The 288358-nt window shown below is 40.2% G+C and overlaps 4 protein-coding genes across 23 annotated transcripts in view; all 4 read left to right on the top strand.

The window, feature by feature from the left end:
* The window catches only part of spata20 (spermatogenesis associated 20), a 39635-nt gene extending 2713 nt beyond the window's left edge, over positions 1-36922 (top strand). Inside the window, exons 3-16 of the mRNA XM_048232979.1 lie at positions 1-17; positions 346-500; positions 2343-2486; positions 3012-3213; positions 3351-3481; positions 8517-8621; positions 8917-8991; positions 12254-12466; positions 13207-13399; positions 15888-16056; positions 22466-22674; positions 28558-28757; positions 29346-29426; positions 36266-36922. The exon at positions 1-17 is cut by the window's left edge and continues 48 nt beyond it. Coding sequence (XP_048088936.1) covers positions 1-17; positions 346-500; positions 2343-2486; positions 3012-3213; positions 3351-3481; positions 8517-8621; positions 8917-8991; positions 12254-12466; positions 13207-13399; positions 15888-16056; positions 22466-22674; positions 28558-28757; positions 29346-29426; positions 36266-36436 — 2065 coding nt within the window. The 3' untranslated portion in view covers positions 36437-36922. The remainder of the gene's footprint in view (positions 18-345; positions 501-2342; positions 2487-3011; positions 3214-3350; positions 3482-8516; positions 8622-8916; positions 8992-12253; positions 12467-13206; positions 13400-15887; positions 16057-22465; positions 22675-28557; positions 28758-29345; positions 29427-36265) is intronic.
* A 17519-nt stretch (positions 36923-54441) lies between these two features.
* Positions 54442-55880, top strand: LOC125287785. Its single transcript, XM_048233808.1, has one exon. It carries the CDS (start codon positions 54930-54932, stop codon positions 55824-55826), a length of 897 nt encoding a protein of 298 aa, XP_048089765.1. The 5' UTR covers positions 54442-54929; the 3' UTR covers positions 55827-55880.
* A 15274-nt stretch (positions 55881-71154) lies between these two features.
* Positions 71155-221619, top strand: cacna1g (calcium channel, voltage-dependent, T type, alpha 1G subunit). 20 transcript variants are annotated; one of them, XM_048232380.1, is made up of 39 exons: positions 71155-71748; positions 72311-72607; positions 135259-135370; positions 139500-139633; positions 145406-145503; positions 151132-151291; positions 152201-152486; positions 155117-155209; positions 155443-156214; positions 157213-157580; positions 168404-168555; positions 168947-169132; positions 170705-170819; positions 170934-171089; positions 175378-175443; positions 177226-177319; positions 177698-177879; positions 178097-178606; positions 178819-178919; positions 180633-180756; positions 183245-183313; positions 184164-184348; positions 189667-189793; positions 190802-190927; positions 191072-191161; positions 192378-192570; positions 194436-194486; positions 202095-202243; positions 204356-204465; positions 205487-205620; positions 207765-207835; positions 208268-208346; positions 209616-209737; positions 211188-211643; positions 213395-213538; positions 214432-214554; positions 215802-215994; positions 216809-216978; positions 220370-221619. In XM_048232380.1, exons 2-39 carry the CDS (start codon positions 72318-72320, stop codon positions 221324-221326), a joined length of 7548 nt encoding a protein of 2515 aa, XP_048088337.1. In that variant the 5' UTR covers positions 71155-71748; positions 72311-72317; the 3' UTR covers positions 221327-221619. The 20 variants fall into 20 exon arrangements, 19 of the variants coding, with proteins under 19 accessions (XP_048088337.1, XP_048088342.1, XP_048088338.1 ...); XM_048232385.1 differs by having other exon boundaries at positions 202092-202243; positions 213434-213538; XM_048232381.1 differs by having other exon boundaries at positions 202092-202243; positions 215805-215994.
* A 14780-nt stretch (positions 221620-236399) lies between these two features.
* Positions 236400-259599, top strand: LOC125287562 (urotensin-2 receptor). The gene is made up of 3 exons (XM_048233457.1): positions 236400-236869; positions 238539-239630; positions 258598-259599. The coding sequence occupies exon 2, from the start codon at positions 238541-238543 to the stop codon at positions 239627-239629; it is 1089 nt and encodes a 362-aa protein (XP_048089414.1). The 5' UTR covers positions 236400-236869; positions 238539-238540; the 3' UTR covers position 239630; positions 258598-259599.
* The last annotated feature ends 28759 nt before the right edge of the window (positions 259600-288358 follow it).

The following is a 288358-nucleotide window of genomic DNA, read 5'->3' as shown; positions in this document are numbered from 1 at the left end:
GCCCATATTCTTGTCAGGTGAGATTTTAAAACGAGGAGATCACAATGTTGACACTGAAGGGTTATTGTTATGAATGCTATTGCTCTTTTATTCAGATAGGTGCCATTTTGTTTCTCTACTAGCAACATTTTTTAGACCACTTTCCAATTTGTAATATTGTAGGGACAGTTTCCCGTGCATTGATTAAGCCGAGTCCTAGACTAAAAGTAATGAAAATCTCCACTGAAAGCTTTTAGACTAGGACTAGGTTTAATCCATGTACGGGAAATTGCCTGGTAGTGCTTTAAAAGCACTACAAAGTGTAACGTCCTGCATACTATTTACATGAATTTTTTTCCGTTTTAGTTGGTTACTCCACATGCCACTGGTGCCATGTGATGGAGAGGGAGTCTTTTGAGGATGAGGAGATAGGGAAAATCCTCAGTGAACATTTTGTGTGCATTAAGGTGGATAGAGAAGAGAGACCAGATGTCGACAAGGTTTACATGACATTCGTGCAGGTGAAGATTTGGATGTTTTGTTTGCTTGATTCTTCGCGATAAAAAATTTGCCTGGAAAATCCAGAACCTGATAATCTAGAAAGATTAAGGGTCTGGCCAAGAACAATGTAATGGCCTAACTCGAGGGGCGGCAACAAGCATGCATTTAAAAATCTCACTGCACACAATTGGATAACACTAGACCATGTTTACTCTGAATGATTTCGGACTTCAACGCAATCGGATAACACTACGACCAATGTGTACTGTCCTCCAACGTTGCAGCGCTGTCTTCATCAGTTTAGCTGGTTCCCCGGAATGTTGGGGTAAAAGTAACGTGCATCATTGCTCTTTGCCAGAATGTCTCGCAGAGACAATTCCATTCTGCTGTCGCGAGAACTCTGGATTTCTAGGGTAATAGAAAATGTTCATAAATACATTTAATACTACTTTCAAATGCATTAGCGTTACATCTATTAAAAAAACAAAAAACAAAAACAATACAATTATGAATGAATACATACATTATTCTGGTGCAAACTGTTTGTTAAGGAAAGGAGACAGTCAAGTTGATACTCAGCCACAAAAAAGACAGGAGACTTTAATTGCCAATAATTTGAATATAATAAAAGATGAGAGTGGTGTTGAAATTGTTTTTGGACAACTGGAGTTTTCTTTTCTAATGTTGTCTTGAGCTTTGATCACAAACTAGACTGGGTAAACCCAGCCTGATCTGCCAGCGATGTTTTTTGCGCCCTGCAGCTCAGGTTGGAAACCTGTGCATCTTTCTCTGCTGCTTCCGTTAACATTTTGCCGGGACCAATCACAAACTGGCTTATCTACCTGGCACGCTTTTGGCAGATTTAACACGATGACAATAGAGAACCGACGGCAAAGTCTCTCTCACGACTGTCAATCCAATTCCCTTTAACCTTTTGACGATGCTCAATGTCTTTTTTAAATTAGCAAACAAATTGATCGACTCCCCAGACCTATGTTAAATCTTAAAAGATTGAGCTTGGTCTGGTAGCGAGACTAATCACAGGCTGCACAATTATTGCAATAGTAATCGTAATCGCAGTATGAACCAATGCCATTACCCAATCGCAAAAGTCCCAATCGCTAGTCATGTACAGTTAATTTTGTCACATTTCTTTTATATTAATTTCATCCAAACAAAGGCACTTCTGGTTGGTGGGTGTGTGTAGGCTCGATGGTGTTTTATGCCCCCAACGTTGTCTTCAAGGCAGCGCTGCCTGGAAGGCACTAGGGTTAGCCATGGGTTAAGTTTAGGGTTGGGGTTAGGATTAGGTGCCTTTAAGTCAGCGGTGGCAGCGCTGCCTGGAAGACGACGTTGGGGGCATAAAACACCATCGAGCGTTTGCGTAGTGCGTGAAGGGCACAGAAATTGATTGCTGAGCTTCACAGTCGGTCGGGGGTGCTGTGCTTCTTCTGCACCAGGCATGCTCACCAATCAGGGGTGGCACAAATTAAAGAGACATTTGGAATATTGAACTGAATCAATTGATTGACTTTCAAAAATCATAGTGCTAATCGCAATCACAATATCTGTCAGAAATCTCGGAATTAGATATTTTTCCCAAATTGTGCAGTCCTAGACAGTCTTTAATATTGTACATGCTTACAGTTTATTTATTTGGTGAACAGTTTAGTTTATATTTATACCATTATGAATGCGTTATGAATGCTTTAGATCTAGTTAAAATAAGATATATTGGTGATATATTGTTCATAAAAAGTTTAGAGTAATACAATCTCTGTGCAGGCTCATCTTGGTACCACTGACATGTAAAAGCTGAGACAGTGATTCATGGTGATGGGAGTTTTTGGCTTTCCCACTAGGCAACAAGCGGAGGTGGAGGATGGCCAATGAGTGTGTGGCTTACGCCTGATCTCCGACCCTTCATTGGAGGGACATACTTTCCTCCTAGGGACAGTGGGCGGAGACCTGGACTGAAAACCATTCTCTCGCGAATTTTGGAACAGGTTGTAATTATACAGATTATGGAGAGCATTGTAGAACAACAAAATATTAATGAGCCAGATATATCCTGTTATTATCAAATGTTGCCATACTGTATCTGGACGATACCTTTGTATGTTTTTGCCGGTATTTTGATTAAAATATGCCCCCACTAAAACCATATGAACATCAAATTTGGCAGCCAGTAGACACCCTTCGGCTTATCTAGTTGTTTGCAGAATGACATAACATATTTTTGTTGACTGTAGTCAAAATATCCTCCTCCTAATGTGGTTTGACAATGTGGTTTGTCACTACCCGGTGATGAGATATTGACATATTCCCATCTGTTTTTAATACGCAAAAGCTGTCCCACCATGGCCTAATTGTGGAAAATGTGTTAATGCAAGGTTTAAAATGGATACATGTTTTTGTCATACTATGTTTGAGTAGGCAGTGTATAGATAAACTTGCAGTAGCTTGTAACACTAGCGAGTAGCCATAGTTTTTATTTTCCTCATACTGTCTTTCTGTGGTATGTGCTGTAGTGGCAGGGGAACAGAGAGGCGCTAGAGTCCAGTGGGGAGAGAGCACTAGAGGCCCTCAGGAAGGGAACCACCATTGCAGCTAATGAAGGTCAAACACCTCCCTCAGGCCCTGATGTTGCCAACAGATGTTTCCAACAGTTGGCTCATTCCTATGATGAAGACTATGGAGGATTTAGAGAAGCACCTAAGTTCCCTTCACCAGGTAACCAAGTTATTAAAAATGGCTACATTATATCAGCATGTTTTGTTTGTTCAGTCCCAGATAGTGACAATTTGAAGGAAACTGAGCAGACGTTTGACTGCAGGCACTGATGGCACATGAATTTTCCTACTTCACAGTGAATCTGATGTTCCTGATGTCATTCTGGGCGGAGAACCGCACTACCTCTGAGGGCGCAGAGGCCTTGGAGATGGCCTTGCACACTCTTCGTATGATGGCACTCGGGGGCGTCCATGACCACGTGGCACAGGTAATCAAAACATCACATGGATCACAACATGTACAGTTCACTAATCTGAAATGTAAGGTGAAGGATTACAACAACTACAAAAAAGACAGCAAATTTAAACTCAGGGCAGACATACCATCAGACACTCATACATACAGTCAAAGCATAAAAGTCCATTTTAAAATGAGAAGGGTGTGACCATTTTGCCTTTTCATACTTAATGAGTTTACCCACAGCTTGATTATTTGTCATTTTTGTCAATTTAGGAAACCAAAACTAACTTGCCAGCAGATGGGGCAAGAGTAGCACTTGCAAAATCTAAAAAGCACCCACCAAGTGATTGAAGAGAGAACCAGCACAAGTATGGTATTGCGATGATTTAGGCAATGACATAATGCGTGAGTCTTATTGGATCTTATTGGACTGGATCATCTTTATTTGTTTCAAGAATATGCCCCACTCCTCTGCTCTCCTCTCTCCACCTTTTTAAAAGGCATCCTTTATATCTTACACGTTTGTCACCATAATATGATCTGTGGTACTAGTGGATAAAATGAAAACTATGTGCAGTCTTAATCTTCTAGATACTGTTTCATAATGAACACAACACAATTTTTTTTCCTTATGCTACTGTTCAAATGTTTGGGGTCACTTTGAAATCTCCTTGTTTTGAAGAAAAAGCCACATTAAAGCCACATTAAAATAGCACCTGATCAATCAGTAGTATGGTGTAGACATGAATGTTGCAAGTGACCATTGTAACAGGAATGGTTGATTCTTAATGCAATATCTGTACAGTAGGTGTAAGTGACAGAGGCCTTTTATTAGCTACCATCCATCCAAAGGCGCACTCTGTCTGCTAATACAAAGCCTCACTCAGAAAAGAAAAGAAAGAAAAAAATCATCGTTTTTTTGCGTTCTCACACGCTCCCCCGTAATGATAAAGTAACAGGTCTCCTCTGTTCTCACACGAAGGCATTTAACGGGTTCACGTCTCTGCAATCTTTCAAGAGTAAACATGCAAGGTCAGGTGTATTATCTTTGCTACAAACTATTCTAGCTATTATTGCAAAGGGTAGACCGTTCAGAAAGGGTACCACTAATGGTAGGGTCTGAGGTTGATAAATGACCACTTAGAGTTAGCATTCCATTACATTGACCCCCATTCATTTGGACGTCACTTTGACATCAAATAACTTTACATCTAAAGCGTTTTAAGCCTTTATGTGACCACAGTTTATTTCCAAAGAAATACAACATCGTACGACTGATACCTTACCTTGTATCTCACTCTATGACCCCGTAATAAATGGTTTTCTAAATTGTATTTATTACAGGCTTTTTCATTTAAAGCTATAGAGAATTAGAAAGTATTCGGAAAAAAAAAAAACTATTAAGTGATATTTTGTTGGATTGGCACTATGTTGGAACAAATCACCTTCCAAAAGCTGCACTTTAACTCAAAGCACGTTCTTAATATTCTGGGTGTGGCTACTAGATGAGTGACTGTGTGACAGTCTGTTGTTCAATGTCACGTCTATGTCACCAAACTGAGCTTGTGATATAAACGATGCCCAGGAAACTGGTTCAAATAGGCTTCACTTCTCTCCATTGAAGTTGTATGACTGCGAGATTTAATCTTTGCTATGTATCTCCAATCTTTGCTAGCTACTGTATTTCTTAACCAGTGGCAGTTACTAGTGTGTTTATGAACTGACCAAGCAGCAGAGCTGCACAAGCATCCTTTTAACCCTTTCCCTTATATTAATAATAATAATAATGCATTTTATATACAGTATAAAGTGCCTTTCAAGACATCTAAGATTGCTTATGCTGTGATTGAAGCACTGTGGCTCTACTGTAAGCTCTAATTTTAAAGATGTATTCAAGAGTGTTTTAAACTAAGTAGCATCTGCTAGATATTGTGAACAATGCAAGCTAACAAAAGCACAGTTTTAGCAACTAACATTAATTTGCAACCAAGAAACATGCCCGAACATTGCCTGAAGCAAGGCTGAATGTCTCAAAAAAATGTCTCATATTATTAGTATAGCGGGTAAATCTGCCCTTCTCAAACCCGCTTACCAATTGGCTTGTTTTCACACAGAAGAAAAGTGTGTATCGCACTACATTGCAGGTGCAGTGTTTGCTGATTCAACTTTAGCCTTTATCTTGTGTGTAAATGGGGCTCAAGTTTAGAATTTTAAAAGGCTAACTAACTGTTCATTAGATAAGCCTTTTGTAATTATGTTTGCACAGCTGAAACTGTTGCCCTCATTAAAGAAGCAATACGACTGTCCTTCTTTAGAATGGAAATTTAGGCCCTGGTTTTAAATGCGCATCTTTTTTTCTCTCGCTCTCTCGGCGAGCATTTGTTCTGCTGCCAGCTTGTGCCAATAGCCTATATCGTTCAAAATGCTTGATTGCATTGCATTCTCCACTAAAAGCTAAAAATTCATGTACCACATCAGCATTTTTGTTCAGTGAATCTTTTGTAAATTGCTTTTGCACTATTCACTCCTTCGTCTTCAACATTCCCTGTAGAATTCTCAATATTTTTTGCCTCAATTTGTCCAGTTACATAGTCTGTCTGTTCTTAGTCTTGGATTTTGTGAAATAAATTTCTAAATAGGCTATCACCTGCTTGCTGCACTTCGGTCTGCACGTCCTTTTAAAACCACATATTTTTCTCTCTCAAGCATTTAATCTGCTGCCGGCTTGTCTCTCCACATCGTCCAAAATACTTGATTGCATTGCATTCTCCACATTTTTTGCTAAATTTTCATGTACCATATAAGCATTTTTGTTCAGTGAATCTTTTGTAAATTGCTTTACAATTACCATCGGGCCTATAGGCCTATTGCCTGGCTTGCCTCAGCTTCGGTCACGTCCTTTTAAAACCGTCTTTTTCTCTATCGTGAGCATTTCATCTGCTGCCAGCTTGTGACTCCACATCGCCCAAAATGCTTGATTGCATTGCATTCTCCACATTTTTAGCAAAATTTTCATGTATCATATCAGCATTTTTGTTCAGTGAATCTTTTGTAAATTGCTTTACCGTTGGGCCTATAGGCCTATAGCCTGGCTTGCTTCAGTCACGTCTAAAACTCCATCTTTTTCTCTCTTGTGAGCATTTAATCTGCTGCCAGCTTGTGACTCCACATCGCCCAAAATGCTTGATTACATTGTATTCTCCACATTTTAGATACATTTTGGTGTACCACATGTTATTTTCTTTCAGTGAATCTTTTGCTTTGCAATTACCTTCCTGCCCTCCTCTTGGCTGCCTTCACTCTTTCGTCTTCATTAACATTAATCTTTTTGGCCTCAATAATCCAGTTACATAGTCTCTGTTTTTGGTTTTGGATTTTGTGAAATACATTTCTAAATAAATGCGACTTATAGTCCGGTGCGACTTATATATGTTTTTTTCCTGTTCATGACGCATTTTTTGACTAATGCGACTTATACTCAGGAGCGACTTATAGTCCGGAAAATACGGTATTTATATAATAACATTTATTTATTTACGATACATGATACATTCACAAAAAAACGATGTCCTTAAAGGCTTGTTTTTTCCTCATTTTGATTTATATTCCTCCTTTTAGCCAATTTTATCATGGTGTCTTAACTTTTGCACAGCACTGTATAAACTATATAGACTTCTCTTTCATGTCATTACACTGTATTGGTGCTGTGCAGGTCGAATTGAGTGCCTGTCACTTTAAGGTTGTGAGGCTTGCTTGATTCTCACGGTTTTAAGCTAACTTAGTAGCGTTGTTGTGCATGGTGCATAAGGATATGTGGATGAAATATATTATCCATGTGTTTTCCATGTCGTTTGGTAAAATAAATGCTCAAAAGCCTAACAACTCGAAGCAAATCTATCTTGGATTATAGGAGATAAGTGTCTTGTATCATTTCTATGATTTCGGTGAGCCCTACAGGAAATTACAAACTATCTCCAGATGTAAATGGTTGCATATCCTATAACCGAAATTCAGTTAAACCCACCAATAGGCTAGACCTTAGTTGCACAGCCTAGGTATGTTAGCAACACAGGGCTTGAAAGCATTGACTGTATAACAAACAAAAACAAAACAATGCATGGAATTTATCTGGAATAGGCTAGGCTACTGAAGGTATGGGCGAGCTACCTCGATGTCGTGTTTAATTTGGTTCATTGGTTAACATAATGTAGGCTACGTTTTTTTGCTGATGTCTGCTGATAAAATTAAACATAAACACAAACAAACGTGATCTCCTGTGGAATCCCTGACTGCGCCTTCAACGTTAGCCTACTATTATTTGTTGACATCAAACCTGAAGGAACTGCAGCTGTTCCCCGGTTCACTATGCGTTTTTTTTTTTTTTTTTTTTTTAATTAGGCAATTGTTTTGAAGCTGCTGACTACATTGTAGGGGAAACACTGCAGAAGTTGAATGCTTCAACATTTTTAAATTCCGCATACTGTGACATCGTGCTGCGACGTGGTTATGGATGTTCGGAATCGTTAGTTAACGTGTGGATGTGTACGATTCCGATGGATCGGAACGTTTGGAACCGGCTCCAAACCGGAAACTGGAACCGATTCCCAAGCCTAGCAGAAGGTACACCTTTCTCGTTGGAATTTGACGCCAAGAACCCTTGACCATGCGTCAGACCTTTGACGAGTAGGGAGTGAGACTGGGTTGATTTTGAATGGCTTTGATGTGTGTTTATCAGGCCCATAAGTCTTATGCATTAAATAGCTTGAAGACAATTACACTTGAATTGTTTGAACTGTGATGAGATCTTATCAATTTAACATATTTAATCATTTCACAATAACAGAATGTGAAATCTTGTCCTTGTCACCCCCAATGCAAGGGTATTATATTATAGTATTACAGTAGGCTACTATAGTGTAATACACCATCTATAAAAGTTCTAGATTTATTAAACTTTGACTGATGTTTTCTCCTATTTTACTTTCATTTTGTACTTTCAATAAGACTCTCCCTCCATCTCTTGTGCTTTCTCTCTCCCTCCCCTTCCTTCTCTGTTTTCTCAGGGTTTTCACCGTTACTCCACAGATTCCTCTTGGCATGTGCCCCACTTTGAGAAGATGTTGTACGATCAGGCCCAGCTGGCGGTGGCCTACATCACAGCTTACCAGGTGTGTTTGTTTATGTGCATCTGTATGTGTCTTCATTCTGGATAGTCATAGATCACAACCTAGACTAACACACTTATTCAGCATAAAGCTTGAAGGTTCATTTTATTGGGTGGGAAGGGAATGCCCCAGTTTGTTTGTTTTCCAAGCATTCATTCTCCGCTATACACTTTTTAAAAAATAATGTATTGTATTCTTTGGTAAGAAGTAGGGTTTTCTAAGGGCATATCATATTAGCTTACATTTGACTTGAAAGGCTACATTAAGACATATGTCTCTTTGGTTGGGTTGGCCACAGGTGTCCAAGGAACAGTTTTTTGCAGATGTGGCTCGTGACGTGCTGCTCTATGTCTCTCGGGATCTGAGTGACAAGGTGAGCCATCTTCCCCCTCATTAGTGCCGGCGTCTGTTAGCCCCTGCTGACGCGGCACCGTACCACTGGCGACAGATTGCTGAACATCTCCCACATAGCCAAAGCCCCTCGTTTTGAGGTCAACTCATTTCTGTACTGTAGAAGGAACACAATGGCCAAACCATAGTGTGGTGATGAATTGGCCTACCCTTACATGTAGAGGTCACAATTTAGACTAACTATATTGGTTATGATTATGTTTTCCATGATTTATAGAGTAATTCTACGTTAAGAAAACATGGTAATATAAGGCACATTCACCAGTGGTCATTTTTGTTCAAAAAATAATGGAATAATTAATGTCTTATTTTTTATATAGTATAATTGTCATACCAGGTAATCCAGTGGGGAAGGATTATGATTAGAGGCAAGTGTTCTTTTGCTTTTTACAACATAATATGGAAGGACGATAGGAGATTGTCTCTGTTTTTTATTTAGTTCTGAACATTTTTTGTACTGAAGTAAAGATATTCTTTTATAGAGTATATTCTCTATTTACAAAGTGGATTAATACTGTAACATAAGCAATTTAGCACAAAGTAGGTACAGTATTAATGTACTGTAATATAAACAGTGATATGTTAGATATTGTAATGATAAAAAATAAGAGGGTTCCAGGAGCTCCACATATTTGGCCCATGATTTTGCACTTGTAATTTAAGAGAGGCAGTGGGGAGCTGATGGCTTAATATTGCAGATAATATGTATATGAATATTCCTAAAATTAGAGTAGCTTGCTCACTGCCACCCCCAAAGATATGCCTGTGATGATGAATATTGCTCCTTTTTAAATTTCTTAGTTTCTGTTATTAATCTTCTGGTGTCATCTTGGCAACTACAACATGGAAACCATCAAAGATGGCGCATTTAGATCAGTATTTTACAAAGCTTTTTGAATAAGGTTGCCATATGCCATTTAAGATATTTTACTCACTGTCTCTGTAGTTTTGTTCAGTTATGATCATCTTCCAGTGGAAAAAGCAGACATTTCGCCAAACTGCTTTAAAACCTCAGTGAGAAACATATTAACATAAAAATAACACTTCTTGTATATCATTGTATATGATTAGCTGATTACATCATTTTCAGTTTGGATCAACATTCATTTACTGTGTCCAAGTCCAATTTGAATTCACTGGAATGGTTCCTGACCACAGTGAACACAAGGAATGTGTACTGGTAGAACAAGGCTGATGTGTTGTATGCAGACATTACTCTTTCTAATCTTTGAGTTTGAGCTTTTATCGCTTTGGGTCTTTGCTAGTATTCATATACCTGATTGTGAACACACCGCACCACTACATTATCACAGTCATTCTGTGGTCTAGGACAAACTGTCAAACCCTGCACTACAGTATACTATAGTGCAGCCGAACTGTCCCTGCCTGCATGTATATTCAGGTCAAATGCATACGGTGTATGTATGTACTCTTGATTCCACATGACCTATCACACGTATAATCCGGGCGACAAAATCAATAAAATTGATGTCAAAAAGATTTCAAGTAAAAAGGTAATACCATTTTATTATTGTTTATCAGTTACAGATTTCAAGTAAAAAAGTAATACCATTTTATTTATTTACAAAAAGTCCTTTGACAACACTGGGGAAAGAAGAAGACATATCATTCACAGCCTAACAGCATGTCCAGACAGGATGCGATGAGAGCAAACATTAGTGATACAATTTGTTTAATTACATTGTTTTTAATTGGAGTGTCCAAACTGCAAGCGATGCGAGCAGCGCGATGCAACACAACGTTTTGAGAGAACTTTTGTCGGACGACCCGTTTCTATTTTCTTTCTGTTGCTCTCGTTGCTCTGCTATTTTGGATGAATGAAATATGGTGCAATAGAAGGGCATATTTAATGGATTCAGTGTAGACAGACATACATAGACGGTCGCTCGCTCAGATCCTATTAGGACATTGTGTAATACAGAGCATATCATGCACCGTAATTTCCCAACTATTAGCCGCGGTTTATACATTGATTTTGCAAATTTTTTTCATCTATGAGTTTAATACACGGGGGTAGTTAATATGGTATTAATATGTTTGTTTGTTTTTTAACTTGCATAAAACACTGTCCTGCAGGCCCCGGCTGTGGTGCGACTGGCTGGGGCACCTGCACCGTACGCCGGCGACCCGGGTTCGATTCCCGCCCTGTGGTCCTTTCCGGATCCCACCCCTACTCTCTCTCTCCCACTCACTTCCTGTCATTCTTCACTGTCCTGTCATTAAAGGCATAAAAAGGCCAAAAAAAAAAAAAAAAACACTGTCCTGCGGTTTATACACAATGCGGCTAATACACAGGCAGGAAATTACTGTAACAAAATCATTCCTGCGAACAGAGATTAAGAATAGTTATTTCTATTGCATACTGTGTATGTGTGTACTCTTGATTCTGCATGACCTATCACACGTATAATCCGGGCGACAAAATCAATAAAATTGATGTCAAAAAGACTATATTTGATTTCATAATGGGCAGAGTGGGCCTAATAGGTCTGCCTGCATGTGAACACACATGGTCCAGAACACGGCCACGTGTCTGCTCTAGGACTTGTCAGTCCACTGCCTGTTGCCCTCCACTTGCTCCCTGTGGCTGCTCACAACCACATTCTATATAGTGTGGCGTACAAGATGAAAAGCATGTTCTTACCATGACCATAACATGACAGAAAATGTCAACTCCATAATTGAACCGACATATTGATACAAATAACAAGAAAATCCCTTGGCAGTTATATTTCATGACATATGGCACACTATACTGGTCTAGGGATGAAATCCCCTTGAAAAAGTCAAACATCTTTTCCACTACATTCCGCAAATATTTTTCCAAAATGCATCAGTTTTCATCAGTCAGCTGTTTTATGGTTGATATGTGTATGGCAAGTGTGCTGTAGTTATTAGCTCACTAGTTTAGTCAAAAGCATCCATAAAGCATCTTAAACAGCTGTCTTTTCAGCACTGCAGTCTACAGTCTGCCTTTGCCTAGCTAGTATGCCAGCATGGGAGCTTGTGATATCAAGTGCCATACATTTTATATCTTCTGTTTTTAGACTGTTGTTGACATGAAATGTCATGAGTCATCTGTTTTATTGATAATTTTAAATTACATTTGTTCATTCTGGATTAATAATGTAAGCCCCCAAATAGTGTTTTAGGGGATATCCCAGTGACAGATCCTATATTCCTCTTTATGCTAATCTCTGCAGTCTGGGGGCTTCTACAGTGCAGAGGATGCGGATTCTCTGCCCACGCCTGAATCCAGTGAGAAGAAAGAGGGGGCTTTCTGCGTGTGGACTGCTGCAGAGATTAGACAGCTGCTGTCTGAGATCGTAGAAGGTGCCACTGGTGGTGCCACCAAGGCAGATATCTTCATGCACCACTATGGCGTCAAAGAGCAAGGCAACGTGGAGCCTGAGCAGGTGTGTGTGTGTGTGTGTGTGTGTGTGTGTGTGTGTGTGTGTGTGTGTGTGTGTGTGTGTGTGTGTGTGTGTGTGTGTGTGTGTGTGTATTCTCCAAGACATTAATGGGTAGACATTAGACAATATTCAGGCACAACACAACCACAAAGTTGCTGAGTATCTTGAATGCCTAATTTCCAGATGTGGATGCATGCATTATGAAGAGATGTTTAATAGCAGACTTTGTATTGACTCTCAGATGTGGATGTATGCATTATGAAGAGATGTTTAATAGCAGACTTTGTATTGACTCTCAGATGTGGATGTATGCATTATGAAGAGATGTTTAATAGCAGACTTTGTGTTGACTCTCAGATGTGGATGCACTGTATGCATTATGAAGAGATGTTTAATAGCAAACTTTGTGTTGACTCTCAGATGTGGATGTATGCATTATGAAGAGATGTCTAATAGCAGACTTTGTATTGACTCTCAGATGTGGATGTATGCATTATGAAGAGATGTTTAATAGCAGACTTTGTGTTGACTCTCAGATATAGCAGACTTTGTATTGACTCTCAGATGTGGATGTATGCATTATGAAGAGATGTTTAATAGCAGACTTTCTATTGACTCTCAGATGTGGATGTATGCATTATGAAGAGATGTTTAATAGCAGACTTTGTGTTGACTCTCAGATGTGGATGTATGCATTATGAAGAGATGTTTAATAGCAGACTTTGTGTTGACTCTGAGGGTAGGATCCACACGGGGAGCTCCTGGGCCAGAATGTGCTCATTGTCCGCTACTCTGAGGAGCTCACAGCAACCCAGTTTGGCCTGGATGTGGAGAGGGTTAATGAGATTCTGGCCAGCAGCAGGACCAAGCTGGCTGAAGTGAGAAGAGCACGACCCCCACCCCACCTGGACTCTAAAATGCTGGCCTCATGGAATGGTACGAGCTTATGGCTCCATATGATCTCAACCCTCAGGGCATGGACGGATGCCAGAGGGCTAATTTGAAATGACTGCCCATTTAGAGCTGATGCGCTTTTTGGGAATTCTCACAGGACTGTACCATGTCAGGATAACAAATGTGAAGATTCTGTAATGGTGTAGGTGTAGATGTAATGGTTAGGGCTTCAGATCGGCTTTGCCTCCAAAATGTATTGATCATCCGTTAAAACTAATTATCAGTGTAATGCTATGACCAAACAGCAGCCTGTGACAGTAAGCTGTTATTGCATCTAAAATTCTAAGCGCTTAGAGTGACAATTACCATTGATAGTAACATGACACAGAAATTGACATGGACAATGATGGCAAATGACAGGTCTGGGTTTTGCCAAGCCAAGCCAAGTCAATGTTAATTAGTCACAGATTTCAAGTAAAAAAGTAATACCATTTTATTATTGTTTATCAGTTACAGATTTCAAGTAAAAAAGTAATACCATTTTATTATTGTTTATCAGTTACAGATTTCAAGTAAAAAAGTAATACCATTTTATTATTGTTTATCAGTTACAGATTTCAAGTAAAAAAGTAATACCATTTTATTTATTTACAAAAAGTCCTTTGACAACACTGGGGAAAGAAGACATATCATTCACAGCCTAACAACATGTCCAGACAGGATGCGATGAGAGCAAACATTAGTGATAAAATTTGTTTAATTACATTGTTGTGTCCAAACTGCAAGCGATGCGAGCAGCGCGATGCAACACAACGTTTTGAGAGAACTTTTGTCGGACGACCCGTTTCTATTTTCTTTCTGTTGCTCTCGTTGCTCTGCTATTTTGGATGAATGAAATATGGTGCAATAGAAGGGCATATTTAATGGATTCAGTGTAGACAGACATACATAGACGGTCGCTCGCTCAGATCCTATTAGGACATTGTGTAATACATGTACCATAATTTCCCAACTATTAGCCGCGGTTTATACATTGATTTTGCAAATTTTTTTCATCTATGAGTTTAATACACGGGGGTAGTTAATATGGTATTAATGTTTGTTTGTTTTTTAACTTGCATAAAACACTGTCCTGCAGTCTCCGGCTATGGCGCGACTGGCTGGGGCACCTGCACCGTACGCCGGCGACCCGGGTTCGATTCCCGCCCCGTGGTCCTTTCCGGATCCCACCCCTACTCTCTCTCTCTCTCCCACTCGCTTCGTGTCATTCTTCACTGTCCTGTCGTTAAAGGCATAAAAAGGCCAAAAAATATATACTTAAAAAAAAAAGAAACACTGTCCTGCGGTTTATACACAATGTGGCTAATACACAGGCAGGAAATTACTGTAACAAAATCATTCCTGCGAACAGAGATTAAGAATAGTTATTTCTATTACTTGGTGTTTTATTCACCTATGAAATAGTTATCTTGGAGGAAAACATTAATTTCAGGTTCCTCTCAGCCTTTTTCAAAGCCTTCAGGAGTATCTTTTTTTCAGGAGCCATTTGAAAAATTGGATGAATAATGCATTGGGGGACAATGGTGACTAATGAATTAAAAGCTTGAATTAAATGACAGAGGCATTGTTTAATCAGTCTTTTTGCGCATACCTCCTCCATTATCCTTTCCAAATTCCCATTTGATATCTCTACCTGTAAAGTTACTTCCCTTCCCTTTCTGGCTGCTTGTGGTGTAGGGAGATATCGAGAAGTTTGACTAAGTAATGAGTCAGCGGTTTTAAAGTTCTACAATAATAAATGACACTGTTGCCGTGCATCATTTATCTGGAGTGCCAAGTGCAAGACATGCAAGACACTGACATTGGTTATACTGGTGGAAAAGCCTTTAATTAAAGGGTGCCTATCATGTTATGTCTTTCCTGTGGAAGTCTGTGATTGAGGCACAGCATTGCTTGTAAATAGCTTTAGTGTGATAGACATATACAAAGTAAAGTTGTTATTAGTCAGCTACAAGGCCAAAAGTAAATAATATAACCAATGTTCAAGCATCCCATGGCATGACTCATGGCAACCCAAGACCCATGATTCAAGTCTTGTTAGGGACTATGCTCCTAAAACAATGGTGAAAAATGAGAAAGTCATATTTTAAAAGCATTTTTAAATGTATGTCCCTGATAATATACTTTTATGTATGTGCTAATTATTTGTAATGTGTAAGGTAATATACTAATTTCTTTGAGAGGTGTTCTTTGTGAACATATTTAAGGACACATCTGAGGCTTGTAATTGTATGTGACAATGACTACTACTACTACTACTACTGCTACTACTACTACTACTACTACTACTACTACTACTACTACTACTACTACTACTACTACTACTACTACTACTACTACTACTACTACTACTACTACTACTACTACTACTACTACTACTACTACTACTACTACTACTAATAATAATAATAATAATAATAATAAGAATAATAATAAGAATGGTAATACTAATTTCTCCTCTTCACTACAGGTTTGATGTTGTCTGGCTTTGCGTGTGCGGGAGCAGTACTGGGAGATAAGGCCCTGCTGAAGAGAGCTGAAGAGGCAGCTCGCTTTCTGCAGAAGCACCTCTGGGATGAGGGGGACCGAAGGATTTTGCACTCGTGTTACCGTGGCCAGGAGATGGAGGTGGAGCAGATGTAAGCCTGCAGCATTATCTTTCTTAGAAGTCTCTTTAATGTTAGTATGCAGCCTCAGAAATAAACCTTCACTTGCCTGAATATGCTGAAGTCCTTAAGAGGGACTCTTAATGAAATAGTACAGTAGGTTTCACAACATCTTTGAATGTTACTGTTGAGTGATTTTGTTAGTTTATTTTGCATAGTGTCTGGTGCTTTTTCTAATGTGTATTAAGGTATATGTGTAAATGTTGGCATGGCTGGCGGTTCAGGGTAAAATTGGTTTTATTATCATAGTAATGAACAGTCCAGTTGAACATAAATGCACATAGGCTCATCAAGAGGTTTAGGATGACAGTGGCACAAAACACATGCCATTTCACCACGAGTTGTCATGGCAGTCAGTGCCCTATATAACAGTATAGGCATCATGGTACCGTTATCGGTAAGATAGCTCTCAGAATATGTGATGGTATGACCGCATGTGAGACAGCCTATTATTGACATGGAAATGCCATGACAATTACTAATGGCAGTGACATGACACTGACACGGCCAAGGAACATGACGTCATGATGATTTATGATATATGATATCATATCCGCTAGAACATGTTGATGATATTTTTTTGTGCAAGGTTCAAAGGAAGTCTTACCTAGGTTTTCAAAATAATCTAATTAAGTTTTTTTCAATTCAGTAGAACTTCATGTAGCTTTGAGTTGGTTTTTTTACCTTTGCGTTGTTTTATTATAGGTTTGACAGCTTTGAGTGTTTTGATGTGGTTGGTGAAAACTTTCCAGAGAAATAAGTGACAATTTATCATGTGTTTTTGTCACTCCCGTCATAGCTGCCACTTCACTTTTTTCAAAGATATTCTCACAGGTCCCACACTACTTGCAGTGAATAGACACTGCAAAAACAAGTACTTAGAGTAAGACAAAAATCAGCCAGGGAATACTCTCCACAGAGGTGGTTTGCTAACAAGTGCGACAACTGTTGATGAAAAATGACCTGGCTCCCTTAGCCATTTATCATACGATGTACAGCCTACCTTGCTCTAGAAATGTTCCAACTCTCATTTCTGCACATTCTGCTGTAGGCCCAGGGAAAGTAGCACACCTACTTCATTTTCACAATCAGCTCTTGCTCTGTAATGTTCAGGGTTGGTGTCTGATAAACAGATTTCTGCACTGACCATTAGGAGTCATAGAAATATCAAACCAACAAGACATTGATTCATTTGACAGTTTAATCCACTGGCACTAATTTGGTTGCATAGCAACATGTACAGCACAGACACAATTTCACATTCTTGGTAACACCCAATCCCATTGATATGACATAGAATGCAGAGAATACTGTTGATTTATGTTTAACATGCTTCTAGTTTGTTACCGTGCTGTAAGCTTACGTCAGACTTTCAGGTGTTGAGCCTGGCTTGTACCACTTGTACAACAGTAATTAGTGGTTGTAGCATGCAGCCCCACAAAGTATTGCCCATAGTCAGCGTGGCCTCATTTTTGAGAGCCCCTCTCATTTGTTGACCCTGTTTGCACCAGCAGCAGTTCTATGAGAACGCTTACCATAGCCTTTTCCCATATGCAAAGATAATTATCTTTTTTTTCTGCTGTGTAAATCACCATCCTAATTATACTGAGGCCTCAGGGCTAAAGTGGTGACATACATGCAGTTTGTCTTCCTTGTCTTGAATAATAAATTCAGTAACATGTGGGTAACCAAGATTAACCCTATGTTAATATCACAAGCCAATACTCACATTACATTATAAACATTTCGGGTCTTAATTTAAATGATGGGCAGTGTTTAACTAAAGCTAATTTAACAACTTGGCAAAATCTATTCACTAATTGAATGCTATGAGCAAGATCCTAAGCGCAAACATCTGAGGCTTATCTCAATGCTCCCAGATGCCACATGATGGCTTTAGATCACGAACGAGACACTTTCGCTTCGCGTCGGGGCCGTTTTACAACCTCGACCGTGCATTAATATCTGTGAACAGACCACCGTGTCGTCCATTATTCCTTACATAGTTATAGATGTGCCCTATAAATTGTAGAATTGGATAATAAACTTGTTTGTTAAAATTGTGAACTAAGATCCACTGTAGTTTCTCGGATAGGTGAACTTCAAAATTAGGCTCTGGTTGTCATTCATATGACAAGATGACTTGCCTTTTTTGCCCCTACTCAGAGCCCTGCCCCTACTAAAATCCGGTCTCTCTCACGTTTATCGTTTGAATACCTGTAGGCTACTTTAGGATTCTAGTATTAACACTGACATTACCGTATTTTCCGGACTATAAGTCGCACTTTTTTTCATAGTTTGGCTGGTCCTGCGACTCAGGTGCAACATATATATATTTATATATATGTTTTTTTCCTCTTAATGACACATTTTTTGACTGGTGTGACTTATACTCCGGTGCGACTTATAGTCCGGAAAATACGGATATATGAACTTATGGTATTAATCATATTCATGAATTATCAATAGTTTATTTGATGTGGAATATGCGTAGTATATTTTATTATCATAATATTATAATATTATTATTTTTACTTTTTTGGCCCCGCCCACCTAGATCTTCTTTCAGGGAGATCTAGTCTGGAACACCATAGTTCAGTGGTCCCCAAACTTTTTCTTCCGAGGGCCAGCTTACTATGCCTGGCTCTAAGAGAGGGCCAGAGACTCGGAGTATATCAGTAACCACAAATAGCTTAGTGCTGTGAACAACAGCAGTCTACCTTAGTCGAATATTCCATTACATTTAATCTATAGGCTATTGCAGTGGTCCCCAAACTACGGCCCGCCACCTCATTTTGGGTGGCCCCCGAAAACATGTCTGTGGTATATAGCAACCGGCCCGCACGGGAGTACTGATATGGCATGATGGCAATATAAACACAGCTAACAATGGTATTAAATTGCAATAGCCTATAGATTAAATGTAATGTAAATGTTCACAGCACTAAGCTATTTATGGTTACTGATATACTCCGAGATTCTGGCCCTCTCTTAGAGCCAGGCATAGTAAGCTGGCCCTCGGAAGAAAAAGTTTGGGGACCACTGGGCTATTGGAATTTAATACCATTGTATACCATTGCATTCCCAAAAGTATATTTTATTAAAAATGTGTGAACTCTGAACTCTGAAAATGTAAAGTTCTCAAACTATGAGAATTTTATAAAGCGCTGAAGTGGTCTGAAATGACCACCATTCTAACTTTCACTCACCTGAACTTGTGACCTCTTTGTAGGCCTATGAACATTTGAACGAGTGAATACAAAATAGAAATAATTATCCCAGAAAGTCCCAGAAATATGACTTGAATAGAAGTTAGTTAGTTATTAACAATTAATTGATAAACTTTTACAATACTTTGAGCACTGATACAGTCAGCATAGGCCTCTTACATTGTTTGCAGGTAGGCCTACATTTCATTCCGTTTTTGATGGCAAACGTGAAACAGCGGCAAAATAACCACCAGTGGACAAAAAGAGTATTACATGTGTACTGTTAAGACTCACCATAGAGAATGAATGGGGGAAATTGCGGAGGTTATAGTTTGACGATGTCGTACTCCCGTGCGGGCCGGTTGCTATATACCACGGACATGTTTTGGGGGGCCACCCGAAATGAGGTGGTGGGCCGTAGTTTGGGGACCACTGCAATAGTTCATAACTGTTTCCCTCAGACAAGAAAAATGTCAGGCCAATCAGCGACGAGAGGGGAAGATGAAACTTAAACTTATTGTGATAAACAGAAACAGCAACACCTGCAAACGTCAAAAAATGCTGTTGGAATAATGCAGAAATTTATTTACAGAAAATGTAGACCTGCATACATTGTTTCCTGACTGCAGTTTATTGTCAGTTTGTAAAGTTTAGGCAAAGTAAGTAATGTTAGGAATCTCTGATAAATGTGATTGGTAAGGCTGGACCAATGATTTCAAAGTTCCGTTGTGATGCAAGTGTTGGAAACATTTCCCAATCAGGAGTCACCAGACTCTGTTCACTTCATGAATGAGTAACTAACAGTATGCCCACTTGTGTTATTGCTCTGCAGTTGTCAGTGTCTCCAAGTCTGTATTTTCATAAACCGTGTTCCTACTAGTGCAGTACCTTAAAGCATCTAGAGAGAGAAGGGTAATCTATAGGCTGTGGAGCTGATTAAAAATTGAGTTACTGGGTTTTGGTTTTCTCAAGGATGAATCCACAGACTGTGCTCTGAGAGTTACTTTTAACCTTATAGTATCTTACCACAACTTTTACCTTTACTTTTAGTTCACCTCAATAAAAAATAGAAATCTGATTCCTCCACAGAATCTGTCCATGGACCTTCAAAAGTTTTAGATAATAGGCTGTAGAAGGATCAGAATCAGAAACTGAATTCCTTTATTGTCATTGCACAAGGTACAGCAAAATTGGTTAGCAGTCCTAGCAGTACATTCAATAAATACATTTAAATCAATGAAAAAGCAATAATATATCAAACCCAACCCACACACACAGACACATTCTCACCCATCTCCCACCTGTGGCGTTGTTAGGTGTGGGCATTCGGGGCTGTAGCCCTGGATGTTTTTTTATTAGCCCTGGATCTCTCACAACTAGGGCTGGGACAGTATGGATTTTTTCTTACTGCGGTTGGAAAGCAAGACATTTTTCTCATGAAGAGATTTTAGAACTGTTACATGCACAATGCTTATGCTATTGTTAAAACGGCTGCGTCAAGTTGTAACAAAAGTAGGCCCTAGGCTACATGTCGCTGTTCAGTTAAATTCTTAACAAACTAGAACATATTTTTTAATTCTGTTTCAACTTTCATGAAGTAAACATGTATGACTCCTTTCTGGACAAATTTCACAGCTTTCAAGTCTGACGTCTTTGTGGAAATCGAGTTTGAATGGAGAAAATAGAAAAGTGTTCTCCCCTTCTCTCGCATAGTAAACAAATGGAATGTTGCTCCCCAACACAAACGCGAAAGGTCTGGTTTGCTTGAGAGAGAGAGAGAGAGAGAGAGAGAGAGAGTTCCAGAGAGAGAGTTCCAGAGAGTTCCAGAGAGTTCCAGAGCTGGGCATGTCATTGTTTGCATTTTCTATTTGGTATAAGAAAATTATAAGGAAATCATAAAGGCGATTTTCTTGTCATTTAGCCTTCAAGTTCAGGTTGGCTATCAGACTACCCTGCACTCACCTTGTTTGTAAAATCAAATTAGTGAGTCTTAAATGATTCATTGTCCTTAAGCTAAGCCTAACATGAACCATATCATGTGAATCATTGTTATTTAAAACGCCACTCTACTAGGTTGCTATATATGCTATATAGTTTGTTTTAATAGCAACAGGAATGTCAAGATAGCAACAGGTCATTAAATCCTTTAATTATTATTAAAATATTATTGTCCATATTCTGTGGCGCAAATGAGGCTAGAGTCAATGGATTAATCTATCAAAAATGAGCTACAAGAGCAGGCCAAATGGGAATTATGAGAACCGTTTAGACTCTATGTGCTAAACCCCAAATCAGAGAGGGTTAAAAGTGGATCTTTGCCCAAATGTTTTTAATTCCACGCCTCTGGCCCCCACCTTCCACACTCACGCACACGCATGCACACATAAAAGAAGGAAATAGTGCAAGATGATAAATACATCCATTTATTACATTCAGTGTATCTGGTACAGTAGTATCAATTGTTGCTGTTACTTGGAGTTCAGTTTACAGATTGCCATGGGGTAGAAGCTGTTTTTCAGCTATGGTATGGGAAGGATGTACAGTATATGAAAACTGATCTCAACAAAGGAACAAACGCTCTGATAGAAGCCTTGTTTCTCATCTATACTGATATTTAAATGACTGCAACACCTATTGCAGATGACATGAGACCAGCGTAACAGGTCTCCCTGCTGCCCAGCTTTCAAGGCTCCAACGGGCCGTCAACTTCCAAAAAGATGGAGTGGGAGAAGTGATTGTTGAGGTCATCGCTTCAGGTCTTCTGACCTTGCCACCTTGTCCTCCATTAGCCTGCCCCCAACAGTCCCCTATCTGTAGCTCTGTCACCATCAGTCCCACCACACTCAGCTAGCCTCAGGGGCACTCTGCAAACCAGGGGAGGGGAATCTTAGGATGAAGGGGTCCCTGAAGAGGTTCCCATGAGTCAGTGATTAGTAATATGTTGAAAAGAGTTCTGACCCAACTTTGTAGCGATGCTATCACTTATTACTGGCAGACTTGTGACTTTGTATGGTCAAAACAGTATTTAGATTATTTAACTTGATGCAGTTCATTTAATGTGCTAAAAGAACATTTTGTTTATGCAGATAAAGAAAATTGTAAATATTAAAATGAATGAATAAATAAATAAACAGTGAAAAAATCACTGACACTCACACCATTTTTCCTACCAGAGATTCGCCAATTGCAGGCTTCCTTGATGACTATGCATATGTGGTGGCTGGACTGCTGGACCTCTTCGAGGCCACACAGGCAGTGGAATGGCTCAAATGGGCAGAAGAACTCCAGCAGAAGCAGGACCAACTGTTCTGGGATGACCAAGGCAGCGGTTACTTTTGCAGTGACCCAAGTGACCCCACTGTGCTTCTAAGACTCAAGCAGGGTAAATCTCCTCTTCAAGTTGCCCTTAGTATTTGGGTTATTCTGTGTCAAATCAGGCAGAATGGTTGCAGAACCGTCTCAGATTTTGCTCAAAGCTTGTCGACATAATGTTTAGGTCCCAAAACTAAGACCTATAAAATAATTGTGTTTAATTCAAATTTTTTTATGCATTTTTCATCCTTGATTATTCATCGTTCTCACACTCTCAAAAATGCCTTATCTTGGAAGCCATATTTGGACAAAGTGTTATTCCTGCCCAAACTGTGTAGGATGGAAGACAAACATGTTGACTTGACCATTAAAAGTTTGTACTGCATGCCCATTGATTTAACACTTTGAGTGCCAAAAACGCAATATTGTGTTTTTTGTTCCCATGCGCTGAGTGCCAAAAACTCAATATTGTGTTTTTAGCTTTTTTTTATTACGAAAATAGACACACCTTAGGTGCGATTTTAGATACTCTATGATGAATAGAACTGAAATAGATGACGATCGAAAACTCATGAAAATGCACGATCAGTGGCAGTCTCGCTAGGTCTCGCTAGGTCAATTCCCGGGAACTTTACAGGCAAGTTTGTTAATGCTGTGCCAATATTTGAGGTCTCCACAATAAATGCACACTATGATACTGAGGATCAAACTAGGTGTGATTGCATTTTTGGTTAATTTCATAGGACTGAAATGGTATGTGGAGTAGTTAGAGGAACACAGAAATGTATGTGGGAATAGCTCAGTGTAATCATTTAGTGTGCAAGGTGCCAATGTTGTACATGGATTAATACACTGAATTTATTTTGTATTCAATATCAATTTATTATTGGTAAAACAATAATTTTGACTTATCTATTTATCTATAGTGCAACATTGGCAACTAAAGCGCATACATTGAGCTACTTCCACATAGATTTGTATCTGCCTATTAGCTATCCCACATACCATTTTAATCCTTTGAACATGACTGAAAATAGTGGAAAATATGTGGAGAACTCAAATATTGGAAAAACATTAATAAAATATTATGTATTGAAAGGAAAAATAATTATCAATACCAAATGTCAGTCTTTTTGCACATTTTCCAAATCTAGGGCCTTCAAAAATCAGTGAGAATGGCATACACATTTTTAAGGGTTGTCATTCTGAGAACATGTTTGTCTTCCATCCTACAAAGTCTGGGCTGGCTATGAATGATACTTTTCACAATATCAATCCCCAAACATTGCTTCCCATACTGTATATTGTGCTTTTCAGGCTATAAAACTAAATAAATATCTAGGGCTGAAAAAATATGGATTTGAACAGAAATATTGGTAACACTTTACTTGACGGGTGAGTTCAACACATTCATAGCAGCTGTCATAAACTGCACATAAAGCATTCATGACTGTTTCATGAGACATGACTCAACATTCATACCAAACCTTTAATGAATGTGGAAGACAGAATGACAACAACTTGTCAAAATAAAAGTCCAACAATCACAAAGCAGCATTGCCGTTTTTCTCTCCAGCCTTTGTAAATATTTCATGAATATCTTATGAAGTCTACATCGAATGTCACTTTACTATACAAGTTGTGAAGTATTTGTAATCACTGAGTTTAACACTGGGAGGTAAACTAGCCTACATTCAGCTGACCCGCATTTGTGTAACCTGGAACGGTTGGACATTCCCAGTAGCAAAAGATGAGAAATCATCTGCAAAGGTTACATCATAAAACAAATACATTTTTATGAAACAAAAATTATTTGCTTGACCATGTTCTGTCTTTTTGGCACTGGAGTAGCCCATTGACTCAGATGTGATGTGATCAGGTAAGAGGTTTGGAACAAAAATGGCAATGCTGCTTTGCGATTGTTGGACTTTTATTTTGAGAAGTTGTCGTCGTTCCGTCTTCCACATTCATGAAAAGTTTGGTATGAATGTTGAGTCATGTCTCATGAAACAGTCATGAATGCTTTATGTGCAGTTTATGACAGCTGCTATGAATGTGTTATGAATTCACCCGTCAAGTAAAGTGTTACCGAAATATTTTACAAGCCTTGGTTTTGGGACTCATTCATGACATATACAAGGTTTAAACAAAATCTGAGACGGTGCTCTGCTGTCTAGACTGGTTATTTACTTACTCACGTTTATAGCAGTTACAAGGTATGATATAGACTACTCCAGAGCGAAATATACAGTATTTTGGTCAAACCTTACTTGGATGGTCTCTTATAGACCTGTCCTTCCCGGATGTCTCAATTGTGTTTGATTTTTTTTGCGATCAAATGACTAGCCTTTTTCCCATTAAAGCCCATCTAAGCTCTTCATTGTTATAGCAGGAGACAAATGAATGACAGAGAAAAATAGCAAGCAGACAGATTATGTGTATCAACATTTTTCTTTGTTATTTTTTGTGATCTCAAAGTAGCACTACTGTTGTTATGTCGGATTAAATTTAGTGAGCTAGGTACCTAAAAGGCATGCAAAACTTAAAAACTTATGCAAAACACCATGCAATGCAGGCAATGTGTTCAAGCCATTATGTAATTTCCCCCTCTGATCACTACGTATCAAACCGTTTACTGCTGTTAACGGTGTGTACAAAGCCCATGCTGATGTTTTTACTGTCAGCCCAACCCCCACACGAAAAGGCCTATTAGAATTTTGGGGTGTCCTCATTTTGGCTCATTTGTCCTCACTTTTCAGAATCTAGTCGGTGGTCACCCTATGGACTATCCAAGTAAAGTGTTATGGCATAAGTATAACGACAATGACAAAATAGTATCACTCTAGCTGATATGCATGATGACGTCCACACATATTAACTATTACAATATTGATGCTAATATTGTTATATATACAGTTAACTTTATAGTTCTCATTCCTTTTGTGAACGGCTCTTTATCCAACTGTTACCACCTTTACACCAGATTCAACTTTCAGAAGTTTTTTAAATGTATTTTACAGTCGTGAAAAGTACCTGAAAGAAACGTGGCAATCATAAACATCTCGAGTCATGTCTAGAAAGCCAGGGTTGGTATTATAGCGTTTCCCTGGTTCAGGTGTGCTACTGAAACTCACGCAATCACAACAAATTGAACTGACCTCTAAGCCAGATGGCACCATAAAAGTGGCACAGGATTGATATGTGGGGGGTGAGAATATAGAAGCAAACCATTGCAAGCGTTGTTTGACTAAGTAAGATAGACATACAAAGGATTTTTCATCCTGGGAAAGTGACTGTGACATTCTAGTGGAGCTGGGCATGAGAGTGTAGACATCAGGGGCTGTACCTGCTGCCACCACACAGAGGCAGAGACCAGAGGCCAGCCTCTGTCCTGTCACGAAAAGACAAATCACCTCCACAGTGCCACGCCATCCCTGATTTTACACCCTGTCCCTGGAGCCGGTAGTGTTTAACCTCCATCTGCCATGCTTTCACAACATGGCATCCACAAGAAAGAGATAAACGGCTTACTGGGAATGTGTATAAATATGTGGACTTTCTACAATGTGTACCCAGCCTGGAATGAAATCTCCTTGAGGTTTGTTTTTGCCTTGTTGTGTGTTTGTGACAGTAATGTTTATATGTTATATGTCACTGTATATACAGTAATGCAGGTGGTCATCATCCTTTGATAAATTGGTAAATTTGTGGGATTTGTGAAAATCTATACTAGCAAGAACATATGAAAATGAAATCGACATGATCAGTTTTGTGGAATGTTTTACACTAACTGACTCGTTCGGAGTCTGTTCCCCCCAGTCTGATGTGATATGTGCCTGCTAGTCCAGAAATTAAAGTCTTTTTACAGGTATCTAACATGAAAGGGGGTTGTTATGATGATGAAGTCCCATGCAGACATAAAAGGGCTTTAAAATAGGTAGGCAGGTTTTGGGTGTAGGTTTGCTGTACTAGAGGTACCTTCTGCGTCAAAGTTTACATAGTTACTTAACCAACTCCAACTTACCAATTCTAAACCAAATAACAAATTATAAATCAACATAAACAGTATGATAAAAAAAAAACTTATTATAATAGCAATAAAATACATTTTAAATAGAGATACATATCAAAGAATAGTTGTGGCAGAGCTAATATGTAAGTATGGGTGCTAACAGTTTTGTGAAGGTAGGCTGTGTTTTGGTCTGTTTGATGGAGCACTATGGTTCTGACACCAAAGCAGACTTGCTGCTGATGTGAGTCTAAAATATGTATAACCACATTAACATGTTGAATTATAATTGGCTCTTACCTGAGACATGGTTGACAATGATGCAAGGCTGCTGGGATTCTGCTGCCCTAATTAGTGCCATGTGAAATTTATGAATGCTCTTAAAATGTTGTGCCACGGATTTTCTAGTCTTCTGTTACATTTCAGCTGCATTATAAGCAAAGTTAGCCTGACGTTGTAGTCAGAATTTGAGTCTGATGCTGCTCCATTGGGACGTGATTATGAAGCGTGTTTCAATCGATACAGGTGGGAAAATGCCTCTGCACTCAATTGGATAGACCTAACCAGTCAGAGCAACAGAATAGCCTAACGTAAGCTGTAGGAAGAACACCCAAATCATCCTTCTTCACAAATGCCTTGAAGGGATTTTTACCTTTGAACTGGAGAAAGGTAAAAATCAATTGTTTAACTTAAGGGGAGGTGAAAAATGAGTAATTCCCCAAATGGTGAAATATCCCTTTAACATTGTTTTCTGGTCTTTTTTAAAGTTATTGTGCTGTCAAAATCTAAGACAACGAAATACGTAGCAGGTAATTCCGTTCACATCAATGCTAAAAACAGCTGGGGAAGGGTGTCGCAAACCCCTCGAGCAAACAGGTGGCCAATCAGAGATTTAAAACAAGAGTCACAAACATGTCACAATGCAAATATGCTGTTTTCCCTTGATGAAAGTAAACCAGAGTTTTCCCACATATCCATTTTGGCCGAAGTTTTCAGAAATAATCTTTCAGTGATAAAAACCTCCGTTTTTGTGTACCGGTAAATGAAAGGCCAAACCGCATGGAAATAATATGCATTTTTCCTATGGGGTCTTAGAAGCCATCTGTTGATCTTCTAGCCATAGAGTTTTTGTTGAAAACACAATCAACCTAAGCGTGCTCAGATGATGTGATAGACGAGGCACTGTTGCTCATTTGTCCATCATCGTACGAAGCCCAATTTGATTGGTCCAAACAGCTCTGGTTCGGGCATAGTTGCTCCACAATGGAACAAGTCCACTGAACTGAACTTCCCGACCTCAAATGTTGTGGGCGGGGCTAAGTTCAGCTGGCATCCAGGCTAGGCCAAAGTCCTTTTGCACTCTTGTAATAAATGTGGATTAATACAGAATCTTTCATGTGAAAACTCAAACAACCAGCAATTTTTCCCTGTATGTTTGCTTAGTTGCCTAAGGATCTCCCACACCTCCTACTATTTATATAATATGAGGTCAGCAGGTACACATCAATCAACACTCCGTGCCATCTCTCACTGGACAGTAGATAAAGCCACTGTCTCCCATCATTACATTACATTACATTTAGCAGAAACTTCTTGACCAAAGTGACTTAAATATGTCAGCTATATTACAAGGGATCGCATTGTCCCCGGAGCAACTTGGGGTTAAGTGCCTTGCTCAAGGGCACAACGGTGGAAGCTGGGAATTGAACCGACAACTTTCAGGCTACTGCACGCTAGCCCAGCTCCTTAACCACTACACTACCACCGCCCCCATCATTTAAGCCTGTTTCAGAAACAACAACATGTTGATTTCAAGCCAGCCCGTAAACTGCTTAAATGTGGGGAGCTCACTCCTGCACCAGTGAGAAATGTTGGTGTAATCAATCTTTGTAGTAGTTTGTAAAATCAGTTACTCTGTTTGAGAATGTTCTGTGCTGTTTTCAGATCAGGATGGAGCAGAGCCCAGCGCCAACTCTGTGTCAGCTCGGAATCTGCTCCGCCTCTCTCACCTCACGGGCAAGCAGGAGTGGATGGAGCGCTGCCAGAAACTGTTGGCAGCCTTTTCTGATAGGCTGGTGAGAGTGCCTATTGCCCTGCCAGAAATGGTGCGGGGCCTCATGGCTCTGCACTACTCCCTGAAGCAGGTATTTGTCTTTTGCCTCAAGGCTCTCTCCTTTAGAAATTGAGTTGATTGATTTGTATCTTGTCTCACTATTTTAATGTAGCTGAAAGTCACAAGACTATACTGAATATGGCCAATTATTTGTGAATGTTACCTGTGTAATTTGTAGTTTTGAATGAGATGTACAATTATTCTAAATAAGCATGAGAGAGTCGAACTTCAATTCATATGTCAGGAAATGGAATGGAGACTTGAGTGGGTGGCTGCTGACAGAAGTTCAAATTAAGTTTCAGCGATGAGAATACTACTTTTCCAAACTTTATTTCCCTTTTCACCCCAGACCTAGTGTGAAGTTAATAACGGGGAATAACAGGAGAAAAAAAATCCTGTCATGACACATCAGTGTTCACTTGCAGAGGTGGCGCAAGTGTAGGAGGAGGGAATAACAAGCTGAAGGTCCAGACGGAGGCCAGATGCTTCCAAAGCACACCTGCTCACCTCATTAGCACAGAACACAGGCAGCCTTGACCCCCTCTACTGCCCCTCTCGTTCCCTTTCGCGCTCTCTCCCCTTTTTCCAACCCTCACCCACTCCTTTTTTCTCTCAACAGATCGTTATCTGTGGCCAGCCTGAAGCAGAGGACACCGCCAACCTGATTGCCTGTGTCCACACCCTGTTCCTGCCTCATAAAGTAAGTCTTTCCTCAAATCTTTTCAGTTTTGAGGGTAAGAATGCACAGGAAGGCCTTGGATGCCACCAACAGCAGCATTCTAATACTTGTTTGCATCTTTGACATTTGGATTTGTATAATTCATTCACATACTGTTGATACATATCCATAAGATTTATTCATTTGACTAAAATTGTGGTATGGAGTGAAATGTGTACTGTACTCAGCTGATCAAGATAAAAATATAGTTATAGTTATAGTTGTAGTTATAGAGAGGTGTCCCGATATACGGAATTAACAGCTTCATCCTCAATACTAATTTCAGGTTTTTGCCTGAAATTGCACAGCGCCTGCTTCAGAGGCCACTGTTCCCACCTTGTCTAGCCTACAATCAAATGCTTGACCTCTTTGGAAAGCTTAGACATTGTAGTTTCTTCAGAGGTTAGAATATTGTTTTTTCTTTCTGCCGGATAACAAGCATCTCTGAACTGACCACATTTCAGCCCTCTAGGTCACTTGATATGACTTAGAAACACAACTGAGCCCTAACACCAGGTCTTGTGAAGCTGTGTAGCAAAAGTAGATCAATATAGAATGAAATATGAGTACTTTAGACCATGATTTGCCTAGGTACTGTATGCTCATGCGTTTTGCAAAATGCCCTATGGAAACTTCCCATAGGACTTTTGGTTATCTAAAATGCATACTGACAATCAAATGCTCACTGCCTATGAACCCTTTTGTGTAGAAGCATAACCTTGGTCTCAAATGAAAGGTAACACTTTGAGGTTTCATGATTGTATTTGAATTGTACATCAGGGGTTCTGATATGGAATGACTACACTAAATATGGAATAATTACACAAAAATATAAATCTTTGCAATTTATAGTTCAATTAAATTGGTGTGTATAAGATGGACTATACATTTTCACAACTAATATTGGATAAAATAACATGATTATTTAATTTATTTGGATTCCTGTGAATATTTCAAGACCCAATATGCTATATCTAACATATTGCTAAGGATATACACTGCAGCTAGAAGGTAGGGAAGCACCAAAGGCGGATTTTTATACTATATATAATACACTTATGCTTATTTTTGTGCATTTTCCCTCTTAAGTATAGGCTTGGTTGGATGTGTTTTTCTAAAAGAATGCAAAATGATTAACCTCAGCATGAGATAGATTGTTGTCAATACAAATTGATGACTGGATAACACAATGCGAGCCCTCGACAGTAGTTCCAAAATACATCTACTTTTTATTCAGCTGCATTAAAACTGTGTTTGTTCACTTGAGGGATTCACTACGGTCTTGGGTATGCTATTAACACAAAAGGTTTCAGATACTCCATTTAATGGCTCATTAAACATTTATATCCCTTGTTGTAGTATCAAAAGGTAATAGTGTAAGGGAAAATGGCCTTTTACATTCATTATGCATAGGGGACTACTCACCCATTTTTCAACTGTTTTCCCCTTATTCCATCCTTTTTTAACTAGAGAATATCAGTATGCAGATTAAACAACACTCTCACCCATTGTAATACAGGCCTCATTTAGAATAAACATGTTCATGTAAGCGCCAAACTACTAGCTAATTTAGCCTTATTTAATGTCCATCCTCTCTTGCAGTTATGCAGGAAACCTCACACTTCGCCTTCCCATCTGTAATACCTGAATGAGACACAATAGTATATCAAGTGAAAGGGAAAGCCACACAGCACATAGCTCTTCCCTAGAGGTCTGTTGAATTAGAAACCTTATGGGAATCTAGTTCATGCTGTCTTGGGATTTTGCATGATGACCATAGGGATTTTTGTAGGGAAAAAACACTTAATAGCTGTCTAGTTAGTATCTACCCAAGGACCAGCAGCTCTCTGCCCATGCATATTCATCTTTTGAAAGCATAAATTAAAGACATAAATGTTGAATTTTATTATTTTAGGAAACAAATGTAGATCCTGATGAGGTGGTATGTATATATTCCTGTCGCAGGGAAATGTGAACTGTCGTGTCTCATGGTTTGGTGTCTGAGAAGCAAATATGTTTGCTTCTCAGACAGCTGAAATGAAAATGTTTAATTTCCTTTACTATGATTGAAAGAGCCAGCCAGTATTACAGTCTTGATTGGAAAGAGTATTTAATATGGTGGGAGATCACAAATCTTCACTCTGAATTTACTGAATAATGATTATCTTATTATACCTGGACAGTAAAAGCAGTTTTCTCACTTGTATTTGTTTCAGTGCAGCATGTTTCAGTACAATGGAAAATGAGCACTGCATGACTCTGGTAGTCATCAGATTATGGAAAATTGTGGAAATTCACCTTTTCAAAGTCACAGCGGATTGGTATTCAGTCTGCACAGGCTTTTATATTTGATGTTTTTGGTGATTGAAATAGAACATGTTTTCAAATGTACAACACATGACACAGATAACAAGGGTGTGTTGGATCTTTCCTGACATTTGCGAGATGTTTTGTCATGTTAAAATGGCATGTACTGAAACTTAGTTGCACACCGACTTCCAAAGCCCAAAGACAGCTATGGTTAATGCAGTCTCAGTACTGAAGATAATCAACCACTAGAAATGTAACATTTAACTTATGAAATATATATGTGCTATTATGATAATTAAAATATGCATGTGTTAAGTATAGATATATTGTAAATCACGCACAACCTACATATTCTACCACTAGTATTGCTACTAAGAAGAATAATATATATTTTGCATTTGATAATATTTTAATTTTGCCCTTGTAGCTCTACTTACAAATAGGTAGCAACATTAGAGAGGTGTTGACCACTGGACTATGGTGGTCATTTTCACCATATTACATTATATAAAGGAAATTCCCTTTAGAGACTCATGATATGCATAGAAATAATAACATCCCAATTTTATTTGGGATGTTATTGCATGCATGAGCCAAATGGATTGTGAGAATTCCCTCCTTCATACAGTGTCATGTTGATATAGTGGTCTATGTGTGAAATCATGATAAATTAGGGAGTGCATTGTGCACCCCTTCTGATGTATTTTGAACACTTTTTTCTGAAAATATTTGGTGAAAATGTGTATAAAAGTAAGAGGGGTAAGAGACAATATCTACTCTCCATGATACATTAAACAAAGAGACAACCAAATGTTTTCTGATTTACATCTAATTACAGTATCATCTGTTTCTATGTAATAGGCACTTAGTTTAACTGTAGGCAATGAGCTGTGTAAGAATTTGGTTTTGGTTTGGTCGCATGCATATTTATTAGTTTGTTTTACAGCCTGTGATCCCTAAAATCTAGAAATATCTTAATTTAGCAAATAACTGCAGACCCCTACAGTTGTGTTTGTAGGTATGAGTCAGTGACTACAGGAGCATGGTAGGATTCTCTTTTTGGTGGTGGCTGGTAATTGTCTGACTCTGAAAGTAAAATATCCCCTAGAGAGTGAAGCTCTGCCTAGTCTTATTGATGTAACAGATACAGTAGGTTCTTAAATGATGGTATTGTAAGCATGTGGTTTAACCAAGTGAGCTTTTTGTGGCTTTTCATTTGATGGTAAAATAGTCAGAAATGGTGTTTGAAGTGTGTGGAATGCTTCCCGGTGAAGTCATTTCTGACTGAGAAATGCCCAGGTTAACATCCAGGAAAAAATGTCTGAGTTGTAAAAAGTACGAAACCCATAACTGTGAATCCCTAATAAAACCATAGAGACAAGATAAAGGAAAGGAAATACAAAGGATGGATGCAGACAAATCAACACAGTACAGGATTACCCTCTATATTGCTCTTGCCTGCATTGTCTCCTCACAATAAGACACCCCTGGGCCTGTTTGTAAAGCTTTTGAACTGGGCCCTGTATCCAATCACTTACAAATGCTCCATGGAGCATGACAAGGTAGCACAACTACTGTGTACCGGTACATATTTGTCTTATTTAAAGCAACATTACGCAGCAATTTGTTATGTTTATGTGGTATGTTTTAACAACTAATTTTAGTATCATCTCCAAGTTCATTTTGATGGTATATGGACATATACCCCAAATATCTAGAGGAACAAGGCAGAGGTTGACTTCACATGAGAGTTTGTCATCTATGTTTTTGTATGTCTCACGGAAATGGTGTGACTTTGCGTTCATTTACAAAAGACTTTCCTTGTGTGTGTGCAGAGCGACTGCTGCGCTGCCCCACCCATGTCTGTCCGTGTTGGAAAATGAACTTATGTCTGCGAAGATCTCCTTTAGTAAACCTCCATACATAAAAAGAGGAAGCTTGTTGGTGGTTGATTGTTGCTGTTTTAAGTGGATTTGTGGATTTTAACGGTAGCATTGCAAAGGCTCCTGAAATAAGCTCCAGGGAGCATGCACCTAACCTGTTAGCCTACCCCACAGTGGAAAATGTAATGTTAGTCTACGCACTCATAGCATTGCTATTTCATCATCTTCAACCGTTTTTTATTCAAGGAGATAATAATAATAATGATAATAATAATAATCAAATAAAAAATAATAATAATAAAAATAATAATAAATAGAAAGAAAAGAGGAAGGGCTACTATTGTTTATTGACAGATTAGAAGATCATGGTATCAGGAATGACTTCTTCTTATCTGACAGTACTAAGCCTCTGCAGCCTCCTTGTACAGTTTTTGTGTTAAGCAAGTATAAATAGAATGATTTATATAATGATTATTATTTTTATTTATTTCTTTTTAAATGGTGCTTCTGCTGCCTTGGCTATGTTGCCGATTGTGCTTGACCATTCAACATGTAGGCTTCTTGTGTCAATTATGTTACTTTGTGCTTAAAGCACCGCCTCTGACTCATAGGATCTGGTTACATATGTAACCATCATTAATATAGCTATGGAACACAATGATGTTGACGTGTCCCATTCTTCACTCAGACCCAAATAAAGTCAACCCAGATAATTGAGTGAATAATGACTCTGTGTGCCACCTGAGTGTGCTGACAACCTAATGCTCACCGCTGGAAGTTTTCTTGAGTTCAGTGAGTAAGTGAGTCTCTAAAAATTCCCTGAACTAATCTAATTTTGTGTGTGTGTGTGTGTGTGTGTGTGTTTGTTTTGGGGAGTTGTCTGTTTGTCTGCTTACCTGTATGTCTGCTTACATTTATGTGTGAAAGTGTGATGATAGGCTGAGCAGGGCGCAGATGTGGAAGTGTGTGTGTGTCTGTGTGTCTGTGCGTCTGTGCGTCTGTGCGTCTGTGTGCGCGCGAGAGAGTGAGCGAGAGACAGACTCATGGGAATTTTGAGGTGAAATGGTTTGTTGTATAGAGACAAGTGACAACACACAGCGAGTGTGAGCTTGACAGTGGGGAAAGGAGGAATCCAGCTACTGCTGTGATTGAAGCAGCATGTTTTTTTTTTCTATTAGGTCCTTTGAGACTAGAGAGGAGAGACCTCACCATTGTGACCTCAGCTAGCCTGCTGGCCATGGTTGTCTGTATGCTGGCGCTCTCGAAGTAGAACACAGTGATGTCCTCACATCTGGGAGAATGTAGCCTCAGGTGACACAAGTCATGCAGTGATGCAGAAGTCCACAGTCTTGTCCTGTCACAATCAATGAGCTATTCTGACACATGAAAACAGTTATCCTGACCTGTCACTTTTAGCATTGCATTTAAAATGTGAGGGTTCCCATCAGTAATGAAACATGAATGACAAAACACCTGTAAAAGGCCTCTTTTTTGGGGGGCTTTTGTGGTGTCAAATCCACCTTAAATAATACAACATCAAAAGAAGTCCGCACACCGTGGATGTATACTGCAGATGATGGCTTTAATGCACTCCGGAGCATTAGTGAAGCAAGTAAGTAAGTGAAAGCAAAGTAAGCAAAGTGAGCTAAGTAAGATAACATCCTCTGGCTGTTGTCCAGCCTTTATACCCCTTCAAGTCATCCCAGACAAGACCCTCTATGTTTACAGACAACTGACCAAGTAATATATGGTACTTCACCTTTGCCCTCTCATCCTGTTATTCCTACATTCTTTAGGTTGTGCCATTCTTTAGGTTTTGCTTACATTTCCTGGCACCAAACCTTGTCTATGCCATTTTCTGCCAGGCCTGCTCTTTCACTTAAACCAGTCTTCCTTTCCCACACTGAACATACTACAGACTTCAGTTTCACAAAACAATGATATTACACAGAATAAAGATACTACATAAAAGATATATAAACTAAAGGATATATTTCAATAAAAGTCACGACACTTTTTATGCCTTTAATTAGATAGGATAGTGGAGATTGACTGGAAGTGAGTGGTAGAGAGAGTCGGGGTGGGATCCGGAAAGGATCACGGGGCGGGAATCGAACCCGGGTCGCCGGAGTACGGTGCAGGTGCCCCAGCCAGTCACACCACTGCTGGGGCCCTGTAAAAAGCCTCTTGATTCCTTTGGTACTCTCCATAATCAACTTGCTAGTGTGTGGATCACCAGGATTTCTCATAGCGTGTCATAGACTGTGTGGGCATTATTGCATCAGGTTGATGGTTAATTTCCCCCTGAAAGGGGATAATGTAATAAAATGCTCAATGTCATTTATTTTGCAGAGGAACATCAGCTTTTAACTTCAATGGACATTGATGGCTTTGCAGGTCCACTGTGTGGTAGAGTAGTGTGTACTGGCTTGTGTCACCATTGAAGTTCTGTACCACTTATTCCCCAAAACACACTCTAGTGTTTAATTGTGTTCAACTAGCCCTGCTGCAGTGATTCTCTTTCTCTGGGTCTCTCTGATTCTTGGCATATCCCGTCCTGTCTTCAAATCCACTTTCCTCACTGTACACTATGACTATTCCTTTTTTATCCCTTTTCTGTCAACACAGGTCCTGTTAGTGACAGATAGTGACACTGATGGGTTTCTGTACCAGCGACTGCCCGTCCTCTCTTCACTGCGTCCACTTGAGGGCAAAGCTACAGCCTTTGTCTGCCAGAACTTTACCTGCGCCCTGCCTGTCACCTGCCCAGAGGAACTCCGCAGGCTGTTGCTGGAATGATGCCCACCGTCACATATGCACTCCGATACGCACAAACTTAAGTACCCACTAATGCTGTCAGAAGGCCCTTTTGGGTCATTTAGGGAGAGGTCAGTCATCTAATTTAAATATAACCAGCGTAGCTATCATGAGAGATACTTACTCTTGGATTGTTTTACAGAGGAAGTTGAGTTGACACTGGAGACAATGGGTGAAGAACTCGTTAGTGCCAGGCATTACAGTAAGGAATGGTAGAGCCAATTAACCTTAACTCATTATTTTGGAGTAACATTTGTCTCAGTCACCTTATAGTCCGAAACCACTGAGGACCTAAGCCACATGGGACCAGCTGGGGCTGGTTGGTCAGTTGAATCAAAAGGTCTGTGCAAGACTTAGACTGTGAAAATTAGAAATGGATAGTAAATCCACTTGATCTTGAATTAAGTAAAATGTGAAATACAATGTATGGCACACTTCAGGTGAAATAAAGTTATCTTGAGTAGTTACCTTCAGTTATTTGTGTTTTTTATATTTGTGGTATAAAGCCAACATAGTCCGGTGGACAGCCCATAGAGCCCCATTGTGGACCCGGAAATGTTGAGTACACCAAAGTTTTATGATGGAAATATATAGTATGGGTTCCCAGCATGCAGAAACTGCCGGATGCTAATTTGCATATGTTGGGCAATTTGTGTAATTGAGCTAATTAGCATAATAGCATATATTGATCATATTATAAGAGCTGCTTGGCCAAAATGGACAATGTTAATATGTTTTTAGGGGTTACTGGAGATGCTGAGTCCATATCTGACATTTTCAAGATTCAAAATCACTATTTAAACTTGGTTTGGTCACATTTTATACTCATTAAGCTGATTTTGCTGAGTTTTTTGGTACAATTTAGACAGATTTTTGGAGGATAGGGCTATAGCGATATACAGTAGGGCTGTAACGATACACCAACCTAACAATTCGATTTGTATCACGATTTTTGACCCACAGTTTGATACGAACCTCGATTTTTCTTTTTGTGGATGGGGGCTAGACATTTCAATAGCCTACCTTAGAATACCAGAGGATTACAATGTAATATATCTGTATTATTTTATATCTTGATATAAAAAGAGAGAATACTGAATGTCTGATATTTATGACAGCACACTTTATGTAGATTAGCCTATAGCTTAGGCCTACTATTTCTATTACAACTCTTACCACATTCAGCTGTCTGGTTGAAGCCTGGAAATATTGTAAACAAAGTAGCATAGTTGGCTAGCTTATCCTAGTCTACTGATTGGACTGTTCAGTTTCCTCATGTGTGTTTAAGGTAATACTGTTCTCCTTGGGACAAGCCTTTTTGGAAACATTGGTATTGAGATGATCATTCAGTTCTCCCAGAATCCCCAGCGCGAAACAAAATTGGGAATCTCAAGCACAGTCCAGCACGCCAACGTTACACAGCTCCCCCTACAAGCCATTGCCATCCTCGGCGCGGGCGTTCCCACATTCAGTCCAGCAATTAGTCTCTGGCACTGCCACACAGCAGGTGGGGTGCACACACCACAAGAGCCCTACTCACCCTGGGGAACCACAACCACCAGCGGCCCAATGCGGGCGTGCTGGCAGTCACCTGGTCTGTCGCCTCTCATCCCCAGCTCCCTTCAGAGAATGCCCTCAGGTCGCACTTTCGCAGTGTGCACCACTGCAACATTCCTCCAACACCTGGCGGGGCCTAGCCTCCACTGCCACAGACTCCCCGGCGCTGAGCACCGTAACTGGCACTGCACCTCCGATGCTCCACTCCGTGCCTCGCCAGTCGGGGCAGCAGACTCCAGTTCCATCGCAGCCGGACCACGCTGCACACAGCTACAGCTACCGACGTTGGCGTCCCTCCTCTGCTGCCTTGTCGCAGAGCTGTCCTCCGCTGTTCCAGCCACTCCACACCGCCACGATCGCGCCAAGGCCTAGACCTTCTCTCTGGCTCGTGCCATCGGATTTCACACAACAAACTTTTTTCCCCCTTATTTTTCTAAAGAGCACCGGCGAACAGGCCGACTCGAACAGACTCCGCCAACCGTCCATCCTCAAAGCACCACCTCCTTGCCGCTCCACCTCTGCTCTGCAGCCAGGGCCACCGCCAACTCCAGCCTAAAGCTGTCCGGCGGGGGCAGGGGCTCAAGATCTTCTCTTCTCTCGGTGAAGTCAGCGCCCAGGCCAGCGTCACTACCTTATTTTCCAAGGCCGCTTCCTCAGACCGCTCTCCCAGTAGCGTGAAGTCCTTCTCCGCTGTGGCCACTGCATCAAAACCCTCTTCAGGCAAGCATTTCTCCCGTAGCCAGGCCCAGGTGACGGCTGGTCTCCTCCCGCGGCTTCTACTGAAGGCCTCTGTAAGCTTTTTAGTACCCCTTACAAGGGTTCTCTTCGGATCCTTTTGCTTGGGCCTCCACCTAGCGGTGAGCATGGACGGATTATGAACTTTCGGGCCCCTGGGCCCAGATGTATTAAGGGCCCCCCATTAATTGTCGCATATGTGGAAGGGGGGTTTGGAGGTCCTTCCTCAGAAATGTTTTAATTTGTTTGATGTGATTTCCTGAATTCTGGTGCATTTTGGGGATGGCCAATACTAAATTCAATCAGATTCATAGCCTACATCCTGATGTGTTGATATTGAGGCAATGATTTCAGGCAAAGGCTTGGGCTTCAGGGCCCCCTGACCCCTTGGGCCCCTGGGCCGGGCCCGGTAGGCCCGTGCAATAATTCATCCCTGGCGGTGAGGTCTCCCACTCCCGGCTCCTCCAGCACTGAAGACACTGTCTCCTACAGAACGCAACTTGCTCCTCCATGGAAAACGTGCCCATCTACAGGTGCTGCTTTGGAAAGCAGCAGACCGACCTGATCCACCGGCTGTGGATATAACCGCGTTTGGAGGGAGTTAGAAGACAGGTATGAAGAAAGGAGAGGAACTTGCCCACCCTCGATTCAAGTCCTGTTGCTCCTCCTGATTTGTTAGATGTTAGCAGCTGTAACTGCAAAGCTGGGTTAAAACTGTGTGTACATGTATCTGGAAAGTGCAGCTGTGCAGCTGCAGGCCTGGCCTGTACTAATTATTGTTTCTGCAAAGGCAGTGATGTTACATGTGGCAATATATTTACACAGCAAAAACAGCAGGACAGGGATGAAGAGTCTGGACAAGATGGCGACAGGACAACTTTGTTACTCAATTGTGAGTCACAGCAGAGGGCCAGTGAATAGCTATTTCCAAAATGATTGTGGGATTCAGAAATAACTTGAGGATCCAAATTATTCCTAAACACTTAACATTTTTATCCTCCAAAAATCCGTCTAAATCGCTCCCAAAAACTCAGCAAAATCAGCTTAATGAGAGTAAAAACGTGACCAAACCAAGTTAAAATAGTGATTTTGAATCTTGATAATGTCAGATATGGACTCAGCATCTCCAGTAACCCCTAAAAAACATACTAACATGGTCCATTTTGACCAAGCAGCTCTTATAATATGATCAATATAGGTGATTATGCTAATTTATGCTAATTAGCTCAATTACACAAATTGCCCAACATAGGCAAATTAGCATCCGGCAGTTTCTGCATGCTGGGAACCCATACTATATATTTCCATCATAAAACTTGGGTGTACTCAACATTTCCAGGTTCACCTTTCTGTCCACTGGACTAAACATGGCGTTTGGATGCCAGAAGTTAATGTACCTCGAGGTATAACATTACCACCTTGAACGTGCATTAACTTTTGATACCCAAATGCTGTGGAGTCCATTATTCTGTCCATTATTCTGCCATTTACACTTGCATTGTGTTGATACTCGACATCGCAACCACGTCATTTCCTCTTTTTTTTTAAATGTTACACTGAAGTTGATGACAGCTGGATTGAAGTGCAAACTACCAGCTGGCTCATATCCTTTAGACTAAATGGCCAAATATTCTTTTATTTTTTAATTCACTTCAGTTGTCCATATATTTGTTCTCACTGAGTTTTGCAAATATCTGACAGTTAATTGATGTTCTAAAGAGTGCATCACAATAGGAAACTCAACCAAGCAGTGATATAAATTGATAATAATAATAACAATAGTAGTAAAACGTTTCCTAATGTTTCATGGCAGTGGCTCCTGCTTTGTCATAGCATTCAGACTTACATTAAGTTGCTTTTTTAACATAGTTGTACCAGACCTCAGGTCTGTTGAAGAAGAACTTGGTCCTCGTGCCCTGTCTCATCCATGGTTTTCCTCAGGGATCTGAAGCTCTGGGATATGCCTGGTCCCCCAGGAGGTCATTACAGTATACAGTAAAGGTCTGCATGTCTGCTTTGCTACCTGTTCCCACTCCCTCTGTAATAAGGTCACTAGAGAGGCTCAGCAGCCTCCAGCTATAGCAGCCCACCAGCCCTCTGTGATAAGTAGTCGTGGGCAGCAGGAAAAGATGAGAGGCTGGGAGATTAACAGAGGAAGTGGTCGTGGAGGAACAACAAATGTGCTGAACAAAACAAAGAGTGCACTCACCATGGGATGGAAGACAAAGGAAAGATGATGGTGTAGAGGACAAAGAGGATGTGATGCAGAAGACAGAAGAACAAACATAAAAATCATTGTCTATTTTAAACAGAGTGCTGATGTTTATTATGAGGAAGTGCTGTACTCATCTGATGCTCCTAGCTATGTTGGAATACATGTTAGTGAACCTTTTTTCAGTTTTTTCCCCATACATATCCAAAGCTCACTTTTTCATGGGTGTATACTTTTAGAACACAGTGACCCCTGTCAGTGTCACCCCTGTCACATTCACCTCTGCATTGACAAGCTACAGTATCTCTTTCATTTCATACATGGAGAAAATCAGCTTGTGTATGACTAAAATGTGCTCTGTTGACTAACCTGTGTCTGCTCTCTCCCATATAACAGAATCATTGTCAGCCAACACTGATGACTGTGATAGCATTGCTCCTCATCATAACCTCAAACATCAACACTTACATCCAGCAAAGGCATGTAAGGTAACCTACTATACCTAGCTCTGTTCACTCACTTCTCTCACTTGCTCTGCTCTGCTCTCCTCTTGTCCTCCTACTGTAGACCCCACTGCAAGATGCAGCTGCTGTCTGTCTGTCTGACCTGCTTGCAGGAATCATCTGCACTATTTTACTTTTGTGCCCTGCTCATGATACATTACCCAGTATATTTAATATATGGAGGTGCATCCTATTTACCCACTAATAGGACGCACCCATGTGAGATGACCCTACTGTAAGGGTAGCCAGCGAGCACAGTGAGTAAACCTGATTCCCCACACCTTAAGAAATGTGGTCGTGACCAGACACTAGCCCCCATGGGTTTCAGCCTCCTTGCTAGCGGGCCCACCTCCCATGTCTAAGGTTGTGACTCCAGAGCGGGAAACATGCTTGTCTAAGCAATGCAGGTTACTCTTGCTGTAGACGGGCTCTGTCAGGCACTTTGAAACAATGGTTGTTGCCTTATTAAAAATTACATTTTATTAAATTTGGCCTTACCTGTGCAGATCACCGAAGATCGAAGCAAAGCTTCTGGGTGGTTCCACATTTGAGTGGTAACCAATTTGTGCACATTACTTTAATAATCTCAGATATTACAAGCACACAACTAGGGATGTAACGGAATGAAAATTTAAGTGTTTAAGAGTAGTAGGAAGGTAACAGTTGTACTGTTTGGCTGAAGAGGCAGAATCTCACCTTGAAGCTCTTGAATTGTCGTCTCAGCAACCAACACCCCTATTGACATGTTTGGCATAACTCACCAAAACAATAATAGCTTGCATGTAGAGATGACTACATCCCGTCCTAATACAGAAACTTTGGTGTTGGGTCAGTCCTGCTCACTACAAAAGGGTCACCAAGGGACCACAGGTCTGGGCATAGACATAAATGATGTCCCTTAAGTGTATTCGATGAGAAAAGACAGTGTAAATGATGTGACACTTTTACAAGCAACATGAATGAACTGGCTGTTGTGCCTGAACACACATCAATGGCAAAAGAGGATCCAACAGCCTCTGGGGCACTCGTGAATACAGGGACTTTCCTCACACCGCACACCGATAGGAGCCATAGGTGAGATGAATAACAGAGTCCATGTCCAGTGCATACAAATATTGTTGCACTGATTTCTGATGCATTTGCATACAGCAAGTATCATTGTAATGTGGGTGAATAAGTTGCAGATAGGTGTAAACCAGCACAGAGGATGTAACACTTGAGGTTATTATGGGATGCCCTCAATTCTGACACTACATGCCATATGTGATGGCGTAATAGGTACAGATGAAAATGCAGAGGGCCAAATTGGTTAAATTTGAGGTGATTAGATTTGTCTGTAATTAATGTTGATGTATTGGAGCCCTGCCATTCTTGTGAATTTCAAAACAAAATTCTTTTGGACTTCATCAACTGAGCTACTCCCCACTGTTTGGTGGACCCTGAACAGTACCATGGAAAATAACCCAGACTCCAGCATTCAGAATCCAGTCTAATTCATTTACAAACTTTACAACAGCAAACTGAGCTTTGGAGGTAAAGGTTGATTTAGCTAGGCTCCCAAACAGTTTGCCATAGAAAATAAACAGAAAACCTTTTCCATTTGAAAACTTCCATCTTCTTCACTGCAACTTGTGCAACTGGGGTATTTATTCTTACACTGTTACTTATTCATTTATTTATTTATTTATTTACTTACTTTGTTTCATCAAAAGCACCTGCTCAGAGTGCACTGTTCTAATTCCAGGTCTGCTGTTCATCCCTTGGGACTTAATTAGCTAGCCTCCAAATCATTTTTTGATGTGGCAGGGACTGCCAGCCAGAGATCCTGTTTTGAAATGGATACTGTAGTAGTCACAGCAGCATCCCCCAGCCCAACTACTTTGCCATTTATTGTTAACTAAATGTCTCTTCCACAGCTTTAGCCAGGTTACTTTGGGTCTGGCAGCTGGGCAGGTTGCTTTTGAATTTCTTGAATTTCCCCTGGGGATCAATAAAGTATCTATCTATCTATCTTTTCACATTGACAGTGCAAAAGTCTTGTATCCTCTACATTGCAAGATGGTGTGGTCATTAACACACATTTGAATTTCAATGGTTCCGTAGCTGTGCATGTGTGTTGTGGCAGAGTTATTGTCATTAAGTAGATGAAAAGGCTCAGCACAAACACATGGCTTTGCTAAGACAATAAAGTCCTTGGCTCCACAGACACTGTTAAATGTGACATTTCACTGAACACTGGATGGACGAAGCACAGAATTTGTCATTTTATTTACCTCTCTCAGCTTGCCTGTCAACTCGCCGTACCAGTAGGATATGATGTGATGAAAGCCGACAGTGGGACTGATTTTTGGTACAGACTCGTGCACTACTGCACAGATCATTCAGTCTTTCTCAAGGACTACTCAATTTATTTTAACATGCAACATCACATTTTTCTCAGTTGAACTTTTCACATTTCATCTTCAAACAGCTATTCCAGAAGACTTTGTTACCAATTGTGGAATGCTAAACATGAAACAGTGAATGTCTGTAAAATATTAGTAGTTTTGGAATAACCTCAATTTAGCTTCATCTTATCCAAAGTAGTTGCATGCATAATAATATGCAAAAGAGTTAGGTGTAATGGGACAAAATCTAGGCTACCAAATACAATAATTAATGAAATATGAAAACAAGGAAGAATCAGCATCTTTGCATGTACTTTAGAGTATGGAATATGCCCATATGTAGTATAATGTCTAATGGGGGTGGGTGGGGAAGGGTGGTACTAGTTCATCATGTTACCCTACTTATATTACTGGGGAGTGACATTGGAAATAAATCAGCTTTTCTCCTAATGCAGTGTCATAATGTTACTGTAGTATCCAGACTTTTCCTGAAGATATTTTCCATTTAAGAGAGGGCTTTTACATGTAGACAATTCTGCAATGTCCCACAACATTATGCTATTTTAATACAGTTTACATTTAAAATAGAAATGCATTTTCCTCTTATTATTCCCTTTTCTTTCAGTTTCCATAGTTCAGCTGTTTTGCACTCATGACCATTATTGTGTTGAGTGTTCGCATATTCAGTATGTTTCATACTGTGGCCTAAATTCTAATTTTAGAATGTTTCCTACTGACAATATCATTTATGTTATCTGCTTTTGTCATACTGAATGCAGTACAGTATGTAGCCAGTTTTCTAGTAGTCTGTTTGCTAGCAATCCACCAAAATGTGTACTGCGGTTAGTTTAAGTACTAAAGATACAAAGTACTGGGTAGGAAGGGCTATGCACCCGCACCCTCTCTCAAGTCACACGCAACAGGCACTTAATAGCAGGTTAAAAAGTGCTGGGATGGGATCACCAACTGGGTTTTTCACTCTTTTGTATTTAGCTTGAAATTTCGAATAATGGGCCTGTATGGGATTTCCCTTTGTTTTCCTCCATATGAAGGAATACCAGCAGTGGCCTACACAAATTAAGTGTGTCCAGTGATAGCTAAACCATTATTTTAAAGGGTTTTCTTATTGGGGGGGCAATGGTCCACACATCAATAGCTGACACATCAAAACAAGTAGTTTGGGCCCATGGATGATTTTATCTGGGCTTCTCTCACTCCTAATTCACTCAGAAAACTCACAGAGGCATGTTTGCCATCCAAACATGGTTATTAGCATTCATAGGACATCCAGCAATGCAGAGGCGTATCAAGCTTTTTTTTTTTTTGTGATCAATTTTTTATTGAAATCAATTGTAATATTCAACACATACAAATATTTGCTTTTCGTGTTTTTCGTTTACAAAATCTTCCTGTACAAGTGGAGTATATTGACGTCTTTTTGTAATAAGTTCCTTAATCACATCGAATGAGATGAACACAGAACTAGGTTTCCCCACCCGCCACCCCCCTCCCCCCCACCCTCCCATATACCCATAACCCCTCCCCCACCCCACGGTCTGCTGAGAGAAAAAAAAAAAAAAAAAAAAACCACACATTTAAAGGAAGAACAAAACAAAATAAAAGTAAAAAGAAAAACATAAATCACACCATGTCTAATCAGTCTCTACAGAAGTATCACCTGGTTCCTTGTCAATAGAATTCAACATATCAGAGATCTGCTTAGCCGCGTCTTTCCATAGGTTAATGGTTCTCCGTTTTGCCTTGTTTATCCTTGCTGTAGAAAGTTCAAGTAGGACAATGTCCAAGAAATAAGCCATCCACTGCTGCATAGAAAGTGAGTGTGGTGGCAATCTCTGCACGATCATTTTCATTTAATTTTCATTGCGGGTTGACCCCGCAAGCCAGATTTTCCTCTGTTTTTCAAACAGCTGAAGTTTGGAATCATCATTCAATAACCATACAATGGGGTCAACAGGAATTGGACGGCCTATTAAGTCACCTATGGTCTTTGCTATTTTGTGCCAAAATTCCTGTACTTCTTCACATTCCCATACCATGTGTAGAAAGGTCCCAGTTTGTTCTGGTTTACAGAAAGTGCAATGGGGACTTGGAATGGCTTTTGTTATGAACCTTTTCTGAGGAGTCCAATATGTCCTATGACAGATGTGAAAGTGGATATGTTGGTGGTTTGGGTTTTTAGAGCAATGAAAAATATTATCCCACACCGCTTCCCAGTCAATCATGTCGTTTCCAATATTCAAATCTCGTTCCCATACTTGAATTATAGGAAGTTTCCCTGTAATTGCCTCTATCATTGTCTTATAGACAGTAGATGCCACTCTCCTTACTGGAAAGTAAAAAAACAATTTCCAAATGGGGTGTGTGTCAAGTGGAGTTCCCCATGATATATCCTGACTTTTTTTCAGGGCTGATCATTATATCGTAAATACATGTAGAATGTTGTTTTGGGGATATCAAATTTGGTTTTAAGTTCTTCAAAGCTCAGTAAACCTTTTTCATTGACAATATGGTCCAATGTATACACACCCCTCTCACTCCACATTTTGCATGTAAAGGATTTATTACCAGACACTAAGTGTGAATTGTGCCATAAAGGTGTGTGCTTATGCCATTTATTTGTGTAGCCCAAAAGTCTCTCTGCATGTCTAAGATTGGATATTGTGTTTGTGATGATAGGACCATAGCTTAAAGAACATTTTTTCAGACTAACACATGCAAAGGCCAAGTCCTCTATTCGTACAGGATGAATAAGTTGTTGTTCTATTTCTTTCCATGGAACAGTAGCTAAGGGGTCCAACCATATCTTAAGAGCACGTAATTGAAAGGCCAGATGGTATACTTTTAAAATTGGGGGAGCTAATCCTCCATTACTTGTGAATGGCTGCAACGTTAACATTTTTAGTCTGGGTTGTTTATTGTTCCATATGTATTGTCTGATAAGTGAGTCAAGTCTCTTCCAGTATTTTACCGGTGGTGCTAGAGGTATCATTGCACTCAAAAAATTAACACGGGGCAGAATATTCATTTTAATCACCGCTACCCTAGATCTGAATGATGCTGGTAGTGCAGCCCAATTTTTCAAATCTCTGCACATTATTAAGCATGCTCTCATAGTTGTCTTGAACCATTTTCTTCATAGATGTATGAATTGTAACACCCAGTTAAGTGATTTTGCTTTGTAATGGAATTGGATGATTAACTGGCCCTTTAACTGGTATATTGTTTAGTTTAAGCATATTAGATTTCTCCCAATTGATTTTGTAACCAGAGATTGACCCAAATATACTGAAGGTTTGTAGAATTTTAGGTATGGAGTCTTCAAGGTCGGCTATATATAATAAGATGTCATCAGCAAATAAGGATATTGAGTTGTCACATGATTTGAGTGGGTAATTGCAGATTTTGTTTTGTCTTATAGCTTGGGCCAACGGTTCCAAAGAAAGTGCAAATAGGAGAGGTGATAGTGGACATCCCTGTCGGGAGCCACGTTCGATAGGAAAAGGCAGTGAGTGTAGACCATTAGTTGAGACAATAGCAGTTGGGTTTGCGTATAAGGTGCGCACCATGTCAATGAATTTTGACCCAAGACCAAGTTTCTCCAATACTAGCCACAAATAGCTCCACGATAAGCGGTCAAATGCTTTGAACGATCAAGCTTTTTAAAAGTGTGGGGGTTTTGGGATAGGGAAGTGAAACAATCCAGCCAAATTATAAATAACTCCCTACAGGGATGTTGCAAGTATTTTCTGAGAGGGGTGCGGACTATATTGACAGGTGTCCGGGAGTTTCTCCCCCGGAAATTTTTTGAAATTCTGATTGCTAAATACACCATTTTAATGTAGTTTGGGAGGGACAGAACAAGCAGCGCCCCTCATCTGTGTGGCTCATGTGACACGTTGGCCTACATTATCTACCTGCTATCACTTCACTATTGGACACTACCCTGGAGACACATTTCATGTTATAAATGAAGAAGTCAATTCAGAAATTATTTTTTGTGCATAGGTTAGCAGGCTACAATAAATTGCCTAACAGACAACAGCCTAATTTCGAGGTATCACTGGACTATTAATATGCCTAACTATAATAATAAATGTAAAGGACACAGAATAATGACAGAACTGTAAGCTCAAATTCAAAAACGTTTGAAGTCTACCCAAACATAAGGGAATATAAATAAATTGTGTTGCATGCATCTTAATTAATGTCAATTTAAAGATTATGATTAGCAGTTTCTATGCTGTTTCCAATGATAGTTACATGGTCACATTATTGTTTAAACTATTGTTGCTTCTAGCCCACGTTACCTTTCACTTGCTGCAGGGACACACATTGCATGAGCGCTCATAAGCGTTCTATTTGAGTTTTACATGCTGGACATTTTAGTTCTCAGATGTAGAACTCAAATGTGTCTTGACGCCGCCGTTTGTAAAATCAAATAAGACGTTCTAAATTGAACGCGATGTAATGAAGCTGTTTTTTCCAAGCGTCTTGGAGACCTATGTGTGCTGACTGACCTATGTCTATATAGTTGATGACACCAAATTAATAAGTAGGCTATTTCTGATTGGGAAAACTTTTAGCCTAGTTTATTTTTCTTTCAGTCCGCGGTTCCATACCATTCAAACTTGCTGCAAATGATCAGACGTGTGAAGCACCGGGCATAACTTAGCCTAATTTCGCGGCTACGTGCAGTAGGCTAATTGTTGAGGGGGCCCATAGTTTGAGAAAAGCTGCAGATCATAGACAGAGAAAGCATAATACTCTGAGAACAGTAGCCAAGGGCCTTTCTGCAGAAACAACAAGTGCCTTGGTGCGCGCACCCCGCTTTCACTTTGACTCCCTGCATTTCTACATTGTGACAAAAACTGTAAGAGATGTGGTAATGTGGTAACATTTCAATTCTACCTCAAATCTGATCACTGCAGACGTTATAATACAGACCCAAGCAGCAGCACAGCCTTGAAAGACGCACACTTGGCTGTATTTTGCACACTGGCGCATGGCGTAAAACTCGTTTTCCACCCACGCAAAGTTTAATTCGGTATTTTGGACGTTTTAACGCACACCAGCGCACGTCCATGCAAAACATTAAACATTGCACGATTACAATGGGAAACATAATTAGAATAAAGATATTACGAAATACTGTACATCTCATGATAAGTAGTTATTCACCATTATTTGCAAATTGGTAATGACGGTTAAAAGTGATTAGGGGAGAGGCGAGAGACACGTATGGAGCACAGCTGAAGACGCACTGTCACGAGATATAAGCAACTCATCTGCAGGATAAATGTTGTTTTATTCAGTCATTTGAGCAATATTAGGGTAAGTGTTGCTTTTCCAGCCTATGTTTTCGATGATAACCCATTGTCAGTCAATAGTGAAAGTAACTGCATATAACTGTCTTGTCGTTGACTGACACCTTGGTGAAGTTAGTTTCACTTTGCCAATAAGTTCAAATAATAGACGAGTGCAAATGCGTGAAGGCTATGCTTTTAGTAAAGCATGGTTTAGGAATGACTGTTCTATACGGTTGCAAGCAGCCTCCTTCAAGGTTGAATGGCAAAATATCAATGCATTTATTTGACATTTCGCGCTTTGCGCCGTTAAAGGGAATGACAGATGTCATTATCATTGGTTTAAATGATGTTACGCCCCAAACACACCCATATGACTGATTAAAAAACCTTTGATACGTTTGATAACGGAACCCCTCCCAATGTGAACTGGACATCCTACTAAATTTGAATAAACTTGTGATGAGTGATGATGCGCTTTAGAATGTCATGATCGGGCCCTTATGGTGCATTCAGAGCACCTCGGAATGGCAAGGACCGCCCCCATGGCTACTTTGTTTTTCCGACAGCAAGTGTTCATGTGCTTTGCCATCGGAATGTGTGACAAACACGGATGCCACAACAAAGGTTAAAACATACACTCACTAATCCTAAACAAACAACTGTATGTGGTTAACATATAGTGTAAGATGCTCGTGAAAGAAAGATATGCAGCTTTCAAGTGACAAAAACGGCAAATTCCCAAGTTCACATTAAAACTGTTGGACATGAAAGGCCACATGGACTACAAACGAACTACAATGTGACGACAAAAGTGATGACGAGCCCCTAACTGGGCAACTCTGTTAGCAAAATCTAGCCCCAGTTTCCGACCTCTGACTCACACATTAAGTGACGTGAATGACGCGGAATGATGATGTTTTCACTCAGAGAAAGGTTTTTCCGAAGCCCATGAAAGCTAGGTCAGAATTTGATCAGAGCGGCTCTGGTTCTTCACTGACGCTAACTTGATGTGATTGGCTGGATGACCGTTCAATCAAATCAACAGACCTATTTGTCTCTCTGTGTGTGCGCGTTATCAGAGACCGCCCTTATTACACATATGGTTCCAACTCTTTACGTGAGCGTTTATTTTCATATTTTACTTTCGTTTTAATCTGACAAAGTGTGGGGAATAGAACTGTGTTCCAGCAAAAGTGTGTACGTTATAACACCCACATCCCCCACGCTTGTTACGCCCCTGCGCAATGGATATCCATACATATTCAAATACATGTATGTCCATTTAGCATTTGATAGTCTGACATTCAAAATTCTCATCTCATCTCATATGAAGACAGAATGAAATTTTGCCAGCATCTTTTTCAGCCAGCATACATTTATTTTTCATATTAATTCTCTTAGAGTTATGGTTTGTATATTTATGGTTTTGTTTATTTTCATTATTGATATTTGATATTGATGTTATTGTTATTAAAAAAGCTGTCAATTTTAAACTATTATATTGTTCATTCTCTGTAAGTCGCTTTGAACAAAAGCGTTTGCTAAATATGTAACCATAACCATTTCAATCAAACATTTGAATGATTAGCGGACATCTTACCCAAGTCCAGTCCAGAATCACACTGCTTGGTCAGAGCAGGCCTTCCCAGCAGCAGAGCATGTGCTGTTTGGTGACCTTGACATTTGAATGACATTTGTTGACATTTCAGGGCATATACAAACAGAAGGCATTACAACTTTGTCAGAACCAGGAGAGAATATTGATATAAAAATGTCCACAACCAACTGCCCTGGACGTATTCTTAGGGTTAAACAAACTATGTCAGTGGGGACAGATGACAAGTAAGTTCACACTGTAGTGTATTTTCACACTGAGTAGCAGCACTTGGAATTGGAGCACTTTAGTTTAGGGAACACATTAATTAGGTCTTTATTAGGTTCAACAATTTCTTATTCTTACTGAATACGTGATTTATTTTAGGTTAACCTTTTATAAGCAAGTACTTGGTCTTAATCTACTATTCTGTCAGCATAGGTCAAATATTCAGTGATCGTGCTTTCAGTCTATAAACTCTTGATCCATAGCCTACTACATACCAGTAACCTTAGATCAAGACCAAGCAGTGAGGAAGAATAAGTCACTGAATAATGACGTAGCCTAATGGAACACAATGGAAGAATTGATATCAATACCCCTTGGTGTCAATATTTTAACTCGATATAGCACGGTACCCAGTCATAAACTGACTAAAGAGATCACAATCCTATAATCAATGTTACACAAACATAAACAAGTGCAATATCAAGCATTCAGGGAGCACAATGCCAATGAGACATGGGCGTAGATTTAGGGTGGGACGCTCATGACTAGTCCTAACCAATATTTTAAAGGGACACCAGGCAACGTTTTCGTGTTAATGAATCATCTTCTTAAGTCGGTATATGGTTAAATGACTCATTACGGGGCGAATGAAGGCTCTCTCGCCCGCCCCAACTGCCTGTAGGAAGAATATCCCACTTGCAATTTCGGTGTATCCTACCCACCGACCGAAGCAGGATCAGTTTACAGCACAGAGGCAGGCTAACGAAACGCTAGAAATTGTTGCAAACTTGTGTATAATGGCAGAGCCGGCGAAGAAGCAGCGAAAACCCTTGACTGAAGACGCAAAGAAAAGGAAAAGAGCTTCAGACCAAACGAGGGGGAGTTTTGTAGAGAAAAAGCATCAGGCTTGCCTGGTGTTCCTTTAAGATGACAAAATTGTCCCAACCAATATTTTAGCGAACTCATTTTGTGCTGCTGATCATTCCGACAGCCAGCACGACAGTACAAGAAACGTCGTCATTTGATTGGCTGAAAAACCGAGGGGGAGGTGGAAGGGTTATCTGACACGCATGCTACACACACAGAGAACGTAAGCACACACTTTGCTTTATTCTTGCACTGGTAGTCAAGCGAGCGGGTGTGACAACGGTAAGTTACCAGGGCTGTCTGTCAATACATAGGCCTACCCCATGAAAGGCCACAGTGAAACATTTTGATATTCCCTTTTCCCTTCAGCATACATGTTTGCCCCTTTTTGTGGTTTGTAGATCAGCTATGCCACCCATGAAGAAGAAAGGGGACATACGAAGCTTTTTCATAAAGCAGAGTGTAAGTAACCAAAATAACTAGCCACACAAGCTAGCAGTGGTAGTGACCAGGCTTTCAAATTATGCAGATTCTATTATGTGGAAAAATAGTATTAATTGGTGATAGCATATGTTACCCAGGATATTGTTAAAGATAAACCTAGCTTCTGTAATCTTTCAACCAAGGTCAGGAGATTGAGGGGTGTGCAGCACGGTCGCATAGAAGCCACGTTAGAATGCTATTACAAAGTCACTGAATGTTAAATAGCCTACCTTAAGTTAGAATCTTGGAAGTCACAATAAACATTGGATCTGGATATTTTTCGTTTCTATTCTGTTTATGTTATGTATTTCTGAGTGTAGTCTACACAATGCAGAAAAAATAAAAGGGAAACCCAAATTCGTTTGAAGGACTGTCATTGCATTGTTAAGACACGTGCTGTAAAACGTGTTGGCAATGTGAATACGTTAACACTGTTGGTAATTCAAATATAATGAATCATTATTTGATGAATAATATCCAAATAACACTATCATACAATATGGTAGGAGGGTTAAACTCGCTAGCCAAAGGATAGGCTACAAAATGAATGAACCACTTTTGCAGGAAAGACAGCATCAAGACACTACAGATGAATGGCATACGATGGAGCAGCCAATATGTCAGGGAAATTCTCAGGGGCACAGGCAGTGTTACGGCATCAGGGCTTCAGGTGAGGTTCTAATTATTAGCCTATGTCAAATTGTCAATTTAGTTGGAGTCATCAGCATTGCTGTTGACTTTTAGGATGCTCAACCAATCATCATATTGATTCAAACATGGATTATTTTATTATTTATAGGAAACTCAGAAACCCAGTAAAGATGCTGTAGGGCAGGCTGAGGGAGAAGCAGCTGGACCTTCAGGGCTTCAGGTGAGGTCTTTATGAACTATGAATGACCAAAGTGTCAAGCAAGGACGTTTTAGGATGTTTAGAAAATTATGACCTTAAGTTAACTTATTTGGTCAAGAATGAGGGGGAGGGGAAATCATGCATGTTGAAAGGTGTGTTCCACAAAACCATGTCCCCATCATATTTAAATTACTCTTTACTTAAATTTGATGATGCGTTGAATGCATATTATGATACGTGTGCATTTGAATCATTAGTCCATTATTTAACTACATATAGGAAATGTCCTATGTCATAGAGCAGGATGAGGAAGAAGTAGCTGGACCTTCAGGGCTTCAGGTGAGGTCTTAAAGTGGTTCTGTGATGAGATGTACTACTATTGATTAGTAGCAAATTCTCAAATATAAATATAGTCTACCGGTTTTATTATGTGAAAGTGAAGTGAATTGGTACTTAGTCTATAAGGATATCAGTGTGGGTAAATTTTGTTTGCTCTTCAGGAGACAGTCAGTGAGAGTAGCAGTGATCCTCAAGCAAGTCAGTGTAGCAGTGTGCTGGACATGGGAAGTAAGCCATACTAGCCTGATCCAAAATTCATAAAAGTACAGAAACTTCCGAACAAGAAGTTACGGTTTCAGGCAAAGTGGTTTAGTCAATATCCATGGCTGCATTATAGTCCTACTTTGCAGAAAGTTCTTTGTTTTGAGTGTGTCAAAGCATACACCATCAAAAAGACCACTCTAGAGAGAAGAAATGACCCTGCCTTTTGCTCTAAAGGGTTTAAAAATTGGAAAGATGCCGTAGCATGCTTTAATCGCCACAAGAGAAGCAAAGCCCACCATCATGCTCCTGCTGTCAATGCACTGGAGCAAACTCCAGTGCACACACAGATATCCAGTTCGATGGCTAGATCACAGGAGGAGGCAAGGTATTGTCTTAAGCAAATCATGGGCTCTGCCAGACTTCTAGCAAGGCAGGGAGTTGCCTTTCGAGGACATGATGTTAATGAGGGTAATTTTTACCATCTTTTGAAATTCCTTGCAATCAAGGACCCAATTCTATCCTCTTGGTTCAAACGTTGCCATGATTATATCAGTCCACAGTCCCACAGTCACAGAGTACTTAACTTTATTTGCCAATACAATTGTAAGGAAAATTGCCTCAACAATCAGGTCCTTGTCTGTGCTTCAATTTTCAATCATAATGGATGGTACTCAGGATATACAGGGGAAAGAGCAGGTATCAATATGTCTCAGATATGTGGATCAAGACCTTGTGCCACAGGAAGTCTTTGTGGGATTGTATGAGGTGCTAGGGACAACTGGTGAGCAGATGGCTAAGATAGCTATTGATGTGCTCCTGAGATTGAATATTCCAATCTCCGGTTTGCGAGGCCAGCCATACGATGGAGCAGCCAATATGTCAGGGAAATTCTCAGGGGCACAGGCAGTGTTAAAGAGAGAACAGCCATTGGCTTTGTATGTGCATTGTGGTGCACATTGTGTGAATCTTATAACACAGAGTGTTTGCAGCGCCTCTACCTTACTACGTGACTCATTGCAGTGGGTCCATGACCTTGGAACTCTGAGCAACCAATCAGGGAAATTCAAAGGGGTATTGGCTAGCCATCTAACATCTGAGGGGCCTACCAAAACAGGTAAACCTCTGTGTCCAACTAGGTGGACAGTGCGTGGTCAAAGCTGTTGATACAGTTCTCAGCCAGTATGAGGCTATGTTGTGTAGTTTGGAGGAAATGGCCTCAGTTGGTTCTGAAACTGGCACTAGAGCCAATGGTCTCCTAGAACGCTTCCAGAAGGGAAAGACTGTTCTTGGACTGCTGGTAGCATCAGAGGTGTTGGGAGAGCTTGAGTGCTTAAACAAATCATTGCAAAAGCAGTCCCAAACAATTATGCAAGCTGCTGTTGACTATGCTAGTACAAATCTTCAAGGGAAAAGGAGTGAGGAAAAGTTTTCAGAAGTGTTTGAGAAGGCAGTGACAATGGTAGACTCCCTGGGAATTGAACCTATTCAACTCCCTCATCAAAGAAATCCCCCCAAAAGATTCACTAGCGGGGCTAGTCAGCATAAGCCCAAAACACCAGAGGAGTACTATAGAGTAGAATTTTTCAAGGTGTTGGACAGTTTGGACATTCAATTCAAGGAACGGTTTAACCAACCAGACTTACAGAAACTGAAACAGATGGAGAATGTTCTCCTCACTGGGCAGATGAATGATGTGATTGTACAGTATCCAGAGATAAACAAGGATATTTTGAAGGTTCAACTACCAATGTTTCTTTCGAAGCATACAATCACGTCAAGTGATGAAGCTGCATGCATTCTGAAAGCAATGCCAAGTGAGGTGAGAGGCTTATTTGATGAGGTTGAGAAGCTTGTTAGGTTGTTGTTGGTCGTCCCTGTGGCCTCAGCTGAAGCTGAACAAAGCTTTAGTGCACTGACAAGACTGAAAACTTGGCTACGATCTACTATGTCTCAACAGCGCCTTAATAATGTAACTGTATGCCATGTGCATCAACAGGCCCTTGACAAAGTGGACTATAACAATGTAGGCCAACAGTTTGTATCTGTAAATGACAGACGTAGGGATCTGTTTGGAAAGTTTAGATAAAAGGAAGGAATCAAGAAAATGTAGTAAAATGTGGAAAGTAGCCATAATGGAGTAATAATTTTGGGTGCCAAATAGTAGAATAAAGAAGTTTTTTTTTTTTTTTTTTTTTTTTTTTGGTTTATTATTTGACTCCATAAGTCTAGCCCCTTGCAACAGTGTTTTTGTAAGTATAAATAGACTACTAACGTACATAGTAAATTATGTTTGTTAATAAACCAAATATGGTTGTTCAGCATTTCACATTCCCAGGTATTAACATGAGTGTGAGTATATGTTTGAGGTACTGGAGGGCAAATAGTGGCTATAATAGAAAAGCATTATTTTATTTGTACATTTTTTATTTTTTTGTTTTGTATTGTTAAGTCCTGAAAGTACTTCCTTGTGGCAGTATTTTTTGTTAGTGTAAATACTAATGTACATAATAATTTATGTTAATAAAATGTTTGCTAGCATTACACAGTCTCAGGTATTTTTTTTTTTTTTTTTTTTTGAGAGTGTGTTTTTGAGATTATACAGTTGTACTAGAAGCTAGCTCTTTAGGGACAGTATACAGGATGGTGTATCGGTCAGGATACAATATAATGAGATGGAGTAGATTCACCTCTGTATTGTGATATTCTGTATTGCCAACAGTCTGAAATAACAAAGGAAATCACCATTAAGGCACTGGTATCTTACAACAAAAGAATTCCAATTACAGTTAAGCATTTATAAAGAAATGCAAATATACATCCTAAACTATGGTGCATTTCCATACTCAGTTACATAAATAAAAGACTATATAATCTTATAATCAAACTTATGCTTAGATATGTTTAGCTTCTGTTATCTGAGAAACAAAATTGGCATCTAGTGGAAGGGCAACATGAGTCAAGAAGGGCATATGGGCAGCAACCTGAGCAACCCCCCTGTGCACGTCCCTGTCAGTGTATCATCAGAGTAAGTTTGAAGCTGTTATTTTAAGGGAAAAGAACAGCATTGTGTTCCTTTAAGAATACAACATTTCAATAAAGACCTGTGCAATATGCAATGATGCTTAATACAGACCTTGCTGAGCAGTTATACATACACATATTAATTTGTTAACATGTGTTCACCTTTAGAATTTAGAGTTTTTATATGCATTATAGGATTATTAGGGTTAGGAGTATACCGATTATATAGATACTCTTATACAGAGTATCACTGTTGAAATTGAGTAAATGCCATTATCAAGATCATCAGGTTCTCTGTAAATGAATTACTTCAAAGCCACACTATTATACACACTATAGACTTTGACATGTCAGAGGTCCTATGCTATGCATATGCTAGGCCCTATGCTATGCAATTTTATCTATATTGTAGTTTGCAGTCAAAAACAAGAAACAAGGGTAGACTTATTGTATGTATATCTGACTGACTGATATGATTTTGCTGATGACATCTACATCAATAATATAGTTCTATTTCTATTTATCTGTATGCATTTAGTCTTTAGTCTTTATTTATTTAGCACATTTTAAAAGATCTCATATACAGAGAAATTACCATTAAAAACAGTGCAGGGAGAGGCAGAAAGCCCAAACAGGCTTATATGAAGCCTCCACCTTAAAATAAAACCACTGCATTAAGTTTGAACAAACAAACAGAAAATACATCATGTAAACTTTCTTAAAATAGAGCACATTTAAGGCATGAAAGAAGAAAAAAGAGCATGTATGTAAACCAGTGTTTTTCAACCTTTTTTGTGCCACGGCACAATTTTGACACTTAAAATGTCCCACGACACATTAACATCCTGTGTGAAGACAAAATAAACATACCATAGCCTAAAATTTCAAATAATACACAGATATGGCTTCTATGCAAGACCTGCTCAATAAAACAAGCGCCCTCTGTTTCATTTGTAGGTGACTATATCTAATTTAATTGTTGTTATAAACTGGATATGTGATGATTCTGTGAATACTGGATATGGGGCCCCCATTGTACAATGCCTGCATACCACAAATAGTGCAATCATACAATCAATGAGAGCATGTGGTTATAAATTCTTTGATGCAACAGTTGCTTTTCTGGACCAGTGAGTGACATTTGGGTACTGTAATTTTCTGCGGCACACCTGATGATCTCTCACGGCACACTAGTGTGCCCCGGCACAGTGGTTGAAAAACACTGATGTATACAACAGTAAAAGTACTATTTGTAACCAGCTATAAGCCAGTAATTAAATGAGCCTTTAAACATCTTTTAAAACCTTGTATAGTAGCCTACAACATTTCAATGCTAGATGGGAAAAGTTATTCCATAGTTTAGCACCCCTGTAGCGTATAGAGAATTGGGCTTGACTAGTTTGTGAGGAGGGTGTAGATCTGCAGTTTGCCTAGCTGCATAAGAATAAATCTGAGCATTTGCTTTAAAATAACACATGAAGTGCTCAGGAATATTTCCTTTTCTTAAATATATCCCATAAATAAAAACACAGATTTGAAATATATTGATATCATAAATAGTTCTTTGAATAATGGAGTAGATGCAGCATAAAATTCAGATCGTGTTGCAATTCTAGCAAAGCGCTTCTGAAGGACCAGAATTCTGTGAAGTAGGAAATGTTGCCCAAACTATATTACAGTAGGATAGATAAGGATAAATCAAGCTATAGTAAAGAGTGAGGAGGCAATTTCTGGAGACAAGATTACTAACCCTCTTAATTATCCCAATTGATTTATTCACTTTTTTGCTAACCCAGTCTGCTTGATCTTTCCATTTTAAGTTCTCATCCACAATAATTCCAAAAAATCTAGCAGATGTCACTCTTGGCATCTCCATAGACTCAATTTTGATTTTACATAAATCTTTAGGGTATAACCATAGACTGTAAAAAAGTAGGGTATAACCTTTTACCTCCAAAAATAATAAAATTAGATTTTTTAACATTTAAAGACCATTTTCCACGGGTCTTGCTGAAATTTAGTCTGTGGCAAATGTCATGGTATCCCCAGTTATTTGACCAGCTTCAATGACAATATTTAGATCTAATTTTGCAAGTGTACAATTCAGGCTCTTTTAACAGTATAGTAAAAAATATAAAGTTTTAAATGATCAAAAAATGAAAGCAAATCAAAGCAAAGCCATAGAAAGACTTTATAAAATAAATTCTTACAGCAAAGCCATTCTTTTTTTTGACCATTATCTGATATGTTCCAGTTGTCAGATAACATGACACACTGTCAAAGTTTCCCGTCTTTTCTGATTTGATAAATGGGTATACCTCAAAGAAGGATTCATCCCTTGTTAGTTGCTGGACTGAAGAAAGTTCATGGTGCCACTTTCATCAGTAAATAAAGTGAGCAGCAGAGCTGCATGGTGTGTATTCGGACCTTTGCACCCAGTTCTATTTTCCTGGTGACAGGAATGCCATGGTCTCATAAAGAGGCTCAGCTGTGGCTGCACAAATGAGAGCCAAAAGGCCCAATATGTGCAGGTACACACCTGACAAAATCACTGCTTTCACAAGCAGCACAAAATAGACCAGCTGTAAAAAAAAAAAATCCCATTCAAGTAAGCCTCGACTGTAGGCTACTGTGCAATACCTCAGTTAAAGAAGAAGAGTTCACAGTATTCACCTTGTAACATCTACCTATTCAACCAACTGGCCAACTTCCGTGATAGGCAATGAATGTGTTTTCCTAACTTTCTTTTTTTACTGGAAAAAATGTTAATGAAACAAAATGCTCTACAATGAAGTTAAAAATAACATTTGAATTAATTTACCTTTAAAAGCAAATTATAACAAAACTGCAACAGCAAAACAATAACTGCTGTCTCTGGAGGAGGTCTGGTAGGTAGGTCCCTGATGTTATGTAAGCAATGAGATGAGAATGATAGCACCACTGCCCCCTCCACTGACAAGTGTGAACATGGTTATCCAGGAGAAACTCAGAGGGCGTCTTTTTGGAGCACTTTCTCTGAAAAGTACAATTATTTCAAAAGCTCAAAGTGTTCCTTCTTCATCAGCCATTTCCCTTTTCTTGGCTGGTCCTACACGCACCGTTAGTCCATGTTGAAGGAAATGCTCTTGGTAATTTACACTGGGGAAGATTATATAGTGGAATACTGTTACTTGTTGCAGAGACAGAACAGCCGTGGCCTACTGGGTTTGGGCTTGTAACCGAAGGGTTGCCGGTTCGATCCACAACCAGTAGGAAAAATGTGAGCGGGGGAAGTGGTTGAGCACTGCTCTCCCATGCCCACAGCAATGCACCTAACCCCTCACTGCTCCCCGAGCGCCGCTGTAGCAGGCAGCTCACTGCGTCAGGATTAGTGTGTTTCACTTCACTGTGTGTTGTGCTGCTGAATGTGTTTCACTAATTCATGGATTGGGATAAATGCAGAGATCAAATTTCCCTCACAGGATCAAAAGAGTATATATACTTATACTTATACTTATATAGAACAGCCCAGAGTTACTTAGGTTTCCCTCCCAGATGATGTCAGCTTTTCCATTTCTTTCTATCCTATCCAAGCTAACCCCAGCTCCATCCATATTCTGTGGAATGAAGTTGTGCCTCATGAGGATTTCAGTCAAGTTGTCAAGAAAGCCATGACATTCACTGTTGAAATCTGCCACCCATGACAGACTACTGGTTCTGGTATACAGACTGAAAGGCAGGGAGATGCACAGACATTTGGAAGGGCAGGGGCTCAAGTGAAAAAAGGACATTTCCCATGTTTTTAAATGAAAAATTTAAACAGGTGGGCAATATAGTCACAAATCTCTGATTGACTAATTTAGGCTATCCAGATATCCTCACACCCCTGCAAATGTTTAATACTCAAAATACTGTACTTCTACAAACTAATCTGTTCAGAGAGAGAAAGGTCTTCTTAATTAGTAGTAGCCATTACACATTCCCCCATTCCACATAATGAAAGGCTGTCTGTATGGAATCCTGCAATCTGATTGACTCCCAGAATCCTGCAATCTGATTGGCTCCCAGAATCCTGCAATCTAATTGCCTGTTGGAATCCTGTAATCTGATTGACTCCCAGAATCCTGCAACTAAATGGCTTCCAGAATCCTGCACTCTGATTGGCTGTGGGAATCCTGCAATTCTGCAAAGATGTAGCGCCACAAGCTGGTCATTTTAGCTGGTGTTGCTGGTCTTTTGCTGCTGTATGTACAGAGGCATTGGTACATTGTTTATGGGCCACCAACAATGTAGGGAGATGCACAGGCGCCGACGAGAGTGTTTCAAGTTTCAAGTTTATTTGTCACATATTCAATTATACAGGTATAACCAGTAGTGAAATGCTTAGGTATCTGTCGAGTTAGAGACAAAATTTACAATAACTCACATAGAAATACTCACATAAATCGCATACAGTACCCTCCAGAATTATTGGCACCTCTGCTAAAGTTGACTAAAAAGAGGAATATAAAATATAAAAATCTTTTGGAAATTGGAAATGCCTTAAGTAAAAAATGAGGAAATATCCAACCTTTAAGGACACCAATTTTTTTTGTGAATGAATAATGTATCATAAATAAATAAATGTTCTTCCTTAAAATACAGGGGTCATACGTATTGGCACCCATGGTTGAATTCCCATAGATTTTTATTTTTAAAGGCCAGTTATTTCATGGATCCAGGATACTATGCATCCTGATAAAGTTCCCTTGGCCTTTGGAATTAAAATTGCCCCACATCATCACATACCCTTCACCATACCTAGAGATTGGCATGGTTTTATTTTTATGCTCATTGAGCTCAATGCAAATCAAACCAGCTAATAGGCTAACTGAAATAAAACCATGCCAATCTTGAATGGTGAGTGCATGGTCTAAAGTTCTCTCTCCTCTGGTGGTGTATGTAATGTGTTGCCGCAAGTCCGGCCTTACTGATTTAAGGTTTGCATGGTTAAAGTCCCCAGCCATGATGAGGGCTGCATCACGGTGGATAGTTTGGTAGCTAGCAAGTGCCACATGTAGCTTATACAGGGCAGTGACCATGTCCGCTTGTGGTGGAATATAAACGGCACTGAGAATAATGGATGTAAACTCACGGGGGAGTTAGAACGAGCGGCATTCGATAATCAGGAGCTCCAGGTTTGGTGAGCAGGAGTGTTAGTGGGACTACATTCCTGCAGTCACACCAGTTGTTGGTCATTAGACACAGCCCACCCCCTCTAGAATTCCCGGACTTCTGTTCTATCCATTCGGTAAACAGAGAAGTGTTCCACTGGCTGGCTAGCGTAGTCCGTCATCGTCAGGGTTAGCCATGTCTCGGAGAGGCATATGATGTTACAGCCGTGAGGCAGCCTTTTTCAGTAGCTCCATCTGTTACGTGTTTTTTCTAAAATTTCTGAGAAAGACAAGCAACGCGGTGACGATTACGCTTGGGTCAGACAGGCTGTGACTCCCACAACTGCCATCCCACAACCGGCACTCTCAAATCTGACCTGAACCAGCATAAAAGGAATCTTCGAGCAGAGAGACGACAAGAAATGGGGGAGCAGGTGAACAGCTTGAGTGCTTCCATTGGAGGTAAGCTGCACCTGAAAATGTGCAATCCAAACCCATCGCTCATTGCCAGCTGTGAGGGACAACCCTCCGCTAGGGGCGGATGTGATGGCACACCCATGGCCCCAGTCGCTGCTCTACGCATTTCCCTCAGTCACTCTCCTCCAGGCTGTGCTGAACAGGATTTGGGATTTAGGATACTGAGAAACACTCAGTAACCCTGGTAGCCCCCCGGTGCCCAATGCAACTGTGGTTTGCAGATTTGATTTTACTGTTAAACAGGGAACGGTTGGATCCTACCCCCGCGCAGATTTACACAGGCAAACGGGACAGTATGGCACTCAACATCCACACACTGGCAGCTGGTGGCCTGGCCACTGAACAGGAACATCTCCTGACTCTAGGCTTACCTGCCTCAGTCGTTGAAACTATACAGAGTTCCAGAACTCCCTCTACTATGTCTCTATGTACTCTGAAATGGTGTATTTTTGCCTCCTGGTGTGGAGCACACAACCATGACCCATCAACATGTTTGATAGAGGTGATACTGACCTTCCTCCTGTCATATACTGTAGGGCCCCTAACCCTAGTTTTTGCACATGCACATGCATGTCCCATTACTTTAGGGGAAGGGGGAGTGCACTTTGCAAACAAAGTGGGAGATGAAATTACCCAGGATACCGTACGAGCTCAGCGAGCCGGCCAAATTTTTCAATCAAGATGGCTGACACCGCTGGAAAGGAACAATTGCATTGCATTTCCGCAAAAATAAGCATATTAAAATTTTGAAATATGTTGGAATATGTTAGTTTTATGCAAAAAAGATCGAAAGGACTGTCGAGTTTTAAACACTAATGTTAGAAAATATCTCACAAAGCTATCTGACTATGTTCATGATATCTGCCGAGTGCTTTGAGAGAATCTGCCCATCAAATAACGTTATATATCTGATCTGGGTAGTTTTGTCAATATTTAGCAGGGGTGAAAGTAAGCCGGTACTGGCCGGTACGGAGTACCACTAAAATATTTGGAGAGGGGACACCGTACCGGAAAGAAAACTATACTGTCTCTGTAAACTATACTGTCTACTGATGTGTGTTCTGGCGTTCACATGAACACAAATATCTGTGTTGATTAACCAGACGTAGATAAATACAGCCCACACAACACACGACCGCTGGAACCTGCATTTTCCTGAATGAAAATAGTAGTGGGCTACTACCGGTAGACACGTCGACGCTGCGTGTGACTTAAGTGAGCACGTTTGCTATGCTAATTTGCATATAGTGGTGTCCCATTTCATAGGGAAAGATCTTCACCCCTAGCCTGGGTGCCATTCCGAACTTAGTCCCGCCCACAACATTTGAGGTCGGGAAGTTCGGTCTGGCATTGCTCCATTGTGGAGCAAGTATGCTCGCCCTAGATCGGGCGGACCAATCAAATCGGGCTTTACAATGATGGACAGGTGAGCAACAGCGCCTGGTCTATCGCATCATCTGAGCATGCTTAGATTAGGCTTATGTTTGAAACAAAAACGCTGTGGCTAGAAGGATACATGGCTTTTAAGACCCCATATGGAAAATGCATATTATTTAATGAGGTTTTATCACTGAAAACGATTATTTCTGAAAACTTTGGCCAAAGTTGAGATGTGGGAAAAACTTCGTGGGTTTCACTTTCATCAAGGGAAAACAGCGCTGTTGCATTGCAACATGTTCCCTCGTTCGTTTGAAATCTCTGATTGACCACCTGTTCGAGGGATTTGCGACAGCCTTTCCCAGCTGTTTAGCATGTTTGTAGCATATCAGTGTTATAACCTACCCTACTACGTATCTCTTCGATTTCGCTACTGAGTGTTGTAGGCTAGGAGTTATCGACAGCACTAACTTTTACAAAAGACCAGAAAACAATGTTAAGGCATTTGTGGAGAAGAAGGATGGTCCGTGTGTTTTCTTCCTACACCTCACGGTAAGCTATTTCGTTGCTCTGATTGGTTAGGTCTATCCAATTGAGTGCAGAGGCATTCCCCCCTGTATTGGTTGAAACACGCCCCATAATTACATCCTAATGGAGCTGTATCAGACTCATATTCTGACTAGAATTGAGTATGACTACGTCAGGCTACTTCACCCCCACTTCCCTCTGGACTTTACTGTCAAGGGCATTCAAAACCAAGTGGAAGTTTTAAGGGGAGAGAAATGGGACAGGCCCATAGTCTGGTCCGGTGTGACACCTGGTGCTCACCGGCTGGCAGCCCGCTTTGTCAAGGGGGCTAGGCACTTGCGGCCGCTCTGTATCAGTCCTGGGAGAACTTTCTTTCGTACTGTGAGCCCTGTCTGCTAAGCCATTCGAACCTATGGCCAGCGTTGACCTAAAAATGCTGTCGCTAAATCCCAGATTATTGAACCGCCTGCCCTGGAGTCCTCTGACCGACAGATGATGCCAGAGGCTTCTGTTGTTTGTTTCTGTGCCACGTGCGAGCACTGAGATATTATGTTGAGCGCCTTTTACGTAAGACAAAACCGCTCTTTATTTGCTATGGCGCTCAAGGCTTAAGGCATGCCTTATCAAAGCAGAGACTGGCACATGGTTAGTCAATGCTATTTGTCTAGCTTATGAAGCAGCCAATACCCAGACCCCAGAGGGTCTGCGAGCTCACTCCACAAGGAGCATCACTGCTTCCTGGGTGGTTTGGAAAGGTGTGTCCATTCAGGACATCTGTCAATCAGCAAGCTGGTGGATATACTTTTGCCTGCTTTTATAATTTGAATGTCACGAGCACGCCTGTTACTTGCTCCGTCTTATCAGTTGAATACAGTTCGGCCTGAACCACTGTCACACCGAAACTGTCACATTTCTGATTGAGACGGCCTCCAACTCCTCCAATTATCACCCATTTCGTTCGAAAATTCTAAAGAACAATGTTTTTTAATACTTCAAAATAACATTTGATAAATGAACTTTACATTTTTCAGTAGCCATAGGTGTGTAGAACAAAATCTGGTTTGGTTCTTACCGGGGCTTTTACTGCCTGAAATATCCGTTTGTTTACCGCGCTCGGAGGTTAGTGCTGGCCTGGTGGGTCGTCTATTCCCAACCTTTCTCGCGGCACATCAACGGTTAGCCCGAGAATTCTTGTCGCAATTCAAAATTCCACTGGAGCTCCAAGCGGATTTGCACCTTCGTACCAGTCTTGCCTTACAAGACTGTGTACAGCTCTTCGAGTCATGGTCAAATGTAATTTTTGGTACATGGCTAATTTAGATATGGGTGCTTGCGTTTCTTTAGGAATCCGCCGTCTGGGTGTGGGTGCTTGCGTTTCTTTAGGAATCTGCCGTCTTGGTTTGTATAGAAATGAATAGTAAGTGACACATACACGTAAGAGGACGGAAACACGGGACTGGTGGTAATAGGGGGCATTCCGATACTTCCTTGTTCATGTTACAGCTACATCTCAACAATCTCTACCGGGACCCCTCCCCCAGCAGCAGCACCTCGGATCGGGAGGCGAGCGCGCTAACAATTGAGCCAATAGCCCAGGCTACTGGCTCGCATGCCAGCAGCACTCTTGAGGCGTCGGGGAGGTTTACCAACGTTCCACAAGCACAGCTAAGCTAGCTGGCATCCGTTACATACGCAGCCCAGTGACTTTGTCGGAGCTATGGAGCTTACTTCGTCCTCCACGGGCTGTTCAGACAACACTCTCGGATAAGTTGGATTGTACTGATGACCTACATGTTATTTAACCTGGAGCTTGCTCGGTTAAACAGTTGTTCGGCATAAAACGCAGCCTCACCTTGAACCACGCTCGGTGACTGGCTAACGTTACTGTCCACAAGCACGGTAGCCTCGCCTTGAGCCCAGCTCGGCCACAGGCCATATACTGTAGCCCCAGTCTGTCAAACACAAACACGGAGCGGCTTACCTTGAGCCCAGCTCGGTAACCGCTAGTCCCAGTCAAGCACAATCACAGCAGCCTTGCCTTGAGCCCCGCTCGGTAACCGGCTAGCTCACGTCAAGACACCAACCGCCTCGCCTTGAGCCCCGCTTGGTAGGCTAGCTAGTAGCTAACATTCCATTCCTTGGGGCATTCCATTCCATTCCATTCCTTGGGGCCCCCCAAGGCTGCGTGCTCAGTCCACTGCTCTTCACCCTGCTGACGCATGACTGCACTGCAACCTACAGCAACAATCACATAGTGAAATTTGCTGACGACACAACTCTGGTGGGTCTCATCACCAAGGGCGACAAGACTCAATACAGGTTGGAGGTCGACCTTCTGATCATGTGGTGCAGGGACAACAACCTCCTGCTGAACGTCAGCAAGACCAAGGAGATTGTTGTTGACTTCCGGAGAGGTCACACCCAACACCTGCCACTGACCATCGACGGTGCTGTGGTGGAGAGAGTGAGCAGCACCAAATTCCTGGGGGTGCACATCAGTGAAGACCTCTCCTGGACCACCAACACTGCATCACTGGCGAAGAAAGCTCAGCGCCGCCTCTACTCTGACTTTGCTCTATTATATTGCACAATTTCAACCCAATTTTGCTGCTCTTATTTCTTCATTGTATGTGCTTTCTTATTTACTTTTTATTGTTTACTTGAATGTTATGTTTGTCTGTGGACTTAATTGGTAAAATATGTCTTGTCTCCACCGTGGGATAGTAAGAAATGTAATTTCGATCTCTTTGTATGTCTTGGCATGTGAAAAAATGGACAATAAAGCAGACTTTGACTTTGACTTTGACTTAAGTAGGCCTAACATTGCTGCATTGATTTTGTAAAGGTAATTTGAGAGTAGGGGGGAGAATAACGAGCAGCAATTTTTATTTGAAAACATGATACAGTAAGTACTGATGCATGTAGTCAGGGGCGTCTGCAGGAATTAATGCTATGGTACGCACACCCATCCCCGGCAAAATAATAATTCACTCGTGAACAATATTTGTCCGTTTTAGGTCCGTGCATTGGTCAGTCAGCAAAAAAGTAGCCTACATAGCATAACAACATCCACATGCAGTAATACAACGACAACGTCTACAATGATATATTCATTTGGACAACTTGATACAGCCCTATACAGGCTAAAGTTACCTTTAGTTTTGTTTTAGCGTAACGTGACGTCTGGCTTTAGTGCAGTCTAACGTTCTGACAAGCACACCAATTGCCTACCTTGTTCTGGTCCATCTGGAATAACTCCTAGCTTTGCTGCCTCCATCCTTCTGTTTTCGTTGTTTAAAACTTGTGATATCCATGAGTATTGAGTTAGTGAATTAGCTCAACATTGTGTGCTGATAACCATATATAGATAGCCGAGTAAAAGAAAACAACAAGTAGCCTATTGCGTGCCTGCGTGTGTATTCTCTCTCCTGCTCAAACAAAATGTGTGCACGTTAATTTTGATAACGTGTTCACTAACTTTACGTAATATAAAATGGTAAATAGCCTGATGGCATGCAGCTAATGGGATACTGTGCATAGTTGGGAAGGTATGGTAGGCCAATTTGGTGTGAATACACACACACACAAGGGAAATTTTCTCTCGCTGTTGAGTAGCCGTACGGACGTACACCTGCAGGCGCACCTGCATGTAGTACACTTGTGCGTTTAGGTTTAGTCATCACCATCTGATAAATCAAACTTTTCCCAAAGCCAGCTGGAAGGAGAGCTACGACGTCCTTACAACAAGACAAGCCTCTTGCTCCTGCTTTAATTGCGTGATGCCCTCGAGAGTTGAGGCAACTTCGCGGATAGCTTCTAGCGTTTCTTCCTCCGTCGCCATTGTTGCTATGCTGTTGAACTACAAGCTTTGCTGGACTACAAGCAACTCGGCAGGCAAGTTCCGCGTCATCACTCAACTGTTCGCTGAATGGCTCGGCTACACGCGAGCCGTATAATGTGGGTTGGGCCAGACTATGTGCGAGACCTAAATCAAATTGAGGGCAGAAGTAAGTAGGATGGTAACGACCAGGCTAGTATAGCGTATGTCTAGCTTCAAATTTCCTGGTGTCCATATCTCCAACAATCTTACCTTGTTCCTAAAGTCCTCAACCCTGATCAAGAAGACACAACAGCTCCTTTACTTTCTGCAGGGCCTCAAGAGAGCTCACCTGTATTCCAGGACACTTGTGGACTTATACCACTGTAACAGTGAGCGCATTCTCACCAACTGCATCTCAGTATGGTATGTCATCTAGTAGACACTATCGAAGCATTCTCTCACACCAGCAGGCTCAGCTTCCTCTCAACTCTTCACACTAAAAAGGTGCTCTGGATCAGACTAGGCTTCGTTTTTGACAAGAAATGTTGGCCAGGGCACTTTCTGAGTCAAAAAAACACTGGCAGCAAAAAGCAGTTGAGGGAGTCTTTTGCTGCTCTAACAATGTGTGCTAATCAAGAGAGAATGATCGCTAATGTGTTTTTCAAGCGATTGCAATAAAGACGTTTCTGCTGGTTACAAACGTTTCATTATTCAGCTTAATTAGTCAGTTGTCAAAAAAGCGCTTGAAGGCTAGGACACTTTTTCTGAGAAGTTGAACTTTTTTCAACTTCAAAAAGACGCTCTGAGCTGCAGAGAAAAATGCTGGTGACAGGCACTGAGGATTCTTTTGAAAACACAGTTTACTCTATAAGATTATAATGTAAAATGGATGCTGGCAGCTTAAAAAAAGAAGCCTAGTCTTAAAGTAGCCTATGGAGTCAGAAGGGAGGTTTACACTACATACTGAAAAGCTATGTACCAGCTGGCTACTGTTACACCAGCAGATCCACGCTCTTCCATGACTTTGAAACCTCCTTCTGAACCTTCTTTCCAGCATTAGGATACGCTCGTCATCAGAGGCACGGATGCAGAACTCACCTTTTCCGGAGGTAGCTGGTAACATCTACCATGCCATCAAGTGCAAGGCTAGAGAAAACGACGAAACTCACAGGAGAGGAATGAGGGGAGCACCTAGCACGCCCATTGGGCAGGGACCTGTGTGTCTCTTGAACCAGTAGTGTGCGCTAGACTGAGGGTATGAGCACTCAGCTGCTGGCAAGAAGATTAGTGCCTGAGGTCCTAAGGCTTCCCAATATGGGCACAACGAGGAAGTGATTCAGGACTTTTAAGTTGAAAGAAGGAAATAATAATAATAATAATAATGATTAGGATTAGGTTAAAATAATGATTAAGTTAAAAATGCCACATACAGTAAATAAGACAATAAAGTACTAAGAACAAAATAAATAAGACAAACATAGGACAGCAGCAACACTAGTTACTACTTGGGGTAGATTGGAGCTATGTGACAGTGTTCAATTAAGTTATTGCCCTTGGGAAAAAACTGTTGAGGTGCCTGGTGGTCCTAGGGCCAATTGGACCAAACCTGCGGCCTGAGACAGAAGAGTGTATGGGCCAGGTGGGAGGGGTCTCAATCCAGCTGGCTTGCTTCCTGCCTGGGGATGCTTTGGTCCCAGACAAGCCACATGCAGCATCTGCCCGTCCATAAATGTGGGGGCAATGCTTGAAGGAAACCAACATCAGAAAGACGTACGAAAAAGACTGTTACTATAGCCCAGGAATGGAAACCAACTGAACAAATCCAAGAGGAGTGTGTAGTCCTAGTCAATCCACCATTGTGAGTGATAATAAAGTGTGCAATTCACTGTGCTGGAGGCAAAGCAAGTTTTGGGTGTTGTCTGCTTAAGTACTCTGAATAGATTGGTATAAAGGGTTCAGCGAATAATGCATGGCTTGTTGCTGTGTTCCAAAGGTGACAATGAAGTGCTTTGACTCAGAGAACTGTGCATAAATATTTCATTACTTTTAGTAGTTAGTTCAATTATGAGATTCAGCACAAACTACAAAATTATGACTATGAAATTATTTGAGAGTAGTGTGTGTGTATTGTGTGTAACTCTATTACATTATTTTGCCAGTTTGAACTCCGCAATCCGTCATGCTTCTCCTTGTTTTACATGTGAGCTGCCGACCTTGCAGGGGATATGTAACCATTGCCATGCCATCAACCATATCATTAATTTTGTGATATTATAATTCATTTTATGTGGAGAACTTCTACCAGTATTTAAATATCGACATGATATGGCCCATCCGTGTGTGTGTGTGTGTGTGTGTGTGTGTGTGTGTGTGTGTGTGTGTGTGTGCGTGCATGCGTGCAGGGCATGCCCATTTACTTACTGACTCCTATTTATTGAAAGTAATTCAAATTGGACAAGGATACAAGGAAGTTTATTGTCACATGCATAAATGCAGTGAAATTATGTCGACAGCAGAACGAGTTGAGATAGTATAAAGCAAGCCATCTTGATCAGTCCAACAGTTAACCTAAGAGATAGCCAAAATTATATCACTTAGCAAATTTGTCCCCAAACTAATTGTGGTTATGAGGAAAGACTCAAGGTTTTTGCAATCTGCTGATGTGAGACGTGCAGTAGCCTATAGGCTTGTGTGAAACTTCTAAGGGTTGCTGTGTTAGAAGATAACAATTAAACCCTTTTGTTTTAATGTAGAGAATAAATGTTGGAAATGTAGACTATTGTGCAGGGATGAATATGTTTAACCGCGACAGAACCAACTGAATAGCAGCCACAACGTTATAAATAGGCTATATAGTCTAATATTTTATTGGTTTGGGCTTGATCTCAACAATTCCAAGCTACCCAGGGGCTGTCATTGGATAATATTCCAGCTGTTTTCCCGCCCCCTCTAAGGTGTTGAGTCAAAACTGGCGTGTGAGCTGACCAATGATCATTTAGATTCGGTTCTGGGCGTTAAACTGGGTTGGGACTGGAAGTTGAGACTGAATCCAGCTGTGAATTCGTTTGGATGCATGGATGCATACTGAAGACAGCCTCAACGACTGTGCGAGAAAGGACGTGGTGGTTTGAAATTATGGAGAACACCTTCATATAGAAATGTCATTCTTGGTGCAATAGATGAGTTGCAACCAAACATTTTTGGAAAGCTGTTAGCTTACTAAGACGGAAAAGAATACTTTCTCGGAGCTCGTCTTGCAGCGGCTACATCGCTGACTACAGTGAAAGAAATTAGCCTCATCGCGATTCCCGAGAAAAGCAGAAGCCTAATGTCTTATACAAATAAAGTACCGAATAAGTTTGATGAAATTCGTTGGAATTTTTAGATTTTCGTCGTCGTTTAATTGTGGATGGAAAGAATTTGATTTCGGTTGTGTTTATTTAAAACCAGACGGGAGTCTGAATTTAGACTTGAGGAGCATGTGTGGCGCGCAGTGTGCCTGAAACTGCTTTTACTGTGAGAACAACCTGGAAAGTCAACCCCGGGAGCTCATCTCTTCCTCCTTTCTACACTGTTTTGGGTGCACTTTGTCTAGAGCAATGGTCATGCGATGACTGAGTTCCCTTTGGACGCATCCATACAGTTGACAACAGGTAATTATGGCTATTTGAGTTATACAATTCAGCCTATAACGCTTCCACCTCAAATTTCAGTATTTGAAAAAAACTGCAGCGCGTGTGGTGGCTGCCACTTGTTTAATTCCTCCTATTGAAACCTTCAGACGGGGATAGCAAAGTACCTTTTTTCTCAGGTGATTTGCATAGCTTGGACAGTATTCACATTTGTTATCTAAAGAATTGATGATTTTTCTTGAGGTAACCCCCCTGTCGAAAGGTGTACAGTGTCATAGAGTGTTGTCCGTTTGTGCGTTAAGAGAGGAAAATATCACGAAATCCGTCTGTAACTATAATGCATGTGCATGCACGAATAATAAGGAACCTTTATTATCTAGGTGTGTTTAATTTCTTCTAAGTTGACACGCAAGCTTGTGTGTTCATGTAGCCTAAAAACATCGAGTTAAGTTCAGTCGTCAGTCAGTAACGTAGACAACCATTTTCAGCCAACCATTTAATAACTGGGAGAAGTCTTCTTAAAGCGCATAGATCAAAGGTGAGTGTTTTGTTTCTATTAATGATTTTATCATGATTTTTGAAGGGGGTGAATGATGGAAGAAGATGGAGGAAATCTCTCCGTGGACCATGGGGAAAGGGAGACGGAGGTTGCGTCCTCTCTACCCCGGACCTTTATTCGACTCAATGACCTGTCCGGTGGTTGGGACCGCAGCAATGAGGTGGTGGAGACCGATGTGAAAGACAGTGGCACCGGCGTGGAAGAAGCATCAGCCAGCGGTGGAGAAGCTCTGCCCTATCCATTACTGGCGCCTGTCGTGTTTTTCTACCTGAACCAAACCACCCGCCCAAGGAGTTGGTGCCTAAAAATGGTCTGTAATCCATATCCTTTGTTTTGATATGTTGATGTTTCAACCGTCCTTAGATTGGGGTGGTGAGGATGCGTGCCATTACGCACATATCTCAACAGAGGACATAAGTTCCAGGGGCACATGTCTACATAAACAATGGGAAGGTTGCAATCCAAACTGATGTAAAATGCAGTAGCAGCTTCATGAAACTGAACACAGCCAAAAATATCATAAAGAGTTATAATGAAGTTTTGCAGGTGTATGATGAGTTAAGGAATGTCTGAGGTGATGCACTAACTTTGGGAAATATTATGCTATATCAAGATATTCCCCTATTATTATTTTTTTGCACAGAAATAATAATTTGTTATCATTTTATTCTGAGTGTCCTTGTTGGCTGAGTGTGTCATAGCAAAAACATCTACATTCATTTTGATCTCTCCTGCCCCACACATGCATTATGCACATCAGTATTATCACCAACAGATCAGAATTCTGGAATGGATGGTGAAAGAAAGGACTGGATAATATAACATAATATCAAATTATGTGATTAGGTGTCAGTAGGATTTGCCACCAGTCTGAGTGCTGTATTGCTGGCTGTAAATAGGACTGCTCTCATGAGAGGCATTCCAGTGGCAGGTGACTTCCTATAGTTTCTCTTTAGAATCTATAAAATAGACTGTTCTACTTAATCTTAGTGTTTGATACATCTCTCAGATAATGCAGATAGCCTGGCAATTTGCCAATGGGTGATGATAGATAATAATGGAACCTGTGCTATGGCTTGCCTTTATCGTTCGGACATAGATTCTTCATTTTTATCTGGTTGGAATCCACCTTCCACATTTGCGATTCCATTTTGTAGTTGTCAATATGGTGGTTGTGTACTAACAGTGTTGCATGGCAGCCATAAATAATTTGGAAAATGGGCAAGCATTAGTAGCAATACGTTACGTGTATGTTAATTATACTTTTTTTGTTGGTCATAATGGAAATCAGAGTGATCCTGAGGATCAAATGGTCCAAGCCCAGAAATCATTTGTTGTTCAGACTTGACAACAGAAGGCTTTAGTGACGGGGTAAATAGGCAGAAGTGCTTTTCTCCCATTCTCCCTTATATGGTAATGTTGTCCAAAACTTAGCTGTGCCATACTTTACTACGCTGTGATGAACTGTGGTGGTTGTGTTGTCATGTATGGACAGTTTGTGATCTCCAAGCTGACCTCTCATTGGTACTGATAGTGAGTAGTACCATGGTGGTTCTGTTTGTTTAGTTCCAAATCTGTTTCATTTAGTACATACTTACCACTTGACATACTGACAGACATTTTTTAAAAAGTGTGTGATAAACCTTTTCATTGTGCGTACAAGAACCTAATCCCAATCCTCATTTTTGCATCTGCATCAATCCTTCAAACCTTTAGGACCATGTAGCCCTAACACTTCACCCCATTCCTCTAACCCCAAATGAATCAGAACACTCCTATCCTTAAACCTGAATGTTAAAAAGGATAGGATAGGGCGAAGTGGTATCTCAAGCCACTTTTTTAAATGTACTAGCCACTGCTAAAAAAAATTCTGGCATTCTATACTGTTTCTATGCAATGGAAACATGTCGGGACTGCCCCCTTTTTACAGGTACCGATCTTGGTTACCCATGGTTATGGGTTGGTGGAGTTCAAAAGTGTAGTGGAAAATCAGCATTAGTAATGGACCTTTTTGACTGTTATGGAGACACGTTGGACCAGCTTCAGCTTCCCTTAAGGAAAGAATGCCGTTTTGGAGCACCGAATTGGCTGGAGCTGGTTGTGATGTCTGGGTGCAGATTCTTTGTTTTTTTTTTCTAAGGGAAATATAATGAGTCTTGTGGGGCTGAATAGCTGCCCAGTGAAACAGACACACATCCCAGCCACCCCCACCCTTACACACACACACTCACGTATGGCCTTTGATAATGCATTATTCTCTCCTCCCTCCCCTACTATATTACCCTTACCCTTAAATCTGGTAAATCTCTTCATTTTCGTAGTAGCAAATGTCCCTAAGAATCTCCTGTTCGTGAAAATAGAATGTCATTGTTAGATCAAATCTTATATTCCATTCCATTTTTTCTCTGTAAATCCGTATAATCCCTGGTGTGAAGTTTCCATAGTCAAAATTATGTCATTCAAAAACCTCTTCATTGATTCTTTGTCATGTTTGTACATCAAAATGCAGACATAAGCATAAAAATATTCACCTAGGAACTTATTTAAGGGGAATTTGCTTAGCCTGCCCTAGAAGAAATAGGTTTTGGCATGTAAGAAATAGACCAGAGCACAATCTGCACCTCGCCAAACTTATTTGTGAGGAATTCAATGGTTCTCAGAGATGGTGAATAATATTAGGTATTTGAATGAGAGACCTGTCAGGGTTAAGTGGATTTACTGGAGAATAATAATAACGATTACGAAGTTCTTTACCTAATAATTTATCTAGTCTATATCAGTTTATGCCCTCATCTTAGGTGATGCATGGCATAACTGAATACGTGTGAAAAGTTATTTCATAGTTAGATAGATAGATAGATAGATAGATACTTTATTGATCCCCAGGGGTCCCATAACATAGTTAGCCCATAACTAGCGATACTGTAGCTAAAAAGGAACTACAGGCTGACTGGTGTCACCCACTTCCAGTGAATTCTGGTGTCAGAGTGGGTTGCAGCACACACAGAGAAGAGAAGGGTGCATCCTCTTATTTAACGCTGCTTTCCAGTTGTCCCATAAAACAGCTAGGAATTCGGAATTATGTCATATCTGTGTAAAAACCAAGTTGGTTGCATTCCATTTGTGAACAAGTAGTTAGAACAAAATGCTACCGTTTGTTAGCAATCGTCTGTTGTTAGTGATTGATACCAGATATAGCAATACCAGTTTGTACCAAAGCATTACACAGTATTTTACACAAACAAATGTAGCCACATAGCACAGATAGAGGTTGGACATTATTGTCTCTTCTACGACTGATTTAATGAGACACAGATGGACAGAATTGCTAATGAAGAGTGCATACGACTCTCACTTACTGTTAATGACGCAGACATGTTGGAAGTTCAGATTCGGGGTACTCGGGGTTTGAACGAGCTGACGAGGCGGGATACTTCAGGGGGCGTTTCATTTGTAACTTCCTGTTCGCAACTCTGGGGTAAACGACAAATAAGCTAATTTCCCAAAAAGTTGCCGTGTTCCTTTAAGGCTGTTGTTGGTACACTCACACTCATTAGGAGAGAGTCTTTTGCTGGAACATGTAGGGACTGTTTGTGACATTTACAGTATCTCAATGGCCATTACAGAAAGGTCAGTGATTTGCAAATACTGAATAAACTGCACAATAACAAGCCAAAATGCTCTGTGATGATTTTAGAGGATCTTTCGATATCTCTACAATGACACAAGTCTTCTGACATTGTTAGATTCAACTGGAATTTAGCTAAATAGCCCACATGAGTAGCTAGGACGACTCTACATGCGTTTTCACCAAGACCACTTAAGACCTTTCTGTACCAGTGAAAAGTTTCAGTTTTAGTTCTGACATGGGAGACAGGGGCTCTACTAAATAATTTGGGCCCTATGACAGACAATAATTCTGGGCCCTCCGATAATATACAGTATTATTAGGGGGCTCTCTGGGGGCCGCCTGTCAGTGCTTTGGCACTGGGAAACATTGGCAAACAAGTACAGTAAATGTAGTAAACAATAGTGCAGTCTTAATTAAAAGTCACAATTACAATGCAAGAAACACAATGCAATTCTTGTGGAAACATTTTATTAAGTGCTAAATACTTTTATTTTTGTTGTCAGGTAATGTGGGCTAATGCTATGAGTCTCTTTAGATTACTCATGATTTGGTGCATCATATTCCTTTGGCTCTGCTATAACTTCAGGGTGAAACTGAGGCCTTCCGAGTCATGGCCCCAGTCCAGCCTCAAAGACACAGAAAGTCTGAGAATTTTCTCCAGACATCAAGCTTTTACCCCGTTCTGGAAAAGTGCCTTACATCTTTACCCTTTTCTCTTTATGGCATTGGCTGTTTGTCATCACAGAAGTCATGTACAACATTAGTGGATTTGTGTACAGACTTTGTAATAAAGATACATAGTAGCATACTCCATATTAAATCATCACGTAACACAAATGTTCCATACCGAAACCTCCTGCATCCATACAGCAAAGATTATACATCATTCATTCATTTGATAGGGAATCACATCAAAGTGTATTATTGGTATTCATCTTTCTTTTGCATTTGTCCACACTTAGAATCCAAATCAGAACTACCAGAAGTAGTAGGGTACATAAAACCAAGGCTTTACATTCAGCCGCTTGTCTTTTGAACACAGGTTTATCATGTGTCGGGGAAGCCAATATACTTTTCTGAAATGTAAGATATATAGTTATTGTATAATAATTGACATCAGAGGGAAAGCATTTTTATTTTTTAGAAATGGTTTAAGCTATTTAATAATCAAGTAAACTAACAAAAAAGTGCTTTACATGTGGCCAACATAAAAGGCCCTATGTGTATTTATGTCTTATGTACTTATATGGTAGAAATGCTATAGTGTCACTATCTATGCAGATTAACAAAAAAAATATTTACAAATCAGAGTGAAATTGCCTTAACATCCTTATCATTTATATAGTCACAAAAATCTGCTCAGTCTGCCAAATGCTATTTTCAGAAGCGCCACATCCTAATACTAATGTTAAGTGCTGATCAGGGTATAGGGATAGTAGCCAGATAATTTAACGAAGTTACTGTAAGTTTATTGAAAATTTTAGTAAATCTTGAAAAATGACAGTAGTGGACTTCTGCCTTCTGAGTGGCTAATTGTAATAACTGGGTTAGGTAATTGCAGTAACTAAGACTGATGTAAACCGTGTTGATTTTGTTGGCTCTCTGGCACTTCTCCAGCTGTTGGTGACTGGTGAAACGTTACGAGTGTCTGGCTCATGACCCCCTTCTTCTTCCATCTTTCCTTTTATTGGCTAACATCTGAATTATCCCATTAGTCATTGTGGTGCTCATTCATGTCCTCAGCTTCTTTATTTATCACTTGTCCATAAAAACAGTCTTACTGAGGTCTATCAAATGCAATTGCAATAGAGGACTCAACACTCACTCCTCTAATTGTAACTCCCAAGTGAATTTATGATTCTGTTAAAAAATAAGAACAATAACAAAGAAAAAGAAAGCTACATACTGATGATTGATGTTTTCAAGATGTTTTTAGATTCTAAGCCCCTGATGGGTCTGGCTTACAACACACTCATGTAGTCAGGCAAGGCTCATCGTCAACTAAGTTGTCAGTGCACATAAAGTAACTAACCATAAAAATCACAATCTCTAAGTCAAAGAGTCTATATGAACTTATATGAACTTTTGAACGTGCCATATTTATATATGCATGGCAACATTGTATGTTGTATGTTGTAATGTTTTTTTTGTTTATTTGTTTGGAAGGATAGTTTAAAAAGACAAATCCATTGATTAGGTAGGCCTACAGTAGGCCTATAGGCCTAGAATTGAAAATGCATTTATGATTTATGACAAAACATCTGCTAACAGAGCCCCTGTTTCCATGGTAACATGCTATTTTATACTCCTTTGTAAGAATGCTTATTTTGCAAAATACCAGCAGGCTATATTAATTGTTTGGATATTATGGATTTGCAGTGATTGTTGGCAAGACGGGTCAGTTGCATGGCAGCTAGACAAAACTGTTGTGAGTGGGGTGCTTAGAAGCTTTACAGATAGACGTTCCTACAGAGAAGCACTCTGTTCTGAAGGACTGAGGGGTGAGGGGTGGCCCATCTGACAGGATATTTTCTCGTCCTATATCATATCTGACTTTGCACAAGTTATATGTTATATGGATATGGCTGGTAGCATGCCAACTTTCATAGCCCATTTGTATGCTGAAGATTTTTCTCAGAGCCGAGTATTTAAGGACTTATGTGGCATAAGTGTCCTGCTTTTACACAGCCTTTATTTTCTAAAAGGAACCTATGGAATACCAGAATGTTATTTGACATACAGTCCACATTCTATGACAGTTGCTTGTTGCTGTGCAACTGAGTAAAAATATGAAAAATATATTGGCCTATGTTGAGACTGTTGAGACTGTGGAATTGTATAGCTGGGAAAGCACCGGGGTTGCTCCTTAAGAGTGGTGCCTTGCATCAGTGACACTACACGTTCTAGTCTGCTAGTGGACATGGTAGACATGAGTGTTGATGCATTGGGAATGGGAATGGTTTTATTCCAATGTAAATGTGGTTGGTAGAATAGTTCTGACTGCCTAAATCAGGGATGTTCTAGCCTAGCAGGGTACGAGCTCCAGAGGCATAACCAGCAGTGAAATGAAACTTACATTGGTGCATTAAACTCTTACCAAATTGTTTCAGAAGTGCAGCAAACACATCTTTCTTGTAAATGAAGGTGTTCAATGCGGTTGTTTACTAAATTACAAAGAAAATACAGGTCCATATCTTTTTAACCCTGACGCCATCAGTGGAACCAATGTTTGTGTTGAATGCACTGCTCTATCTGTCATCATCTAAAGCCCGCCCCATTCTGGATAAGCGATTGTAATTGGATCCTGGGTTATGGTGATTCGGAAACAGGCGTCAGTTGCGATCCTTTCCAGACAGACCTGCAGAGCAAATTTAGCAAATTTGCTGACAGGTTTGTCTGGGTGGACCCAGGCCTGGGATGTACACTTTTGACTGAAAAGTGTAGACCTACCAATTTTGACTGTCTTTATAAACGAACAACAATGCACTGGTGGCTTCTGTCATTTATTCCACACTATTGACATCAAACCATCAGGTCAATGTTTTATGCAATGGGACTTTGCTCAATACTGTTTAATACTAAATGAATATTGATACTTGTTTGTTTTAGGTGTATACTGTAAGGTTTCATGTAGTTTATAATGATGGGTGGTTTGGAAGCATAAATATAATCATTTTATCCGCTATATGTGTCCAATTATATTTTTGTTAGGAGGGAGAAGAATGATTGATATTGTGTCTTTATCGTGAGTTTATGGTTGACTGGATATTCAGCATCTTTATGTCAGTAGAATGAGAGCAAAGCATCTAAAGCTATAGATGTTTTCTTTGGTTCTGACATACCAGAACATGAAAAGTGATATTCATTAGGGCATTTCCACACACCTCTCTTGCTCATGGAGCTATTTTATCTTAGCTCACGTATCATGTGTTTTGATTTGACAACTTTCAGCATATTACACATTGTTACTCATACACAAGCTGACTAATTGACAGTTTCTTTGGCATCGGCTGTTAGTCCATGAAGATGAATTTTCCCTCTTGAGACCACAATAACATAACAATGTACCAGTTAAGAATAGTCATATGGCTATCAGCAGTCCCAGAATCGGACCACAAACAAAGACTTAGCTGACCCAGCATGAAATTGTGAATTATGCCTTGCCAGGCAGGAAATAGTCATTATGTAGTGTTAAATATTTTATAATCCTATTATTTCTTGGGATTTTTTTCCATTTCCTTTATGCCATATTTTGAGGGAGTTCTCATATGTGTCAAGGCATTAAATGAATGTCCATGGACTCATTATAATGGCCTGTCACATTAAAGTATCTCCATGCCAGTCATTCAAACAGAATGGGAATATTGTAACAAAAGCTAATGGCTGTAGTTGTCGGATGTTGTCCTTAAATAAAGTACTATATAATGTAGGGGTGCAACTGACCATTGTACGGACCACCCCGGTTGGTTGGGCACGCAGGTGAATCGCTTATTGGTTGCAAAGTTTAAATAGTCTAGATGAAATCCACCGTTACTGGTAAGAGCAATATTTTTCCACATTTTGATGCAGAGTTGCAGATAAAGCAACTGGAAGAAAGAGCAGTTAATGTGTTAGAAGCAGTTGACAGTGACCGTCATGACTACAGGAGAAACAGGATCAATGTAAAATGCTTAATGATTAATAGTGGTAAAATGGCCAAGTGGGGATATCCTGAGATATCGCCACTCATCATGACTCATTGACTGTCCCTCGTCCATTCAGAAATTTAAAATAGTTTGACCTAATTGATGTATAATTGTATATAGTATGCCTATTCGCTACACTGAATACAGCTGTACACTAGCCAATCTTTAAACATAGCCAAATCTGTAGCAGTTTTGAGAGAATATACAATTGTTTTCATGGAACACCATTAAATATCTTCTCCTAACACTACCAACAACTGGACATGCTTAACCTAGCACATACCACTATGCTATCCCTCTACTGCTTTTCTTGGCATAACGGTACTAGAACTGTCATTCAACTCTATGCAAATACTACTTATTGCTGCACTAATATGTCCCTGTCGCACTGCACCTTGATTGTGCCCTTTTCTGTAAGTTGCTTTGGGAAAAAGTGTCAGCTAAATAACTAAATGTAAGTGATCAAATCCCTAGCTATTATTACTAGCCGTTTTAGTAAATGAAAAGCATCTTACTTTATCACCCGTTCTCACAGCTATACCATACATATTGTTAGTTAAAATAATAGTAAATTAACAATGCTGTTAATGAAAGAACAAAAAGAAGCAGCCTGTGGTCATTTGTATCCAAATGGGACCTGAATGGGGTGGAGCTCCTGTTTAGCATGGTGCAATTAATTATGAAGACCGGATGTGGAAGAGTATTGTCACTGCTGTGACTATTGGGTGTTTTAACACAACCTTTCCCTGCACATGACCAAATTAGGTTGGTGATGGATCAGCCTGCTAATTAGCCATCACCAACTACTCTACATTGAAATCATGCAGCTGCCGCCATGATACTAGGGCAGGTGATTGTGCTCTAAAGAGTAGCTTAGTGGACTTGCTGACTTGTGGGCTCTAGGCTATGGATTGAAGTAACTGATTCTTTCTGCTGTGAAAGAATGTGTGTTTGTGTTGTCTGTATGCTGCTTGAATTTCCCCTGGGGATCAATAAAGTATCTATCTATCTATCTACTTCAGAAGATGTGCACTAGCCCAGAGGGTTGGTAAAATCTAGTATGAAATTTGTATGGGTTTCCAGCAATGGACTCCATGCCAGTTAGCACTCTTTGGTTCAGCTACTTAATGGTGCAGTCCACAATTCTAAACCAATATTCTTTTTATTAAATTAAGCAAATTGACCCTCACATTCCTTTAGTTGTGTGTCCAATGCTTTTGGTTTGAAAACTCTGTAAACAGTCTTGGTTCTGTAAATAGGAAGCAAGCACGGTGGCTCATAACGAACCATCAACAATTCCAGCCAATCAACATGTAGCTTCAAGGAAGGGAGGGGTGAAGTTTGGAGGGGTGAAGTTTCAGTTACAAAGATAGCAGTTGATAAACAGCTAAAAGGATGCCTGTGCATATTGTTTTGTCTTTGTATGCAAAGTCACAGATGATGTGTGTTTGTGTGTGTACATGTGTTGACAACGGAAACGAGAGTTTGTTTAGATTGCCCCATGGAATGTTATTTACGTTTCTTGTTTCCCAAGAACGGGATTCCTCTCATAATTACTTGAGTGAGCTAGTTAACAAATTAATTGGAATCCAGTAAAATTCACAGTGGTGACTCTCACTGGCCATGGGTTACGTTGATGGGTGTGTGTTTGTGTGCTTGTAGGTGGCCACAAACTGTTTATTTTTGACTTCTTGCTCATCACTGGCACTTTAAATCAATACATCTGCACTCTTTATTCCTCATTGTTCCACTTCATCAGCTTCAGTGTTTTTGCTGTCAGTGTTTGGGAGGGTATAGCAAAGGTAAACAGAAGATCAGAGGCTTTTCAAACATCGGAGGGAAACTATGTTTCGATATAACTGAAAGATCTTTGACATATTTTACCATTTTTCTTTTAGTATTCAACTGTTCTTTTGGCATTCCCCTTGCTTTCAGTCCTTTTTTCCCTCAATTGTGCCCCCCCCCAACCCCCACTCTCCCTTTCTTGCCGTCTCTCATTCTTTTTGGGCTGTTCCGTGAGATGTCTGTAAGTTTATGTAGGAATCAAGCCAGGATTTTCCTACCAGCTTTTTCTCATTAGAGTACGGGAGGAGGTTGGGGCTGAGGGGAAATGGCATGAAGCAGAAGGACGAGAGAAGGATGGATGGGGGTGAAGGAGGCAATTGAATGTATGTAGCCACCACCCTACATGAAACCCATCACTGCCTCAGAATGTACCGCTCACGGTTCGTAATTCCCCTCGCTCTCCACTCTGTCGTTTCTTCATTTGCCACCTATATTAGCACAGGAACTACATCCTTATTGTTCATTCAACCTTTTTGTAATTTTTGTAATTGTCACTTTCACCCCCCCAACCACAAAACTCACCTCCCAGTCCAAAAGCACGCTTCTGGCCAATTTCCCAGACAGACCTTCCCAGCCTGCTCTCGGTAATGTGACACAGTTTTTACTTGTCCAGTCTGTTGACTCTAAATTAGAGAGCTTCCTGTTGTGCTGGGTCCTTTGGTTTGTTTTTGTTTTTGAATGAGGTGTGAAAGAAGATGAGGACAAAAGGGAAGAAGAGAGAGAAAAGATGCAGACACATTAATGCCTGTTAGGCATACCATATGAGATAGTTATAAATTGGTAATAAATTGTTCAGCAACACATGATAAAAGGAATTTTTAGATTATCTTTTGGTCCCTTTCTAGCATATCTGTTTGCCTACAACCCTCAGCCCTCTCGCTTGCCCTCTCATGCACACAGGGCTGGTTGGTAATCCCCATTTTAGGGCATGTCTGACTGCCTGAAGTCCCAGGTGGCAGTGATGGTCCCCAGAAGCGACCAAGGCTCTTATCGGTTCTCTTTCTCTCTTATCCTACTTCCCCACCTGCCCCCCTTTGCTTCTCTCTCTCTCTCTCTCCCTCTCTCTCTCTCTCTCAATAGGGTTTTAAGATGCGTCAGGGACAGACACATGCCATACTAATTGCTAATCAGTATTCCCCACCCTGGACAGTGTGTCTGGTTGGAAGAAGTATGTGGGAGAGAGGGAGAGATAAGAGCCAGATCTCTAATTCAAGATAAAAAAAATCCCAAAGTGTATGAGGTGTAACAGTACATCTCAAGTTAGTTTGTGGTACAGTGTAAAAGCTTTGGTAATCTAGTGAAGTTTATGCATGTCTTTTTTAGAATAGATATTCAGTGCCTCTTAAAGAGGTAAATACCTTTGCTGAACTGTCACCAATAGCACAGGAAAGTGGCGAAGGGATCTTGTTGTAGTGTGAATGTAAAGTTAGGGGCTAGAGTTTTGTGTCTTCGGCATGCTATTGTGTTTTGAGAAATGTGTTAAGTGACTTTCGGTCGTTAAAGTATCTCACTACCTGCCATATTGTGTCCTCTCTGTGTTGTCATTGAAAAATTACATCATGCAGTAATAATTACTGTTCAAGCCTTGTCCCGAGTTGTCCCCTGCGGGATCTTTAATTAAAGAAATGGCTTCCGAGCTACACATGCAGAGAGCCTCGTGGTGGGTGGGAGGGTTATGGGTCCGGTGTCAGTCAGTAGGTTGATGTGGCAGTATTTCAAACCGTTGCTTTCAGTGACATTGATTTTATTTGTATACTGAATCTGACAATAAAACCTCATTAAGGAAAGGGTTTTCTGTTGAAATCTTGTTGCTGATGAAGAGCCATAGGCCATTAATGGCAAGAAAATCTTAACATTAGATGAAGAAATGGGAGAGGTTGAAGGGAAACAGTTTTCACATCTCCGAGCATATGCTGTTTCACACACAGCAAAATATGAATAGGTAATTCACTGACTAGCTGAGCCCTGCAAGTGTCACAGGATTCCTGGGAGAAATGCAAGCCTGTTTAAGACATTTTGTAACATGCAGCACTGTAACCAAAAGCCTATATACTTTTTTAGACTTTTGTGAAGTCTAAATGTGATTTAGTTTCACAGCAAATGTGTGTACTCGCCTTGCTGTTCTGGCCCTTATTAAGCCCTGCATGGATGCTTCCACAGAGCACATTCTGATTTTTATATGGTTTCATTTTTCAGCCCCCCTCCCCCCTCTGAAACCCTCACAGTTTTATGTGCGCCGATATTAACCTGTAGTGTTTTCAGACTGGCTGAAAGCTTTAGGTTTTCCACCAAGTGCTAAAATGAGTGGTGTGTTTACGTATCTGGAGTCCATTGTATTTGTTTTCTGTGTAGATGCATGTAGGTTTGCCACATGTGTGTCTCTCTTTGTTTGTGTGTATATGTCGTAAGCACAGAGAGGAGGGTAGGGGCAGCACTTGTGGATTTCATGTCTCTCGTAAACATTTTCTGTTCAGGATTTCCTACAAGATGTGGCTTCAAAAACAGTTCCAGACCCCCTTCAATCCTGCCTACTCCCTCCCTCTTGGAATACGAAAAGGAGAGAAAAAAAAACACAGAAGTAGAAGTCTGCTTTTCATTTACAAGAAAGTTGGAGTACAATGTGGTTCCTCCAGGTCCTAACTTCCCTCAGTGTAGCATTTCTCTATAGCAAGTGTACTTCGAGTCATAGTGAAAAATCCGTGCTAAAACAAATTCAGCTGTCATGGTGCATTTCCAGGTCTGCTTTATTATGCATTTATCATGCATGTTTCTCACTCAGTTCATCTGTGAAATGCATTCACACATTGAATGTTCAACAAACCTGCTATATGTGTGTACAGAGTAGAGCTAGAGAAGTGTCTATAGTGTGAGTTTAAGTGCAAGCAGGGATGGCATCTGATAAGCCAGCGAAGAGGAATTAAAGATGAAAGCAATCAATGTCTTGCATAGTGTGCAACCCCTATACACTGCAGTCATTGTGCTGGCGCTCAATGTGTTTCCCCATTCATCTACTCTGCAAGGGCTTTGTAGACATAGTCATAGCACATAGATCAGTAGAATGCCTAGAGAGTATCTTGCTCTCGTACCTACGAAGGGATTTTCATTAATGGTGTGCTTGACAGTATTGGTTGGAACAAAACAATATATATCATTACACTATTATACATACCCTAAAAGATTAGGTTCAAGTTTTCCTAACCCCCTACAAAACCACCAGTTTTCCAGTGATCTTTCATTTGGCCCTTTGAAACGAAATGATAAAATATGTAACATAAGAGATTGTCATTTGGATGAGTTTTCTGAGAGGGAAGGAAAAATCTCCATTGATTGTTCTATTTATAACCAAATTGACAGTTGCTGGATAAGCCTAGTGATCATTGATTTAATTAGCACAATGTCTCGTCTCGATTTATTGTATCATCCAAGGCGCTTATAAAGGAATTATAAGTGGAACTGGAATAGCCTAGATATCATGATGAGAAGCATGTCTGAAGAGCCTGAGAAGGAATATCAGTCCAACTTCTAGTTGCTTTAAGATGACATTGTGTTCACTCTCTAATCATTATTGTCAGGGTTTGCACAGAAGTCAAGCATCTATAAGAGGAGCATGCAGCATTTACTTCTGTAAGCCTTTGCAGAGCGTATATGCCAAACAATGAGGGAAATAAAACATAAGAAAATACTGTGGTGGTGGCAAAGATAAAACAAGCACCAGTGAGCAGTAACTGTAACGTGAGATTATGGTCTGCATCCTAAAGTTGAAGTATGCATGAATAATTGAGCAGACACTGTGTAGACCCAGGCTTGGATAATCTGACACACAGTGTGTGTGAATATTGGATGTAGAGACATACAGTACGAATAAGGCTACAGGACTTGAAAGTGACCATGCAGGCAAATTTCAGTTCCCTTATATTATTTCTGCTGAAGAATTACATTTCCATCATGAAAGCAGCCTGATTAACTCCCATTTCTTATTTAAACATTCCATGAAACACCTTTGGCTGTATAAGCACTCATTAGATCTTATTTATGGTTTTGATCCTCCTTTGATTTAGATCACTGTGAAGTTAATGGTTTTGTTAAGATAAAAAGAGAGATTGTTATTGTCTGGTCTTTTCTGTCTGCTTTGGTCTTTGGAAACTCTGGCCCTCTGTGAATATATCATCTCAGTACATAATGGAACCGAGGACATGTGGATTTGTGCAGAAATATAGTTCAGTTCGCAAGCAAAAGGATTCCAAATTTCTTGTATGTATCAACCAATAAAATTGGTTGTGGTTGTTTGTTTTCATTTTCTGTGTGTGTAGAATAGATGGTAGTTTTTGGGTGTTGAGCAGGAAGGGTTGTCTGTGCCCTGGAGATGGGTGTGCATGTGGCTGTTTCTAGCAGTATATCCAGTGAACCTTTAAAATCCTTCTTGTTCTCCTTACAGCCTCCTCCTCAGTAGACAAGTTAGCAGATTTTTTTTTCTTGGTATGCTTGCTCCTGCCTTCCCCAGCCAGGGTTGTCATGGTGATCATTTTTTAAGCAAAGCTGCTTCTCATCTCCAATTTTCCTTTCCCTCTCACTTATTTTTCTCTTTCACCCTAGGCATTTCTCCCCTATTGTTGCTATGGTTTCCTTCATAGACTATCATTAAGGCATTACAGTCAGCCTATATCATATCCTGTCTCCATTCTGCCAGTCATGCTGATCTCAATCAGTGAACTTGGCTTCTATAGTTCACTGGGGAGATGCATGTCTTGGCTCTTAAAAGATCCCTTTTCATTCTTAAAGTTTGCACCCAAGAGACTAGAAGTGAGACCGCACAAACACAACAGATAAGGTTGTGCTGACTTGATTTAGTTTGTCTCCCATTTGTCAAGTGTGTTGAGACACCCCTGTAACACTGGGCTCACATTTCTTTCTCTGGGTTTGACCTGACTCTGTGTGGTCTGGACTCACATGGACGGGAATCAGAGAGCTCCCAGCTCACTCCATTTGTTTTAATTACACTATTACAGTTCCTAATAGTGCTATTGTGAAAAGGGCTTTAATTAATGTATGCCATAACATTTAACATTACAAGAAGTATAACGATGGCTATTGTCACACAGTGTACATCACTCTGACGTATAGCCACCGTTTAAAGTCCATCTATGCAGTATTGCTGTTTATACATTGAGGCAACCTGTCACAGTGTGCAGATATCCTTGCAGAACTTGGTGGATTGCCAACATAGAACTTCAAAGACCACACTTGTTGTTTGCTCTAGTTTACTTTCAGTTCTTATGTACAATAAATGGTAGAAATATGACAAAATACTCTGAATATAGTTTCATTAATTGTATTTATATTCATGGCAGTAAGGAAAATAAGCAATGCAATGTCTACAGCCTGCATTTTGTAGTGTTATGTTGCATTAACTAAAATGCAGATAGACAATTTAATACATGTCATATTTTGTAATGTGAGGGAAATATGTATAAGGGAAGACAGGTTGATTTTGCCCAGCACATTTTTCATAAACAGACGCTATGCTCAAACAAAAACAAAAAAATAGCTGTCATCAACATAGAGTTTCTGGTGTCTGGCAGTGCATTATAACTTATGGTGCTGAACATCCCATAACTTGAGAGTGTATAACTCAACCTCACAGTGATGTTTCGTACAGATAAATCCAGACACTGTGTGTGTGTGTGTGTGTGTGTGTGTAACATAATTTGTGCTGCACTTCTATCCTTCATTAAAGAAGTGCTTAAATATTAAAGGAGCAATTTTGTTTGTTTATATATGGTGGTGGAATGATGATTTTTTTGGAAAATCATTTTATAACATTGTTTGTTATCAAGACCTGTGGCAACTCATTTATTTTTAACATAAGCTATTAAAGAAAGGTAATTTGACAAGCCTCATATTGGCATATTGACATTTATGATGAACTCAAAATGATCACATATTCTGGAGCTGAAATATGTGGTTGATATTTGTTTAGTTGGCACAAGTGTACAGGCTAACACAAAACTATTGTATAATTTTGAATCTAAAGTGTTTATTCACTTATGCTTCTGAGGAAAACAAACAACATGGACGCGCCTGTGAAGACATTTGTATAGGGCACTTATGCCTTGTCTTCTGGCCTGTGCCACCCAATGAAGCATAGAAAATCCCATAAATCCACACGCTGTTTCACTCGAACTCAGTGCTAGCGTGAACAGACATGAATCCTCTCCCACTGACCGTATTTGCTCACAACTGACTGGCCACCAGTGACCTTGTAGTGGACATGCCATAACTTGTTTGGGAAACAAAGGAGGACAGAAGTCTGATGAGAGTGATATTGATATATGATATTCATGTGCCAGGGATGAGATTTAAATGCTAATGTAATGACAATATTTCATTTGGTGCTTTAAGCCGTTAGATCAGCTCAACAAGGCCTAAACCCTTAAAGGGTTTAAACTTTAATCAGTATCACAAAAATGTGCTTATCAGACTATCAGTAACAACAAAAAGGTGCCTTGAAAGACTGAGCGCAAACTTACTCAAAAGGTTCCCTGAGCTACACGTTGGAGATAAAGACATAAAAAGCTGGTGAAAATGAAGAGTTAAGGAACAGAATGCAATGAGTGAGTCTATAACAGATCATGTGATCTGGCCATACACCACACTGGCATTCCACATTATAAATAACAACAAAACAAGCAGTTTTTCTTACATTAGAAAGGATATTTTGTAGCAAATGGTCTCTGTGGTCTGGCCATGGACTATGGTGAATATACAAAGTCAAATATTAAGAGAAGGAAAGGAAAGGGGAAAGGAGTGGTGAGGTGCTAATGTGACCTTTAAGAATAATGGGAAGATGACAGTTTAAGACAATACTGTGGTGCATATGCCAAACTCCAGGGCACTATCTGACAAACAGTGTGTCAGTCAGGTGTCCAGAAGTGGACACAACAGTGCCTGTGTGAGTATGTGAAGAAAAGTGTGTGTGCTGGTGTGTGTTTATGTATCATGAGACATCAGTTTCTACACCAGAATCTTTCTGAGCTCAGGAATTAAACTTTGCACAAATCTCATGTAATTCCATTGAGTTGTGTGAGTAAATGCACACAGTTTTGCTTAGATAAAAATATATTATTTCGGTGCCTTGGATGTGATGTCCATGATTATACATTTTTGGATAACACAAGATGTCCTCCATGGTGCATTGATTTAGTATGAAAGCACTACAGTGCTTTACTGTCTGTATCATTCCACTTTACAGAGTCGACCAGCACCTGTTTATGTTGTGTGATTATATCACATTAGTTTATGTTAGATATTTGAAGGTATGTTATACACACATAGTCACCAGCTGTGTCCCTGGGCCTCTACACTGTGCTGCTGTAGACAATGAGGAACATGATGCAGGTCAAGAGAGATGGGAAATTGAGAGATGTTGGATCCAGAAGTGAAGGAACTGCTGATGATAGAGTAATCTTAAAGAAGCAGACTACCCAGGGAAATATGCAAATACGACTCAGCACTGATAGTTTGTTGTAATTACATTTGCCAGACAAACACTGTCCTTAATGATGAAACACTGCATTCTGTAAACCAAGCCATGTTTGAGGGATGCCTAATTTAGAAAAGTATTTTAATACTGTCCTTGTGTCTATAGTACAGGCGGAGTCCCTATTAAATATTTCAAATAACAAGGACACTGTGTTGTTTCAACTCACAGGGTTATACTGTAGTCTTACACTGTATCTCTTTAAACAAGAGACCATGGATTTAGATTGTTTGGCTTGTTGTAACCCATCCACCTATGCTCACACCGCATTTAGCCTACTTTTACTGTACACATTTACTTTTACATTTATCGCAGCTAAACCTATTTTCCAAATCCAAAAAGAAAAACTCTTTCAAATACCAATGCTTGTAGTGTTAGTCTTTGCATGTATTTGGTGCAGTGCTGCATGGGCTTCATTCTCTGTGCCCCCATTACAGTGAAAAAGGATTTTGTGTATTTTGGGTTACAGTCATTAGTTTTCGCTCTGTACAGTCGTTTCGGCTCCTCATTGCTGATGATTATTTCTTTTAGTCAGGGGGAAATATGCAGTCTATCTGACACAAGCCATTTCTTTGCCATGTAATGGATTATAGATTCAGGGGCACTTGGTGCTCTTAAGTAAGTACTCCCCTCTACACTGGCAAAGCATCTAGCTCGACTGGCAGGGGTAAACCCCCCAGGGCCTGGGCTTCTTGGACCCATCTTACTGCCATTGCTCTTATAGAGGAGCCAGCATCAGCTAGCAAATCACATCCACAGCCACTCAGCCAGCCAATAGGGATCTGTTGGACCGGGTAGACGTATTATTGGTTAAATACATTTTAGACCTAAACATCGTGATGCCAAAGGCTTGTTTAATACCTGTGAGTGAAAAACATTTGTAGGCTGCTCTGCTGAGGACTAGGGCTGGGTTTCTTGATGGTGATGGATATTTGATGAAGCTCCATATACAACTACTTTGGAGCACACATAAATCTGTGAGCGTTTTCACAACATTCTTAAGTTGTAAACAATTCTTTCGGGAAAGCCGCAAAAATCGTAAGACAACAGTAAGAGGGATTTTATTAACTACTTATTATGCTTTTGGGAAACCCCACCCAGGTCAATACATTCAGATGCAACTGACTGGGTCTGTTTTTTATGTACATGTACATTCGGAAATACTTATGAAATTTTCATAGGTGTTGCATTATTGTGCATTATTTTCTGGTTGGGCTTAGGAACTACAAGTCCTTGTCAGTAAGGTTTTGTGCATACAATTATCTAAGCAGCACATACACTCTGTATGGTTTGGGGGAGCGGGCATGGAAAGTAAGGTCATGAATTTCCCCCAGGGCCTAATGTACCTTTGTGCTGCCACGGTCCCCATGGGAATTGGTGTAGGGATTTTCAGCTTCTTTGTTTTCATCAGGGCCCGATGTCCCACAGCAGTTAGTAAAGACATATGACTTAGCTGCTGTGTGTCTGGCTCTCACTGCCTAAACCACAGCTTCACACAGATGTGGGGGAATCTCTGGATTCAGCAAAAGTCTACCGACAGGGCTATCCATCAAGGGCTTATGAAAGTGGGACATCCTTTTCTTCTCTTTTTTCACACCTCCTCTCCGTCTTTTTCAGTACACACACACACACACTTTCTCTCCCTCACTCTCCATCTATCTTTTGATCCTCCTCTTGTGCCACTGGGTTGTGTTGGATTACCCCAGACCGGGCAGCTAGGTCTCAAAGGGTTTGGAGCAACAGCATCTGTATCTGGCAAGTTACTGTGGAGACTTAACAAAAAAAGTCAATAGAGACAACCATGGACATAAAATGTATTGTTCTATTGAATTGTAACTGTTCTTATTATGGCAAGATCCTACCGTCATTATTCTTTAAATATTTGAAAACAATCTTACCATTTGCATCACACCGCTGCCTCTGAGAGAGAGAGAGAGAGAGAGAGATAGAGAGAGAGAGAGAGAGTCTCAGGTAGAATTTAGTTGGGAATCTTGGTTAGCTTTTAAAAATGTGTTTCCATGACTCCTATTGAAGCTATTGAGGCTGACACACACGGCCACTGTGGAGTGCAGGAGGATGATTTCACTGTTATGAACTTGAAAGGATCTAGAAACTTTGTTAAGAGATGTTTACTTACACTGTTATCTCAGACAGATTGACCTTATGCTCCCTAATTTTAATATTAAATTAATATGTAAATTATTGTGAGTTGCTCCGCCAAACTCGTTCCATGTAACAAATATTGTTTGTGACATTTTATTTTAACACTGGACTAACAGAGTAATCCACACTCAATGTCTGATGGACATTGATGTCAGAGTTTGAAACAGAGGTCTCTTGAAAGTCAGGTCCATAGAAGTGTTTTCAATTAGGTTTACAAATTTAGTCCAGATAACTAAACACTATACTTCAACCTTTTGGCAAATTGGAATTGGCTATAGCGACATTATTATGCATGTGTTTTGCATGTATGTTGTATTGGTTACTTTCACTGCACCAAGGCCCTCTATATGGTGCTCTGCTGTGTGGTAGTGTTGTAGAGTTATAACCATTTGAGTTTTACCTGATGGGTCAAGCTAATATGTACTGTATGCAGGCAGGTTTGACCAAGTGTTTTCTGCAGTGAAAGAGTTATTGTTTTTTATCTATTGCAATTGCCACTCTGCCTGTAAGTGTTTTAGGGCCCAGGAAGTGTGGAATACGTGTTCCCTCTGACCTCATACTGTCTGTCAAGTGTTTCAAGCATTGCTTTACAAGCTTGCAGCCTTAGAAATGTATTACAATGCTGGTTGCTATTCTCCACCTTCTACTCTGTGCACTTTATTTGAATTAGGGAATGGGAGATGACTAAGAAAGGGCAGTTTGACAAACTGTGAGCTTAGGTTGCGAAATGATTTTTGAGTAGATTGGGCAAACTGAAAGGTATTGTGGTGACTGTAACTCATGATTCCACATTTTACTTTTTAAAAAAGAACAATTTAAGATGGCCACCTCCTTATGCTCTAGTTTCTCTAGAGACAAATTGTTTCAAAAGCACAGGTGGAGTCAGTCACAGGTCAGTTCAATAAACAAAAGAAGTGAAAATTGATCCGGTCTGAATAAGAGTGGACTCTTATTTACCCAACAAAACACACACACACACACACACACACACACACACACACACACACACACACACACACACACACACACACACACACTAAGAGAGAAAGTTGCAAAAGTGGATGTGGATGTGTCATATGAAAAATAGCCTCTGTTTTGAAGTTCAATCACATATCCATCTCTATAGACAGCTTCCATCACCTTTTCTTGGTATCATGAAGTTACAGTTGTTGCCGCTTCCAGTAGTGACCCCCTCTGTATGGCTAGTACAATTCCATGCACTGAACAATGTGTAGATTGACCATAAAATAGCTATACAATCAAAACGATGCTGTGTTGGGGTAAGAGTTAATGGCATATAGACCAAAATTCAGACCAATATCAAACATTATTTACCTGATTAACACCAGACAGCTTAGGCCGTGTTTACACACTTTCCTTAATCTGTACAATCAATTCTTTACCAGTTCAGCCAAGAGGTCTGGAGATTCACTAGAGATATTAGAAAGCACCCTCAGCCAATTTAGTGACTAAACATTCCTAAAACAGCTGGTTGAGTCATGTTGAGACATTGAGTCAGGGTTGTTTAAATAAATGGAAGCTAACAGTTTTTGGCCGAGATGCAAGAACAACAAATGGTTTAGGTGTTTCCTTGGTGAGTTTGAATAGTTAAAGCAGCAAATACAGCGCGAGGACATAATTGGTCTATTTGAATTCTCTACACAGCAATTGCTACTTTTGGCTCATTTGTCTGTGCCTACCAGGCACTACCAGGCCAAAATGAACTAGGAAGAGTGTGGTTCTGCTTATTTTGTGAGCCAAGGGAGAAATGTTACCACATATTAGACAATGTTAGGTATCTTAACAACCTAGTTGTTAGTTATTAAGCATATTAAACAGTATTTATATTTTTGTGAGACCAAGCACAGTTTTCCTGCATTTATGAAATAGCTCACACTTCCTTAGATTGTAGTTAGACTGTAATCTATAATATATTCATACAGTTACCACTACACATAGGATAACTTAAACATTACACAAAATAAGCATAAGACACATTTGTTGTGTGTTGCTGGAAATTATGTCTTCCCCTACATGTATATACTACCTACATTGCAGGTGTATTTTAGTCAGAGCTACATGAACACATTTCACTTTGATGTTTTTTAAAGTCTTACGTAGCCTAAAGCTTTCTGTGGCCTTGTGCATGAAAATTACTTGATATGTTGTACCTGTAGTCTCCATCATAGTGTTTTCGTGAATCTTCACCGTGATAACCCGTAGCCCAGTTTCAGGATTATAGCCAACGATATGGTGAGCGTTGTCAAAGCTATGATGACAAAAAAAAATCAAGTTAACATGCACATGTCAGTTGGAATTATAACCGTGTGAAAGAACCATGCTAGCAACAAAAATAATGACAAATAGTGTAACTTATGTTGTTATTGACTGAGTAAGTGATCACATATTATCTTGTCGAAATGAGTGAATCATTATCATTGTCAGTATGGCATTTCACACAGACCTGCTCCCTCCCTGTGAGACCGTGTTATTCATGAAAGCACTGTATGCTTGCCACAGGTACACTCTCCCCCAGCTGCTCACTGTCCCACTGCCCTCTAATACGCTTGCTTACCTCTCCAGGTTCAACCTGTTGCTATCTTAGGCTACTTGCAATGTCGGGTACTGTTGAAGCCACTACATTTGAGTTATGTTTTCACAATTAGCAACTCTAACTCAACAACTTCTACATGTACTTTAATACATTTTGACGCACTCACCATATTTTGGCTGTGAGCCAAAGTGGGAGGGGTGGGGCCTGATAAGAGTTGTTATTTGCCAGTAGGCCCAATGTAAATGGACCAACGGGTCACTGACTCTCCTTGCCAATTTTAGTACAAATAATAAAAGAAGCCTAAATGACATTCTATCGGCCCCAAGATTTGTCAGACCACCAGGAAAAGCCTGGTATGCCAGATGGCCAGTCCACCCTGCCCTCAGCACAGGGTTGACAGGGGTCGTTATATGTATATTATATTAACATAATTTGTAAAACTGCCAAAAGAAAAATAATAAAATTGAGGTGAACCCTGGTCAGAAAACGTGATGCTAGTCTCAGTTCTCTCTGACTACATATAGTCTCTGAACATGTGTCAGGTTAGAATGTCATCCTTACTTCTCTCAGTAATCAATTCTTCTGATACTCAGTCATAGGGGATTGTCCGCTCCCATGGCTGCATGTTAATCCTGTCCATTCTGCCTATCCTATTGATGTGCCCCACTTTCACACTTCTATAGGGATCAGAGCGCTGCTTCTCACTCAAGTGTTCACATAGTTCAGTTTCTTTCTCTCTTGCTCTGTCTGTCTCCCACATGTGCTCTATCTCTTTCTTGATACGTGCTAACAGACCTACATCAGCGAAAACATGAGAATCAGTGAAGGCTCTGTGAGTTATTGTTTGCTTTCATTTGCGGGTATAGATAGAAAGGACTTCCCCAATTGGCTTGAGAGAAGCGTGCCCTAATGAATGATCAGGACCAACCCATGAGAACAGGGCCGGCATTCCCAGCTTAGCTCCCCCACAGGCCTACAGGGCTTGTTTTGAAATGAGCATCCTCTGTGAGAGTTGGAAAACAGCTCAGCTGAGTGAAAACTTGCACAAGCTGAAACTCATTCTATCCTTTTCATCATAAATAAGCATTCTAATAGTTTTATATGATGGAAAGCCTTAAGAACTATCATTGAGAGAGAGTGAGAGAGAGAGAGAGAGAGAGAGGGGGGGGGATCAGTTTAATGATGCTGCTGTACTGCCCCGGGGGGCCTGCCCTGGTATTTGGCCCCTGTTGGTTGTGCTCTCTGGTTTGCTGGTTTGCCGTCTGTCTGTTGTTGTTGTTGTTCTTGGGGACTAGGGGTGTAACGATACAGTCAACTCAAGATTTGGTTCGATACACGATTAAGCGCTCAGGGCTTGATACACTGACTATACAGACTATTCATCAAAGCAAGACTGAAATGATCTCAAACTAGGATCTCAATTGAGTAATATCTTGAAAATATGCTTTACCAAAATCCTTTCCTAAAAACAAAAGGAAAGATGAGAATAAATCAGAAAGTGTTTAATCACATGTAATGTTATCACACGCAGTGTCTTCAAGTTGCCAAGCCACAACGCTCAGTTAAATGTTTTCACAAAAACTTGTCTATATTAAGCCCAGATGAATCACATGTTTTATAAAACACATTCGTAATTTTTTAAACCGTGATTTGCCACAGTGCATTGTGACATTCCACGGTTTGTATTGTCTTTTTTTAACCATGGTGCAACGGTGCAGCGTGGCATTGTAACACCTCTATTGGAGACCATCATTGTTTTCTGTTCATTCATTTGAAATGCAAGTTTCAGTGAGAAGTAAAACTAGACTTCAGACTTGAGATAAGCTATAGATATCTACTACATGTGAAATGGTATGCATTGGTGTGCACGACAGCAGGATTTGTGTCCTGGTGCTTATAATCCTCAGCTGAGAAAACAGTTGTTCACAGACTGACGTCACTGGTGCTTAGTCTCCATCATTTGGTACAGTAACTTCCTTGGAGGGTCAGAGGTGACTATTTCAAGCTTCTCAGGAGAATACGGACTGGGACCAATGAAACACACAGGCTTTGGCCAGCCCCTTAGAATTTACTCCAACATCATAACATTACCAAGACAGTCCCAGGACCCCCAAGCCAATCATTTTTTTTGTAGTTCTGAAAAAAGACCTCCTTCTCCCTTTCCCACTCATGTCATAAACATATCTGCATATCTTTATGTGGTTTCCCTTTCCCTCTCTCTCTCTCTCTCTCTCTCTCTCTCTCTCCCCCCTCTCCTCCCCTCCCTCTCTCTCTTGTCTCTATCTCCCCCCTCTCCCTCTCTCTGTATCTCTCTCTCTGTCTCTCTCTCTCTCCCCCTGTCTCCCCCCCTCTCTCCTACATGGGTCTGTTTTTCTTTAGTGTTTTATCAGGCCAGGCTTAGGCTTATCTGTGGGGCTTTTTATACTCCTACACAGAGCCCATGTGGAGCACACTCCTCATGAGTGGCAGCTTCAGAACTCAAGTAGGCCTGACTTCATTAGGCATCAATGCCAAAGATTTCTCAAGTGCACCAATTTTCTAATCGATGAGAATGCATCCAGAGCTAACCACACTTCTTGCAGCAACTGTATTTGTTTGTCTAATGGAGTAATTAAAGGGTGAGATTTTGTTCTTCACTGTGAAAATGATTATTGAAATTGTATAATGTTTTAGAAAGGTTATTACACTTAGAGGTCTATTTATCTGTCTGTATTTATATGCTATTTGCACTGATCAAAAACACTAGTATATTCAAGCCATTGATCTACTTCACAGTACTTGGCAGATGAATTTTGTGGGAGCACAAGATGCATTGCTGGCATCTGGTGGAATCTAGCTTGCTAATTTAATAAGGCAAGACTTGAAGGCTGTTTATATAAAAAGCATTTTCAAAAACAAAAAAGCAACAATACTGAAGTGAGGCTAGAGGAGGTGGAGGGAGAGTTATCGCCTGTTATTGACCAACATGAGCAAGAGCAAAGGAAAGAAAGAAATGAAATGATGAGAATGAGCAAGAGCAAAGTAAAAAAAAAGAAATGAAATTATGAGAACCATTTGTACCATGTGTTTTCAAACAGTGTGATGATGAAAATGTAATTTCTGTCTATCCTAAACATGTTATGAGTAATCCATGGCAATGTCCCATGAGTGTTTTTTTCCTTAATGTGCTCACAACAAAAAAAGTCTTGACTAATATATGTGGTAGCCTAGTGAAGTTTGCAAGATGGCTGCAAAGCTACTGTATAATGGGCTCTGTTTCTTTCAGTTTCTAAAATGTCTGTGGTCTCACCATACACTATCTTTAGGCTCATGTTTAGGTCCATGTTCCCTCCCTATGGCTGACAAAGCTGTCGTGACCTTCTCCTCCACTGTATCTTTTCCCACCATTGTCTTTTCTATTCCTCATTACCCAGCCCATTTGTGTCTAGTGTGCTATCTCTACAAAGTACACATTTTATTTTGATGTCATCAGTGGACTGTGTTACTTATATTGTGTTGCGTATCCTTTTGCTAGTTCAGTCACTAATTGACAATGTGATGTCATAACTGAACTGTGGCACCGAGCCAGTGTCATCACTAAACCCATATAATGACTATGCTGTCATCGTTGCTCAGTCCTTTGTGCTATCACTCAGTGACTCCACTAATAGACCCTGACAAAGGCTCATTAGACAGGGAGGATGAATGTCCATCCACTGAAAATAATCAGAGAGAAATTACAGTCTGACAGCTATCTCTTCCTAGCTAATAGTCAACTCCCCTCTCTTTAAAGTGGGGAGTTTCTGAGAGAAGGCACTGCCAGAGCTGAAAGGGATGCACTCCGTCCTCTCTCCCTTTGAGCTGTTTGTTGCTTGTGGCTGTAGGGGGATCTGGAATGTGTGATTGAGGACATGGGCTATACTCCTCCTCAGATAGCAGACCCCAGAGTGACAGGCTGTGATAACAACACACACCCAGTGCAAATATCACTGTGTGGGTCTGAGTGGGTCTGAGTCCATGCATGTGTGTTTGTGAATGTGCTGGGTTCATGTTAATATGTTCAGTAATAAATTATAAAGCTCTGCGGCATCCTCGGTTACTTCTTAGCCATTTTCTATTAATTTCCCCTGGCAAAGGGCAGTGAGCTGTATTTAGGCTAAGCTACCCTATAGACATGGAAAAAACACCGTCCAAGCTCTATATGACAGTCCATTAAATATTTTCCGCATAAGCTAAAATGTGGCATAAGATAAATATGGAATGTCTTTTAAAGGGGCAGATTTGTAAGTTGGCATTATCTAGAGCAATGTTTTCACATATAATTGGAAATGAGAAATATGACACTTGAAAATGATGTATAAACCCTATCAACCTGCTGCTGGAAGTTGTTTTGTGAGTGAGGACATTTGATCCCCAGAACATATAGGATTTTTTAAAAGGCAATGTGAATTAATGCTGTTGCTGTAGGCAATATTTATACTGTACATTTTCTTTGATGTGATGGTAAATTAACTTATTTTATACATTTTCTTTGATGTGATGGTAAATTAACTTATTTTTGTTTGGCCGGTCACATATGAAATACAATGATACAATGAGATTACCCTTAAGATAAATAAAAACACTGAAGATGATATATCACACACTACTCCAATTAGCATATTATGAATAATGTGAATGAACCCGCTGTAAATGTAATGTGAACGTAATGATGTTTAGGTCACCATAATGATGCTGAGGTCACGGTTACCTCTCATGCAAGTGTCATTTGATAAAACTGTCTGCCAAATTTATAAATGTAATTATTGTAATGCCAAACTTAAATCCAAATGGTTCTAATTGCTAGCAAACAAAGGGAAAACTTTTCAATCCCGATCTGGGGTGCGTTTCCCAAAACCATAGTTGCTAACCTGTTATCTCATTTGTGTAGTGCCCAGGTCGTATATGGGCTGTTTACTATTATATCTACACTTGTAGACACATGGATTAAGACAGCAGTTAGAGATGTGGTTCTGGCCAATATCTTACTGTAATGTTATACTGTTGGAAAGTGTTTTATTGTGCAGTGGCTCATTTCAATTGAAGTACTTTCAAACAAGTCAGGCACCTGTTTACCACAAAATGGATGAATGTTACGAACCTCCTTAGGCTGTTTGTGCAATATAGTTCCATCTTAACACTAATTGTCTTCATTTCAATGCAAGGCATTCTGCCTCACAGTTAAGGTACGTAGGTGCAGCCATTGCAGTGAGGGCCATTAGTATCTTCTTAACACCATCGCCACCTGATCTTCACTGCTATTCCCTGTGACTGGAGTGTTGAAAAAGTTTTATTTGGATAGGCCAATGAACAGCTGTGCGAACAATCTACTGCTAATTACTTTTCCAAAGTAATATTTTGAACTTATTGTAGTGCGGTTATTACAGTATATTATGGAACACAGTAAACTTGTACTGCTGGCACAGTATTTATAGCCATCATATCTTTGACCTATGATATGCAAAATAGGATTATATGCAACTTGTGATACTATGATAGTCAGACAAGTTGTGCAACCTTACAGTAAACATGTTTACTTGTTTTTCTGAATCACTGGTATCACCATTAGTAAAAATACTGCCAAAAGAATGGATGCATATGGTGTCCATATCTTCGCAGCAGTTTATCTTTGCGTGTGCATGTGTGTGTGTATGTGTGTGTGGGTGTGTGTGTGCATGTGGGTGTGGGTGTGTGTGTGTGTGTCTGTTTGCCTGTTTGTGTGTGTGCATGTGTGTGTGTGTGTGCGTGTGTCTGTGTCTGTATGTGTGTGTATGTCTGTGTCTGTGTGTGTGAGAGAGAGATAGCACTTTGTTTAGCCAAGGACACAGTGATTGAGAAGATAAGGCTTGTTAAACTCCAGACAGCATGGTGGAGTTTATTTTCACTACTTAGAACTAAATGCCATTTTGTTCACCTTTATCTGCACTACAAAGCTGTTGACAGAATCATCATCTCAGATGCAAAGATAGAGGAGATCTTTATTTCAAGAATGTTATCGTTAGAAGGGTAGCAGCTGGTGTTTCTTTCACATCTTCAATCATATATGGCTGGATTTTAATATGTTCAAACTCAAACTGCATGCAATGGGATAGCAGTTGTTGCATCACAATGCATATTTTCAATTACATGTCATCTGATTGGGATAGTTTTCATCTAAATGAAATTCAGGTCCTGAAGAGAGGATGGTTTTCTATCTCCCACTGAAGGAGCAGATATTGATATTTACTGGACTGTTTTTAGAATGTATGTGTAACGTAAGTAATGATATTTGTCATGTTTTTATGCAAGCAGATTTTAGTACTTGTAGGGGGCAAATGTAAGGGGGAAATGGTGCCTGTGCACCATTTTACAGTACATTTTCAGAACTGCGTTCATGATTTACCCTAAATGTCAGCTGTGGTCTGTCGCCTCCTCACAGTTGCCGGAAATAGCTCTATTTCTCTCAGAAAGATGAATAGTCAAATAAAAGACATTCCTCTTGTCCCTAGACCTCTACTCATAAATATTGAAAGAAAGTCTATAACTTGGAAGAAGAAGAGGCAGAGGAGAAGGGAGAAACAAATTTGAGCAGCATAGAGAAGTAGGGCAGATAGAGAAGGCAAAGGAGAGAATGAAGCAGAAGCTAACAGCTCAAAGTGATGATGGAGGAAGATGGGAAAGATGGGCAATGCTCTTTTTGGATGAGGCTGTTACTGGAGCTAAACAACAATGTGCAGAGTTTTACACAAGGACAGAGATGGTGGTGTATCCACCTTGTGAGAAGTGCTGATCATTTGGACAGTGATGTGGTTGATAGTTATGAATGTGTCTTGGTTTGGAAGTTCCATAACGCAAAACTGGTGAGGTATGAAGAGGACTGAATGTGTTGGTAGGAGTGACGTACAGTAGGGCTCTATTTTGGCGATCAGAGCAAAGCGCAACGTAAAGCTTATTCTTATTACACCCAGTCAGTGGCAGATTGTGCACCATGCGCTTCACTTGTATTAATCCTTGCGCCCAGGGGTGTGGCAGAAGGTGTGGTCTGGCGCATGATCCAAAAATCACTGTCTTACACCCTCTAAAAATCATTCCACCACTGACCAAGAAAAGCATGGTCTATAGCGAAAGGCGCATGTAAAGCACAGTTGAAGACGCACTGTCACAGATGCAAGCAGTCCCAAACAACTTCTCTGCAGGATAAATAGCCTGAGGATTCATTCGGGTAAGGGTTGCTTTTTTCAGGCTACGTTTTCAATTGTAACCTCTTGTCAATCAATAGTAAAAGTAAATAACTGTGTAGAACCACGGTCCACGGTAGAACCACGGTAGAACCACGGTCGGTGATGATAGTTTCACTTTGCCTTTGAGTTGAAATAATAGGCGAGTGCAGGATGGATGCAGTCACAAACAGGTTTCAGTAAAGCAAGGTTTAGTGGAATCCCTGTGTTCTATACATGGGCCCGCGTGCAGATTCCTTCAAATGCGCCGCTGACTGGCAAAATACCGATGCGCTGTTTGAAGTTGCGCTGCTTGCTGTTTAAAGGAATGACTGATGTCACTCTCATTGGTTGAAAGGATGAAAGGATAAAAAACAGAAGAACAACCCTTTTGAACAATGCGCCCGACGTTTGATAACAAAACCACCCCGATTGTGAACTAGACACATCCCTAAATGTGTTTAAGCTTTTCGCCTTTGACCATGCGTTTCTGATCGCCAAGATAGAGCCTGTTATCTCCGTGGGCTGGTCTGAAAAACTGTATATTGTATGTGTGGGTGATCACCTTTCTGAAGTCATTCATATATTCAGCTACAAGTCTGCCATACACCCACTCAAGTCATTCATAGCATGCTTATTCAGAAATAGCTCTGCAAAACACATGTGCATCCCTGCAAAACACAGCCATCCACCATATACCTATAAATACAGTATGTAAACAATAGTTTATCTCCTTCTCCTCTAAAGCCTAATATATTTTTGCCAAGCTGTGGTAGGTAAATTAGTTCCTAGCGTGCTCTTTCAGTGCATGACGTTACAGGCTCATTTGCGCTGTTTTTGTGCTCAGAGTGTATTTGTTTGTCTTTTTTGTTTTTGGACTATGACATTTTACAGGGAGGTCAAGTGTTGTTCTCTGGGAAGTCATTTGATTCAGATATCTGCCTAACATATGTGCACCATGTATTGTATTTGTTTTAATCAGTTGATATTCAAACAGTGGGTGTTTATGCCCAAGCATGCCTCATGCCTTACGCCACTAATTCCAGGAAATGCATTCTGTTGGATACCTGTGCTGCTAGGGCACTGGGGCAGGAGCGTAGGCAGCACTGTCACAATGTGTGCTTGTGGATGTGCAGTTGATGATGTGGTCAGAGACTCTGATGAGGCACAGATACTCCAGGAGTGGTTCCCAAACTTTTTTTTAGGGGGACCCACTTTTTAAAAATGACAGTTCATTGCGACCCAGTTAGGCATATTGGCACCATAGGCATATTGTAAATCAAGACTGATTCTGTGCATAAATGAATCTTACTGATCATTCTTGTAGTTGGGTGGAGTTCCATTAAAATGTATGTCTGGGGACTCGGACTCGAGTACTACAACACTGCTATCAAGATGAGGCTTCAGGTGGTGCAACCACCAATATTGCTGAAAACATTGACAACATGCTGTAAAAACTTCTCCTCTCTGGAGGTTAATGAGGCCACAGACTCACTCTGCTCCACACTGAGCTCGTGTCTAGACGAGCTGTGCCCTCTTACCACAAGGCCAGCTCGATCCAAACACTCTCATCCATGGCTAAATGATACCCTCCGATCGCAGCACACCAAACTCAGAGCCGCGGAGAGGAAATGGCACAAATCCAAACTAAATGACGACCTCAAAAACTACCAGACACTCCTGACCTCCTTTTCAGCCAGCATCACTGCTGCTAAGACGGCTTTCTACAATGACAAAATCAACAGCGCTACAGACACTCGAAAACTTTTCTCAACCTTCAAATCGCTACTCAACCCTCAGCTGCCTCCTCCTCCATCCAGCCTTACTGCAGATACCCTCGCCTCATTTTTTACAAACAAAGTGGCGGCAATCAGCAGTCAATTCGCTACATGCCCACTCAACGCCTCTGACTCAGATACCGCACTCCTACAACCTCTAGGGACTGCTGGAACATCTTTTTCAGCATTCACGCCTCTCTCCGAGAGTGAAGTATCTAGACTCCTGACATGCAGCCGTCCTACCACATGCTCGCTGGACCCTATACCTACGAGCCTACTTCAGTCCATCAGCCCGACCATCGCTCCAGCTATCACACATGTGATCAATGCCTCGCTAACCTCCGGCACATTTCCAACAGCGTTCAAAATGGCCCGGGTAACACCGTTACTTAAGAAAGCTTCTCTCAACCCTGCTCAAGTCAAGAACTACTGCCCTGTCTCACTCTTGCCTTTCCTATCCAAAGGCATTGAACGAGCAGTCTCCAAACAGGTCTCTGACTTCTTTTCAGAGAACAACCTTCTGGATCCAAATCAGTCTGGGTTCAAAAGCGGCCACTCTACCGAACGGCTCTGCTGTCTGTAACAGAAGCCTTAAAAGAAGCCAGGGCGACCGCTCGGTCATCAGTACTCATTTTGCTTGACTTATTGGCTGCCTTTGACACGGTTAATCACCGCATCCTCTCTGTACTCGCTAACATGGGATTCTCCGGTTCTGCTCTCTCCTGGTTTGAATCCTACCTCACAGGACGCTCGTTTAACGTATCATGCCTTGGTCAGCTATCTGCATCTCACCATCTCACCACAGGGGTCCCCCAGGGCTCAGTGCTGGGCCCCCTTCTCTTTGCTATCTACACCACCTCCTTGGGACAGATTATCCGTTCGCATGGCTTCTCATACCACTGCTATGCAGACGACACACAGCTCTATCTGTCCTTTCCACCTGATGACCCCTTGGTTTCAGCAGGGATCTCGGATCGCCTCTCAGACATAGCTACATGGAAGGCACACCACCTCCAGCTGAACCTCTCAAAGACTGAACTGCTGGTCCTCCCAGCTAAACCTACCATACACCACGACATCAACATCAATATTTGACTCCCTGTCTGTTTCACCTACCAGGACTGCAAGAAATCTAGGAGTTGTTCTCGACAACCAACTAAACTTCTCAGATCGTTGCCTCAGTCGCCCGGTCATGCCGTTTCGCACTCTATAACATACGGAAAATCAGGACTTACTTGACTCAAGATGCTACCCAACTTCTGGTTCAGGCAATAGTCATTTCACGACTCGACTACTGCAACGCCCTCCTGACAGGTCTCCCAGCCTGCGCAGTGAAACCACTTCAGATGATCCAGAACGCGGCGGCGCGCCTGGTCTACAACCAACCCAAAAGGGCACATGTTACCCTGCTGCTCATCCAGCTACACTGGCTACCTATGGCGGCCCGCATCAAATTCAAGGCTCTAACGCAGGGGTGGGCAAACCTTTTGGCTCGAGGGCCACACTGGGTTTTGAAAATTGGCCGGCGGGCCGCACAACAACCCCCCCCACGACACACACATAAAAAAAATACATTTTTTATAGCCTGTAATTTAGTTTGACAAAATATTTCTTTTAAAATATTAATTGCTTAAAAATACTGCTAATTTTATGCTGTTTAACAAATGTATAAATTGTGCACTGTCGCTTTAAGACAGTCGCTTTAATTCACGTTTATTTTTCAATGATCTTCTGCCTGCTACGGTATGGCCCTCACACTTTTTAAATGGTCAGTAGTGGGAACTACTGCTGCCTTCATGATTTCCTTTTTAAAGTTTCTTATAAGAAGGAGATATCAATTATCAACAATGACAAGCCAGCTGGAACCTGCGGCTCTCTCTCCTCATTGAGTGCAGACGTTCCCAATTAAATGGATCGCATGTTCACGTTAGATCTGCTGCAAAGGAGATAACTAAGAGTTAACTTAGTTTAACATGATGTTATCTCTATTTAACATGATGTTTTGACATTGACATTGTAAACGTTCTCTAAGGAGAGTGAAAAGCAATTTGCAGTAAAGCTATCCAACGTAGTCTCTATCGCACGAAAAAAATAGCGAGCAGCCTGATAACCAAATGAAATGCTCAGCGGGCCGGATGAAAGTGCTTGGTGGGCCGGATCCGTCCCGCGGGCCGCAGTTTGCCCACCCCTGCTCTAACGCTTGCCTACAAAGTAGTCTCTGGTTCTGCTCCTACCTACTTGAATGCCCTCATACAGACATACGCTACCTCCAGACCGCTGCGCTCCTCAGACGAACGACGTCTAGCTCTACCACCGGTACGCTCAAACCAATCCAAACTTTTCTCATCTGTTGTTCCTCGTTGGTGGAACACACTGCCAGTTCCTACAAGGGCAGGGACATCACTCTCCATTTTCAAAAAACTCCTGAAGACCCAGCTCTTCAGAGAACATCTCCTCTCATAGCAACACTTACAACAAGTCTTGCTGATCCTAGCACTCACCAGTCGTCTTAAACAACTGACATGTAACTGTTAAAAACAGCACTCACTGATGCACTTATTCTTACTGTACTCTAATGTTTTTTAAATTGTCCTAAAATTGTTGAGAATTGCTCTAAAACTTAAACTGTTTACCATGTTGTTAGTCGCTTTGGCTAAAATGTGTCAGCCAAATGTAATGTAATGTAATGTAATGTAAAAACGTGCAGAGGGAGATATGTGGGATATTCTTATGGGCCGTGTTTCAACCGATACAGGGGGGAAAATGCCTCTGCACTCAATTGGATAGATCTAATCCAGGGATGGGCAACTGGTGGCCCGCGGGAATCTGAACAGGATCCTTATTGTAATGATACGGTCCACCGATAGGGGCGCTTCCTATATAAAACATCCAGCGGAGTCACTAGCGAGCGAGGAAGAGACACGGTTTATAAAGAAAACTCAGAATCGTAGACAAGGTGGGAAAGGTTCAGACAAGGTGGGAAACAGCTGATCTTATCACATAATTCAAAGTCAACTTATGTGTTTAGTAGGCTATGCTTAGAAACGAAACCAACCAACACTACAACACCATGCACCACAAAGATAACTAAAAGTCGGCTACATCGGAGCTGTCGTAGCCGACCTCAACGTAAAGCAGGGTTCCCATAGGTCATGGAATTTCAAGAATACCATCAGCATTTTAATAAAGTCTATTCCAGACATGGAACGTCAGGGAACTATATTCCTGATTGGTCATGGAAATTCAGGATTTTTCTCAGGGAAATGTCATGGATCTTTTATTTGACTTAGAGTGGGAACCCTGGTAAAGATGCACTAACAACAGAGCCTTTTTACAAGTCGCTATTACCCATTACAGTGGGAAAAAGGTTTATTGTGAATGTGTAATGTTTTTTAGTTTATTTCAAGTTCATTGGTGAATAGAAGCAATATTAAAAAATATTCAATTAATGCATGTTTAATAAACCGTGCAGACATAGGCTAGGCCTACTGTATATATTTTTAATACTCCTGATTCCTGATATCCCAGTGGTGGACGTGCACGGTCACATCTGGCCCTCTGACAGCGACAAGAACATTTTGTGGCCCTCTCTATCATCAAAGTTGCCCATCCCTGATCTAATCAATCAGAGCAACGAAATAGCTAACCGTGAATCTGGTAGAAAGAACACCTGAACCATCCTTCTTCTCCACAAATGCCTTAACATTTTTTAAGTTATTTCGCTGTCAAGAGACGCGATAGCGAAATCTAAATGTCTAGTTTCTAGCGACAGCATTTCTGTTGCAAACAAAATCAACTGAAGTGTGCTCAGGTAACATGATAGACGAGGCACTGTTGCTCATCTGTCCATCGTACAAAGCCCGCTCAAACAATTTGATTGGTCCAAACAGCTCTGGTTCAGGCATAGTTGCTTCTCAATGGAACAAGTCCAGACCAAACTTCCCGACCTCAAATGTTATGGGCGGGGCTGAGTTCGGGCTGGCTTTCCAGGCTAAGTAATTGTTTGACCAAGCATGCATTTCTTGTGGCTAACTCTATAAGGATTATGACAGAAACAGTGACGGTGGTAGTAAATGAACTAGCGCCTAATAGAAAGCTCATCGTTTTCCCAGCTGAAAGGGATACGGCGAAATAGGGCGGGTTGATGACCCAAATAAAATCTCCTGACACCCAGTCAATGCTCTTGGACAGTGTAAATGCAATTGTTGGGCAGACTCTGAACATGAAACTGCAGAGCTCTCCGGACTCTTGTGTGCATTAGAGGCTCATTGACATGATTAATTGACTCCTGCAAAGGTCTGAGGGGAATTTGTACATCTGTAAAAGAACACTAATTTGTTGAATGTTACGTGTAATGTAATCTTAGCATGATGTCTGATTGCTCATAGTTTTGAATGTGTCAGCTGAGTCAGCTGGTTGAAGGGGTAGTACAATGACATTTAAACCAAATTGGTGGGGGTTATTTTTGAAAAGCAGGGGGCTTTGTTCATTTCTGTCATATTCCCCCTGTTTTCAGTAGTCTGAGGGCTCTGATTGACAGACAATGTACATTGCAACACCTAGGACTAGACACTAGACTAGACACAATTTAAATCATGTTGGTAATTGTATACCATGTCAATTATGCTACTTTCAAGGCTGGATCTCACATGGGATTCCATAATGGCCTGATTGCATAAATGCTAAATTGCAGTTCTGTTCAACCACTGCCTTTGCTGTTGTGCTGCTGATGTGTCTGTTGGTGTGTGCATGTGCACCGTGCACTTTCTAGGCATAGTCCCTATGAGACTGGAATATGCAGCTTTGCATAATAGATAAAATGTGAGCCGTATGGGAAACTGTTTGGCGGGTTAGTTGGGGTGAGACCCTTAATCAATATTCAAAGGATTTTGCCTAGCAATGCATTCATATGGGTAATGAAAAGCCAACAGCAGATCTTTGATCCATGGTGGTTTTGCTGTGCAGCCATTCTGTCAAAAGAGGTTCCTATGCATTTGCACCTATTTCTTTTTTCTTTCTCAATTACGCATTTTTGCCTCCCCATATTTTATCTTCAGCCACAGCAAGATCTTGCTCTGACTTCAAGAATCCATGATTAATCTGTTACCAGTGCAGTTAGCTCAAAATTCTTTTTGGCTGTAATTTTGTTAATGTGATGTTGATTTAAATCTTTGTGACCAAACATGTACGTAATCTCTGTCTATATCTCTACAATATCACCGCCAATGTTATTAGAGTAATATATCAGAATGATGTTTTGGTGTTGTCTTATTTCCATGCAAAGCAAGGCATGGCATTCTGTCATTTACTTTTGTAGATGATTTAGAGATAATTCAGATGGAACCAAAACATCAGGTAGTGTATGAACAAACATCGTACAGACTGTAAAATAATCTGCCATGTGAATAGTTTATAGGTTATTTGTGGTGAGCTTGATGCATCACTAAAAGTCCAAACCTGGCCCTGCTTCTGTTAACCAGCCAGAGAGCAATATGCCACACCTGAAAGGCAGCGATACCCAGTGAGTTGGACTGGTGTGTTGTGAGATGGTCTGTCCTCTCACTGAGACACAGCACTGTGGCTTTCTCCCCCACGTGACCTCTGGCAACAGCCTCCATGTGTCCCCCATCTGCCTGAGTAAGCGCAGTAGGGCTGCTGGGGAACAGCAGCTGTATATGAGCCTGACTCATGGTAACCTGCAAAATATTCCTGTTTCAACTTCCTACAGCTTTTCAACAGGGGGCCTCTCTCCCCCTCCTCTAAGAGGGTATTAATAGCTTTGGTACTTGTGGAGAATCACATGTTAGGGGAAGTGAGCTCTATTTGTGAAAGGAACAAGGAGAAAATGTCCCCCCAATTAGGTGAACTTTAAATTTTTGGCTGCTGCTATGATGTTCCAGAATGTGCTCTCTTTTGCCAGAGGGAGGGTTCTGCTCCATCTGAATGACCAATCACAGTGAGGAGCTTCCAGCCCCCAACCAATGAAGGCAAAGTATTTGTGCACTTCCCCACTGACTGTACAGTAACGCAAACCAGATGAGGCCAGCGTGCGCCAGGCATTAAAGCCGCTTTGTGAGTGTGGGCCTCAGAAAAGCAGGAGCTAGCAGTTTTTCTAAGAGGGTAGGATCCTTCACTTCTCCGATGCTCCTGTAAAACCTCACTGCTGGTTGAAATATTAATCAAGGCAAGCGTCTTTAGTGTCTCCATCTTTAATCAGACATTCAGTTCTCAAAGCAACCAGAGGACCGTGTGATAAATCCCTCTAATGAGCACTGCTCACAAGTGCATTAAGAGCAGGCTAATTACTCTTTTAGTTTTAGTTTTTGCAAAAGAAAGCATTCTTGACTGCATCTCAGCTGAGGGAAGGATTGCCTCATTATCGTTCTCCGTTGCCATCCTTTTGTTTCGTTTAGCTTCTGAAGTAAAATGAGGATCCCCACCACATGAATTGTTTCAGTCTTGTGTGGCCATGTTAGTGTTATATCACTTCTCATGAAGAAATGAGAATATTGTCATAATCCAACTCAATGCTAAATATTTAAGACAAAGGGCCCTTGTTTTTGTCCTTAATTGACTGATAATTGAAAAACTTGATATCCATGCCTTAGTGACATATTCTTCTCTGACAGGGATCATCAGTGCCCAAGTCTGGGTTTCCATCTGAGATCTTTTATTTCCATAGAAAATAGAGCAGACCTCTCTTGCTCCCATAAGTCAGTATGAGTGCCAGAATATCTGATGAAACATTTAACATTTCAGCAAAGATGTAGGCTATACATGTTTTGGTTTCAGTAGCTATCACCTACGACGGAGTATTAGGGCCACACATGAAGAAAAAAACATTTTTTGCCATGACGAGATTAAACTCGACATGTCGACTTTAAAGTCGCCATGTCGACATTAAACTCGACATTTCGAGAATAAAGTTGAAATATCATGTCGACATTAAACTCAACATTTTGAGAATAAAGTTAGTTTGGAGAGAGAACGACCGTTTGGGACGATTGAAAGGGAGGACGAATGAAACATGCAGTTTTCTTCGAGTGCAACAATGATTAGACATAGGCCTATATCATGTGGACAGATAATATTAACCTCCGTTGCTCAGCCAAAATACTTTCCTGTATCACGGAGTTACAGGCGATAAATGCGATGGTCAAAAGTAAACGTCATTAGCGGTTTATTTATTTATTGTAGGCCTATTATTAAAGAGTGTTTTTCATCTAAAGGTTCAACTTCATACTTATGCACTAGACTAGGTATACTAAGTGCTCTCCCCAATCCCAGACTTTCACATTGCATGTTTGTTTGTAATGGATGCAAAACAGCCTATTGCTGAATGTCTATGGAGGGACGAATGAAGCTGTCCTCCCGACCAGGCAACCCCATGTAGGCCTGTAAGTAAATGCACACATATTCCCTCATGGGATGAAAAGAATAGGCCTATATACTTATACATATCTGTGTTTATAGCCTCCTATATGTATTGCAGGTGAGACATGGAAAAGCAGTTTTAGAAAAATGAGTTTTGCCATGTTATCCTATGGAGAGTGACGGCCTGTGGGTCATGAAGGGCAGATATTTGGATGTGCGGTGGCCTTACCCACGTAAAACAGAGTGAAATAACATTTTGTAGCCTACTATAGAAACATTATATCATTGGAAACATGTATTATTCTAGCGATATAATAGTGCATGATATAGCAGCGCTTCACGATGACGGCAATGAGTTAACAGAAGACGCAATCTATCTGAATATCTGCAATCTACCAATCTATCTGAAATAACACCTATTTGAAGTAGGCCTATTATTCATGTCACATATTGTGTGCTACATAGCTTAAACTGTTGGCACTAATGTTGGCATGTCGACTTTAGAGTCGACACGTCGAGATTAAAGTAGATATGATATTTCAATGTTATTCTCGAAATGTCGAGTTTAATGTCGACATGGTGACTTTAAAGTCGACATGTCGACAATAAAAACTCGACATTTCGAGAATAAAGTCAACATTTTGAGTTTAATCTCGCCATGGCAAAAATATTTTTTGTCTTCATGTGTGGCCCTAATACTAATACTAATACGTAATCACCAAAGTTTAAGTCGGATTCATTTATATTGTTCAATTAAAGATCTCACATTTTATGTATGTTTGTTTTAAATTGCAATGCATTCTATGCCTAAATAAAGAATCTAAGGGAGCAAAACACCTTTTTTTCTCAAAGGCACATAATCTTATTAGCAAGTAACAGTCAGTTTAAATGGAGGTGGCTTGGACATTTTGAAACAAGCTATAATTATGTGTCAACAAATTTAATTTTGTTTTGAACATTAGAAGCACTCTGGTCTATTTTTTCCCCGTAAAAGTGCTCCTGGTAAAAACTGTCCAAAACCTGCAGCAATATTGTTGGCTTCTTACATTGTTATCTTGTCTGACACATTCTTTGTTAAGGGATTGCTTGAAGCTTAAAGTTGGCTTTAACCAAACTCTGACCTGGCTCTGCCCGCTTAGTGTCTTTGACCACCACACACTTGTGCCACTCTCTCTGCTGCATGTCCTCTCTGTGGAGCAGTGTGAATTCTCATTCCAAGGACTATATGGTTGAGCATTGAATGTGCTTTTGTACAGTATGTAAATATTTTGCAGTTTCTGTGATATTAAACTGTTAGGACCAAAGAAAAAAACAAAAGCTGGCCGTGCTGCAGACTACCACTGTGTTAGTGTATGAATATGTGTCAGGAGGAAGGTAAAGAAAAACAGTGATTCATCCATCTCCATCATCTGCCACAAGATGTATTCACCTCACTTATCTTTGTGTACATTCATTAGTTTACAGTACCTTCCCAGGATTCCCCTGGTGATCTGTGATGATGGATCACTTACTGTTCCATAGCTCCAACATTCTGCATCAAGGACGGTCTCTGCCAGGCATCGTATGTAAATGTTTCCTGTCTCATCAGGTTTGTTTGTGTAGTATTGTGTGCAGTTGCTTGGGGCGATCTGACTGCAGTGGTGAGGAGTTCTGAGTCTCATCAAGGCTGAAAACTGCGGATCTCAGGAATACACACCGATGATGTATATTTTATAATCCTGATCCCCCCTCCGCAATCTTGCAGCTGTGACGTGAATACTTTAAAGTAGATTTTTGCTCTTTGCAAACAACAATGGGCAGTATATCTTGATTTTTTTATTTAGTATGCTCTTTGATTTTCTCCCCATTGTTCTATGCCACTAATACATGATTGGATACCTAATTTGACAGATTTGTGAACACAGTTGTGCACTTTCTTGGCTGCAACTGTGTTACCCACCCAACAAAAATTGAAGTGCAAATTGACCATTTCAGTTGTTTACCACTGCTGGCCTGATAGTCAACATGGGATCACATACACCATGTAGAGAACAGGGTAATTGTTTGCACAAGGCTACAAGTCTAAAACCACTCAAATTAGTTTTAATAGTGCAGGGGTTTGCAGTAGTACTGCCATAGTAATTATTAGATTAAGCACCACAGGAAAAAAACGTCATTGTGTGAACTGATTGTAAGTAGGTCTTCTGCAGTGATGTAGTCTAGTTAGCTGTAGTGGGTATACTGTTATGGCAGTAATAGTAGCTGTGCTGTTGAGGTTGGGAATATGTGCGCCTGTAACCTTGGGATCACAATGCTGATCATGAAGATGATCACAAAACCTTGTATGGCACAATGGTGGCTTGAGGGTGTCTGCATGTGCTAGGATTGATTGTAGAAATCAATGTCACTTTTGGATCATTTTGATACATCAAAACATGGCTTGTCATTTACTGTCATTATTTGAAAAATCATGCAATATCATTTAATGTTGACATAAGACATTAGAAGCAATATGTTTTTTAAGTTCAGATACGGGTAAATAATGGAGGTGAAAGCCAAAGCTAAAGTAAGCGGAGGTAAGGAAGATAGTCATATACTCTACCTCTGTTCTCCTCCAGAGCATGGCTTGTGCAGTGGGGAAAACACATACTGCTTCTAGGCCTACTTAGTTATGCCACCATGCCCAGAATTTTTCCTACCTGTTTTTCTGGGAATGCCTCAATAGAGAGCATAAAAATCAATGCATAATATTGTGAATCATTAAGCCTAATTAAGGGCGCTGTCTCCGGAGGAGATCTTGTCCAGACAGATAATGGTGCATTACCGAGACAGTGGGAGCCACAATGTAACTCAATAATTGATGGGCTGTAATATATATATTTTAGTTTGTTATATATATGTATTAATGCAAGTTCAAATATGTTGAAATATTAATAGGCTTTGTGGTGTTATATTTATTCTCCATTCAAATGGCTAGATGTTTCAGGACCTTGGACAGAGTTGACCTGACAGAGCATGGAGCTCTCAAGGGCATTGAACTGTGATTGTTTTCTTTGGCCATCTTAATATTGATGGAGAGAGAGGTTTGGCAAATACGTTATCAAACTAGTTGCAGTTTTACTTGTTAGAATTTCTTTGTGTTTGAGTTTTGATCAGTATCAGTAATGGTATTTCATGCATGTTTTGCATAGTATATTCTTTGCTGCTAATTATATAGTTGGAACTGTAAATGAGAATAGAGAAATTCCTTTAAATACTTCTATCCATCTTTGGAATCAGTATCTGATTTTATTGGCCAAATATGTTAACCTGCAAAAAGCTAGCAATTTGGTTTCTAGTAATACTATTTATAGACACGATTCAATATACAGGCAATATACGGATTGCAGAAAAGACAGTCAGTATACATAACGTGCAATGTGTTAGTGCAAATAACAATAATGTGGATTATGGGAATGAAATGAGCTGTAGATACAGTATGGAGTGGGATATCACAACTGTGTTAGGAAACAAGAGTAGGTACTGTACTGTACTGTAAATGGGAAAGGAGACGATACTGTTGTGTTATTTATGAGGGTGATGGCCAGAGAAGAGAAGCTGCTGCTGCGCCTGCTTGTTTTGGTATATGAGGTTTGGTAGCGCCTGCTGGAGGGAGGAGATGAAGCAGGTTGTGTGCAGGGTGTGGGGAGTCTGGAATGATGTTGCCTGCCCACTCCCTGGTTCTTGAAGAGTACAAGTCCTGGTGGGTGGGCAGGGAAACCCCAATGATCTCATCCTTTCAAGGCAACACAATGTGTTTTTATGTGAAAATAATGGCTTCAAACACAATTTGATGACACACAGACTTAGAGTAGTTGGCAGATCTGTGTCTCTGTTAATGGTGATACGTGCCTGGATCACCTGGCATTGTGCTACTGTATACAACTTCTATGGTGTGACATGACCCATCTGGTCAGCTTTGGATGCCCTTAGCTCTTCATTGGTACCTAGTGTGTTCAGAGTTAACGACAAGGAGTGTAAATACCTGTTTTTACATCATATTGCTTTAAATGAGTAGTAATCAGGATTAATTTAGGATTTATGATCCCATAAGAGCTTATACTATTTGGCTGTCACACATTTTGAGAACTGTCATGCCAATATCTGATAGTCACTGGTATGTCAGTAACCACTGAATGTCATGCAGAGTTATGCCAGGATGTGCCAACTGGCATGAGTTGATAACAGAAGCACAGGAGCCCTATAACAGGAGGGTCAAGTGAAGTGTTACCCATTTCTCTTAACGCTGCATGAATCTCCGGATCCTTTTGGGACAGAATTTCATTACCAGGCCAACTTGTCTTAACTATACCACTCATTTGATCCACCCCATCAAACCCTCCTCTCCAGAGCACAGGGGGAGGGTTCGTGCTGGCGGGGTGTATAGATTTTTAGTATCATGGACTAATCTGCTCTTCCATCCCTACTTTGAGTCCTGACTGAGACGAAGTCCAAGGACAAGAATAACTCCACAGTGTTTGGAGGTTGGAGAGTGCTGCACGACTGTGCCAACTTCTATAGGAGAGTGAGGGGATGATGAGATGGACTTGGCTCATGGCCATGTGGCCATCCACAGGGCACAGATATAGGGGACTCTCTATTATAGGGCCCTATAATGAGTGCTTGCACTGGGGGCATGGATGAAAGATGAAAGACCCTCTAGGCATGAATAGTCCATGTAAGGAGGTGCCTATTATTGTCTCTGTATGATGAATGTTCTGCCCTTTTCTTCAAGGGTTGAGAGTTTGCTATATATGATTCCAGGTTTTCGTCTTCCCCAGTTCTGATGCTGCTGCTGTGGTGCATCTCAGTAGTGATAATGAATTTCATTCAAGCAAAAATAAAGGCCTTGGGTGACTGTAAACTCCCATTACTGTAGACGGGAAAGTCATCTCCAGAGTAAATTAAGCAGCTGTCTGTGGGTGGGCCTGCTGGAGAGCTCCACCTCAGACACAGAAGCAGCTCCAGACTCGGCGTGTCTGCCTACATCCTCCCTGCTGTCTCTCATTCATCATGCTGATAACACACAGGGACATGCCGTTGACATGGCAGACATTTTTATAGCACCACAACGATAAGAAGATTCTCACTTCCCTAGTTAGCTAGTCATTTATGTGTTCAGCATTGATAAGGAGATGTTTAGTGTGAGATCCTGTGAAAATGATGGGATAGACAGTGGCTCTCTGGGTCTCTGCGTCTGTAGGGGGAAGGTGGGGTTTGATATTACTCATCTTCCCCCAGCCTTATTGAGTGAACTTTGATGTACTTTGAAGGCTACTTTATGCTTCTTTACTCACACACTCCATGATGTACTTTGAAGGCTACTTTATGCTTCTTTACTCACACACTCCATAAGCACAGATTCCAGCCTGTCCTATCATAAATCAAAGCAGTGGGATGGATCATTACAGTGGTATATTTTCTGTATGGGTACCATTGCCAATACATGCCATGGTGGCTCCCATTACCTCTATGGCACCTTGTGTTATATAACAGCTGGGAAAGAATCCCACAGAGCCCACATTTTCATATTCCTGCTTTGGCTAAGACTTATCTGAATTCTGTTACTGGTATTGTGTTGAAAATGGGCTGGATCATTCATGTGTTGAAAATTCTTCATAGCACTTCAGCAAATATGTGTATGTGGACATGATCTGTTTCTCTGGCTTCTTATCAGTCTGACATGTTTATCTGCATCACAGGCAAGGCATTGTGTTTTCAGAAAACGTTTCTGTCCTCTCAATCTGGCCCACTAAGGGTGTTGTGGGAATTTGTCAATCCTTTTAACTGATGCCCCTCCTTCTCCTGCCTAACGGACAATGGTAATGATGGACACATGCGTTTATCAGCCACTGACGTGGGAATAGGCAGAGTTGTGGTGAAGATTGTTAAGAAAGAGTGAGAGTGCATTAGGGAGAGAAGGAGAGAGAGATTGTGTATGTGTGCATGCAGTTTACATGCTACACAACACCACCAATCCCCCCAAATCTCAAAAGATGTTGTCCACAGTTTTTGCATTGTGCATTGTTTGCACAGCTTAAACGGTAAAAAGCCCTAGATACGGGATAAGTACTTTGCTTCTGAATAAGAGACAGAACATCCCTGTTGAGAGCGCTTTGGACTACTCCCCCAGTGAGAACACTGGGCCAGATGCAAATAGGAATTGATTACCACTACTGTGTTCCCTTTGGAAGGCTGGCCTGGATAGAGTCTGTGTTTGTGTGTTTTGTGTGGGCAGGGGAACTATGTGTTTGCTAGGGGATGCATCTCTGCGTATTGATGTGCTTTATTTCTGTCTGCAAATGTGCTGCATTATTATGGCCTACGTTTGTAGATCTCTCAGTGTCTTCCAGCATGTCAAGCCAAGGGTTGCCTTAGTCTGTTGCATTGTCAGGGCATTAAAGTGGTGCAAACAAGTGAACATTCTTAACAAATAGTAATACATTTACAATATGCAAGCCAATTAACATAATGACGGTAGTGATTGACAGCATTACAAATCTAGCAAAGCTGAGACTGCACTGCAGTGATGATGGGCTTTGCAGCAAACTGCTCGTGTGGGGCTTAGCCGTGTTTTGCAAGTAAGTTTTGAGAATGATGACATTTTGCAGTTGCAGTATTTTACCTCAGCTCTCCTAGAATCTCAGCTGATCTCAGAGAGCAACTGTGGAGCAACCCAAAAGGTGTTATAGGTGAGGTATTACACCGGGAAAAGCCTGTATTGTGGGGCAAATGCAAACATGTCAGGCTCTGGGTGGCGGTGACAGCCACAGCCTCAAGTCCATGTGTAGGTGGCTAAGGCATTTGATCTGCTGAATGAACAGACCTGCTTCATCATCAACCTGCATGCGTATATGGCTCCATGTTCCAACATTTAATATAGAGATTGAAAGGATCCGAGCTGAAAGGAGTGTGTGTGTGTGTGTGTGTGTGTGTGAGAGAGAGAGAGAGAGGGAGAGAGAGATGCTGTGTACTTCTCTATGTGTACTCCTGTTGTAGTATTTTGAGTATGAGGGGCAGATGTACTCAAATGTAAGCGTTTCTTTTAGGCTTAATGTTGTCCCAAAGTGTGCCTAAAACATGGCATAGTACAAACAGAGTATGTGACTACAGCTGCAGCCTGACTGCTGTAGGAGCCTGAAATGGCCAGTTGCACTTTTTCTACTTGTGCACATTAATAGGAATTTTGAGTTTGGTGTAAATATGTGGGAGGAGACGTGAGTGATTACTTATTCTGTCTTAATGTATGAAAACTGCAGGGGATAGTGCACATACGTATATCAGTGAAAATTCTTTGCCTCTTGAAAGCAGGTGTAATCCAACTGAGTGAATTCACTACGTGAATATAAGAAACTTCTACAAACAATGGAATCAGTACTCTGAGCATGAGTTTTGCTAATTGATACCTTGTCAAAAGCGAACCTTACTCTTGCTCTTCTTGTCTTGGCATCGCTTTTTTGTGTTGTCCATTTTCTTACATAGATGACAACACTATTGAATATGTTCAATAGCTTCACAAATCATCCGAATTATTGTCTTGTAACATCTCTCTGCTTGAAGACACCTTATTAGCACGTGTATCTGTTTCCCGATCACTAAGCCTTTGATTCCTTTTACTGTTGGTTGGTGATTCCATTTAACTGCGCCTGTAATTGAATCTGCTGTAAATTACCTTTGGATGGATGGGGACATGCACTGATTACATAATCAGTTTCAAGTTTAGTATCTTCAACGCCGAATGAAAAGGCACAGCATGCGCTTTGTGTGGACTGGCCTAGTCACTGTTTGCGCTGCACTCTGTAACGTACATCTGGCCCTTGGGGTGGTGGAACTGTGTCCTGTGTTGACGGAGACAGAGCAGAGATCCTGAGAGAACTGTCTGACATTTAGAGGAGCTGTTAGTACAGGGCTGGCATCGATCAAGCTCGACCATCCCGCATATAAATAAAGATGAGGTGGAGTGGGCCGTGCCCTGCGACCAGACCGGAAACAACATCTATGACGATCACACACACACACACACACACACACACAAAAATCATGTTTATATTTACTTTCATTAGAAAGGACAAAGTTTAAGTGTACACTGAAAGTGCTCTTAGTAAGACAGGAAAGGAACATTACTGGTATTGAATATACATTCCTAATTCCTAAAATTAAAAAATTCAGGAGGCAAAATACATTAAATGAAAATGGCTGTGAATCAGTGGTTACATTTTTAGATCCATTTGTGAAATTTTAATGACTTACAGACCATTTTGTCCATGCAGTTGTTAAACTGTCCTAAGATGACCTATTGGTGCCTGTCTACAGCTGTCAGTGTATACAGAGGCACACAAAGCCAAACGTACATGTATGTGAGGGAGCAGGCACAGGGACGACGCCACAACTTGTGTGGCCAATCTGCTTTAAAGTGGAACTCAGTTTACAAAGACTGCCACTAATCACATTGACAAAGAATAGAATGGCCTGTTAATCATGTTTTGGGCATGAAACACATCTGAAATGTGCTGCATAATGTGCCAATACGGATCTGCCAATAAGCTCAGAGAGATAAAGAAAAACTTTGGACAGTAGAGTTTCTCTGGGACTTTGTTATCAGGGATCATATCACTGATGTTGCTGTACTTTTATAAAACAGGTCAAACCAGTACACATAGAAGAAGAAAATAAAAGTCAAACATTTCGCTACTTACATGCCAGTCTATTGACAACTTCCTAAGGTGATTTATAGTAAGGAGGCCTATGTATTTTCATACTTTTCCCGTTTTGGGGAGTGGTTGGACTGTCTTGGTGGGTGTTTGAACTAGGTAAAAAATTAAACACATAAAAGCATTGTTTTATTTTGTTGACATTAGTTTCAGAATGTTTTAGGGATATAATGTAATATCAAGGCTGTAATTAGGGGTGCATGGCTGCACGATTTGGGGAAAATGTCTAATTTCGATTTTTCTGACAGTTAATGTGATTGCGATTGCAATTTGCAATATGATTTTTGAATGTCAATGATTCAATTCAATCAATTGATTCAGTTGAATATTACAAATGTCTCTTTAAGTTGTGCTGCTTCTGATTGGTGAGTGCAGTGTTGCCTCTACCACCACGCACATCATGCACTGTGCCTAAGGCACTAAGGGACAGAGGGGGCACCACAATGTAGCCAATACATAGGAGTAGCTTTACTGGAAACTGCTTTCCACTCTTCTTAGAGAATGTTTAAAAATGTCAAAATGCACCAAAAGCATGTTACATAAGGATGACACTTTTGGGTCCTCTCTCAGTCTCCTCTATATGCATCAGATCTATAGTACGGTAACTTGAACATCACACTACTCCATTTCATTGGGAACGCATCTGAACGCGCACAAGGGGGAGAGAGGAAGTGGCAGGTTCCAGCTGGCTTTTCATTGTTGATATATCCTTTTTAATATAAGAAACTTTTAAAAGGATATCATGAAGGCAACAAAGACGAGGCGAGGAGATTGTGGCTAATGACCATTTATAAACTGTGAGAGGGCACTTTGACTTAGGTGGATTTGGAAAATGTACAAGAATATGAAGAGTGTCTTTGCCTTTGTGTAAGGGAATTGGTGAGTGTTGAAGTCTTCAATAATTTGTTTCCCTTAAACTAAGCATTTACATGAAGCACATGATATGCTGGTTTAAACGCTTTCCACTCAGATAGCGAGGTGGATACAGGCTCATAATTCACTTTGAATTGCAAACAGAAAAAGGTATAAATGAGGATTTTTAATTACAGAATTGGACATATCTTTTACAATGAAAAAACAAGGAATGGGAAATATACCTCTGTGGGTTGCAATGAGGAGTTGTAACTGCAATATGTTGCAATGAGGAGTCCCACTCTATCATAAGCACAGTGTGAAATACCATTAGAGTGTCTCTCTCTCTCTATGTTCTGCCATTCTGCTGCAGCCCCTAAAGCTGGCCACTGTGCATCTGGCATCCTTTCTGTTGTGTGTCTATGTATATGGTAACATTTTCACTGCATTTCTGCTTGATGCTGTGAATGGAACAAACAGCTCAATAACGGAGGTAATTTTTCCCTTGAAAACTCAACTCATATGTATTTACTTGATACTTTTCCGTAATGAAGTCCCATAGGATGCTGTATATCTCTCCTCTAATACACATCATCTGCCACTGTGTACCTTCACCGTTGATTTAAGACTTCCAAAAGTACAATACTGTATATACTGCAATAGCCCTCCATCATACCAGAAACAGCAATAATTTATGTAATGCTTCCTGCTCTAAGGCTGGAGGACAACATAAAAATATTGGTTTTATACTCCACCCACTCTACAGTGTGTTGATATCACCTGGCCCTGCTCTTCTAAAGAAAACAAACTGGATAGTGGAACAGAAACAGGTGACAAGGTGACTCATTTACTAAACCACATTACACTGGAATAAGACAAACTTAGTCGTGTTTCTCTTCAAAATATGATGATATTAGATTGGACTAATGCATTTTGACAGCAATTTCAATTGATCTCATTGAATCATATAGGATGAGAGTGCAGCATGAGGTATATTTGCAGCAGGGAATGCAAATGATCACATCCGGAAAATGTGGCTCTCGCCACTCCTCTGCTCTAGCTTGGCTTGGTGTTGCTGAAGGTGTTCATATGTGTTGATGTGAGGTGTTCTTGGTAAACCAAAGGAATTGTGTAGACAGGTTGTCTGCTAATGTATGTATTGGCATAGACATCTTATCATGTCTATGTCAGGGATTGATGCTCAACATGCCAGCATACATTCATTTTGTAGCCTGAAAGAGAGATGCAGTGTTGGAACAGATGCCCACATTAAAATTAAGTTAATTCAACACACCTTTTTTCAGCGTAGGTACCACCACTTTTTGCTTCAACCATTTTTTTGCATTAAAGGTTTACAATATGACATTGTATGGAAAGGAACTGACTGTGTGTGTAAAATGATATGATGTTGTTTTCTACACAAGGAGAGAACCAAATAAACATATACACTACCGTTCAAAAGAGTCACTTAGAAATGTCCTTGTTTTCATCATTAATGTTGTAAATGACTGAAACAAATGGCTGATCTTTATTGCAATATCTACATAAGTATACAGATGCCCATTATCAGCAACCATTCATCCAATGTTCCAAAGGCACATTCTGTTTACTAATGTGATATCATTTTAAAAAGCCAACTGAGAAAATATTGGAGAACCCTTTTGCAATTATGTAAGTACATAATGTAATCTGAAAACTGCTGCCCGGATTTAAATAAAAACAATGCAACTGATCTCAGCTGAGATATATAATCTATAATGGAGTGGAATGGAAATTTCTAAGTGACCCGGAACTTTTGAACGATAGTGTAAATTCAATAAAATAATAATCAGATGGCAAGTTAGTCTCAGTTTTATGAAACTTTGAGCAAATACATCTGCTCTTTCGTGATTTGGCGTCCATTTAAGGGTATATTCCACTTTGTACATTATATTAAATATATAGTAGATTATACAGTATATTATGCAGGATGAACATCTTCAATGTGCACAACCCTTTCATAAGGGGTAAAAGACAAATGTGGCAGGTTTCAGACAGTCAGGCCTATGGATGTGTACCTCAGTAGGATTATTCATGAAAATGTGCCTTTCAGTGATAATATTCAGCAGAGTTCAGTTTTCAACCTGACTGCTCCTGACTGCTATTATTGTTAGTTTGACTCAGGACTGACAATCCTGTATCCAAATCCTGCTCATTCCACGTTGCTTTCACTGATTCAGCCCTCCTATGTGCCATCTCTTCTGGCACATTAGCTTGCTCTGAAAGGAGACAGATGGTGCTGATGCAGAGATAGAAGGGACACAGAGAGAGAGAGAGAGAGAGAGAGAGAGAGAGAGAGAGCTCTTCTGTAGCTAATTTTGTTATTCCGTACTTTAATTTCTTTACTTAATTTGTCATTATGGCCAGAACATTTCTACCTGGTTTGATTTGTGGTCTTAATTCAAAGTGAAGGGAGGGCAGGGGTGTGATTTTGTTCCAAAAAGTGCAATGGAGGAGAAATGAAAGAGAAAGATTGATTCACATGTATGTGACAATGCAGATGTGTTGATTGAAAACATTTCAAAATGCACATTTGAGGCTACACATAATCTGTAACCTAAACTAACCTATTGAATGTGTTTGCACAGTCTGTTGTCATTTTTTAAGTTGACATGTCAGATCAGAGCCACATATGTGTGGCTAATGACAAAATGAAGCAGCTGTGTCACTGTGATAGAGTTCTGGTGAAATGAATTTCCCCTTATGCACTGTTTGCATAAAGTCAGAATCGAAATAATGCCATTCAAGGTTGTGCTCCTGAGATATTTAGAAGCTGCTATACAGCCTGAGCATGTAACAGCTGCTCTTTCCAGGTAGAACGTGCAACTTTCGGACAATTGCAGACAATTTGATAAAGCAATGGGGACAAGTCCTCGGTGTCCTTGCAGTAAATAACAGTTCAGGGGAACGTGTCTTTCATCTCTTCTGGGGGCATTCTACTTCTACTTAATAATCTTATTTTCTGGAATTTTCTCACCTGATGCAGCATTCAATTTAGCCTCTAAAAGAAACAAGTTCATGCCTTGATTATAAATGATTGATTAGTGATTTTACATGAACCCTGCACCATGCATGTACAGTAACATACTTATCACCATTTTAATCCTACTCTCCTACTTTGCCTCCTTAAAGTGTGTCTCAAACGATGTGGCCTTCAATCCAAAGAGAAAAATATTGGTGTAAGTGTGACAATTACCATAGAAACAGAAACCTCCAGTGTTGAAAATTAAAATAGATCAAGCTCTCTGGAGTGTAAACAAACAGTTAAAAGCACCATGTTTCCATGGTGAAATTCTTTGTGTTTACATGATTTTCCTTTTTTAAAAAAAAATAATAATTCACTTTTAACAAGTATTTTTGTGGGACATGATATCATTCTGCCTTTTGTCTTTGTGTCTAAGTGTATAGCTTGCAAACTGCAGGCCGCTACTCTGTGGGATAGCATTATAGCAGTGTGTGGCTCATCACTATTGGATTAAACATATTTTCAAAGGAATTAATTGTACTGAAAATGCAATGTTCTCCATCCATTTCTAGTCATGTATTTTTTGTCCAGTCCAGTCCAGTCCAGTCCATTTGCTCAGCCAAAGCAGTAGCTCTGCTCTCATGTGGCTTATGCTTGGTGCTTAGGTAAGTGGTGGTCTGCTTTATTTACTGAATATAATGGAATATGAGCTGCCAGGAGATTGGTAGGTTATTTTAGTCACTCTCATTCCCTGGTTCTCTCCAATGCCTTAGCAGTCTGGTGGCAGTATGGGATTTGTGTGCGCGCACACACACACACAGACACAAGTCTCTGGGCTCTGGGAGGTTAAAGGAGTTTAGATGCTTCTTTTTTCTTAAAGCTAGGTGAGTGTCAAGAGCCATGGTCAGATAGAATAGTGGACAGAGAGGAGGTTGAAGAACCAAAAAATAACCTCCCCTTAATGAATCACTGACCAGATATAGTACTCACCGAGTACAGCCCTCAGGATCCTGAGGAACTCATAACCTCCCAGTCATCCTCGCAGCTGACCCCCCATCCTTAAGCTGCCCAGGTTCTTATTATTGGAGGTGGCTCGAGGAACCTTTGGTCAGAGGGGCCAGGAGCACAGGAACAGCAATGCTCTGCAGCGTGTTCAAGGGCTGTCAACTGATTAAAACATTTCATCACAATTACCATAATCGCATGAGTATTTATAGCGAACCACAGATTAATCACAAAGTAATCTCTCATATTTTTCAGTTCAAAATTACCATTAAGGTACATCTTCACTGTGTAAATGACCATTAAGGTATCTCACTGTGTAGATGAGGGATTCCTAAAATGGACAGGGTAGACTTGCTTTATTCAAATAGAATCATTTCACAATACAAGACACTGACAAAGATTGTTGGACATCTTTATGGTCAGTTGCAGTTTTTTGTGTAACTGAGTAACTATGGTAATGAGGACTGGGCTATTGTCTATGTCAGTGGGCAGACTTCATTAGCAGCGTACCTCATCAGTGAGGCGATTAAGAGGTTTTGTTGCAGTGATTTTTATGGCCCTTATGGACTGTACTGTGTTTTACATTGTGTGAAGTCTGATACATGCAGTCATGTGCAATGCATGGATTCCATGTGTGTGTGTGTGTGTGTGTGTGCATGTATATATGTGTGTCTTCAGTGCATACTGTACACTATATGCACATGCTTCTCTCTCTCTCTCTCTCTCTCTCTCTCTCTCTCTCAGTGTGTGGTTTGGATGGAGGTATCTGATGTTTGTAGTTTTTGCCCACACCAGAGTGAATTAGACAGCTGATAGGTGGCTAATGTAGTTTCAGGGGAAGATTTTGCTGACACGTTTGAAAAGTGGCCCTGAGTAGTGGGTGCAATTACAGCATGGTGTCACCACAGTGTTGAAGGGTTTAAGTCGGGTTGAAGCTCAGGGGTATTTAAGCAATGTGACGCTGTACAGTACCTGCTAAGCTGATGTTGGAGAGTATATGCAGAAATACTAGTCCAGTGGCATCAGTTCAGGACTAAAGACTATTTATTCAGTTTCTCCTAGACTGCTGGTCTAGCACAGTGTTTGATAAGTCTTCAAGGATTCAGCAATATGTAACAGACAGTGCAAGATATATCACCTCATATTTCAGATTAAATATTTATGGTAACACTTTCTAATATGCCGATATCTATAAAGCCCTGTGATGGCATACAAATGTATTCAAAAGTCACTATAAGTCCTTGTAACATTCATTATGACCATGTTTGTCTTCATAACTACATACTTAGTAGCCTAACTACCTCTAATCCTCGTCATTGCAGACCCAAACAGAACAAATCTTGATAGACTGTGAGGATTTGCAAATCTTGTTAACCATATATTTAACTGTGTAGACAACATATTGATTGTTGAAATAGAAATGTTATTTTGGTACACATACAGGTATGTTCATTTTGAATTTGATGCCAGCAACACATCTCAAGTTGGGAGAGGGATGTGTTTGTGTGTTTGTGCTGCATGGTCACTTCTTTTAATAAGTCTCTTAATATTTAGGAATTGAGCTTTCAGCAGTGCAACATTTCATGGTCCTCTTTGTCATGTTTTCTGTGTCATGTTGCTCCAAATATGACAAGTATAGACTGCAGATAGGCCATGTTAGCACCTGGACACTTCTAAATGGGGCAATGCTGTAATATGTGCTGAATGCAGTTTGGCATTGTCTTTCTGAAATATTCAAGGTCTTCCTTGAAAGAGCCTATGTTGCTCCAAAATCGTTATATATCATTCTTTATTAATGCTGCCTTTCCAGATGTAGCATACTGCATACATGGATTCTGGCTTTCCAACTGTGGGCTAATGACAAGTTGGATGGTTCTTCTCCATTATTTCCAAAAAGAATGTACAATTTTGATTGGTTCGACCACAAGACAGTTTTCCACTTTGCCTCGGTCCATCCTAAATGAGCTCACGTCCAGAGAAGATGGGGGCATGTCAGGATCATGTCTAAATATGATTTCTTTTTGCAGGGTAGAGAACAGCATTTGTGTATTGAGCGTCAATTGAAGTTTTCCTGTGTGAAAGATTTCTTTGGATTCTCTGAATATTTATGATATTATATATAGATAATGAAAATCCCCAAAAGCTTTGCAATTTTACATTTAAGAGCCTTAATTCTTATATTGTTGCAGTATTTGCACACACATTTTTTTAACCTCTGAAAGACTCTAAAAGATGCTCTATTTACACCCAATCATGGTGTCAGTTAACCTAATTAGTAGGTGTGTAAAGATTAACCGATACGATACGGTCTTAACGTGTAAGATACGGCTACATCGATACGTGAAGCCCCGTATCGGAAAAAAACTGAAATGAACCGGTCGTTATATCGATTTACTTGTTATGAATCGGTGCACAACCTTTTCTGCTCGCTCAGACTCTCATTTACGTTCCAAGCACCGCGTTCACCCTACTTCCGGTTTTGAAACTATACGTGGCACGGAATTGTGGGTAACGCTGTTCGTTTTTGGTTACATTCATTGCCCAAAGTTGTCAAATGACCTCATTACCCATACATCTATTGCAACTTAAGCATGTGACAACTTGCACTCGGTTGGCTTTTGTTTTTCGAAATCCAGCGCGAAATTAAGCACTTATAGCATTCCTAAACAGCAACGATAGTCTGTAGAGTAGCCTGACCTTTGATGAAGGGATTTCCTTAATGTTAAATAATAATTTAGCCCTTGCTGCTAAAACGATGCATAAATTATTAGCCAATGATTTTGTTCATATTCACTCAGACTTGTGGCATTTTAGGTTTCTGCATTAGGTCTACTGTTGGAACAAAATAAGCCCAGAGAGTTCATTGATTTGTAGGCCTATTTTATTCTTGTAGGCTAGGCTAGGCCTATATGAGAAAAGGCCAAGTGTCCAAGTGTCTTAAGCACTGTTTTATTTTAAATTTGGTATTGTCTTACCTCAACAAGGCTACAGCTCCATGAAAACAATCAGATATATCTCTATAAAAATCTGTAAAGTCTATAAAAATGTATTTTTATGTTGTATTTGGCTGCTGTGTTTGACTGAAATGTAGACTATTCTTTTTTCATTTCAATACAGTAGGCCTATATGAAACAAACCTCAGTTTAGATAATCATATTCACACATTTTGTTGCCTAATTGACAACCATGACCATGATAATTGATAATATAAAATGAATGTGCACCTTGAGCAAATTATAAAAAATCTTTCAGGATGCTTTCCATTCTTGAACTGCATCGAATTGCATCAAATCGCATCGCATCGAATCGCACTGAATCGTTTTTTATAAACATGTATCTTTTCTTGTATCGAATCGTGCATGTATCTAGATGCGAATCGTATCATCTTTTACATGAGAGATTCACACCCCTACTAATTAGTTGTGAAATGTTCCTCTTTGTGTTTTCTCTAGCATTTTACAACATTTTCACCCTTTTGTTGCCCCCATCTCGACTTTTTATTGCCCCCATCCCGACATGTTGCTGGCATCAAATTCAAAATGAGTGTATTTTTTCCATAAAATAGTAAGATTTGTCAGTTTCTACATTTGGTATGTTGTCCACATTCTTTTTGCTACTAAATATGGGTTTCCGTGATTTGCAAGTTATCACTTTCTGTTGAAATATATTTACATTTTATAATGTCCCATCTTTTTGGAAAATTGGGTTGCATGTGTGATATTGATGATCATCATCAATGATCATGTAATGTGGTGATCCGAGGCTCAGAGATGCAGTGCTCTTCAAGTTGCCTTACATAGAACCATGTTTACAGCTGCTGCATACCATGATTTAAGCCTATCGTTTTCTGTATCTAAGAGTTACATAGTAAATAGCTTTTGAAGAGAAAATGCATTTTGTTTTCCCAGTGTCAATGTAAGAGTACATAATGTTACTATAATAATAATGATTATACTATATCTTCATGATTTGCATGTAACATTAGTGTCAGACAGGTCATATACTAAAATGTAAACAGACACATGTACACCTACACCTATGGACATACTGACACATACTCAGAAGTCCAGTGCATGCACACACACACACACACACACACACAGGTAACACCTCTCTCTCTGTCAGTCTATTTCTCTCTCTCTCTCTTAGTCTCTCTTTTTCTTTCTATCTCTCTCCTTCTCTCTCCCTCTCTCTCTCTCACACACAAAACAGACACACACACACACACACACACACACACACACACACACACACACACACACACACACACACACACACTGCTTGCAGCAATCTTGCTTGCGCCAGGAAACTCCCTTGTCCCTCTGAGCTCAGAAATGTCTGTTGCTTAGCAACATTGGCTTTTGTGAGGAAGAATCAGCAGTTCAGCAAAATAGTATCTCAATTATTGTTGCGGTTAGACTGAGGGGACCGAGTGCATCCATGGTTCTTGGCCTAAGTGTGTATGATAGTGGGTTCCAATATCTTTATAAAATGTTTTGCTTGCTATATCAGTCATGTTCCAGGAACCAGCAGCAATATCAGTTGCAAGGTGGTCAGTTTAACTCTCCAAGTAGGGATGTTGAGAAGATCCATTTGGTGGGCATCTCAGTTATAAATGGCAAGGGTAAATGCATCTTTACAACTTTGAAGTTTGCATATTTTAATGTATTTCTGAATGTTATTGGACAGTCCAAAGGTGTGCCACTTACAGTAATATTTCTACCTAACTGCTTGGAGAAGTTGTGCTGTTCACTGCTAAAGTGGATCAGATCTCTTGTTTTGTTTGGGGCATTCTGTTTTGTGATTGGTAGCATTAACTAAGCATATTGGTAGCATACACATTGCAATTTGCAGTTATCAGCATCATTTTTTAAACATCACCTCAGATATAAGTCTCCAATGTGTTGGTGATATGTAATATTAAAGACAAGCTTTGCATGTAAGAATGGCTTTTTCAACAGTGTCAGACCTGTGCTGAAGAAAAACGTCTGCAGCTAATCCCAGAGGTCCACTGTAAAACATTGAATTTGTCTTAGTGGCACATCAATAAGAGGCCTTGAAGAGCCAGACTCCATTAACCATCAACACTCAATAGCCAGCCAGCTCCTCTCCCCGCTGAGCAACTACTGTTTCCTGAGCCGATTCAGCAATTCAGAGATAAAGATCAGGGGGGAGTTAAGGTGTAATGCTGGTACAGAAGACAGGGCATACTGTCAGATGCAGATTTTGGTCGACACCTACAGTAGTTGTATGGGATGTTTGTCACCACCCTGTAGCAGTAGGATGTTGGTTGCAAGTTTCCATTTAGGATTTTCTTATTCTTTGTCACTATCCTTGCAATTGAAGGTGTCCCAAGGTTGTTGAGAAAATAATTAAATGAGTTTTCCAAGAACCTTTCCAAGAGCATTAGAACACACCAGTATGGCATAAGAATTAGAATTTTGCAGACCCCTTTCTACCTGAAAACTCTGTGAAGCTCCCGGTCTTATTCATCGAGTTGTTTTTGCCTTTTCTCTCTAAACAAAAATCTACAGTGAAGTGAAGTGAAAAAAATAAATGAAGAATATAGAAATGAAAGTATAACAGTGAAAAGAGAAAGGGAAAAGAGAAAAGAGATATTTCATGAAACAGGAATACTGGATGTAGGTGGGTAGTAGGTGGTTGTTGGTTTGTGTTGTTGGTTTGTTGTGTTTGTAGTTGGTGCAAATTGCATTTTGCATTAAATTGTGTGTAATTGATTGATATCCATGTCGGGATCCACCGTATGAATGATCTTTTGTTTTGTTGGTATGGTAAAATCTGCATATCCCCACTTATGATTTAGGCTGTTTTGCTTTGCCATACACAAACACCCTGGAGTCTTCTTTTATGCTTGTTCTTACGTTCACCCATCGATCACCTCTGCAACCACAAAAACCAAGCACTCCCTGCACCAATATGGACAGCAGTATGATAAATTGAGTTTATTCAGGCTTAACGAGAGCAAGAGAAATCCCCAAGTGGCCACTGGTACAGAAGGAATACTGAGGCATACCCTGAGTTCATCTATAGTTCAGTTAAAACTGTGTACTGTGGAGAAATCATATTACATATCACATATATTTTTTTATTTTTTTTTATTTTTTATTTGATGAGGCCAATATGACTCATTACATATATTCTGTCAGGAAGAGACTAGCTCTTTCTATGTTGAAGTGTAAGATAAACAGAAATGAAAACACAAACAACACTTCCTGACCTACACACAAGAAACTACAATGCTACATTAAAATAATCATAGCTGAATTGTAAAGTTGCAGGCATTATTGTGACACATATGCAGACTAGGCCTTTACTAAAGCCACTTATTAGTGGTAGCTGACATCCCCCCAAAATGAATCATCTCATTAGCTAATCAACCTCTATTCAACTAGAGTAGTTGGGTTTTGCAGTGGTAAAAATTACAGTCCCATTTTTCTCAGCAATGTGAAACTGCCAGAAGAAATTAAAGTGAAGGAGTCCGTATTTGAATACATTACAATACACGGGGGAAACCCTAAAGACGCATGCTGAGTGCAGAGGTTCTGTGTCATTATTCATGACTGTATGCGGACTTACCAAAGTGATTCTTATGAATGCCATGCGAGCAGTATAGAGTAAATATCAAGTCAAATCAGATAAGAGATGAATCTTTTAATAAACAAAGCACATATGCACTATGCACATTGCTGTGCAGACAGAATTGCTTGTTTAACGTCAGTGTCATTTTTATAATGCTGTTAATTCCTGGAAATTTATTCTGGAAATTTTATGCACACTGCTTCCTACCCCAAACGTTGTGGTCAAGAATGTCAAGTTACCCACAGCATGTCAATAAAAGCCAAGTGAGTGGTTGGCAGCTGGACCAGTTAGTAAAAGCTATATTGCACCTCCTAAGCTTGATGTCTCAGACTCAACTGTGAAAATCCACCACACTGTCATCCACCACATAAAATGAATCCTATCTTTTGAATGGCTGTTCGGTTGACTGATGCGTAGGAATTATACATCCAGAAATGGCTAACACTATATTACATCTAATTCTGTCCATGAGACAGCTGACATCAGACAATGAAGCAAGTGTTAAGGTCTTAGCAGAGGCTTAAATTAAACTATTTTCTAACATTACATTTCTGTAAGTCTTTCAACATACCCACAGATACTTTAGTGGAAGTTGATGTCAGGAGTTTGCAGAATCCTTGCTGTGCTCGCAAAGAAAAGACTGAAACTGTAGCCAAGCAGCATATACGACCGAAAAGTCTTTCTTGCCTGCTTTGAGAAGCAAGAAAGGCTCCAGTGCATGAAGAGACCCCATAAGGGAATTTGCCTGCACATAAATAAACTAGGAGGTGTTGATGAGGTTTTGATCCTGCTGTCGCCTGTGAGCGAGCTCCACTGTGAGCCACCTACACTCCCCCACAATGCTGCATGAGCCATGTGGGGCTTACACGTGAGAGTGCATGTTTGCTGGAGGAGGGAAGGCAGTGAGGGGTTTTGTCAAGGCACTTTTTGTATGCATGATGAACCCACTTTCTGTGACAATCTTTTAAGTGAGACCACTGTCTCTAGAAAATGAGTTCTACTCTCGTGTGCATCTCTGCGTAATGAGGAAGAAAAACAAGATAAGGATTGTGTGTATGGCTACGGATAGATATTTATAAGTTCCTCTGACCTTATGGGTTGGAACACTTAGTGTTGGAGGGAGATTTTGTTTGTGGTTATATGGATATTACGACTTTGAATGTGACAATTTTGGATTCAACACAATGATTTGGTTGCTTTGGACATGTAATGGGAGCCAAATGTTGAAGATATTTTGTTCTTGGTTTGAACATTTTTTTACATAATGTTGTGTTCTACCAGTTCATTCATCATTTTTATACAGATAGTGCTTGTCTCCATATAAAGAGTTCAGATGCAAAACCCTCTAAATCCCTCAGACCACTTTTCTTTTTAAATGATCAGGCTTCTATCGCCTATTACTTGATATTTTAGACCAGGAAGAGAGTGGTAGCAGGCTTTTAAAGCTAAATTATTTGATTAACGTATATTACTGTATGTGTGGAGAGGATTCACTCACCATCAATATATCATTTTTGATGCAGGTGGCGTTTATAGAGGGTTTGCATCTAAACTCTTCATACACTATAGCCCTGAGCTCTGTTTGGAGATTAGTATAGTGGATAATGAGTAGGAATAATTCAGGAATAATTCAGTGATCAGTGAAGAATGATATGACATTTAAGCACTGTTAGTGCTGCTACCATATTTACAGCAGAGCTGTGGAGCTCAATGCTCTGTGTCCTTGTGCATTGAGTTCAATAAAGATTTAACTTAAGTCATGATCCTTGGTAGTCCCGGTGAGGCAAAAGTGTGTTATGTTTGGAGAATTTAGCCTAAATATGGATTGGAAAGATTAGCATAGGTTAGCAGGTTTTACACGATTTAAACTTTCTAATCTAAACCAATCCAATGCCTCATGAAGCCAGAGCTTAGAATGGCAGAGCCAATTCAAAAAAAAGATTCAATCTTAAGGAAAGGATAGTGTCACTTTTCCAATATTGTGGGCAGGATTTAGACTAGAACCATCCTTGATGATATACCCTCACCATGTCTGACTCTGCTAACTAAATGTTTTGCAAATTGCATTGGTTGCATTTACAGTATTTGGCAGTAAGTGGTGCACAGGCACTACATTTTCACATTCTAATATGAAAGATTTCATTGCCTCATCACCTGTTTCCTTAGTAACATCGGTGATATTATAATAACACTGTGCGCTACCAGAGAAACTCTGAAGAGAAAATGTCAACATGATCGAAAAAGTTCATGTAAGAAACTACATTCTTCAGTTTTACTGAATAATAGAATGCAGTAAGGGAGATGGATCTGTGGTCATCCATATTAAATAAACATTGTCAGATTATGGCAACATTATACTGTATCAGTTATAACAGCCGTTTCTTTTTCACAGTAAAACACTGATAGGCAGGTGTACTTCTATTTACCAAACCTGAAGCTCATCTCACAGTTGATGCGTTTTCTCCATTCCTATAATGTAATTGGCAGTTATCACAAGCACAGTTAAAAGGAATCAACTGTGGAGCACATTAAAAGCAATGAAATATTTAACGATCTGGAAATAATACAACACATGCTAAGAAGGCATCAAACATACTGTAGAGATAATGCAGAACAGTAATTCTACCATTTAGCTATTTGTGCAGCCAAAACAAACAAATTCAGAATCAATCAGGCATAGTGGATGACAAAGCGAAAGTAAGATATTAAAAAGGCAAGCAAAACTAAAGGTTGCTTTTGGCATGGTACAAATAAGCAAAACTGGGGCTTTGGATACTGATTCCATTGTTTATGAAAGTTTCTTCTATTCACACATTTAACTGCAGTCTTCAAATTACACATGCATTAAAAGGTGGAACATTTTCAACGGAAAAAAAATATGTGCGCTGTCACCCGTAGTTATGATACATATTCTAGAATACCTAATTCATCGCTGTTAATGCTCCTCCTCTCATGTCTTTGCACAAAGCTTTCACTTTTTCTCTGGCCTTCCCATAAATGCATATGTATGAGTGGGAAAAGCACAACTTGCCATGCAGCGAGCGCTCCTGTTGGAGGCAAAATGTACTTTCTTGTGCAGTCTGCTCATACATATCATGCCATATTTTAAGGTGCTGATAGCGAAGAATTAATGTCTGAAACAAGTTGCAAATGATTTGGTACATCTGACCCTAAGTCTCTCAAATGGACTGTGAAGAATTGAAATGGAGAGGACAGCGTGAGTGCTTCTTCCGGGTGTTTACATTTGGCTTTTTCATCATGACAATTTTTGGATATGAATCACATTGTTGTTGTGGTTTCCACCACAAATTTTGCCTTGAGAAATATTTTAATGATGCATTCACCTCTTTCAACAGTTTTTTGTATCCTTTGTCCTGTAATAACATGATAATGTGTTTGCCAGTAATTGAGAGAAATGAGCTGTTCTTTGTCTGGTTCCAGTGTGTTCAGACAGCCCCCTACCAGGGCATTAGCTTCTGTTAATTCAGTTAGCATGGTGACAAGTTTTGGCTGCTTGACAAAGGTTGCTATCTGCATCTTTTGATCTATTACCTAGTCCAAGACTAAAGACATAAATGTGCAGCAGGCGATCTGTTCTGAGCAAAGTAAATTAAATGGCACAATGATAAACAAAATTATGAAGACATCTTTGTCTCCTTTTAATTTATTCTTATTAGTCCTATCTTGAAACAACTTACTGAGTACCAGTGGCAATATGTGGTATTAGTAGTGTGTCCATATGCTCACAAAACCAAGAGATGTTTAGGTTGTGGTTTGTGGGAAAAGTTTGTTTTCATTGCTATTGACTGAATTTAATGTTTACTGTTGTGTTTACTTCATGATGCCATGAGTCCATCAGATTTTGTAACATCCGTTGATGACATGCATTAAAAACAACAATGCACACTGATAGAAGTGTTGAGCATCACACCATATAGTACTTATGAAATAGTTGTAGAATGACCTCTGTCATCAAATGTTCCTTAACTCCTGTTTCCCACGTGGTTCGAGAGGATGAGTATGCTGGTCATTCTGCTGAACTGCGTCACCCTGGGGATGTTCCATCCTTGTGAAGATATCTTGTGTGACTCGGAACGATGCAAAATCCTGGAGGTGAGTGTCCCTAGATATACCTAAACAACACCGCTGTTCTGTGAGATGTCACTGTGTATTAAACAAAAATCCCCCTGTTACTCTCTAAACAATACATCACATCTCTGGTTTATTTGCCTTTCTGATCACTGAGAATTGTGGTTGATGGAATGAAACATTAAATGTTGACTGTTAGTAACTTGGATTGACAGTTGCGACTTCTGCAACTGAAATTAGGAAAGAATCATTGATGCTGCTGCACAGGTAAAATCCTGGAATTCTTCATCTTAGCAGTTGTGTTTATGGATTTTTCTGTTCAGTATGTAAAGTATAGGAAATGTGAAGCTCAATTTCATCAGAACTGTTAAAGTGTTATTTTGTCTGAGAAGACTGTATGATATTTTCGTCTGTATGTTTTCTTTCATCTTACAAATATTTCTTAGAAACCATTTGTTTATTCTTTGCTTAATGCAGTCCAAAAATACTGCTGAACTGAGGGACACCATCCATAACACAGGCAGCGTAGTGGATTAGTATACCTATTCGTCTGAATTTCATTGCTCCCCTAACGCTTTCAACCAAGGAAGTGAGCAAATTTGGCATCTCCATCTTGGCTCCAGACATCATTTGAGTGACAGTGACAGAATGCATACTGTAAGTAGGCGGACTGTCGACTCGATCTTGCGCATTGAAACCAAATTTCAGCATTTGAATCCTGTTCATGATCCAGATGATCATGCAGGATGACAGAGAGAATGGTGACCCTCTAGCTTGTTTTTAAGTTAAATCTTTTTGATGTATTTTGTCTCATGCTGAGGTTATTTGCAGGCAGAAGAAACCTATATGCTCTAATATAAACGAATTTGGCATGGGCATGAGCAATTTTAGGCTTAACTATAAATATCCATTTTTAAAACCTTTATTATTGAGAAAAAACTGTATCAAGTACTACACAGCTATCTTTGTCTGTAAACAAACAGCATGATTTCTTGCTACTCTATTACAGTAGAATATCCTATACAGGGTGAGTTAAGTATTCTTTTCAAGTTGGCTTGGAAGTCAACATGTAAATTTGTACTGCGGCATAGTGCAGCACACCACTTTATTTTTCTCTGGAGCTGACACGTGGAGGTCTTTTCCTTTTTGCCCGGGGCTCTGCGAGGTTTACAGCGATTATCTCCTCTGATGGGTGATCAAATCACTCCCCTCTTATCACATGGAAATTGGCACGGGTATTTTAGTGAAGTCAAGAGAGGGAGAGCAGAAGAGAGACTCATCCGACAGGCAATCCACAAACACATGCAGTCCTCTCCCATCACTGTCTGGATGATGGCTCCCAGGGGGCTGGCATGACTCGGGTTAACCTCTTGCTGAGCCAGAAATAATGCCTTCGGTGGAGTAATGGTATCTGAGGCAATGTAATAAAAGACTGAGTGTGCCAGAGCCCCTACTTTTGATCCGCCCCCACTCCAACAACAGCACACATCATCAGCTCTTACTCTTCAACTCACTCCCCTCTGCAGTATTGAGTGTGAGCTACAGTATGTGTCCTCTTTAGATGCTACTAATCTGGGCTAATGTGAGTGATGAGAGTTCATGAGACTGATCACTCTCACTGTGACTTCATTAACTCTCCATCTGCATATTTAGGAGGCAAGTACCACATGCATGTATAGATCATGTTTAAATCCATACTGATTTCTTGTGATGCTTGTCCAGATTGAGTCAAAAATAGACACTGATAGAAATTATAAATATGGCATTTATGTTTTATGTATGAGGGAAGAGTGTATATACAATTTTGAAGTCCCAAGCCTTAAAAACTGGATACATGCATATGTAGGTAACCTTTGGATCATTCCAATATGTGACAGATAGTCATCATGAAGATGTTATACTTGTTATACTACAATTACTTGTTGTTATATGTTGTTCTTGGTCCTAGAAACTCTCTCAGTGAAACTCAGGCATAGGTAAAGACTTCCTCTATTTTCTCTTCTGCCCTGCTTTTTATAGCTATTGTGAAAAGAGCTTTGTCATTATTCTGTAGATGTTGTTATATACTGCAGTCAAGATTATGTATAGAGTGTATGGTAATTTTTTTAGTGGAAAGCTAGGAAATGTCCTCAGGCTTTTTCTGTGCTGACTATCATAGATGTGAGGTGCTACCTCTTTATGCTCATGTGGAAGAAAGTGAGATTTTGGGAGGAGCAGTTGCCGGGTAAGATATGCAAAGGAGACTGTGTTTGGTATCCTTGAGAGGGGTTCTCAACTGAAATCATGAAGCACAGGGCAGAAGAATTCTTTAGTCGTTACCCAAACTCTTTCCATGGCTGAGCACACCATTTGTCTCTCAAGGTGTTGGTTCGTATTTTTTTTTATCTTGAACTGTGTTGCAAGCAGCTCATCCAATTTTACAGTGTTATGAGGAAACAGCTCTGCGGACAGAGATTGTTTTAAAACGTATGTTCTTTATTATTTATCTTACCCAGCGGATGAGACAGTCCATATCATGCAACTGTGTTCCAACAGTCACTGTAGATAACCAATATCAACACCTGACCTGAAACAACTCTAGCAAATCTTCCGATTTTTTTTATTTACCATTGTTAATTTTTTTCTTTATATTTTATCAGAAAGGTAAGTGTCAAATCTGTGAAAACAATGTGCTTTTCTTTTTAAATATTTTTGGTGTTGACTCCTTTTTTCTATGATGAGCAGACAAGCAAGCACAATAAACAATGTCATGCCATTCACCACTCTGCAATCAATTATGCCTGTCTGCACTCACAAGGCAAAAGGAATTCAAAAAGGCAGTACCTACGTTTGCTTCATTATTCAGACCTACCATACTGTGCTAAACATGTTGAATGAAACATAACGTTGAACAAACTACGATTACTACACGACTTAATATGAGGTATGTTTAAAGATAATAGAGACTGATTGTAATTCTCCTACTGTGGGTATCAGCACCAAATTGTCTGAATGTTCTCTGATATGTTGCCATCTGAATGAGCACTTTACATTAGAGTCCCTAAACCACACTTGTGCACCCGTGGCACTTTCCACTGCAGTCAGAGAGAGGATGATTAGTGTCTAGTGTTGTTCTGGGAAGTATACTGCATTGAGGGAAACCCAATGTTTGGATTAGTTCTCTTGAGAGAGCACAGCTGAAGCACATAACAGCTCACACACAGCATAAGCAATCACACCCACACACAGACACTTTGTGCAGTGGTACAGTCAGTCACTCATGCTTGGTAGGACACAGTGGCTTACCTTTTGATCAGACACACACTAGCTCACACACACATAAGCACAAACACATATGGTTGTTCACTGAAATTTGTCGCATAGTGCAGGCAACAGCTTGCTTTTTCTCTCCCCTCTCCTATCTTTCTCATCTCTCCCAGTCCCCAGCCTCCTCCTACGCCATTTTGCATAGTTACAGACAATTCCAGCTGGCACTGATCACTTCGCCAGTATCTGAACAGGAAGGGGTTTCCCCTCTATAAGCCACTCTCACCAAATGTTGTACCAGCTGGTGAGACATCCCACAAGGTGTGTTACCTAGACAATGAGATTTGACCTTGAGGGACTGGTCTCCCAGCCTACTGCTGTATCTTCAGCCTACACTAAGGGTGACATCATGCAAAGGTACCAGCTGGCCCGAGTGTCTGCTGATGAATAAACAAGTAGAAATCCTCAACCTATGCAAAGCAGACTGCCAACTGCCACTAATCAGTTCACTGGAGTGTCCTGCTCTGGTAACCAATGTGATCAGTGTTTTTTTAAAAACAGTTTCTCACCGCATCATTTTGAAGGATATCATTTATCCTTCTATAATTTATCTATCTATTTGTACATAATTTGTACCTTACAAGTTGTGTACAATGGGATGCTATGCTGGACCAAGAGAGGAAACTTTATGGGAAAAACAAAACAAATATTTTTGTTTGTTTTGTTATTATTATTTGTTTGTCAAAGACAAGGTATGGTGTAAATGTAAGTATGATGTGGTCTGCTTTAATGTGATTTCACATAAACCTTAATATACATAGGACACTGGTAATTGTGTGTCAAGGTACTGTAGCTTAGCCTGACTACAAATGAATATGAATGTTGCGTCTTTCCCTCTTGTGTGTAGGATTTTGATGACTTCATCTTTGCATTTTTTGCTGTGGAAATGGTGATAAAGATGGTGGCCTTGGGAATCTTTGGAAAAAAATGTTATCTTGGTGACACATGGAACAGACTAGACTTCTTCATCATTTTAGCCGGGTAAGTGTCCTCTCTATATCTTCTCTTAATTCCTTAAATCAAGCAAATGATGTCCCCACATTTGCAATTACACATGCAACACATCGGTTAGTATTTTAAAGTTAACACCAACTGTCTAACAGAATAATAACAGAGATGCAATCACAATCATGGCCGCCGGCCAGATGAAGAAGCAATCACCAGACCTCATATTGTTTAACAGTTTGTTAAACCACATTGTTTTGTAGTGTCCCGGGCATCCCCGGCCACAGGTCATGTGTTGATAAATATTGATGATTTCAGGAAATGGTTTCAACACATTGGCCATACAGTACGTGTAAATACAACACAGATGTCTGCCAATGTGTAGAAGACGATTGCAGAGTGGCATCAATCTGGCAAGCCTTTTTGGCAGTTTGATTAAATCAGTTTTTGTTTAGGCCTTTTTATTACAGCAGGGCGGAATATATGGTTGATGACTTTTTCTGAGAATGTGTTACGTAAGTTGCTCTCTGGCACTGTGCATTTGTGTTGCTCAGCAGATGCTGGGTGTAGGTGTTCAGGTGAATAGGTGTTTTCTGTATATTCAGTCAGCAATTGCACAAATCTAAAATGAGACAACAATAATGATAACATGAGTATATGGGGAAGCTGCTGGAAGCATGAAAACGTACTGATCTACGTAGGCATACTCCCTGATGTCCTTCACATGAGGAGGATATCAGTTGGAGACAGACTAACCTAAACAGTTCTGATACACCTGAGTGTATTATTTCCTGCTACCCAAACTCTGTGAAGTCCATGATCCCACTTACACCATGCAGGTCTTGCAATATATTAATTTATCTTCTCTTAAATCAAAACCCAAACTTCTGTCACAAGTTCTTACTATATGGTTGCTATAGCCATAGCCCTGTCATTACCTCCATATCTCTTGGTGCTTAGGTGCGATATGAAGCGTTTTACTGAGCGTTAGCTTTGTCAAATCACGCACTTCCTAAGGCTGATTTACAGTCCAGGCGACTAGTGTCACTCCAAAAAAAAAATGTTGGCGACAGATGTCCTGGTGCTGTGGGCTTTCGTAGACCTGTGCCAGCAACAAAATATTGAATAGAATAGCATCTATTTACTGTACAATGTACAGTAGCGAATGTTTACATTTTCTAACATCACAAAATGAAAGTAAACACAGACACACACCATGCCAACGGCAGCACTCCAGAACACTGAACTTTGAGTTGCTATCCAATCAAGAGTGTGCAACAACGTTTGCACTCTTTCAAATGTTTGGGTGTGCACCATTTCTTTTCTCTTAATGATAGGTTATGATGGGGGGAAATTATACATGAGGGGGCCTTATATACATTAATAGATTGATTAAGTTGATTATGGTCACTAGTATTGATGAATTGCATTGATAAAAGGTAACAGTAGTGATTACCGAAAAGGATATCCTGGTAATAGTGGGTTAAGGGCATCACTCACCTCACCAAGATCTACCAATTATCCAGCATACATGAAGTCTAGAAATGTTGAAGAATGAAAATGTCCAGACATAGAAATCTGGATCACTTTACTTGTCCATTTGATTTATTTTGTCTGTCTGACTGAGAGCTATTTATGGCAGATGTTACGTGCAGATAGTATTGATGCAAATGAAATAGTAAAGGACATAGGCAAGGACACTGTTCTGATGAAGAAAAGCTATCTTTACCAGGGTACAAAGAGCCCGTAAAAGCAGCTTATGACTTTAGCAGGGAGGTACTGTAAGTGCAGGCATGCAGTGTGTGTCTTGGTCACCTACTTTTGTTTCCTTTAGGATTGGTATCTGCCATCAAACTAAAACAAAACAGGTCAAGAGAATGTTAGATGAGGAAGGAATGAGAGAACACAGCGTAATAGATAGAAACATTAAAATTAGTGCCATTCCTCTTTTGCCTGTGGGCAACTTCGAAGTTTACCGTAATCTCCCACCTATTAACCAAGGTTTATACAGTACATTGATGTTGCAACATTTCCTCAGCTATGAAGTTCCTAAACAGAGGCGGGCTATACATGAGAATGTGTTTCATTTCTTCATTCTTCTTTCTCATTAAAGCATGATCTGATTCTGATTTTTTAGGCTATTTGGCACTGCACTTAATAAACAGTTTTGCGGTCATGCGGTCTATAAACGGTGTGGCTAATACACTGGAAGTTACTGTAGTCTCAAGTTGCACACTTGGATGCAGTGCAGCATTTCACTGGTCCTACCCAAAGCCCTAACCATAGCATATTATCTTGGACATTTATGAAAACAACAGAGCACTGATTGGATTGACTAGGTGTTCTGGGCCATTTCCTTTACACACTCTCAACAACCTCCCATCCCCTTCAGATCTGAGGCTCAGTGAAGTTTGTTTTTAAATGGTCAGAGTAAGTGATGTCTGGCAGAGAAAAATGTCTTTTCTTTGTCTCGCAATAAATAAAACAGCTCTTATTGAGATCTCACCTGTTTCTCTTGAATAACCCTTTGAAGAAATAGGGAGCAATATGAATAGATGGAGAAGAAGTGTAGTAGTTTTGGGATCTTAATTAGAACTTAAATCAGACTTTGCTGAAACAAGAGAAGAGCTAATTCTCAGAAGTTTGAATTAAGAAATGCAAGAAAATGGCCAAAATCTCATATTTGATGTTAAATTGAGCACATTTACGTTTAGGAGAAATAGAACAGACAAAAGAGATTTTTTCCTTTCCTGTGGGCTGCAGCTATCAAATGATATGAACATTTAGTTTTGAGCCTGCTTTAAGCCATGCCAGGTAGAGATCATGAACTAATGATGTATGTTATGGAAGCCGGCGTGTGTGAAATGACTTGAAGGGAGTTGAAGGAGATGGCACCCAGAGGACAGGTCAGACAGGTGCTGGTCATAAGTTAGGAGACATCTTCGGTGACAGCGGTAAAAACCCTTTTGAATAAGTGAATGCAGGGGATTTCAGTTTTTGATGTGCATTTTTAATTTCATTCTGTGATATAAGAATTTCATCTTTTCTATCACTTGTCCAGCTATGCCCTTATTTTATGTTCTTTTATGTAGCAATGTGAACAAATGCTTAAACACATTGGAAGAGGGTGGTAGCACACACATTTCTCATGGCCAGAAAGGCTCCAGCCTACTGACAAAAGGCTTGTTTTGTCCTATTTTACCCTCAGCCTACTTTCCCCTGTAGTTGTTGACTGTTGATAGCTGAAGAACTAATAGGCTTATCAATGGTGCATGAAATATTTAGTGAGCATGAATTGGCAAAGGAATAGACATTTGAGTGGTTAATTCCAAATGGCTGTTAACACTAACAGAGGTGGAGTCATTATAGTAATCACAGTCTGATGAGTTTGAATGTAGTAATTAATATAGGTGCAGTTGTTATAGTGACTCACTTATGGAGACAGATACGCAATGAAAAAGAAATGTGAAAAGAATACACAAATATGATCTCTGTGTCCAGGGCAGCTCCCCTCTTTCTGTCGAATGTTGGGGGTTAGGAGGTTAGGCTCTTACTCAGACTTGCTCCACTTACATGCTAGCTGATGAAAAGCCAGATCCCTAACCACACTGCCTCCAGGGCCAAGGACCTTAAAGCAGGCCTGGTTTTAGCCTCTTTGTGTGGACTAGTAGGAATAATAGGTGCGCTACTGTGGTGGAAGCTCAGGTCAGAGAATTGGGCTGGCAGTAGATTATAGATAGGTAGGTAGGTGGATAGATAGGTCAAAAACAAAAGATCAGGATTTTTTTCTTTCAAGTAGCCTAACATGACAATAGGAGCTATGACACAGACAGAATTATAGCGAGCATAATCACTGGCCTTTGTCTGCAGGGACGAGTGTACAGTCTGAATACAAAGAAAAACATCACATTTAATAGATTAGGCTACTGGTGTTGTGAAGGGTTTAAAACTGAAATGTTTAAATATCTAACTAAAAGTTAGGACATACAGTATTAATATCAAGTAGTGACCAGCAGATACAAAAATGCCATTCTGAACTTCATTTTCCAAAAGCAAGAAACAACATGCTAATGTCAGACAAGAAGACCCAGTGATATCAGCCTAATTATTAGCACTCTGACAGATGGCTGAGGTGGAGTCTGTTGTGGAAATGCGTTCACATTAAACTAGATTGCATTTTTGGAAAAATACAAAATGAGGTGGAAGATGTGTCCTAGGTAGTTGGAACAGGTCTAAGATGTAAGAAACAGAATAAATTCTAGAGGGACACTGGGAAAGCTCAGGCCTTTGCTAAGGCCAAGACACACAATGTTAGCAAAGGTGAAAATAAATGCATGGATGCACCCAGTGATCTGGGCCAAAACTCATATGGCTCTTTCTTAGGCCATTCTGCAACTTTCCAACAAGTTTCATATTTTAAGTTTCAAGTTTCTTGTAGTTTTTACGTAATCCTGCCTATGGATTGACTAATATACAAGCAAACTGTACCAAAAACATAGTCTCCTTGTTTGAAGTAATAATTATTTAGTGGATCACTAAATAGATATTGTATTGTATTGTTAATGAAGGCCAACAATAATGGTGCTAGTTGGGGGTGGGGGGCTGTTACTTGAGCTAGATTGTGTTCGCAGCAGTGCTATGTCGTAGAGGACAGACATGTTGGATTTGTATCTCAACCAAATGTATGTTTGTGTATGTTCCTGATTACTACCTCTGTTTGTGCTCGGCTTATCTGCCCCAGCAGATGTTCTTTTTATATCCAGAATCACCCTCATAAACAAGATTGTGCTATTATCTGCCTGAGATCTGGTATATCACCTGTGAATGTTTCTCACACTTGTCCCCACTCATTTATAGGAAATGTACTGCATTGGTGCATATAGCAGTTTTATTTATAATGCAGGAGAGATTTAATGTAGAAGAGTGTTTTCAGTAATTATTTATCTGGTTTGCATAGTAATGAATAATGCAGTCAAATTGACAAGTGGGTCCTCTTTTAATCAGGGTGTCCTTTGAATTGAGTTTGAATATCTGAGGTGTTTTGATTGATCCTGTTATGGCAACTTAACTGACAGCTGCTGACAAAAACTCCAAAACAAAACAACAGGCCTTGACATAGTATGGCTACATTTTTAGAGTTGCTGAAAGGTGGGAATTCCTCCATGTGCTCCCATCCAAGCTCCACATATGCCTAGCAGCTGCTCATGCATGTGTTTGAGTGTGTGCGTATGTGTGTACTCCCACGCACAAATGCACATATGTGTTTGTTTTTTGGACATTCCTCTGAAGAAGTGTTGTGATTAGTGGTACGTTGCTGATTTTCCTGCTTCACTCAAATGTAGACAGCTAAAGTTAAAAGTTGAGTCATCTATGAACTAGATAAAATGCCCCTGTTCTCTTATTCAACTGAAAATGCACAAGTGAGAAGAAATAGCTCCTTTGATCACAGGTTTCACTTTTCATGCCTGAATGCCTCTCTACCTTGAACACTGACATCCCTGCTGTCTTTCCCGCTACCATGCAGTTTACTCGTTTTATTTAGTATACACCTTGAAGTGTTCAAATGCAGTATGCACTTTTGAATAGAAGGTATATACTGTACATTACATGGAATGAATGTTTTTTGCTAGATGTGGAAGAGCCTTTGATGTCCACAAAGACATACGGGTTTCAGGGACGTTCTGCCCTGTGTTTGTAAGGACTTGTATGTATACTTGTACTTGTATGGAAGTACTTGTACTTCATGTATAATTATATTAACAAATCCAGCAGTTGTACTGATTTTGCTCATGCTCATGTTTATTGCAGGATGCTAGAGTACTCCCTTAACTTGCAGAATGTCAGCTTCTCCGCTGTCCGTACAGTTCGGGTCCTGCGGCCACTTCGAGCCATCAACCGAGTGCCCAGTGAGTATATGGTCCAGTAATAAATACATCATTTATTTACAAAACAGGCACATGCTCTCTTGTTGCATTATGAAATATTCCATCAAATACAACACATGTGTGACTTGATGCTGGCAACTAGTACGGCAAGTCCTCAAAGGATATTGTCTCTTGGTTTGAGGGAAACATGATAAATGATGAAAAAAATGAGGGTAGAATGCAGCTCTTAGCAAACCTAGTCATAAACCCACAGCCATAGCTGTGTAAACAGTGGATTTGATTGGTATCATTAGATTGTGTCTTGTTGTATTATTAAAATCAGAGACTAGTTGCTACCAAGAGCCGGGTATAAATTAGAAGCTATTACATTCGGTACACATTCCATTCTGTTAGTGCACAACAATATAAACTGATACAACATTTAATTATGATTTCAGCTAATCAGAATATGAAGGTATTTCTTCCCTCAGACATTAATATTACTTAAGCACAACTGCTGCAGGTAGGTTGGTATAGTATAATATTTATTATAACATATAGATAAAATTGTATGCAATCAAATGGTCCTTGCTAAATATTTATTTGGAATTTCAGTAAACTATTAGCCACTCCACCCTTCCCTTGCCTTTTCCTCTAAAGGGCCACAGATGTGCACCTCATTTTCCTCTTCATTACGTTCCCCTCTTCTCTCCACAAGTACACAGGCCACTGGCCAGGATGAGGGACACTATAAAGAGAGCCACACACATGCTCACAGTCCTTCAAGCAGAGAGGAGTCACCTTTTTTATTTACTGTGAAATTACCTTGTCTACCAAGCAGGTTTCTCTCCCTTGCCCTCAGCTAATAATGGCACAATGTCTGTTGTTGGTGCTGACTACATGAACCTAATAATTAGCTTTAAAGCAATGTTTGGGCGGACACTATGTGATTCAATTTAGGCGAGATTTTGATGACAGCAATTTTGTGACTTGTGTTCCTCTGTAGTTATTCCCTGTTTGTGCTGAAGTGCAATTTTACATTAAAGGAAAATTCTGTTTTTTAGCACTTTAAGGCCCTTTTCTGGTTTGTTTTGGATGAACTAGAGTGGTGGACACTGACATTTTGACGATTGGTCCTGTCTCGACTTTTCTGACTCGTTTTAAATCGCCTTTGACTGCTCAGGGTGGCTGCCAACAGGCATACTGTACTTACTGTAGGCTACTTAAACTGTGCAACTCACCGAGTGGTTAGTGGTGTTCGTTGATGTTCCAAAACAAGTAGCGTAGCAAAATACAGTTTCTGTCGTGTTTTATTTGGCATTTCGTAAAATCCCATTGATTTCTGTTGGAAGACTCATTGCACGTTGATATTATTGCGCCACTGTCTATGCTTCAGGTTCAAATATTGAGCAGAAGTTTATACACGGTTGTAAGGTGTCTGAATAAATAGTTCCACAATAGGCCTAGCAAATAAGACGGCTGGAAATCATACATTGCGCTGATATATTTGCTTTTAATAGTCAACGAACTCCACTAACCACTCTGTGAGTTGCACAGTTTTGAACGTTAATGGTTGTTTTAGGACATGTTTGAGTAGCCTGCAGTATGCCCATTTCCAGCCACCCTGAGCAGTCAAAGGCGATTCAAAACGAGTCAGAAAAGTCGAGACAGGACCAATCGTCAAAATGTCAGTGTCCACCACTCTAGTTCATCCAAAACAAACCAGAAAAGGGCCTTAAAGTGCTAAAAACCGGAATTTCCTTAAAGTCCCTAGACACTACTTTGCCCTACCTTTGGCTCGATTACCAGAGATCACATTTCCAATAAAAAACACTACATCCGCTTTTACAAGAGTTGACCCAAACAGCAAAATGAGCTCCTGGGCCCCAGTGAGCATGAGCTTTTTAAATGTTAGTGTCTATTTCCTCTACAATTTGATTTTGCATAGTATATTGTAATAATAGTATATTGTAAGCATGTTTCTCGAACATGCTGACAATATACTATTAATACAATATACTATATTTTATTCTTACAATATTCTGTATTTTCAGTTTACTGTTCTGTTTATACTTACATAATGGATGTGTTTGGCATGTGGATGTTAATGTGAGAAGATGCTACCATGTAGGACAGCTGGAGGTTAATTGAACAGTTCTGTGCCCACCTGCTTGATTACCTTGTTGTTTGGAATGATAAAGTGATGTCATGGCCACTGAAAATCAAGGGTGATGAAATGATGATGGTCTTGTGCAGCCCTGAAGTAATTGGAGTGGCCTTTGCAGAGAGGAATCATGTGTTGGGGAAGCTGTGTATCTGAAACATGATTAGTATGTGAAGCATTAAAGTTGTGGCTACAGTATGATAAGGAGAGTGGAAGGGAGAGGCAATGAAAGTGGAAAATGTTTGAAAACATGAGAGAATGGCAAACCATGACAGTACAACTGAAAGAGTGAAAAGGGGCAGTTAGTTCATGTATTTGTAAAGTAAAACAGCCTATAAGGGTTTGCTGAATAGAATGAAACATGAAAGGGGGATGTTGCTATAAGCATGGCCAGTCAACCTGAAAGAACTAAGATTGATAGAAAGCCTGAGTAGTGAAAGTCTATGGATCAATAATGTTTATTATAGAGGTGTATGGCCTCACATTTGACCAATTCTAATAAGGTCGGCTTTGTACCATTGTTCATCAGAGCCTTTTTCAATATTATTGAATTAGTAGAAGATTGAGCATTTCATCGTAATTGCTATTTCATATTATGGGAAATGCAGGGGTGAGTGAGGAGGCCAGTGCATTACATAATTAACTGCTTTGTTTATGAATGCTATATAGATAGAGCAGAGTTAAGTTAGCTTTTGAAATGGAAAATAGTTATGACTAAGAGATATTAAAAACTGCTTTAGCACAGCAGAGCAATTCCCCTAAAACATTTCCCTAAAACTGTTGGAATCATTATCCATTTCTCACTCATAACAAGGTGATAGCAAGAAACCCATAACCCAAGAAAATGAGCCTAGATCAAAGGTGAGGAGCTGAAATTACTTCAGAGGATATTGATGTGTGTGTAGAGTTCCAAAGGGAATCCCTTGAGACTCCATCATAGATTAAATGGGGACAGGCTCATCTGTCTGGGGAGCAACATCATGAAGATTTTTCAACATTGGCAAACAAGATCATTCATAATAGAAACAATAGTCTGCCTGCCTGGTTGTGTTTCTTATCACAGAAATCTGGAGATTAAATATGTTAAAATCTACTATTTTTTTTCATCAGGAGGTACATGGTGATCTTGTGATTAAAACCAAACAAAACCAAATGTAAGGTAACCAGTTTTAATCGACAGAAAGTGATTCAGCCTTTGAATCTTTCATATGGTAGTCAAATAATCTCAGCCAAGTGCTGATGATGTACCGGAAGTACTGTATATTATACTGAAGCAAAATCTTTCTACATGAAGACAAATGAAGAGTTTGGTTCTAAAACACTACATCTTCATTTTTGAAAACATTAATAAGTCAGTAATTAATATGTTATTTAATTGTGTATTAAACAAATTGCAGTTGTGTTGTTACAAAATAACAATAACCCAATTACAGTTCCACTGAAATCACTTGGGAAACAAACAAAAAAATATTTATGAAAATGAATTTGTCTTCATTTAGATAGATTTTTGGAACCAAACCAGAGAGGGTTCAAGCGGAGCTAGTAATCAAGGATCTTTGACCAAACTCTTCAAATACAGCAGAAAACCTGACCTCAATCCCTAGCTAACGACAAACAGGAGAACATCAGTGTGGAGAACCATTGGGGACAATGGGGACATTGCAGAAATGTGAAAACACAAAGGTCATTACAGGGTTCTTTGAAATACCAAGAAAAGATCCAAAGAACCTTGTGTGGACTCTTTGTTCTCTTGGTTTTGTTGAACTCACAAGTGTTGTTTCCTTAATGTAATTTGAGGTTTGAGCTTCATAATGGCAGTCAGTGAACTTGAACACAGCCCCAATGATGCATCAGAAAAAAGAGCAAACGGAGCACCACCATAGCCTACTGTTGAACACACTCTAAGCACAACAGTCACTACAGCAAGCACAGTAGAAATGCATGCGCCCAAACATATCATCATCAAAACACGTATTGTGCAGGGGAGAGAAAATCTGTGTGAAAAGGTCTCCATCAGGTTGTCATCCCCAACATTGTTCATCATGCACCGATGGTGAAAGAGAATTCCAGACGAGCACACCTGGTTCCAGTAGACCCAAAGGCCAGCTGACAGGGGAGAGAGAGAGAGGATCAAAGAGAGCACAGCACAACACAACTACTATATACTACAATAACCAGACAATATAGATGCAGCTAAAAATATTAATCAAATAAACAGGTCAATCTTGTGATGTAGCTATTGGCAAGTTACATTTCCAACTGTAAAAGCAAATACTACAGCTTTGACGTTGAGTAGATATGTTTGGCTAGTTCCCAATGGGAAAGGTGTTTGCTAAGTCAGAGATCTTTTTAATTCTGAAAGTCATTGCCATATTTTAGATTGCTGGCCATGGCTCATTCTTATCACTGGTTCCCAAAATGCGCATATGACAACCAATTTAATTTTCTTATTACAAGGGGCATGACTATGGGTATTAAACTGCTCCACCCAGTGACCCACCAGAAATGTCTCAATTAAAACATAAATATTTTTATGGGAGTCACCGTTTTCATGAACCTTTCAAACCAAATCATGTGCTGGGTCAAACTTGCCACTCTATCAGGTCAAATCACTGACCAAAAATTCGGTGAGAGTATTTGACTTTTTATTGAGTATTACCCCCTGCTCAGAAAGCTCAGGTGCACATTGCTGTGTATGGTTAGATGGCATTCAACTTTTCCATCATATAAGAAAGCAAAGGAATACCAATGACTAAAACGCTATTTTCAAGTTAATTTCAAGGACCTATATACAGTATGTGTGTGGCAGTTAAAGATGTAGGCCATGATTTTAATCCAACACACGTTTGTGTCCAGTGACCATATTCAGTTATAAGCAATCCTTTGTAAAACTTGTGTGAAATATTCATGCTGCAATGCAAATAAGGCATGTGTCCAGTGACCATATTCAGTTATAAGCAAACCTTTGTCAAACTTGTGTGAAATATTCATGCTGCAATGCAAATAATGTTAAATTATGGTTTTGGAAGACAATTTAGTTTTTTTAAGTTTGCTTTTCAGGACAGATAAGGCAGTGCCTGTACAAAACAAACCCATGCCCACACAAAGATAAGGCAGTGCCTGTACAAAACAAACCCATGCCCACACAAACCCATGCCCACACTTTAACGTTGTGTGTGTGTGTGTGTGTGTGTGTGTGTGTGTGTGTGTGTGTGTGTGTGTGTGTGTTTGTGTGTTTGTGTTTGTGTGTGTGCCTGTGCCTGTGTATGTGTGTGTGTGTGTGTGTATGTATGTGTGTGTGTGTGTGTGTGCCTGTGTATGTGTGTGTGTGTGTGTATGTATGTGTGTGTGTGTGTGTGTGTGTGCCTGTGTATGTGTGTGTGTGTGTCGGTGTATGTGTTTGTGTGTGTGTGTGTGTGTGTGTGTGTGTGTGTGTGTGTGTGCCTGTGTCTGTGCCTGTGTGTACTGTATGTGCAAGTTATAATACTGCACTGTTTCCTTCACAGGCATGCGTATCCTAGTGACCCTGCTACTGGACACGCTCCCTATGTTGGGCAATGTGCTCTTGCTCTGCTTCTTTGTCTTTTTCATCTTTGGCATCGTCGGAGTACAGCTCTGGGCTGGACTGCTACGCAACCGCTGCTTCGTGCCTGAGAACTTCAGTTTGTGAGTACAGCGCACACATCCAAAGCATCTGAATAAGGCAAAGAAAATAATCTTGAGTGTGCTTGAGGTGAAAATGTTCCATGATCAACACAAAGCAGAAGCATGATGGATTGTTGGGGCCGTTACTGAGAAATGTGTGTCCTCATTAGGGTTCTGAATAATAGACAGGATGTGCTGTTTTTTGCTACTGACAGAAAGCAGATATTTTGCTTGGTAACGCATAGCACTTCAGCTGTGTTCGTGGAGAATACAGTGTAATGTGACGAAACACTAAAACATGCAGAGTTTGGAGTAGACTGTAAACATGGTTGAGGACGAGGAGATTAGAATGTATGACTCAGGAGGAGAAAGCTCATGCAAAAGCCTTGCTGTATACTTCAAGTAACAGTCCTTAGCTCTCATAATGAGTACTGTAAATCCAACACAGAGAAACTGACTGTCATTGATGATGGATGGAGTTATGTTTGAATCTTACATAATAACTTTTTCATAAACATAAAGTGAAGAAAATAAACAATCCCAGCCAATGCTTTTTGTTGCATTTCATCCCTGTCCTGAGGCTGTGTTGACAAATCTGCAAGGTGTTGATATCAAACCCTCAAATAATAATAAGATGACCAGGGTGGATACAGTATGTTTTCACTAATCTTAGATAGGGACACTCTTAAAACTGTGGCCTTTGCTTGTGTCAATGCTAGACCAGGAACAGATTCATACCGGAGTTGAGCGCTAGGGGTGTGGCCTGCCAGTCACTTTGCATGAATTTGAAATGAAGTAGGTACTGTCCTGAGTTTACCATGGAAGAAAATCATATAGTTCTGCAAAAAGGTCTGAGTGCAACATCAAATTAACAGTAAGCATGAAATTGTTTTGGCTGAATCTAAAGGGTTGCTGTCTTTCCAAATATAGACCACAGGGCGTGGATAAATTCTATCGAACAGAAAACGATGATGAGAGTCCATTTATCTGCTCCCAGCCACGGGAGAATGGCATGCGTCTTTGCAACCTCATCCCCAATCTGTACAAGGAGGAGCTGCAGTGCACCCTGGACATGGCAGCATTCAACGGCACTGACAACACCACCTGTGTCAACTGGAATCAGTACTACACCAACTGCTCTGCCGGCGAGCACAACCCCTTTAAGGATGCCATCAACTTTGACAACATTGGCTATGCATGGATCGCTATCTTTCAGGTGAGCTGATTTGTCTGCTTAGCCCTCCTGTCTTGGAATCAGGGTTCAGTAAGTAAATACAGCATATTAGGATGAATCTATCTCAGCATAAGTGCTTCACTAAGGGCCTGTGTCCACCAAAATAATCTTTTGCGTAAAAAAGAGGTGACATTGACGATCCCTGCGCTGTTCTAAAAGTGAAATAGTTATAAACTGGGAGCTCCCTGAGTGCAGCGGGGCCTTTTAATTCTGCTGAGGGCTCTGAGCACTGTAAGCACTGAACTGAGATGAGATTAGTAAAGGAAATAGACGGAAAAAACATGTTTGGTGGACACAGGCCCTAAAAATTCCATTCCATTCCGTTCTTTAACAGTATCAAATGTAAGCTGTGTAGTATTACCATAATAATTTCCCTCTGGGGATGAATAAACTAATCTATCTATCTATCTATCTATTAGTAGTAGCCCATAGTCTGTTCTCGTTTCTCTCATACCATGGGCCCTGTCCTTGTCTTTTCGTGGCAATGACACTGTTGTTTATCTCGCTGTCTTGGTTGATGAAATACAACTTAGGTTTCTAAAGGTGCTTATGGAAGGTTTCACATTAATCTGGCTGAAGTGCTCCCTGTAAAGGCTTTATCATCAGCAGGAGTCCATTCTTTTTGGAGAGAGCCAGTGGGGCGGCAGAGGAGGCTTGTGAGATGTCAGATGCCGTTAGTGCCATTAGCACAGAGTGCTGTTAATGGGGAACTTTTGCAATTTATTATTTTACTTACATAAACTGACCAAGTGTGGAATAATCAGATTCTAAATAAGACTGTTATGAAATATAAGTTTCCAGAAAGACAATTTCTTCTTGGATGGATGACATTTTAATTTGCAAACACAAACACACACTGTGTTCTTCTACAATTCATTTGAAATCCAATTACATGGGGCCCAGGGGGGTCTCATTGGCTCAGGTTTTTCATATTGATTGTTAAAGACAAAGTCATAAATCTGTGAAGTACTAAGCACCTGCCATGCATGTTGGGCATAATAGTGAAAGTGTGCCATTCCCCTGTCCAGTGGTTCCTATAATTAAAAATGTTTTAAACTGGCTGGAAATCCTAAGTTGAATCCTGAGTGGTTCCACCTTGGGGTTTTTCAATTATCTTACATTCTTTCGTAATATGTTCAGATCACGTATCATTATTCTGTTGAGCGCTGACATGTCCTAGAATAACACCAAAACAGATGCCATAATCCTTATCATGAGTCATGACTGATGTTTAAAGAATGTGTTTTCAGTATTTTGTGCATGGATAGATCTCTGGCCCGGGCCATGATCATGATATACCCTAAGGGCAATGTGTAAAGATTATCTGTGAATGCAGGGAACTCACATTGATCCAGAGAAAATACTACAAAGATGTACTGTAGGCAGCTGAGGCATCCCCGGAGCAGAACTTGACTTATGCTCTAATTTATGAGTGTGTCTTGAGTTTAGCTCAGTTCTGGCAAGTTATATATTTTTAGAAGCCTCTGGATATATGACAGTTTAAAGGCCATGTTCAAACACACTATTATTTGCTATGATAATTGGAGTTCTGGTCTCTAGGACATGTGGGAATATACCTGTGGGATTTTCTTTTCACATTTTGATAGTCTTTATACAAAATGTTACATCTTGAAATACTGACAACTTATGTGCATTCATTTTATAGTCCCAAAATGCTGTTTAGATTGAAGAACCAGTGATAAGTGTGAACAAAAATATGATTGTATAGATTGAGAGAGTTGCATGTGTACATGAACTAAACAAATTCTCACAGATCATTGTGCATTGGTGGATAGTGTCCTGAGTCCAATTTTAAAGAATGGCTGATGAGATAATAGTCAACAGCTGGTAAATGGAGGTTGGTGAATGAGGATGGCACTGTGACAAACAGACTGTTAAGAAAGACTTGGAGGGTCAGATTTAAGGCATAGGCTTGAGGAGATGATTAGGAGCAGGTACTGCACTTACCCATTATACTGTATATTAGTGGATTAGTGGATAAGCCATTAACCACCCAAAGTGGGCCCAAACACCCCATGTGTAGCAAAGAGAATGCTAATGAATAACATTTATGTAATCAACAGTGACAGAAAGGTCATATTTCAACAACCGTTAACTCATCTATGAAATATTAAATTGTTGACAAAGCATGCCATTGTTTGTTTTTGTTTTCTAACATATTAGAAACAGTGTGCTGTCTACACAGTAACGATGGACAATGGAATAATGCATCTTTAACCCAATATTACTTGAGTATCCGTATTCAATGTCAGTAGTATGGCATCCTGGTTATTCAGGTTCAAGTCCCACACTTCCCTATATGTGAACAGGACCTGGCTTTGTTCCTTCTTGTTAAAATACTGTACATGTTGTGCCATTGCTGATGACTTGGTCTACCTTGTGCACAACACACATTTTTGCATTTGTCAAACAATACTGAAGAGCTAAAAGAAGCAATACTAGAGCCGAAAGAATTGACGTCAGTGTATTTAGTGAAATCCTGATATGAAGATGCTCCTGATATTTACTTAATTGAACTCATCTGAAGTTCAAACCTCAAAATATGTTTCTAAAGTCAGAGGCTGAAAATTTATTCTGATATCTGATTGCAGGTTATTACTCTGGAGGGATGGGTTGACATTATGTACTTTGTGATGGATTCCCACTCTTTCTACAATTTCATCTACTTCATTCTCCTCATCATTGTAAGTTACCGTCACAGCTTCCAAAAATGTTATTCAGCATCCAGAAAAGATAGTTGTACAGCTAGACTGTAACTGAAATCTCTTATATATAACAATCCTATGCAATCTTCAATCTTCATTCAGTTGGGCTACACAGTTATTTGTTGCATGTAATGGAAAACTGCATGCATATCATTTAAAACTTGTTTGTGTTTTCTTCTGTTCTCATTCTGACACCTATCTTATGTTTTCAGGTGGGCTCATTCTTCATGATTAATCTCTGCTTAGTTGTCATTGCCACCCAGTTCTCTGAGACCAAGCAACGTGAGAGTCAGCTGATGAAGGAGCAGCGGGTGCGCTTCCTGTCCAATGCCAGCACATTGGCCAGCTTCTCGGAGCCGGGCAGCTGCTACGATGAGTTGCTCAAGTACTTGGTGCACGTAGTTCGCAAGACCGGCCGGCAGCTGTGCCATTTGATTCGGGTCGCAGCTCGCCACGCCGGCCTGAGCGTCTGCGCCTCACCAGTCTTGGAGCAGACTTCACAAAAGCGCCGCCGGCAAAAACAACAGCAGAAACGGGCGTCGATTCACCACCTGATGCACCACCACCACCACCACTACCACCTGGGGAACGGCAGCGTCCTGCGCGGCAGCGCCACAGACAGAGATCCTGAAACAGGGGCAGGCAGTCGGCGCTCACGCATCGGCTCCCTCATGCTGCCTGATACCTCTGTGTCTGCCAGCATTGCTGCTGGTGGGGGGCCAGATCTGTCACTTCACTGCACACCTTCAACCTCCATGGCCCTCCAGGCTTATAAGAGGAATTCAGTGCCATTTGCTGGGCCAGCACACAAAAACTATCCCACGCTGCAGAGCTCATTTCTCTTGGAGCAGCGAAGGCAGAGGTCTTTTTGTGATTCAGCTGGAGAGGGGGGAAGCTGCATGGACAGCATCTTTACCAACCTCAACATCCCACCACCTCCCAAAAGTACATCTCAGGGCCTGGTGGACACACACATAGCCCCAGGTGAGTGGGCCCACCAATGCAAAGAAAGGGAATTAGTCTAATTATGTCATAATGGCCATGGTTGAAATATTGTACTAATGACTTTCATCAGGGAATAAGAAGGTATACAAATGCATGTGTATCAGTATAATTAGATATGTAAGGGATAATGTATAGAACGCCGGTCATTATTGGGAAAATAAGTCCCGACAGGGTGAACCGGACCCGACGCAAGAGCGGAGGGGTCTTGTTCCGCTCTGAAGGGACTTATTTTCCCAATAATGACCGGCGTTTCTATACATTATCCTTTTTTATTACAAGGTTACTTGCCAAAACGAAACAATAAACTCCCCACAATATGACTCTTTAGCCTACATAGCCTAGGCTATAGCCTATTTGTTACCGTTTCATCATGGCTTTTGCAGAGAAACAAATAGTTCGCAACAGCACATGCTGAACTTGAATCAAACATTCTTTAGAACACAGCTGATCAACCGTCCGCTTTCACTTTTGAATGAAGTTCCAGTCTTTGCGTAGTGATATGAAAGACGTGAAATAGAAGCACAAAACCCATTTTCCTTGACAGCGGTCTGTTATACTTAGCAACGATCTGTTATTGAGAATTAGCAGACCACCGAACGTTGGGAAAGCCCATTCAAGTGAATGGAGCATTCTTCAGCATTATGAAGAGCTGTGTAAAAATAAACAATATTGAACTATAGAAATAGTTATTATTATTAATAATGATAAGAAGAAGAAGAAGAAGAAGAAGAATAGGAATAATAATAAACATAATAATATGACTAATTATTGTTATTGCTATTATCATTATTATTCATATTATTATAAGTAGTAGTCCATGTATTCATTAAATTATTATTATTATTTTTATCACGATCACATGTAATCAACAAATTAGATGTTCCTGTTTAAATTTGAGGTTCCTTATTACTCCTTTTTTGGAGAAATATGATCTTTGAAGCTATGAACACTTCTGAGTGTTCTCTTTTGTGTTTCAGCTATGCTCAGCAGGTCATCCACTATCAGCTGCAGCAGTGCTCTAGACACTACCCTGGCCTTTGACCCCAAGAGCTGTCCTTATTGCATGAAGGCTAATGATTCAGAAGGGACAGAGGGGAATGAGACAGCTGACTCAGACAGTGAGGGAGTGTACGAGTTCACTCAGGATGCCCACTACCGGGACCGCCGGGATCCCACCAAGAAAAACAAGATGACTCTTGGTGCTCGGACAGCAAAGGTCATTCACTTCTGGAGACTTGTATGTGATACATTCCGCAAGATTGTTGACAGCAAGTACTTTGGCCGAGGTATCATGATTGCCATCCTGATCAACACACTCAGTATGGGTATTGAATATCATGAACAGGTAAGAAGCCATTTCTTTCTTAAATAACACCCCGCCAAAACCACCAAAACAATGCACTGAGGTTTCACTGATTTCACTATGTCATAACTGATGTTATGATGACATTTCTCCAAAACCTAAGCCTGTGACCATGCCTTTTTATTGATTCTCTTCAAATATCAGTGTAGTAAAGGCAGACTTTGTGACTTGACGTTTCTCTTGGTATGAATTTGGTCAGTGCCGTGAAACTGTGTTGTACCCAATAATTGTGGCACCCTGCTGATGTGAAAGTGTCCATCCCATTCATTCCTTTGATAAATCCAACCTGTAGTTGATATTTGAAGCAGATGTATTCTTTTCAGCAGTGGAATGTATGCAAGTATACTGCTGTGGCTATTTTAATGTTGGCTGCAAAATCAAGAATCTGATTAGGGCTCAAGGTTTTGATGTACAGTACCAGGGTGTCCTCCCATATGTTGCTCATGTTATTATTCAGTCTGTGAGTCAGTTTATGCTTTCATTTGTGGAGGCAGGTGGGCTGCATTAATCAAAGGTTTTAATATTGAGATCATGATTTTTAATGCACACATGCACAACATAACTGAGGCCATAATTGTATGACACTGCAATTAAATTGTTATTGGGTCTTAAATAAAAGGAGGACTATACTGTACAGTAGTCTATAAGTATGAGCATATTGTATACATGTAGTGTAATCTGGGTGTCATGTCGGTGTTGCTAGTGTGTTCCTGTGTGTATGCACACTATAGTCATTGGTAATGCTGTCAAGAAAATTAATATTTCTCATTAAACTAAAATCTAAATCTATTTTAGCCAAGAGAAAGTGGTGTGGAGTCTGAGGATTTAACTGATAGATGCAGGTAGTTCATCTCTCATGAACTAATGAGCTGTGACACTGATAGAGGATGATGAGCTTCCTGGTGTGTGTGTCAGTTCCTTCTGAAGTGAAACAACAATAGCTATGTCATTATAATGTATGACTGGTATTGAAGAGTTCCAGCAGCTCATAACTCATAACAGCACCTACACCAACCTTCTGAACCTGAAAATCTCATGTCTGTGATTATGATTCATTCCTTCTCTGAGATGGGATTGGTGGTGACAACATTCGCTATACCGACTGCAGGGGAAATGTACCCTTTTGTCTTTCTTCCACACAAACTACTAGCTTCAAGGAGGCCACAGAAAGCAATAGAGATTCACTGGCTTTGCTGAGTGCTACAGTCACCAGCTGCTGGTAAAATTGCACATTATCATAACAATGTGTCATGCTAGAGAATAGATAGAACTTGTGGCTGTGTGTTTTCCATGACCCTCAAGCAGTCTGTACAGTAAGTCTGAAAGACAAGCTGCACGCTCTCCCCCTTTATTGGCCCAAGAGAGGAGGACAGAGTTTTGGACTTTGGGGGCAGGGGAGTGGGCTTCCCTCTCTGGCTGCTGGAGCCTCTGTGCATTCATGTGGAAGGGGCACTGAGCACTCTGTCGCTGCGCTGAACGTGGGATCCAGGCTTGGAGAGCCTCGCAGTTCTTCATATCCACTTTGAGTTTTGCTGTCATGAGGGTAACTGCATCACCAAAAATTCCCTTCGGGCTCACTGGAGCATCTAGAAGAGGGCTGTTCCCTGCCTCTGAGGGGCATGAGAGAGAAAGCCACAAGTAGCATTGTGACATAATCAAGGCTGCCATGTTGCGACCAATGGCTTGCGCTGTGCAATGAGTTCCAGTCTCTTGCGCTGTGCAATGAGTTCCAGTCTCTTGGCAACTGGGCAAGCTGAGTGAGTAGCTGTGACCGGTATCACTGGAGAAAAGCCTGCATGTTCCCCACACATGCACCTGGCCCGCGGCAAGCTATGCTTTCTGTGCTAACTCAGTCTGCTGTTTACCTACACGTGGAGGCAAAGCAGGCTTCCTCCCGAGCTGCAGGGGAGAGGTAACTAGCCACTGTGTCCTCCACATGTGGGAAGTCTAGATAACCTAGCTTTAGCTTTAGCTTGCTTCACATCCATGTAGTCATGGAAGCCATGGCGTGGGGAGCGTGGGGAGCGTGGGGAAAAGGAATTACTCCAGAATTTCATCAGCTCCCTGTGCACATCCAGAAAGAGGAACTGCCATGCTGAAGTATTCCCCATCTAACCAGGATGTCAGCGTCTACCACGGCTTCTGTCATAGTATTGTCCCAGTGTGCCAGGCGTTTCTTCAGCCTGGCTGGACACATGAGGACCCTGGGCCAGCACAGGACACTTCTCACAGAAGAGCGTCATACGGGATGCTTGAAATGCAAAGCAACAACAATGGATGTGCGCTCGGGGGCTTTCTAGCCTCAGCTTGGGCCTGGCTGTGTTAGGACTTACTCATCCATCAGCCATTTGGCATGATTTTGAAGAGTTTCGATTGGATGACACGATCTAGCTATCAAGTCCCATTGAGTAATAGGTTGCAGTTCCTGAGAAAGGGACCCCCCAAGATTCATCATTATCGGGAAACCGGGCCCTGTGCACCAGTATATGTCAAAATGTGTGACCTTTCGGATTTCCAAAGAGAGCAAAGTGTTGGAGCGCAAATGGCTGGGGCCAGAGGGACAAAAACTGCTGAGTCAAATGTTTGAAGAGAAACTATGCTGGCATGTCAAAAACAGACAGAGGCCACATGTTCATGGTGTTATTTATTTAACATGATGTTTCCATTATTTTGTTCAACCCCTGTATGTCATATAAATACGGAAAGGTATAAGATGATGTGCATTTCTGAAGACGTGTGAGTTGAAAATGACACATAACACATAACACATCAGCATCTGTTGAATGAGTTATGAGGATCAGCATCAGCCTCCAGTGGTGGTAGAGAGCAGGCATTATGCATGTTCACAGTGGGTATAATGCAGAGTATGCAGAGTGGGCATATCGTCATGGCAAGTATGAAATACCGATTATGATGTTCTTATGGTAATAATAAAATAGTTGTGGTTTATGCTGAATAAAATTACCACTGTCATGCAGCTAAAGCATGTTAAAAAGCACCTTTGTTCACATGCACACACACACACACACACACACACACACACACACACACACACACACACACACACATCCCCCGTCTACTCACACCAAAAGTATTTTTTAAATCCTTGAGGAAAGAAAAGTCCATCTATGACAAATCTGGCAGTATGCATTGGCTTTTTATTGAGAACCATCTAAAAAAGAAGAATTTGGACTAACAAGGTTACTTAGATTCTTTGACCGAGTCTCTGAACTAGTAAAATCTGATGCCAGCCAGCCTAATTGTGTCTGTTCTATGTAAAATTCCAGTAGGTTTGTATGCTGTCTCTATGGTCTCATTAAACAGTACTTTTACGACTGCTCCCACCCCATCTTAGTTGTGTAAAAGTATTTTAATTTATTTTTTTCAAAAAGGTATCCACTATCAGGAAGTTGTGGATGGCTCTGGAATTGAATATATAAATCATCATCACATATGATTTAATAATAATGATCATTTCAAATAAATACCAGTGAGATAACTTCAAAAGCCAAGAGCTGGAGGTAAGGAGTTTGCATGAGGTTTGCAGTTTCACCAAAAGGGGAACTTAACATGAAAGTGGACTTAAAAACACACCTGATACAATCAACACCAGAAAGCCAAAGGAAAGTCAAAGAGGCTACCAACTTCTATTGAAATGGGGCACTGGTAGCGAAGAGTTGTGTGTTCACCACCACCACCTCGGCCAACATTGTGCCCTGGAGCAAGCCACTTAACCCCGAGTTGCTCTGGGGACAATAGCCCTTGTAATATCATTGACTTAAATGAATTAATGTAAATAAATGTAAATGAAATCTTATTTGTTGAAGCAAAGTAGATCAGTCTGGCCTCCTGAATTTCATTTGAAAGTCCTTAATCCAAAGTGATCCACCAGGAAATACATAATTGAAAAGGAACATATTAAAGTCAGTGCTTCACCAAAGCTGCTTGTGTAAAAAGCATTTGCATCATAATATGTAAAAATCACATCCGCTGTGCCATCTATGCTCCCAGCTGAGTATATTGTATGATGTTGCATCATGATGCATGTTAGGTGATGTAATGGTTGAAATACAGAGGGATTCATGTTTATAAATACAACTTATACAAGATACATACTGGCTACCAGTCCAGTCCCATATCAAGTTCAAAATCTCACCTGAAAAGCCCTCCACAACCTGGCTCCCCTCTACCTTATTGAACTCCTGACCCCATGCTTCCCATCCTGCTCCCTTTGTCTTCTAGCAGTAACCTACCCAGTGTCCCTTGCACCAGACTCTCCTGGGAGGCAGTGGCCCCTAAACCCTGGCGTACAGTACTCTTCCAATCTCTCTGTGATTTCTCTTCCTTCCCCTCCTTCAAATCTGTCTGTTTTTTCTTTTCCGTGAGCATTTCCCTAACCCATTTTTTGTGAGAGCAATGTAAAGTGACTTTGGGGTTGTGGAAGGTACTATTACTAGTAGTAGTAGTAGTGGCAGTAGTATTGGTAGTAGTAGCATGATAGCATGTCAAGTCCATCTTACATTGAGTCAGGGGTGGGACTTTCATAAAATTTCCTTCCTTGCTTCTGGGTTATTCCTGTGTAAAATTTGTTTGAAAAAGAAGGAACCATAAAAGAGTATTTGTTTTAAAACTTTTCACCAGTTGTGCGTATGTGTTATGGAAATAAGAATAAATGCATACCTCAAATCATATTTAACCACAACATTTGCAATGGCATGCTCAGTGTTTCAAGGAAGAACAAGTTGAATACAGTACAGTATATGAGTGGTCAAACAACTAGCAGTTGAGCTTACATTCATTCAGTGCAGTTTTAGTGTGTGGAAGCCTTATGGAGGCTATCATGCACAACATAGCATTAAGGACTTGCAACAGCACACCTGGAATCCTGTGTTGCTTTGAAAGACTCCATCAGACACAGCTACAGGACACAGGCATGACCTATGCATTTTTTTAATGACAGACATTGCAAGACCCCTTCCTGAAACCGTCTCTACATCAGTCTTTAGTTCATCCAGAAGCTCTAAAATAGCTGGCCAATTCCACGCAAAACTGTGACGTCCATAACGTCAATACCATGGTATGGTATGATGTGAATGATGATTACTTGAAATTTGAGCATTCACTCTTCTTGGTTGTAGAACTTACATGAAAAACTTTTCACATAATCATTTGCATCATACAAATACCATGGCATTTAGTTGGCGTTATGGACGTGACAGTTTTGTATGGAATTGCCCTGTTGTTATATGCCTGAATTATGTGTCTTGCATATTCAAAATTCAAAACTGTTACCATGAATGGAAAATCCCTAGTGTGCACCATTAGTAGATCAGCTTGCACATTTATTTGTTGCTGGTGGCATCAAGTTTATGCATTTACACTCGAAAACCTTTAGTAAGTATGTATGTAGTAAATATCTAGAACACAGCTGATTTATTTGGTCATATTCAACAGACAAAACAAAACGTACTGGTTGACCAACACATGGTTGATAGGCCTACTCGCTAGGTGGATCAGTGTCAGATTCAAAATACGTTTTTGTGGCAAAATGGGTGTAGCAAATGTGAGTTTTCCTTGGAAGTCTGCCTGGGACATTTTTTAAAAAGCTCCTCCCATCTCAGATTTTCAGATCCTTACATACATACAGTACAGGCTTGCTTAATTTGCGTTCTATATTTCTAATTAACTAACATTACTTTGTAGAAATCTGCTCACTTTGATAGAGGATTTTTGTAAATTATTGTGAAAAAGGCCAAATTAAATTGATCAAGATTCCATTTATTAAAGCAATAAAAGAGGCAATATCCAAGGGGGATGAATACTTTTTAGGCACTGTAGTTCATCAGCATGCATAGCTCATTCTCACATGTTGTGCAGAATCATGTACCTCCACTCAACAGCGCAGACCCAGAGTAATGGCTAATTTGCACAATTGTTCTTTAATCAGACATGCATGGGCTGTTTGTAATTATGAGGTAATTCAGATTAATGACTGTAATTAATTTGATTTGTAACACATTAAAATATGGTATTTGCATGTTATTTGCACAAAAATACAATATTGTTTCAATGGATGTTTGTTTGTTGGTCTTGGTCTTGCTTTTCAATGCCAAATCTAGATAATGGAGTGACTTGAAACTTAGTAAGCTTCCTGTATTTCACTTGATATATTATTGATGGATTTTCAACATGTACAGTACTCTGTCAGTCCTGATGGCTGTATTAGGGAGAGAAAAAGGTAAATGCTATAGGTTGCCTACACACTTATACCACCACCAGGTATACCACCATCAGCAATTTCTTGAGCTGTTATAGGGCCATTATTGATGTTACTTAGAGGAAAATGTGCTGTAATTCCTTTCTAAACAACTTTAACCTTGCTGCTTCTTTTAACAACCCTGATATTGACCTCAGACCTTTGTCACCATACTTATGAAATCTTCTTTTGCGTGTACGCATGCCCTTGCACTCATCAGAGGTTGTTGTGGTTATTGTTACTGTTGCCATGAAATTGGTAGATTTCTGGCTTGCATCAAGAGACGCTAAGACCTGACAAGGAGTAGGAGGGGTAGAGCTGTGGCTCTGAGCCCCATGTTACTTAGTAGCGATTGCTTGGATTCTGCTGGCAGGGCTTGCTGTTTGGCTGAGGCCCTGGTGCTCTGATAAGCTTGGTCCGGAACAGAGATGGAGGGATAGGGGGATACTGAGTTCCTCTCCTGTGACTAGCAAGATTTGTTATCAGAAAAAGGGATGAAATTTCAACCAGGTATACACTCTACGCATTGCATAACACACCTGAAAGATCACTGGTTAAGCGAGGCATGTCCCTTGTCCATGTGTGGTTAGTAGCTCTACAACGTGATTATTAGCTCAAAGCGGATCGCAGCTTTTTCCCAGCAGATATGAAGCTAACACAAACAAATAGGGAAATAATGTCTTGACCCTTGTTTTGTGTGGAAATGAAAGCTCATAGTCATTATACAGGGAATGCGTTACTCATTCCTTGGAGTGGGGCCACTTCCACCCCAACCCTTCTACTTGCCAGGAGAGCATTCCGAGAGAAAAAAAAGGTTTTTAAAGGCGAGAAATGTAACCTGATTACAGAGTCTCCACTTTGTCTATATGATTGGGAACAGGCCAATTATGGATGCTAATCAACTTTGCGCTCATTGCCCTCAGTCCATTTGATCTCTCTCAACTTCCCTGTACACTTTACTTCCATGAAAGCAAATGTATATTGTGCAAGTATTAGCATATGTCATCTAGTATGGGTTGCCATAGATGCTGACCCAAATCAAAGTTTAAGACAGAATGACAATGTGGTAGAGCCTCAGGAAAGACAAAGTTTAATGATTTTTCACATAAAAAGACTGCAGAAAGCAAAGACTGAACATAAAAGGCCTCTAGTTTGCAATAGAGATTTTAACATCCATCTCATTTAAGTTAAATTATTTGAAGTTGTGCCTATGGAACTGCACATAATCTTGCTCTATCTACAGTACTTGTGTCACCTATGTGTGTTTCTGCCTGATCTGGAGCTGCCTTCAGTTTTGGATACTGAGAAATGAAATCATGCACAGATTGCTATTGACAAGCAAAGATATGATTGCTTATGTCATTTTTTCGATCTCTTGAAAAGTTCAAATAAGAACACACATATATATATATATATATATATATATATATATATATATATATATATATATATATATATATATATATATATATATATATACAATACCGGTATGTAAAGCCTGTCATACATTTGCACTGTGCCCACTACTCATAAAGCATTATAAACAAATAACGTCTTACATGTCTAGTAGTCCTGACTACCCACATGAATGATGATGTTGCAGTATGATGTGGCACTGGCAGTAACCCTTACAGCTTGATCTACTGTAATATTTGAAAAGTTTTTTTTATGGCGTCACATAAAGTCACATAATCAGCGTTTGACATAAGGCCATTTTTTGCACTTCACATGCTGTCCCACATTGTTTTGTACTTTAGTACTTGTGCCTTAGTGCCAGCTTTTGTGCACTGAAAATATAGATGGTTATCACTTATATTTAGACACTTTTATGTGAAGTGACTTGCAAGTGAGGCACAATGCAAACAAATAGCTGATCAAGAAAATAACACAGAAAGCGTGCCATAAATCTACTCTTCGCTCTCTCTAGACTCAAGTGCCAGATAGCTGAGAGGAGATTAAGGGGAGCCTAACAGCAGTTAAAGACAGATGGGTGTTTTTTAATCATAGGGTTAGAGCGTGAAAACGTGTCAAGTCACTGTAACAAAATGATTAACACATTCAACATTACCCAGTTATATCTTCTGATTGGCCTGAGTTATGTGAATGTGTAAATGTCAAGTTTATGACTGGGTTATGTTGAGAATGCTAATATTCAGTGTAGGTGAGGTGATCATAGTCATTGGTTTAGGACAGGGGTCGGCAACCCGCGGCTCCGGGGCCGCATGCGGCTCTTTGATCCCTCTGATGCGGCTCAACACTTGTCTTTAATTGTTATTGTTGATGTGTGCGCTTGCTGTAGGCTAGATAAGGAAAATGTCAAAAAGGAACCGTCAGCGACCACAGCTTGCGAGCGCGAACTAAGCGGGCTGAAATGGGAAAGTTTCCATCCGAAGATTCTAAAAAAACGCCCGCGAAATGAACTGCCCGATATATATCGCATCACTGCAACGAGTTAGTATTACTGTCTGTAAGAGAAATCTTTCTCACAAATGAAAAATATAAAAACAAACCTGCACTCACGTTTAAGGGCAATTCCATAACGGCAACACAATGCCATGGTAGGCTATTTAGTTGGCGTTATGGATATAACAGTTTTGCGTGGAGTTGCCCTTAAATGATGACAGCCTCAATTCTTGCATGAAACTTCACCTCACTGAATATGAGCCAGCCAGACTCCAAGGCCATCACCAAATCTAATCTCTGGTAGGCCTAATGTTCAATTTCGCCAATGACATGTCAATGAAAATTAAGTGTTGTGAACTATGATGTTACTTTGCATACCAAAGGACACTGGGAAAATAGGGGGTGGTGTTTAGCCTACATGGGAAGCCTATGGCCTATACTTCTGTCATTCCACTTTACATTTCAAGTAACTTGCACATTACTTTTAAAACTAGAAAATGTATTAAAAAATCCTCTGTTGAATGAAAGTAACTGTACGTTAAATATCCAATTTTTTCTTGTAACCGTCTTTATGTGGCTCTTCTGAGATAAAAAAAAAAATACATTTGGTAAAAGTGGCTCTCCAGGGAAAAAAGGTTGCCGACCCCTGGTTTAGGAGGACGTAAGTTGCCTCCTTGCAACTACACTATTTTGTAGGGTAGAAGGTCCTAATTACAGATGGATTATCCTTATTACATCATTACCCAAAGGGCCTATGTTAAAAATGTTAGAAATGAGCAAATCAGTGTCCAGAAAGATACACTAAATACACTAGAAAAGACAGGGGCATGTCATGCATTATAGTATGTTGATTTCATTATAGTATATTGAATGATCTGTCCCTGTTTTTCTAGTTTATAATAATTATAACATTCATTCACACCTATGACGTACCATACTGATATGCAACTGATTTTGTTTGGTTAAATTTGACCATGACCAGTATACTGGCAACACAACAGCTTTGTTTTTCTTTCCCTGACTTGAATTTTCCAACCTCTATTATTTATACATTTTCATGCAGGAGTTACAGGATACAAGCACTGAGGATTGCTTCTGTTCAAACAGTTTTCTACATTCTTTGAGGCTTATTCAACCACAGTCATATCCCTGTATTCATTTTTTTACCTTTAGCACTCTGAATTCTTGTGCTACTGCTATTGACTCCTAAAATGAGACTGATGCACTGATGCAAAACCACTTAGCCAAGAGTAATAAACTTTTTAATGTAAATGTCTGTTGTCTTTGTAAATGTCCATTCTTGTTGAACTCAGTTTCTTCACTACTTTTGAACTAGGGACATCCTTCTTTATGTGTCTGTGCCCTCTCTCAGGGTAACATATGTGTTTGGGATAATGGTCTACACAGGGTTTAGGTTGCAAAAGCTCACACACGCTCAAGGTGGTAAAGCGGCCATGACTCAAAGTGTTGAAGTAGGCCTATATAAACCTTTGACTCCTCCTCACCATCTATAATACTGTTGCCAAATTTTGTGTAATGTTAATGTACTCACATTTTGATTGCTAAAACAGATGTTGACTATTTTCTTGACTTACAGGACAAACCATTACTGTGTCATTACTAGTTTGAAATGCAAGATTGATAAGGTCAAAGCCTATGGCAAACCGTTTTAATATTTAATCAAACCACACTCTTATCTGTCATATCATTGTGGATGTGGATGCCATTCTAATTATTAAGAACATAAGTTTGACTGGGAGAAATACCATTATGGATATCCACAAATGATATGACAGATAAGAGTGTGGTTTGATTAAATGTTAAAATGGCTAGCCTTATGGGCCATGGTCCTGTTTGCCCTGTCAGGGCTTATTTTACGATAATGACTGGAGGACAATACATTATCCCTTACTAGTAGTGTGTTATCACTCAATGCCTGAATTTACATTACATTACATTGATGATGATGATTTGCTTCTGCAGTGACCAGACTCCACAGTATCTGCAATCTGCTGAGTTGAAATTTGTTTTGGTGATATGTAGGCCTAATTATACATGTTTGCATATGGTACAACTTATGTTTGCTGTATTCAAATAACGGTTTGTTTTCTGTCACCCCCATCTCAACCCCACTCTCTTTGCCCAGCCGGATGAATTAACCAATGCCCTGGAAATAAGTAACATCGTCTTTACAAGCCTATTTGCCTTGGAGATGCTGTTAAAAGTCCTAGTGTATGGCCCCTTTGGATACATCAAGAATCCATACAACATCTTTGATGGTATCATTGTAGTCATTAGGTAGGTATTCTTGTTCTTAACTACATATCCAACATTTAAATGCTGTATACACTCAAACTGTCAAAGTGAAAAATATAGAGAGCAGGGCATGTCACACATGCCAGTTTTACTCACAGTGACTGCAAGTTAAGTATCATAATGGTGACAATTTGACAATTTGATTGGTCTGCACAGTTCTCAAGTTTTCATAGAGGCTTCAGTCCAGACTGCATTTCCCAACCTCAAATGTTATGGGCGGAGTTAAATTCTGGCTGGCTTCCAGGCTATAGTACAACTATAATTTGCAGAGAAACACCAATATATAGCATGACTTACAATGTCAGTACAATAACTGTATACGTTAAGGCCTATTTTGACCTAACTGCAAGGATGCTCTCTTCTTTCATCCCAGTGTGTGGGAGATTGTGGGCCAGCAAGGGGGTGGTCTGTCAGTGCTGAGGACCTTCAGGCTCATGCGTGTGTTGAAGTTGGTGAGGTTCATGCCAGCTCTGCAAAGGCAGTTGGTGGTCCTGATGAAGACCATGGACAATGTGGCCACCTTCTGCATGCTTCTGATGCTCTTCATCTTCATCTTCAGGTGAGATAAAAGAGTTTGTAGAGTTATTTGTTGTAGAGCATTTCTACACAGGGGCTGTTTTATACAGACGTAAGCCTGGAGTAATTATCCAGAATGGATGCACATCAAGAGTCTACACCAGGGGTGTCAAACAACATACAGCCCGTGGGCCATGTACGGCCCGCACAGTGATTTTGAATGGCCCGCATGTCAGTCCCTCAACAACGAGAGAAAACTTCCCTTGTGTGTGTAATGTGTATCACACCAAATTGGCCCACCATACCTTCTTAACTATGCACAGTATCCCATTAGCTGCATGCAATCAGGCTATTTACAATTTTCTATCGCGTAAAGTTAGAACACGTTATCAAAATTAACGCGCACACATTTTGTTTGAGCAGGTTACAGAATACACACGCAGGCACAACTAGGCTACTTGTTGTTTTCTTTTACTAGGCTATCTATATATGGTTATCAGCAGAGCTGATAAGCATATATAGATATGTTGAGCTAATTCACTAACTCATAGGCCAAAACTAAAGGTAACTTTAGCTATAGGGCTGTATCAATTTGTCCAAATGAATAGGTCATCGTAGACATTGTTATTGTATTATTGCATGTGGAAATTGTTATGCTATGTAGGCTACTTTTCTTGCAATGCACGGACCTAAAACCAGGAAATGGACAAATATTGTACATGCGTGAATTTGTTTTTGTGGGGGTGGCTGGGTGGGTGTGCGTATCATACAGTAGCTCTCTCTCTCTCTCTATCTCTCTCTCTCTCTCACACACACACACACACACACACACACACACACACACACACACACACACACACACACACAGTACCTTTCTTAGCCACAGTTAATTTTAGTGGTGAGCACAAACAAGTGTTATGGACATTGTTATGCACATTATTGACTGCAGTTTATTCTCATCAGTGTCAGTCCATGAATGAATATTGATCAGTTGTTAACTAATAGGCCTAGAAGTTGCATTTGAAAATGTTACTGTTGTAGGCTGTTTGTTTTTTATTTCAGCCACACTGTTTTAAAGTGGTTAGGACCATTACACACCAATTTTGAATAAGCCATACTGCAATACCGATTTCATGGTTGCACCATGCACATGTTCGCCGATTATGTGGCCCTCAGTAACCTATAAATTCAATGATGTGGCCCTCTATGAAAATGAGTTTGACACCCCTGGTCTACACCAAACACTGGGAATGGACTATGGATGCACATCTTGAATACAAATTAAATGTGGCTAAATTTGCATAGCTTTAATAGAACTAGCATAAAACAGATTTGGAGTTTGTTTTTCTTCATGCAATGACACTAAAGGCGAAGAAAGACAAGTTTGCAGGATATTTTGAGATTCTGACGCTATGGTGAAAAGAAGGGTGTGCTCTTATGATATCTGACTTTTCAAAAACTATAAGCAGCAGACCAAGCAAGTGTGAAAACCTAATTTTGTATATCATATTTTATGCCATATGTATGTCTTTTCAATGTATCATATTTTTGATATACCAGAATAATTACATCAATTTGATTCTTACTGTGCTTTATACTTTTGTCTTTTATGAAGTATATTGGGAATGCACTTGTTCGGTTGTAAATTTTCTTCGGAGAGGGCTGGTGATACTCTACCTGATCGCAAGAACTTTGACTCTCTACTCTGGGCTATTGTGACTGTATTCCAGGTAGGTTTCTTGCTCTTTACCTTATTTGCCACTGATGAAGTATCCCTATATCCTGTGCCCAAATGTATGTTTGAGTTTGTATTGTTGTGTTTTGTGCTGGTAATGTGCCACCAGATTCTAACTCAGGAAGATTGGAATAAAGTTCTTTACAATGGCATGGCCTCCACCACCTCTTGGGCAGCACTCTACTTCATCGCGCTCATGACCTTTGGGAACTATGTTCTCTTCAACCTGTTGGTGGCCATCTTAGTGGAGGGCTTCCAGACTGAGGTAAAGCTGATACTCCATGTAGATTATTGCAATTAAGTATGGACTTAAACTCAGACTCTTAAAGAATTCTAAGAAAAATGGCTGCATTCATTTGTGCTTTTAAGATGATATCATTTGATTTATTATCTGTCATTCAGCAGACGCTCTTATCCAGAGCGACTTACAGTGAACTAACTAAAGGGACAGTCCCCTGGGACAACTCAGGGTTAAGTGCCTTGCTCAGGGGCACAGTGGTGGTAGCCCCTGGGATCTAATCACATTTTCATTTGGAAGCCTACAGTACATCCTCAATCACCAGACCACCACCACCCAATAGACCATAACCACCCTTACACTTATTTTGGTCTATGTATTCTAAAAAAAATACTGACAATCCTGTTTATGAAATGATAACTGGAACATATAGATTTTTTGACTCGCAACGCAAGTCCCTTATTAGTAGCCTGGCCCTGCCCGCTTAGTATCGCCATTCATTTTCAATTAACTGAGATACTAGTCTGGCATCTGATAATACACTAACGTTTCCCTCAGATATCCAGGGTGCCGGGCCAATCAGCGACGAGAGGGGATGACACTAGTTTCGAAATTGAAAGTGGCTATGGTAAAAAGTAGTAGCAACGCCTGCAAACATTAACATAAAGAAATTGCAGTCGGAATAATGTGTACATTTATGTACAGCAAAGGTAGGCCTAAATGCATTGAACTTGACTGCCAATGTGGTTTATTATCAGTTTGTAAAGGTTAGGTGAAGGAAGTAATGTAAGGAATCGGATCCCTGATCAATGTGATTGGTTAGGCTGGACCTATGAGTTAACACAAGGTCTACGCCCAGTAGGATGCTAGAGTTGGAAATGTTTCCCAGTCACAAGAGGTCAGACTCTCTTCACGAAGTGAAACGAAGTAGTGCGTCTGGAAACCAGGCTACCTTATTATGCTCAGGGAAGTTGCAGCATGCCTAGGACTGAGTGAATGGCGGGTGAACCTGTGCTACATGTGCAGGCTGGGGAGTTGCAGAAGCAAAAGCCTGAGGAGCATAAGGCTGTAGGAGCCTATTCACTCACAAACTAGATTATTTTTAGGAACTGTGGCAGTAGACATTCAACACTTCAACCATAGCTCAAATTGGTTGTCTCTTGGCATGTTGCTTTATGGCTATTTCTTATGCCTTTCCTCCCTTAGCTCTCTCTCTTGTTTTAATGCATCCTTAATCTTGCCTTAAGTTTTTTTTCTGACATTGTGTTGGCAGATGGAGACACAGTAAATTCATAAATCTACAGTGTAACATATGTGTAGTTACTGTATGTAGCATTTTGCAATTGTTTAAAAACAATGCCCTTGATTGAAAAATTATATAATAGTCCTGAAGTAATGAAGGTGTATTATCATACAAACAGCATTTTCTCTGTACAGAATAGCTATTGCAAAATGTTCAAGCATTATTTTTGTTTTATTTATCTGTATGACCTAGAAGCCTGCAGTTGTGTAGAATTAGGTCTATTATACCAACAGAAAGTAATCTTCTAACTTTAAAGCAACACCAAAGAACTTTCCCTCTGTCGCACGCACGCTATTTGTTTATCCAACGGCTTTGTAAATAACGATGTCCATAGACAAGGTAGACATTGTTATTTCGTCCATAGACAAGGTAGAATATGTAGTTTCTTCTTAAAGAAATTTGTAGTTTCCATCGAACTACAGATCCGCTACCCGATCTGGCAAACTTACATACAGTAGTGCGGTTATAGCCGATAGAGGGCCGCGAAGCAAATGCAGAAGTGCCGTTCACCCTGTTACGAGTTGATGAACCACGGAAACAATTTTAAAAACATTATTTTAAGGTACAAAAAACTCTTTGGTGTTGCTTTAATGCATGCAGCCTTATATTGGAAACAAGAACACTTAGGTGATTGGGACCGGCATTCGACATTTCCATTTTAAGTATAAGTATAAGTATATATACTTTTTTGATCCCGTGAGGGAAATTTGGTCTCTGCATTTAACCCAATCGGTGAATTAGTGAAACACAAACAGCACACAGTGAGGTGAAGTACACACTAATCCCGGCGCAGTGAGCTGCCTGCTACAACGGCAGCGCTCGGGGAGCAGTGAGGGGTTAAGTGCCTTGCTCAAGGGCACTTCAGCCACGGCCCACTGGTCGGGGCTCGAACCGGCAACCCTCCGGTTACAAGTCCAGAGTGCTAACCAGTGGGCCACGGCTGCCCACGTGTGCCCACGTGTGCCCACGTGTGCCCATTTTAACATTGACACATTTAATTTCAAGAATATTATGAAAACACATTATTCATGATAGAACTGTAAAGAAAATTTAGAAAAATCGTAAGCAAAAGTAGGGGTTAAAAATGTAAGTGCTTAAACAAAAAACTTGATATGTGTATTTTAAAGACCAAAAAAAATATTACTTCAAACATAATCTTACTTATTGAGATACTGAATTCGAGTATCTCTGCAATTGCTGTATCGTTTTACGTCAAGCCTCACAAAATGTCCCACTATGTTGATGTGATGGAGACGGGCAAGAATGGAGTAGATGAATCAATATCCTCTCTGTCACTCTGTCACACTCTGGGTATAGAATGTCAGAGAAATGGCATTAATCCTTTTCAAATGTTATCAAGTACATCTAGAGCCTGTTGATCTGACAGGCTAATGCCCGCTGTGTCTTCAGGTGGGAGCAGCAGTTTCTGCTTGTTCATGCCACCCTCTATCACAGCCTCATGATGAAGTGCTTCTCTGCATGCCATATCATACTGACATATCCATACTCCTCCAAAAGCTAGCTAGATATGGTCTATCCCAAATACATACAACTTATATGGGATAGAAGAAAGATTACATGTTTTGGTTGAATATGCGGTTGGAGATAAATCAGATATGGTATGATTATAGTTGTTGCCCGGGGCCCATTACCTGCATGATATGAAAATATGAGATGGAAAAGTTGCATATTCTTTGCACGTTCTCAGTTCAGTTCATGATTTATATCAACAAAATATGAACTCGTGAGCAGATTCATATTTGAACCCTGGAATAATCTCCATTTCTGCACTAGTAACTGCAGGATAATGGTGTAAGAGGGGATGCTGACATAAAGTAACTCAAGTAGATGGAGAGATGAGTAGGCGAGGAGCAAACAGTTCAGGCCAGATAAGGTAGAACCACTGAGACAACAGGAATGAGGAGAAGTCCGTGAATATTGCACCATATACAACAGAAACTTCTGTTGGAACAGCTCAAAGCAAGAGAGAGGAGAGACTGCTGGCGGTTACTTAGTGTTTTCTGTATCATGTCCGTTAAGCGTTGTTCTTAGCATCACTAACAGCGGGAGCTGGAGGACAAAAGGGAAAAGAGTGACCTACACAGTGGGCCTTATTCATCATCCTTGTCAGATAGGCTGGAACGGTTTTAGCAGCACTTGGCAACAGCAATCAGATATAAGTAGGGTCAAGAAGAAAGGGAAATAGTGAAGCAAATACAATACATCTCTTTGATATATAAGCTGATTCTTTCCGTCTCAACAGCCTACAACTAACAGTTTCTCACCAGTTTATTTAAAAAATGCTGGGTTCATTTAAGCAATCTTGTAAATCTTTATACAAACTATTATAATGGTGTACTTAATATCCTCATTTGTTGATGGGGCCCAGCACTGATTCAGTAGTCTCCTCTCCTCCATATATCCTTCAGTATACAACTACTGTACCTTTTGTGTTCTGGTATTGCCAAAACATATTTGGCCCATACATTTGAATTTTTAGGAACATACATTCATTGAATAACAATAGGCCTTATGATTGATTAGGCCTAATTTTAATAGAAGTGTTTACCAGGGCCAATTCTCTGGGATTCACTGAGACCCAACATCTATTTTTTATTCAATATATGTACACATGTATAGTTTTTCTCATGTCATCTTTCTTTATTTTTAGAAAAAATGCCATAAACTGTAAATTATGCCCCACACTACTCTCTTCTACTTTTAGAAGGCAATATCTCATGGCTGCTTGCATGCTCAGGTTTGGTATGTGCAATAATTGTACTCAAAGAATTTTGTTACAAGGCTTATTGAATTGTCAGTCTAAAAGGCTGCCGTAAGTAAAAACGCTGCATGCAGTATGTGTTTAAACTGCAACTGAAACGTACTACCTCTACAGCATGCCTGATACCTGTTTCTTCGGTACTGTATTTTCTTCTCTTATCTGCCTGTCATTTTATTTACTGTGGTTGAAAACATGAATAAACAAAAAAGAATGACACATTTTCACTTCAGGAAGTGACCAAGAAAGAGGATTTGCAGGGCCAGTTGAGCTGTATTCAGCTGCCGGTAGACTCAGGGGTATGTAGTTCTTTGCATGACGTATCCCAAGTGAGACTAACCAGGAGGATCCCCAGCATTTGTCAGCAATGTGACCTGTGGTTGTTTTTGGAGAAGCAGACTCAACTCAAAGCCCCTGTTGAGAAAACTGAGGTTTAGAGAATGTTATAAACAGTAAAGACGTAAGTTCTTGCTCATTACTAAGTACGCAATCTTTCAATCAAGTAAGCAATGAAATGAATAATTTTTTAGATTAGACTATAGTCCAATCATATGATGGATGAGGGTGTTTTAGGAGGGTCTGCTTCTGAACATGTAGCACTGTCTATCACCTCTCTCTGGACACCTCATTGTTCCTGTTCCTATTCCTGTTCATATCCACACAGCTGTGCTAGGTGAGAAAGTTATAGCAGTGAGAACCTTGGTCAGTATGACAACATACCAGATTTAGTTAGTTAGTTTAGTTAGAGGACAATATCCTCACAACTACCCAGTAACTTTGTTTTTCAAATCTCCATTTATCTTACAGATTGCATATAACCCTGTCTGTGTCTTTCAATTGAATGTGATTGTGAACAAACCTAGCCTACTGTTCTCACTAGGATTTACTTGGATACTAGGATTGAGAGTTCATGTAACTTAAACCCAACCAGAATCCAATCACATTTTAATGACCAGGCTGCACCAGGCCACTATGTCTTTGTCCATAGATGAGCTGTCTCATCTATGTCTCTGAGGGGTAGCCTCTGTTTGAAGTCAGGGGGGGCAGACTAGGGTGGGCATGTATATTTATCAGCAGATTTATAGTAAACCTATTTCACCCTAACCCTACTTACTATGAATGTGGTATTTTCAGAATTGGGCAAGATACTTTTTTGAAGACTGAAAAAGTATTGGAAAAGAAATGACTGAGGCGAATGACTATGACTTATTATTAGTATTATTGTTATTAATGAAAAACAATAAACTCATAATTCTGAACTCTGCTGAACTCAACCTATCACAGCTGTCTATGCATTTCGGTTATCCAAGTTCTTTTTTTTTCCACATGGGAAAAGGTGTTAACTCTTGTCTTTTAGAAGAGTCTGTGTTCCACTGTTTCTTACTTTCAAATTGTTTTATGTCTTCATTAATTTGTCAGATGTTTTGTAGTGATGTATAACTTCATTGGAAAACACTTCTCCATTAAAATTACACATTGTTTGGGTTTACCTTTGTTGTATGGATATGTTTATTGCAATTTGCTATGATTCTATTGGTTTGTATGTGTTGATGATTCCAAGGTTTTCCTCTTAACTTTCCATTTCCATTTCTGCTAGTCTAACTACTACCACTAACCCTAAACCTAACTTTATGCCCAATCATACTATTATTATATATTACCATCATCATCTATTATTATTATTATAATTATTATTATAATTATTGTGGTTGTAGTAGTTGTACAATAGTAATGTAGTAGTAGTAGTAGTAGTAGTAGTAGTAGTAGTAGTAGTAACAGAAGTATTGACTGTACCTTGTTAGAGACCTGTATCTTTATCATATCTATTTAAAGTAGTAGCATGCATAATTGTGGTATATAGTTAATGTGTGTTTGGATTTGCAAAATGTAGAACATTATACTTTGTATAACATTGTCTGAGGATAACTGTAACCTCATAAGTAAGAGCAGGCAGATCTATCCAGTCAGAACCCCACCAGCAACAGCAACACAACACAATCTATACACATAAATACACACATTTTGCTTGCACCTTCCATTTTAGCTGTACCTCACCCTTTGCATTTTCTCTGTGTGTGAAGGGAGATGAATCAAAGTCTAATTCAGAGATGGACCTTTACTCTCAAAGTATGGAAGACGTGACCAATGGCAAGGGGGATGTGGTTGCCTCTACTGGTAAGACCAGCAAGGATTAACGAGCCTATTTTATACAATGGATATTCATCTTACTGTAGGTCATCTCCATCACAACGTTATGTTGCATTGTGACTCATCCCCTCACTTCATTTAGCTCGATACAAAAGATCCTTTAGTCTTATTGTCCAAACAGGTATACAGTATGCAAACGAGTATATGACTCCATGAAGTTTGATTTTTTAGTTTGTCGCAGCAGTTTTCCGTGTGCTGATTTTGTTTCCATTGCTGATAACTACTGTAGGTACACAGTAAAACATTTTGAAGCTGGAAATGGCACATCATCCATTTTTGAAGCTCTTGCTGGGAAACAGTGTGTTTCTGCCTTTATCGTGTTATACGACTTCACTGTGTTTGTAGTGGTGCCTATCAATGGACATGTGGACCTCAAGACGAGCCTTACCCCTCCACTCATCACCCACACTGCTGCCACACCCATGCCCATTCCCAAAATTGCAGGAGGAGGTGATCCTGCCTTAACCTTTGAGTCCCGTAGGAGCAGCAATATCCCCATAGACCCCAGCTTCTACAACAAATCTCCTGTAAGTGTCTTTTTTTAAAAAAAATCTATCATAATAGTCGAATGGTTGGTAATGGTTTTACCATTTGGGTCATGTGTGACAATAAAGTGCCAAGCCAAAGACAAAAGAATAACAAACACATTGAGTGACAAACTGCTTGTATTGGAATAAAGTTCTTCTGTCTTCCTCCATCTCCATCGGTGTCCTGGTGTCTTGTGCTCCCCTCCCCCAAATGCAGTCAAGTGTCCGCAGCTCACCTCCTCATGTGCCCTGGAGCTCCACCAGCAGCTGGAACAGCCGTCGGTCCAGCTGGAACAGCCTGGGCCGAGCCCCTAGCCTCAAGCGCCAGAAGCGGCAGAGCGGTGAGCGCCGCTCACTCTTGTCAGCTGACGGCCAGTCCAGTTCTGAGGAGGAAGAGGTCAGTGGAGCTGACGCCGGGGGAGGGGGAGACAGGTTGTCCGAGTGCGACAACGCCTCCCTGGGCCGGACAGACTCTTTTGGCCAGCGGCCGCAACACCGCCGCATGGAGTCTGTGGAGACTCGTAGCTCGCTGGACTTGCCACCGGACACACTGCAGGTCCCCTACCTCTACCGCTCGGCCAGCATCCACAGCGCTCGGCCCCCTCATCCCCAGCTCACGGCTGCTCAGGACTGCAATGGGAAGAGCTCCCCCTCAGCTGCTACCAACCAGCTCTCCTTAGATGAGCACCACAGTGAGGATGACAACGCTGAGGAGGAGGGCAACATGGTGAATGCACTTTATACTTTTGAAAACTGTAACTGTAGTGAATCGTTAGTTTTTAATCAATATTCCTCAGGTTGTTGATATAAATACAGTATTAAACAATATATATTACAGTAGTAGTACACTACAGTGTCAGTTCTTATCCATGCCATTTCAGTGACGAGTACATGCATAGTTTCTAAAAGGCTGTTCCATTTTGCCACTACTTGCTTCAGAGTCGGCGGTTGCGTCTACTTCGCTGGCTCTCACAAAAACAGCCTGAATGGTGTCGCCAACGAAGCAGCTGGTCCCTCTACCTGTTTCCACCCGAATGCAGGTTGGCCTTTCTCTCAACCCGTTTCATTCCTTTTTAAATGCTGCTTTTGATCTTCGTATTTAATGACTCACAAACTGTAAAATTGGAGGCGACTTCCTGCAACCTCTTGTTCATTCTGGAGTGCTCATAATGCTCTCTGTATCTTGCAAGTTGCATGGTGTGGGACTGTATTTTCCCAACCACGTGGATGTGGCTTTCCTTTGGAACCCCCCTCCCCGTCTTGTTTCATCCTCCCTACTGCTCTTTGAAGTGCTTGTCTCCTCACATCACAGCTAGTGAGTGAACACGCTTATTACAGGAGGAAGAAGTGACAGAGAGGGGGTGAGGGAAGGAGCGTCACAGCGCTTTACTAATTAAACATCAAAGCAAGGGATCATCCTCCCCTCCACTCCACCACCACACAGAGAGTCTCTGCTAGAGATGCAGTTTCAAGCATTTCCTCATAATCATGTGCTATTTAATGAGTTAACGATTTTATTCTCACAATGGCTCAATTGAATAAAAGATGTATAACATTTTCAGCATAACACTTTTAGTTGTATAACATTGCATCAGCTTAATGACAATCAGCATAATTCTCAAGAATAATCCTGAAGGTGGTTGTAAACGACCACTGGCAATCACTGATTGAACCAAATGCAGGAAAACCCGTGGTCAGAGAAGCTTAGCTGGTCATTAGTCATGTCACCCGTTTTGGGGTCAGTGATAACAAAGTGGATGGTGATATTCCAGTTAGCTGTAAATACCAAGAGATCAGTCTTTGACACACAGAGCTGAAGGGGCCGGTCCCTGAGCCAAACTGAGATGTCATTAAAGTGTGCTGAGCATCATCAATGATGCCAGCATCATGCCCTGGCAGATGGTGTATTTTGTCATTAGCTGACAGTGTTTTGTGATAGAACTGTGTCATATGACAATTATTTGTGATTGTCAACACAAATTCAAATGACTAAAACATTTGATAGTCATTTGAATGATAATATGAATTACTTGTGTAAAAAAGGTAGGTGTAGAAATATAAAAGGCATTGTACAAAATCACTGCTAGTCAGTGATATTTGAAACAGTTGAAGCCTCTTGAGTGCTCCTGAATGCATTGCCATACATCAATATTCCCACTGTCAGTATACTTCATTAGGTATTCCCCATTGCTTTGACATGCGCTATATTGGCTGAGTCTCCAGAGGAAGGGTAAGGTAGTGGAACCCAAGCGGGTTGCTTTGTGTTCGTACACACTGTGTCCTGGACTCTCTCTCCATCTCAACCAAATGCACAAGAGCTGATGGCATGAGAAAACTTAGACAAGAGATGGTTGGCATGGCAACCTTTCAAAAATATGGCTGTTTCAGACACTGCACAGAATAACTAGAGCAGCACCTACTCAGTGTCAAAAATGAATTGATCCATCTACATTAGCTTGACAACTTCAACTTCAACTAATATACTAATACTGTACTATACATGTATTATACATGTCTGGTGGTTTGACAAACTTGTCACATTTGGATTCATACATAGTCTCTTACTTTGTGTGTAGCTGTATTATGCACTGATTTATTGCAGGTGCATTTACGTACTCACTCCGACAACACAGATTGTTAGACAGGTAGTTTTGTGACAGAGATACCAGGCTACTACTTGTAGATATCAGACATTGAATGCATAGTCTTGTGTACTACATGTGAAATACATAATACATGTTTATTTCTGACAGGTTTCGTGTCATTTGCAATAAGATCATCGGCCACAAAATGTTTGACCATGTGGTTCTTCTTATCATCTTCATCAATTGTATCACTATTGCCATGGAAAGGCCCAGGATTGATCCAAGCAGTGCTGTGAGTGCAACACACACACACACACACACACACACACACACACACACACACACACACACACACACAGAGAGAGAGAGAGAGAGAGAGAGAGAGAGCAACAGATGATATACTTTTGGTTTCCATTTACTGTTGAAGAGAAAAACACAAAATTGTGTTGAAAATGAAAATGTTATTTAAGTCCAGTTGAGACCAGTATGATATCTGGCAAAAGTAGAAATGACCAAATGGATACACAATACAGTAGGTCATGTAGTTGATGATGGGGCTCTGAGCTATGACTAGCACTGAGGAGCAGATCTATGTATGTTACATACTTGCCAGTTTTCATATATACAGTACATACATGCAATGCCTAATCAATCTCTATGCGCTCCCATTTCCCGTCAACCTTCACATTAACGTATATACATGAGTACGAAAAGCACAGCTTTGCATTCTTTTCTCATGCAGCAGGCAGTGTGTGGTTGTACTGTATACTGTACAGTATGTGCAGTCTCTTTGTAGTATTCTACTGTATGCAGTATTGATACATTTATAAGAACACAGCGAGAAGTCTAAAACAGATACTAACATGTTAGTACTTCTGCCTTCGCGTTAACACTCTGTATACATTATCGTTGGTGTTACTGTAATCTTTTATAATCAAAGAATGCAAGCACCCTCTATGTAGGCGTATCTGCAAAAGGAAAAATACAAGCGGAAATGGTCATCCATCATATATTCAAGTTAGACTGTTGATTTGAGCTTCATCAGAGAATATTTAAAATTAATTGTGAAAAATGGATGTGAAAGTGGATCTCCAGACATCCTGAAGCTCACGGAGGAGGTTTTCACAATTTCACAATGAAATCTTCATGACATAATATAACATTAGTGGACAGGTTGTTCTCCACTCCACTCCAGCTTTCCAACACATCATGTAAAAACTAATGCTGTGGGTGTTAACAGCTTCTGAAATCATCAGTTGGAAATTTGGGAAATACTGTGTGTGTGTGTGTGTGTGTGTGTGTGTGTGTGTGTGTGTGTGTGTGTGTGTGTGTGTGTGTGTGTGTGTGTGTGTGTGTGTGTGAGTGAGTGAGTGAGTGAGTGAGTGTTTGGTGTCACTTGAAATTCTGCTTGCCATCTGATACCAGCATTATTTATTTATTCACATAAAGCGTTTCCTGGATGGGGCTTTCTCTTGAGAGGAAGAATTTTGCTTCCTGTTACTTTTATTTGCTGCTAGGCTAAGTGTGAAAGAAATGATTAAGATCCTCTGTAACAATGGCATGATCAAAAAGTACAGTTGTTCAAGCATTGTGGCAAGTGGCAAGTGTTTTCTTTTCTGTGAAGAAGAAGAAACTACATCAGCTACCACAAACCCTCAGATGGGGTATTAATATTCCATGCATAGAAATATTTTCATTTGGATATCAACAGCCATGGCTACACTTCCCACCTGAGTCACAGTGATGTCTGGGCTCCTATCTGGGAAACCCTGTTCAGTAAGCTAATGAGAGAGGGATGGGTGAAGGAGCTGAGTAGATGAGAAGGTAGATGGAGATCTTAGGGGACGAGATTGGCACATTTCTGGCTGTGTGAGCGATGGAGTATGTGTGTGTGTGTGTGTGTGTGTGGGGAGTGCTATGTGCTGTGTGCACATGCAGCTGAGAGTATGAACTGAGACCAGTTATCCAGAACATCTGAAATATCATATGTTCTCCCTGTGAAGTCACCATTCCTCAGATGGTTCCCATGAGAGAGAGAGAGTGAGAAAGAGAGAGTGAGAGAGAGAAAGAGAGAGAGAGAAAGAGAGAGAGAGAGAGACTTGAGGGAGTGAATGAGTGAGTGAGAGCACCCTGACTGTGTGAGACTTCAGAGGTCATGGGAAAGACAGACCCAGGGGTCCTGTAGCTCACACAAGTGTAGGAGGAAGAGAGAGAGAGAGGAAGAGAAGAAGAACAAATAAGCAGAAGACTGTCTGTTGTCTGCATTCCTCTAGTGAGGCTTTTTATAGCTGAAAACACAAAAGGTGAAACTTGCAGAAGTCTTATGGAAATGTGCACGCATTACAGTCAAGCACACTAGAGTGGGAAATGGATTAGAGTCTTTCTAAAGATGTAAGGTTACTGAGACTTGAGGAATGTAAACAAAGTATAAACACTCAAGAATCTAAGAGTGTTTATCACCTTTGAGAACGTCCGTGTCTGTCAGAATTATTCTGTAATCTATAAACCAGAATAAATAGATTATGTGACAGTCAGAATACATGCATAGCCTTGTATTTAACACAAGAGAGTTTACAGAATTTTAGCATTAATAAGAATGCAACCGGAATGCAAACGTGAACATTATGTGTACATACAGTACAGACAGTGAAACCTACACACATACATGGAACAAAGGAAACTATGGTTTTGGTCTGGTCCTTGGTCTGGTCCTTGGTCTGGTCCTTGGTCTGGTCGTTGCTCACCAGTCATTTGTCCTTTTTCTCCTTCCCTGCCTGCAGGAGCGCATTTTCCTCAAGATGTCCAACTACATATTCACTGCCATCTTCGTGACCGAGATGACAGTAAAGGTAGGTGACAGAAGTGGTATTTGTCCTGGTGGGTGTGATGAGGTCCTACTGACAGCAAGTTAACAGACACAGTTCATCTCCTGACTGGGGCTCAAATGTGGGCCACCTCCGTAGCTCTCTGTGTTTTTGAGCAAGTTGTGACTCAACGCACGAATGAAACACAAGATGACTGCTCCATAGACCTATTATGCTGTGTAGGTGTGGAGCAATCTAGACCTTAATATGTTTATAGTGCTGTGTTTGCTACTGCATAGAGATTAGTTATTGAAATGAATTAAACAATGCTACGATGGCCTTTGGAATGGAGACACACGCAAAGGGATTTTATGTGTGGACAGAAAAGTTCACCAACAATAGTCTGGAAGGTCTAGGGCTTCTGTGATCAAATTCCTGCTTTATGCCAGGTCACACCTACTCGGAAGATCTTCAAATGGAAATCATGGCTGAGAATAATGATACTCACAGGAGGTTAATTAAGGAGACTGACAAAATAAAGGGGCAAAAAGTGTTCCAGAGGCTGGAAGACTCAGATAGGGGCACAGAGTGTCTGGCTTCCCATCCACATGACATGCCTTTGTTCCATTGAGGTTTGATCATTTGTGGTTGATGTATTTGGGACAAGTAGAAACATCATTAAGCTTGTATTGTTCTCTGTTCCTCTAAAATATTTCTGCCGGATCTGAAATGTATTTCTGGAACAGATTTCCTTCCAAAATACACAAGATTTATAAAAATCTTTTTGTAGGTGCTTCATATGAATTATTAAACATTAAAGGTTTGTTTCTAGATCTGTTGAATGCTAATCAACCATTATGATAGTAGGCATCTGCCTTGTTTTTTCTGTCTTTAGGTCGTTGCATTGGGCTGGTGCTTTGGAGAGAAAACCTACCTGAAGAGCACGTGGAACATTCTGGATGGATTGCTGGTGATGATCTCCGTTATTGACATACTTGTGACCCTGATCTCCAACAGTGGGACCAAGATCTTAGGGATGTTGCGGGTCTTGAGGTTGCTAAGGACTCTCCGTCCTCTCAGGTGCGCTGTCCGTCCCTCACAGTAACACTGTCTGCACACCATCACTAAAAGGCCACAACATGGCTGAGTGAAAGTGAAAAATGTATAGACAAAAATCACCACTGATGTGTGCTGATTGGTTATAAGATAATAAGACATCAATGGTGGATAGGAAAGTACAATTTTCTATCCATAATTGAAAAGGCATATCTCAGCAACGAAATCAAATATCAGTCTGACATTTTCATATGATAGTCATTAAGACATAGGGGTCTGTTTGGCCAACAATGAGCACATGGTGACATGGTGACAAATCCAAACCTTTTGTGTTGAATTGCTATGGAATATCCCCTACTGTAGGTTTGTGAGGTCCAGATAACCTGTTCCAACACAGTTGGTGTTGGTGCCACCTCATGTGGCTGTGCAGGCTGATGTGTGAGCCAAATACCTGCCTACAGGTGGGGCAAGAGAGCCCCGATGTTGGGATCATATCTGCTGTCCGCTGATGTCATTGGGCATCATGTAAACAAGGCCACAAACATGTGTGGTATGAATGGCAGCACAAGTGGCATAAGTGAGGAAAAGCTGTTAATGATGGTAATGGCAGCACATACAGATAAGTGGGGAAAAGCTGTTATGATGGTAATGCCAGCACATACAGATAAGTGGGGAAAAGCTGTTATGATGGCAGTGAAGGCTACATTAAATATCCCAATACTCCAGTAATGGCAGTGATGCAGTTTTTGTTGCAACCCTAGATCAGAGTATAAACCAAAAGTTAAAGATATTATATTGTATTCATATCAAAATATTTTATAAATATTATTAAGCATGTTAGTACATTTTCGATTATTTCATCAGTGCAAAATTATTATATCAGATAGTCTCATCAGAATGCAAAATATCCAGATGTGTCTATCAGAAAGACTGCATTGCACTGGCTCAGTGTGGTGTAAAGATAAGGAGCTTCAGTCACAGTAGCTGCCATCCCGCCAGTGCTTGATGGTTCAGCCCCTTGTGTGTCAGGGCCATTGTTTTAGTTCACCGCATCCCTGGCAAGGAGCACCGCCCTAGGAGAAGCAAAGCACTGTGAATTAAACATGAGTCAGTATTGGCTCCCTTTCTCCTCTGGTGTTAGACTGCCTCCAGCTTTAAGAGTCGACCGCTCGACCGCGGAGAAAACCAAATGGCACAACCTCTCCTACTTTTGGAGATTCAACAATCTGCGTGACACCATATACATCATTGGGTACGTTGGCCGAAAAATGGCCATTCTGTTCAACTGAGATACATAAAGGGACAGATGTAGAGCTATAAAGCTGCCAGTTAGCTACAGCCAAGTTCTTTAGCAAAGGAGGTGCTGCAGAGGTGGGTTGTGAACGTGCATTTATACCACTGACAGCCTCATCCTCCAGAGCCCACAGGATGCTGTGGCATACATCTCTCTCTCTCTCTCTCTCTCTCTCTCTCTCTCTCTCTCTCTCTCACGCTGTCTCTCATGCATCTGTTGCTATATCACTTATGTGTGGCCTCGTTATGTGCTGTGGACTTGACCCCAAAGCTGTCCAAGTACCTTGTGTGTGTGTGTGTGTGTGTGTGTGTGTGTGTGTGTGTGTGTGTGTGTGTGTGTGTGTGTGTGTGTTTATGAAAGTGCTGTATACCCCTCAATATAAATGTTAATCATGTTGTTTTGCAAGAACAGGGAACACAGTGTTTGTGATTATGTGGATGTGCTGACAGAATGATGTATAGAGTTTATGAAGGAAAGAGAGAGTATGTTAAGACTCCATTTATCACCTCACTGACCCCCCAGGTTGAGCTGTGGTTTCAGAAGCTGGTAAAAGTGCAAAACTTACAAAATAGTATGCAATCTATCAAATGGCATGATTTCCTGCTATTGTATAATTGATGTATTTACTTATTAATGTTCCTTCATGCTTGCCTTTGTGCCCCAGAGCAGTGGTGAGCATTTTGGCAGCTGAGGGCCTAAATATATTTTACTCGTACATTACCATTGTGCATATAGATGTACTTAAAGTTATCCAAATTCTTTGAGTTATTGAATATGTTTTCAGTATCTCTAATACACAGTAGCTGCACACAGCAGGCCAGTGTTATTTGCGGAGCTGAATGGCTAGTTTTGTGAACATTGGGTTGTAGCTTGTTACTACTGTTGGACAGAGGTGCCATTTTTGTTTTAACAATGTTTGGCTCATGACCGGGACCAGGACCTTTGAATCTATGGATATCTTTCTGACATAACTGAAGTAATGTAACGTTAGCCATGCTAGGTCTGCAGTGGGAACCATAGGCCAATTTTCAAGACAGTTTAATAAAGACTGCTGCTCATAATATGTCATAAACATTTCCCAACTTGTATGTGTTGTTAAGTCGTAACAACTGTTTCAGCTAACTAGATACAAGGCCAAGTTCAAACAACAAGATGTAACAATTACTTGCCGTCAATTTCCCATGTGTTGGCACACCTTTATGGTAATTTTTCAACATGCAGAGGGTGCACAACAAGATCATTTATTGCATGACGATGTTCATGCATGCTAAGGAGAAACTTATGGTCAGTGTAACCAGTGTACCTATAGCAATCAACAGAAGCAAAGTGAATGGACATAACACTCTTTCAATTAAAATGTATTTTTAGTACCAGTGATGAATTATTTTTCATGAGCAAACTACTGGACTTTCAGATGCTAGTTGGCGATCTCTCCAGAAAAAAAAAGCCAAATTGACAATATTGACACCACAAGCATTGAAAGCTTTGGTTACAAAGGACACACATGATTAAATATTACATCCTTTGTGTTGGTAGCTAGGCAGCTTTACACCTAAATAAACCAGCTACTTAAATAAACCAACTGCTCACTAGGGATCACTCCTTGCCAGTTCATGGTGCATGATGAAAAAAAAAGAAAAAAAGTGTGTGGTGCTGTTCACTGGTAGATCCTGGAAATTGTATGTCTCAGTGTGAAGGGGTAAACAGATTATTATACAGCAGATTCTGATTAGGATTGTATGGATAGTTTTAACCTGGTAAAACTGCAGCCTCTGCAGTCAGAAAGAAAGATTTGCTTTGTGTATATTGGAATTCCCTGAGTATGGCATGTGAGCATGACCACATTTTGTGAGTCACTCTGAATAAGTTGGCAGCCTTCTAAATGCAGCCTAGGGAGCAGTATTTCTATGCCTCCTATGATGAACCTTTTAAACATGTAATGCATGTTTTATGGTGAAGAAAATTGTTCCCACAGCATATGACAGTAAGCGTTTATACCTTTTGTATTTACTTACAACCATTTTAAAGAAATAATAAAGACTCCTCTCTCTCTCTCCCCCTCTCTCTCTCCCCCTTAATTACACTGACAGTCAGACACGTACACAAAGGTATTTGTAATAAGTGTTGTCATGTAGAACACACAAGAAGGCATCCCATCATGAACACCACACACAGCACATTAAGAGAAAATAGACAACAATCCCTCAGTATTACTGCCCCCTATTGGCTAAAACATGGACTCACAGTGTAACCTCCTCCCAGTCCTTAACAGATGTTATAGAGAGACGGAGTCATCTCAGAAGTATCATCTCTTCTGTTGGTCAGTGTGCTGTTGGAGGGAGGCAAGCCTGCAAACCTGGTGAACTTCACTTGTGCTAGTTGTGCAAATAAGCAAATGAGCAAATAAAGAGTGTGTACAGCGGCAGATGCGGTGCAGTGTGCCTGCTCGTGTAGCGGTGTGACACAGTGGCCAATGTGTCCCTTAATCCAGAGACTTTCTAATGAGGAGACACAGCACTCCAAAAATCCTCCATAGAAATGCATGGGGCTAGTTTGTAACGCAAATATGGCCGTTACTACATATATCAGTATTACGTATATATAAGTATGTATACTCTTTTGATCCTGTGAGGGAAATTTGGTCTCTGCATTTAACCCAATCGGTGAATTAGTGAAACACAAACAGCACACAGTGAACACACAGTGAGGTGAAGCACACACTAATCCCGGCGCAGTGAGCTGCCTGCTTCAACGGGCGGCGCTTCGAGGGGAGCAGTGAGGGGTTAGGTGCCTTGCTCAAGGGCACTTCAGCCGCGGCCCACTGGTCGGGGCTCGAACCAGCAACCCTCCGGTTACAAGTCCAGAGTGCTAACCAGTGGGCCACGGCTGCCCACCACGGCTGCCCACCAATCATACCCCTTCCTCGACATGTGAATACATTGAGCCAATCATGAGGTGTGTTGTGAAGACATTGTGCCAATCATCATGTGTTGTGATCTCGCCGCTGGAGCAAGATTGGTGTCGTGAAGCATTGCGCACGCGCATTTCTGCCGAGATGGATGCCCGACGAGTGCCCAAAATGCGTTGCCATATGGCCATAAGGACTTTGCTTAATCTCACAGTCTCTCTCTGTCTTTTCTCTGTCGTTTCCTCCTCCTACGGATCCAGCCATAGTCACCTTTTGACATCACACAATGACATAACCCAGTATCATGGCATACAAGATGCCAAAAGTTGGGATGATATACAAACTGAAATGGTCAGACTGCTGGATATGTCAAAAATAATGAGTTCGGCAATGAGGAGGAGAATCCATTTATGTGAGAGAAACATGGTCCAACTACACAGCGGCTCAGTGGGTTTACAGGGTTAATTACAACGGTCTATTTCCCTGTAATTAGCTTGCTAATTATCCAGAGAGACAGAGCCTCTAAATCTACACCAATCCAGGGTGAAGAACTGTCCATCATGCAGCATAGATTTCATTCATAGCTAACATTGTACAGTTGACTGTAATTAATTGTACAGTTTTCCTCCTGTTCACTCTGTATAGTAAAGTTCACTTTTTTTGCAGCCGTGGCCTACTGGTTAGCGCTTCGGACTTGTAACCGGAAGGTTGCCGGTTCGAACCCCGACCAGTAGGTACGGCTGAAGTGCCCTTAATCAAGGCACCTAACCCCTCACTGCTCCCCAAGCGCCGCTGTTGTTGCAGGCAGCTCACAGTGCCGGGATTAGTGTGTGCTTCACCTCACTGTGTGCTCACTGTGTGCTGAGTGTGTTTCATTTACGGATTTGTGTGTTTGGATAAATGCAGAGACCAAATTTCCCTCACAGGATCAAAAGAGTATATATACTTACACTTTGTTTACTTTCCACCGTATATTCCATCTTGTGTAATAGACTTAAGTATACTTTCCTCTTAATGTATACAAGGTTTCCACTGCGTACATTGCGTAATACTATGTACTAGTGAATTTCTCTGGCATCAGCCTCAGTCAGTCCAAGTGAAATGTCCAGTCTCTATACAATGCTCTTTTTCCATGTCCAGAGTGATCAGCCGAGCTCCGGGCCTCAAATTGGTGGTGGAGACGCTAATGTCATCTCTTAAGCCCATTGGGAATATTGTAGTTATCTGCTGTGCCTTCTTCATCATCTTTGGAATCCTGGGTGTTCAGGTGAGATACAGTTCAATATTCCCTCCTGATACATTTGTATCCAGCTCCTCATCACTGACAAGACACACTTTTAACAGTAAAGGTGTCAATTTATGACTTGAAAATTATCCGCCAAGGGTGGGTGGATATTGGTGACCTATGACCTAAGGTATTTTCAGCAGTGCATAGGCCTGCATTTAGACTTTAAATGGTGTCAGTGTTATGTTTTAAGTGCTGGGTCCCAAAACCAAAACTGTTCATGAAAGTCTCAGCTTGTCTCAGCTGGTTGAAATGATTGCAAGATCTGACACTGTATATGACTTCACTTGCTTTTTATATCTTTACAATATTTCTGAAATGCATCCCTGAATGAACTGGCATCTCAATAACATTCGGGGTCCAAGCCCTTTCCCAGACATGGAAAGGCCCGAGGAAGGGCTTGGGCCCTGACATGTTACAAGGGAGTCATTAAAACAAATTAGGAGCAAGATTTGGTGTGTGGACTCTAGCTGCTAGACAGCTGAAAGGCATAGAGTTCACCTGCTCTGGATGATTTTCACATCTCAATAAATTCCCTTTCATCACTAATTTATCAACTCTATGTTGTGATGAACACTTAAAACAAGTATATTTTTTTATGTAAATGGATTTACCCATTACAAATGAATTCCCCTGTTGACCTTTTATCTATTAGCCAAGCCCAAATATTTCAGTCTATAGAATAGGATTCTAACAAGGAGTAGCACTACTACAGGAATACTTGAGTCTCAAGAGAGTTATTTGCATTGGGGAGTCCTGAGCTTAAACTATGATGATGTGCAGTATGCCCTGCAATAAATCATACCTTATTTTTCACAACTCCCCGAAGCCCATGAGACCTTGGGGGAATCCAAGACTTACTCATCTGAAACACAATTTGAAGAAAAAGGCTCAGCTCAGTCGCCTGAAAGAGCAAAGCAGGTGACCTGTATTGTAACTGAAAACATGACAGTGACTTCCATGAACTGTACTGATTTAATCACTCCACAGCTATTCAAGGGAAAATTCTTTGTGTGTCATGGTGAGGACACAAGGAACATTACCAACAAATCGGACTGCCTCAATGCCGACTACAAGTGGGTCCGACACAAGTACAACTTTGACAACCTTGGACAGGTAAGATCTGAAATAGACAATGATAAATAGAAGAAGAAATGTAGAATTTCAGCTCCAAGCACAATGTGTTCATTTCCATCAGTGGTAGTGTGTTTGATTGATTGGAATGTCTTTGTCTGTCCTAACATGGTCTCTCCCTTACAGGCCTTGATGTCTCTCTTCGTCCTGGCTTCCAAGGATGGCTGGGTGGATATTATGTATGATGGACTGGATGCTGTAGGGGTGGATCAACAGGTAATTGTATACAGTAACGCCACACCATACATCTAAACATCCAGGTTAAATGCACAGAAAAATTGCCACCTCTTTGACTCAATCAGGAGACGAATACTCAAATTACAGTAAAAGTAAAAAGAAATATGAACAACAAAATGTAAATAATCTGTCACAAATAAACCATATTAAACTATGTAGTGATGCAATTGATTTAATTGGTATGTTAGTACAGACTTACCTGTTTCTTAGCAGTAGAAAACTCTTCCAGTCATGGCTCTGTCCATGCAAATTTTGGGTACAAATTGAGGGTCATGAAATGTACAGGGCGCAGAAATGGGAAGGCCGTGTGTTTTTCTATAGCCCTGAGCAAACGGCTTTCAGTTTATCTGCTCACACATAAGCTCCTTACTGTCCATCCACATACACAACACACTATACTGCACACATACACACTAACTCTTCCTTTGAAGTGGCAAATTATTATTCTTAAATGTAAATTCAAATTCATATTTCAAGTACCTCTGATAGTGGCCTTACAGGCAGTGCTGTGGCACAACTGGTTACTGGTACCATATTCAGGTCCATGTGCCAACGGTTTGAGTCCGGCCTGGGTCATTTCCCTATCCCACCCCCTCTCTCTCCCACTCACTTCCTGTCACTCTTTCAATAGTCCTGTCAGATTAAAGGCATAATAGCCCCCCAAAAATATTTTAAAATAGTGTCCTTACAATGTTTTATTTTGCTATAGTATTTTGCAAGTTTTACTTTTTCAGCGTTTGCATTTAAGACTGTGAGCTGACATGAGTTGAGGCTGAGAACTGTGGTGAATAGTACTACTCATTGATATTGTACACCAAGAATACCATGAGATATTGTGGTATAGTTCTAATCATTAGAAGCAGGAAATCAATGAAATTGGCACCTACAGTGTGTACTCGAATGATCAAAAGAAACGTTGAATTCCATTTATGACAAATATTTTGAAACAGGAAATTTGATTCCTATATGGATATTCTTGTAATGATGAGAGAATGTATTATTGTATTATCATGTATTATTTAGTGTCCCAAGAAATGTACCATGTACGAAAATACATAGACCCTATCTTTTTTCTCTCTCCCTCTCCTTATATGTGTGTGCATGCATGTGTATATGCTTGTGTGTGTGTGTGTGTGTGTGTGTGTGTGTGTGTGTGTGTGTGTGTGTGTGTGTGTGTGTGTGTCCATGCCTACAGCCCGTAATGAACTACAACCCCTGGATGCTGCTCTACTTCATCTCGTTCCTGCTGATTGTGTCCTTCTTTGTGCTGAACATGTTTGTGGGGGTGGTAGTGGAGAACTTCCATAAGTGCCGGCGGCACCAGGAAGCTGAGGAGGCGAAGATCCGCGAGGAGAAGCGTCTGAAGCGGATGGAGAAAAAGAGACGGAGTAAGGAGAAGGAGCTGGCTGGTCGGTAGTCTTTCCACTTCTTTCTGAGTCCTGCTTGAAACCTGCCCTCCGTTTCCTTGATTAAGTACTGCGCTAAATTCCTTGCTAATGCTGAGTTTGAATAGCCCCTTGTCCCCTCGCCCGGCGACAGTGTTACGCTACAGTTGGAGTGTGGGGCTTGGCCCCTTAGCTTGCGCTAGACCCTCGCTGAATGCCTGGGAATGTTCCTAGAGCATGCCCCATGGCTTGCATGATAGTTTGCTTCATGAGGCAGACAGGAGGAGGAACAGGTGACACTAAGTCCCTTTCTCGTCCTCTCTTGCATGCAGGGTAGTCTGTCTATAGAGATAGGCTAAAGTTTACAGTACTGTAGATGCTCTGTTTTAGCAATGCTACTGCCTGCTTACAATGTGAAGGCTCGCTGACCTGTTACATTTTTACTATGTCAATCCACTGTCCCCTACAATAATAACGGAGTTTATTCTCCTAACGGCCAATTCATTAATAAGAACGGCAGCATTTTTAAACAGACTGCTCTCATTCTCCACTGAATGTGTGTCTTAAACTAATAATGGTAGTTGACAGTGAATGACAGAGAAATATACATTGCCAGTTAAAAGTCTCTGAACACTTGGAACTCTTCTGTTTTATATTACTTTGAGTACATTTAGCATTACATATGAACCAAGAAAGGTGCATAATGGTTCTTAATTAAAGAAATGTATTAAATACTCAAGTTCTGTTGTCAAAAACATTTAAGCAGGTCATGTTATTACTTTCAACTTCTCTGCCTTCATTGTTCTTCAAATGATTCTGACAGTACTTGGGTATATGCTTGAGGATATTAGCTTTCTACCCAGTAACTTCTACATCTATGGGTAGTGGATGTTTGCATTGATGACATAGATAATTAATGAAGTAAGCAATGATAATTTAAAAGATTCAGACCTATAATTGACTTTCCACTTTCTAAATATCTGTCGATGAGGAAATCCATATTTTACAAGAATTACAAAATTGGAATCTACTTGATCAACATCCAAGCCATTACTCACTATTGTCCCGGATTAAGACTAGTACTTAGAACAAAACATGATTGTACTGTAGAACTTAAATCCACAGATTCCAATTCCTTAATGACATTTCAGGTCATGCACAGGGCAATTTGTGTATGAACTGTATGAAGCTCAATGAAGTCCTTAATATAGGGTGTTCAATATCTTTTGACTGGCAATGAATGTGTGCTTGTTTTTTAAAAATACAAATATTGTTTTTCCCCCACGGTGGAATCCTAAATGTACTCTCCGATTTTCCAAGAACCTCATCATCAGTGTTAAGGGTGTATGTATTACATTACCCATGAAATTTGTATTTAAACCAGAGCTTTTTTGGTAATCAACTTGTCTAATACTATTTTTCATCTCACTCTTTAACCAAGGCTACATTGTATTCTTTTTAAATACATCTCTTTTCCTGTCATCAGACTTATTTTTTAAACTTTTTTGTGGAGAATCCCATGGTCTCGTCACACAGAGGTTGGTCTGTCTCAGCAAAACATTTGGTTGTTAGGTATTTTTTCGCCTCAGCATACACAAATCACACATCAGTGGAGATTAGCATATTTTTCCTTGCTTTCAGAGTAATTTTAGATTTCACAATTGAGTGCAGGGAATTGAGTGAGGTATCTTTCCTTGGTCAAAAGGAGACATCAATATTGTGGAGGTTGTGGTATAAGATATAGGGGGAAATAAAATCTGGACTCAGATTGACTGGAAATACGAATCCAGGGGGTATTTTCATAAACTCCTGTTACGTACATTCTCAGTACCTCTCATCAATATTTGATGGTGGTTTCGTTCTTCTAGATGTAATGCTGACGGGTTTCAGTCGGTCGGGCTTGGACGTCAAAGCGAAAGGTATTGAGTATGTTTGGCATGTTTGTGTGTTCTTCACCATGGGGTCGTGTGGGGTGAAAACAACTGGATGTTGGGAAAACACTCATGGGAAGGGATGGCACATCATTCTGAGTGGTTCCTCCGACTCACTTCATCAGATGTTCATCTATAGCTCAAAGTGAGAGACGTTTCTCTGTGGTGTGCGTTGTATGTCTGGTGCTCCACTAATCATTCTCGCGTCCACAAGCACCACTCTCAATCTCCAGTGAACCTCTTTAAGGTCAGTTTAAGTGTATAGGTGACACTCTCAGATGACTCTTGTTTGACTCTTTCACCACATGACTGTAATCTGTAATCCATTGTCTGTTTATCAGTCTGTGATTCCCGTGTAGCATAATTGGATTTGTACTTGTTCTGTCACCCAAAACAAAAAGATATTTTTATGTTGGTGATGGATTCATTGGTGGTCATTCATTCACACAGTGATTACCATTATCAACAAACCAAGGTATTGCCAACTTAAACATTATCAATAAGTCTACTTTTACCTGCTCAGATATACAAAGGAGAGGTGTTTCAACTTGGTTGGTAGGCTTGAAGAGTGGCATCATGAATTTACAGTAGCCTAAATGTATCATGTTGCATAAGATAAACTATACATATTTGACACATACAGCACATTAAGTAATACTGCTTTTTTGCTAACACATACATATCAATTATAGATGACAAAAAACAATAATTGGACAAAATGCTAATGAATGTTTGAATTTCAAAGTGCAATATGGCAATATTGCTAGGTGTTCTGCCATCATCATACTGCATTAGGCAGTCCTGTAGTAATGTCAGCTAATTAGTGTGTGTCTCACCAGACAGTCAGTGGGAATGAGATTGACAGATTAAGGGAATGAAATTGTAGAGCACTGAATAACCTCTGCATTTTGCATTCAAAGATAGTGTGGTTGCTTATGTAATCTGACATTCAGGAACATCCCCTCCTCCTCCTCCTCCTCCTCCTCCTGCAAGTGTTCTTTATGTAACTTCACCAAAGTGACATCTCTGGAAAGGAAAAGAGCAGATGGCTTCAACTTTTCAGAAACACAGTTTTTCTCACTGATATAGGCAATAGTATCATTTTACACCTTTCTGCTCAAAATATTTCTTTAGGCATTTTTTCAGGTTCTACATCAAGTCTTATTAAAGTTTTAGACGTTTTAGTTTGTAGGAGCCTGCACACAATTTCTATCATTTTAATGTATATAATTGCTGCTGATAATGGAGCTAGGCTGCAATGGTTAAGACTGCCTGAAGAGCATGTTTATGTTAATACCTAATTCTTTACATAAAGATTTACTTTACTTGCACAAGGTTATGCCTGATCCAGTAGTCTCTACCAATTATGTCTTCAGTTCAGACTTTATGAAATAGACATGCATTTGACAAAATTGTTTGTAGCCTATAATTTATGCGAACCTTTAAATGGGAGAACATATATGAATGGCTAATTGTGTTTATGCATTTGAACAAGAGACTGTTAGCCTTGTAAAGTGAGCTTTCACAAGAAGCAGTCATCGCAATGTGTGCCTCGTGTGTCCAGATGGTAAAACCCATCAGCACAGTTTAAACTAGAAGGTCCGTGTACAGGAAGTTAATCCAAAGCCCAGTTATCGCCATGGAAACCTCCCTGATCTCTGATGTGTTTGCGAGACTCCTGAATTGTGCAGTTGCTTCAGGTTTCAGGTGTTTTTCAGTTGTCTATTTGACTTCCGGTCTGAATATTGTTACAGATTGAATTTCATTGGAATCAATGCAGAGGTTTAGTCCGGAAGCATTTTTAAGTGTGTACTATGTATGTAAAGAGGAAAGGTTTTTGTATGCCTTAGTTCTGTTTTTGGGCGAATCGTACTCACACAAAAACACATAGTTATGTCATGTCAGAAATTAAGTCAGTGTCAATTGATTTATTTATGCCTATGCTTCATGCCTACACCTTGCTCGTAGTGTCAATTCTCAACTATAGATACTTCATAATAAAAAAACAATAATGTAAGACTCTGATTTGTTGCATAGTTAACCAAAGGGTTAATTAAGCATTTTAAAGAACTTTGTTGTTTTGCCATGGAAAAAGCAGTTTATACAGTATAGTTTCCTTAATGTGTATAGTTAACATAAAAGCCTCGATGACTTCCAGTGGATTGAACAGAATATCAGAACGGTTTTGTTATTTTGATGTTGCAGAGCCATATGTCACTTCGAGCTCCACAGTCACCTGCCTTTGCCATTCATTTCAAGTAACTCATTACGATCAACTCTGACTCAGAAAGAAGTGTGTTATGTCTACTTGGCCTGTTGTGTGTGTGGCATTATGTAGATATTGTCTCTGTGTGTGTGCCTGCATACGTGCTTGCCTGTGTGTTTCTGTGTGTGTGTGTGTGTGTGTGTGTGTGTGTGTGTGTGTGTGTGTGTGTGAGAGAGAGAGAGAGAGAGAGAGAGAGAGAGAGAGTATGTGTGTGTGTTTATTTTCTGGTCAGGTTTTCACCAGTGTACATCTGTCACAGGTTTTGTACCCATTCTTTATATTTGTATGCTATTTCTTGTCTTTGTTTGAAATGTCATAATTCTCTTTAGTTTTTCCTCTCTCTGTCTGAATTCATCATTTCGCCCAGATGCTCCTCCTCCCAGCTCTTCTCAGCTCAGTTTTGTGTTCTTCTGTATTTTATGTGTTGTCGCTTCCCAACATTGCATTTATTTGACAGGTTTGCAGAGCAATTAGGATATTCAGCACATTTGTCGTTTCATCTCAAATATGGACTAAGTGTGTGGTGACCAGCATACACTGACCCCTTTAAGTCAAACAATTGGTCTTGGACAGTGGTGGCTAAACAACCGCATACTTACTTTTTCCATTTTCTGCTATTTAATGTATGTCAGCCCACAGAAACCAGTCATTTTTTAATTCTGTTTGGCACAAAAACAGACAATGCATTTTTCATCAACCATTTAATGGTTCCATAATATCTCAGTAAAAAGACTGTAGACTCTCAACTGTGAGTGCCAAACATTTTTTTTTGTATCCACTATGGGATGCTAATTTGTCTGTACCATTGCACTAGCTCCTTTTTGCAGGGTGGCTGGAGAAAACTCAGTTATATCAAATATTGATCAAGGGTCAATTTAATCCGATTTTGATGAGAGTGCTACCTGATTGGCAGCCACCTTGCAATAAGGAAATGTATGTACTGGCTATCGACTTGCTGTGCCATACCATATTAAACCATACCATATCATAGGCTTAATTAATATAAATGCATCACATTTTGTTAACTTTCTACCATCCATTCTCAACAGTTTTTAGAATGCAAAAATGTCATGTTTTCCTCTCATCCAAGGCAGATATTATTAATGTATGGAAATAGGAGTGTAGAAAGTGAGGAATTAATGGCAGCATACAAATTAATGATTGTGATCATATTAGAGGAGAAGTTGGTAGTTAGGCTGGAACTCCAAATGTTTGTGTCTGTGTGATACCTTGTAAGCAATGAGTAGTACAACTTTGGACACGATTGTGAATGGGCAGCAGGAAGTAGGAGGAAGCAACACCTTGCAATTGAGAGTAAGAGAGGATTCTAAAGTAAGAGAGGATTCTAATTAGGTATTTTTTATAGATGTTCTTGTTATGTACATATAGACAATGTAATGATATAAAATAGTTCTAGCATTATACAGTAAGTTATGAATAACAGAGAAAGGAGGAAGGAGAGGTTGTATAAAGTGACACATGAGATGTCCTTGGCAATCTTGGCCTATGCCAGCATAACTAAAGAATGGTGCATGCTGATCCAACACTATCACAAGGATGTTCTGGAGATTTTTATACCTACATAGGCCAGCTGCAGAGAGACAACAGCAAAGGCATCCCTTTCCCAAGCTTCTGCCATGAATGCAGGAGCTCCACACATGATTCCTCACTATGGAGAATAATTAAGAACGAAGTTCAGACAAATATCATTGTCAATGATCTGATCATCAGCAAAGCGTTTTACAATGTAACTATACCAGTATCATTACCTGTATTACCTGTGATAGTTCCATTGCAAGGATAGATACAGTATGTTCCCAGTGTTTTAAACGCACACACACAACATAGGTTCACACATTTGTAGCATGTGCCAGCACCAGTATTAGCACCAGTATTTAAAATGGTCAGCACATGGCACTTGGACAACAAACAATATTGCTTTATGGTGATATTACACCTGACATGTCAAATGGAGCACTGTCGTGCTATGTGGTTGTTTTTACCATCTCTGTCCTTTCACCATGTTGACATTTGTTTTTTAATTACCATCCACAGTACCTTCTCAAAGTACAGTCTCAAAGACATTTACATCAGTGAATACTGGTGAAAAGTGAATAAATATGCTGTTATCATGTTACATTTTCTTAAAAATGTCATGTTGACAAATAGCAGAAAGACAGAGCATGAGCAGTGTTGAGTGTTAAGATAACTGTTGAGATATCTTTACTCCATCTAAGTGGCACAGATGTTTGAAGAACATGACGCTATATGTGTTATGTGTATGCTTCCAGACAACAGATGGACATGGCTCAAAGAGTCAGCATGTCTATGCATTTAAATGCCAGTAAACTTTAACTTTACTCAAGATAGTATTCGTTCCTCTGTGGCAAAATAAAATTTTCAATATCTGTGTAGGTTGCACAGTTAAAAAAACATCGTCCAGAGAAAATAACATTATCAAACTCCTAGTTCAATATGCTTTTGTAAGTCTGCAACTGCAATTGTTGTCACATATACATACAGTAGAACCGTTCTATTCTCCTAGCAGTGAAAGACAGGGAACTCGATAAACAGGAGGAAATAACTCCATGGTAAAGAACATATGGTTCAATGTTCTACAACCTTCTGTGCTAATGTAATGTCTATTAGCTGCTCAACTATTAATATGTCCTATGCCAAAATAAGTGTATGACCTTTGCATTTGCATTCAGATCAAATGCATGTCACATCAGAGTGCACACTGCAATGATCTTGCTAGTCTAACAGGAATTAATGGAACATATTTTTCTGTATTTCCCTATATACATGTATAGTTCAACAACAGGCCATTGATCTCTCCACTCAACTATTTGTGTATGTTGTCAAACCTTTTCACATGCTAATCATTTTAACAAAGTTAAGTTTAACAAAGTAAACCTATCAAAGTAGTGCTGAAAATGATAAGATATTGTCGCTTATTAATGGCCAATAAATGTATTGAATTTATAAGGAGATCCATAGCCTGTTATTTTGCATTATAATTCTGTATGTCCCAACAGGTTGCATGAAGAAGAAAGCATGGGTATTTCTACAGTATCTGCTTGTTTGAAATCACACATTGAAAGATATAGCCCATTGGGTATTGCACTTGGTCTATTCAACTCCATGAACAGTTGTGGTATTTTGGTAACACTAGAAGGTTGTAATAAAGCCATGGTATGGTTTTAGTCCTGTGGGACATTGGATTGGTATGAATTAAAAAATGTGAGAGTGCTTCTCCAACGATTTAGAGCACATTTCAGTACTCTGATGCACTGCCTCACTCTTCCTTTTTATTGGATGAAAATGGACTCCATCCATTTTCACTGCCCTGAAATTCTTTTAAAGTGAATTTGGCTTGATGTGAAGTGGACGTTCTCTTGAAGAATTGATATGGCATGACATCAGACTAGTACCACTGCCAGTAGGAACCCAACATTCAATCAATTTTCCCTGTGCAAAAGACTGCCACCTCTCTCTCTCTCTCTCTCTCTCTCTCTCTCTCTCTCTCTCTCTCTCTCTCTTTCTCTCTTTCTCTCTTTCTCTCTCTCTCTCTCTCTGTCTATCCCTCTTCTCCCTCTTCCCTATTTTTTCTTTCCCCTCTTTCTGTCCTTTTGCAGGAGTAAGGGCTGAAGGCTTTGGAATAGCTGAGGGGTAATTTGGCTCTTCACACTCCTCAGTCTTGCTTGTTCCAGTTTTTACTGGGTAAAAGTGGATACTTGATGTGTGAGCCAAACTAAAAATTCCACTTCACATTCACCCCACTAAACAGTGCAGTACCCAAAGGCAACAATCAGTAAAACACCTTTGCAGAAGTTATTCCTTTGCTGATTTATTTTCTTAATAATAACACTACAACTAATACAGACACATGTATTTATTCAGAGTGGAAAATGTACATGGCAGAGCAGAAGTGGTAGCACTGGACACAGTAGAAAAACTCGAGTGGTATTCCAGATGGCTGAATTCAGCATCAGAACAAAAATGCTTTGTGTTGTAGAGTAGTGTAGATCTTATTGGGTCTCAAGGATCCCACTCAGTAACCACAACCAACTGTGCCACTGTGCCACCAAACACGTTAAGGAGCACAAACATCTATAGCTGTTTAGAAAAAATATCCAGCTCCATGCCAAGCATGGACATCTGAGATTCATAACTTGCTAGTTATGAAAAGCAGTGAATGTGATGTCAGCACATTCAGAAACAAGGCCAATTAAACATGGCTCCAATTAAACTGAATGCCAGCCATGTGCATTTGAAGAGCCTTGAGATAATGAAGTGCAGGAGTGCTCTGGCATCCTGTGCTGAGAACCCATACCCTGTTGAAACCATGCACATGTATACATGTAACAGTAATTTACACATGCATGTACCCAGCTACAAATACACTAATTCATAAAGTAAGACGTGTAGTACAGTACTACTCCGTCTAATGTAAGAGACAGGCAGACATCCAGACACATAGATGACATAAGGGCACCATATATGTTGGGTCTAATGGCAGTTCTAGGAATATTGTGTTTGCTAGAAGAAACTTCAACAGTATGTGTAAACCATCAGATAGTAGAGTGTGTAACTGTTGCCACTATTTTAGCTTGTGTGCTGTGTGTGAGTACTAAACTACCCCTTCTGCACTGCCATCCCTGTAGTCACAGAAAGACAGCTGTGGATAACTAAGGGAGTCTTGGTTCCCAGTCAAGTAATCCATTTACAGCCAAATATATTTTGGTGATAATCTTGTTTGGTGCAATTGTTTTGTTGTTGCAAATTATCTTGTCTCCCTGTTTTTTTTTAATGTTGCTTCTGGAAAGAGAGAAAGAATGGTTAAACACATTGCCCTCAGTCCTCTATGCCATTTACAAACATAAACACTGACAAGTATAATCTGAAATTCCTTGCGGATAAGATTTGACTGATTTGTCAGCATCTTCTGTATCTTGACAGCTTATTTGAATAATTGTGAAGGAAAGGGATGTGGGAACTGGCGGCATTGCTGCTGACAAACCGACGTGAAGGATTTTGAGGCACGGTGGAGCTTAAGCACCCCTGTGATTCAGTCAGTGACTCATGCTAAGGACAGACTGTGCCAGCAAGAGCTGTAACCCTGTCTTACTCTCTTTCTTTGCTTCCAAAATGTTTTCTGAAAAGTAATATTAACTCCTGTTAACACACCTTCCACTGCGATTGTCTGCTTTATTTCTCTTGAATTGTAAATGCACTGATGTGAGTGACCTTACCCAATATGAGGCCCTTTGTTTATTGCCATCTCATGCTGTACCCCACTGCCCGCCATTCCCCCTTCACTATAGAAGCACAGAGCAAGCCATACTACTCTGACTACTCCTCCACTCGCCTGCTCATCCACAAAATGTGCACGAGCCACTATTTGGACCTCTTCATCACCATCGTCATCGGCCTCAATGTCATCACAATGTCCATGGAACACTACCAGCAACCTAAGGTAGGTCAAGATTATTGGTCCTTAAAAAAGTCCCCTGCCCTAATCATGTTATTGTTTAAATGAAATGTCCAACACAGTGATGAAGTTTGGTTTCGGTTATGTCTTATTTTCAGAGCTAATGCAGAATCATCCACCTGTTTGCAATGGAAAAAAAGTGTTTTTGCATTTATGTTCTTAATATTATGCTTATACATTTTTGAATAGAGATTTTGTGTGGCCTTTCTGTTGTGGGTGTGCTATTACTTGTAAACGTTTTGTGAAAATAGTTGTTATGCATTGTTGCTATGATTGTACTCCAGTCTATCAAGAGTGCATAAATCTCTAATGAATTTCTAATGAGTTCTTCAGAGGTAAATGAGATGTATTTCTCAGTTGCATTTCCATGTGTGGATGTGATGCACTGTATATTTCAGGTTTCAGGCTCAATGTCAACAGCTAAATCTACTTAGCCCTGAGCTTTATCTGCTGACTAATATGAGACATATACATGACATGACAAAAATATGCATATTATCATCCGAAATCCTAAGCATACAACAGTAATTCACACCTTGAAAATTATTAGGTCAGAATGATGGTGTCTCCTGTCATTTCATTGAGTCATCAGGCAATGTAATTCATATTACTGTATGTAACAGAAACAAATTGCCTTCCAGAATGTGGGATTATTGCTTTCCTTGAAATTTTTGGTTTCAATTAATTTCATAATGCCTGTACATCTAGCAAAAGTATAATTTTGGTGCTATTAAGGGGAAGCAAGAAATATTAATTTAACGGTTTTAAGTAGTAACTCTTTGTAAAATATTTTGTAAAGGGTTAACTGAAAGCCCCTTAAAAGGGCATTGTTTCCATGGGCATAGTCCCTTTAAGCTGCACAAATTGAGGTCTTAAGCTTCACCTCAAGCTAAAAATACCAGGCTATTTCAATTAACAGCCCAGCGCGACTGCTGTCTGTACCGATGATTGTTAGTACACCCCCCCCCCATCTCTGTATTCTCCCCTCAGCCCTGCAGTTGACCAGTCCACAGAGTCAATTTATTCCCACTGAAGCATTAGGACCCTTCTCAGCTTTAATTACTTTGTGTCGGTAGAGCAGGGACGGATGGAGGCAGAGGTCCACCCACCAGATGATGGAAATGCTAACAAATGACTGGCTTTGTCTCCTTAAGTTTATTCAATCAATTAGGATACCTCATCATCCTTTTCCATCATCTCAGTTAGCATCAGACATCCTGTAAACAAACTGATCCATGGAGAATGACTTATTCCCCCAAATTGAAAACACACTGTGTGTGTGTGTGTGTGTGTGTGTGTGTGTGTGTGTGTGTGTGTGTGTGTGTGTGTGTGAGAGAGAGAGAGAGAGAGAGAGGGAGAGAGAGAGATGGGGGGAGAGGGAGATGTGTGTGTGTGTGTGTGAGAGAGAGAGAGATGGAGGGAGGGAGGGAGGGAGAGACAGAGGGAGAGAAGCCAGATGAAATGAGAGGAAAGAAAGTTTCTATGTGTCCTATGCTGCAATTTTCTTTATTTGTCTATATTATATTTGCCATTTGAAAATGACTTTGAGGATCTCAAAAATTGTTTTTGTGTGTGTGTGTGTGTGCGTGTGCGTGTGCATGTTTGTCTGTACATTTTGTAATAAGGTGTACCATAATTTTCTGGATATTTCAATCATTTCAGAAGTACTGTACACATGAGAAGTGTTAAATTACTGAATGTGTGCTGTAGGTAGGGGATTTCCCACTGTGGCCAATCACCAAGCCTATTTAACATCACACAACATGACACAGGGTACAAGGACAATGCACAGTTGGCTGGCTGCAGTTACAAACATGCCACATGTTGTACCCAGGATCCATTATGACCCTCATGGTACCACATGTGCTGCAAGTGCCTGAATGCCCAAAGAACCAAAGCACCAAAAACAAAATGACCAACAATGTAATGTTTGGGCGCCAAACACAGCACCAACAGCAATGTTCATAGCCATTGGGTTAACAAGCAGGCACATTCCTCAATCTGTGTTCGTTGAATTAGCACCAGCTATGATACATAATGATTTAGGAGATGTTTCAACATATTTGTTCACTCTTAGTATTTCTGTCTGCTCCAAAGGTTCTGGATGAAGCATTGAAGATCTGCAACTACATTTTTACCATTATCTTTGTGCTGGAGTCTGTTTTCAAACTTGTGGCATTTGGGTTCCGCCGTTTCTTCAAAGACAGGTCAGAGAAAGACTTTTCTTAAACTGACGTAATTTTTCCGTAAACTGACTTGCAATGAGATGTCTTTTAGGCATTAAATAATGGATATCTACCCAGCAAAGCAAACCTATGGTTGAAAATTAACCAAGCACCTACAACAACGATAGTTATTAAGATAGTTACTAGGGGGAAGTCCAAAGGAACTGTGACTGTGGAATGGATAGGCAAGTGGATAATGCTAGCGCTCAAGTAAAGGTTAAGTAAAGTTTAAATAAAGGTAATAAGGATTTTCACTGCTCAGGTCATCAATTCTGACTGATTTTGTATAATCCTGTTTTCCTGAATTTGGATTACCCTCTATTCATATTTAGTAGTATTTAGTATTTAAAGGAACATGGCAACCATTTGGTAAATTAGCTTACACACACACACACACACACACACACACACACACACACACACACACACACACACACACACACACACACACACAGAAACTATTGTTCATTTGTTGTTCAATCTATTTGTTTGGCCAGATTGCCATGGGAATAAATGGTTTATGTTCCAGAAATCCAGATCAACAGTAAATGAAGCCTTTGTTCACAGTTATTTTCAGAAAAAAGGTCACAAATTGATTATGAATTATGACATCATTGAACGAACTTTGAGTGGATGAATTTCACACAAAAATTTGTGAGATTGGAACAAGAACTCCTTTACTCAATGCATAAGAGGTCCTTTACTCACTGCATAAATGTGAGAAAGTGTAAAGATATGAAACACCTTGGATGGCCAGACGCCATAGGGAATTGGCTGGCCATGAGAGTGTGTAAGAATTGGACTCATTTACAATAGAACTTAAGGCAAATCATAAGAAAAGGTACCAAAATGGCTTAGGTGAGAAATATGACTACTTTGAAGAAGATGGAAGAGCAATTGGAAATTGTACTCTGGGTTCAGTTGTAGCACTTAGAACTTTAAATGTTTTTTTTTTTCATCATTGAAGTATGACTGGAGTGTTATTACCCCCATTACACTGCAGGTGGAACCAGCTGGATCTCGCCATTGTGCTGCTGTCCATCATGGGCATTACCCTTGAGGAGATAGAGGTGAACGCCTCTCTTCCAATTAACCCCACCATCATACGTATCATGAGAGTGCTGAGAATAGCACGTGGTGAGTATCGCCTCTACTCTACTTTCTCATTATAATTAGATACCTTTACATGTATGAATGCAGTGATTCACTTTACAAACAGCAAAGAAAGTCATGAAACAGTTATTAAAGGGAATGGGGTTACCTGTAGATTAAATAACTGTGTAACACTTTATGGTAAGAGCACATGAATTATCATAAATTCATACATGAATCAATTCATGATTTATGCATTACTTCATTCCTTTATATCTTAATGAATTGACATGAGTTCATAGTCTCTCATTTATGACCTCATGCATGAACATCACATCAACTAAGACATTAGGTACGATGGGTACATCCTTATGATTTATTTCTTAAGCATGATCATCATGGTTACATTTGAATTTAATATGAATTGCTCATAAGTTCATGTCTGTAATGTCATGTCATCATTTCTGTGGCCCCCCAACTAAAGTGCTGATTAATGGCATGTGTTCAAATCAGAATTTGAGCAGTTATGACCACATTTTTGGCAGAAAAATAAATAATCATGATCATGCTTAATAAATCATAATTCATAATGATGTGCCCACTACACCTAATGCTTTAGGTGATTTGCTGTTCATGTATGAGGTCAAGAATGACAAACTATGAACTCATGTCAATTCCTGATGATTCATGAAATATTTAAGAATGAGATATTAATTCATGCATAAATGCATGATAATTAATGTACCCTTACTGTAAAGTGTTACCAATAACTGCATAACTACCTAAGTAAGCACTTTCACTTCACCTCAACTGCATATGTATATGTAACATAGACAATGGCACCCAATCTCCACCGTAGATGTCAGAAACTTGAACAACTATAAGGTTTTTAAGTGGTGTGTTATGTGGGCTACACTATCCTCCATTTCCACATATTTCCACAAACCAATCCAGTGATATTGCCGAGCATTCCTAAAACAATGCCATTTGTCTTAACAAAACCTTTCATTTGGTAGTCTGCTGGGGCAGTGTCAGGCAGGCTGCTAAGTATGCAGAACTTAAGTGAGATTAGTCAAGCACAACTATTTCCAGATGTTTTAGATTGCTGTTAACTAGATTTACATGATCAAAACCAGACTATTTGTTTAAGTGTAAGTGTAACTTAAGTGTTAGGCCAGGAATGGTCATCATGTGTCTGTATGAATAACAAAATGCAATGCAAATTTTGCTGCTGTTAGTCTGAAAGCATATATATTATTCTGTTATAGTTGTTTACAATGGCTCACTATTATGGCAACCACCAGGCGTGCAGGAACATCACAGAGTAAACAGGGATGCTGTGTCATGCTAGGTGCAGTGTCTTAGATGAATTAACTGAACAAAATATCTTTGTTAAAGGTGCTCTAAGCGATGTTACGCGGTTTCTAAGCTAAAACATTTTTGGTCACATACTGTAAACATCACCTCACCATCTGCTAGCTACCTGTGCCTTCCAAATCCAAAAATGGCAACAAAAACAACTTGGTCCAGCCTGGGCCATAAAAAACTTTTTCAGCCAATCACCGACAAGTTGCACATTTAGGAGAGTTTCAATTGCACGGGAGGGAGGAAGAGGGAGTAGCTAGCTAGATCTCTGTTTTGTTTGAACGTCAACAGAAGTGATGTTACCCAACATTGCTTAGAGCACCATTAACAATCAAAGCTGGAGTTCCACTGCAGTTTTGATCATTTTATTGTTTCAGCACAGAAACTTTTAGATAAATCAATGTTATATTTCCAAGGGCTCCAACTTGGAAAACAAAATTGCTGCAACCTCTAAAGGGACTGTGGATTTTTACTTTCTGTACTGGATGAAAATGAGGTTTCATATGAAAAATGAGGTCCAGTGTGCAACATATTTTTCTAACACAAACAATACAAATAGATAAATGATTAATTAATTGGTACTAACATTAGTATCATTTAGATTTTTACTATCTAATACTAACATTTAGTATCATTTAGATTTTTCTTGTAGTGTCAAATCGGGGTCACAGCAAATTCCTTCTGTCTGTTGCTTTTTGGTGCTAGTCCTGGCATTCATTCAAACCTTTGTTTAGGTATAGGTACAGTATATAGGTGGACATGGGTGTATCTTTTTGGTGGGCAAACAGAAATAATTGACAGATGTCTTTATTTTTGTTGTACAGTGTTGAAACTGCTGAAAATGGCTGTGGGTATGAGAGCTCTGCTGGACACAGTCATTCAAGCCTTGCCACAGGTATCATGTAACACAAAACATTTAATGTCACTATGTCACCAGGAAGAAAAAAATACTGCTTACTACTTAAACTAAATATGAGTTGATGTCATTCTGTCCCTTGGTGTTCTTCTGCATGCTACTTGACACAGCCCACAGACATGATATTCCAACTTGAACACTCTAACATTAATCACTGGAGATACATTTATACTGATGCTACGCTATACAAAAACCCAAGAGGCAAAGATGAGAGAAGAAGTTATCTGCTCATTTGAATATACAGTATTTTTATAATATCTGTAAGCCAGAGCCCCTCATAAAGACAGGACAAATCTAGCTTGTATTCCCCTAGAAGTGATTTCTTCTAATTGATTTCACACTTGTGATTAGTATTCCTCTCTGTGTCCTTTCTCTTCCATGCATTTCCTCTCATTCTCTGTCACACTACAGGTTGGGAACTTGGGTCTTCTCTTCATGCTGCTCTTCTTTATCTACGCAGCCCTGGGAGTGGAGCTGTTTGGTGACCAGAGTAAGTGCAGACGCTCGTGTCCCCTTTTATCTTTCTCCCTTATGTTCAATCTTCAATTACCAGCATCATCACGCTCAGAGGATGCAGTATGCAGAAAATAGATGTAATAATGGTCATTAAACAAAGTCACACATAATTACCAAACTCAAAACAGGCTCATGCCCGAGTCTAATCAATATCAATAATAGACCTGTGCTGTGGCATTAAAATTACTGCCAACATAGTTTTCATTCTCCTCCCAAAGCTCTAGGGGGTTCAGGCTCTGGGTTTTGTAAAGCAACATCAGACAGTTTTAGTTATTATTGGCACTATATGAATACAATTGAGAGATTGTTCTTGAGAGAAAATGTCTTAAATACAGACATCTCAATGTTATTATTTCATTAATTACCAGTCTCTTATTTTTTCAACCAACATTAGAACCAGCAAAACACCATTCTTTTTACACCAAAACCCCTGAATGTTACTATAAAATTCTGAATTTCTCTCATGGAAAACACCGGGACCTTTGGATACGAAACTGCTGCTAAGTCTGTGGTTTCTATCTTTCTGGACCTGATATCAGCCTTTAACATTTCCTCCTATCCACTCTCTTCTCTGTTCTTTTCTGGAAGAGCACATGGTGGTTTGAGTCCTGTATCACAGGTTGCCATTAAAGCCTCATGGCAGGGACAGTTGTCTTGAGTTCCATTAGCTCTCCTAAGAGCTACCTCAAGGCTCTTGCTCAGTCTTCTTCTTTTTGTTCACACCGCCTAAACTGAAATGATCCACTGTCATGGATTCTATATAACAGTTAAGCGAGTATGCAAAAATAGACAGCATCTTTCATTTTTGTTGTATTTTTGTTGTGTATCAGCAAAGGCCCCATAAATATTTCATTTATACAGCATATGGGTAAAGTGACTTGTGCCTATGTGCATACAAGCATAGCACATAGAAATAGTAATTATGCTAAGCTAATTGAGAAAGGCAATTATTTTTGCTGAGATTAGACATTAGTGACTGGCATTTCTCTCTTTAAACTCCTTCTTACCTTCAAACTGAATTACTCTTTGTTGCACCAACTCGTTTTGACATTTACCAGAGTTTTGAGTTTTTCTTCCTTCCTCCCTTTCTTTCTTTCTCTCTTTCTTTCTTTCTTTCTTTCTTTATGGATCAGGTCTTATATCTATTGGAAAACTATGGTGAAGAGTGAATTGAAGATTATAATGTGCGTATATTATGTGTGGAGTGACATCATGCTGACACATGTCTCTTCCTGATTGGTAGTCTGTGATGGGATTCACCCCTGCGAGGGACTGGGCCGCTACGCAACCTTCAAGAATTTTGGCATGGCGTTCCTCCTGCTGTTCCGTGTCTCTACTGGGGACAACTGGAATGGGATCATGAAGGTGAGATTAAACATTTTTGGTGAGGAAAGCTGTTCTCCAAACTTGTTACTGCTGCATTGTTAATAAACTCATTATCACATGCATTATTTTTACCACATGCACATGCTGAAGAGAATAGAAATAAATATGAAATCCTGAACATGGGACATAGTCTATACAGGGTGCCCAAAAACGCACTCTCAAAAATATATTTATTGATATTTAATGACCGATTGACATACATAACTTTAGGCTAAACTGCTTTTCAGAATTTGTTCCAGAACTTTTTCATGGCTGTCCAGTGTCCATATTAGATTATTTTGACAACTGGGGGTTGGAAACAGTAGAGAGGTATTCATCAGAGAAAAAAATCTACAAATCGGTGCCTTCTTGGTTTAGCCTTGCAGATAAGGTCCGACCGCCTCTTAGTCCAGATGGAAGTTCAGCAGTGGTCTTGTCATTGTCATCCTTATATTGGTGTTGCTGCCACCACCTCTGAGTCTACCCTACACTTCTGGCCAGGGATGTGACTACCTCCTGAGAGGTTTATTCCAGTCTTTTGAAGAGCAATGACCTGGGCATGAAGCTGAGACTCAAAGAGAGTAGCTATTCCAGACTTTAGCAATAGTGGTACTATTTAAAAATAATACAGTACTTGATCAATACTTTGGTGAAGCAGGCTGGAATCAAACAGAATGTATAAAAACCGCCACAAGTGGTTGACAAGGTTTTCCCCATTTGTGAGATTGACACAAATATATCCCACTCCCAGCAGGGAGCATATTTTAAGACATTCCTTTTTTTAAAAGCTTTCATGAATTTTCAAAGGATGATTAATTCAAAATGGAAATCCTGTCATCATCCTCATGCTTGTACAATTAAGCTATTGTTGTTTTTCTGTGAATGAGCAGTTATAATGCAAGTTCATACCAGTTGCGTGTGCATGGTGGCTAGGCTGCTGAACTGCTGCGGCTTATGTGTATGCGTAGGCACACCGCCAGCGCTGATGTTATGGCACTGCTGCTGCCAGCCCTATCTTTCCACCTCTGATAATGGCCATCTGTAATAGAATGTTTGAGGGAGGAATTATCCTTCACCTAAATGCTCTATTAACTTATCAACATAGATACTGTAATTGTAGCTGTAGTTGGGTTTCTGGTATGATTGTATAGTATACACATAGCCTATGTGTTATGTGCTTTACATAGAACTCAGAAATTGAAACTACAGTAATATTTGTTGGTTATGTAATGCTGCTGGTATGATGTCAATAGATCATTTCACTGTCAGCGAGGCTTGAGCCGTGCCTGAGACTGAGATGTCTCATTCAGACAGTGTGAATGGAAATCCTCTAACCAGTCAACATTGGTACCAGAATGAGGTGCTCCGAAGCCATCATGCTCACACATAACAAGCCTGATCTGCAACTTAACTACACTCACATCACAATTCTTCATTTCCTTTTTCTTAGGATACTCTGAGGGACTGTGCAGGGGACAATGGTCCATGCTATAACGCAGTAGTATCCCCCATCTACTTTGTGTCCTTTGTCCTGACTGCACAATTTGTATTGGTAAATGTGGTCATCGCTGTGCTTATGAAGCATTTGGAAGAAAGCAACAAGGAGGCCAAGGACGAGGCTGAGATGGAAGCGGAGTTAGAGCTGGAGGCCATGGGTGGACACATTGGGGGAGGACAAGGAGGAGGCGCAGGGCTGATTGGGGGGCACCTCTCCCCTTTCGTGCAGGGAGACAACAGTGGACCAGCTAGTCCCCTGACACCTCCACCCTGGATGTTTAAGAGGGATCCCCAAGAGAACTCCAGCCTGGCCAATGACAGCCCCCCACCAACAATGGTGGACATCCGCCGAGACTCAACAGCACACAACAGGGTTGACTCCCCTCATTGCCTGGAGCCACCCATGGAGGTGAGTGTCAGAAATCTAATTACTTAGTGCACTCTTATTTGATAGTGTGCATGTACAGTTTGTGTGTGTGTGTAAGTATGGCAGGGAGCTGTCTATCTGTCCTGCTTTGAAAGAGAATATGGATGTCATAAGGTAATACAGAGCGTACACAACATGCTCCCATAAGTGTTAATGTGAATGGTCTTCTGCTCATCTTGTAGTTATCAAGACCTTAGAGTAACAATACTACCTCCCATACAAATACAAGATACCCAGATAGAAAAAGAAGTGCATGATACGTACGAGTCAGGCATGTTACGTTTGTTAGTGGTGTTACAAGAGAGATTTCTGAGGATAAAGAGACAACTCTGCTCTGAAAGCATTTGATACACCATCAGAGTGCCATAAAGGAGGAAGTGTGAGTATCAGTGAGGCGGTGAGATACAGACATTTGTCCTAGCCATAAGACATTGAAAGGATGCTCAGTGAGACAGGATTCAAAACAAGAATACACATGGCCGGAGATTCCCAATCATATTGCAAATAAGGCTACAAGGCTACAGGCTACAAAATGAACAGTGAATTTGAACAATGAATTTGTACAGTTATAAGCGAAACAAAGGTTTTGTTGAATTGGGCTTATTTGCGGTGCATTAACTTGGCTAATGAGCATACGTCATACTCCCCACTGCTGAAGCTATCTTAATCACCTCATTCTCATGTTACTTTGTCAGATGTCTGTTAGCCTATACTACTGTATGAACAGCCAATTCTGGAGGACTTCACTCATGTGAAGAATTGCTCAGCCTCCCCTATGATGGCTTGTTACAGTACAGTATGTTTCTGAGTCCTGGTGCTGTGTGGACTGCTAAACTCTATCAGATGATGGAAGTGATCAGCACAGCTGTCCTTTGCACGGTTGGTGCAGACCTGTGTTCTCTACAGAGAAGCTTAGGCAGTATATTCTAATCATCAGTAATGAAGACAGCATGTACCTTACTACATGTTTGCCGTCTTTGATCTTGAAATATTTTCATGAAGGATGTTTTTTTTCTTTTCTGAAAACAGCTCGCCACCTCTCCCAGGTCAGACTAGTGCCATGGGAAAGCTCTGATTCTTCATCTTGTTTTTCACTTGAGTTGGCTATTTCCAGAAAAGTCATCTTTTTTCTTTGTCTTTTTTTAGTGAAAATATGGGCTAGGATATCATTCCTTGGCTGGTCTCCATCCCCTTTTCTTTCTCAAAAACAACCCTTCAAAACCCTCCTCCCCTGGAGTCCACCTCTTAAGTTCAAAAAAGAAAAGTTCCAGTGGTGCTCCTGTGCTCCCTACTGGAGCATTATGGCATGGCAAGGAACATCTGTGCTTGAACTGATGATAGTGGCTAATTGTTATTGAGAAATAGTTATGGTGTGTACAATGAATCAGTTAGTGGTGAAACTTAATCCTTTAATTATTACATGCCCTTGTGTCACTGTCACCTGCCCTTCCCCTGAACTGCTGTCTTTCTTCCTGTCTCTTTTTCTGTATGTCTCTATCTCTGTGTGTCTCTCTTTCTGTTGGTGTATCTGTCTGTCTGTGTGTGTCTCTCTCTGTATCTTTCTTCCACACCCCTCCACTCCCTCCACTCTCTCTCACACACACACACACACACACACACACACACACACACACACACACACACCCCTCTCCTGGTTATCTGCTTTCTTTTTCTATCCCTCTATGTTCCCTATTTTCCTGTCTTTCTTCTTCTTGGACACATGGGATCCTAAGCGGAGGCTGATGTTTGACTCAGTTTCCCTGGTGATCCAGGGTTCTCTTGAAGGCGAGCTCAATCTCATGGACAACCTGTCTGGCTCCATCTGCCACTACTACGCCCTGCCCCCGCTGCTTAGGCAGCACAGCGCTGACAAACAGGTCTCTGCCTTTTCCAACCTACTGCAGTATATCACCACAGAGCATTGCTACCTTACAAAGAACATGACATCCTAGATACCCATCCTGCTACATCTATCTGATTAAATGCCTTCCAAATTGCTGTAATGAACCTGTAATCCAAATTGTAATCCAACCTTTCTTTCCCTTAAAATCAAAGGCTTTAGCAGCAGTAGGCATTTGCTTTAGTAGCAGTGGGTATTTCTTGGCACACGCTTGGATTTTCTTTGGCCTATGATCACCTAGCCTTATGCACTCTTAGAAAAATAGGCCAGCTACGTGGCATTCTCCATTCTCCAAGGACTAGAGAGCATTTATTTATTACAGATTTCAAGGCACTGGGTGAAAGCGGTGCATTGGAGCACTCACATCCATTCATACGAGGCAGACACTGTACATTGTAATTAGGTCTTTAAACTATGTGTTCCTATGTAGAGAAATAATTTATTCCCCCTTATTGGGCAAGAGATTTTTTCATGTAGTAATTAACCTTGCAAAACAGTCCTTGAAAGCTTTTAAACTGAATTTTAGTGCCATTATGTTTTTTTATGGTAATTCCTTGACATTCCTTGTGATCATGATGCTTCATTCTAACTTTGCAAAATCCTTTCTTAACACTGCCCGTCCTAAGGTTGGGGTCACTTTGGACTTAAGGGGTCATTTTGGTCCCAGAGTGAGAGATTTCTCAACTAATTCTCAGGGAGAAGAGAGACTGTCGTCAGTTTCTGGGTCAGACCTCCTTTAGCCCTGTGGAACCTGCAATTGAATGACATTTGTTGACAAGAATTGTGTGTTAAGCAGTGCATTACTCCTAACGTGCTCAGCTGTAGTGAAGATGTGTTGTTCTCACCCATGGCTCCTCTCTCCCTATTCAGATTCCTCTAGCAGAGATGGAGGCTCTGTCTCTGGTGTCGGAGAAGTCCTGGTCCTTAGCTCTGACGGATGACTCTGTGCCCGACGATTTTAACCCCCTCTTACTAACCAGTCTGGAGTACAATGTATTTAACAACAATGATAAAAAAAAAAAAAACATCCATATTCTCTTCTGCGGCAATTTCTTAACTTTTCACCTCAGGGGCTTCCAGGCTTATCTGATTTCCACCACAAAATCTTGGGAAATGTTTTCGAAACATAACAGCCTGCCAGCTCCTTGCTGGAGATAACATTATGTACATTCCCATGTACTGTAACTGAGATACCGATGATCGCTGCCTAAATGATTATGTTGGGTAAATGACAGCCGTGATTTTAGATTATTAGCTGTAATGTACCATAAGTATGTGAAAGTACTTGTGGAGGCTGCGTGCCAAAGTGGTTGGAAGCCCCAGGGTAATCTAACCATCCATCTCTCTCGTTCCTGCTCTTTCTCTCTCTCCTGTTTCTCTCCACCCCTCATTTCACCCTTTGCAGCCTGGTGTGTGTAAGGTCCAGTCCAGTAGAGTAGTGCTCCTGACCACATACTCATCTCTCAGCTCTGCTTTCTCTCCCATATGCAGCTCTGTCTGGAGTCCATTTCCGTTCTTCCTGTTGTGTCTCTGTTGTCTGTCTCTTTGTTTCTGCTCAGTTGTCAGTCTGCAATGTACATACAACGTCTGTCCGTACAGTCTTTGGTCTGGATGTACTTTAGTGTGTTTATCTCTGTTTTAAATATTTTATGACTGTCTACATGTTGTCCTCATGAATTTGGAGATTGTTTGGTTTTGGGCCTTCGTGCTATGCTCATCTTTAATTTAGGAAGGGGCATGACACAGGGGCCTGCTGTTTGTGTCTTTCAGTTTTAGATGTTCTGGGCACTGGTCTAGCCAGAGGGGAAGTGGACACAGCTATCTCATTGTGCTATTGTAGAGGCTGTACCAATGAATATGCAATGAATATGCAATGGCACCCTGCATAGCACAGTCTTCTAAATTGTGAATAGCACAGGGTTGGGTATAGATGCAGGAGACACATATGAGATGCCAGCTATTTTAAGACACTGTAGGCACGTTGGAACATTTTGATACAGTATGTAATTAAAAATTCGCAAAAAAGGCAAAGTCTAAATCAAGTCTGAATTTCACATTTATCCATCTCCCCAATGTAGACCAGTGTAACAAAGGTATTCTCACCAATCATGGTGTGACAGCCTGTTCAGATTCTATGTGATGTTTATGTATGACATGTCCGTATGGGAGGTTCCACCTAGCTTTCTCATAATGCCATAATTGCATCATGGGATGTTGCTCACCACAGTCTTTCTCTTCAGCAGATAGAGACACTGGGGGTTACAGAGGCCGAGAGCCAGCAAGAGGAGCATCTGCTGACTGTGCGCAAGACATCTGTGGGTCGTACGCACTCTCTGCCAAATGATAGCTACATGTTCCTGCCTCTTTTACCAGCCGCCTCTGCTGCTCCCTCTGGACCATTACCGCACACAACCTCACTTCAGCCACACTCAGGTACAGTGTTCCCCACACAACCTCACTTCAGCCACACTCAGGTACAGTGTTCCCCACACAACCTCACTTCAGCCACACTCAGCTACGGTGTCTTTAGCTCATCAGCCACATTAAACACTAGACCACAAGGGGGGGCTAAGGAACCAGCTGAAATCTGTAAGTAGTTATAAAGTAATTATCCCTCCTATCTGGGCAAATTGTGATAGGCTATAGAGAACGTTTTCCTTACTAAGGTGTAACACAAGAAACATCAGCTCTCCCAAGACCTTTGCAACCTTATTGTTGCATAACATATTAAGGAAATTTGATACAGACAAATTTCAAAACTTCAGAATCTTCCAGTAAGCACCATTGGGGCCATTATCTGCAAGTGAAGGAACATCATTCAATCATCAACAGGCCGCGCACATGAGCTCCTTGCAAGATTTCTGACCATGGAGTCAGATGGATAGTCGGTGGACGGTCCAAAGCATGCAGCATAGGTAACTCTCAATTGGTTTCAGAGAAAGAAAATCAAGGTGTTAGAATGGCCCTGACTTAAATCCGGTTGAACATTTGTGGAAGGAGCTAAAGGTCTATTTTTATGGACCTAAAATGGAGTTTGCGTGTAGACTACAGGCCAAAACATATAGAAAAGGCTATATATATATTTCAAAACATAATCTTGTGGACAAGTCAAGTACATGGAAAGTATTGTAATCCACACATGAATAACACAAAATATAAATATATATGAAATCCTTTGCATGCAAAGATTATTAATGGCTCATATCACCTCATATGGATTAATAAAACATTCTGTCGTTGGTTGCAGGATCCAGTGGATCCATTCAGATCCTGCAGAGTGAAACAGCTCAGCTCCTGGCTGTGCCCACCCAGCTCTTCCGCCCCATAAGCCCAAACAGTCTGTCTGAGCTGGAGGGCATCCCACGCATCCCCCCACCCCAGCGCACACACAACCTCACACGCCCACTCCGGAGACAGGTGAGCTGCACCACTGGTCGAAAGCCTCCTTGATAGTAATCGATTAACTCCTCATCAAATTCCAAGCTCCTTAAGCCACCTGTCACACTGAAGTATTCTGCTGTTATGTAACCGAAGTAGCAGGTTTATGGGCAAGCTGTGGGACTGGGACACGGATTACTTGTCAATAACACAACCACCCAACCAATAACACACCACAGTAATGCAGTGAATAAGCTGAAGAGAAATCATCGCCATTTTGTAAAGTGTCTAATGATGTGAACCTCTCTCTTGCTTGTTGAGCTACTCTCTAGTGGCTGGTGTGAAGTTGACTCCTCTGCATTCTTCTTCCTCTTTGCAATTGTAGTTCTTTCCTCACTCTGTCCTTGTTGTTTCTTTCTGTTCTTGCCTTTCATGTGCTGTAATGTAACTCCTGGCAGATCAGCATGGTGCAGCAAAAGCCAGATCCTAAAATGCTCCTCAAACACAGATACTCCTGTTTCTAACATACCATGACCCAACCATTCACCCTGACCAGACCCTCTCCGCCCCATCACTGCAGCCCATTGCCATCTCTATCTTTTATCATTTGTCTGTGTCTCTAAACAGCCTCGAAACATTTGTATTGCATCTCACAACAAGCTACTTGAAAGGACCACTTAAATGAGAACCAAAAAACATACATGTGATTTGGCTTTTATCATAAATGCAACCTAAATTTTCCCACCTTGACATCAGCACCTCTGACATTCTCCCTGAGTGACAAATAGAGTGTCAGTTTTGTCTTTGGTCTGCAAATACTTTCGTTCACAAGATAGCATTTTTTGCTTAAGAAAATGAATTTTGTAAAGCAAAAAATACACTGTATGCTCCTATTTCTTACACTTTTACATCCCGAATTCGGCATATTGCAAGTTGATTTTCTTTAAGTCAGTTGACTCACTCTAAAATATTGAGGCCTTACTTAAGTAGTTGCATGCCCACTGAAAACTGACATTACCCTCTAGATATAGTGGAACCTGTTAGTTAGTAAAGCTGCTCCAGGGCAGTAGCCCTTTCTTCCATCTCAACATACCCTACATTTTTTTTTACTTGCAACCCCTCCACCTTTTCTGGGGAGATTGTGCATTTCCAAACCTGAATCTTCAGAAAAGTAGCTTCATAATAAAAATCAGCTTCTGTTGGAGGTGGTGGCACATTTAGTTTTTTGGAAGGTACTTATCCAGGTAAATTAGTATGAATCAACAAAGCCTCAAACCGACATAGACAACCTCAAATTTGTGAATGAATGTATATAGAACAGTGTAATTTTTTATTATAGTGCTGTTTGGCTCCATATTTGATTAAACCTCTCAGCTAAATGGCTCCCATCTGCTCTTGAACATGACCAACATTGTCCACTAGGTGCCCCTAGACATTAAATTACAGATGCTCAGAAAATAGACCACATATTTCAGGGCATGTATTAGGCTACTGTCCTTACTGTATTGACCTTTACACACACACACACGCAGGCCATCAGTTAGCACAAAGAGGTCCTCTCTCCTTCACTGGGCAACACATCAGGGTCAAGGATCAGGCTGCATCCCTCGCTCCCTTAGGAGTTTAAGTAGGGTGGAAGCCTTCGCCCGGGAACATTTCTGGGTTCAGTGTGTCATGAGCAACAAGGGATAAACAGATGGAGCAGTGTCCTTTCCAGTATCCCAGTAGCTCTAGAGTGAAGTCTGCCAAGTAGTGCCTCCAGCCGCTGACAAGAGTGAATGTTCTTTTGACAAATGTGTAAATATGTACACAACCTATTGCCCCCAATTGTTGGATTCCCTGACATCCCAACACATGAGTTTACTATTGGATTTCAAAATAGCTGTAGTGCATATAAGGTAACTCAGGTATAAAGTAGTTACAAAATACTAATATTGAAATGTGCATTTATTCTTTTTAGATCTATTTATTCTTTAGGGATGGTTGGATGGAAGAGGTAGAGGTTTGCCACAATTACCATATCTGCTGGGGTACTGATTATTCCGAATCCTCATATCAGTTACAATTGATAGAACAGCAACTCTCTCCAGAACTTGACAAATGTGTGTTGATTGTCTCAAATAGATTTATTTAGTGTATGTAAACTAACTTTTTCGCTGACAATCTAGGTAGCTTTGAAATCTAGCAGTTGAGGAAGTGCAATCAGCATGTCACATGGAAATCTAGCTCACGTTCAGTGCCATCAGTGCAAATTTTTGGTGTGTTATTAATTACATCCTGTTCTTTTTAAGTGTCATGACATTGACACCATTCCAGCGCTAATAGGTTTTTGTAAGTAATTACAGCACAAGCAATTTGTCAAATTTGGTTAGTAATAAACAAACTGGTCAAGTAGCCATTGCATTTGAGCTGTCCCTTGCCATAAGTGTATATTATCTTGTTGCTGGCTATAATTCCCAGAGATGTTTTGTAAATGTTTTCATTTGAGCTAGATGGAAGCGTCGTAGATTATTGAGACAGTATAGTTTGTAATACGATGCCTGTTACTCCAATTCCTTCACAGAATATGTATAAGTGTTCAGTGGCACACTGCCAGGCCCTTCCAACCATTTTTGGAAGGGATGTTGTAGGGTATTCATTATTGGTAATGTGCGTTGGTACTTTGTTGCTTACTGTATGTCATATGAAGCTCTAATGTTGCTGAATTGACAATTATGTATTCGTATTGACAAATCTGCAGCTATGCACATAGGGAACACCAGTGAAAAAATAAGCAGACATAAGACCAGTTAAACTGAAACACCGGTTGCCATACTGGGGAAAAAAGTCAACAGCGTAAAAAAAGTAAACGGCGTAACTTTCTTTCCATGTGGCTCTGACATAGCTGTCTGCTGTTTGTATGCTAATATCTCCTTTGGAATAATGCTATGTTCGCTATAGGCTGAGTTCATGGTGAATCTGTGTTGTTGAGTGAATAGTTGCTGTGTATCTTGTGACACAATTGTAAACATAATGCAAGCATTTTTAATTCAGTGCGACCATGAGGCAGCCTGCCCCCATCCTTATCCAACAGGGGTACCGTGGTACAGTGGCAAACCATCCTTACTTAAAGCTTGAAGCACTTCCCTCCGCAAAGCTGGCATAGCGTACAAAAAATTACAGTCTTCTGCTATTGTGGCGCAATCAGTCTTGCATCTTTAGTTAAGTTGGTATTATACCACATAACAGACTTGGTGAAACATTTCTCACTGAAAAGTATAAGCAAGCTATTCTAACCTTGGACAGCTCACTCTTCTTACCGGCTGTGCTGTGCCATTGCTCTTAACATTTCATACTAACTAGCCTCCCTCTCGCCTCATGTCTTAACCCCGTTGGTTTCCCCCCTCTCCTTCTCCTCCACTCTACCCCTCACCTGTCTCACTCCCAACAGGTGGCTGTGAGGACAGACTCACAGGAGACAGTGCACTCGGAGCAGGAAGAGGTTGTGGAAGGGGCCGTGGGGCTCAGTGGACTGACGAGCCCCCCACTGAGCTCTCCTCCTCAGCTACCTCCTCAGCACCAGCCCTCCCTCTTTTTGGTGTCGGCTGCTTCTGGAGCCTCCCCCAAAGCGCCCCACTCCAGTGTCCGCACACAGCACAACCCACATGACCAGTACAATGTATTTTCTCTGAGGTCTTCCCTTGCACACTCGCCCTCGCCACCTCCACTGCCCCCGCCACGCACCCAGCCCCCCAGCCCCCAACAGGAGGACACGGACTTTGTGGACCAAGAGGTGTCGTGTATCATCCAAGAAGGCTTAGCTGCCAGTAGCAGCCCAGATGGACAAGAAGAGCCGAGTGGCATCGGCCAGATCAAGCTTGGTGAGGGGCGCAGCCCTTACCTGCGGCAGCTTAAGAGGTACCACAGTGCTGACACACAGGGTTGCCAAGGACTGCTGCTTCTGCGGCCCTCTTCCTGGTTGGACGACCAACGCCGCCACTCCATGGAGGCGTGTTCGTCAGGGGAGAGCAGCCCCCAGCTCAGCTCCATCTCCTCTGGCTTTGTGTCACGTGCAGACAGCCTGCAGCAGCAGATGCATGTGATGCCGACGTCCCCTCACTCGCGCAAGAAGAAGATGAGCCCCCCTTGTATTTCTGTTGACCCACCTGAGGGGCGGCAGGAGCCTCCTGCCGTAGGATTTCACCCGGCGATGGGGCTTGGCATGATGCCCTCCCCTTTGACCAGCCGTGACATGAGCTGTCTCCGCAGACGAGCCCCATCCAGTGACTCCAAGGACTCTTTTGACCTGGGGGGAGGAGGGGAGGCTCTGGCTCAGGAGGGTGCCCACACTTCCAACCTGCTGACTCTGCCTAGTTTTTCCTTTGACAAGTCAAGTTCTGAGCACTGAACAGAAGAGAGTCAAAACAATGAACACATAAACTGAGAAATCACACTCCTAAGAATATATGATGCACTTTGTGTATCTGTGATGGTGATAGTCATAGTAATAATACTGTAGTGAGTAATAATACCAACTACAATTATGGTAAAGAGAAAACAAACTTTATAAAGTGATCAGATAGTGACCATCTCTTTGTTTTGTACTGCCAAACCCAGCAAACACACACACACACACACACACACTCTCTCTCTCTCTCTCTCACACACACACACACACACACACACACACACACACAACAAGACAACATAACATGATAAAGTGTACAATACAAAATGGTTCTCTTCCAAGATACCTACATCTTTTTGTAGGTGATTCCCAGCATGTCAGCACCTAATGCCAAGGGTGGGGCCATTGTGGTTGGGAAAATGCACAGAAAAGAACTGTGGAACTTTTTTCTTGTAGGAACTGATAAAGTTACAAAGCAATATGAACGTTTCAGAGACACTATTTTCTTAAATTATTGGTCATAGTGTTTGTACAGGATGTAGAATTTTTTATTTCATTTAAAATTTATTTGTGACTGTTTGTGGTTTTGCTTTAAATGTTTAAATGGTTTGTCATTTTATTTTATTTTTTCACCATAGGATATTTTTAGCTTGTTTGGAAAAAAAGGAAGAAACTTTTTTCAAAGTGCCGGGACCCTAGTGTTTGTAGGAATAAAAAATATATAAAAATATATAAAAATATATAAAATATATATATATATATATATATATATATATATATATATATATATAATACAAAACAGCCCATTAAACTGCTCTGCGATTTTTAAACACATGCAGTGGACATTAGTACTTTGAACCTTTTCAATATCCTAGCATTTAACGGTGTCCTGGTTATTGGTTGAACAATGAAAGACAGATTGTGAAGTTCTGATGTTGCTAACCAGGTGAGTTAAACTACTACCTTTTAGTCACACTGGGCATCCTCAGCAAACAGAGATTGTATACGGTGTGAAAGGTTGGGGAGGCCAGCTAACTTTGTTTTCATGCTGCTTTTATCAGCCGTTTCCCTTGAACAGACTTCATACTGTGATTTTGACATGATGCAATACATAAAAGAATTATACAACAGGATAAAAATGGGAAGGGAACATATTTCAAAAATATGCAGCTGTTGTCATCCTATTGATTTTGCAAACAAAGACCACTTCCTATGATGCAGATGCACTATTTTTAGCATCAAATGTAATTTCTAGCTGCAATGAACAAAAGTTAACAGTTGCCAACATGGAAGAATTATAGATTCAACATTTATTCATCATTATGCATTTTTTGCTTTGAGCTCTATGACACCCTTATCATTAAGGAACTAGGATTAGGAACATAAATTGTTTCTTTATTGCTCAAGTTTTTTTTACCATACATTGCTCTGGCAATGAGCACTGCTGTTTCTAAGGAGCTTTATAAAGGCACTTAAAAGATTTAGGGGTTTTAGATGAAAGGCAAGGTTACCAATACAGTGCTAAATCCTTTTGGGGCTTAGCTCTATGTGTGTCTGATACATTGTGATAGTTCCTCTTACTGAAAAAGCAGCCTCACATGGCATCAGCAGTTCTCTTCTGGTCTTCTGATATGACAGAGAGAGACGATTCCACAAGCTCAAAGCATGTCCGCCATTAAATCCAGCTTAAATTCTCCTTAGCCTACAACATGTGAACATTGACATCTGAAACAAAAAATCCTCGATAACAGCAGACAAAGCACAGGCCCCCTTTTGTAGTGTTCCACTCATTTCTACTGAATTTGGAAAAACAGCATTAGAGCCAGGAGGAGAGATAAGCCTTCAGTTAATCAATACAGAGTGGTCAGTGGATGATTACATGTATCTTATACCAGCATGTCTCTGGGCACATCCACAGCTGGGGTTCACTTTGTGGGGTGAGAGTCGTTCTGAACTTAATGTCCCTTTAACACGTTATTGGTGACCTCCAAATCCCCTCATGAAGTCCAGAGTGGAAGAATATCACCAATGCTGATTCCCAGTTCTTTAACCCTTTTGGTTCTTCACTGAAATTGTACAGGGATCCATTTTGTTTCTGTTTGTTTCTCAAAATATCACATAACATATGACACCTTGTTTACCAGTCCTATTTGTCAAAACTGCAACAGGGCTTTGGGAAGACTAGATTGCCTATACTGGACATCAGCCATTTATTGTCAATTTTTGGTTGATGATTTGAAGACATAATTAGACATTCATTCACTCATTTATTCATTCACTCACTCATTCAGGTTGGTAGCTATCCTGATTGTTTGTTTTATAGGAAAGTAAGGTGGTACCCAGGATAAGAACTGACACTGGATAAGATTTAGTTACTCTAAGGTATGACTAAACAAAAGTTAATTTGCTGGGAAAGATAATTGGGAACATTACTCATTTAGGATTCTGCACTACCATCTGTCCCTTGATGAAAGCCTAGACAACTAATTATTAAAAAGCGTGCTTCAGTTGCTTCCTTCCCAATAATTTCCTCTCTGTCATTCTCTGTTATTTCCAATAGTCAATACAATTTGTACATTACTGAATTAAGCACAGCTCATTTACCAGAGACCCATGCTAGCTGCAGTTACATTCATGAATGGTAATTGTCTTAACCTGTTGTCCTGCAGAAAAAAAATATTTTGTTTATTTCACCGAAACCCTAATTTTCATATAATTATTTGCAAATGAAACATAATTTCTTTTTGTGTGCCACTACAGTCTATCTATAGCGTGTGTATATTATTTATCATTGAAAAATACTTCAGAAAGAAAATGGAAACTGCTTTGAGAAAGCAGAAAGAATTTAATGAATTAAATAAATCATGAAATGGGAGCAAAAACAGCTTAAACCGGCTTATGGACCCAGAAACTCCATTGACCGTATTTAAATCTAAACATACTGTTTAAATCACATCATATCAAAGTGCAAGTGTTTGATTGTGTCCAAAATCCACTTTTGCTAGATTAACGGTGGAAAAGAATCTCTGACCACCAGACACATGGTTCAAAAGACTTACTTAAGTACTTACGTTTCTTAATTGATCATGGGTGTTTTGGGTACTTAAGTACTTACGTTTCTTAACTGATCATGGGTGTGTTTTGGGTAACATGCCATAAACCCATGAGAGTGCCATCTCTAATTCCCCTTTAAAAGCCAGGTGTGCTTTGGCTACCTGAGAAATAGCTTGTCTGGGTTTGAAACTCAAATACTTCGTTGGAAGTCACTGACAGTTTGGATAAAAGTGTCTGGTAAATCCTACTCACTTTAGTTTACCTTGACACGTCTCTGCAGAGAGAAGGAATCTACTTGTGCACTTTTATTTGTAACGTTACAACAGTAGGATTCCACAAATCTGAAACAAGTGTGTGTGTATAGGCAAATGTTCTGCACCCACCTTGTTAAAAACTTTGTTTATCCCCGAGGAGCAATTCCAAAGAAATCAGGCATATTGAAGAACATCCCACAGGTCAAACAGCAAATGACAGAAAACACATACCAAATATAGTACACAGGAGTGACAAAAAAAAGCTGCAGTAGAGTTCAAATGTCCAGCACTAATAATACATAGTCTTAAATTGTGTTGCACAATGGCTGTGACTCTTACGGATAATATTTGTCTCCCTACTGAGACTTAACAGGATGCTGAAGTTGCCGGTAAAGAGCTCATGGTCACTGTTTCCATGAACACTACGACATTTTGTTTTTCATTCATCATATCTCCAACATAGGCACTGTTGTTGCCTGTTTGAGTGGAATGATTTTGTAACTATACTAAAACAAACTGACTGTTTCAACGTAGAATCTCTATACTATAAAAAGTGCTCAAAGTTTTCCTCTAGAGTAGCCTACCATTCATAAGGCAATGCAACAGAGGTAGACTTCAAAGCTCAATTCACCTTAGAGCAATGTCATCTAACATTCATTCAACTACTACCACTTAAAATATTGCGAGGGCTGACAAAGGATCTGTATTATAAGAACTTGTTCAATGCCTAATGGATCTACTCTACATTGTAACACAAACACTTTCCTTCCAATGTGTGTGTGTGTGTGTGTGTGTGTGTGTGAGAGAAAGAGGGTGAGAGAGGAAGAAAGAGAGAGTGCATCTTAGTGTGTAGGAAGTCAAGTGCAGGATCCACACAAGATTATGGTAGGTAAAGTTGAAGACATATACAGCTTGAAATAAATGTTGCTCAATGATGTTCCAGAACACATCTGGTCAGAGAGAGATGTTATCTCTGCAAAAAAAAAAAATGACCAAGCCCAGAAAAGGTGCCCAAACAATACAGTAACCTTGCACCCCAGTGTCCCTCTGAGTACACTTAATGACATGAAAACACAAATCCTCCAAGCGCTTCTCTTCAAATTATGTTGAATAATTTTCTTACCATGCATTGTTAGCTTAATGACTTATTCACTGAAGATCTGGAGAGCTGTGTCTTAACATAAAAAATGTCAGGCATGACTCATGAGTGCAAACTATTTGCCAACTGTGTTGGTGAACAGCAAACCCTGCAATCAAAACAGGTCATAAATCTTATAAAAATGTGTGCGCACAACAACCACTTATGATGTTGGATATGTATGGTCTGTAATGATATTGAATATGTGTGTTGTCCTTAATAGAAACTGAGAGTGTTTCTAATTTCAGAAAATGTAAATGTTAGTAATTCCATCATTGGACTTAGTTGCTATGGACCTGGTGACAAGTGTAGTTATAGCACATGAAATACAGCCGGCTCTGGCCCTGCTGGTAATGCATCTGTGTTTGTTAACCAGTTTGTTCCCCAGGTACTTGTATGTCCTGACCACGTCCACATCTATCCTGCAATGGAAACTGGTAGAAGAATGAGCCTCTGGAAATCCACCACTATCCTCTTGGTCTTGGAAGTACTCATCTGTAGATGGTTTCACAAAATGGTTCAGGCCACCGGGATCTCCGCAGAACTTGGGGAGCTTTCCAGAGTGCAGGGCCTTCCCCAGGTGCAGGCTAAGTTAGACATGCTGAAGTGGCTTAATATAGTTAACTTAGTATCAGTTTGACATATTTCTACTGCTGGTGACCCAAACATATTTCAAGGAAAGTATTTATTTTTCCCTGAAGCCTGATATTTAGGCTATACAAATATTTTTTTTAAATGAGATTATTGAATTTGGGAGCTGTCAGACTCTAATTTTGAGTGTAAAATCCATTACAGCTTAAATGCTGCATGTTATGAAAAAAGTGTTACTGTAGAAAGTTGCATATACAGTAACTGTTGGCTAAATGAGCAATTAGATGGGAAAAAAAACTTTGAACCAATGCACTCCTGCCAATGTGGTCCTATGGAAATTATGAAAATACAATACAATATTACAGTATCATATTTTTTACAATACAACCAATTATGTAATCTTTTCCACAATTGTTAGAACTGATAATGAAAAAAACAGTCAATAGCATAAAATCTTTTGATCTGTGATCTCTTTGTAGCACAACACACTGTTTTTTGCATTGGTGGATGGGAAAGAGTTCAATGCACCTGAATAGCTAAACAAAGTTCATAGACCTTGTGAAGCACAGGTAAAATAACAGAATAAGGCGAACTTTTGGGATTTCAAGGTGGCTCAAACACTGGAGCAACCAACATCTTGCCCTTTTGTTGTTCCATGAATTGATGTAATAGTAGGCCTACAGTATGTTTTAGCTTTGACTGCACATTTAATTCCAAACGTGACAAAGCAATGATGACAATGATATCAAAATGTGTTTGCAGTTTGCTAATACAGCACAAGCCTGCATTGCACATTGTGTGTTGTTGATGACAACTTTTGAGAGGAGTGGTAATCAGGAAAACGCAATTCTAAGTCACATAATGTTTCATGTTTTGTCGTCTTTCCTTGATATGGTGGTTAAAAACTATTTTATTTTCCATCCCTATAATGCAAATTAAGTCACACATCACCATATCCCCTACAATAAAAATGTCAAAAATGGCTAGTTGTCATATGTGCGCAAAAAGGAGTGTGAATAGATGAAGTTAAAATGATGGCAGAAGTGCAAGGGACTATGACCATACTAAAACTAAAGTGGAAGATGCAACTAGAGCCAAGGGTGTTAATCGAGAATGACATGAGATTCATGAGATTTACCTTAAACACTTGACAAGCACAGCCAATAATAGCTAGGCTTGCTCCTTAACTTTAACTCTAATGTCAAGTCTGTATCCATGCATCACATTTGGGGTTCAGTATTGAACATGACACAAAGAAAAGGTTAGTACAGGGTGCTTCATTCATCAAATTAGTAATATGGCCATTCTGCTTAATAAGAAATATAGGTGTATATGGAGGGCCTCAGAGAAAATGTTGTCCTCAGGCTTCATTAAACACATGGCAAGGAATTCCTGTGAGTTAATAATCCAAAACTTAATTAATTTGATTTAAAGCCACAATATTATTGTCATTGTTAAAATGCTGCTTATCATTGTCTTCCACTCATCTATTTCTCCAATAAGTGTTGATTATTACGGCATGTTCCACCCAAAGGTTTCATTGCATTGAAGTACATTCTCCACCTGATATAGCCCTGATCTTATAGGTGTGTTTCTTGCAAGGTTCAAACCACCATACAAAAAGTTGAAAGAATGAAAGAATGAGAAGGCCTAGATGGTCTGGAATATAATTATCATAGTCTGAGCAAAATTTATGTTATTTGCTTCATCCAAGATATCATGTATTCAGTAAAGGCATAGCATTGAATAAAGGTAGTTTTAAAAAAATGTCTGGGTAGGTAGGAATGTCTCTATGAAAGGGGATCGTGTTAGCCATATATGGAAACAGTCCAGTGGCTGCTTCTGAAAATGCAAACCAAATGACTGCAATGGGAGGAAGCGAAACGTGAGGCTAAAAGAACACAGGAACAGCTGAACTTTGAAGATGAGTCCAACCTGTTGTGAAAAAGCAGTAAAGCACCAAGAAGCACCACATAAATACCCACTGATTGATATGACTGAAATTCTACTTGCCTTCTTATCTTTCCATACATATCAAGTTGTCCAAATTAGACTTCTTCGGCCACCTGGATGATAAAGACTGTGTGATTTATCTTCAAAAAAATATTTATTTTTTTATTTTATTGTAACCCATATCTCAGAAACGTCATTAAACCCTTGATTCACTTCACTATAGGCTAGCCTATACAACAGCATACAGAGTTCTCACTCTTATGAGAAAGGTCCCATGTTACAGATCACAAGCCTTGCCATCTGCCAGTGTCTGAGAGCATGAATTAAACATATCTGTTGTGTTACTTCTAACTGTGAGCTGCACAACAAAATTGGTCAAGTGAATGCTTAGGGACATCCAGTTAACAGCTCTAAAACAAACATCTTATAACATCAAAAACAAAATACCATTCCATATTAAGGATGGAAAACAATTTCCCCTGATTTGCACAACCCTTATCCATCTCGTTAACATCTTTTTGAGTCCGTATTTGCTTCCGTATCATCTGTTTCTGCAATCAGCCCCCTGCTTCTCCATTCCTACCCCAGGGCCATGCTCCTGTGGGGATAACCAGACAGGTAGAGAGACATTAGCAGCCATTTGAATCCTGACAAGATAAAAACATGCCAGAAATAAAGTGCTTGTTGAAAGGTGTAACATGAATGAAAATATGTTTCATAAACATTGAAATCCACTGGTCTTTATATGTATACTTATACTGTATGTGTATGTAGTAATTATTGAATGGGGATCATGTGTTGTATATCCTGGTTTTATTTGGTTTAAAAAAATTATTTCATGTATTTGATATTATTGGTGAGTTGAGGTGCATTCATATATACATTCAGTTATATCCCCACATCTGTGATTACTTGTGTCACTCAAACTTCAGCCTTGTGCTTATGAATCACAGCATATGGGAGCTTGCAATGCAGTATCTGTGCATTGGCCACTGCCTATTGATTGTTAATGTCAAATCATGTTTCAGCATAAACCAATAAATTAACTTCCACTTCTGGAAAATGTTATTCTGTCTGGACATTCCTTAGAATTCTACAAATCGTATTGATAATAAATGAACTGTATGAGTCTGTGCATGTATAGAGAACTGTATGAGTCTGTGCATGTATAGAACTAGGAGTCTGTGCATGAATAGAACTGTAGGAGTCTGTGCATGTATATAACTGTAGGAGTCTGTGCATGTATAGAACTGTAGGAGTCTGTGCATGTAGAACTGTAGGAGTCTGTGCATGCATAGACAGTCTTATGATTGGAAAGGCTGGTGTCTCAAATATAAATTAAATGTGGCCTCATACAGCTGTAATGTGTAGTTACAAAAGGCTACTATGGGGATATCTAATAGGTCAACCCCAACAAATAATCAAAAGGAGGAAACGGGTGACTCGACAGTATTGGAGTAGTTCCTGGATATGCGTGATTAGGAGAGTGTGAGGGATTGGAACATGGTCTAAAGACTCAAGGAATGCAAGAGGGATTGATTACGGTTGGACACGCTATGGACACCTGAAACATAAAAACATTTCTTACTGGTTTTATATTAGGGAGCTAATGGGTAAGTGTTATGTACTTAAATGCTCTGGTGTATAGTATACTACTGCCCTATAGACCCTTTCAAGAGAGTTCCATTATCAGCATCATAGTTGGCCCCACAAGGCTTCCGTTTTAACATTCCATATGTTATCTTAATGCAGAGGAAGTAGATTGGGGCCCAAATAGAACGTTCAAGCATTGTTTTTGTTTTTATTGTTGAAAGGGTCTATAACACCACATACTATGTGGTGAAATACTGGAAGTAAGCCAATTTTCTCAATATTACCTGAATCATCAGACAACTTCCTTTTGCGCTGAAGCCATAACTGTGAATCACCAATTCTTTAAACGGCTAAATTACACTCAAAGGAAGAACACCACTGGTGTGGTGGACATATGATATGGACATGATCATTTTTTCCTACTTAGTGGATTCTGAGATCACAGTCAAAACTTGAATTGCATCAGCTTTTTTGGTGCGTTCACATTCATCTGCATGTCTACCATTTTTTTGCACCATTTTGAAAGTGGCCCATGTATGATCTCATCTACTTCTGACTGTTCTGTTTCTCCTTCCTTCCCTGCCCTCCTTTCTCCATTCTATCTGTTTCCTTCTGGGTATGACTTTTGGCTTTGCTTCTCTTGCCACACTTGCCACTGCCAAAATGAATTGAATTGGGTACACTATGAGTATGCTACATGTATAGTGTTTGAAGATATATATTTTGCCTTGCATGTGTTGAAGAGGCTTTTCAGTACATGCTGTTCTTAGCATATGGCAAAACGGAACAGGAACCAGATGCTTCTTTGACAGGTCCCCTCCCTTGACCTCTGCGCTGCTGCTTTGGTGAGAAACTGTTTTAAAAAGAGCTGCTTTTATGATGAATAAAATCTATTACTTTTATGATTGTAAGCCTTGGTGTGCTGTTGCATGGATTGCTATGCTACTAAAAGTAAATAACTCCTTAAATCAGTGTTTCTCAACCTTTTTTCGATCGTGGCACCCTTAAAAAAAAAGGCACCCCAAACTTTTTTAAATTTGTTTTATGTAGATTTTATGTAGATTATCATTAGAATACACTGTCTCTGAAGACCAACAAATGCATAACACATGTAGCATACTACAACTCATGCACGCACGCGCACACACACACATACACACATACACACACACACAGGAGTTTGACTTACTCAGTGAGAGACTTTGGCCTGGGACGATGCACACAACAGCTCTATTATGGCGCACACGTAGCTCCTGGTCCACAGCTCTCATTTAGAAAGTAGTAGTAGTAGTGTAGTAGTAGTGTAGTAGGCTGCTACAGCATGGTCAGGCCAGTCATTACTTCGTTATTACAGTCATTAGTAATCGTGGGACAACGTAACAATGCATTCTGAAGCCCTGTTTCTTTTCCCCCACGCCGTTGTGCACTGAGGGAGGGGTGCTCTTTTCTCTCTCGAGATACTTTCTCCTCCGATAATAAACTTGTACTCGTAACGAAAGGCAATTTAAAATATAGCAGAGTAAAGAGTAGATTACTTGCTCAAAAATGTATTTGAGTGAAAGTAGAAGCACAGTTTTGAAAAAGGAATGTTGGAAAGTTGCCGTTCCTCGAAAAAAATACTTTTTTACTCGTGTGCGTTAGGCTACTTGTAATGCAATACTACCCACCCCTGGAAGATGAATCCGAACGTGAGGTAGGCCTACTTGTCACTGTCGTTTCTTAGTCTTGCTAGGTCTCTACCTCCTTCACTGAATGACCACACGATGAAAAGGATGATGTTAAGTTCTAATGTATCAGACTCTGGAGCTTTTCAAAAACTTGTCCATGTTGCTGGCTAATTAACCATTAATCCCCTCTTCTACTGCACTTTTTAACCCTCCCCCCCATAAATGCACAAATAGGCTGACACCAGACATAATTTCACTGCATTTCTTACATCCAGTAACTATATGCATGTGACAATAAACTTCCTTGTGTCCTTGTATCCTTGTAACCGTGACACAACGCTATGACAGCTAATCCGCAAGCGCTGTAAATATTTGTAGATGTCATACAGGCTACGTTCCAAACCATAATTGCAGCTTCTGCGTTAGAACAAATAATCTGAACTATTTTCTCTGATGGGGCCTCCAACTGTGTGATAAAGCTAGAAGAAAGATTCCAAAATTATACAATTTATTTCAATTTAATTTTATTAGTTGTCCGCCATGTTTCTGCGGCACCCTTGAGGATGCCGGACGGCACCCCATGGTGTCGTGGCACCCCGGTTGAGAAACACTGCCTTAAATAACACAGAACCATATTTGCACATTAAGGGCCGCTTAATGTGAGGGCTCTTGCATTTAGCAATCCTTAATGTACAAATATGGTTCTGTGTTATTTAAGGAGTTATTTTCAAAATGTAGTGGTTTTGAGACAAATTTAGTTGTTTTGCCTCTTACAGAGTTTCAATCAGTGCACAAATCTACTTGACATCTCCACAGACACTTTATCCCAGCAGCCAGGCACTTTCAACGGTGAAAAATACATTTGACATGGGAGCACAGCAGCAATGTGAAACTAGTGAAAAATGGGCACTCAGCTTCACTGGGAGTCAATAGACCGTAGGCTTGACCTGGATACTTAACTTCTGTAAGATAATTGGAGGAGCTCTCAGAGGGGCTTGGTCTCTTCAATGTCATGGCCAACAACACCATCATCGCCGGAGGAATTCAAGTTCAGTCTATGCAAAGTCTTGGCAGTTGTGAGACATGAGCTCATTTTCTCTATTTGCTGTACCATTTCTATTGGTACATGTGGTAAATAATTGTAAACATGTGAGTTCTTCAATGTGTTACTTGCTTTTGTTACACTTTGGTAAAGGTTGTTTTATGTGGTCATAAGGCTTTAGCCAGCAACAAACAAACAAACAAACAGAATGATTTCAGCTCCGCTGGTATGACAAAGTGAACTGTTGGTAGAAACATAACCAATTTAGCAGTTTCACTGAAGGGAGGAGCATTGGTATTTCCAAATTTGAAATGATATGACACAAATAGATTTTTAGATATCAGAATGGATTGTTTTCTGACAGGCTGTGTTGGTGCCCACATAATGTTCCACAACTGTAATTTGACTGACTTGTGTAAACTAATGGCCATATACTCTCTGTTAGAAATATCTGCAGCAGCATCCTCACCAGATGAACCACAAATCCAGTCTTCAGATCTGACTGACAGAATTCAGACACTAGTAAGACAAAGTGAGATACCATCCATCTAACTTTGCTTTCCTGAGGAATGAGAGTGATGGAAGTATTTGTCGAAGTATTTCAGATGAAGGGTGAAAAATATCCCTAGAAGATGGGCGGTGTATTCTGAAAGAATCAACAGCCTCTTCTGCTGAGGAATCTTTTCTAAGAAGAAAAACTTATTTTAGCAAAGGACTGACAGACTGGAAAATGACATCTCTTTGCTGAGTCCACGACAACAGTTCAGCACTCCAAAGTTGCATGAAAAAAGAAATGGAGAGAACTGGCAATGAGGATTAAAAAAAATTGGAAGCAACTGATAAACATGAGTAAACACTTATGGAGACTCAGAGGATAAGATGGAGAGAGGTGCTGACAAGTTTGGTTGCTATTGTGCAGAGTCTGGCAATTAGAAATAAGCCTACGGGGACATGACACACAGACACAGTATCCATGAAATGGAAATTTCCTTGAAGAAGTTAAAATGGTGGTATAATATGATCCAGTCATTGAAGAGCACCTTAACCATGTCCAAAATGGGACCTTGAATCACACCAGCTACCAAATATGGAATTAACTAATTAATTGATCAACAAGGTCATTTCAGTTGAGTGAGTGAGTGACATCACATTGGCAGAAATAAGGGGGTGGTGGTAGGCAGATGAGTCCACAGGCCCATATTTGGCATACTTGATCCTGAGAAGACTCGAGGAGCTAAGATTCCATTTGAGGACTGCAGAGGACAGTCTTACGATAATGGCACCAACATGAAAGGCAAAAGCAAAGCCGCCCAAGCCAGACTCCAGGAAATTAATCAAAGAGCTCTATTTGTTCCATGTGTTGCTCACACTTTGAGCGGGTTTTGGCTGATGCTGCTTAAGATTCTATTGATGTCAAAGTCAAAGTCAAAGTCAAAGTCAAAGTCAGCTTTATTGTCAATTTCTTCACATGTTCCAGACATACAAAGAGATCGAAATTACGTTTCTCACTATCCCACGGTGAAGACTAGACATATTTTACCAATTTAGGTCCACAGACAAACATAACATTCAAGTAAAACAAAAAAAAAGTAAGTAAATAAGTAAATAAGAGGGCACATATAATAATGAAAAAATAAGAGCAGCAAAATTTGGTTGAAATTGTGCATAGACAGTCAATAAAATACTAGTGCAAAGTCAGGCCAATAAAAGGCTTGGGTAGTTCTGTTTGACCTAAGTAAGAAAGAAAGTGGCATAGTGGTGCAAGTTATGTAAGAGCAGCAGAAGTGTTGTGTTTTCAGGACAACAACACCAAGTTGTAAAGTGTACAAGTGTGCAAGTGGAGTAGTGCAGGCGGCCATTTTGGGTCCAATGTCCAGGATGTTATGTAGCTGAGGGTGGAGGGGGGAGAGGAGGGAGAGAGTTCAGCATCCTTACAGCTTGGTGTATGAAGCTGTTGGTGAGTCTGGTAGTGCGGGAGCGCAGGCTTCTGTACCTCTTCCCAGAGGGCAGTAGATCAAACAGATTGTGAGCGGGTGACTTGCATCACTCACAATTGTGGTCGCTTTATGGGTGAGGTGGGTGGTGTAAATGTCCTTCAGGGAGGGGAGTGAAGCACCAATAATCCTTCCAGCTGTGTTCACTATGCGCTGCAGGGCTTTCCTGTTGTATTCATGTCACAGGTTACTTGGTGTCTTACACAAATGCACCTTGCTCTCAGACTCAACACAGTATGATAGGGCAAACACATGACATGACAATCACTTTGGAGACAAGGTGAGAGAGTAAAGAGTTAAATGAAGAGTGTTGAGCCACCACGGTATCAGGCAGCGAGATCAGGCAGCAGTAACAGAGGCGAGGTGAGGGATCAAGCCAAAGACCGTGTGAAAGAAAATCCAATTGTTTCACTAACTTAAGTATTTACCTCAAAGCAGTACAAATAACCCAAAAGACATTCAGGTTTCTTATACTATGAAGCAGGAGACATGATTCCACCTATCACTGGCCTTTTATCAAGAACATTATTTATAGAACAATAATAAAAAAAAAAACATCAAGGGCACAATCTGCACATAATCTGCACATAAATCAAGAAAGGACAGGGTGGTATTCATAGTTGAGGCGTACCGATGGGAGAGGCAGGCTAGCTAAGGGAGGTAGCTCATACACATCCAGATACAATGGTAAAGGGTCAAAACCAGTGATTTAGATATATGCTAATTCTGCCGTACAGTACGCCATGGCTTGCACCTGCTACTTGGACCCAGGGAACACCACCTGTAGCTGTATTATGAAAGATGATTGCATGCATATGTCAAAATACCAAAAGCACTCTTACTCTTCAGACTACCAACACACATTAGACAAACGTTTACTATACTCATAAACCAAAGAGAGGTTTATATTTCACAGGAATTCTCTAAAAAGGGTTAGAATGAAGTATTGAGAAATAGGATGGAACTGAAATCTATTGGCTTCTATGAAGTAAGAATGTCACATTTGTAAGTGAGTATTGTGTCTTCCATGACCATTAGACAGCTCATGAGCTCTCACTGCCTGCAATCTGCTCCAGCTGTTCCATTCTGTTTTGAGTGTATTCCATAGCTATCGGTGATCTGGCCATCTTGCCATTCTAGCCACTGCATCCTTCAAAATAATTTTATTAATATCCTTATGTGCATTACTGGTAATAATCACATGTATTTAAGAAGGGTCCCTCGAAATGTTTACATCATATGACACTATTAAATAAAAAAATAACACACAAGAAATGTCTTGAGAATGTCTCAATTCCCACCCCAAAATAAAAAATGATGTATAAAACACCAGAAGAGGGGTTGTTGCAAATATTATACATAAGTGCCAGAAAAGTCTGCTGCTATAATACTTCTCTGCATGATTATCCCATTGTTAAGCCTCTATGCCTATTTCTTTGGAACATAGGAATGCATTGGTTGCTCTTTATATTGTATGTCCTATTGCCTAATAAAGAAGAAAATGCAGCCAGATAGTTTAACAAAAAAACATTTTTGACCCTTGGCAACCATTATATCCACATTGTGGTGTGTGGCTACACTATTCCAGTACTGTAATCCATCTGATCATGAAAAAGAGTACTCCAAGCTGCTCTACAAACAAGAGCAGTAAGATAGGCTTCTATCATGTTCTTGCATAGTTCCCTCTGATCCCCCTTTTCCTCCAGCCCACTCTTTCTTTTTGTCCCTCTCTCGTTTCTTCCCACCCTCCTTTCCCCTCCCACATTAGACTTGCAAGAGCTGCAGCCTGTCAAATCCCTTCCTTAACACAACAGCGATTGTTGCCTGTAGAACAGTTTCCCAAACCCAGCTGTTAGTGAGAGTAGCTTGTAGTTGACAGGATGTTAGTAAATTCCTCAGCAAATGTTCATTTTTTATAGGTATCTATTACACAGAGACCCTTTCATCAAGACTTAATTGGAGAGTTTTTATACTGAATGGAAAATACTTGCTATCTACAATGCAGAATCATATCTAAGGCTGTCCTGTACCTTTATTCTGGCAAATCCATGTTGAAGATAGAAGACAACACAAATTCAAAAGGAAGATTTTTTTGCAGCATTTGGATTCTGGAGCTCAAGATGCCTTTTATCACTGACTGTGCTGGATATGCAATACCTACTCTATAGATGAACTTCTGAGGGATTATAGAAATGATAGTGAGCATTTCATTCTCATTCATTCTGTAAATGCCCCAGTCCGTGGGTATAAAATCAAGGTAGGATATTTTCCTCTCTAACAAGCCGCTGCTGCCTTCTTTTATAACCTATCCTTCTCTATCAGACCAGAGGAGGCAACACCATTAGATTCAGGTAGTAAATTCTCTCAAGTTTGATGAGTGAAGATGAGTGAATTCTCATCAAGTTTGTCCACATTGTTGAAAAACTTTCACCTTTAATCTAAGTGTGCTGTCTTTTGGCTAAGACAACATGTTATGAAAAATTGCATTAATACTAAAACAGCCCTTTATAGACCTGAGAAAAGTGATTCAGTCTCATTACTTCTACCTGCCCTTCATCATTTTCCTCTGCCGTGTGTAATTTGGGGAAAGCATGAAATCAATACCCAAAAGCCCAAACCAAAAACCACAGGGCATTGCATGCCTAAATGATGTGCCTTTCTTTTAAAGGTGAATATTTTACTGTTCACAATGATGGCTTGTTTGTGCTGCCTGTGTAAGGGCCTTGTAAGATCAAACTAGCACATTTATTTGTGAGACTCACTTGTTTGCAGTATCAATTAAAAACAAATTGTGCATAAGAAATGAAACTATTTGAAATGTCCATAACAGGCCAACTGGTGTGTTTCCTTTTTAGACCATACTGAGCAAAATGTAAATAATAATATAAAAAATATATCCAGCATCAGGTTGTGTCACTATTTCAAGTGGTGTAATGTAGTATGTGTGAATGAGCTTCTACAGCTACAGTAAGCTTCGCATTGTCCATAACAAGCCCTTTGATGTTTGTATCAGAGCAGTGTCCATACATGTGAAATAACAGTCAACTACGGCCTCTTTGAGCTTAAAATCTTAAAATTCATCCTGATTTCAAATATGTGCACACTGTCAACATGTAAACACAATTAATCAATGACATGTCACATAAGTTTTCGTTCACTTTTTAAAACATATGAAGGAACTTGTGCCAATTCTCAGATGTGCGCAAGAGTATTTAAGATTTGAAGATTTCTGATAACATCAGGCACAGAAATTTGTCTTGCTTCCTTTGTTGTAAAGGAAACATATGTAGAATTATTAAATGTTTGCAGATGAGTTGATAATTAATGAGTTGATTGAATGAGTTGATGTTTACAATAACAATAACTCCTTCAATATCTGCCAGAAAATAGATTTTCGTTCTATTTGTGTGATAATGGCATCAGATGAATTGTCAGGATTAATACCACTGCAGTACCTTAAGGTTTGATGATTGGACTGATGGACAGTATTGTCCACTTATGTCCAATCACAACTTTCTTCATTGTTATGTGCAGACAACACACAGCTTTACATGACCTTTGGACAGGAAGACACTCAAATCTCAGCATATATTTCTACACACTTATTGTGTAACAGTGACTACCCATTTCATGCATGCCCTATTTTGTCCATTCTCTTTTTTGGCAAATATTCAGAGAAATTGCATCTGTTTTCTATTTCAACTGTATTATATACTGCCTTGGAAAATGTGGGCAAGGTACTTTACCTCCCTAAAGGACATTAGACATCATTATTATTCAGAATAAAATACAAATGTAATGTCTAATGTATTTGGCCCAAGTCATCCTGACTATCTATCTCTTCCTGATTGTTGATTACTAATACAAACTACTTCTTTGGTTTGCTGTGTTAATTGTTGGTTTCTCATTTGTATATTTCTGCACAGACATGTCCACTGTTTCCATTGAACCTATGGTGGGGCTGGCAGAGCCACTTCCTAATACTACTGACCCACCTCTGAATACTTCATCCCAGGATTCAGCAGCAACCTTCACCATAGGCACTGTCCTCTCCTTCATGTGTCTAGTTGGTGTGTCAGGTAACATCTATACCCTGGTGGTTATGTGCCATTCGATGCGCTCAGCAGCTTCAATGTACATCTACATCATCAACCTTGCGCTGGCAGATCTACTCTACCTGCTTACCATCCCTTTCGTGGTGTGTACACACTTTCTGCAGGGGTGGTATTTTGGGGATGTAGGCTGCCGGATCCTCATAAGTATGGATTTCCTCACTATGCATGCAAGCATCTTCACCTTGACTGTCATGAGCACCGAGCGTTACTTTGCTGTGCTCAAGCCCTTTGACACAGTCAAACGTTCCAAGAGTTACCGCAAGGCTATTGCAATGCTTGTGTGGGTTGCCTCTCTTGTACTCACCCTACCAATGATAATTGGAATCGAGCTCAAGGCAGTAGGCAACAAACACATGTGTCAGCCCACATTGGATGAACTCTCCTACAAGATCTATATCTCCTTCCTGTTTTGCACCAGCATAGTGGCTCCCGGGATGATTATTGGCTACCTGTACATTCGACTTGCTCGCACATACTGGATCTCCCAGACAGAGACCTTCAAGCAGACCAAGAAGCTCCCCAATCAGAAGGTGCTCTATCTAATCTTCACCATTGTCTTGCTCTTCTGGGCTTGCTTCCTTCCCTTCTGGATCTGGCAGCTTCTGGGCCAGTTCTACCAAACCATGAGACTTTCAACCAAAATCAAGCGCATCATCAATTATCTGACCACCTGCCTGACATATAGCAACAGCTGCATCAACCCTTTCCTTTACACATTGCTCACCAAGAACTATAAAGACTATCTGCATAAGCGTCAGAGGACCTGGACCACAGGTAGCTACTTCAGCCGGCGGAACCGCTTCCAGCGATCCCCTCGCCGCTCCCTGTCCTCCAGCAGTCAACAGTGCACAGAAAATTTTGTGCTATCACATACCTCACGCACCAACAACAGCAGTTTGTAAGGTAGGTTCTACCATTTGGGTATTCACCACAGAAAACAACAGCAATAACATGATGCACTAACACAGCAATAACATGATGTCATACCCACTACACTAATGCAATTGATGTTTATGTACAAAGTCCGGTATACCATAATGTAAGGTATAATTTAAATAATAAGCCCAATCAAAAACAATATTTTTAGAATTAGTTGGTATGGGGGAATAAACCTCTACTTTTTTAGATTTGACAACTCAGTATGCACATGAACAGTGATGAATAGCGATGGCTGCATATTCCAGAGTAAAGAGATACAGGTTCAACCAGAAGACCGGTCATGCCATATGCTGAGAACATTTTACTTTTCATCTTTTCCTCTGTATTAGCGGAAGATAATCAGTGAAGATAGTAGTTGGAGTAATTTGAATAGTTGGAAGCAAGAAGCAGGGTATAGGGGGGATTGGGAAAGGGCAAACTAGTATGGAAGAGAAATAAATGCATAGTTCACTGAACCAAATGATAAGAAATATTGAAATATATGCACTTTGAATGTATTAAATGCACTGGTAGAGAAGTTTGTAATTTCCACTGAGATTTGCCATATGAGGCCTTTCACTAGGTTAGTAACAAAGCAAAATGTAAACAGCTATCCTTTAAATGATGTGCATGAGCCCAGCTGGGAGAGTGCCATGTAGCCCTTTGTTTCCCAATTTGTGTTGTGAATTAATATGTTTCTCCTTTGTAAGCAGAACAGACTCACAAAGTCCTACAGCAGTCATTTGTCAAAGCATTTTACACAGATAAGATGACATATCATAACAGTCGGAATCATAAGTAGCCTTCTGTGGATTAGGATTGTTTTTCTGTTTGACGGTCCCATTTTAGAAAGAGGTTGGTTACTGCCAAAATCAATCATCATATGGTATTTTCGTAAGCTTAGTGTTTTTAAGCAATAAATCAGTATTACAACTGATAAAATACTAAGTAACAATATTGAATTAATCAAGGATGGAATAATATTTGATGGTTTTTTGCATGTCTGTATCACATATTTTCATCCAATTTATAGGTTCACAATTTTGCATATGACAGCCAGCATAATGTGTAAAGTGTGTTAAAACCATTAACAGCCATTCAAACCACCTTCCTTGTCCTGTTGGCAGAGTACACAGACTAATCAGTCCTCCCACGCAACCTCACTGTTTTTGCAGTCTTCTCTCTTCACCCTTTCTACTCGCTTTCATTGCTTTTTTTTAGAATGAGATTTTAGCAAATGATAACTCAGTCAGAGAGAGGGAAAAGCATGACTGACACAGAAAAAAGCCAGAGCAAATCAATAAGAAAATCATTTAAAAAGTGAGGGGGGAAAAGTGATTTTTCATTATACAACCTGAAGGGTTTAACTGCTCATTGATTGCCTCAAACTGATCTAATTAACTGGAGAAAAACACTTCACAAAGTAGCTGACTTGATGAAGGGTGGGTATTATTCTCTTTCATTTTCAGCTCCTCAGAAAGGGTACATTTTTCTAAATGTTTCAGATAGTAATATGATTTATTAACCTTGCGTTGCCTGCATGTAATAGATAATAGATTATTATATAATTGTGGTTATTATTATTAGGATTATTATTAATAATAATATTAATATTAGTATTATTATATCTAGCAGATGCTTTACAACACATTGTTTATCATCATAATTATTATGGTTTTAAATTATATTTAAAAAAAAAAAAAAAAAGGCAACAGCTTGTAAATAATTAGTTGTGAGCGTCTGATATTATGGCGCACCACCAGACACAATCAAGTTAGGCATTTCCACAGCTATTATTAGGTTTCAAAAACAACTTATCACCTGTCCTTTCCACTGAAAGTTCCACAGGAAACAGGTCAGCAGAACTCAATGCTCTCCTCCCAGGCTTGTGTCGGTGTGTGTGTGTGTGTGTGTATTAGTCTGTGTATTGTGTGATGCCAACAGAGGACATATTTGCTCCTGTATTTCTAAATATAGATTTAGAACAAATGTAATTTTGTTTTAGAACCAAGCTAACACATAAACACACAGATACACACATATAGAGAGAACTATACCTTATAAAATGTTTTGCACCAAATTGTCTTATGAATTATGTTTCCTGTATTGCATAAATCTGAAAAGGGAGGAAATCTCGATGTTAAAGGAGAGTGACATATTTCCTGGAAACAGGATTTAGTTAATCTAAATAAACTAATACAGTCGGCGTGACTCTAAAATAAATAGAAAGACTAAACAAAAGAAAGAAAATTCAGGCTTTGAAGAAGAAATCCAACTCCAACATCTTTTTTCAAGACCCAGAATATTTCCCACAAATGCCATTAGCTGTGCAAGTGAGGGTAAGAGTCAGAACTAAATTTAGTCGTCAGGATTGGAATTACTGTCTCCTCACTTACCTCTGCAGTTACTATTAAGAGTTCATTTAGAGAAACAGATAAGCAATTTCAATGAATGTTCATAAATCATTTTTTAATTATGACTTAAGCCTACAGGTAATTTCAATCAAACCAGAGGTGTATTACATATTTATTTTTACTTAATAAAAACACATGAAAAGCACAATAAAATAGCATGATTTTTATTTGTGAAAATTGAGATATGTGTGCAAATTAACTGTTTGTTTATTTATTTAGGGTGGTGACACACACACACTCTACATCTTTCATCTTACATGTAGTTTGTTTATTTTGTTCTTGTTGTTATTTATTGTGTTTTGTATGAATATCTGCTTATTTCTTTACATTTGTACCGTAAACTCCAAATAATAGCCCAGGCTTTTATTTTCCCAAATTGCCAAACTGCACCGGCTAGTATTAGAGACAGGCGTCTATATGAGACAGGTCTTTAATTCCCTTTACACAAAACTTTTCCTCTGCAAAGATGGAAAATATTATCAAATTAATTATTTCAAACACACTGAATGTCTACCCATATGACTAGGCTATCCGATGACAATTACGGATCATCATTCATTTAGTGTTAGATGTTGTTCATTGAGTGAGATAAGATCCAAATAGCGGGGATAGCCAGAACATGAAACATGTTTTGATCAAACTTAATTTACAAAAAAGATCGTATCACACTGAAAGCTCATATTTTGTCACTAGCAACCTATATCTGTCCTCTGTCAAATACAGTTGCATTTTCAGCCTTGACCAAAACCGTTCAGGAATTATTTATGCAAAAGTGGAACGTGCGTAATGTTTTATTCTCCCTCCTTTTCAGCACGAATGAAACAGCATGAGAGAGCATGAACCATATTGTTTCTCCCGTATTTTATTTGGCAAATTTGACAACAGTCAGATTACATTTCAAATCATCCTACTTCTTTCTCTTTATCGCCATGGCGGCACACATTTAGAATAAAGAAAAACATTTGTGAACCCTTTTGTTTTGTTGCCAGCATAAAAACAAGCTACCATAGGCCTATCCGCAAATTTGAAACAAAAGGGATGAATTGAACGAAAAAACGAAATTGAACAAAAAAAGTTATACAATTTGGAACTCTAGTTTTTCCACACCGCAGTCTTTTAATGCTATCTAATCATAACGTTAGCATGTGAGTCTGCACCATACTGGCTTAAACAGACAATCTGACGGGTTTTAGAAGATTAAATACAACCCAAAACTAAAAAACAGACCAGGCCTCTATTTGAGACCGGCCTTTAACCCAAACCTGTAGCCACACCATGCGTTTAAACGAGACAGGCGTCTATTTAGGGCAGCCGTGGCCTACTGCTTAGCGCTTCGGACTTGTAACCGGAGGGTTGCCGGTTTGAACCCTGACCAGTAGGCATGGCTGAAGTGCCCTTGAGCTAGGCACCTAACCCCTCACTGCTCCCCGAGCGCCGCTGTTGTTGCAGGCAGCTCACTGCGCCGCGATTAGTGTGTGCTTCACCTCACTGTGCTAGCCTGGGAATACCCATATGAACTTTCGGACAAATTTGGGATTTGCTCTGCTAGTTATGCCCCTGCTGGAAGTCGTAAGTGAATGAACTTTTCCAAACCCACTCCCAATTGTACAATTGTGAAGATCTGGGCGTTACCAGGGTAGTATTATGCAGGCAATCTGAAAAGGGAGGAAATATCGATGAGGAGAGTGACATATTTCCTGGAAACAGGATTTAGTTAAATTCACCTTGTTTGGATGGTTTTCATATCTTACATCCTGTTGATGGGTCATTCTGAAGTCCAAATTCAGCTCATGTCCTTGATATACTGCTTTAACCTAAAACAGGTTCCAGTCCTCTTACTGACAAAGCTGGCAAAGAACATGATCTCATTCATGCTCCAAACAGTGCCATAGATACCCTAGATACGGTCACGACTTGCAATCCAAAAGGTTACCCTACTGTTCATCGAGCTCCACTGGCAAATCAAATCACTAATGCATTCATCTGCTGTGTGTCTTGGAGTTCTTTACGACAATAACATTCAAACGACTGATTAAAAATCCCAAGGACATTCATCCAAGCACATCAGCACAGTCTTTGCATTGCGTTGCCAGAGATTTGTTGCTTAGATCTCACCACTAGGCAGATCACAAGCTAGACATCTTGACAGTGTGCTCTCAAAATAACAGTGAAATATTTCACAGTTCACTTTCAACCTTGTTTTTTCATTGACACGCCTACGGTGCGCAAGTTCATTTGCTATCTAGACCTCTTTATTTAGACAACATGTGGGCATGGCAGGATAATGATAACTTTGTTGGCCACAAACTATCAAAGAAAGTTCCGTTTCGCCTGGCACGGTGATGTGTCAAGTATAAGATAGGGCCCTGAGTGTTTGGAATCAGGTCTACTATTGAGGAGAGCTTGATATTGATTTTTCATGGGGCTCAAACCGGCAGTCAATGATGATGTACTAGATTGTTTGTTCACAGATCTTGAAGCAAAGCCATCTTACAGTAAACCACTCTCAGCTATCTCCAGCCCATTTCTGATGAATTGGCCCTATAATCTCTCGCTTTCAGTACTTTCCAGTGCTAGTGGACAGCATGATCAATTTCAGCACCTCAAATAGGTTTTTGAAAACTGTGTTTACAGTGACTTCCCCTCAGACTCCTCCCCACTGCCTGGATCAGGCCAACCCAGGCCCAAGGGCCCAGGCACTGTTTTACTTATTCCTCACATCTAGCAGCACACACTGAACCAGAGTCCAGCCAGCTCCTGCATTGACAACATTGCTATTCCTTTCCTTCATATGTTGCCTAAAGGGCTTTTCAGATGGGAAGCGGTCTCCGTTCTCTGCCCTGCACTCTCCCACTTCGTCTGTCATCTGAAAGACAACTCAAAACTGAAGTGCCCCACCGCCACCTCAAAAGCTTGGAGGCAGGCTGGCGTGTTCTCAATTTGTGCACGCAAGCATCACGAATGTCGGGACTGCGCCCGCCCGCTGTACCGCCACTCAAATCGTACCCGCCCACCATACCGCCACTCAAATAGTACCTGTCCAGCGTATCACCACTCAAATCGTACCCACCTGCCGTACCGCCACTCAAATTGTACCCACCTGCCGTACCGCCACTCAAATTGTACCCGCCCGCCGTATCACCACTCAAATCGTACCGGCCAATCATACCGCCACTCAAATCATACCTGTCCGCCGTATCACCACTCAAATCGTACCCACCTGCCGTACCGCCACTCAAATTGTACCAATTGTACCCACCTGCCGTGCCGCCACTCAAATTGTACCCACCTGCCGTGCCGCCACTCAAATTGTACCCACCTGCCGTGCCGCCACTCAAATTGTACCCACCTGCCGTGCCGCCACTCAAATTGTACCCACCTGCCGTGCCGCCACTCAAATTGTACCCACCTGCCGTGCCGCCACTCAAATTGTACCCACCTGCCGTGCCGCCACTCAAATTGTACCCACCTGCCGTGCCGCCACTCAAATTGTACCCACCTGCCGTGCCGCCACTCAAATTGTACCCACCTGCCGTGCCGCCACTCAAATTGTACCCACCTGCCGTGCCGCCACTCAAATTGTACCCACCTGCCGTGCCGCCACTCAAATTGTACCCACCTGCCGTGCCGCCACTCAAATTGTACCCACCTGCCGTGCCGCCACTCAAATTGTACCCACCTGCCGTGCCGCCACTCAAATTGTACCCACCTGCCGTGCCGCCACTCAAATTGTACCCACCTGCCGTGCCGCCACTCAAATTGTACCCACCTGCCGTGCCGCCACTCAAATTGTACCCACCTGCCGTGCCGCCACTCAAATTGTACCCACCTGCCGTGCCGCCACTCAAATTGTACCCACCTGCCGTGCCGCCACTCAAATTGTACCCACCTGCCGTGCCGCCACTCAAATTGTACCCACCTGCCGTGCCGCCACTCAAATTGTACCCACCTGCCGTGCCGCCACTCAAATTGTACCCACCTGCCGTGCCGCCACTCAAATTGTACCCACCTGCCGTGCCGCCACTCAAATTGTACCCACCTGCCGTGCCGCCACTCAAATTGTACCCACCTGCCGTGCCGCCACTCAAATTGTACCCACCTGCCGTGCCGCCACTCAAATTGTACCCACCTGCCGTGCCGCCACTCAAATTGTACCCACCTGCCGTGCCGCCACTCAAATTGTACCCACCTGCCGTGCCGCCACTCAAATTGTACCCACCTGCCGTGCCGCCACTCAAATTGTACCCCCACTCAAATCGTACCCGCCCACCATACCGCCACTCAAATAGTACCTGTCCTGCATTATCACCCACTCAAATACCCACCTGCCGTGCCGCCACTCAAATTGTACCCACCTGCCGTACCGCCACCAAATTGTCCGTATCACCACCAAATCATTACCCGGCCAATCATACACCGCCACTCAAATCATACCTGTCCGCCGTATCACCACTCAAATCGTACCCACCTGCCGTACCGCCACTCAAATTGTACCCGTCCGCCGTACCACCACTTGTATGGCGTTATTTAGCTGACTTAATTATGCAAGCGCATAAATAATGAAAACAAGCGCAGATACAGGAATCGTCAGTGTAAATATAGAAACAGGGGTGAAAAATAATCTTGTGGTGAATAAAACTGTTATCACAAGTGTAACAATTATGATTGAGAGCACAGAAATGACGTTCACATCTGCCACTCACCAGGGCTGTCTCCTGCTTGCTCTCACTTTGAAACTTCTCCTCGCTCTCCGTGTATTTTCCCAACCTGAAACACGTCATGGATTAAGGCTCAACCAGATGATCGACACCCATCATCGATATGGCAAGTTCAAGTGCACCAGGTGCTTCTGCTTCACAAAAACAGGTAGTGCTATTGATGTTTAGTTCAGTTAGGCTATACTATTAATCTGACCCGACTTTGCATTCAAGTAATTTTTCCTCTATAGGAGGTCCGAATTTCCGAATATCCGATGTGGCATGAAGGCGGCATAAGTCAGCTAAATAACGCCATACACTTCTCAAGCAATTTGGCTAAAGAAAATGGTAATCAGTGCACGTTTCCATCCACTGTATTATGCAAATTAAAATGTGGGAATTCTCCTAATGTAGGGAAGAATTGTAAGCTGTGGGTTCAAAACGTGATAAAATATAGGAGTTTAAACCATCAACCTTAGTTGCATGACATCAAAAGCAAATAGTGAGTTAATAAATCTTCCTCTAGCAAATCAAATGTCTATTAGAAAAAGAAGATTTTATGCAAATTTAAAATTTGGGTTTCTGGATTTCTTATTTAAATGGTATAGATACATAGTTATAGATACAAATTGACATAGATACATAGCTTTTTCAAGCTAAACTTCTCCCAAATTGTATTTAGTCTATTACTAATATTGGTATTTTTATTATTATTATTATTGTTATTTAGGCTATATGACTTCACTTCTAAACTGTTAAGTACTAACAAAGTCCTTTTAGGCAAGTCCCTCCACTCGGCGGCCATTTGACAACGCTTTTTGGGCACTCGTTGGGCATCCATTTCGGCAAAAATGCGCGTGAGCAAGGCTTCACGACGCATTGGCGTGACAAACTAGCCCCATGCATTTCTATGGAGTATTTTTTGAGTGCTGTGTCTCCACATTAGAAAGTCTCTGGTACTAATCATTCGTTCAGAATTTTTTTTATCAGTGCATCAATACTGTACTAATTTTTGATTGTGCATTTTTTCCTAAACACTGTGAGGCTATTTCTTAGAAGACTGTATGTTACCATATACAGGGTCAGTTTCTTTGACAGGTCTGATCTGTTGTATGTATAATGGAAATCAGTTAATGTTAAGAGCTGTGAGTGTGTAAACCTCACACCCTTAATCCTGAATAAATGTGCTAATGGCCCCTAACACCCCTGAGGTTTTCCTGCACTGCTTGCATGCCTAATCTCTCTACCTAGAGTGGCAAAGTTGATACAATGCAGGACTCTCACTGTATCTATGAGATGTACTGGAAACGCTTGCTAATAAAACTATCCACCGCACTTTAACTGAATCAAGACAGTTGACTTCATTTATAGCCTTGCTTCTTTCTTTGTTGCACACTTGTAAATACTTTCCCAGTGATCCTGGAAAGAACATAATGTTTCCCACTTAATTCCTGCATCTCCTCGGTTTGTCTCAGCTTGCTCCTCTTACTTAATAATGTGTATTACTCTGATTTCACTTATTGTCATTTCCAATTAAATGGGACTTTAAAACTTTAAAAGTAACATAATTCTAGCTGATAAAAACCATCTCTGACCTGACATCAGTTATTAAATCAATGTATGGTGGATTGAGTGACTGGACCATAAAGGTGGGACATGCCAAGTTGACAGGACTGGTTTTTAAATTCAGACGCTTTGATTACAGGGTTTCCAATTGGCTTTCCCATGGCTCTTTCCTGGTCACGCTTCAGTAGAATAGTTGAAGGTTGACTCTGCCTCTAAACTGGCATACTAGAGACATAGACACGCACACACAACATCCCATGCCTTATTATGGTGTTTAGATAACCACTGATGTTTAGATAACCCAGTACATTGCCTTCCATGAGCTTTCAAATAACACACATGTAATCACTTCAAATAAAAGCATAAAAGCTTAATAAGCTCACAAAAAAAGTTACTTAAGCTCTTTAATGTATATTTTATATAACATAGATGATCCAGTGGGGTTGAAGAGGGAATTTCCTTTTCTAAGACTGTTTTTTTCTATTTTTAAGAAATATTTTTAATTTCTTGCCATTTATATTTGTTCTATTGTGTGACAAAAGCTGTTTCCTGATTCTTCAGTTTCTTTCTTCCTAATGACTTCTCTGTCTCTCTGCTCATCCTATAGGCTATCTTCATTAGTTTTCGTCCCAGTAAACAATCTATTGTGAATGGAAAGGGTGGTCTGGGAAAGCACTATGGTGTGTCCCAGAGGAGCAGGGGAAGTAATTAAAGGGCCATGAAGCATGCGTTGAGCAGCAGACGGGGAAATGGTGTGCTAGGGCAGGGCTCAGGGCACAGCACACAATCCACAGGACGGGGCAAAGTGGGTGGCAGAACCTGTGCCTGCTCCCTGTGCGAAGAGCGTGTGCATCAATTCAGATCCCATGATAGTTGCTGTCTTCTTTAAAGAACATGTGGATTTGTAATCATTTTTAGCCCTCTGAAAATTGTCATCCACATTGCAGTAAACAATTTCTTCTTGGACATAAGGTGACAATTGAGTCCTTGGAGCCAAGCCATTCAGAATGGTGTCAGGGGGAAGCATGCATGAAAGGATTTTCAATGAATTTCACTTGGAGTCAGTGCAAGGAGGCCAGCATGGGGAGACAAGTTCATATCTAACTATTTTACTTAAGTGTTATATAGTTTGGTTTAAATTGAGAGAAATCAACCACTATAAATTCTTTGTGTATTCATGCAATATGACTGAATGTGTTAATGATAAATAAATGATAGTGATGTTATAGCCACGTCCTCTTAGTGCGTTTGAGCTGTTTAATCATTATGGCATGAGTTTCTGAGGGTGTGCGTGCGCATGTGCATGAGTGGTGTTTTTGGGGGAAGTGTGATATCATCCTCAAAAAATCCACTGCAATTTTCACAACAAGAGTTTGGTAATAACACATTGTGTGAGACCATTCCCATAGTAACACTGGGAAGATGACAATCCTGTGGGATTTGGTTAAATTCAGATTTGCTGAGAAGTGATTGCTGTGATAGCTTCAACAAGGTCACTAAATCCCACTTCCTTTCAAATTGCTTCAGATCCTGAGAAATGTTTGCCCACAGACATGACTCATATCCACTCCACAGAACCCTGAGAAATTCAAGTCTCCTTTTCTGATGAATTATCTGCATTTTTTTGCAACATAACTTTGAATGTTTGAAGATGGCATGATCAGGATTTCATGATTATTATATGTGGAAAACAGCATCTTAATTGTATTGTTGAAATATTATACATTTTATATAAAAATGTGATATCAGCAAAAATAATTAATTGTATATTCTGGAGAATATACAGCTTCCCAAAGCATGCCATTAGTTATGTTTTAAATAGAATTTGGTAGCATTCAAGTTGTCTTAAAGGAATCATCTGGTCTAAAACAGCCTATCAACTTTTGGATGATAAAAAAATGTACACCTTTGTGGGGACCAGAGTAGTTTTGAGTAAGACCGGAATATATTTGCAAAGAGCCTTGTGAGCCATTCAACCCTACAGTACATCCCTGGGATCTGGGTCTAATTTGACAGGGTCTCATATGATGGTTGAACAGAAATGTGATACAGATGCTGCCACATGCATCACAGCTTCCCCATTAGCAATTAAACTTCACATATAAAAAGCCAATGCTAAATTAAAATGTAATCCAAAACTTGAAAGAGCTTGATATGCTTACTGATCAAATATTTTCTTATGCACTTTGCAAATTTAAGGAGCAACTTTCAAAACAACTGGGGGACAAAAGCACTAATAAAATAGACTAATACATTCTTTGTGAATGCTTTTAAAATGGAAAATTACAATAATAATGTATTAATAATAAATTGGCAAGATAAATATATATTCAATATATATTTCAATATAGTATATGTGTATACTCCTTCAATGAATATAGTATATGTGTATACTCCTTCAATGTTCAGAACAAGTATTTTCCCAACTTAAGAAGTAGATACAAACCTGATACACAATGTAACCCATAAAACCTGTCTATACGGTTAATTGCAGATTCATTCATTTATTTATTGCAGTTCTATCTTATGTGTGAATAAATGCCCCACCAGTGTTGAGATTTTGTTGTTTTCTTTTCTTTAATCAATGTTCTCTTAGCCTGGGGGAACCCTATGAACTTGTTTGAATTTGCTCTGCAGATCATTCTGGAGACTTCCCCATTGAAGCCGATTTCCAAATTGCAAAAATCCCAGGAGCCATCTTACCTGTTTATCTGGCATGGGGCGGGCTTTATATGATCACAGAGAGAGGAGTAAAATTAGCAGTGTTGTTCAACTCAATCAACTATAAAAATGTAAACAAAGCTTTTTAATTATGTTTCAGAGAATCTGTTTTTTTTGCGTTTTTTTTGACAAATGGATTTTGGACTTTCATTAATCCCATTCTCAGTGACTGAGTTTTGATAGGCAAAAATAAATTAGTTCAGGATCTTAGGTGACACTCATTTTTGCTTCAGAAAGTACATTAGTTAGTACCTATTATAAGCGGTTTCCATTCTTTATAGAGTTTCTATTGCATTTCCAGCAGTTACGCCAGCTGGCTAAGCCCATTTAGCTAATCAAATCTAGAGAAATAGAAGCTTCTGTTCTAAATACTCAAATATGTATGTAGAAAGGTGGCAATTAGTTTATTTCATTTATTTATAGACACTGGCACCTAAAAGAGACAAATACTAAAGAAACCTAGCTTAAAATGCAAAATTCACAAAATGTTCGTATTCAGCAGACCAAAATTATGGGAAATGTAAATCAGGTTTTTAGGCCAAGTATACTTGGGTATACAAGGAATTTGGTCTCTGAATTTTTCCCATTTGTGAATTAGTGAACACACAGAGCACACACTAACCTGGAGCAGTGAGCTGCCTTGCTACAGAATGCTTGGGAAACAGTGAGGGGCACTTCAGCTATGGATGTGGGCATGGGAGAGCAGTGCTCAACCACTTCCCCCACCCACATTTTTCCTACTGGTCGGGGATCGAACCGGCAACCCTTCGGTTACAAAACCTAAGCCCTAACCAGTAGGCCACGGCTGCCTGTTTGCAGTTTTCCTCAAGTTCCCTTTTGTGAAAGTCAAGTTAGCCTAGAATGTTAATTATCTGGGTAACACTCCATAATAAGGTGCCATAATAAATAGCAAACTAGTAATTACCTAACCCTTTGTTAATATTTGTTAATTGTTACTAAAATATCTATTTGGCACAAGTTTTTTCATCATTAATTAAATATTAGTTGTTTGCATAAAATATGGATGTTAATGTTTTATCAAATATATTAACTAATATTGTATTAATATTTGTTTCAATGTGCTTCTGCCTATCCCAATACGAACCACTGCCAATAGGACCCTTACAATAAAGTTTAAGCTTAATAAATATATTAGTAGTATATAGCTATTAGCGTGGGGCACCTTATAACAAAGTTGGTTAAGCTTAATTAATATATTAGTAATATATAACTATCAGTATGGGGGACCCTTATAATAAAGTTGGTTAAGCTTTATTAATATATTAGTAATATATAACTATTAGTCTGATGGTGAAGGGACTGAGACCAAAACTGGCTTATCACATGTATTCCTTTAGGAAAAGTTAAAACAAAACATGCCTTCAGGCACTGGCATACATAACACAGCATCTGCACAAGCAAAATAAAAATAAGTAGTTGAATGGGCTATATTACATGCATCATTCCTATACCATCACTGTCAGCCCTACTAGCAAGGGAATGTTCAGGTGCACAGAACGACAGTTAATAAATATTTTGAGACTCACAGATGTAGACCATACGGAGGTAATGCATAAACATAATGCTAAACTAAATGTACATTCATTTCCTGCTAGAATGAATTGCACTTTCCATACACACTAAACTAAACTACACTAAATGCATGGAAAGTTGCTAGCGGACTTTACAGCTAGTCACATAAGACTCAATGTGTATGAACTTGTGGTCATAATGAAAACATTAATAAACTTTCGCTAAGTTGCTAGAATTGCACCCAAATCCTAACAATACATGTAAAGTAATATAATACAGGTGATATATATCGAAGTTCTCAATTTACACAACATTTTACAGTTACAAAATTAAAACAAAGTAGGGAGTGCTTTGTACAGTCAACCTACCCAATGCAAAGCAAAGATTGTTAAGGCAGAGCTCCGCCTTAACAATCTTTGTGCAAAGCATACCACTTATGATCGGGTACGGCAACAATACAAGGACAAAACGCAGCAGAGCTGCAGTATACCGTTTCTCCAAAGGGGGCTCCAAAACACCAATCTCAATAAAGCTGCTTAATTTACGGCAAAAAAATCCCATACAAACACTAAACTACATTTCTAACTCTGTTACAGCCACCTCCCCTGAATTTCACCAAATTCAAGCAGCAACCAAACAGTACTTACAAAGGCAAAAAGTAGCCTACAGTCAAACACTAGGCAGAGGGTCACCAATTACAGGACAGCCAACCACAAAGGTATCCAATAAGGATGAAGTGGAAGAAGAGGTACGCAAACTCTCACACAACCAACCACTGGCAGTAGGGTGCCTTATACACCCCACAAGACCATAAAACCATAAATTCCATAAATTCTCCATAAAGCTAATCAGAAAAGCTTGGACCACATAACCATGTTACCAAATGTGTGACCTCAACTCTAACTATGTCTAATCATGAAAAACCTGAAACACTGACCTGCAGATAGCCTGCATAGACGGATGTGTGTGAACAATATCTTGTCTTGACATAGTTTGAAGCAGTCTGTCAACTGGCTTGAGAATGCGACCTGTACTATGTATTGCATGTACTAGGATTTTCAGACTGTGAGACATTAGCTACTGTATCAACATTGTTCATTCATGTCATTAGCTTTGTCTGTATATTACTAATCTGTGTAGATATAATATTATAATCTGTCTGTGTATATTACTATATTACTAATATATCAATTAAGCTTAACCAACTTTATTATAAGGGGCCCCACACTGATAGCTATTACTAATATATTAATTAAGCAACCAACTTTATTGTAAGGGTCCTATGAGGAGTGGTTCATAATAAGATAGGCAGAAGCACAGTTTAATTTGGGGGCAGCCGTGGCCTATTGGTTAGCACTTCGGACTTGTAACCGGAGTGTTGCCGGTTCGAACCCCGACCAGTAGGCATGGCTGAAGTGCCCCTGAGCAAGGCACCTAACCCCTCACTGCTCCCCGAGCGCCGCTGTTGTAGCAGGCAGCTCACTGCGCCGGGATTAGTGTGTGCTTCACCTCACTGTGTGTTCACTCTGTGCTGTGTGTGTTTCACTAATTCACGGATTGAGATAAATGCAGAGACCAAATTTCTCTCACGGGAAAAAGAGTATATATATACTTGTTCTGCTCAGAAGGGCGCGCTTGCTTTAGCCTACATAGCCTAGCCTATTTGTTCATGTTCATCGTGGCATTTGCAACAGCACACGTCGAACTTGATTCAAACATTCTTTAGAACACAGCTGATCAACCGTCTGCTTTCACTTTTGAATGAAGTTCCAGTTCTTGCGTAGTGATATAAAATACCTGAAGTAGAAGCACAAACTCCGTTGCCATTGACAGCGGTAATTAATGTTTGCAGCATGAAAATATTTTACCGTAGAACTTTGGGAAAGCCCATTCAAGTCAATGGAGCGTTTTACTTGCCTTGAGAAGAGCCATGTAATAAATAATAATATGTCATTCACTTTTATATTAACCTATAGTTTGTAAATAAACATTTAACATTTCAATTATGTAAGAAATAACTGTTAATTAGTGTCAAAAAGACATTTAGTTAACTATTAACAAATATTATATAAAGTTATCAGACCTCTGAACGTTGGGAAGGCCCATTCAAGTTAATGGAGCATTCTACAGCATTAAGAGCCATGTAATAATTGACATTAACAACTTCTTCTCACATCTCACATCAAAAAATGTAATAAGACTAATGGAAAATGAAATGTGCCGATTTTCTAGGCTGATTTGACATAGAACTATACTCTCATTTTTCTCAAGGACTTTGCCCTTTTCCCATCATTTCAACGAGGCACATAGTAACCCAGGAGTAATTCTATCAACAGATGGTAAACAGATGTTTATCTTAAATGTATGCCCTCTGGAAGTGACTGTTGAACAGCTGCTTAAGTTTGCTTAATAAGACCTCTGAAAGTTGTAGATATGGCGGCTGGCCAGCCAAGACACAACCACTGAAAAGAAAAACAAACTCACACGTCAACATTACCTTTTGTTTTTAATATGGTAGAAATATATATCTTCCCCTGTCTATTACCCTTTCACTCTTCCACCACTCCTCTTATATTTAGGGACACAAACATTCAGGGTCACTTTGAACTTTGTAGAGTAAATTATTCTTGAGATCTCGCAGTATCACATCAGCAAATTAGAATGCAATGAACAAAAATGCAAAATAGTGCTACCTTACTTCTAATTTACTTAACATTTGGCGCATAGCTATATGAGCAATATAGGGTAACCATCTCAGTGGTTGTAATTGCATATTTAGTACAGCGCTCACTTATGGTCGATTTGTCTCATATGTGGTATGTAACTTGTTTCAACCAACAGAGAACTGGTTCTTGAACCGGTTCAGTTCAGAACAATTTTGAACCTTGGTGCTATCTATCTATCTATCTATCTATCTATCTATCTATTTCGCTGACGCTTATCCAAAATGAGTGACTTCAATATTTCAATTGTTACAAGAGCCAATTTCCCCTTGGAGATCAATAAAGTATCTATCTATCTAGGAATCAAACTCACAACTTTTTCTGGCTACTGCATGTTACCCCAGCTCCTTCATCACTACGCTACCACCACCCTCTATTTAGTGGAACAGCTCACATTTCCACCAGTTTTGAGAACAGAACCAAGCATTAGTAATTAAGAGAAGGTGTTGTGTGCATAACTGAACTGGAAAATAACATGGACACTCAGAACCAACTTTTCAGGTTCAGAATTGTTATATTTTTGCTCCAAACTGTTTGACATCTGGAGCATGAACCAGAACGGAGCCGGTTCTCTGTTGAAAAGGCCTACAAGTGGCATAATAAATGAGCTCATGAAGTTTCATGAAGATCGGCCATTTTCAGTGGTTAATATTAGCTACCAAATTGATTGGCCAGTTTTTCAATGGTAGAAATGGAATGGTGACAAAAGCTTTAACATGACAGTAATAACATGCTGAAACAAAGTTAGCCAATAGGGTTTGGGGTGGCAGTTACAGATGGGGAAAATTGTACTGTTGTAACTTGGGACTGAATAAACTATGACACCTAGGGCTAGATTTATCAAGCCGTTTCCACCTGTTTCCAGGCGTTAATTGTTCGCAAAGACTGACGTAACCGATGCGAGCTATTTACAAACAGGCCTATTTACAGAAACGCAAACTGCCTGTTGCAGGAGCTGAAAATGGCAAATTGCGTTTTCCCGAGTCATGCATATGCATTTAGAGGAGGGTCCGGGAAAAGTGGGAGTGTCGTGTTAAAATGTAGAAGGAGAAGCGTAAAATGCGCCTAATTAGGTATTCCCCTGTGTTTACGAAAACTGCCCATGAAAGCGCATGTCTGTTTTGCTGTGAAGTAAGTCAGTCAGTCAGTCAGTCAGTCAGTCACAGACAGACAGACAGACAGACAGACAGACACTTTATTGATCCCGCAAGGGACAACAAAATCGCGATTCAGAGCACCAGTTTTGTGTTGTACTTTATCCAAAGCAACCTTAAATTTCGTTGGGCTTTCGAATGTCTTACTTTCACTTTATAGTTATCCACTTCAACTTGCCTACTTGCTAGATTTGACCAATCTTCCATAGCCTACCACAAGTAGTTTGGATAGAACAACGGCTCTTCATTATCTCCCTGCTTGTTGACATCTTATCATGTATTCAATACATATTGTGTTAATGTATTGGATTAATGTTTCATGATCGCTAAATGTTTGATTCGTTTTAATGTTGTAATCAGCAAACTTCATTAAACTGCACTTGTGATTGAAATATGCCTATCAGTTGTGGATGCTCATAAATTGCGGTAGAGGGCGGAGAAAGGTTAGTTACCAGATGAGCTGCTGGCTTGATAAATACTGCGCACAGTGAGGAAGCACAATGTGTGCTAATATCGAACTTGCAGACGCAGCGCAAACTGCAATAGTGTTAGTAAATCTACCCCTCAGTGTAGCAATCTAGAATACTGCAATTTTGTTCTTTATTTACATGCAAGGTAATCAGACTGGTATGGCTTTGGTTTGACATAGAGACTTAAAGGTTTTGCCAATTTTTACATTACAATATATGTGCATACAGTGAATCAGCAGGCCAAGAAAATAATACTGCTGACTGGTGGTTGCTGGTGGTACTAGCAGTAAGGCTTGTCCCTTTCAATGCAAAGTGCTTTTGGTACGTAGAGAAGTGGTACAGTATATAAATGCAATGTGCTATTGTTGTTGTTGGTAAGGAGAACAAAAAGTATCAAACATGCTGGTAAATAGACATACAGTATGAAATATGCTTATGCCATAAGGGAAGGGAAAATCCTTGATCATTTAGCAGATTTAGATAGCCATCTGATTTCATAACCAAAACATGTTGCTGAGCCTAGAGCTGCACAATTGAGGCAACACCAGATCATAACCTCTGGAGGCTTGTACAGTGGGCACAAAGCATGAGGGGTCCATCGTGCCATGTACTTTTCTTCATACCCTGACATGCCCGGCTCTAGACTATGGTAAATCTGAAGTTATCAGACCATCATGACCTTTTTTCCATTGCACCACAGTCCAATTGTTATGCCCTCTAGCATATGAAAGCCTTCTTTTCAATTATTTTCACAAACAAGTGGTTTTGCTACAGCTGTTTAGTTTCAATTCAATGAGTCTGTGTGACATTGTGTGTGTGGAACGCACCAGTCCTGCATAGTAGCCACTGTAAAAGTCTCTGGAGGCAGTGTTATGATCTGGGTTGCTTCAGTCTTTTCTTCCCTGATGAGATGTTCCAAGATGGCAATACCAGGGTTTATCTATCTCAATCTACCTACCCGAGGAATCATTGAATCATGAATTAGCCATGAATTCAAAACTCAAAAATAAAACAAATGTTCTTGGGTTGCATAAAACTGATGAAACAGTGGTTCACCCCACAGATACATTTTTTGTGGTTCAAGACGTCCGACCTCTGAAAAAATTCTCTCATGTTTTTCTTATGTTTCCTCAAGTTTTTGATATTTTTTTATTTTTAGCGCATTTACAAGCCATTCTTTCATCCATCCCATACAATAATGATACACATTGGTCATTATGGCATCACACCGTGTAACCAAAATGTCCTGTTGCACTCTGCACAGCAAATTATTTCACAGTTTAGAAATTCATACCTTCTGTGATATTACCTTGTAATTACCTGGCAGTATCCATGCAAAGTGTGAATAAACTGAATTTCTGTAATATTAGCTTCCACAAGATATGAATAGTTTGACTTTTATCATACTGCCAACTCATGAAACAATAGGTGTCGAGGACTACCGTAATAGGCAATGGGATGGAGGTATGATGGATAAAGCGACCTCATTCTTGGCTCAGGGTTTGTGACTTAATCAATTCCATACCACACTGAAGCAAGGTCCACCTCAGACAAATGCCTTTTTCTAAGACATGAGAGCCAACAGGGTGGAAAGTTTGCGTGCGTGTGAGTTTAGAGCAGCAGATGCAGACAGCCTACAACTCTTGGTTATAAAACGATTGTTTTTTTTTGCAGGGACCAAGGAGAGACAGACTGCCAAACTCAGAAGTAAAGTTGCATCCCATGCTAAAAGAGGAAAAGTGGTGGACCCGATTCAACGCTCAATAGATGACATATCACCGCGGCCTCATAGATTTCGGGTGCCTCAAAACAGCCAAGCATGCTTAGGAAAGGAAAAGTATTATGAGTACTGTCTTTGCTCTGCCTCCAGTCTTTCACAGAATTGTTACCTTTACAGTTGATTTGTGCACCTGACCTCCTCGTTGATGCTTGGCAGAAGTGTAATACCTCATTAATCTGTATCCACATTTTACTCCATGGTATTTATCTAGTAATGAATGAGCTATCCACACAGAACCAAGCCCCTTTTCTGCATGTTTTCAACCACTGATAAAAGAACAAAAAACAAAATGCATGTTCTTCGTGAGTTTACAAAGAGCTTTTTTTATCATGTCAGTCAAATGTAAAGTTTAAAGGTTTGTGTGCAATGTAAGATATATAATTAAACAACACTCCCAATCTGCCATTATCTTTTGGCTCTGTAGTGCAGCACATTCTTTGCATGTAAAACATGCAGGCAGAGGGTTTCCTTGTGGTCTAATGCTTCTTTTTTTTGAGAATCTGAAAAGTATTTCAGATATGCAGGATTATTATGTGCTGCTCTCACAATTTTCTACATATGGTCAAGGGCAACTAATGTGCTTGTATTTCATTATCTGTGTGACTGTCAATGCATCTTTCATCTTAGAATTACAAGTACCGGTATTCTAGCATTTCATGATGTGAAAATCTGATGACATCAGTGACTGACCCAATTACTAGCTGTTTTGATAGTGTTTTTATTCAAACAAATTTCCTTTCTACTTTGCACCACTGTGTTACACTTGTGACGAGGCTTTAATCCGTCAGCTGTTTTAGTAACTGTCTGTAATAATATACAAAAGATTATCAGGAAAAGCACTCTAATTATATCTAAGATATCATTGTGGTTTGAATAAACCGAAGGTTGCAAGCCTCCCTGCTAGGCATCTTTTTCATCTTTTCCTGCTCTGCATTCCTGACTCCATTCATCAGTGGCACTGCTGTTTAGCTAAACACACGTAATGTAACTCATCAGGGGCCTTTTCATTACACAGACTCTCATCAAATGCGCTTGGAGGCGACATAGATGTAATGTTTTTAGTACAAGGGGGTGCCAGGAGCAGGAATGAGACCTCCTAGATAGACCTAAAGCCTGGTGTGACAGCTGCATTAGTTTGCATCATTTGAACAGTGCGTGCCACACAATTGTCTTTTTATGGGTCTCAAGGATCACCCTTATTAGCACTATGAGTTCATCCATATTGTTCATTGGTATCATAGCGGAACACTATGAAAATCTGAAGGAAATTAGACCAGAATATAACTAAAGTTATGTGAGTGGACACACACACGCACACAGATGGAAAGCCAGATGGACCTGATTACCATACCCTCTGCCCCCTATTGGTTGGGCTATCTGAAAGTGTGTACAGACTGCACATAAGACAAAGATGTGTTGTTTTACATCTTCTGCTTCATTAAATGAAGGGGAGACAAACTCTGTATAAATCAATCAGTCTTCCTTACTTGGGAACTTTATTTGTTTTCATAAAATGCTAAAAGACATACAGTAGTAAGAAATCAGGGAAACACTTTTCCTTTCCAATAAGAAAATTAATTGAAACTTTGGGTCAGTTACCACAGTAAGGAAAAGCACTCTAATACTCTCTAAAACTAACCTGCTCGCCTGCAGGGTTTCTTGAACACACCCCGTTTCTCCATATTTCATCCCTCCTGCTGTACAGCTTTTGGACATGGGGTGTAGTTTTCTCATTTACTGCTAACACTAGCCAAATTAATTTGCATAGCTTACACTCAGAAAGGATTCTGAGATCACAAATAAATGTCATCATTCCCTAGTCAAATGTTAACATTTTGTCTATAGAAAAATAAAGTATATTGTAATCATTTTTTAAATGATGATAATAAAATGAAGATGTTTTCAGTAGCCTAACATGTCACCACTTTTCCTCCTATGGGCTAACATGTTCAATAAATCTACTGCATTCACAAGTGAACAGGAATACTTTTATACATTTCCTGATGATATGGGAAACGACATAGTCTGCAGCTGTGTTACATTTTTGTTTCTGAAAATGTGCTCACAGTGTTCCTAAGCACTAGATTAGAACTTCTAAAATGGGGTAGAGTAGGAAGTGGGGTTACGTTTTTTCCATATCTGAGCTCCAAAATAGTCTCAGAATTAAGAATGTCATACCATATTTCTGATAGACACACTACTGTCTTGGTATAGTAGTACATCCGTAACGCTCCTGTCCTTGTTGCACAACATTTGTAATGACATGTAGGCCATTACAGACTAGAAACCTACTAGCATCGCCATCTACCACCCACACCTCCTTGCCTGATGAGCTGAACTATAGATATATATAGAATGGCTAGATGTCTCGTCCGTGCTGCTGGCCAATGGAGGTCGACGTCCGCACCTCGTGGCCATCTTACCACAGTCAGGCCGCTAACTCATAACACTTTGTTTCAATGGTGCACTGTAATGTGAAGGTGTCATTGTTATAGCCTGGGGGCATTGTTCTGCCTTTAGTAGAAGAAGAGCTATACCTTACATCAGGTACCACAGAGCCCACCAGATAGCTTGCCTGTGACAAGATGGCCGCCGGTGATGCCGTTGGAGACTCCGCCATAACATCTAGCCATTCTATATATATATATATATCTATGAGCTGAACCATCAACACCTCCTTGCCTAATGAGCTGAACCATTTCTATGGCGCTTTGACAGGGACAACAAGTAGGTGGCCATCAAGGCTGTGGTCTCTGCAGAGCATCAGCCCCTCACCCTCTCCCCCACCGACATGTGTGCGGCACTGAGCAGGACTAATGCACCTATGGCTGCTGGTCTTGATGGCATCCACGGGCGTGTCCTCAGGGCTGTCCCCGCATGCTTTAAAACCACCTCCATCATGCCGGTGCCAAAACACTTCACTGCAACGAGCCTTAATGGCTTCTGTCTAGTAGCTGTGAGCACTTCGAGAGGCTGGTCCTGGCTCACCTCAACACCTGCTTACCACCCTCTTATGGAGGATGCCATCTCAACGGCCCTTCACTAGCTTCACATTTCTGGGTGTCCACATCTCTGAGGACATCTGTTGGACCCTCAACACCTCTACCCTGATCATGAAGGCTCACCAGCGTCTCTTCTTCCTGCAGAGACTAAGGGCTTCTACATACTCGACGCACCCAACCGGTAGCGCGACACCGTGACGTCAAAATGACGTAGATCTTGCTGGCGCGCCAGGATTTTAGCCAGGTAGCGAGAGGTAGCGCACCACTCATTTTTTTTTTTTCAGGCGAAGCGACAAAGCGGAAACAGGAAGATGGACTAGTTCGAGGGCAAGCGAGAGTTGCAGTGTTTTGACTGTCTATAGTTTTGATACAGTCGTGAATTTTTAATAGTTTGCTGGATAAGTTAACAAAGTTACCAGCGAGAGTTGCAACACATGGAATTAAGAGGAAAGAATAGAAACGATTTATTTTCAAACAAAGGATATCTATTAAGGCCTGAACAAAATCTCTTTCCACTTCAGGAAATTACACAAACTCAGCCAGCTGCTAGCTAGCTAGCCAGCTAACTAAACTGTTTAAATTATTAAAATTTCCCTCGGGATGACTAAAGTATCTATCTATATATCCATCTATCTATCTACCTGTGCGCACACCTTGGAAACTAGATGATAATGATGGTGGTAGTTGTGAATAGTAGCAACCAAAGTCTGAAGTACCATCACAGAGGCTAGCTAATAGCAGAGCCCGTTTACATTCTCTGCTACTAGTGTTTCTTCTAGTGCAGCTTCTTCTGCTGTGTAACGTAGTTAGCGTTAATCTTTTCACAACAGCGACACCTCTGTTCAGGAGAATATTGCAACTAGTGTCGTGACCACGACGCGCAAGTATAAATGGTTACGGTGCTTCTGTGACGTCACATTGTCGCGCTACCGGTCGGGTGCGTCGAGTACGTGGAACGTTTAAAGAAGGTCCACCTGTATCCTCAGATCCTGGTGAACTTCTACCGCTGCACCATTGAGAGCATCTTCACCTACTGTGTCACAGTATAGTACTGCAACTGCTCTACTTCTGACTGGAAAGCACTGCAGAGGGTGGTGAAAACTGCCCAATGTGTCACCGGTTCCTCACTCCCCTACATCGAGGCCAAACAGGTCAAGCAATGGTTGCGTAAGGCCTCAGCATCATCAAAGACTGTTCTCACCCCAAGCACAGACTGTTCACCCCACTCTCCTCCGGGAGACGTTACAGGTCCCTACGCAGGTTCAGAGGAAGCTTCTTCCCTTCGGCTGTCACCCTACTGAACGTAAAATCGGGATAAGCCTCATAACTGGGATACTGAAATGCATGTAAACACAGTCATTGATTCATCAAGTCTTCATACTGTATATCTTTCACAAAACACCTTGATATTTCCATTCTGTATCTGTCAAAATTAGCACTATCAAACATACTGAATAATAGTAATAATGAGACCAGTAATCTTTTATCTGGATTTTCATTTTTGAGTGACCTTAATTGAAATTTGGTAACTGTATAGGCCTAATAGATACATTTTTTGTTTTACAGATGATTTTACAGTCATTTCCCGTGTATTAGCCACAAGGGGCAAATTCTCCCATATGCGTGAGTCCAAAAAACATGTTTTAGGGTGATTCTCCAACTATGGTACTTTTTCTGTCCTTGAAATATATAAAAAAAAAATACAAAACATTTCCACTTTTTTATTATGACCTCCGCGCAGCGAAGCGGCGGTCATATAGGTTTAGTCAGATTTTTTTTTCTTTTTCGCATGTCCAAATTTCCGTCAAGGATTCCCGGGACACTGAAAGACCGGGGTAGACGAAACTTGGTGGGCATGTAACCCCATATGGATAGCATGGAACCATCGTTTTTCGTTTTGATCTGTAGCCCCAGCTGGACTGCACCCCCGAAAGGAGGGTAGGGCAGACACAGTTTTCTGTGAATATCTCGAGAACCGTAAGGTTTAGGAGGACCATTTTTTTTTTTGTATGTTGATCTCAAGGGGCCATGTCAACCCATTCCATAACCACTCATTTCATGTATAGTGCCACCTAGTTAAACACAAAAAAGTAAAAATTAGGTGTTGTAATCGCAGGTATCTGTGACCTAACATAGTCAAAACTGCACGAAATTGGAAGTGTAGGATCATTATGACACCCTCTGAATGCACGCCAAGTTTCATGGAATTCCATTCATGGGGGGCCACACAATAAATTCATTTATGTTACTATACACCAACTGGCCTGTAGGTGGCGGAGACAGTTTTCTGTGAATATCTCGAGAACCGTAGGGCCTAGGGAGGTCCACCTTTTTTGTATGTTGGTCTTAAGGGGGCATGTCAACCCATCCCATTACCACTTATTTCATGTATAGCGCCACCTAGTTAAAAATTAAAAAGCAAGAAATTAGGTGTCATTAGGTGTCATTAGGTTTTCATCACAATATCTCTGGCTGACATGGTCAAAACTGCACGAAATTGAAAGTGTAGGATCATTATGACACCCTCCGAATGCATGCCAAGTTTTGTGAACTTTCGTTCATGGGGGACCTTACAATAAAATAATTTATGTGTACATTTAGTGACCGTACACCAACAAGGATTCCCGGGACACTGAAAGACCGGGGTACACGAAACTTGGTGGGCATGTTACCCCACATGGATAGCATGGAACAATCATTTTTCGTTTTGATCTGTAGCCCCGCTGTACTGGACCCCCGAAGGAGGGTAGGGCAGACACAGTTTTCTGTGAATATCTTGAGAACTGTAGGGCCTAGGATGACCAATTTTTTCCATATGTTTGCCTCCAGGGGTCATGTTAACCCATTCCATGTGCACAAATGAATTTTACATGTGAAATCTATGAACTAATCATGTTTTGGTACTTGTTGTCTAGCAGATACCAGTGAGAATTGAGTGTGGATAATGCAATTTAGTGAGACAGTTAGAATCATATAGGCCTTTCAGCGTGATTTATTTTTGTGGAAAAATGTGCTGGACTGGGCGGCGGTCATATTTTGTACCGCTCTGCGGTACATCTAGTTTTTTTCACACTTACAACATATTTAGGGGAACCTATATATAAAAAATCATTGTTCAATTATGTTGTTTTTTATAAAATAGAAGACATTTTATATGCATTTTTACTATTTTGCCTCTGTCCCTAGGCCAGACTTAAGGTCTTCGACCTTATCTCACTTAAAATCTAATACTGATATAATTTTAAATTCAAACAGAAAGTATGCATTAAAACCCAATTCATTCAAATCTACTATTTGTTTTTATATTTCTTTTCAATTTGGCATATTTTAAACATGTTAAACACTTGTCCCTTGGGTTCACCGTCATTTCCAGACCTCTGCATAAAATGCAATCCCAGGCTCAGTATTCTAGATTTGTATACTCAGTAACCATAGCAACTGACACTCCAGAGGGATCCACATGGCTGAATGAAAGAATGATCCCAGCAGAGGTTAATACATAGGAGATATATCAAGGTAAATATGAGAAATACTGCGAGTGTGTTTGTCATTGTCATTGTACGTCATTTCTGAACCGCTCATAATTCATTCCGATGGGAAAAATTCTGGATTCTTACAATTTCATTAGGTGTAATTTGAGATTATTTAATGCTAACTCTAAAACTAACTCTAATAGGCTGGTCAAACATGAGATATTAGAGGGAAAGTGGGAAAATGTCATTTCCACGACCGTCTTTTCCACATCTGTCTCCATGGTAGTGATAAAGACAGGTTGGCTTGTTTTTGTTCGGTTGTGAAAATGACCATTGCTTTTGCGATGTCTAGAAAAATGTCAAAAAATACATATTATATTATATATTCTACATATTATTATAAAAATCAGCACAGCCAACTTCAGGGCAGGTATCTAGGCATACTGGGGAAACAAATTATGCCAGTAATATTTTAATTAAAAATGTTTCATTTTCTGAAAATGTCCAGGTCCAAAAAGTACCATAGTTGGAGAATCAACCGTTAAACAAATTAAGTGCTTTTCACCCTACGTGCATTCTGCTCTTATTAAGTCTGTCAATTACACACCATCAAGGCAATTACACACTTTAGGAGGAGCTACTCCAAAATCTGGGAGTTTTATATGTAAGCAACCCTTACTCGCATTCTGCCATTAACTTGTGCAAAGCACTAAGGTTGAACGCCACCAAAGTCCTTTTAGGCAAGTCCCTCCACTCGGCAGCCATATTGCAACGCTTTTTGGGCACTTATCGGGCATCTATTTCGGCAGAAATGCGCGTGCGCAAGACTTCACGACACCAATCTTGCTCCAGCGGCGAGATCCCAACATATGATTGGCAGAATATCTTCACAACACACCACATTATTGGCTTAATGTATTCATTACACAGCTCATGATTGGCTCAATGTATTCACATGTCGACGTTTTGCCGTGAAAGGGGTGGGATATGCGTAGACAACTGCCATTTTGGCTTTACAAACTAACGCATTTCTATGGAGGATTTTTTGAGTGCTGTGTCTCCTCATTAGAAAGTATTTGACGCCACAAGGTGAACCAGCATATTGCTTGATGTCGGCAGTAGGCCTAGTTCTAACGGCTCCCACACACAGTTGCGTGCGTTGCAGTGCTGGAGACGCATCCCATTCATTTTACATGGGCTTACCTTATCCGTTGCCGAACTGAATTGTAGGTCCGTTGCGTCACGTTGCTCCCGTCGCTCGAGTTGAGAAGTTCAGCTGTTGCTGCACCGACGGACGGCACCGGCCAATCAAGCCAATCGACGGACGGCACCAGCCAATCAAATTACAGTTATACTTCAAGTCATTTGCATAGCTACCGTCGGGAACACCCACTGGCATGTGTATGAGCCGTAACTACGTGTAGGCTACACATTTCAAAAAACTTAACATTACAGTGTTAAATTTAGCGCTTAATGTGCTGATATGGCATTGCTTATTATGGTTTTTTTTCAATTACAGTGTCACAAGTTGGCATATTTCCCAACATTACTTTAGGTATTAGGCTACATTATTAAACAGAAAAACGTAAATGTTATAATCACATGATCTTGCGAACAAGCCTGGTAAATAATTTGCTGAATTTCACTAAAACTCAGAGATATCAATACTCAGAGAGAGTTGCTGCTAATTTTCACCTCTTTTGGATACTGGAGGTTCCTAACAGTGCAGCTTCAACTTAGAATCTGTCAATTTCTTTCCAACTTCACTGAAGTCATCCATACAAGGATACAAGGATACAAGGAAGTTTATTGTCACATGCATATAGTTACTGGAAGTAAGAAATGCAGTGAAATTATGTCTGGTGTCAGCCTATTTGTGCATTAATGGGGGGGGGGTAAAAGTGCAGTAGAAGGGGGGTTTAGTAGATTAAGTGGCAAGGGCTGCATAAAAAGGTGGGGGGAGGATTGGGATTGGGTGGGGGCACCAACAAAGGAGCACCCAAGAGCAACAGGGGCAAGGAAAAACTCCCTTACCAAGGAAGAAACCTTGGGCAGATCCACGGCTCAAGGGGGCTAACCCAACTGCCAGGGGTCTTGGTGTGTGTGTTGGGGGGATGACAGGGGAGATGGGATAGTGTGCTGTGTATGTGGGGAGAGGGCAGTGTGCAATATGTGTGTTGGAGAAGCTTCCTCATGAGACAATGTGCTGTGTATTGGGGGGGGGGGGCCAGGGACTTACTATTGCAAGCAGAGTACTGTATGTAATGTATGTGAGTGATGACAGTGAAGATGTGTGTGTGGGCGGGAGGGGTGGAGCAGTGACTGTGTGTGTGTGTAGTGTGTACATTGGGTAGGTGGGGGCAGTGTGCTGTAAGTATGTAGAGGATGTGTGTTGGAGAAGATCCTGAAGACAATGTGCTGTGTATGTATGTGGGGGCAGTGTGCAGCAAGTATGTAGAGGAGTGCTGTATGTATGTGAAGTGATGACAGTGATTATGTAAGTGTGTGTGTTGGGGATGGGGGTGGGGTGGGGGTGGGGGGGCAGAAAGGCTAGGCAATCAAGGACATGGGTAGATGGAGGAGAAATCAAAAATAATAAATAAAAAGTGTGCAAAAGTTGGAGAAAGTCAGATATGTGTGTGTGTGTGTGTTTTGACGTGTGATGAAATAAGAAATAAATAAAAGGTCTGTAGCATAGGGAGAGGGATGTAAAAGTGCTAAAAGTCTTGTAGGTGTGTGTGGGTGTGTGTGTGTGTGTGTGTGTGTGTGGGGGGGGTCAAGAGTGCTGAGGAGTGAATGTGTGCAAAGTCAGTATAGTGTGAGTTCAGAGTTCGGATGGCCTGGGGATAAAAACTTCTCCTGAGTCTCTCAGTTCTGGCTTTGTGACTACATAGGCGTCTTCTTGATTTCAGCGGTAGGAATAATCCATTGTTAGGATGAGAAGAGTCCTTCAGAATCTTTTGGGCTCTTAGGAGTACTCTTCTGGAATAGATATCTTGTAGAGCAGGGAGTTGAGTTCTTATAGTACGTTCAGCTGAGCGCACTACTCTCTGCAGAGTACTACAATCTCTAACTGTGGAGTTCCCATACCAGGTGATGATGCTACCAGTTAGAACACTCTCAACCGCTGAAGTGTAGAAGGCCTTCATGATGGATGTAGAAACTTTGAATTTCCTTAGCTGACGAAGGAAGTAGAGTCGTTGTCTGGACTTCTTCAGAACATATTGAGTGTTAACAGTCCATGTTAAGTCTTCAGTAATGTGGACACCAAGGTATTTAAAACTTGTGACTCTCTCTACAGGTTGCCCGCTGATCATTAGTGGGGTGTAACTGTAGTTCTGCTGCTGCCTTCTGTAATCCACTACCATTTCCTTGGTTTTATTGATATTCAGTGTCAAGCTGTTAGATTGACACCACTGTGCCACCTCATCAACCTGATCCAAGTAGAACTGTTCATTGTTGTTACTAATCAGGCCCAAGATCACTGTGTCATCTGCAAACTTGATGATGGAGGTATGACTACTGTTGGCTTTGCAGTCATGTGTGTAGATGTTGTACAGCAGTGGACTCAAAACACAGCCTTGGGGAGCACCAGTGCTGATGGTTAATGAGTCAGATGTCAGACCCCCCACTCTAGTGTTAATTTCGTCAGACGAGACAAGAGGAAATATGTTCGTCAACGACCTTTTTTTTCATGACTAAGACGAGACGATGACGAGACGGTAGTAATGTCCTGAAACACTGACTAAGACTATCTTAAGATGAATTATTGTTGACGAAAAAAGACGAGACTAAAATGTTTTGCATGAAATAAGAACTAAGATAAAATCTCTCTTCATTTTCGTCTACAAAATGAGAAGACAGAATATCTAGCTGTTATGTTTTCAAAATATTCGAATGAGTTCATCATGCTAACAGCTTTCCTGTAGGCTAGTCTACGTGCTGTTGCGGCAACCCTGTGGCTGCAACACGAAACTACATGGAACAAGAACACTGGAGATTTCTGCCAGAGTTACCAACTAACTACCTAAGCTTTATGCCACAATGCTACATACCCAGAAGTTGAAGCTTCTCTCACACAAATTAACATCCACCAGAATGTCCATACGAAAATGTTCATCATGTAATGTCAACTATTTAACTAGTTAGACTGATGATGCAAAGTTTGCTAGCAAGTAAGCTAATATGGAAAGTTCGCTAGCAAGTTAGCTATGGCTAAGATGGAGAGTCTGTTTGGGGAATGTGTTGTTTGGGCGCATACCGCCATCTAGCGAGGCGGAGTGAAACATTAATACTTTGGTCCACGACAGTGTTTCTCAAACTTTTTCAGTTTCAGGACCACTTAACTAACCCTAGCTAAAAAAAAAAAAGATTAGACCTACTTCAACAGTAGCCTATAATTAGTCTACACAATAGGCCTACTCACTGAACCACCTTGCTTATTGTCTTTGCACTTTGCTTATTGTGTGGATTCATACTGTATGATTTAAACTGGCATTTCTTACATAGACAGTGTTGCAGAACTGTTTTTACATACAAGTTGGTTCAATATTGCAAACAACTCATCTATATTATATTTTACCACGTCTGCTCACGGACCACTTGAGATAGCTTGCGGACCACCAGTGATTCCCGGACCACACTTTGAGAAACACTGGTCTACGAATATGACAGTGATCCAGTCAAATCTTTTACTGTCTATGGTCAAATCCCAGCCGAGCTATAACTGTAGCTCGACTTACCTGTGCATGTAAACATACTGACTGACAAAAAAATCAGAATGAGTAATTATAACAGACGAGTAGCCCTGTGGACACACAATATTGTTGGAAAATTGAGATGTGTGAAACACTATTTGACTCAAATGGTAATCAGAAATAATTTGTTATAAAAAAAGACTAAAATGTGTTGACTAAAACTGACTAAGACTAAGATACCTTTAGTTTTCTTATGGCTAAAACTAGACTAAAATGACGAGACTTTTAGTTGACTAAAACTTGACTAACAAAAATGATATTTGAATGACTAAATATGACAAAGACTAAAAAGGACATTTCGTCACAAGACTAAGACTAAGACTAAATTAAAAATAGGTGACAAAATTAACACTACCCCACTCTAACCACTTGTGAACGGTTGGTGAGGAAGTCAAATATCCAGTGACACAGGGTGGTGTTCAGTCCTAAGGCCTTCATCTTTGTGACCAAGGTGAGAGGTACTATCGTGTTGAATGCTGAACTAAAGTCAATGAACAGCATCCTCACATAATTCCCATTCCCCTCCTCCAGGTGAGTTAAGGAGGTGTGCATGAGGTTTGAGATGGCATCCTCTGTAGACCTGTTGGCTCTGTAAGCAAATTGGAGGGGGTCGAAGGAGGCAGGGAGGGATGAGCAGATAATGTTTTTCACAAGCTTCTCAAAACACTTCATCACTGTAGACGTCAGGGCTACTGGGCGGTAGTCATTCAGACATGATGGACTTTTGTTTTTCGGTACTGGAACAATAACAGACTGCTTGAGGCAAGTAGGAACTTGTACACTTGTGCCTGCATTACTGTCGAGCCGCAATAATCATTCATATTCTCAAACGCTCATCCTAAGCTGCAATTCATCTCCTGTCTCTGATTTGTTTCTAATGGTGGCTGATATTGTTATAGCAGTTTTTCATAGTACTCAAAACTGCTAGCCTAGAAATCTAGACGCACCCTAGTGGCAGCAAATGTAATTTGCTGCCAGAGCTGGTCTAGCAACTCTCCGTTGGCTTGTGAGCTTGAAAAATTAAACTTCTATCAGGCCAATCAAATCGTGTATAGCAGGGGTCTCAAACTCAAATGAGCTGGGGGCCACTTCTGCCAAACTCATCTGATTGGAGGGCCGCGTCAGTGTTAAAGAATAATACAAAAAAGAATGGGTATTTCCTAAAATGCAATGTTTTTTTTTTTCAAATGCAAAACTGCAAACAGAAAGTGCAAGTCTTTTTATCTATTTTTACACACCAAATAAAAATATTTTCCTCTCATAACTTATTTAAACCTGGCATATCAAAATTTCAAAAGGCCATGGCTTGAAAGTAGTCAGAGATAAAGTCCTACTGTAAATGTAAAAATCTTTGAGTATAAACAAAAGTTTATGAAGGGGGTAAATTTGCCCATCTAATTTGCCACTGGATGGTAAGCACCTCAAATTATGCACCTTTCAGTAAATACTGGATGTTGAACTATTTGAGCAGGTTTACTTTCTTTTTGTCATATTACCCAAATAACAAATTAACAGGAAAACAGTAGGCCTAAGATGTAACAATAGTAAACTATTACTAGCCTGTTCCACAAACCGTTATTATAGGTCTACAACAAAGTAGCCTGGTCAAATCAGTTCCTATCGCGGGTGACTTTGTAGTTCTTCAGAGCTGTCTGTACCACGTCCATTACGGACACTATTATCTACCACTGCCACCTCGAGCTATTTTGGGCAAAGGGTCGAAATAAGCATGGTATGCATACTGCCCTACTAAGGCAAAAAACCTTAACTCACCAGAGTGTGAAACTGAGAAAAATGCCTTTAAAGTTATCTTAATGTCCTGACAATTGAGTAATAGGTATAATATTGTAATTTTCACATTTTGTAGTGTATACCTGTATTAATCAATCTACAAAAAAATTGGAACTCAAATTTGACCTTTGACCCTTTTTTGGAAGTTACTGTATTCTGCCTTAGTATTGCCCACTAAATGACAATCGGTCATACTAAGGCAAAATACCTTAACTTCTATTTTATAGCACATTGTTATGATAACAATGATAACTTTCACTTAAAATGTAAGCTATATTAACCCTATTGGACTCACTATGATAAAATGGCTTCACATTTATCAACATCATATGAAAATGATAGTTTTTTTTCATAGTTTTTTTTCTGTATTTCATACTCATACTAGTACCACACAGACAGTCACTTCTGACAGATGTCAGAATTAAGAATGAGAGTGTTTAGATGTTTTAATATATATAAAGCATATTTCTGTTTGGATATGAGGCACTAATTTAGACTAATTGGCTTGTTTATTTCTATAACCAGCCTAGAACAGCATAAATATTTCAGAATCATCCAATTGTAGCATCTTAATGTCTTAATGAAAAGTTTCAGTGAAAACATAGGAATTAATATTTCTTGGGATTTTACTTGCAGTATTTGCATTATTATCATGAAATAAGGAATACATTTTGATGATGTGTGTAGGCTAGGTCTTTTCAAAAGTTCTGATTAAACACTGTAAGCCTATACATTTTCCTGGATAGAATGGAAACTTAACCAAATGCAGATGATAAAACAAAGTTCTCCCACACAAATGAGGTAGAATAGGATGTGATTGGTTGCCTTAATGTGGTCATTTTATATTACTGCAATTTAAAGCTGCCTGCTTTGTGACTAGCTTTGATTTCCCCACCAACCCGCAGCTACACTAAATTTTAGGATTGCATTAATAGAATTGACAGCTTGTAACAACCTGGGAATTTTGACTAGCTGGCAGCAAGTTTTAAAAACTCGTGGCAGATTTAATGGATTCACTTTCTCGTCGGTTGTTTGGTATGGATTTTAACCAGGTTTCAACAAAAGGTAGGCTCGAAATTACTACATTCCTGCTGCTGGTGTGTGTGTGGAAGGTGTGTTGTTGCGGCTCTTAACAAACTCGCGTCGTTTTCAGTCAATGACTATCATTTGCAGGCGAGAGCTAGCATACAGTATGAGAAACATTTTCCAGTTGACATGTAGCTTGTATTACAGGCTGTGGTGTGAATTAAGATAGGGCCTATCCTAGGCTACAAGCCATGCTCGAATGCACCGCTTGTTACTGAATATGTTGTTGAGTTGTTCTTGGCATTTAGGCTAGGTAACGTTTCAAAGCCATCAATCTAACAAAAACCAAGCACTCCAAAACATGTAGGCTACTGTATACACTTTATTGAAGTTAGTGTGTGTCTGAGGTGATTTAATTGAATAATGCATAGCCTAGACTCCAGCCGGCAATACAACTTCACGTTGATGGTCGGTCAGAAGGCAGCTTGCCATAACTTCGCATCGTAACTTCAATCGAGTGTTCAGTAGCAGTGTGAAAGGAAGGCATAAAGCCGTATCTGATGTTATGGGCTTCTGCCACAGTTTCCCCTCGGCTTTTTGAAGTTACGGCAAAAACATAATCTTATTTCTCCAAAAAAACAACCGAATTGAAACTTGATGTTTGTCTACATGATAAAACTTATGTTTATTGTGCTAATAATGCCAAAAACTCATTTTCGCCAAAATGGAAGTTACGACCTTTTGCCTTAGTGCGGCAACATAGTGGACACCGTCGTACGCAAAGACGCCCCTCCATTCATAGACGCACCCTGACTATCACTGTCAATAGACAATCGATCATTAGGCCTATATAATCTCCAAAAGGCAGATATTCTCCCTCAGAATCAGAATAGGTGAATAGCATAGCCTACCCAAGACTTCTTCACACGTGAACGTTTTTTCAACATTTGGTGTAGGCCTATTTCTGCTTCAATTTGTGCAAAACTATGGCCTGCATCAAAGATCCTTGATTACTAGCAAGATAGAGCAACGTAATTCGTTACTATGGGAGCAAAACGGGACAGTTCTGGTCTGCATAAGTGGGAGTGTCACCTTACGTCACTAAATAAACTTTCTCTCTTAATAAGCAATAAGAACAGATACACATAATTGTGTTCACAGTATTATTGTCTATAATCATGTATGATACCAATGAATCATTCTTTAGGACATGATATGAATAATTTAATTAGTCATGTGAACCGAGCTAGCTAGCTAGCTAACGCTAGCTTAAAATGCTATACAAGTGGATGGGAGTAGCTATGGCAATACAGCTATGCGCTAACAAGTGACTAGTAGTTGAAGGACTTCGCTTAAACTTAATATACTGTTGCAAATTCACTTGAGTATAAACTATCCACTTTAACTAATGTCAGTAATGTTATTCAGCTAGTTGTCATTTCAAAGAAATTACACTTCTCCGTTTAAAATACCTAGTTACCTAGTTAATAGTTACCTTAGCTAAGAGGCTAGCTAGCATGCTAACAACCGGACAGTAACTGGCAGCAGCATGGTCTGATATTAAGTTATTTTATTACAAATCCGAACACTAAAAAATTACACTTTTAGGCTTGAAATGATCCCAAACACTTACAGATTATGACAAAATTTTCCAAAAAAACCTCAACAAATCCAGAAAGACATAATGACCAATTTATTGGTAAAATTCCACAAGTCTCCATTGAAATTAGTGCAGCGAGGGTTTACTCTGGTCTGAATAAAGGGGGATCCCCCCCCCCTCCTTGCAATAATCGAACGCGGAAATTGTTGAACGTTTGTGCCTCTCGCTCCGCTTTAACCCTCTCTGCCTGCATCGCTTCCGCGTCATTACAAACAAATGCACGTCTTCATGTTTCTCGCGTGTAGGCTAATACACTGTATTTCCTGAAAACTGTGTGCAGCGATTTTGGGCTTGAATCAAGCTCTGGATGTCTAGCAACTAGTGGAGAATGAGATTTGTTACCGTACTTGGATCTATCGTCTATTTTAATCAGTGTCGTTGTTTGTCGAAATTAAAAATACCCTCAAGGGCCGAATTACATTATTATTTTGAAATAGGCAGCGGGCCGGAATTGGGCCGGGGGCGTGCCAGATTTGGCCCGCGGGCCGGGAGTTTGAGACCCCTGGTGTATAGACAAAGTCCTTTTAGGCAAGTCCCTCCACTATACCAACGTTTTATGGGCACTCATCGGGCACAGTCTTTGGGTCGAACTGCGCGTGCGCAAGGCTTCACGACACCAATCTTGCTCCAGTGGCGAGATCACAACACATGATTGGCACGATGTCTTCACATGTCGACGTTATGCCCAGGAAGGGGTGGGATATGTGTAGACACCGGCCATATTGGCGTGACAAACTAGCCCCATGCATTTCTATGGAGTATTTTTTGAGTGCTGTGTCTCCTCATTAGAAAGTCTCTGGTATAGAGTTGTTAGGCGGGCTTAACATAATGATTGATGGCAGAGTTGCAACGGTTTGGCTTGAATTCCCTGCTACTTGAAAACAAATAAGATAATGTTGCTGTTGGCGAACAGTGTGACACGAGTTAAGCTTTTATTAAGTTGACAAAAGTTTGAACTATCCAACTAGCTCCGCTGGTGGGAAACCATGTGACTCATAGCGCTGTCTTATTGCATGCAGAGGAAATTTGAAAGACAACCGATTATCCCGCCCCTCGGACTGAGCACTGAGAACGGTGAGTGCCCAGACCCTACATTTTAATGTGGGTCTGGCTCGTCAGTCTACAGCTTTGTGAGCATTGAGGAGATAAACTGATATGACGAGAAGCAGCTTTCATGTTTCTAGTTAATAGGGTTGCCACCTGTCCAGGATTTTCCTGATTGTCCAGGATTTTCATGGTCTGTCCAGGAAAATAAAAATAAAAATCCTGGACACTGAATGACATTATTTGTTTTTATTCCACATAAGCAAAAAAGCAGAACCTAATTATGTATTCCCCCTTTTTTCTCAATACTGCCCCCAGGTGTCCACAACTAAACAAACTGTTGAAAATATACCCCCAGGTGTCCAAACTTTCAAACTGTTGAAAATATAACAAAATAATAACGGTCTGCTATTAAATAAAGCAATTAACTAAACAAATAACTAGAAATTGTCATTCTTACTCATTTTAGCTATAGAATTGTCGCTTAGAATGACGGTTTTTATCTTAGGTTAGATGTGCGAAAGGCGCCGTTGCTTACAAACAAAAAGGTCGATTGGATGGTCAAAATGTCCAGGATTTTTGTCAGACACAGATGGCAACCCTAATAGTTAATCTGACATCTGACTCTGTCTGGGGTATAGCAGGCGGACCCAAGCGCAAGACTCTCAGGCAGAATCTAGTCAGTCCGAGGGGCGGGATAATCAGTTGTCTTTCAAATTCCCTCTGCACGCAATAGGACAGTGGCAGCGCTATGAGTCCCATGCGTTTCCCACCAGAAGACTAGTTGGCTAGTTCAAGCGTTTGCCAACTTAATAAAAGCTTTAACTTCGTGTCACACTGTTTGCCAACAGCAACATCCATCTTATTTGTTTTCAAGTAGCAGGGAATTCAAGCCAAACCGTTGCAACTCTGCCATCAATCATTATGTTAAGCCCACCTAATCGACTCTATACCGCGATTTCATTGGCCTGATTGAGTTTCGATTTCTGGAGCTCACAAGCCAACGGAGAGTTGCTAGACTAGCCCTGGCAGCAAATGTAATTATGTAATTTGCTGCCGCTAGGGGCGCGTCTAGATTTCTAGGCTATTTTATACCCATACCCAGTACAATTCACAATACATGCCTATGTGTAGGTATAGGTGTATGCAAGTGTGCGGGATGATGTGATATGTCTTAATCTATGTTATATCATATGTAGATGGCATAGGCTTTTAGAAAATATACAGTTTAGATGGATAATTTAGCTTTCCATGAATTACATAGGCTAAAATGTATCCGTCATACACTTTTTCACCTATATACCGTATTTTCCAGACTATAAGTCGCACTTACTTAACTACTACTTAACTTTTCATAGTTTGGCTGGTCCTGCGACTTATAGTCAGGTGCGACTTATATATGAAAAAATATATAATTGAACATGTTTTAAAATGTTAATTTATATTACCTGACATGAACCCTACGTGAAACATTGCGTCTACAGCCGCGAGAGAGCGCTCTCAAATGCACAAGTCCTGTGCACTTTCAGTCAGAGATTAGTGCTTGCACTACGCCTGAAACACATGTGCATACCTAAATCGTTGCGCATTTTTTTAAATTTTTTTTTTTTTATATATCATACCTTCGTGTTTCTTTTGTGGACATTTTCAGCTTTCTTTTACATTATTGGTTAAAAATGATAGAAGAAAAATGAAATGGCACAACCCAGAAAAAGATTATTTACAATTTATTGAAATTTGTCTTAATGGCAAAGGCCACACCCAATCTGCGAGCACTTAATTTTTCTGGGCTTTTCAAAGAACATCTCTAAGGCTCTTTGGTAATTGAATTGAATTGTTGGGGGGCCATTAATGCTGACACGCATGCACGTAGCCAGATGCTCTCCTTGTAGTCTATTTCTCAGTCCCAAAACAACTGAGAACAACAAACATTACATGTAGCCCTACGCTAACGTTACAAGTCTAGACTACAATTAACGTTAAGACCATACACCTTGTAGCACATTGGTTTACTCTATTGCATTACTTACGTTTTAATAATTTGTCGTTGAATGTTGATGGAGGCTCATCTTTGGGAAATCAGCTCTCTGGATAAAATTGTCAGCCGGAGCAAGAGTTCTCAGAGTTGCGACACGGACGTAAATCAATCAGCAGAAAGAACCGCATCACAACAGTAGGCTAAATCGCAACAAACTTTTTTTTCCCCCATGTTCAATTCATTTTGGTAATCATGAATTGGTTTCTTTTTTATTTGATGTAGGCTAGAGAGGAGGATGCATGTTTCACATTAGTGTCAATGTGTCAAAGCAGGCTTTGGATCAGAGGAATTGCTCAAGCTTAACATATGGCATAGGCTACAAGCGAATTCACGGCATACAAACAGCTTCGTGATGAAATATAACTAATATCATTTTTTATTGTCACCAGGCCTATAAGTAGGCTATTTATTGTGTAACCTACAAGTGAACGATGACACCATAGGCTACACTGTGGCGGAACAAGACCCCATCAGTCGGATAGCTAAACAATGTAACCGTGTTCAGAGCGTAGGCTAGCCATATGGGCTGCAGACTTGTCTTTGGGCTTGTAATCACCTGACACATCATGCATATATGTCCTGAATAATGAGAGGCTAAGTGCGGTTTGATGCACTTAACTTACTCAAGACTTTCAGAAAACAATTTCGAGATGGCGTTGGCGTTGTGCTTTTACAGTGTGTTAAGTGAATCTCGTGATATTATGTTGCAGCGGCGCTGAAAATCCAGCGGCGGCGCTGCGCCGCTGTTAAATACACTGTAGGGGAAACACTGATTATATTATAGCTGACTCGAATACAAGCCATGGCCAAATAAAGTTGCTGTGTTTTTGCGCAGCCTAAATTTGAGGATTCTGAGTCTCCTAAACATCCCTCACCTGTTTTCTAGACATGCATGAAAACATTTGAAAACAAAACGCACTGCCATGTAATATTTGATCGCTGTTTTGCTACTAATTATCTTTCACGTAATGAATACGCGACAGAAAGTGAAAGTAGGCCTAATGTCGCTCCGTGTCTGTAGCTGTCTGTTCACGTCCCAAGAATCGAGCGTCAAATAGAGAAGTCATCCATGTTCTCTCACGTTATAGCCTAGGGCGGTCATGCTTCTGTATTTGCAAAATTCCTGGACGGTTCCTGATCAGCTAAATGTTTGTTTTCCTTTTCCTGTCGATAGCGGTTAATGTTGAAGCACCTAGGCTATAATTTGACTTCAGCGGTGACAAATCCTGCTGAGAGAGAGAGAGAGAGAGAGAGAGAGAGAGCAACGAAAGAGAGGCACCCCCAAAGTGGTCCTGCGCGCGCGTGTGTGTGTCTCTGCATGGGGTTCAATTGAAGTCATACACTCTAAAAAATACTGGGTTATTTTCTCAACCCAAACGCTGGGTTGAGGCTGTCAGGGCATTTTGTGGGGTTGTTTTTACTCATGTTGGGTTATTTTCTGTAACCCAGCTTGTTGGGTTGATTGTTTAGGACAGCGCCCCTCCTCTCTCCCACCTGACGTGGAGTACACTACCCAGCACCTGGGTGACTAACACAGCTGCATAGTTATTTGAGAGTTTGAAAAAACATAAAAACACAGTTCTTTGTTCACTGGGTATGAACTGCTGACAGAAACAAAACGAACTTTTACAACGAACTAAAATGAGCATACCAAGCTGGTTAACATTAGCAGACCATATAGCTAGCATCAATGCTAATTAAATATGCTTCGTGGTGGTTGTAGCCTAGACTATGGTTGCAGCTAACGTTTGTCAGCTAATATTAGCCAACACAGTTGAAGTAATGTTAGTCTCTTCACAAGCCACACGTACGGTAATAATAATGGCAAACAACATCTTATTAATTCATTCAGGGTAGCTTCATATTATAGCCATGTAACTTAACGTTACTGGGTGTTTTTGGTTGTAGCAGAGAAGACGGGCTCTGGTTGCAGTATCAGACAGTCATTTAGATAACGTTACCCGGTAGCGTTAGCATCTAGAACTACTGTAGAAGCTACAAGTTATTATAACTCCATAGGTGGTCATGGTTTCCGAGTGTGTTGAGCTAATATTTTGTCTCCTGGTGGATTTTTAATGTTTGTCAACATCATTCAATGATAATGGTTCATGAAAATCTTGATATAAAGTTCTGTAAATAACAGTGATTAATGCATTTTTTTTCCCCCCTTTGATTAACAGGGGTGATCCCCAAAACGGACGGTGGAATCTGCCTGCCTTCATGGAAGTATCACAAGCTTTTTCTAGCTATCTGTTCAAAAAATAAACTGCCAAATAAATAAATGTCGAACTGTTTTATTTCATTGCATGGCTATTGTTGCCCATTGGATGGATTATAAAACATTATATTGTAACATTAATGATTTGCAAACATTTATTTGAATTATTATCAATTAATAGTGATTGGATTAAGGAGAAAAATAAGATACTTAGAATAACCCATAAATTAGGTCAGCATAACCCAGAAATGACAGTGAAAATAATATAAATCCTGGGTTGTATAAGAGAGCCTACCCAACAATTATGTAGGTTTAACCTAACAGTTTTGTTACGATAACCCAATGTTTGGGTTAGACTATCAACCCAACTCATTGGGTTGACAGAACAACCCAATTTTCGGGGCTAATATAACTCAGTGCTGGGCTCGACCACTATTTACCCAGTGGATGGGTTGAAATTGGGTTGTTTTTAACCCAATGTTTTTTAGAGTGTAGTTGGTCCGTCAATAGTCCCGCACTCAGGCCGCTCCATTATTATAGTAATGTCAGACAGGGTACAGGGTAAAATGTGTGGGAATCTCTCGCATTATGATGGCTAGATTTGCGGGACTTTTATTATTATGCTCAATACTAAGTAATAATTTATTCGCAATACCCGCAATTCCGCGCTGGAATTTAGACCCTTTTAAATATGCATATTTTTTTCTCTCGCTCTCTCGGAGGTGGCCAGCCAAGCAATTGTTCTGCTGCATGCCAGCCTGTGCCAATATATCGTACAAAATGATTGATTGCATTGCATTCTCCACATTTTTAGCTAAATTTTCATGTAGCCTACCACATCAGCATTTGAGTTCAGTGATTTTTTTGTAAATTGCTTTACAATTAGCGTCGGGCCTTGTCAGCAGCCTTCGGCTTGCCTCTTGCCACTATTCACTCCTTCTTCTTCATTAACATTCCCTGTAGAATTCTCAATATTTTTGGCCTCAATGTGTACAGTTACATAGTCTGTCTGTTCTTAGTCTTTGATTTTGTGAAATACATGTCTAAATATCACCTGCTTGCTGCAGCTTCGGTCTGCACGTCAATTTAAACCCGCATCCTTTTTTCTCTCGAGCATTTAATCTGCTGCCAGCTTGTATCTCCACGTCGTCCAAAATGCTTGATTGCATTGCATTCTCCACATTTTTAGCTACATTTTCATGTACCACATCAGCATTTTTGTTCTGTGAATCTTTTGTAAATTGCTTTACAAATACCGTCGGGCCTATTGCCATGGCTTGCCTCAGCTAGGTCACGTCCTTTTAAAACCGTCTTTTTCTCTATCGTGAGCATTTAATCTGCTGCCAGCTTGTGACTCCACATCGCCAAAAAAGGTTGATTGCATTGTATTCTCCACATTTGTAGCTACATTTTCATGTATCATATCAGCATTTTTGTTCAGTGAATCTTTTGTAAATTGCTTTACAATTACCGTCGGGCCTATAGGCCTATTGTTTCGGTCACGTCTAAAACTGCATCTTTTTCTCTCTCATGAGCATTTAATCTGCTGCCAGCTTGTGACTCCACATCGCCCAAAATGCTTGATTGCATTGTATTCTCCACATTTTAGTAACATTTTGGTGCACCTCATGGCATTTTCTTTCAGTGAATCTTTTGCTTTGCAATTACCTTCCTGCCCTCCTCTTGGCTGCCTTCACTCCATCACTCCACCCCCTGTTTTTGGTTTTGGATTTTGTGAAATACATTTCTAAATAAATGCGACTTATACTCCGGTGCGACTTATAGTTTGGAAAATACGGTAATATAGGATTAGATAGAGACAAAAGACTAAAAGTGGGTGGGTCAAATCCAAACTCTTGCTATATCACATCTAGAGAGTGCAGGCTTTTAGAAAATATATGGGTTAGATAGCTGAATACACTTTCCACAGCTATTTTAGACCCATAACTAATAGCTGTCCATTGAAAATCAATGCATTTAAATGTACAAGGATACAAGGAAGTTTATTGTCACATGCATATAGTTACTGGAAGTAAGAAATGCAGTGAAATTATGTCTGGTGTCAGCCTATTTGTGCATTAATGGGGGTAAAGAGTGCAGTAGAAGAGGGGTTTAGTAGATTAAGTGGCAAGGGCTGCATAAAAAGGTGGGGGAGGATTGGGATTGGGGGGGGGGGCACCAACAAGGAGCACCCAAGAGCAACAGGGGCAAGGAAAAACCCCCCTTACCAAGGAAGAAACCTTGGGCAGATCCACGGCTCAAGGGGCTAACCCAACTGCCAGGGGTCTTGGTGTGTGTGTTGGGGGGATGACAGGGGAGATGGGATAGTGTGCTGTGTATGTGGGGAGAGGGCAGTGTGCAATATGTGTGTTGGGGAAGCTTCCTCATGAGACAATGTGCTGTGTATTGGGGGGGGGGCAGTGTGCTGTAAGTATGTTGGGGATGTGTGTTGGAGAAGCTTCCTGATGAAATAATGTGCTGTGTATGTAGGGGGGCAGGGACTTACTAATGCAAGCAGAGTACTGTATGTATGATGTATGTGAGTGATGACAGTGAAGATGTGTGTGTGGGCGGGAGGGGAGTGGAGCAGTGACTGTGTGTGTGTGTGTGTAGTGTGTGTGTGGGCAGTGTGCTGTAAGTATGTTGGGGATGTGTGTTGGAGAAGCTTCCTGATGAAATAATGTGCTGTGTATGTAGGGGGGCAGGGACTTACTATTGCAAAGCAGAGTACTGTATGTATGATGTATGTGAGTGATGACAGTGAAGATGTGTGTGTGGGCGGGAGGGGAGTGGAGCAGTGACTGTGTGTGTGTGTGTAGGTGGGGGCAGTGTGCTGTAAGTATGTAGAGGATGTGTGTTGGAGAAGATCCTGAAGACAATGTAATGCAAAATAGTGGTATGGAAGAAGGTGGGAGATGTCTCAATGCACATTATATCACATCTAGAATATATAGACTTCTCAGAAATATATATTCTAGGGTAATTAATCTGTTTTCCTTAATGATACCAAAACTATCATGATTCGGACATGCCATGATATTTCAATTCTAAAGAGAATGCATGTAGATCCTGCATAACTATTAGTTTTTTCCATTTGTCTGGAACTAGATTTCTTTTCTGAACATTCTACAGTACAAATATAAACTGCCAACTTTAGAGTGTGTTGGTCAGTGTTGCCAGATTGGGCGGTTTTTTGACTTCGTCGGGCGGGGGAAAATAAGCTTTAGGCGGACAAATAAAATTTTGAGTTGAATGGTTCTCTATGACAAAAACGTTGGCGTTTTTTTGATGAAGAGGGCGTTTTTTTCAGCGTGATTGGGCGGAAATCACTGAACCCAATCTGGCAACACTGGTGTTGGTGTTTGCTGGGCCACAGGGCCAGTATGTGGATGGAAGCAGTTTAGTTAGGCTACAGAACAACAATGGCTGTTGTAGTGTCAAAAACAGATTACAAGGTGAGTCCTGTTTATTTTTATTTGTGTTATGATTCAGATGTGTGAGAATGAGTAAGAATGACCAATGACTAGGCTACTTGTGAAAGATGTTTGTCAATTTTATAACTAGAATTGCGGTTCCGAGGAACTGCAAGAGTGGGTTTGATGGAACTCGGCCTCATCCAAGGATTCCAACGGTACCTCATTTATGAAAATCGGGCACACGGATCAAAAGTTATCAGCATTAACGCAACATCCAATAAGCTAAAACGCATAAATAACATGGTTGTTGCTAGGGTAATTAGTTAGTTGCTAGTAAGCCATCTTAAGCTGACTGCATAAAGTGATTATTTTAAGAGATACATTTTCAAACCAGAACTGTGTATAGGTCATGGTTAAAAACGTATCAGAATCTCAGAAATAATCCCGTAATGCAGCCAGTTTAAGATTTTTTAAGAAGTCATATTTTTAAAGGCAATCAAATTTCTGCTGACTCTCTTCTGGCTGCGGTTAAAGGCCCGTGCCTCCTGAGAGGCCTGAAGGGTCAGTTCTGAGGTTGTTGGCTGCTGGAATCGAAAAATGGACTGCATTTTCTTAAAAGACAATGTGACTGAATGTGACTGAAGTGCGGGCAAAGTTTGCACAGAAATGTACAATTTTTCCCACCCTCATCGACCTCGTCATAAAACTTGTTTAAATGATCACACGACGCCTCCTTGCTGCTTTGTCGTCTACATCAGCCTTTCTCAAACTTCTTTGACCTGAGGCCCAGTCAAGGCACACTTTGGGGTCATAGGGCCCACCTACATGAACCCACCCCCTCCTCCCCCCATCAAATTGTAATGATATCACAATTATACTTTTTTTTACTATATTGCTATACATGCACTTCAAAACAGTCAATGTTTAAAGTGCTAAGATTGTTCACAATAGTTTGTGAAAGCATGCACATCAGAGTACTGCTTTACTAATGTAAAATATAATTAGGCCTACACTAGTTTCATTGTTTTTGCATTGTTGCATGATGCTTGCATGAAAAATACTTCTCAAAACAACAGCAATTATATGGGTGCCGTTGTTTTGGGATGTTTCCCTCATGCAAGCATCATACACTGATAGAGTATATATATGCTATTTAATTACATTTCATTTGAATGCCTGAATGTAAGAATTCAGGAAACACAATACCAGCTTTTAACATTTCTGTTGTTTACTAGTTTATGTAAATCGCATAACACATGAACTGTTTACATACTACTGATAGCCCATTACTGTACACAATAATACTGTGCCCATTCATTAACATATATTAAACATCAGGAGTCTTGTTTACACATTTAAACCATATTTGCACTTCGAATTTCGACTCCAAATTGTAGTAACTACATCTACGAAGTCTAAGGAAGATAACCAGGTAGTCTTTTCAAAGATTACGTTGATTTTATGAGAACGCCAGCCCTAAGAAAAGCAGTAACTATTCATTCATTCACTTCCTTTTTTCTAGCTCGCAAAATCGCGGTTGTTGTGTTTACACATTAAAACCATATTTACACTTCGAATTTCGCCTCCAAATTGTAGAAACTACATCTACGAAGTCTAAAGAAGATAACCATGTAGTCTGTTCAAAGATAAGATACATTTTGACAGAACTACAGACCTCGTAAAAGTAGTACCTAAAATGACTCCATTCACTTCATTGCAAAATCGCGGTTGGTCTGTTTACACATTAAAACCATACTAACAATTTACATTTCGACTCCACATCGCTGTAACACCATACCAATGGTAAGAAGTGAGTCAATTTGGCTGATTACGTTAACGCATTTCCGGGGCTTGTCAGCTCAAAAAAAGCAGTGGCTATTGCTAACGCATTCATTTTCAATGCCTAGCATGTTAGCTAACATTAATAGGTTGCATATGACAACAGCAAATAGCTAACGTTTACGTTAGCCTAACTTACTTATTGTTGACGTTGACCCGACACGTTCATAAGTTAGACCATAGACTGATAAGGACGTTCATCAAACTAAAAGGGTTCGTTCTTCGATGTCTTCAAATTCGTTCGAATTCCGTGTGTATCCTGTGTACCTTTCGTCCTGCTATCCTGTTGCCTCTTCCCTGCTGTTCCGGCAACAAGGTTTCACGCGAGATTTACGCCACATCACAGAGTTGTGTTTTCCCAAGATGGCGCCCGTCTGTATATGTTGAACAAGACGTGAACGGTAATGTTTTTCTTTTTAATAAACTGCCTGTAGACTTACACAGTTCTCAATGCTTCGGTTTACATGTAGATACCCTCAATATGCTACGGTGTAAGTGTGTTGCTATTTGGAGCCTTGGTAGCAATTTTTATTTATTTAAAATATTTTTACTCTAATCACAGCACAGCACCCAGAATGCATTGCAATACACCGTCATGAAGGGACTCATCGTTAGGTCGGCTTTAAATAACATACAGAACCTATAGTATGTTAACATTGTCTTCAAGCTCCTCAGATCGTTGCAAGCCAATAGAATGGATTGTGGACTTCTTGCCGGGCAATGATGAGTAACTAAAAATTTGCCTCCATTGGACTTATCTTTCAAAACATTTTGAACGCCAGTCTATGGCGAAAAATAAATAATTTTCTGGTCCCGGTTGACTTGTGCCTTGAATTACCCATATGATGTTTGTCAATTTTAAAGACAAATTTTCATGTAAAGACATTTGAAGAGTTCAGATGCAAAACCCTCTAAATCCGTCTGACCACTTTTCTTTTAAATGAGCATTTAAATTCAGTCTCCTATAGGTTTTTGCCTATAAATCGATATTTCAGACCAGGAAAGGAGTGGTATTTAGTGGGTTTAGAAGTTAAATTATTTGATTAGCGTATACTATGTGTGGAGAGCATCCCCTCACCATCTTTATCTCATTTTTGACATAGGTGGCATTTAGAGGCTTTTGCATCTGAACCCTTCATTTGCAGTTTGTTTCGTAACTATTGAATTACAACATTGTGAAAGATCGTAATTCCCACGACTACAAAACCATCAGTCGCGCTAGTGACGTTAGCTCATACACAGCCACACTAGATTGTACAAGCATACCAGCAACAGGTCTTAATTGGGCTTTCCTTGCCGATGAAAATACCATGAGTCAGAGGATTAAACACATCAGGTAAGTTGTATTCGTCCATAGACTGTACATTAGATACTGTTAAGTGATATTGCAGGCAGCAAGATGCAACCGTTAACTAGCATAACAGCTAATCATATCGTTAATTACGTTGGTGGCGCATACATCGTTCGAGGACGAGAGATGTAGTCCACTGAGCGGATTAAGCACAAAACCAACATAACTTTTGAAGTCTATCGAACAACAGTACTTTCTTGACGTGAAAAATTATCATTTAAATTCACACACATCATATGTGAAATTTGTGGCACAATTCAAACTGGACCAAAAAATAATTGTTATCTCTCCATTAACTCCCGTTCATATTTTTTTGAAAGATAGGTCCCTTGTAGCGGAAGTAAAACGAAAGTCACTGGGACACTCTCTAATCTATACAACTGTGCACATAACTAGGTTTGAATGGAGCTAGCTGGGCACTGAACTGGGCTGAATGGATTTTTTTTTAATGACCTATATGAACATGGTTTGGCTTTAAAAAAAAGATGAGACAGCGCAAATACAACTGGTGCTGGCAAGGCATTGAACTGGGCTGAATGGATTTGGAAAATATATATATATATTTTTTTATATATATATATATATTTCTTAATGACCTGTATCAACATGGATTGGCTTTAAAATTGGCTTTTATATATATATATATAAAAAAATATATATATATATTTTCCAAATCCATTCAGCCCAGTTCATTGCCTTGCCAGCACCAGTTGTAAAGGTCATGTAAAAGACAAAGCCATGCTGTGGGCTTGCTGGATCAAACCCACTAATAATAATAAGAAAACTTAAGAACAACAATAGTGGGCTTGCTGGATCAAACCCACTAATAAGTAAACTTAAGAAGAACAATAGTGGGCTTGCTGGATCAAACCCACTAATAAGTAAACTTAAGAAGAACAATAGTGGGCTTGCTGGATCAAACCCACTAATAATAATAATAAGAAGAAAACTTAAGAAGAACAATAGTGGGCTTGCATGGCTTTGCCATGCTGTGGGCTTGCTGGATCAAACCCACTAATAATAATAATAAGAAAACTTAAGAACAATAGTGGGCTTGCTGGATCAAACCCACTAATAAGAAAACTTAAGAAGAACAATAGTGGGCTTGCTGGATCAAACCCACTAATAATAATAAGTAAACTTAAGAAGAACAATAGTGGGCTTGCTGGATCAAACCCACTAATAATAATAATAAGAAGAAGAAAACTTAAGAAGAACAATAGTGGGCTTGCTGGATCAAACCCACTAATAATAATAATAATAAGAAGAAGAAGAATAAGAAAACTTAAGAAGAACAATAGTGGGCTTGCATGGCTTTTTGCCATGCTGTGGGCTTGCTGGATCAAACCCACTAATAATAATAATAAGAAAACTTAAGAACAATAGTGGGCTTGCTGGATCAAACCCACTAATAAGAAAACTTAAGAAGAACAATAGTGGGCTTGCTGGATCAAACCCACTAATAATAATAAGTAAACTTAAGAAGAACAATAGTGGGCTTGCTGGATCAAACCCACTAATAATAATAATAATAAGAAGAAAACTTAAGAAGAACAATAGTGGGCTTGCTGGATCAAACCCACTAATAATAATAATAATAAGAAGAAGAAGAATAAGAAAACTTAAGAAGAACAATAGTGGGCTTGCATGGCTTTGCCATGCTGTGGGCTTGCTGGATCAAACCCACTAATAATAATAATAAGAAAACTTAAGAACAATAGTGGGCTTGCTGGATCAAACCCACTAATAAGAAAACTTAAGAAGAACAATAGTGGGCTTGCTGGATCAAACCCACTAATAATAATAAGTAAACTTAAGAAGAACAATAGTGGGCTTGCTGGATCAAACCCACTAATAATAAGAAAACTTAAGAAGAACAATAGTGGGCTTGCTGGATCAAACCCACTAATAATAATAAGTAAACTTAAGAAGAACAATAGTGGGCTTGCTGGATCAAACCCACTAATAATAAGAAAACTTAAGAAGAACAATAGTGGGCTTGCTCCGCAAGCCCATATGCTGTGGGCTTGCTGGATCAAA

This window comes from Alosa alosa, chromosome 22, assembly GCF_017589495.1.
Source record: "Alosa alosa isolate M-15738 ecotype Scorff River chromosome 22, AALO_Geno_1.1, whole genome shotgun sequence".
NCBI lineage: Eukaryota > Metazoa > Chordata > Actinopteri > Clupeiformes > Clupeidae > Alosa > Alosa alosa.
Note: the sequence above shows the minus strand (reverse complement) of the source record. Positions and strands in the feature narration are given on the sequence as shown.

Coding starts and splice junctions, on each gene's coding strand:
- cacna1g (XM_048232378.1), top strand. CDS start 72,318: ATGATGGAAGAAGATGGAGGAAATCTCTCCGTGGACCATGGGGAAAGG. Junction 152,487..155,116: donor CATGGATCGCTATCTTTCAG/GTGAGCTGATTT, acceptor ATCTGATTGCAG/GTTATTACTCTGGAGGGATG. Junction 170,820..170,933: donor CTATTGTGACTGTATTCCAG/GTAGGTTTCTTG, acceptor ATGTGCCACCAG/ATTCTAACTCAGGAAGATTG.
- LOC125287562 (XM_048233457.1), top strand. CDS start 238,541: ATGTCCACTGTTTCCATTGAACCTATGGTGGGGCTGGCAGAGCCACTT.
- LOC125287785 (XM_048233808.1), top strand. CDS start 54,930: ATGTTGTGTAGTTTGGAGGAAATGGCCTCAGTTGGTTCTGAAACTGGC.